Here is a 288,358-nt window from a genome sequence, read left to right on the forward strand (position 1 = left end):
ACCGGGTGACCCCCGGGTGGCAGAGGTCATAGTGGAGAGCCCGGAGTCGGTCCACCGTGCACTGGCACATGTACCTCGGGATAGGGCGTCAGGGGGCTCGTTGAGCTTCCCCGGGCGATACAATACCTCGTAATTATAGGTGGAGAGCTCAATCCTCCACCTCAAGATCTTGTCATTTTTGATCTTGCTCCTCTGTGTGTTATTGAACATGAAGGCAACCGACCATTGGTCAGTGAGGAGAGTGAATCTCCTGCCGGCCAGGTAATGCCTCCAATGTCGCACAGCTTCCACAATGGCTTGGGCCTCCTTTTCAACAGAGGAGTGCCGAATTTCAGAGGCATGGAGGGTACGGGAAAAGAAGGCCACAGGCCTGCCACCCTGGTTGAGGGTGGCGGCCAGAGCTACGTCCGATGCACCGCTCTCGACCTGAAAGTGGAGGGACTCGTTGACCGCGTGCATCGTGGCCTTGGCGATGTCTGCCTTGATGCAGTTGAAGGCCTGGCAGGCCACAGCCATCAGGGGAAAAACTGTGGACTGAATGAGTGGGCGGGCCTTGTCCGCATAATTAAGGACCCACTGGGCATAGTAGGAGAAAAACCCCAGGCATCGTTTCAGGGCCTTGGGGCAGTGGGGGAGGGGCAGTTCCATGAGGGGGCGTATGCGGTCGGGGTCGGGCCCTAGAACTCCATTTTCCACGACATAGCCAAGGATGGCTAAGCAGTTGGTGCGGAACACACATTTCTCCTTATTGTACGTGAGGTTAAGGAGTTTGGCGGTCTGGAGGAATTTTTGGAGGTTAGCGTCGTGGTCCTGCTAATCGCGGCCGCAGATGGTGACGTTATCTAGGTACGGGAAGGTGGCCCGCAGTCCATACCGGTCAACCATTCGGTTCATCTCATGTTGGAAGACCGAGACCCCATTAGTGACGCCGAAGGGAACCCTAAGGAAGTGATAGAGGCGGCCATCTGCTTCGAACGCAGTGTATTGGCGGTCCTCCGGGTGGATGGGGAGCTGGTGGTAGGCGGATTTCAGGTCCACTGTGGAAAAGACCCGATACTGCGCAATATGATTGACCATGTCAGATATGCGTGGGAGGGAGTACGCGTCGAGTTGCATGTACCGATTGATGGTCTGACTGTAGTCAATGACCATCCTGTGCTTCTCCCACTCTCTTTACTACTTCCACTTGAGCTCTCCAGGGGCTGTTGCTGGCCTCAATGACCCCTTCCCGCAGAAGCCGTTGGACCTCCGACCTGGTGAAGGTCCTGTCCTGGGCACTGTACCGTCTGCTCCTGGTGGCGACGGGTTTGCAATCCGGGGTGAGGTTCGTAAACAAGGAAGGTGGATCGACCTTAAGGGTCGTGAGGTCACATACAGTGAGGGGGGGGGGGGGGTAGGGATCCGTCGAATTTTAAGGTTAAGCTTTGGAGGTGGCACTGGAAGTCCAGGCTGAGTAACAGGGCAGCGCAGAGGTGGGGGAGGACGTAGAGCAGGAAGTTGCTGAACTCTACGCCTTGGACGGTGAGGGTTGTGATGCAGTACCCCCGGATTTCCACGGAATGGAATCCGGAGGCCAGCGAGATCTTCTGGGTAACGGGGTGTACCGCAAGGGAGCAATGCCTTACCGTCATGGGGTGGATGAAGCTCTCTGTGCTCCTGGAGTCAAAAAGGCAGGTTGTCTCGTGCCCATCGATTTTCACCGTCTTTGTTGCGGTCGCAAGGTTCCGGGGCCGGGATTGATCCAAGGTGATCGAGGCGAGCTGCGGCAGATGCTGGGAGGTTCCAGGCTGGTCAGCGGTGGTGGAGGTAGCGGCAAGCGATGAACGGCCAGACGAACAGGGGTCCTGAGGCGCCGTCCAAAATGGCGCCGAAGATGGCGGCACCCACGTGCTGCACATGGCCTGCGGAGAAGAAGATGGCAGTGCCCACAGGCCGCACGTGGCTTGCGAGGAGGAAAATGGCGGAGCCCCTGGGTCGCACGTGGGGGATGCAGGAACGCCGGGCCTGGAAACAGCGGCGACCGACCGGGCCTGGCAAACAGGAACAAACTGTCCCTTCTTTCCACATCCGTTGCAGGTCGCGCTCCGTGCCAGGCAGCGATGCCGGGGGTGTTTGTTCTGCCCGCAAAAATGGCACTTGGCACCCCAGGGTTGGCTGGCAGCCGTACGGCGCAGGCTTGCGGTGAGCTGGAGTCGGCAGCTGGTGGGGCCCATGATGCCCATGAGGGTGCCGCGCGGTTGGGGGCGTACGACTGGATGTTATGGGAGGCCACTTCTAACGAGTTCGCGAGCTGCCTAGTTCCCGCAAGATCAAGCATACCCCCTTCCACTAGGCACTGGCGGACGTACACAGACCTCATGCCCGTAACAAAGGCGTCTCAGATTAAAAGTTCTGTGTGCTGGACTGCCGAAACTGCCTGGCAGTCACAGTTTACCCCAGTATGTGCAGGGCACGCCAGAAATCATCCAGAGACTCACCGGGGGAGTTGCTGTCTCGTGGACAGGAGGTGCCTGGCGTACAGTTGGTTGAGTGGCCAAACGTAATGTCCCTTCAGGAGCTCCATCGCTTCGAAGTAAGTGGGCACATCCCGGATGAGAGGAAAAATATCAGGGCTCACCCGTGAATAAAGGACTTGGACCTTCTGCGCGTCCGAGGGTTCCTCTGCGGATGTTCAGAGGTAGCTTTCGAAGCAGGCTAGCCAATGGTCAAAAGCAGATGTAGCATTGGCTGCTTGAGAGCTCAGCTGCAGGCGATCAGGCTTGATGTGAAGATCCATCATTTAAAAAATCTTTGCTCAATAAATTGATGCACTATCAATTACCACAAAGACGAGAGTAGTGGAATAATCGAGGCTTTATTGAGCAAAGACGTTGTGCCTCCTGTAGCTGGAACCAGAATGGCTGCAGCACCGGTGAGCACACACATTTATACTCCGCCTACTGGGCGGAACCAGCAGGCAGGGATTTACCCATGTACCTCTATTATATGTGTCTTACCGTAATACATATAATACAGCTAGTGGTGAGTACCACACCGGGTATGCTGCTTTTGGGGGGCGGAGAATCTCTGAACCGGCGCAGGTCCAATTTCATGCGTGGAACTGCATTCTCCGTCTGGCGCCGAACGCGATTTCGGCGTTGGGGTACAGAGAATCCAGCCCGTGGTCTTTCACATAGAAATAAACTTACCGTCACTTCGCTTTCTTGCGCTTCATGTTACATTGCCAACTTTCAACTTGGCTGGTGCGTCTGTCGATCGCCTGCCATCGCTGATTGTACAGTGAGCCCATTCCCTGCCATTATTTGGCTTCCCCTTGAAAACCTAGATAGATTTTTTATAGACAACACTTTGCAGGATTGGGATGAGGAATTGAACTGGGTTCCCAACCCAGATTTGGAAACCCCAGTGTAATATTTCTTTGTTGCCGCAAAGAGAAACGGTATGGACATGCCGACAGTCTGGATTCTTGTTAAAACACGATGAGAGGTTTATTAAGGTTAATGCAATCAAAGACGGCGATCTGCCCAAAACCCGCGCAAAAACTCTGATGACATCACTACACATCATGCGACACAAAACCAGCAAGAATGTATTCCCAGATACGTTACAACCCTCCGCCTTTACTTCATTAATGCAACAACAACAATTAACATTTATACAACAGATCTTCTGATATGTTGGGTGCCTCTGACAGAAACATTTTTAAGGGCGCGAATCTACCCGAACAGAGACAGAGCTTAGCATTGTATTTTCCGGCACCTGGAGTGCTGAGAAACACCCCGCTGTCTATCCGCCATCTGGGTAGATCAGGGGCCTCAGCGGGGCGCTCCCCGAAAAGGCCGATTTTAGCCCTGTAATCTGCACTGAGGAGCTCCGCTCGCCAGAACTCAGTGCAGCGAGAGATCGGGACACCATTTTTAAATGGCGTCTCGATCTTTCAAGCCCCCAATGCGACCCCCAAACCCCCCCACCAGATCCAGCTCACTGTAAGGGGGTACCCAGGGCCCCCTACACACCCCGCCTGATCTCCACCACACAAAGAAATGCCAGCTTGGCACCTTGGTACCAGTGTCACCTGGTCAGTGCCAGGCTGGCACCCAAGTAGCACTGCCAGGGTGCCAGAATGGCAGTGCCCAGGTGCCAGAATGGCAGTGCCAGGGTACCACCTTGTCCATAGGGAATGCACCTGGGCGCCTCCAATCCCCATGGAGACCACCATAAGTGCCATTCCATCTGGTCCCAATTTGCGGAGGCCATTACTGAATGACACTCACCTGTAGTCTCCAAGGCAGAGGAGTTCAATCCCATGCCTTGGTTAGATCTCAGGAACACATATTAGAGTGAGACTAGCTGTCTCACTCTAATATGCAGCTTTGCCAGAAAGTGATCCCGCCCATTGTGGACGGGATTCACATAGAGTCCTAGAATTTACAGTACAAAAGGAGGCCATTCGGTCCATCGATTCTGCACCGGTCCTAGGAAAGAGCCTACTTAAGCCCACACCTCCCCGCTAACCCAGTAACCCCATCTAACCTTTTTTGGACATCGCTATATATCGGGTTAGATTGCGCAAGTTGTGACGAGCCGCGTAGATTCTGGAAATGGGATCTCCCAGCATCTGCCGGTACCGTTGCGCCGCGCAACTTTTTGGGCGCAACGCGACCGGTAGATCCCATGCTAAATTTGTGACGGGTTTTGCTGGGGGTTTCTCTGCGGCTCTGTCGGCGAGTTCTCCACTGCTATAGAACCACACTTAGTCAGTTTCTTGGGCCCTGGGGAATGTATCACAGGGCGAGCCACACTTAGAATTGTTTTTATCACTGAGGAGCTGCACTCATTGGCCAGGCCTGCTCCTCAGAGATCGGCCACCATTTTTAAAGGGTGCCCTGATCTCAAAGTGGGCTTGAGGGTCCACCACATCCCCTACCCACCCATGAGCAAGGTCACTCCCTCCCAACCTTCCAGAGGTCCCTTCATACCAGCCTGCACCCTCACACCCTTCACACCCACCCCCGCCACACTGCTTTCATGGGCATGACCCCATTCAGGCCCTGAGCCTTGGCCATGTAACCCTGGCACCCGGACACACTGACCCTGTCATACTGGCACCTTGACAGTGCTCCTGCCAGCTTTGCACTGCCATCATAACACTGGTGGCAGTGCCAAGGTGCCCATGTTCAAGGGGGGAGGCCAGAAGGCCACCCTGCACCATCCCTGACTGCCTAAAGGTCTCCGATGGCCCGGGAAATCCCCCGGGTGTCATTCTGCCTGGACAACATTGGTATGCACCAGAACTTCCTGAGGAGGGTGGTAGGTGCCGGGAGCCTGATAGGTCCCCGGTGAGCATGCCTACACAGGTTTTAAACCGACTTAGGCGTTCAAGGTTTGGCCCCGCTCATTGTGGCGGCATCCTGATCGCGACGCTGGTTGTCAGGACGTCTGCAGAAGACCTCTACCGGCATCTACCGGCCATGTTACTCTCCCACTCAATCACAATGCGGCTGGTAGATCATGTCCTTTATTTCTGTACATCTATACAATTCAATAAAACAGTCTCTGTGGAATTCTATGGTTCCATGATTGTATGATCAAACTCTTTCATTGTCCGTCTGTATGCTGTACGGTATTGGACCTGCCTTGCTAGGATCATAGATGGCACCCATATGGTACCCATTTCTCATTGGTGGTGTAATTCCTAGCTAGCACTCTCTCTCCCTGGTTGAATACTCGCGTTTTAGGGGTGTGCTCCCTCCTAGCAATTTATGCTTGTTGCCATTTGACATATCTGAAATATCAGGTGGCGTTCGTAGTTTCGTCTCGAACAACAGCATTCCCAGTGAACTTTGAATGGCAGCATGTACAGTGTTGCGATAAGATATTAGAAATTTGTTTACTCTTCTTGCAAATGCCCTCTGGTCCTTCAATGCTTTGATAGAATGCTTTAATGATTGCACAAAACGTTTAGTCAATCCCTTCATTGCTGGGTAACAGGAACCTAACTTGATATGAGATAGGCCGTTCCCTTTCAAGTAGTCCTCAAATTCCTTCAAAGTAAACTGTATAATTTTCCCTTTTTCTAAATTTAGAGTACCCAATTATTTTTTTTTCCAATTAAGGGGCAATTTGGCGTGGCCAATTCACCTACCCTGTACATCTTTGGGTTTTGGGGGTGAGACCCAAGCAGACACGGGGAGAATGTGCAAACTCCACACAGTGACCCGGGGCTGGGATCAAACCCGGATCCTCGGCGCCGTGAGGCAGCAGTGCTAACAACTGCACCGCAGTGCTGCCCCAACTGTGTACAATTTTTACTGACCATCTGCTCCGCTGTTCCAAATATTGTCAATATTTTGTCTAGTTTTTCAATAGCTGTTGTTGACTTCATTATCACAACTTCTGGCCCTTTCGAGTGCACGTCAACAATCACTAAGATTATGCGTCCCTCTAGTGGACCAGCATAATCAAAACGTACTCTCTGTCATGGCTGAGTAGGCCAGTCCCACGGATGTAATGGTTGTAATGGTGGTGTGTTCCTTAGTTTTGCACAAAATTGGCATTGCCCAACTTTCTCTTCAATTTGAGTGTCTAATCCTGGCCACCAAGAATAGCTGCATGCTAATTCCTTCATCCTCGCCACACCAAGATATCCCTCATGCAGTTGGTCAAAGACTCTACTACGCAAGCGCGGAGAAATAACAAAATAACCACATGGATTCCCCATAATTGAACTCCATTCTGTACTATCAACTCAAGTCTTTGAGTGATGTAGGGCATCACGCCTGGATTTTTCTTTTGAAAGTCTGACAGCGTTCTTTTTTGGACCAAGTCCATCACTTTCCCCATCACTGGATCAGTTCTTGTCTCTCTTTGAACTTGAGATGAAGTCACAGGTACACTATCCACGAGCGAGAAATACAAAATGTTGACGGAATTTTCTTCTGAGTCATGTTCAACTTGGAAAGGCAATTGTGATAAAGCATCCGCATTTGCATGCTGCTCGGACTTGCAATACTGGATATTGTAAGTGTGTGTCGACAATATCAATGACCATCTTTGCAATCTGCTAGCTGCCAAAGAAGATATACCTTTATACAGCCCAAAGGTTGTAGTTGTGGGTCGTCAAAAGGGGAAAATTACACCCATAAATGTAATGGTGGAACATTCTTACACTGAAAATTATGCTCAAAGCTTCTTTTTCCAGCTGAGCATAATTAATTTCTGTGCCAGCAACAGTATGTGAAGTTGTTCCTCTCCTGAGGCATAATGTGCGAGACGACTGCACCAACCCCAGAGAGTGAGAGATCGCAAGCTAATTGCAACTTCATCTTGGGATTATAATGAACCAACATCTTTGACTTCAGTAAATCTTCTTTCACTTCATTGTATGCATTTTCACATTCTTCTGATCAGTGTCGTGCCTATTTGAAACATAGCAAAGTGTGTAAAGGCTTCGATCTTGTTGCTACATTCAGCATTTACCATGATCATTGATCAATCCTAAAAACAATTTTAATTGTGTCACATTATGAGGACATGGTCCTTCTAAGATTGTTGATATTGTCTCTGGTTTTTTGTGTAAACCAACTTTGTCAATTATATGACCTAGGCAACCTCTGGATGACTTGAACAAGTCACAAATTTCCTTCTTAACAGGTTGTGGCTCTGTAACCGTGTAGTTTCGAAATTCACCAAGTGTCCCTCTTCACTTGAGTATTGTTATGGTACCGGACCAGACCCCAATTTATGAGAAACCCCAACCATTTTTCAATTGTTAGGGAAAGGATACTTTTTCAATTGTTAGGGAAAGGATACGTGGCACCAGGGATGATTCCACTGACAAATTGGGGTCTTTTATATTAAAACAAACTTTTTTCTTAACACAGGATTAAAGATTAACATGGGGCACATTGGTTAGCGCTGTTGCTTCACAGTGCCAGGGTCCCAGGTTCGAATCCCGACTTGGGTCACTGTCTGTGCGGAGTCTGCACGTTCTCCCCGTGTCTGCATGGGTTTCCTCCGGGTGCTCCAGTTTCCTCCCACAAGTCCCGTAAGCTTGTTGGGTGAATTGGACATCCTGAATTCTCCAAATAGGTGCCGGAGTGTAGCGACTAGGGGATTTTCACAGTAACTTCATTGCAGTGTTCATGTAGGCTTCTTGTAACACTAATAAACATTATTATCACAAAAAATAGCTTTATAATTAACAGTTAAAACAATTCTTATGATAAAAGGAAAAAATCTTAACTACTGACTTATACCTTCTCTATCTCCAATTAAGCAAAGCCCTTTAAAGGTCAAACATCACTGGTAAATTTGGTTAGCAAACACAGGTTTAAAAATTTTTTTTTAGTGTACCCAATTAATTTTTTCCAATTAAGGGGCAATTTAGCGTGGCCAATCCACCTAGCCTGCACATATTTTGGGTTGTGAGGGTGAAACCCACGCAAACCCGGGGAGAATGTGCAAACTCCACACGGACAGTGACCCAGAGCCGGGATCGAACCTGGGACCTCGGCTCCGTAAGGCTGCAGGGCTAAACCACTGCGCCATCGTGATGCCCTAAACACAGGGTTATTTGCTGCAATCTTTTGTAGTAATTTTCTGGAAAGGCTACTTGGAGAGGGAGAGAGAGAGAGGTGCTTGCAGGAACAGCCTGCAAATCCTTCCATCTCTGTCAGACTCCTGCTCAACCTGGCAGCATTTGGCAAAACTGCTGTTCAACATAAAATCTCCTCGCAGATTGCCAAACCTATAATCAAACTGCAAAACTACAGACAGACCTGGCTCCTCCCATTAATTACATAATCTTTATCTCACTCAAATCCCATGACCTGCTTACCTATGTCTAAATGCAATGGCTCAAATTATCTTTTTCCAGGGAATTTCCAGAAATCCTAACAAAGTTCCATTGGGCATCTCTTAGTAAACAAGTACATGATTGGGATGAATTATTATCTCACTTTTACAACATCATAGTTGTATCTTTTGCAGACGCACTGCTTGCCTGTATGTTAAACCAGGATTTGAAAGAATATTACTGTAACAGGTACATATATATTAACCAAGGTTTGTAATAACATTACTGCAACTCATACAATATAATACAATCTATATGAAAATGTCTTACATCCAGCTCAGTCTGTCATCTAAATAACATTGCACTCCATTCAACCCACTTAGAATTTGACCCATGGATCTTTGAAAAAGAGCAGGCACAGGTGTCATCTCAAAGGAAGTCAAAGGAAGACCTTTGTGCGTCACAATGGTAAATAGTGGTTCTGATTCAGCAGCCACATTCATCTGTAGATATGCTTGTGAGAACATCAATTTTACTGAATTTGTCCTCCAGAAAGTCCAGCAAACAAGCCTTCAACCAACGGCAGTGAGTAATGATCTACACACAAAACTGGGTTGATAGTAGTTTTAAAATCTTCACAAATTCTCACTGAGCTATCCCATTTTAATACAGGAACAATTGGTGTCACCCAGTCACCTGTAATAACAGGTTCAATGACTCCTGTCCTTACTAATCTTTCTAGTTCTTCAACTTTAGATTTTATGACTTACGGTATGGTTGTACCTTTGAAACATTTGGGTTTGCTGTCTGGCTTGATTTTAGGTGTCGCACAACTAGTCATAGAGCCTAGCAAATCTTTGAACACTTTCTCATACTTCTTCAGAGGTTGTTGCAAGTTGCTCTTTGGTACACTGATTGATTAACTGTTTCCCAGTTAAGCCTAATCCTAGCCAACTATGCTCTGCCAAATAGAAGACAAAACTTTTCATGGATAACATTAAGAAGCAGCTTCGCCATCTGCCCATTTGCTTCTACTTCCACTATTATGCATCCTTTCAATGATACAACATCTTCAGTGTGTGTCCTTAGGATCACATTTGATAGTTTTAAAGGCAGATGCTTCATTTTTTGATGATAAGTTGTTTCCAATAACAGTGATATCGCTGTGCCCATATCCACTTCCATTCTAATTTCATGACTTTCAAGTTTTTGATATACGCAAAAACATTGTTGATCACCTGCATTGACAATACACCTAGCATTAACTCTTCCATTAATTTGGTTGCATTGTCCTTTGAGTGATCTTGAGCTTCACCCACTATTTGGTAGACACAACTAAATTGTTTAAATGCATTTTTTCTTCTTTTTGGTGTCGGAGTTTCTGAGCCCAACACACCTTGGCAATGTGGCCCTTCTTGTCACAGTTCTTGGATGTCTTTGATTTACTCCAGCATTCCCCCACTGACTTCCAACCTGTGTACAATGGTGGAATGGTTGCACCTTTGCAGCCTTGTTCCTTGAGGTATCTATTTTGTGGACTGTCACTCCAGCCTGTGTCTGGGAAGCTTCTTTCGTTGCAAGCTCCATAGATGTGGCAACTTCAACAGCAGTTTTTAGAGTTAAATCACTTACAGTAAGAATCTTCCTCTAATTGTTTTACTGCGTAACCCACAAGTTAACCTGTCCCGAAGAGTATCATCAAGTGTTGTACCAAATTCACAATATTTAGCTAACCTTCTCAAAGATTCTGCAAACCATAAAATGATTTCACCTTCTTCGTGACTAAAGGAGTGGAATCCGAACGTTTCTGCAATCAATGATGGTTTAGGAGAGAAATGTTCCTCTAAGATTTTCATTAATTCACTGAAGGACTGGCCTCCTGGTTTTTCTGGGTGAACAAGATTCTGTAGCAGCATAAATGTTTTGCGGCCAACCTGGCTAAGACGTGTTGTGACCTTTGGTTCCTTTCTGATTTGCTATTAAAATTAATTGCAATCTTTCCTCATATGAATTCCATGTTTCATAATCCTCATCCATAGTGCCCGTTCTCCCGCAATGTTTTTGGTTCCCGGCTGCTAGGATTTACACTTCCTCCCTTCTGACTGTATTGGAAAGTATGGCACTAACAATCCCTTGAACAAGCAATTCGGAAATCTGTCCCTTGTTGCCTGAGTAAATGTCAACTTTTCCCCAAAGTAATGGAATTTCGGCACAATTCGAAATTCCCATGTAACTTTGCCACATGCACGGTCTCTGTAGCGTGGACCTCACTCACTTCAACAGAAGCATGTTCCCCCCGACTGTCAGTCTTTGTACTCACAGTTACTGTTGAAAACCTTTGTTAAACATTCGTATCGGCAGCAGTGCTTTGTCTGATGTCTGTGCATGCATGTATCTGTTCCTGAGAATCTACCATTGCTCTCTCTGCCATCCCACAATTCATCAATGAAAATCTTCTTTACAGCGATTTTTCTGCCTCAACTCTCATTACGGAAGTTTTCTCTCCTGTTAGATTTGTTTGTTGCCGCAAAGAGAAAAATATGGAGGTGCCAACACTCTGGGTTCTTGTGAAACACGACGAGAGCTGCATTAAGGGTGTTGCTCATACAAGCAAGGTGGTGATCAGCCCAGAGCCCACACACTCTGCTAACATCACCACACATGTGGCAGCACGGTGGTGCAGTAGGTTAGCACTGCGGCCTCACGGCGCTGAGGTCCCAGGTTCAATCCCGGCTCTGGGTCGTTGTCCGTATGGAGTTAGCACACTCTCCCCGTGTTCACATGGGTTTCACCCCCACAACCCAAACGATGTGCAAACTAGGTGGATTGGCCACACTAAATTACCCCTTAATTGGAAAAAAAATGAATTGGGTACTCTAAATTTATTAAAAAAACATCACCACACATCACAGAACACAGAGCCAGCAAGAATGCATTCCCAGATACATAACACCCAGCCACTCACTCAAAGGCAAGAGAGCTCCCACCGAGTCAAGCTAAAGTTTGATAGGATATTTCCATTAGCTAAAAGCAATTATCAGAAAGGTAATACATTCACTGCTCTGGATGCGCTGTACAAATGGACCGAATCTTCTGAAGGGTAGCCATCACTGTTGGTCTGCCGCTCCACTCCTTTTTTTACACTAATGACGCAGCTCCACTTTTCAAACCTGGACATCTGAACCCAGCCTCTTCAGAAATGCAGAAAATACCTGTTCTCTGGTACCTTCCTTGTACTGAAAGATCGTAGGGGGAAGCAAGCCAATCCCGATTTATGGCATCAGTTGCCATATTTTGCAACTGTTTCATTCAGTTACACACTGAAAAATTTGGGGACATTTAAATAGAGGCAGGGTAGTGGGTGGCACAGTGAGCAGGGTGGTAGGGGGTAGGATAATAGATGGCTGGGTGACAGGTGGTAGAGGTAAAGTTGTTGGTGAGCAGGTGGTAAGTGGCAATGTGAGCAGGGTGCTAAGTGGCAATGTGAGCAGGGTGGTAGGTGGCAGTGTGAGCAGGGTGGTAGGTGGTGGTGTGAGCAGGGTGGTAAGTGGGAGGGTGGCAGGGGTAGAGTGGTAGGTGGCAGTGTGAGCAGGGTGGTAAGTGGCAGTATGAGCAGTGTGGTAGGTGGTGGTGTGAGCAAGGTTGTAGCTGGGAGGGTGGCAGGGGTAGAGTGGTAGGTGGCAGTGTGAGCAGGATTGTAAGGGTAGGGTGGTAGGTAGTAATGGATAGGGTGGTAGGTGGCACAGTGAGCATGTGGTAGGTGGTAGGGTGGTGGGTGGCAGGGTGAGCAGGATGTTAGGTGGTAGGGGCATGGTGGTACATGGCACAGTGGAAAGGGTGGTCAGTGGTAGTGTGGTAGGGGTAGGGTGTTAGGTGGCAGGGTGGTAGGTGGCACAGTCATCAAGGTGGTCGGTGGTAGGGGGTAGGAAGGTAGGTGGCACGATGATCAGGGTGGTAGAGGTAGGGTGGTAGGTGGCAGGGTAAGCAGGGTGGTAGGTGACAGGGTAAGCAGGGTGGTCGATGGTGGGGGGAGGGTGGTAGTGGTAGGATGGTAGGTGGCAGGGTAAGCAGGGTGGTGGGGCAGGCTGGTAAGTGGCACAGTTATCAGCATGGTACGTAGTAGGGGTAGGGTGGTAGGTAGTAGAATGATAAGGGTGATGGGGTAAGGTGATATTTGGCAGGATAAGCAGGGTGGTAGGTGGCAGGGTGGTAGTGGTAGGGTAGTTGGAGGCAAGGTGAGCAAGATGGTAGGTGGTAGGGTGGAAGGGTGATAGGTGACAGGGTGGCAGGATGGTGGGTGGATAGGTAGCAGGCTAACAGGTGGTAGGTGAGTCATGTGGGTAGTGTGGCAGGGTGGGTAGTGTGGAAGTATGATAACAAGCAGGGTTGGTAGGGTGGTAGGGAGCAGTGTGGGTAGGGTGGTAGGTAACAAAGTGGTGTTGGCAGGTGGGTCGGGGTGATAGGTGATAGGGTGGGTAGGGTGGTAGGGTGAATAGGATGGCAATGTGGTAGGGTGGGTTGGGTAAAAAGGTGATAGGTGACAGTGCGGGGAGGGTGGTCGGGGAAGGGTGAGTAGGATGGCAAGGTGGTAGGGTGGCAGGTTTGGTGGGATGGTGAAGTCAGGTCAAGTTGGGGGGAGTTGGAGGATGGGGGAGTTTGAGGTTCAGGAGGAGGCAAAACATTGGCGTGGAGTCAGCAGGTGGGGAGAAGTTGGATGGCTGAGGGAGTCAGAAGGCCGGGAGAAAATTGGGGGCTATGTGAGTCAGAGTGTCTTGGGGTAGTTGGAGGATGGGGGCAAGTTGGAGAATTGAGAGGGAGTCAGGGTGTTTGGGTGTTTTCGAGTAACATCAGCAGGGATTCAGGGCCGGGGCAAGGGGGGACGGTGGGGGGAGGGAGTCAGTTGTATTGTATACTCACAAAGGAGTTAGATCTGCTTTTTCTCTGTCTAATATTTCCTGGATAACTATCCAGCTAAATGAGTCGGAGTCCTCTGATGTCTCCGAGCAATTCCTGCAGCGTCCTTACATTGGGACTTCCAAGGGATCCGGTAGCACACCTTCCAAGTTATGTCTGGTCTCTGACCATCCCGTGACCAGACGATCTTGGTTAATGTTACCTAAATAAGAAGGCTAGCGAAAACCTTCTCTAAAGGTGTAAAGAACTAGATCATTGACCTGGAACTTTAACTTAGGCCTGAATTTTCTGGTCTTGCCTCCAATGGACACATTGTAGGTGAGATGAGAAAATTTGGAGAGCTGTTGACTTTTAACAGCTCTCCAAATTTTCCTGTCCCAACCATGGCAACGTCGATTGGTGTCAGGGTCGGAAAATCCCTCCTTTTGTTTCTCTCTCCTCAGTTGATGCCTGAATTGCTGAGTACTTCCAACACTTTCTGTACTTATTTCAGATTTTTGATGTTTGTTTTTTTTAATCAGTACTTGGACTTCATCTATAAGGTTAATCTAATAAAGTAAGATCTAAGGTGCGTTTTAACCCACCCAGAACCTATTCATGTTCACAGAGTTAAAGTCAGGACCCTTTAGTAAGAAAGGCAGATTCAAAAGTGCAACACCCACCTCTTATGATCAGACAACAATCGTTAGCGGTCCCATTACTCCCTATCCTTGTAAATGGCTCCCTTTCCTCCAGTACTATTTCTCTGCTTTCCAAAATGTCACCGTCATCTCCTTCTTGAAAAGACTGTTCGCTTGGCAACCCAGCTCCAAAAATATCTCTCCGACTAATTCCTGTTCAAACCCTAACACTTTGCTTTCTGACTCTTCCACCAAGTCTTCAGTCATGAGCTCCTGACTTTTCTCCAAATCCTGTTTATTGGCTTTTTTATCCTCTTTGAGTAACTTGAGATGTTTAAATCAAGGGAATAAATAAATAAGACTATCTGCTGTTTGGTGCAGTATTGCCTTCTGACTGAATTGAATTTCTGTTGATTCCTTCCGCTGAGTACAGTCAAATGAAAGTCAGGAAAAAACCCAAAATGTTTACACCAAACCTGCGTTCAGGATATAAGGCAGATTTTAAAAGGCATATTGCTGTTCAAAAATGTACCAGGCCAAGCAAAAGCCAAGGACTTTAATTCATTCAGATGCACCTCCAGCTTTCTACATATACAAACATCCGATTCCAAGAGAAAGTAAAAAAAAGCCTGCATTCCTTTGGTGCCACAGCACATTACAACCAGAGGAGTACTTTGGGAGTGTCATTGTTGTCATGAAGGAAGCAGCACCCAATGTACACATTTCAGTCTCCCACAGAGACCAACTGAATGCACAATCGGATTATCTGTTTTCAGTGTTGCCCTTTAAATCGTGTCGTGGGTTCTTTTATGTCCACTTGAGAGGGAAGGCTGACCTTTTCGAGGAAAACTGTTATTCGTCAGTTACAAATGCATAATGGTTTCTGAATGCAACTCTGTTGCCATTTCACTTCAGCCTGTGTATCAAGTAAACCAATTTCTCTAATGCCTGATCCATGAAAACAAATCTTTCTATTTTCAATTGGTATAGCATTTGGAGCCCACCTAATAGACAGGTACGGACTGCATTGCCAAATTCCACATACTCCATACTAGTGGCTGTCAATATGCAGAATACTTCTCCCACTTGCAGCTTTCATGTGCAGTGACATTTATAAAACCTACTGGGCTTGTTGTTCTGTACCATCAATAACAACATAAACTTGGAAGGACACAGGACCAACAAAACTGCACCTGGATATAGTGGTATGGAAGCAGCGATTAGCAAGTTAAATGTAAGGTTCCAGGCGAGCGACCACAGAAGCAATGACTGTTCGAAAACTCCAATATTTATTTAACCCGCTGGATACAACTCCTACTCCCTAAAGGGAGGGCTGGGATAATTATGTCCCATGGAACCCTTGTTTAAGGGTGTAGCTCCGCCCCCTCATCTGGAGACATCATATTCAGGTGTGGCCTCCAGTCGGTTATAACAGTAATGTGAAGACAATTGAGAGTTAAGGTTTAGCCAGCGAAAAACAATGTGGGCACAAATAGAGGCAGTTATTTATTTACCTCGATCTGATGCATCAAGCCTCCTTGTGAATTAAATGATGTCCAAAACAGGTATCAGGTACACTCAGATCAATGTACACTTTTGCCAGTTCTCCCTGGCAGTAAACAGGAGCAGCATACCTTTGTGCTCCATCTGTCCAGGGCAATGAGTACCAGATTCTCTGTTCCTGGCTATTAACATGACAAGTCCAGTACATCCAATAGAGTCTCTTGGTGGCAGTTTCAATGAGAATACTTCTCATTCCTATAAATTCTAGGGAAGATCAACCTTGCCTTTTCAATCTCTCCTCGTTGAACAATCCCTTCTTCCCAGGAACAAATCTAGAGAATCTTTATTGCACTCCCTCGAAGACTAGTATGCACAACTGTACACAGTACTCCAGATGTTTCTCATCAGGGCTCTGTTCAATTGCAGTCAGACTCCTTCACCCTTATACTCCAATCCATTTGTAAAAAAGGCTAACATGCAATTTGCATTCCTACCTATTAACTTTTGTGCACCAGGCCACACAGTTTCCTCTGAAGACTAATATTTTGCAGTCTCTCACCACTTAAAAATATTGAGCTTCTCTATTTTCCACCCTAAGTGGATAAATTTACACTTTGCAAAAATTATATTCCATCTGCCTTGCTCTTGCCGACTCAGTTAACATGTCTGGTAAATCTCCTCATCTTCTCTTTAATGCCTTGACATCCTTCCTAAAGCATGGTGCCCAGAAATATAAACACTAGGCCAGCTGAGACCTTAACAGAGATTTGAAAAGGTTTATCGTGACCTTCTTGATTTTGTATTCAGTGCCCCTATTTACAAAGCCAAGTCTTCCATATGTTTTCTGAACCAACTTAGCAACTTGCTGGACCACCTTCAAAGATTTGTGTATGTGCATCTCAAGGTCCTCTACTTGTGCACCAATCTTAAATTAATATCATATGGGCAGCACGGTGGCACAGTGGCTAGCATTGCTGCCTCAGGGCGCCGAGGTCCCAAGTTCGATCCCGGCTCTGGGTCACTGTCCGTGTGGAGTTTGCACATTCTCCCTGTGTTAGCGAGGGTTTCGCCCCCACAACCCAAAGATGTGCAGGATAGGTGGATTGGAAACGCAGAATTGTCCCTTAATTGGAAAAAATGAATTGGGTACTCTAAATTTTTTTTTAAATGAATACCATATAAAATATACTACCTCACCATATTGAATCTCCCAAAGTGCACTACTTCACAATAGATTGCAAAGTATGCATCTTATGTCATGTCCTCTGCCTCCACAAGACAGTTTTTACTTTTTGCACTTAATTGGCCACACATTCATTTAAGTTTCAAGCTTTTTTATATCTGATTGCAGAAGATTTTGGATTCCTTTTAATGTTACCAGCTAATCTTTGCTAATACTTTGCTGTTGCCCTATTACCATGATAGTTAAGGAGCTGTGCTTATAGCAAGTGCTATTCCAGCTGTGTCTGCCTGGAGAAGCCCTAGAAATCTGGGAATAATATGAAGGTGTGAGAAAGCTGACAAAACTAGTTTCCATTTCCTTTTCTTGACCTTTTCACTGATACAATGGGTGTTCCCTTGGATACAAAGTCAGAAGCATTGGCCTTGATTTGCTTATTTCATAAACAAGATAGGAAAGCTTGAAAATTATAGTCGATTCACAGCTTCTGAGCCAAGATTTGATATAAAGGGCTACCATTAAGATATTAGCAAGAAAGTACTTTTATTTATGTAGCACCTTTTAAATCTGCAACATGTCCGAAACTGGGTTACAGTCGATGAATTCATTTTGAATCAAAGTCAGCCAAACTGCAGCGAAAAATCTTACACACTGCGAATAAACTGAATGGTCACGTAATCTGTTTTCTTGCTGCCGTGAATTAATGTCCATATGCTGCTTCAACCATTGCTTGGGGATATTTAGATCTAGTTTATTAGGTAGAAAAATGTTTCAGTTTGATGTATCATTCTAAAGACAGTACCTACAGTGTGCAGCGCTACTTAGTATTACCCTGAAACAGTGCTTGAACCGATAACTTTCTAACCCACAAGTGAAAGTACGAATAAGTGAAGCAAACTTAAACCAGCAATAACTTTTTCAAAAATGTTTGAGCAATAACATTTTCAAATTAAATCCTTTTTTAAACAATGTCACTCTTTGGCAGTTAAGATTTTGGGCAGAATATTGTGCATTCCCCAGCAAAAGAAAAGAGAGAGATGAGAAAGAAAGTGAGTATTGTATTCTGATAAAATGTATCCCAAGACTCAAGTTAGTACAAAAAGTACTGCACAAAATGACACAATCGTTGATGTGATAACAGTAGCTTATTGCTGTAACTCAGATTCTGCTTGTTACCATCATGAGCTGGCCCTCAGCAACAACTTAACACTTTTAGTACCTTTAACAACACAAAACATCCCAAGGTGTTTCACAGGGGCTGGTTTAGCACAGGGCTAAATCGCTGGCTTTGAAAGCAGACCAAGGCAGACCAGCAGCATGGTTCAATTCCTGTACCAGCCTCCCCGAACAGGCACCGGAATGTGGCGACTAGGGACTTTTCACAGTAATTTGAAGCCTACTTGTGACAATAAGCGATTTTCATTTCATTTCATTCATAGAGAATGGATACCGTGCAGTAGACAGGACTTTGGAGTGATAAATAGTGGCACAGCCAAAAAGAAAGCTTTCTCGTGTTTTTTTTAAAAGCAGGGAGAGGAGTAACAGGGTTAAAAGGTTTAGGGGCAGAGTTCCAAAAGTAAGGCTGAGGTGGCTGAAGGCTTGGCTGCTGACGACGGAGGTGGGGTGCATAGAAAGCCACTGTCTTTGGGCCAAAGGAAATAGACTGGGATGTAGCACTGAAGAAAATTGCAGAGGTAGGATGGACCAAGGCCATTAGCGGGTTCGGTAAAGAAGACAAGTATTTTAAATTTAGTGCACTGGAGAACAGAGAGTTAGAGGTGGTTCATGAGGGCAGGGACGGTGGGTCTGTGGGACTTGGTGAAGGATTGAGTAAGGCTGTGGAATGTTGGATTTATAAATGGTGGAAATTGGGAAACCAGCAAAAAAGACTGGAGAAATCAAGGAGGTGAAATTGGATAGCACCTGAACATAGACACAGTGATTATAATGTTGGATTAGGTACGGTGCTGAGTAGCTACATGTCTGGGAAGTGGGTGCAAAGTATTGATTGGATGGCACAAGTTCAAGATAGTGTGCACTATTTAAAGGCGAGGTGGAGTTTGGCTTGAGCAGATGCTGGATATCGTCTAGAAATTAGTTTGACTTGGGAAAGAAACTAGAGAAGACATAAAAATCATCCAAGAATAATAGAAAATCAAGGGGCAAAAGAGAGGGAAGAACTTAAACAATCACAACCACCAGAAAAACTAACAGGACTAAGGACTGACATGTCTTCTGGGTCTCGATGATTACCTGCATCACAGGGTCTTTACAGCTGCAGAGATAGTAGATGCATTGTAATCTCCAAAATTTCCGAGATTCTGGAAAGGTGTAGAATGGAAAACCAAAAAAGCAAGTCCACGATTCATAAGACCATAAGGATTTTTTTTTCTTCATTTGTTCATGGGATGTGGGAGTCACTGGCTGGGCCAGCATTTGTTGCCCATCCCTGAGGGCATTTAAGAGTCAACCACATTGCTGTGGGTCTGGAGTCACATGTAGGCCAGACCAGGTAAGGATGGCAGATTTCCTTCCCTACAGGACATTACTGTACCAGATGGGTTCGTAAGACAGTCGACAATGTTTTCATGGACATCAATAGACTATTAATTCCAGATTTTGTAATTGAATTCAAATCCCACCAACTGCTCTGGTGGGATTCAAACCCAGGTCCCCAGAGCATTACCCTGGCTTTCTGGATTGCTAGTCCAGTGACAATACCACTATGCCACTGCCATTCAGCCTCTTAAGCCTGCTCTGTCATTCAATAGGATCATGGCTGATCTGACATTCCTCATATCCACTTTCCTGCCCTTTCCCCGTAACCCTTGATTTCCTAACTGATCAAGAACCGAACTATCTCAGCCTTAAATATACATAAGGATTCTGCCCCCACAGCTCTCTGTGGCAAGGAGTGCCAAAGACAATCCTCTGAGAGAAGCAATTCCTCCTTATCTCAGTCTTAAATTGCCCCCCCCCCCCCCCCACTCTGTGAGACTATCCCCTCTGGTCCAAGATTCTCACATGAAGGGAAACATCCTCTCAGCATTCAGGATAGAAAAAAGGCAGAAAGTAGGAATTGTAGGCAAGTTAACCTAACATCTGTCATTGGGAAAAGGCATGAATCTTATTAAGGACATTTAGAAATTCATAATACAATCAAGGGATGTCTTGAGGGTAGCATAAGCCAGAAGGACTGGCTGCAAGTCCCATTGCAGGACTGGCTGGCCAAGGAAGGTGCATTCATAATGCAGTCAAATAGTTTTTAAATGAATTTATTCAGAATTATTTGACAATGTAACAAGCAGGGATAAGGGAAACTCTCGAGGTAGTGTAGAATTCATAGAATTCCTACAATGCAGAAGGAGGCCATTCAGCCCCATTGAGTCTGCACTGACTCTCTGAAAGAGCACCCTACCAGGCCCATGGTCCATCCATATCCCCCATATCCCACCTAACCATTTGGATACTAAGGTTAATTTAGCTTGGCCAATCCACCTAACCTGTGCATCTTTAGACTGTGGGAGAAAACCGGAGCGCCCAGAGGAAACCCATGCAGACAGTTATCCAAGATCGGAATCGGTCCCTGCTGCTGTGAGGCACCATGCCATCCTATTTGGATTTCCAAAAGGCATTATAAGGTGTCACATAAAAAAGTTTCTACAAAAGATAAGACCTCATGGTTTTGGTGGGAATATATTAACATGGATTGGCTAACAGCAGGAAACAGAAAGTTGGGACAAATGGGCCATTTTCAAGTTGCCAAATTGTAGCAAGTGGAATGCCGCAGGGGTCAGTGTTGGACTCTCAACTACGTATAATCTATATTAAAGATTTGGATGAATGAACCAAGTTTATTGTAACCAAGTTTGCTAACAATACTAAGATAGGTAGGAAATCAAGTTGTGAGGAGTACACATGGTGCCAGATTATGGGGTCCCATTTCGTGACCACATGGCGTCAGGAATTTGAAAAACATGGTTGCTGAGTGGAAATGGAGTAAGGCCCGTCTCCCATTCATCTGCCACTGTTTTCAATGGTGCAGGAAAGGGGGTGAGTTGGGAACCCCACATGTTGCTATTTGGAAGTTGCTGGCACCATTCTAAAAGGGGGACAACTTCTGTAATTTTCAACGAGGCTGCCATGCTTTAAAAGCCTGGCTAAATCAAAAATAGGGTCCCACCACTCCACCCCCTTCACAGTTCATTAGGAAATGCTGTAACCTGAATTGTATCTAAGTTTCATGAAGTGAATGATGACAGTGTTGTAATTAGAAAAGTAATGTGACCATTAAATAATGTGGCTGTGAGGCTGTAACCTCTGACAAGTGACAGAATAGCATTACAAAAGCTTTCAGATACATTAGAATTTTTGATTTGATTTATTATTGTCACATGTATTAGTATACAGTGAAAAGTATTGTTTCTTGCATGCTGTACAAACAATGCATACCGTACATATGAAATGAAAATCGCTTATTGTCACAAGTAGGCTTCAAATTAAGTTACTGTGAAAAGCCCCTAGTCGCCACATTCCGGCGCATGTTCGGGGAGGCTGTTACGGGAAGGAGAGACTGCAGAATATAATGTTACAGTTATAGCATATATCAGTTATATAACAGTTATAGCATATGTTACAGAATATATCATCCACTGGATAAAGTTTCATTCTCATTGTACAATATTGAAAGATTAACCCAAATATGAGATCCAGAGCTAATAGTTAAATTCCACTTCTTTTATTCATTCTTTGCAGAAGAGCTCAGCCATCTGTATGGCTGTTTGAATGTTTTGACAGATGTCTGAGCTTGTGGCTGCCATCAAAGGTAATGATCAATTCTGTACTGAAGTGTTTGTTTTAACAGCTGTCCTGGGGAATGAGAGTCTATTTATTCTGAGAGATTTACGAGCTTCTGAAGAAGATAATAGTTTTCAAATGTCTACTCAAGTGACGCCTGGTTATTTTGACATATTCCAAAAATTACCATTGAGCTTGTAAATTATGTTTAGAAAGTGGATGCTGCAAAAGTGGGTTGGGGTTGAAGGGTGTGAAGAGGGTAGGGGATTATGAGACTGGGAGTGAGGGGGTTCTACATCAATCTGTAGAACTGTACTAATATCTCTGGAAATGCAGGCGGGACTACTAACCTCAGAATCGACCCACTTCTGTCTCCAGGTCATCCCTCCCTCCTGGAGCTGAATATCCTGCCTGCTGGCATTGCTGGGTCAGATGCAGAGAAAAATGTTGTTTACATCCTCCATCCCCAAATCCATGATAAAAAATAGCCAAAGACTTTGCAAAAGGATATAGATAGGTTAAATGAGTGGGCAAAAAATTGGCAGATGAAGTATAATGTGGGAAAAAGTGAGTTGTCCATTTTGGTGGAAAGAATAGAAAGGCTAAATATTATTAAAATAGAAGGAGACTGCACAATGTTGCTGTACAGAAGGGTCTGGATGTCCTCATACATAAATCATAAAAGGTTAGCATGCAGGTACAGCACGTAATTAGGAAGACAAATGGAATGTTGGCATTTATTACCAGGGGGATGGACTATGGGAAGTCTTGTTACAACAGTACAGGGCATTGATGATATCACACCCGGAATATTGGGGGCGATTCTCTGAGCCCCGCACCGGGCCAGAGAATCGCTGCAACCGCGCCACGACACACCGACGCCGGTGCACGATTCTCCGAGGTGCGGAGAATCGGTGGCATTTGCGCCGGTGCGTTTGACGCAGCGCTGGCCACGGGCCGCTGGAATTGGTGGGGCCGCCGATTCTCCGGCCCGCATGGGCTGAGCGGCCGCGCGGATATGACAGAGTCCCACCGGCGCCGTTCACCCCTGGTCGCTGTCGGCGGGAACCCTGCATGCAGGGTCAAGGGGGCGGCCTGTGGGGCGGGGAAAAGTGATCCTTCACCGGGGGGGAGCCTCCGATGGGGTCTGGCCCGTGATCGGGGCCCACCGATCGGCGGGCCGGCCTCTCCCCCCCGGGCCTACTTTGTTGCGCGGCCGGCCCCTGAACACCGATGCCATGTTGAGTCAGGGTTGGTGCGCTGAAGAAGACCCCCACGCATGCGTGAACCACTCCAGCGCCGTGCTGGCCCCCTGAGGGGACAGAATCGGTCTTACCCAGGCCCGTTTCGCGCCATCGTGAAACGCAACGGCGTTCACAATGGAGCGAACACTTGATATAGATATAGAACATTACAGCGCAGTACAGGCCCTTCGGCCCTCGATGTTGCGCCGACCTGTGAAACCACTCTAAAGCCCATTTACACTATTCCCTTATCGTCCATATGTCTATCCAATGACCATTTGAATATTCTTAGTGTTGGCGAGTCCACTACTGTTGCAGGGAGGGCATTCCACACCCTTACTACTCTCTGAGTAAAGAACCTACCTCTGACGTCTGTCTTATATCTATCTCCCCTCAATTTAAAGCTATGTCCCCTCGTGCTAGACATCACCACCCGGGGAAAAACCTGGGGCGAAATTCTCCCCCAACGGCGCGATGTCCGCCGACTGGCGCCAAACACGGCGCCAATCAGACGGGCATCGCGCCGGCCCAAAGGTGCGGAATGGTCCGCATCTTTGGCGGCCTAGCCCCAACATTGAGGGGCTAGGCCGACGCCGGAGGAATTTCCGCCCCGCCAGCTGGCGGAAATGGCGTTTGTTGCCCCGCCAACTGGCGCAGAAATGCGGCGCATGCGCGGGAGCGTCAGCGGCCGCTGACAGTTTCCCGGCGCATGCGCGGGAGCGTCAGCGGCCGCTGTCAGTTTCCGGCGCATGCGCAGTGGGGAAAGTCTCTTCCGCCTCCGCCATGGTGGAGGCCGTAGCGGAGGCGGAAGGGAAAGAGTGCCCCCACGGCACAGGCCCGCCCGCGGATCGGTGGGCCCCGATCGCGGGCCAGGCCACCGTGGGGGCACCCCCCGGGGTCAGATCACCCCGCGCCCCCAGGACCCCGGAGCCCGCCCACCCCGCCTGGTCCCGCCGGTAAATACCAGGTTTGATTTACGCCGGCGGGACAGGCAATTTCTGGGCGGGACTTCGGCCCATCCGGGCCGGAGAATCCAGCGGGGGGTCCCGCCAACCGGTGCGGCCTGATTCCCGCCCCTCCCCAATCTCCGGTACCGGAGACTTCGGCGGGGGCGGGATTCACGGCGGCCTACGGCCATTCTCCGACCCGGCGGGGGGTCAGAGAATGACGCCCCTGGTCTCCATTTTGGAGAATCGCCCCCATTATGTACAGTTTTGGTCTCCTCACTTAAAGAGGGATTTACTTGCGTTGGAAATAGTTTAGAGAAGGCTCACTTGACTGGTTCCTGCGATGAAGGGGTTGTCTCATGAGGAAAGGTTGAGCAAATTGACCTATATTCATTGGAATTTAAAAGAATAAGAGCTGATCTTATTGAAAAATAAAAGATTCTGATGGGACGTGACAGGGCATATGCTGAGAGGCACAGTTTCAAAATATGTGGCCTCGCATTTAAGATAAAGATGAGCAGGAATTTATTCACTGAGGTACAGTAATCTTTGGAATTCACTGCCCGAAACAGCAGTAGAGTCTGGGTCAGTGTCTATACTTAGAGAGATTTTTGATCTATAAGGGAGTCAAAGGTTGTGGGCGGGGTAGGTGCGCGGTTGTGGAGGGGATCTCGATCCCAGGACATTATTTCTCGGAAAAGCGGGAGAGTTCTTCCCGGCCAATGCTTGTCCTTCAATCAATACCGAAAAACAAGTGACTCAGTCATTATTGCATTGTGGCTTGGGGTATCTTGCTGTGCACAAGTTAGCTTCAGTGTTTTTTGCTTTCCAACATCGCGAAAGTACATCATTTTCTGTAAAGCACTTCGGGATGTCCTGAAATCATGGGAGACATAAAACAAAAACGCAAGTCTTTTCTTGGTTGATCCTGGGATAAGTCTTGGCATTTCTTGCTGCCGCACATGCACTTGACCAGAAAAAAATATTCAGCGTGGCATTACGTATTGCAACAATAACAGTGCCATTTTCTTTAATTTTATATAATCCCACTCCATTCAATCTGAACCGAATGGCATAAGAATAATAATATAGAGACAAGAAGGCCGTATGGGTACTTCAGCCTGCTCTGCCACTGAATCTGTCACTGATCCTCGATCTCATCTCTACTTTCCTGTCTGATCCCCAAATCCCTTGAAGTCAAATAATGAAAAAAATAACAATTTTTCGACCCCAGTCGGTCTTGAAAGTATTGACGCCTGAGCCTCCACGGAGCCCTCAGGAGGGGTACTGGGCTCCCAAAATTTGCTTCGAGGGAAGCAAACGATTGAAAAGTTTGTCAATATTCTTTGTACTTTTTTTTCGACTCCCCTCCACCCCCCCCCCCCTCCATTGATTACAAAAGGAAAGTAATTTAGAAAAGGGTGAAAGAAAAGGGTGAAGAAATCCGACTGAAGGAGGGTGTGGACCAGGGATTTGTCTTGGTAAAACGTCACTTGGTAAGGGCGGGCGGTAGGACCGCGCGGAGGCCGGACCGGCTCCAGCTCGGGGCTGGTGTGTGAACTGGGGAAAGAGGAGGAAGCGAATGTTGAGCGGGCGAGCGCGCGATGCCTAATCTGCCCATCAATCAGTGCAGAGCGGCAGCAGGCAGGAGGAGGAGGAGGCAGGGCAACTTCCTCACAACCAGCAGTTGTTAGAAACAGTATTGTGGGGGGGTGGGGGGGGAAAACAACAACAATTTAAAAAAAAAAAGCTGGGAGCATGTCAGTGCTGGCGCTGCAGGAGTATGAATTCGAGAGACAGTTCAACGAGAGAGAAGCCATTCAATGGATGCAGGAAAACTGGTGAGTGATGCTTGCTGTGGATGAAGACTTGCTGCCGGGGGAGGGGAGACAGGGATGTGTTTGCATTTGATCCTTCCCGCCCCATTGTGCTACTCCCAGATAACGCCAAATCATTTGCTTTGTTTGATGTATCTTTATGCTTGAAGGGGGAAACAGTCTGGGGGCTGCTGATTTAATCCTGCCTCCCCGCCCGCCCCTTGTATCGCAAGGAGCCTGTCTACCTGCTGCTGGGGGCTCGCGAAGCACTTGTGTTGGCCACTTTAACCGGCTGCCTTTCAAGCAATTAATTTCCGGCTTTCTGGATCTCTTCCCATCCTTTCACACACACACACTGTCAAGACGTTGTATCTGGTTCACCACCGACATATCGGCGACCTTGTGTTGGATAATAAAGATGTTTTTGGGGGGCGGGTAAGTCTTCTGAAAAGCAGCCGTCTTCTCTTTTTTTTAGTCCAAATCTGAGGGATCTTTCCTATTTCACTACAAATTTTCAGAAAATCCTTGAGCAGACATTGAAACACGTGCAAGGCAGCCCGGCGTGAACCGCCCCCTACCTGCTGAAGCAGGCATTCACGTCAGGTCCATTTTATGCCAGAACGGTCCCAAAATAAATCAAAGGCACGAATTTACACTAAACAGATGCAATTAAGCCATCGACGCTTAACCATTTGCCATGGGGAGCGATCTTACTGGAAACATTGACTTTCCATGCCCTGCTAAGATAGATGTCAGTCCAAGATTTGTATCCAAAGTGTGTGTGTGTAGGAATGCATTTGGAATACAAAACTCACTGATAATTGTGGGCTAGTGTCGAAGTTCTTCACTTCAGTCATGAATACGAACAATCTGCTATATCTTTGTCGCTCGTACCCATTTCATGATTGATCCGGTTTAAATGAACCACATTCGCAGTCCCGTGGAAAGAGTTGCACTAGCTGAGGCAGCAGAAATTGTGTAATAAAGCAAGTCTGTTTGATGAGTTGTCAAACTGTTCGAAGAGTTGTCGATAGCCTTTATCTGTAAACGTTATATTTGCAAAATGTGTAGCTGCACTGTAGTCTGTTTCCACTAAAGCTGGTATTAAGCAATATTCTAGACTCCTGGATTATACCTAGGTACCAGTCTGACCTTGGTCGCAAAATCTACTTAAAGCAAAGTTGTTTCCAGGCCCTTATGACATTACTGTCTGTTTGCTGGAACTTAGAATATATATTATAGTAAATCCTCGTGCATGCACAAGAGGGAAGCTAATACAAGCAAAATGCTGGAACTGCTCAGCAGGTCAGGCAGCATCTGGTGAGGGAAATGGAGTTAATGTTTGGAGGAAATTGAAACTATTGGCTTAAAAAATAGAACCCTCTCCTCCACACTTCCTTTTAATTGTGCATCTGTGGCCTTTCCCACATAGTTGTACAAATGGGTACTGACCTCCCTGGGGGGTGGGGAGGAGGTTGAACATTTGGGAAAGTACTTTGATTTATAAATTAAACATACACACAGGTATGTATTGATACATCAAAGTGTGATGTGATTAGATATGTAAAATGACTCGCTTCCTCTCCATAAAATTGGTTGCTTATCACAGAATGTTTTGAAATATTAAGAGTTTCCGTATCTGGCCATTCATTAATCTGGGCATATTTATGTTTCAAATTGCCAGTGTCATCATTTCACAAACGTATATTCAGAGTTTAGAACAAGAAGTAAACTTTGATTTGCAAGCAGAGTAAAATCATATTTTTGTACCAACCTCCAACCAATATGTATCACCTTGGTTTTTGGTAAATCAGGTGATCCTACAATATGTAAAACATATTGGTAACAATTTAGAGGAGGATTGCAATGATTTTAGTTTGAGGTATAGGGTAGAACTTAACATGTAGTGGGGACATTTGGAAGATTCTGCCATCTGCCATGACAAGGATCGACTGTTTTTCCCATTTACAATGGTTAATATACTTTTTAATAAACTTAAGAGTACCCAATTATTTTTTCCAATTAAGGGGCAATTTAGCATGGCCAATCCACCCAACCTGCGCATCTTTGGGTTGTGGAGGTGAAACCCATGCAGCCACTGGGAGAATGTGCAAACTCCACACAGACAATTTTCCAGGGCCGGGATCGAACCTGGTCCTCAGCGCTGTAAGCAGCAGTGCTGACCACTGCGCCACCGTGCCACCCTACAGCGGTTGGCGTTATCTCTGTTCGCATACAAGTATTGAGGGAGTACTTTTTAAAAAGTGTTCAAAGCAAACAGGTGAAGTAAATGTAAATGTCACTCAAAGGTTTTTCAGTCTAATGATTAGGATCCAGACTTTGATAACATCTCCTTTCAATGTTTGCTTTGCAGCCTGGTGCTAACCAAAAATAAGTCAGTTTCTGCAATGATTGAAATTTGCTGTTATTCTTCTGTCTGAAACACAATTGCAGCAAATGCTTGTAATGATAAAGAGGGATAATATCCCCATGTTTTGTTTTAGCTCATTTGAGCAAAATGATTGCTGTTTAACTCCAGCATTGCCCTCCCTTGCACTTCAATCTTTCCTTGCGCTTTTCACACTCACTGAATACAAACCTGTTGGTCCTGTGCTGTACCTGAAACTGTAGCTGCTGTGGATTCCAGGAGATCTTTTGATCATGCCAAACACCTTAGTTTCTCACTTAAAGTGGAAGTGTGTTTTAGCATTTTGAGTCTTTCATCCTTTGTGAAAGACATTATCAAGGCTCCCTTTGTGAGAATTGACTTTCTGTTTTGCAGCAGAAATAAAACCCTGCAGCCTAAAGTTTATTAAAAAAAATATTGTAGTTGAGCATATCCTTGTGCGATTAGCAATTGGAATTGACTGTTGGGTACTCTGGTCACTGATCTATGTTAGCTCTTGGTCCACCAACTCTTCAAATTTAAAATTGTTATTCTTGTGTTCAAATATTTCCAAGGCCTTGATCCTTCCCTATCTCTAACTTCCTTAAGCCTTCCAACCTTTCAAGAATTCATGTGTTCCTTTTGTACCTCCCTCACTTCTTTCGCCCCGTCATTGGCAGATGTGTCCCTTAGCTATCCTAAGCACTAGCAATCCCGCCCTAAATCTTTGCCCTCTTTTGACACTCTAAGAGCGACCCCTTTGAGTAAACATTTAGTAACTTGCCCTTTGGCTTGGTCTCAGATTCTGCCTGGTCATGCTCTTGCTAAGCACATTGGGACTGTGTCAAAGACACTCTATAAATGTAAGTTGTTATAATTGAAATGGGCTTTATTGTTAGTGTAGTTTTCTACTTAGTGTACACAAGAAGTACCTGATTGTGACAGGTACCTTCCAGTGAATTATGCTTCATTTTTGCCTTGCCTGTTTAGAATATATGTGGACATACACAAGTTTCCTGCTGTGAAATTAATGAATGAAAAATATGTCATCTAAAACTAGCAGTTGGTGATATAACTGTCAAAAGACCAACATTATTTATATTAAGTAATATTTTAATGGAAGCATTCATATGTGCATTTTTAGCAAAACCCTTTCACGGTGAAGTATGACTTAATACATAAACTGAAACAAAAATAAGTTTAGCCACTTATTGCATGAGAGAAATTCTACATGAAGGCAAAGTTCTAGGTTATTTTGTTTTTTTGCAATGCTTTCATTTTCTGACTGTCTCAGCCATGTGCTATAAGCACTTAATGTTGCCCTGTTTAACTGTGATCGGCTGACCAATACTGATCATCATCTGATGTCTTCTGACAGAAAAGTGGCCAATCAAAGAGCAGGAGCCCTGTTCTGACTGCTCCAAGCTCATCTGCATGAGGTTACATCACAGGAGGCTCGTCTGATTCCGGCAGTTAAATGTCAGGCAGTCATGTTCCTAAAAGTTTCTACACATTGTCTCTGCATGGTTTAACTTGTCTCCAGGTTAACTGTTTCAGTACTGAACGGACTGAGAAGCGTCTATTTAAACTAATTTCTGACGGGCGAGCCTTATACAAACGGCTGTGTACAAATGTAACGAAAGTAAAACTGCAATCTGATCCCGAAAATTCTAATTATAGTTTTGGTATTTTTCCCTATGGTAGAAAAGTAGGGCTAAAAGGAATATCTTTTACAAGTGCTTCCAGAGCAGCATGTCTGCTGGCAATTGAACACAAAATGTATCCTAAACAGGACACTTTGTTACATATGTAAATCTTAAATTTTGAGTGCTGCTGAAGGGCAACCTGAAACTGATGGCTACATTCCACTCTGCAAAGTTCATGGCCCAAGTAGCAGTTAAACTCTTGAATAGGTTATTTTTAACAATTCAGACTGGCCCTGCATATACACTGGCAGTTATCCCATGGCATAGTCTGCTGGGAGGGTGGGTACTGCCACCCTGTCTAAAAACTGGTGAGACAGCCATTTGAAATTTGTGAGGGGAACCTCATGTGCCTGGTTTGTGCCACTGCCAAACTGATGCAATTTTCAGACAGGCAGTGTGCCAGTATTGAGCAGCTGGATTAAATAAAATCCTGCCGATGCTGGAAACCTGAAATAAAAACAGAAAATACTGGATAAACTCAGCAGGTTTGGCAGCATCTGTGGAAAGAGAAACAGAGTTAATGGGCGTGTTTCTCTGTCCAGATTCTCCCGTTTTGCCAGCTGGTCAATGGGGTTTCCCATTGTGGGGCAGCCTCACGCCGCTGGGAAACCCTCGGGATGCCGGCAAAATGGAGAATCTCGACGGCGCAGAATTCAGCCCAATGTTTTGAGTCTGTATGACTGGTTTTAATTCTCAAGTACCAACGGACAGAGCATGTGCCATGCACAACCTGCCCAGTTACACTGGTTCTTGAATAACCTAATCAGTGATCCTTAAAGTGACCGGTGGAGGTTCCTCAATAAAATGGCCCAGGAAGCTTTTATTGTCGGCCCTCTGAGGGGCGCTCCAAGAACTTGCTCCCCCACTGGGTCTGTCGGCTGGCTCAGTAGGGGAGCTGGCCACGTTCCCACCCTACTATGCCAGGTGAGGTGCAGCAAGGTGACCATAGTTCATTTGTTAATGAGGAAGTTTGGGTCTTGCTGCCATTACTGGGTGGGCAGTGTGGCTGCTGCACTGACTTTGTGCTCATTGTGGGTGCTGATTGAAAATAATCTGCCTGCTTGCTTGTCATCAATAAAGTTATGGTAAATGTTGCATGCAGGAAATAAGAGCAAAGATTCCAGGAAGTGCACTACATCCAAGATTTTTAATCTATTGGGTATTTTGCTTTACGTTCTAGTTATGTGTCCGATACACACTGGGTGTTAATGCTTTGAAAACAAAAACCATATAGCGGCCTGGATTCTCTGCTTTGTGACCCTGGAAATGTGAATCATGATCGGGCGGAGAATTGAGGGTAATCCAAATATTGAGGTTTGCACCCTGTGCCGATTCTGACATCATGCTCCAGTCCCTCGCTGGTGGCAATATTGATGATTGCACCCCATGCCAGTGGGTCCATACAAAACTGCTATTTGCATGACTTTAAATAGCATTAGCGGCTTGGACTCTTCATGCTCCACTCTTCCATAATGCTCTGCCCCTCTTAGGCGGAACTGGCTCAGTCTGCTATTGCTGAAGTCTGTCTTTTAAACGGACCTCTCTGGTATTACTTACAGGCTCCTGGCTGCTGACATTGCTGAGTGCTGTCTGTGCCTTTAAATGCTCAGAAGCCCTCTGGCCATCTGGGAGCTCACCAAGGCCGCCCCACTGGACACCCTCACACCCCAGCTGTATCATCAAGTGCATGGACGTGGTCAAGCTTAATCAGGGGCCCACCAGGTGTTGGCAGTCCTCAGAAACACTGCAGCGGAAGCAAGGGATCAGCAGATCTTAGCCCAACCAGAGGATACTGTGGCCTGTTGGAACCCTCCCTGATGCTCTGCCCCTCTCAGGGAAGAGGCCTCACCAGAGACCCTTAACCCTCTGAATCACCTGCTCTCTCCTCATGGTGAGGCTGGCAGCGCTGACTGTCTCTGCCACCACCTCCTAGGTGGTGTTCAGGAAGTTTAGCTTGAGTCTGTGGTCTACCCTGGGGAAGAGTGTGTTCCTCTGCTCTCACTGGCATGGAGCTATGGGTCCACCTTGGACTCACAATCTTGGGGAGCAGGTTTTTTGTGAACCATCTTTGTGGCTGCAGTGAGTGTGGTAAATGGAAAGTTTAAAAACAGCTCCAGCTGCCAGGCTCTTTAGCGCTAACTCCGACCCCAACGGTTACAACGCCTACTAGGCTGGGATTTGCTCTGAATTTGTACCTGCAGTGCTGGTCCATTTGTGTGTCCTGACTCGCTTACCGAATAGCGGCCCCAACGGGAACGCGAATAACACGCTACTCAGTCCCGGCGGCAACACGCAGTCTCCCAAACAGAGAATTTTGGCCAGTGACTGGTGTTCAGACTTGACAGCACTTATAATTGCCCTCTGATAATTAAGAACAGTGTTCTTAAAGGGGACAGCTAAATATCACAACCATTCTCAGGACCTACATTATGTGCAAGCAGAATCACAGGAAATCCGAGATTGGTAAATCTTCCCGAGGTCATGAAAGTTGGTATAAATAGCGGCTGGTGCAAAGTGCCAGCTGTGATTCTGGAGGTGGCAGGCAGCATGTCATAGGACTCTGCTATCTACTGACACTGATCATGATCTAGTCTATTAAACCTCTTGGTGTTGTAGAGATACATTTTGTAAACTTCACTCAAATTTACGTCTAACACAAACTACAGTATCATATTTTTATTTGTTCCATCGCTATTGATTGTTACAGTGCTGCTTGTGATTTTAATTTTTTAACCATTACAGCATAGCTGTGTTTTCTGCTTTTAACATAACTATTAAATGTTACATTACTCTGTATATTTACTACAGTACTCTGAATGGGGGCACGGGAAGTGTTATGCCGAAGATGTTCCATCTTATTGGAAACTGTCTCAGGCTGAACCAGATTGTTTACACCTTCTGTGTTATATTTGACCCTGAGATGAGCTTCGTACCACATATGCGTGCCATCCGTGAGACCGACTGTTTCCACCTCGGTAACATAATCTCTAACGTGACCTGATTCTGCGCCGATCTCAACTCATCTGTTGCTAAAATCCTCATCAGTGTTCTTGTTACCATACCGTTACACTTGCCTGTTTTAGTGCAGTCCTGACTGGTCTCCCATGCTCTACCCTCCGTAATCTGAGGTCATTCAAACCTCTGCTGCCCGTATCCTGATTTGCACCAAGTCCCTTTCACGCATCAACTTTGTGCTTGCTGACTTACAGTGGTGTGTTGATGCAATACCTCACATTTAAGATTCTCATCTTTGTTTCAGATTCCCCCATGGCCCTCGCCCCTGAGCAATTTCTTCCAGCCCCACACTCTGACATATCTGCACTCCAATTCTGGCCCCTGGAGCATCCCCATCTTCAATCACTCCATTGTTGGTCACTGTGCCATCAGCAGACATTGCCTTAAGGTCTGGAATTTTCTCCTTAAATCTCTGTACATTGCTCCCTCTCTTTACTGCTTTAAAATGCTCTTTAAAACCTATCTCTTTAACCAAGCTTTTAGTAATTTGCCCTAATATATCCTTAGGTGGCGCAGTGTCAAGCTTTGCTTGGTAATGCTCCTGTGAGGCACCTTGGAGCATTTGACTATGTTAAAGGCTTTATGTGTCAACACACATTGGCCAGAATCTTAAGTTGCTTGGGCGGTTGCATGCCTGACTCGGAAGCATGTGAAATCGTGTGAGAAGGCTTCAGGCGCGCAACCTGACGTCATTGTGCACTTGTGTAATATTTTGGTTGGCGGGGGTGCGCGAGAGTCAGAATGAAATGAAAATCGCTTATTGTCACAAATAGGCTTCAAATGAAGTTACTGTGAAAAGCCCCTAGTCGCCACATTCCGGCGCCTGTTCGGGGAGGCTGGTACGGGATGCACCTGCCGACAATCAAGCAGGCACTTTAGTCCATTAAGGGGCCAATTGAACGCAATTTTATGTGGCCTGTCTGCTTTTAAAGCTGGAGGACAGCCTTTATGTTTTAGCTGCACGCTGGGTCCAGGGCAAGATGAACCGTCAGGGCTGAAATAAAATTAATAAGTATGTTCTGGGACTGAGATCTGTGTATAATTTTGCTGCCTTGACACTCATGGCATAGTTTTAACATCAATATTTATATTTCAAGGGTTGCAGCTTCTTGAGACTGCCGGTCTCCTGAGGGAGCACAGTAGAAATGGCAGCCCGCAATTTCCTTGTTCTTGGTGCCCACCCTCTTCCCGCCAGTGTTTAGGTTTCAACAGAGCGTGTTTCATGCTGTATGGCCGTCAATTGACCAATCAGTGTGAAATTGCACTCTATGGCCAACTGCGGCCGGGAACACGTTTTGCGTCTGCTTCCGGGTTTGCCGAGTGTGCATGCTTGACAGATGAAAATTCAGGCCATTGTCAAATGCATTGACTGGGTTAGTTTTAATCAGCACACAAAGCAGCAATTTCAAGAGTTTCCAAGGCCAAGGGTGACTGAATGTGGTTGTACTAAGAGAGACAATCAGCTGCTTGACCGACCCAAAATAATTATTGCACTGAATGCAGTTTCAGTGGTACCTTTGTAATTGGCATGAACAGTGATGGTGGATGGTTATTACCATTTTCCTGATGTACACATTTGTCTAGGATAAGCTAGGTTAGTGTAAGTGGAACCGGTTCGAGGGACTAACTAGCTTAATCCTGTTCCTATGTGGTAGGATCTGTATATAAATTCAAGTCATTTTATTCAATGGCCACTATTGGTAGAATGTGCTAGCATTTCTCTGGAAGGAACTATTTTAAAAATAAAATGATTGAATACAAACCTAACCCAACTAATGCTGCCTATCTCCCTCCAGGCCTGCTGAAATGATAAAATATGCTAGAATGGGCAGGATTCTCTGACCGCGCTTTCCCAACGACTAGAAATTCCCGCTCAAGGACAATGGACCTTTACATGGTTTATGTTCTGCCCGTGGCGATCGTGCGGCAGGCGCGGCGGAAAAGTCCAGCCCATTGGGTGTGATTGAATGGAAAAAAAGAGTCCCATTTTGGGCGTGTTTAGCGGGACGACCACACTGTTAAATGGGACTCTGCTTCTTTTTCAGGTCTCGGCAAGGAACGCCCCGCCGAGGCCACATCCCGATCTCTTGATCCCCCACTGTGGCCTCCGGACCCTTCCAACACCCCAACTTACCAATTAAGGGGTCTTTGAGCTCCCCCACACCTCACCTCATAAGGGCAGGACATCCCCGGACCCGATCCCTGGCATGGGTAACCTGGCACATGGACAACTTGCATTGACAGCCTGGCACTGGCAGGGTACCACAACCAGAGTGCCAGGCTGGCAGTGCCAAGGTGCCCACGAGGCATCAGGAGTGTCAGGGTGCCACCCTGCCCAGAGCCCACCTGGGGGCCTCCGTTCGCCTGGGACCCCTCTCAGTGCTATTCCACCTGTCCCACGTTTGTGGAAACCAATGTTAAACGGCGCCAGAGCAGGGTCTCTGAGGTGAGGCCATTCTTCGATCCCGTGACTTGGGTACCTCCGGCGTAGACATATTCAAGTGAGACTAACCACTCACTTCAATATGCAAATTTGGATCACACCCATTGAGGGCGAGATCCAGGTCACGACACCCTGTTGATCTAGCGAGGCGTAACGAGCATCATAAATCTCACGAGAGGCCTCTCGTGAGGTTTAATGGTCTTGTTGCATCCCGAGTCGGGCGTGATGAGGCCAGTAGATCATGCCCATTGTTTTAGCAGCTCTTAAGCGTTGCGTGGAAGTGGTTTTAAATTGACAGCGGCCAGAATTGCGCACTCCTGCAGACTGTTTGGTTTTCCCCAGCTTCAATATACTGACCTTGGTAAAGTACCAGAAGAGTTACATAATTCAGAATCTTTGATTATATTGGCTCTGAGCTTACATAATGGAATACCAGTTTATAAACACCTACAGCATCCATATGAATTTCCTCTTTGTTGTTTAACCAGTGTTATTTTAAAAACAGGGGGCTGGATTCCCCGAGCCTCCACGCCAAAATTGCGATCGCCGTGGGGGTGGAGAAGGGGCGCCAACGACGAATTCCTGTCCAACGCCATTCCCGCGATTCTCCAGGGATCGTGGACGCGCAGTCTATGCGTCGCGGGTAGGGAGCCATTGACAGGCCCCAGTGGCGATTCTCCCAGGAAAACTGCCCGCGTTCCCGAAGGCGTGGTTCTAACCACGTTTTGTCTGTCCGGACTCAGTCCGCGGCCACCCTGGTTGGGGGCGGGAGGGGGGATCCTTCACCGGGGATGGCCTCACCGACGGCCAGGCAAGTGACTTTCTTAAGGAAAATCCAGAGTCAAACGCCTGTGTTTTGACGCTGGCATGGGGGCATAGCCCCATTATTGGAGACTCCCGCCCAAGTTTGGGCCTCTCCTGAGTAACAGAAGAGAGGCATTTCAGATGAATGCATTGAATATTCATGTCACAGTCTGGTTTCAGGATCTTTTTTAAATGAGCGGCGGAATTTATTTTCTCAGACGGGCGTTAGCATTCGGAATTCTCTTCCACTGAAGTGGAGACTGGGTCATTGAATAAATGACGTGCTGAGTTAGACTGATTCTCAATCAACATGGGAGTCAAGTTATGTGGGGGTGGGGGTTTATTGTCACGAAAATGTAGAAGAGGCCACAACCATCAGCCATTATCTTTTTGAATTGTGAAGCAGGGTTGATGGGCTGAATGGCCTTCTCTTGCTTTTATTTTTTATTGTATGCCCATATGGATAGTTTTTCATTGTGTACTGACTTGGCTACTGATGATAATGCAATAAACTGCAGTGATCACTGTCTTTAATGCTTCAGTGTGGCTATCATTGCACCTCAATTAAAAACAGTATCGTGGCAGTTCATGTCTATCATACTGGTTACCAGTTGTAAATGAACCTGAAGCTGCCACCTCAAACCCCAGTAACCGGTATTTGCTTGCTGCTCGATACAAGTTTCCAAAAATTCTCTCAAGGGCCCCTGCATATCTTCCCAAGTGGCCTTCATGTGTGATCCTGTATGTGAAGCTGTTCTGTTGTTTCAGTCAATCTGTTGTCACCTGTGCGCTTTCAAAAAAGGCTGCTAGATTGCACTGAGCAAAAGCCCTGATGGAGAAAGAGGTGTGAGAAGACAAACAGCAGGGAAACACGAGAATAGGCCAATGGAGCTACTGGGTGAGAGGGTGGAACCAATGGAGCAGTAAAGAAAGGCAAAGGAGCAGGTAAAGCTCAGGAGTGGTAGATAGTCTGAGACACAGGATGGTGGTGATCACAAGACAGATTTTAACAAGTCTCCCTGAACCCTCAGATCTTAACTGTCTCGTAACAAAAAACACCCTTACCTCAGCCTCAAGTCTAATATCATGTCCAAGTGGAGGAGATGGAAATATACCATTAAAAGGAGACAATTGCAAGATTTGATGAAAAGCAAAGTATTAATATCTGCTCAGTATAGGTAACATACAGAATGCGTATATACCGGAGTATATGGGCAGTTTGATAAGTAGTTTGCTCGAAATGTTTTAATAGTTTTTCAAATTCCGATAACATTAATGCATTAAATTGTAGTTAAAGAAGGCAGCAAAGCTGCACATCATATATTATAATTATCACTGCATTTATGCACAGAGTTTGATATGAAATTGTGGTCTTTTCAGTGGTACAAATCCAAGGATACATAGAGAAATTGTGTCCAACTTCTAGTGTGTTTTTAGCTATTGAAACGTTTGGTGCAGTGAACGCTCCATAATCATTGTTTTCTTTAGACTGATGGTTCGTCGAAATTCATCGCAAAACAATGAAAAGCGATTGCAAAGCTCTTCTATGTTCTGCTTCACTGTGTGCGACAAACTTTGCATCGTAGGTGAAAAGTTGATTGTCAGATATTTAACAATGCATAACCAAAAGCAAAAAGTAAATTTTCCACCTCGTCTTGTCTGAAGGAATACAGTTCAGCATTAGATGAGGAAGCATGATCAGGCAATGAGAAGGTATTATGCCAAAGAGTGTTGGTACCAGAATGCATCCCTCTTTGACACCACAACAAACTTCAAAATTGTCAGTTTGATTACCACCATACTAGATTGTAGGCTTCTCATCATTGTTGAAGGATCAAATCAGAATAAGGCGAACGTCACAGCAATCAATTCTCTCTAGCCATTCGATATGTTCCTTTCTGCTGATCAAGTCAGAAACTTTTGTGGAGCTATAAAGGCCTTGTAAAAAAAAGGGATTTTGATTATATAAGTATAAAAATATTGGTCCAATATAAAATATCTGGTCGGTTAAACTAGTGTTCTGAAGATTGCGATCCGATAGAGGGCTGTCATTACTATTTCTAAACAGGGGTAAGACCACTTGGTGTACATCAAGTAGTGTTTGTTAAACATGATTGGGGTTGGTGGATTCAGGGGTGTGATGAGTCCAGTGCTGTCGTGACAACGTGGAAGAGGTAAATAGCAGAGAATAGTTTCAATCCATCGACCTCTGGGTTACAGGCCCAGCATGCTTCCACTGCGCCACTCTGCTACCTTGCTGTCGGGACAACACAATGCAAGAACTGAAACGTGCTTAGTCAGTCATCAAATACAGAAAATTTCAGTTGATGTCGATCCTGTGGAAACCGCTTGGAGACCTGAAAGTGTCCTACAAACATACAAATTAGCAGCAGCAGTAGGCCTCTGGCTGTACCTTCACCGCGCCAACAGAAGCAGTTTAAGAAGATAGCATGCCATCATCTTCTCAAGGCATTCTAAGGCTGGGCAATAAATACCCACTTTGTGAATAACAGCCTTAGACCAAGAACGATTTTTTAAAGTGTGGTTCACTTTGACTCAAGTAGTTGAAGAGAGGAAGCTATATAGAACTAATTAAATGCAACAATTTTGATATGATTAAATAGGAAGGCAAAACTAGCCACTGGCAGGAGGGTAGATCATCAGAGGGCACAGATCTAAAGCAATTGGCAGATGAACTAGAGGGAGATGAAGAGAATTTGTTTTTTATGCAGTGAGTTTTAATTGAAACCACTGTCCTTAAATGTGGTGAAAGAAAACTGAATAGTAACTTTCAAAAGATAATTGGATATAAACTTGAAAAGAAAACTTACGGGGAGAAGGGCTAATTGGACAACTTGCAAAAACACGATGGGCTCAATGGTCTCCTGTGTCAATATTTGATCGCAAACTGGAGAAGAATAGCTGGTCAGAGTAATTCTAACATGTTCTCTAAAGCACCGCTGACATATGTGGGAGTTGCTTTTAAAACTTGAACTAAAAATTGAATAAGGCATTCTTGACTCTACACCAAAGAAAGTGTTATGGTAGATGCTGTTAACTTTCATTGTCTTGCACCTGCTCTCTGGTAATGTGTTTCAGAGATTAATAATTGCATTGAAGGGTTTGAGAAGTACAGTTATTTTGAATTTCTCTCTTCACTTGCCGTCCCTGCAGGAATCTAATGTATGGATGTAACTGCAGTGGGTAGCAGTTGAGTTCACGTTTTCAGTAAAACCTCGACAGGCTAAAGATCTTTGGTGTACTCATTGCAGGTTAACCTTCATGATAGTTTAGTGAGTTTGCTGTTTCAACAACTGGTAGGAGTGATGTAGACTTGTCTCTGTAATGCACAATTAAAAATAAACTGGCAGCTACTTGCAGCTTCCTCTCCATCCCTTTACTGTTCTTTAGTGGAAGCAGAATTTATGCACAAGTACAGCCACACAGACTCCTAAAGAACATAGGAAATAGAAAACGGAGATGTAGGCTGTTCGGTCCCTTGAGCCTTCTGCACCATCCAGTACAATTGTGACTAATCTACCTGGATTCCCCTTTCCTGCACTATCCCCAAAATGATGTTGATCTCTCATGAATATACTTAATGACTGAGTCCAGTAGTCTGCGGTAAAGAGGCTAAAGATTCACAACCTTTTGAATGAAGAAATTTCTCATCTCAGTAGTAAATGAATGACCCCTAGCCCTGTCACTGTGCACCCTGTGATTTCCCACTCCGGGGAAAAGTCCTTCCAGCATCTACCCTGTCAAGCCCTTTAAGATTTTTATATGTTACATTGTGATCGCCATTCATTCTTCTAAACGCTATAGGCCTTGTCTACACACTCTCTCTTGCGCGTCATAGAACAATCTCCCTCCAAATTAGGTATCAGGTAATATTCAGGTATCATCTTCAGGTATCATCAAGTAACTTCCTCTAAGGCAGGTAAATCCATCCTTGGGTCCTTAGTACTCGAGGTGTGGTCTCATCAATACCCTGTACAATTGCATAAATCTTCTTTACTTTTTTCTTTACTTCTTTACTTTAATCCATAGCTTTTGCTTTCCTCATTGCTTTCTGTACCTGCATTTTAATTTTCTGTGATTTATATATAAGGACACTCAAGTCCCTCTGACTACCGACAATTTTTCAAGTTTCTCAGTTTAAATATATACAATCTTTCTCTATTTTCCTTTCCATAGTGCATAATATTAGACTTTTCCATATGATGCCACATTCTTGCCCACTCAGTCAACTTGGAGATATTCCTTTGTAACTTCTTTGTATCCTCCAAGTGAGTTACTTTCTTTCCTAAATTGTGTGATATTTTATTGAAATGTTTTTTTATTAATCCAAGTACGCATCATCCACTGGTGTATCCTTATCTCCTTTGCTAGTTACACCACCTGTTACGAACGCTGGACTTTACAAAGGGCTGGATTCTTCTGGCCCACCTGCCGCAAGATTGCCGCGGGCGGGACATGGACCATGTAAAGGGCCATTGACTTTGGGTGGGAATTTCTGGTCAACGGGTGGGAGCAGCTGGAGAATCTTGCCCTATGTTTCAAAATGTCTCCTTTGAATCACAGAATTGTTACTGCACAGAAGGAGGCCATTTGGCCCATCGTCTCTGCACCAATCTCTCCAAATGAGCATCATGACTGAGAGCCATTCCCCTGCCTTTTCCCCGTAACCTTGCACATTTTGTCTATTCAAATAATCATCTAATGCCCCCTTGAATCTCTCGATTGAACCTGCCTCTGCTGCACTTCCAGGTAGAACTGGCAACTGAAACGGGAAGCAGAATTTTCTGGAAGGACCCCGTCATCTGGTTGCTATGGGGGGGAAGAAACTTGAACAGAAACCGATTGAAACATCAAGTTACAGTCTGTACACCTGGGATATCTGATTTTTGAGGTCGGAAGAAAGAGGGAGAGACTAAGGAAAGCAACTACTGCTGGTGGGAATCAACCATGCAGGAGCTTGTGATATTTGGTTTTCAATTTGAAAGGAAGAGGACAGAACTGATGGGTCCTTTGGAGATTTAAGCAATAAGGAGTCACCCAGTTAGATGTTGCTAGTAGAAGGCAGGTATGAAAGATTCAGTAACGATTTTTGAAAGGCACTGGAAATTGCAACAGGGAGTAGTGAACCTGCTGGAGAGTCAAGCGTAAATTTGGACTAGTTCTCATTATGCTACACGTCTACCAGAAGTGCAGCACACAGTGAAAGGGGTTGTAAGACATATCACGATTATATTCGTTGATGCAAATGGACCTTTACTTTAGTTTACCATATTAGTTGCCAGTTAATTAATGTTTGAACTATATTGATTTTAATTGCTTTGTTACAGTAAAATCTTAATGTGAAATCTTGTCCTTCAATTTACCCCAGTTAGTCACTGGGAAATTGCTCACTTTTCTACAGTTTGTGGTCTCTAAGGGCTCATAACGTAGCACGATAAACCATAACAGATTTGACAAACATAGTTTTCCCTTTCATGGATCTGTGGCTCTGCCCACCCAGATTGTGATTTACCAAGTACCTTGGGCGGGATTCGCTGATCCTGAGGCTAAGTGTTGACGCCGTAACATTTCCCGACCGCGTCAACATGGCCTCAGGATCAACAATTCTGGCCCCTACAGGGGGCCAGCATGGCACTGCAGCGACCCACGCCACTCCAGCTGCTGATCCCGGCGTCAACTGGGCGCCGCGGGGTCCACGCATGCGACCGGCGCCAACGCGTGCATGCGCAGTGGCTCCCTTCTCTGTGCCGGCCCCGACGCAACATGGCATAGGGCTACAGGGGCCGGCGCGGAAGAAAGGAAGCCCGCATCCCGAGAGGCCGGCCTGCCGATTAGTAGGCCCCGATCACAGGCCAGGCGGAGGCCCCCCTCCTCCCGGGGGTCGGACACCCCCTCCCCTCCCACAGGCCGCCCCCGGACTGTTCCATGCCGAGGTCCCGCCGGCTAAGAGCAGGTTAGAACAGCGGCGGCGGCGGGACTCGGGTTTTTCGGTACGGCCGCTCAGCCCCTCCCGGGCGGAGAATCACCAGGAGGAGCGTGGCGCAATTCGCGCCGGTTGCAGTGATTCTCCGGCCTGAGAGAATCCTGCCCCTTGTTACCACACTCCAGGGGCGTCCGTTGGCCGTTGGCCGCCGTGAATCCCGCCCCCGCCGGTTGCCGAAGTCTCTGAAGGGAGAAAAGTCGGCGGGGCGTTAATGGCGTCGCTGCCGTCGGAGAATGGCACGGGTCTGCGCAAGGCAGCCGATTTTCGGCCTGCCGATATTCTCCTTTCCGGATGGGCCGAAGTCCCGTCGACGTGATGACCGTTCACGTCAAAGTAAATCAAACCACCTTTACATCGGCGTGACCCTGTGCTCCAGGGTCACGCCGACCAGCGTGGAGGTGAGTGACGGCCTGGGGGGTTGGCTCTGGGCAGGCGATGGCGTGGCCGCAGTCTGAATGTGTGGGGAGAGGTGTGTCTCGGGATGTGTGTGTGTGTGTGTGCGGCGGGGGGGGTGGTTAGAGTGGGCTGGGCTCCGGGGGAGTGCCGGGAGGGGGGTCCGTGCCGGGGAGGGGGATGGGGGAGGGGTCCGTGCCGGGGAGGAGGATGGGGGGGTGGTCCGTGCCGGGGAGGAGGTTGGGGGGGTCCGTGCTGGGGAGGGGGATGGGGGGGTCTGTGCCGGGGAGGGGATTGGGGGGGTCCGTGCCGGGGAGGGGGATGGGGGGGTCCGTGCCGGGGAGGAGGATGGGGGGTCCGTGCCGGGGAGGAGGTTGGGGGGGTCCGTGCCGGGGAGGGGGATGGGGGGTCCGTGCCGGGGAGGAGGATGGGGGGTGCGTGCCGGGGAGGGGGATGGGGGGTCCGTGCCGGGGAGGAGGATGGGGGGTCCGTGCCGGGGAGGGTGAAGGGGGGTCCGTGCTGGGGAGGAGGTCGGTGGTCCATGCCGGGGAGGAGGTTCGGGGGGTCCGTGCCGGGGAGGGGGATGGGGGTTCGTGCCGGGGAGGAGGTTCGGGGGGTTCAGTGCCGGGGACGAGGTTGGGGGGGTCCGTGCCGGGGAGGGGGATGGGGGTCCGTGCCGGGGAGGGGGATGGGGGGTCCGTGCCGGGGAGGAGGATGGGAGGTCCGTGCCGTGGAGGAGGTTGAGGGGGTCCGTGCCGGGGAGGGGGATGGGGGGGTCCGTGCCGGGGAGGAGGTTGGGGTCCGTGCCGGGGAGGAGGTTGGGGCGGTCCGTGCTGGGGAGGGGGATGGGGGGTCCGTGCCGGGGAGGAGGTTGGGGTCCGTGCCGGGGCGGAGGATGGGGGGTCCGTGCCGGGGAGGGGGATGGGGGGGTCCGTGCCAGGGAGGGGGATGGGGTCCGTGCCGAGGAGGAGGTTGGGGTCCGTGCCGGGGCGGAGGATGGGGGGTCCGTGCCGGGGAGGGGGATGGGGGGTCCGTGCCGGGGAGGAGGATGGGGGGTCCGTGCCGGGGAGGAGGTTGGGGGGGTCCGTGCCGGGGAGGAGGTTGGGGTCCGTGCCGGGGAGGGGGATGCGAGGGCAAGTGAGTTGGTCCACCTGGCCAGGTGCCAGCCTCCAAAAGTTGGACCCATGCGGTCCATGCCACCTGGCTGGGGGGAGGAGGGGATATGGGCAATGATGACATGTCGTCGTTCCCCTCCCCCCCCACCAGGCCGTCATGTTTTCCGATCATCCAGCGATGTTGGCCGCCGTGGCGGCAGCCGCTAATGTCTATGTTGCCCTGGATGAGGAGGAGGAGCGTGCCAGAGAGGCGGCGCAGGCTACCGCAGAGGGACAGGCGGCAGCCGCCCAGGCTGGAGGGACACCTGACCGACAGGACGAGGAGGGGGAGGAGGACGTCGCGGCCCCACGGCAACGGAGGCACCCGAGGGCACCCCGTGTGTACCGGCCCCGGCAGTCATACCAGGACCTCACGGACCGGGAATGCAGGAGGAGACTCCGGATGAGGCGGGAAACCATGGCACACATCTGCCACCTGCTGGCACACCTGTCACCGCGTGGCACTGGCGGGGAAACCCTTTCCCCGTGTCCGTCAAGGTTACGGTGGCCCTTAACCTTTATGCAACGGGGTCATTCCAGGCACCGAGTGGGGACCTGTCCGGCATATCGCAGACATCGGTGCATCCGGGCAGTGACGGATGCCCTATATGCCATGGCGCACCGCTACATCCGCTTCCCTGTGGACCGGGCCAGCCAAGATGCCCGGGCCGTGGGCTTCTCTGCCGTGGCCGGGTTCCCCATGGTCCAGGGCGCGATTGATGGGATGCACGTCGCCGTGCGGCCACCTGCAGATAACAGGGCCGTGTTCACCAATAGGAAGAGGACCTATTCGATGAACATACAGGTGGTCTGCGACCACCGCATGATGATCCTGCTCGTCTGCGCCTGTTACCCAGGCAGTGTACATGACTCATACGTGTTGTCGCAGTCATCCATCCCCGGCATGTACGAGGGACGCCATCCCCGGCTGAGGGGCTGGTTGCTGGGCGACAGGGGCTACCCATTGCGATCGTGGCTGATGACGCCTGTATGGAGGCCACGCAATGAGGCGGAGAACCGCTACAATGATGCCCATGTAGCGACAAGGGGAGTGATAGAGAGGTGCTTTGGCGTGCTGAAGATGCGTTTCAGGTGCCTGGACCTCTCTGGGGCGCCCTCCAGTATCAGTCAGATAGGGTCGGCCGCATCATTGTGGTGTGCTGCGTCCTGCACAACATAGCCCAGCAGAGGGGCGATGTGCCGCAGGCAGAGGAGGGCGGAGTGCAGGAGCAGCAGGAAGAGGCGCAGTCCTCCCCAGATGAGGGGGATGGGGGTAATGGTCAGGGCAGACGGGGTAGACACAGGCGGGTGGCTGTCCACCGTTACCGGCTGGCCCAGCGGGCACAGGACAGACTGATAGCCGCCCGCTTCACTGACTAGATGGGTGTGGGAATCGGGTAGTATGGCCACAGACCGCACACCATGGCAACAGCCGACCACCCACACCCCCCACCCATCCACCCACCCAGCACCCTCACCCCCCTCCCCAACCCCACCCGCATGCACACCACCCCCCCCCATTGCCGATCCACCTGCGGCACAACGGGCCGGGCTCACACAGTTGCGGGTGGACGCGTGTCTATTGCAGGCCATGGAGGATGATGACAACCCGCCCTGCGGTGAGCTCCTGGCTCCACATCGTTGCACTATGTCTGACACATGGCCACAGTACCACCATCCACCCGGACCATCCCTGCATGTGGCTGTGACACTGCAGCGCACGGTCCCGTCCTCTGCCCGGGGGGATGTTGATGGCGGCCCAGGGGGAACGGGGCAGACTCACCTGGGGCTGAGGTAAGACCACCCCTCACACACACACTTGCGCTCAACGTACATGATACCCCCACACGCTTTGGACAGAGCACAAAGGCAGCTTCTGTAGGTGTAACATTGACATTAATAACCAAAGGAGTTCATGCACGTGCCCTAGCCCCTAAAACTCATCTGTGCCCTGCACCCGTGCCAACTTACTCAGTGTCTAATTGTTTGGCCTTACGGGCCCTTTGACTACGTCTACGTGGTTCCCCAGACGGTACAGCAGAACTGGAGGTGGACTCCTGTGATTCCTGCCCTCTGACACTGGATCCCTTTGGCGGCCGTTTCCTGGGGCGTCCTGGCCTAGATGGGCCAGGCTGCGGCCCGGGCGACTGGGATGGCGAGCTGCCAGCCTGTCCTGCCCGTTGCCCACCCGATGCACCTGGGACGGAAGGGGGGGGAGTCCGAGGTGTCACGGTGTTACGGGACCTCCCCTACAGGGGGTCCCGGGACGGACCACACCACCTCCTCCTCCCTCGGGGTGCCCGATGGCCCCCAGACCTCTACATGGGTGGGGGATGCGAACGGACTGGCCATCCGACGCACCCCCGGCATCTGGCGCTGCCAGTCCTGGAGGCCCGTGCTGGTATCGACAGGGGTCTGCAGGTTTGCAGCCATGGAGCCCAGGGGGTTGGCAAACCCTGTCTGTGACAGTGCGACGCCGGCTCGCACATGGCCACTGGTGCCGATGCCCTCAGCGATGGCCTGCAGAGACTGGGCCATGGCCTGCAGAGACTGGGCCATGGCCTGCTGAGACTGGGCTATGGCCTGCTGAGACTGGGCTATGGTGTTGAGCGCCTCTGCCATCTGGCGCTGGCACTGGCTCATGGCCTCCTGTGAGAGGGCAGCCATGCCCTGGGCCACAGACGCCGCCTGCACGGAAAGCCCCAGGCCTCGCAAACCGTTCCCCATGTCTGACACCGTCGCACCCATTGCCTCCACCGCGGACGCCACCCGTGCGGTGTCGGCCTGGGTGGCACGTATGACCGGCACCACTTCCAGCTCTTGGACGCGGGTGGACTCCTCCACCTGCGACTGCAGCCGCCGCAAGCCGGCCGTCACCCTCTTCGCTCGTCTCCGGGTCGGTGGTTGCATCGGATCTATGTGTGGGTGTGGTAACTCCAGGAACCCGGGATCCATCTGGGCAGCAGATGTTCGCTTGGGCTGGGCTGCCCTCCGACCGCCCGGCCCCTCTGCTGCTCCTACCTCCACCTGCTGTACCAGGACGGCTGTGTTGTGCGCACCAGTGAGTGTACCAGACGCCTCATCACTAAAGTGCCCAACCGAGGTGAGTGTTTCTGCGATGGTGGAGGGTGTTGGTGACAGCAGTGGCGTTGTGTCGTGCTCTTCGTCCCACTCTGAGTCCATGGCACTTTGGGGTGGGGGTTCGTCTCCACCCATCCACTCTGAGTCACTGTCCGGTATTTCGTCTTCCTGGGTAGTGCTGTCCCGGGTAGGGGTGTCCTGGGCAGTGCTGTCCCGGGTAGTGGTGTCCTGGGTAGTGGTGTCCTGGGTAGTGGTGTCCTGGGTAGTGGTGTCCTGGCTCGGATGTGACGGGGGCCTGTGGCTGCCCCCCTCGTCGCTGGGTGGTTGCTCCCGCACGTGACGGGGGTGTCGTCTCCCTGTTGCTCCAGGTCTCTCCGTCTCCCGTGGTGTGCGAGGGGCATCCTGCGGGCGTCGCATGCTGGAGGGTCCGGGTCTCTCTGTCTCCCGTGGCCTCCGAGGAGCATCCTGCGGGCGTTGCATGCTGGAGGGTCCGGGTCTCTCTGTCTCCCGTGGCCTCCGAGGGGCATCCTGCGGGCGTCGCATGCTGGAGGGTCCGGGTCTCTCTGTCTCCCGTGGCCTCCGAGTGGCATCCTGCGGGCGTCGCATGCTGGAGCGTCCGGGTCTCTCTGTCTCCCGTGGCCTCCGAGGGGCATCCTGCGGGCGTCGCATGCTGGAGGGTCCGGGTCTCTCCGTCTCCCGTGGCCTCCGAGGGGCATCCTGCGGGCGGTCTGCATCTGCGGGGATGGGTGCCTGGACGTTTGGTCCTGCGATACACAATGAAGCATGCATGGTTAGACACGCAGGCAGTGATCAGGTGATATGGGGAGGGGGATATAGGGGAGGGGGGATATGGGGACGGGCTGTCGGTGACTCACTTGCTAGTACGCCCCCGACCAACTGCATCAGCAACCCCCCGGTCCTCAGGTCCGCCAGCCAGTTCCAGGGCCCTTTCCTCGTGTTCGGTCAGTGGCCTCTCATCAGCGGGGCCTCCTCCAGTCCTCACATGCTCCCTATTGTTATGTGCGCGCTTCTCCTGTGGGGGGGTGGGGGGTGGGTGGGGTGGTGGCAGGGGTAAAAGGCAACACTGTTAGGCAGGTATTTGAATGCACGCCATCGGTTGCGCGTGCATTGCAGAGGTTAAGGTTAGGCCTGGATTCACTTGGGGATATGGGGGAGGGGGGATATGGGGGAGGGGGGATATGGGGGAGGGATGATATGGGGAGGGGGGATATGGGGAGGGGGGGATATGGGGGAGGGGGGATATGGGGGAGGGGGGATCTGGGGGAGGGAGGGATATGGGGGAGGGGGGATATGGGGAGGGGGGGCATATGGGGGATGTGGGGGAGGGAGGATATGGGGAGGGGGGATCTGGGGGAGGGAGGGATATGGGGGAGGGGGGATATGGGGAGGGGGGGCATATGGGGGATGTGGGGGAGGGAGGATATGGGGGAGGGGGAATATGGGGAGGGGGGATATGGGGAGGGGGGGATATGGAGGAGGGGGGATATGGGGGAGGGGGGATATGGGGAGGCTCACCCTGCCTGCTCTGACGAGGTCGTTCACCTTGTGGCACTGGGTGCCTGTCTGTGGTGTCAGGGCCGCAGCGGTGACGGCCTCTGCCACTTCCCTCCACAGACGCCGGCTGTGGCGTGGGGCAACTCTGCGGCCGTGCCCGGGATACAGGGCGTCCCTCCTCTGGTCCACTGCGTCCAGGAGCGCCTCCACATCCCGTGACTCGAACCTCGGGGCTGAGCGGCGGCCAGCCATCCAGTCGGGTGTTCCGGTCGGGTGTTCCGGTCGGGTGGGGTGGAGCAGCGCGGCCTTATGAGCCGTCACGCCGTGCAGCGCGTATGACGCTGCACGGCGTGAACCACGTGCGCAAGCGCGGATCCCGTTACGTCGCTGCTCGCCCATTTCGGGCCGGAGGCTTTCGACCCATTTTTCCGACGTGAGGCAAGTCGGATTTGCGCCGTTTTTTGCCACCGATCGGCGGACTTCGTGCCGATAACGGAGAATTTCGCCCCTAATCACTGCGAGTAGTACTTTCCTCACTACTGATTTTAGGCTGGCCTGTAGTTTCCTCTTTTTTCTTCCTCCTTTCTTGAGTGGGGCTACGTTTGCGACCTTCAAATTTCAAAACTGTTCTTCACCCCATTTTTAAATTTGCTTCATCTTGCCCATAGATTTTGATTGCTAGTTGGAACCAGTTGTGGCTCCTATGCCTTACGTTTACATTTCTCCCATTCATTGTGTTAAGTTAGGAAGGATGTTGTCAATGCCATGGAAAAGGTGTAAGGCAGAATTTTCTAATTTTATGACTATGTGGCAACTCGGGTGGGAAAAGCCAGGTATAGCTCACTGTTCCACTGCCGCCATGTTTCCGCTGTAAATCCTGGAGGCGGTTCCCCATTGATTCTCCGAGCCCACTGACTTTGCTGGAAATTAACGATTTTACTGAATTACATAGGGACAAAAAGAGCTCTGCTGAATAAGCTAGTGAATGGTATGAATTTAAGATTGTCATCGAAAGAGTAACAATGGAAGTCAGAATTTTATTTGCACAGGGTTGTTGGATCTTAATGTCGTAACTGAAAAATGTGGTGGGAGCAAAACCCATAATGCCGATTGAAGAGGAAATGGATACTAAGGGGCAATTTATCATGGCTAATCCACCTAACTTGCACACCTTTGGACTGCGGGAGGAAATCGGTACACCCGGAGGGAACCCACGTGGACACGGGGAGAAAGTGCAAACTCTGCACAATCACCCAAGACCAAACGATGTGGGAGCAATATTAGGCCACTCGACTCATTGAGTACTCTCCACCATTCAATCATGGCTGATATTTTTCTCATCCCCATTCTCCTGCCTTTTCTACATAACCCCTGATCCCCTTATTAATCAAGAATCTATCTATCTCTCCGTCTCAAAGACACGCAGTGATTTGGCCTCCACAGCTTTCTGCGGCAGTGGGTTCCACACATTCACCACCAATTTTAAAAGATCGCCCCTTCAATCTGACCTGTGCCCTCAGGTTCCCGTTTCTCCTATTAGTGGAAATATCCCCTCCACGTCCACTCTAGGCCTCTCAGTGTTCTGAAAGTTTCAATAAGATCCCCCCTCATCTTTCTAAACTCCATCGAGTAGAGACCCAAAGTCCTCAACCGTTCCTCATATGACAAGTACTCCATTCTGGGGATCATGTGAACCTCCTCTGCGCCCTCTCCAAGGCCAGCACATCTTTCCTTAGATACAGGGCCCCAAACTGCCCACAATATTCCAAATTGGATCTGACCTGAGCCTTAAACAGCCGCAGTAGTACACCCCTGCTCTTGTACTCTAGCCCTCCCGAAATGAATACTAACATTGCATTTGTCTTCCTAACTGCCGAATGAACATGCATGTTAACCTTTTTTTTAATAAATGTTTTTTATTGGATTTTTGAACAGAGTATATTTTGCCGTTATGTACACAGTATATGATATGTAAGTAGGCATCCGTTTGTGACAGAGACAATTCCGGAGGGTAATCCTCGAGTGGGTCTGGTGCCGGTGTTGCCCCTCGCTTCTCCCGGTTAGATTTTGCCGTCGTTGTCTTCTCGTGCACACTACTGCTTCAGCCGGCCCTCCCGTCCTCCGCCTGTATTCTCCTTTTTCTCTGTTCCTGTCTCTTCCCACCTTCCCCCACTCCCCCCTCCCTACCCCCTGCGGTTCACCTTTCCTTTCCTCCCCCTCCGCCTCCCCCTCCCGTGTTCGCCTTTCCTTCCTCTTAGACTGAGTTGTTGTTCCCCCCCCCCCCACTCCCGGTCTATCTCCCCCTCTCATGCTTTGGCTGCTTTCCCTTGGTTCCTGGCTACCTGGCTATTCTTCTGCTTGTCTGTTGGCCACAAGCAAGTCCCGGAACAATCGGGTGAATGGCTCCCACGTTCTGTGGAAGCCGTCGTCTGACCCTCGGATGGCGAATTTTATTTTCTCCATTTAGAGGGATTCGGAGAGGTCGGACAGCCATTCTGCAGCTTTGGGTGGTGCTGCTGACCGCCAGCCGAACAGGATTCTAAGTCGGGTGATCAGGGAGGCAAAGGCAAGGGCGTCTGCTCTCCTCCCCAGAAATAGATCTGGCTGGTCTGAAACCCCGAAGACCGCCACTTTCGGGCATGGCTCCATCCTCACCCCCACCGCTTTGGACATTGCCTCGAAGAAGGCAGTCCAGTACTCCACAAGTCTGGGGCAAGACCAGAACATGTGGGCGTGGTTGGCCGGGCCTCCTTGGCACCATTCACATCTATCCTCCACCTCCGGGAAGAACCTACTCATACGGGTTATGCATGTTAACCTTAAGAGAATTCTGAACTAGGACTCCAAAGTCCCTTTGTGCTTCTGAATTCTGTAGCCTTTTCCCATTCATAAAATAGACTATACCTCTATTCTTCCGGCCAAAGTGCACAACCTCACACCATTCCACATTGTATCCCATCTGCCACTTCTTTGCCTACTCTCCTAGCCCATCACAAGTCATTCTGCAGCCCCCCTGCTTCCTCAATGCTACCTTTCTCTCTAAATGTCTTTGTATCATGTGCAAACTTAGTAACAGTGCCCTCAGTTCCTTCTTCTAGGTCATTAATGTATATCGTGAATAGTTGTGGTCACAGTGGAACCATCGGCTGCCATCCTGAAAAAGACCCCTTTATCCCAATTCTCTGCCTTCTGGCAGTCAGCCAATCCTCCAACATGCCAGTACCTTGCCCCCAACACCATGGGCTCTTATTTAAGCAATCTCCTGTATGGCACCTTGTCAAAGGCCTTCTGGAAATCCAAATAGATTACATCCACTGTTTCTCCTTTGTCTAACTTCCTCATTACCTCCTTAAAGAATTTTAACAGATTTGTCAGGCATGACCCCCCCTTGACAAAGCCGTGCTGACACAGTCCTATTTTACCATGAACTTCCAAGTACTCCGCAATCTCATCCTTCATAGTAGATTTTAAAAATTTACCAACAACCAAAGTCAGGCTAACCGGCATATGGGGCGAAATTCTCCGGAAACGGCGCGATGTCCGTCGACTGGCACCCAAAACGGCGCAAATGAGTCGGGCATCGCGCCGCCCCTTCCGCATCTTTGGGGCTGAGCCCCAACCTTAATGGGCTAGGCCTGCACCGGACGAATTTCCGCCCCGCCAGCTGGTGGAAAAGGCCTTTGGTGCCCCGCCAGCTGGCGCGCAAATGACATCTCCGGGCGGTGCATGCGCGGGATCGTCAGTGGCTGCTGACGGCATTCCCGCGCATGCGCAGTGGAGGGAGTCTCTTCCGCCTCCGCCATGGTGGAGACCGTGGCGAAGGCGTAAGGGAAAGAGTGCCCCCATGGCACAGGCCCGCCCGCTGATTGGTGGGCCTCGATCGTGGGCCAGGCCACTGTGGGGGCACCCCCCAGGACCAGATCGCCCCGCGCCCCCCCCCCCCAGGACCCCAGAGCCCGCCCGCGCCGCCTTGTCCCACCGGTAAGGTTGGTGGTTTAATCTACGCCGGCGGGACAGGCATTTTAGCGGCGGGACTTCGGCCCATTCGGGCCGGAGAATCGCGGGGGGGGGGGGGGGGGGGGGGGGGGCGCCAACCGGCGCGGCGCGATTCCCGCCCCCGACGAATATCCAGTGGTGGAGAATTCGCCAACCAGCGGGGGCGGGATTCACGCCAACCCCCGGCGATTCTCCGACCCGGCGGGGGGTCGAAGAATCTCGCCCATGATTTCCCATCTTCTTAAACAGGGGTGTTTTCCAGTCCTGTGGGTGATTCCTTAAAGATCACCACCAATGCCTCCTTCAGCTATCTCCTTCAGAACCCTGGGGTGTAGTCGATCCGGTCCGGGTGATTTATCTTCAGATCTTCAGTTTCCCAAGCACCCTCTCCTTAGTGATGGCAACTACACTCATCTCCCCCTGACTCTCTTGAAGGTTTGGTATGCCACTGGTGTCTTCCACTGTGAAGACTGTTGCAAAGTACCGATTCAGTTTCTCTGCCATTTCTTTGTTCGTTATTGCTACTTCTCCAGCCTCATTTTCCAGTGGTCCAATATCCATTCTTGCTTCTCTTTTACCTTTTAAATATTGGGAAAAAACTCTTGTAATCTGCTTGTATATTACTAGCTAGCTTACATTTCTGTTTCATCTTCACCTACCTTATTGCTTTTTAAATTTTCCTCTGCTTGTTTTAAAGGCTTCCCAATCCTCTGGCTTCGCACTAATCCTTGCCACATATTAAGGGAGTCTTAACAATGCTCTTAGAAAAGCATAGTGCAATCAGAACAAGTCAACATGGTTTTACGAAAAAAACTCTTGCAATCTTCTTGTATATTACTAGCTAGCTTACCCTCATATTTCATATTCTCTCCTCTTATTGCTTTATTAGTTGTCCGCTGCTTGCTATTAAAGGCTTCCAGGCCTCTGGCTCCCTCTCTTCATCGTCACCTCTATGCTTTTTCTTTTTCTTTTATGATATCCTTAACCTACCTTGTCAGTCATGGATGCCGTGTCCTCCCCTTAGCATGTTTCCTGCTCCTTGGGATGAATTTTTGTTGTGCCTCCCGAATAACCCCCCAAGCCCCTGCCATTCCTTTTCCACTGTCTTCCCTGCTAGGCTCCCCTTCCAATTAACTCTGGCCAGCTCCTCCCTCGTGTCTTTGTTGTTACCTTTACTCAATTGTAAAATCTGATTCCAGATTCTCCCCCTCAAACTGCAGGGTAAATTATATCACATTGTGGTCACTGCCCCCAAAGGGTTTCTTCGCCTTAAGTTTCTTAATCAGGTCTACCTCATTACACATCACCAAATCCAGAATTGCCTGTTCCCTTGTGGGCTCTACCACAAGTTGGTCAAAAAAAAACCATCTCATAGACATTCCAGCGATTCCTTTTCTTGGGATCCACTACCAACTTGATTTTCCCAGTCCACCTGCATATTGAAGTCCCCCATGATTATTGTAATATTGCCTCTCTTATATGCCTTTTCTATCTCCTGATTTATTTTCTACCCCACATCCTGACTACTGTTAGGGGGCCTGTACATTACTCCCATAAGTGTGTTTTTTCCTTCGTGGTTTCTCAACTCTACCCACACAGATTCTATGCCTTCTGATTCTATATTGCTTCTTGCTATCGATTTAATTTCATTCCTTACTCCCAATACAACCCCGCCTCCTTCTGCCCATCTGCCTGTCTTTTCGATAGAACACATATCCTTGGATATTTAGATCCCAGCCCTGATCCCCTTTGCAAAGTGCACAAAAAGCTCATTTACCTGGTTTTGTGTACAGCGTGCATTGAGGGACAACATTCATGGTCCTCAGTTGATTGCCCCCCCCTCCCCTTTTCATATTTGTCTCCTTTTTTGCTGTGCCTGAAGTTAGATGCCTGCCGCTTTCTATACTCTATTCTATTACCTGTCCTGGAAACTTTACTAACCTTGCCTGAGCCCTTGGTCCCTTTAACTAGTTTAAAGTCCTCATCATTAATCTGCACTCCCATCTTCTCCTTTAACTTTGATTTTCTAATTTTTCATACACCGAACCCTCCTCCCCACTATTTAGCTTAAAGGCCCAAAGCCGAAATTGAACCCGGCCCCTGGCGCTGTGAGGCAGCAGTGCCACCGCAGAATAAGTAGGTATGATTCAAAAGTTGGTTCCAGTCGGATAAGAGAATCTCAATTCAAGGCAACTCTCAAAAAGGTTTTGGAGTGATTTTCAAAAAATATGTAATTTAAGGAGCACCAGTCTCTACAATGGAGGACAAGTAGCTGCTCTGAGAGTAAGTTATTTTTTTGATCAACCGAAAATAAAAATTTGGAGCAGAAGTAGGCCACTCAGCCCCTTGATCCTGCTCCACCATTCAATAAGATCAAGATTGATCTGATTGTAACCTCAACCCCACATTCCCAGTTATCCCTATAACCTTTCACCACCTTGCTTTTTAAAAAGTATATACTATTATAAAATGTAAAAAATTTTTTTACAAATAACACAACAAAAATATTTTCAGTGTCAAACGGTACAGAACCAAAATTATTGAAAATATTAGAACAAACAAGGCTTTATGAACTAGTGCCTCCAGTTTTAGTACCGGATCAATCAAAAATATCAATTTGGGAGAGAAAGAGGATAAGAGCATATAAATAGGATAACATCTCAGCCCACACACCTATGTGTATTGCGAGATCAAGACTTGCAATATGGTTCAAGGGAAACCTAACAGGAGGAGGTTAGGCAAGGCGGAGCCTATAAATTTGAGTTAGGGGTCCCACACTTTACGGAGTACATCAGACTTAGAACAGATGCCAGGAATTCCATCGGAATACTCTCCGTTTTTAAAAAAAAATATTTAAAAAAAATAAATTTGGAGTACCCAAGTATGTTTTTTCTAATTAAGGGGCAATTTGGCGTGGCCAATCCACCTAACCTGCACATCTTTGGGTTGTGGGGGTGAAACCTACGCAGACACGGGGAGTATGTGCAAACCCCACACAGCCAGTGACCCAGGGCCGGGATCGAACCCAGGTCCTCAGCGCCGTAGGCAGCAGAGCTAACCACTGGGTCACTGTGCCGCCCCGGAATACACTGCATAACTAATTTGTGCCAGTTTTGAATTGAGGCATACTTGTTGCTGATCTAGGAGCAGAGGATATTTTTACAAGCTGCAAAAGGAGACTATTGCACAGCCTTTTTTCATTAACACCAGTAATTCTCCCATCTGGAAGACCCAAAATTAGGAACAAAGAATTAGCTCTAAGGCTCTGTCAAATATCCTCTCACGCTCCTTAACTACACCAGACCAATAGGATTGAATCTTCACACTGGTCCGTGGACAGCATGGTGGCACAGTAGTTAGCATTGCTGCCTCATGGCACCAAGATCCCAGGTTCGATCCTGGCTCTGGGTCATTGTCCATGTGGAGTTTGCACATTTTCCCCGTGTTTGCGTGGGTTTCATCCCCACACCCCAAAGATGTGCAGGATAGGTGAATTTGCCATGCTAAATTGACCCTTAATTGGAAAAAATGAATTGGGTACACTAAATTTAAAAAACAAACACTGGTCTGTACACAGTGCATATAATCACCTTTGACTGCCAGGCGGAAATCAGTTTAGATCTCCCTTCTAGCTGGTGGACCATTCTCCATGCTCTGAAGGTAATAATGAACGTAGGCTTTTTGCATCCAGCAGAACTTGTCCTAATGTTGCCATAAAATAACAAGACTTAAGAGGGTAAACCAATTGGTCTGCTTCAATATCAAGTCAAATGGAGGCTTGGTCCTTCCTAACCCAATCCCTTAAAAACCTCAGGTGAGAGGCGAGTAGATATAGTCTAATATTCGGACACCCACACCCCTCTGGGAACACAGGAGCTGCAACTTGGCAAACTTTAGACAAGACTTTTTAATCCAAATAAACTAACTGATCGTACCATTAATCTCCTTGAAGACTCTAGTTGACAACAAGATTGGCAACATCTGCAAGGGGTATAGATATCTGGGCAACACATTCATTTTAATCAAGTCAATCCTGCCCAGCAAGATACAGTCAGGGAATCCAAAGAGTCGAATCCCACCTAATGGAAGCAATCGATTGGGGAGGTTAGCCCCATATAACTGCCTAACAGAAGGAGCAATTGCAACACCCAGGTACTTGAACACCAACGTAAAAGGTAAATTGGCAATGGGGTGGGTGGGCGCAATCTACCCCTCAACTCTCCCCGGTGCCAGCATAGCTTCCAAATTTGTAAAATGAATCTTGGAACCGGAGAAGGCACTAAATGTATCCACCACATCAATAAAAGCGGGAACCGAGACATCCAGCTTCAACACAAACAACAGCACATCGCCCACATAAAGTGTGATCTTATGCTGCTTCTCTCCACAACACAACCCGATATTAAGAGATTGGTTCAGCTTAATGACCTCCGCTAGTGACTCTATGGCCAACGCAAACAGCAAGGGGGATAGAGGGCAACCCTCCCTGTAGACCTAAGTTCCAGACCTAGGAACACTGGTGAGTACTGCTGGCAAGGGTTTATGGTAAAGAACCTGAACCCACTTAATATATTCCTCACCCAGTCCAAATCTCCCTAGCATGTACACCAGATAATTCCACTCCACCTGAATAGAGGCTTTCTGCGCATCAAAGGTAATCACCAGTCCATTCAGCGCCCACTTTTGGAAAGCTTGGATCACATTCAATAACCTTCTAACATTATTGCTGCCCTTAATGAACCCAGTCTGATCCTCCCGAACAATCATTGTAAGGATTCTTTCGAACTTGTTCGCCAATACTTCAGGCGACAATTTCAAATCAACATTCAGAAGCAAAACTGGCCAAAGGAAGCCCGAATGTAGGGCCCTTGCCTGTTTTCAAAGTCAGGGAGATATTTGCTTCCTGGAGCGTCTGTGGCAGCAGACATGGAGTGACGGTACATACCAACCGATGGCTCTAATAACAAGCGATTAATTTCTTTGTAAAACACGCACCCAAACCATCTGGCCCCGCAGCCGTACCCGGCTGAAGTTCCTTAATGACCACAGCCACTTCATTCTTGGAGATAGGAGCCAAATGCTGATCCTCCGAAACAACAAGGAGCTCAAGGGAAGAGAAGTGCTCCATGCCATGCCATTACATTACCAGATTGACACGATTTATTTCATACAGCATAAAAATCCCTATATGCCCCATTGATATCTTCAGCTTACATTAATCTCCTATCCCCTGAATTCCGCACAGTGGGGATAGCCCAAGAGTCCACCCTCTTCTTAGTCAAAAAGGCCAAGCACTTTCTCAGCTTATTCCCAAACTCCTATAGTTTTTACTTTGCGAATATTAGACTTCTCTCGGCCTGCTGTGTCAATAAAGAATCAAGAGCCACTCGAGCTATTGCTAACCGCCTTCAACAACTATTTGCGAGGGGCCCTCCTGTAATTCTCCTCTGCATCAGCCAGACAAACATCCAACCAATTCTGGTTTTGCAACATTCTCTGCCTTTTGTTAACCAACTCCCCCTAGCAAAGGCCTTGCAGGTCTCCCACAGAATGGAAGGCATGACATCAGAAAGGGAATTGACCGAGTAAAAAACCTCAAACTCCTTAAAATATGAAACAAAGGATTTATCCCTAAGCAGGAAGACAACAAACCACTGTGACCCAGACTTTGGGGGGGGGGGCATGCCAGAGATTACACTGCTACCCAAAGAGCAAGAGGACACTAACGTAGGAAAGTCACAAGTGCAGAAAACTCAAAAAAATTTCTGTGACACCGATGAGGGGTTGAGGAAAAAGTAAAATCCCTGGGATGCAAAGCCCTTCACAAGTCCAGATCCCAATTCCTCACACGGCAAGGCTAAAGCTCCAGCCCATACTACGGATGGATTTCTAGTAACCTGAAACTTGTCCTTCAGGGGGTTCAGATGACGTTAAAGTCTCCAGCCACAAAAGAATTAGCCAAAGCTACCTCAGCAAAGTCCAAAAAAGCCTTAGTGATAAACTCGGGAGTAGTTTGCTGGGCCATAAACATTCACTACTGAGACAGTTTCTTTGTGCTATAACCCCTTAACAATCACATACCTGCCTCACTTATCCTGAACACAATTCTCCACTTTGAAGGGAATATTCTCATCGACCAAAACTGTCAGATCCTGCTGCTCATCGAGAAAGAAGCAAAAGAGCAGCACGGTGGCGCAGTGGTTAGCATTGCAGCCTCACGGCGCCGAGGTCCCAGGTTTGATCCCGGCTCTGGGTCACTGTCCGTGTGGAGTTTGCACATTCTCCCCTTGTTTGCGTGGGTTTCGCCCCCCACAACCCAAAGATGTGCAGGGTAGGTGGATTGGCCACGCTAAAATTTCCCCTTAATTGGAAAATAATGAATTGGGCACTCGAAATTTATTTTTTAAAAAGGCCTGCCCCACACATTCCCTCTTTAACTTTAACATTCTCCTTGTCACCCAGGTGAGTCTTCTGTAACAGAAGTCATCCACTTTCTCTTTCTTAAGAAAATATATTTTTCCTTTTGATAGGATGATGACTTCCCTGTATATTCCAAGAATAAAGTTATAAAATAGTTACGACCATTGCATGGACCACCAGAAAAGAGGATAGGATTTTCGTGCCAAATTCGGGCGTGCGCCATAACACCCTTCCCCAGTCTCAAGTAACACCAGAGGCACCAGAATATCCCTAACATGTTCTTCTCTCAGATAAAAGACCTGTCTGTACCTATGCAGGATGTAGTGAACAATATAGAAACCACAACATTACCAAAGTACAAACCAAGTGTGACCACAATAGTTCTAAGGGGACATTTCCCATCAAGAGTGAGGACCCGCAGGGCTAACCCTATAGCCATACTGTCATCACCATCACCATGAGAGAAAGCTCACAGTGGAAGCAGTAAGATCCAATACTTTCACTAAAGGAACACGACTGGCAAGTAAATTGAAACTGTTCATATTGTACTTGATGCAATGGGAGGGGTCGACTTGATGAGTCAAGCAGCCCTTTATAATTCCAAAGTCCTTGTTTGTACAAGTCCATTGGGCCTGAGAACCTTGAAGTAACTCCTTGGTATCAGTTGGTGTATTTATTTTATATGGTATTTTACAATTCCGTACTTGTGCCAGCAGTGTTAGTCATGTCGTATGACCTTGACTTGGTATGACTAGTGATTGAACCTTGATTATTTCAGACGTATGGCATTATGGCTATGTGCTACACTTCCATTTATACAAGGGAGTAGACAATTTACTTCTATGACTTTCTGCTTAAGATTTTTTCTTAAGAAGCTCCAGAATGAGGAAGAGCCATTCAGTCCATCAAACTGTTTTCTTGCACAAACATTGAAACTTAATTTCATATTGTGAATTCTACCCAACATGTTTAATCTTCTGACCACTTTTTGCCATCAGTACTGATCAAGGAGATTAAAGCGGCAGAGTGATTTGATATTATCTTTTTGACAGAATTGCTCTGTTGAGGATTCGGTCTACAATTTTAAAAATAGCAACAAGAAAATATGGTTCTTTGTGGATCTCTACCAAGCTTGGCATCTCTACCTCTCGCACTGTTTCATGTACACACGCACGCACATACACATGCATGCACACGTGCACACACCCATGCACATACACACGCAGACACTTAAAGAACAGCTAGTTAAGGAAATGAGAGGAATGAAGAGAAGTTTCCAAGGAGTCTGAAGTTAAGGAGCAGAGGAAACAGGTACAAGAACAGGATACTGTTCAGTAAAGCACAGAGAACTGAAAAGAAGATGGCTCTTGAGAGGCATGGAAAATACCTAAAGTAATTCTAAGATTTACGATAACTAACTCCAGTTTGTGAGACGTTATTTGAAATAATTGTGGAAATCGATGGCTGGATCTCAAGAGGTTTTCTGACAGCTTTCAAGACGAAGGAAACCTGACGGGAGGGGTTGGAAAACCTGGTGCTGGATTCTTTATTAAAACAGTGGCGTGGAGGCTTTGTTTGAAAGCATAGTTGGAAAACCTGGAACTGGATTATTAATGGAAACAGATGATGGAAAGCATTGCTTGAAAGAAGATGTTAAAATGTGTCTTTTTGGGAGTGAAGCTTGAAACCACTTGTGACAATCATCTGGGGGGATTTTGAGAAGATTTTTGCAGTAGATCGGTTGTGTGGTATTGACCATTTGGTTTCAGAGTGGGGTGCTTTCTTTGAAAACTGTATGCATTTGTGAAGCTGAGGGGAGTAGAGGAGTATTGCATTATAATCAAACTTTCCATGTTTAATGTGTTTTTTTTCTTCTTGTTAAAAAATAATTAGTAGTTCTGTGACTGTTCCTCCACGTTTTCTAAGTAAAAGTTACAATCTTTTGAGCCAGAGTTCCATTCTGGAATCTTCCTGTCCAGTAGTAACTTTGGCTGGGATTGTAATAACAGTTTCTACATGTCCAAATGCATTTCAATGATACAGGTCCATATTTAGTTGCCATACTCCAGCGGCACAGAAGAAATTCTTGTGTGGTGTTATTCCAAGGTAATATCCAGCTTGCTGCTGGGTTGGTAGATTTCAGTTAATTTCGATGCTCCGTGCAAGGGAGACCTGTGCAAGGGCGATATTTGTACCCCTGCTGGTAAATGTAAAATGTAAAAATACAAACATGAGTTGGCTGAGGAATCTCTGTATAGCCTCCTGTTACCATCTAGACTCTTATATGGAGAATACCCAAGGAGGTGACATACTGAAGATCGCCAGATGTTCAAAGGGTGGTACATCAGCACAAGTCAGGTGATGAAAGAAGACTTGGAAAGGATAATTAATAGCCACTGTCTGACTATCTCTTAACAACTGTTGATGTATTTGATGGTTCTGTTCACTTTTTTTACAAAGGGATCAAGGGGATATTCAATTGGCAATTTGAAATTAATCCCCTTGATGTACATGTTTTTAAATGTATCATTTATAATTTGATGTTTGTGACCTATGTTATTGCAAATAGGCAGTTGCTGATGAGTATGCTGTATTTATAGGTCACTTGTTCATTGATTTTACCTCATAACATGAATAAGACCAGCAAACCCCTCGAACTTTAAAAAGCAAATGACAAGGTTTTCATCATGCCATGTCACGAACCTTATTATTAAATAACTGAGACATGCATTTCATAAAACCATTGAACCATCGAACCATTGAGCATTGTGTCTGTGCCGGCTAAAAAAAGAGAATAAAATAAACCAGCTGCTTATTTTAATCCCACTTTTCAGTACCTGGGGCGGGATTCTCCCCTACCTGGCGGGGCGGTGAGTCCTGGCGGGGTGGAGTGGCGTGAACCACTCCGGCGTCGGGCCGCCCCAAAGGTGCGGATCTCCGCACCTTTAGGGGCCAAGCTCTCACCTTGAGGGGCTAGGCCTGCGCCGGAGTGGTTGGCGCGCTGCCGACTGGCAGGAAAGGCCTTTGGTGCCACGCTGGCCAGGGCTGAAAGGACTTTGCCGGGCGGCGGAAGTCCGCGCATGCGCGGGAGCGTCAGCGGCTGCTGACGTCATCCCCGCGCATGCGCAGGGGGGTGTCTCTTACGCGTCGGCCATGGTGAAGACTGTGGCCGAGGCGGAGGGAAAAGAGTGCCCCTACGGCACAGGCCCGCCCGCGGATCGGTGGGCCCTGAACGCGGGCCAGGCCACCGTGGGGGCACCCCCCGGGGCCAGATCGCCCCGTGCCCCCCCCCCCCCCCCCCAGGACCCCAGAGCCCGCCCGCGCCGCCTAGTCCCGCCGGGAAGAGAGGTGGTTTGATTCTTGCCGGCGGGACAGGCATTCCAGCAGCGGGACTTTGGCCCATCGCAGGCTGGAGAATCGCCGGGAGGGGGGGGGGGGGGGGTGCCGACCAGCGGGATTCCCGCCCCCGCCGAATATCTGGTGCCGGAGAGTTCGGCAACTGGCGGGGGCGGGATTCACGCCAGCCCCCGGCGATTCTCCGACCTGGCAGGGGGTTGGAGAATCCCGCCCCTGATCTGTAGCTTGTGGGTCACAGTACTTCAGATGCAGTCCTAGGTATCTTTTCAAATGAATTGAGTGTTTCAGCCTCAATCGCCGATTCAAGAAGCGAATCCGAGATAGCCACAACCCTCCAGGTGAAAAAAACTTGCTTCATGTCCCCTCGAATCCTTATGCCACAGAATCATAGAATCCTTACAGTGCACAAGGAGGCCACTTGGCCCATCGAGTCTGCACCGACCCTTCGAAAGACTAACCGACCTAGGCCCAATTCCCCCTCTCTTCCTGCAACCCACCTCGAGGGGAAATTTAGCATGACCAATCCACCTAACCTGCACATCTGCACCTAACCCGGGTCCCTGGAGCTGTGAGACAGCAATGCTAACCAGTGTGCCACCGTGCCACCCTAACTGGTGTGGGTATCTAACTGGCCTGCTCTCAATGGCAGGCCAGATAGATCCCACTCAGAGATTGGGGCATCCTTTCAAAATGGTGGCCCGATCTTTGAGGAGCCAGCCAGGCCAGTGAGTTCAGCTCCCCAGTGATGAAACTACGGGGGCAATCTAACCAAATTATGACAGAGTCCCGTGACGAGTGTGTAGCCGGGCGTTTCCTAGCACTCGTAGCACCGAAAAACACCACGATCTATGGGGATTTTGTTACAATTTGGGGCTTCAGTGCAGAACACCCCATCGAGGCCACACTTAGCCCTGTTTCCTGCACTGAGGAGCTCCGCTTGCCGGAACCCCTCAGTGCAGGAAGAGATAGGGACACCATTTAAAAATGAAGTCCCAATCCCTCGGCACCTCTCCCCTCCTCCCGCCAAATCCTCCCAAAGCACCATCTCATCCATAAGGGGCTCCTCCGCCCCCACCCCCCTTGCCCCCGCACCCCACCTCACATGGACAGGGAACCCCCTGGCCCAATCCCCTCTGCGGGAATAATGCCAGCCTTGCACTCTTGCGTCATCTGGCAGTGCCACCTGGGCAATACCAGGATGGCACCCAAGTGGCACTGCCAGGGTGGCATTGCCAAGGTTTTGAGGTGGCACCAGTAGTGTCAGAGTGCCACCCTGCCCAGAGGGCAACCACCTGGATGTCGCCAATCCCTTGGGAGAATCCCCACACACCCCCAACCACATGCCGTTCCGTCTGTTCCCCGTTTGTGGGGACCAGTACTGAATGGCGCTCGTCCGAGGTCTCTGAGGGAGAGGGGTTCGATCCCGGGGCCTCCGTACATCGTGTGAGTGCATATTAAGAGTGAGATTAGCTGCCTCAGTCTAAAATGCAGATTTCCAGATGCTGATCCTGCCCACAATGAAGTCCAGTGATGATCTGAAGTTTCAGTTGGCTATTGTACTAGCAGCAGCCACCAGCTCCATGAGAGAGCTGCTGGCGTCTGATTAGCTAGCAACTATATATAGGTGGCCGCGTAATCTGCCCCTGGGGTTCTTGATCCTGGGAGAAGATCTCCTGTTGGCCTGTCAAGTGTCTTAGTGGACAATATGAGGTGAGCATTCCTGGAAAGAGGAGATGTGGGGGTCTTTCCAGCTCTCTGGTCAGTAATCCAAACCCCGTCTCCCCCTCAAGGTTTTGCCCAGTGGCTGGTAAATCGGGCGCGATTTAATGAAAAATAGTCCCGTTGTGGGCGCAAAAAGCGGGGTGTTCCTCGGAGCCTGCAGCGCCGAGAATGACCCCGCTATCAAATGTGACTTGTTTTTTTTGGGTTGGCCGTGGCGAGGAATGCCCAACTTACCTCACTTCCAGGGTGGCAGTGCAAAGGTACTAGGCTGGCAGTATCAAGGTGCCTGGGTGGCAACAGAGGTGCCAGGGTACCACCCTGCCGAGAGCCTGACCACCCCGACCACACATTTGTGTGGACCAATGCTAAATTAGCGAGGTTTCCAAGGCACAGGCGTTTGATCCCGGGCATTGGGATACTCCTACGCAGACATATTTAAGTGACGCTAATTGCTCACTTAAATATGCAAATTATTGGATCTCGTGAGGAGTCCCGAGCATTATAAATCTCGCCTTCATCATGTCACCGAGTCGGGCTCGACATTTCAGTATCTACGTGTTTTAAAAATGTTACCTGTGTATCGAGTGGTTTTAATTGTGTAAGTCTTAGCCTGTGGCACTGGGACGCATTGTGAGGAGTCAGCCATACTGTTCTTGGTTCCGTATTCCTCATTAAATGAATTTTATTTCCAGGTTATCTGAAAACTATTTGCACCTATGTTTTGTTCAAGAAGTCCAAAGATATAAAACATAAATTTGTAGAAAAGAAAGGACAAGCTATTGTAAATATTCTCTATAACGTGTAGCGCAAATATTTGGAAAATTAGTTCTATGCCCTGGAAGTAGGTTTGAATTATAAAACACTGTTCAAAAATTTGGAAAAGATATTCTCCAACATCTCTATCTCCTCGTTCTTACAAACGTGCTTCATTAATTCTGAGTTGTTCAGTGGTGTGCCCTCTCATAGCTGATGTGGCAGAGGAACCTCTTGTAAAATATTAAACAAAATCATGAACTGTATGTTTGTGTGTCCTTAGAGTGGGAGTAAATGTAAGAATTTGTTCAATGAAACCCCAAGAGTACATCCCTTGTTTTCCTTCCATGCCAACTGCATTTATGATGAGTTAGCCCCTGTGCTTTGGTATATTGTACTTTTAAGAGACGCCACTTAATTGGGGCTTTTGTGAGGTGGAGGTTTTCTTTTCATTTAGTGCAATTGCAAATTAATGAATTCAACAAGTATTGCTATTGCAGAAAATGCTGAGGATGCCAGATGGCCTTTAAACACATTGGGCACTGCTCTCCCGAAAGATTTCTAAGTGTGGCCTCCGGTGGGAAATGCGATGCAATGCCTGCCGGTTGGTTAGCACGATCCAGATTGCAATCCACCCACACCTCAAAATTTATTTGGAGCCAGGGATGATTTACATCGAAAAGGTGATGTGTGGGACCTGAAGATACCAGCTGGACTGAATCCCTAGCGCCTCGACCTCATAATAACACTACAGCACCCCCTGTTGCTGGCAAAGATGCCCCCCCCTTCACCATCCCCAATCGGCTTCATCAAACCCCTCTACCAACTGAGTGATGCCCCGGCTATGGGTCAGCCAAGGCCCCTCCAGGCCCCATCTGCCCGGAGAATTCAAGAGTGGCTGCAAGAAGGCCCACATTGAGGAACCCTTGCACTTCAATGTCTGAATGGTGACAGCTTCCAGTGCAGGCAGGCTGTTCAGGTATCAAAGGTTGAAAAAGATCCAGTCTTAAAAAAATTGCTCTCAGACAGCACACCTGTTCTTTCAGTGAAGCAATTCAGAGTAGAACAAAATCCACAAAATAAAAAATGGTGGACTGTGAAGTGCTATGAAAACAAAGCCAAAGACTTCTTTTGAGATAGCCTTCAGCTGCCAATCGAGAGGCACTAAAATTCAATGTGTAAAATTCAATGTAAACAACAAAGTACAAAGAGATAAAAGCAGACATACCGCAACATTGAAACCACCGATCCTGTTGAAACTTCAAGGGGAGGCACTGCTTCTCCAAGAAACAAGCTGGAGAATGACTGTCCTGTGAGAGGAGTTCAGGACAGACAGGCTGCAGCTGTGCTTTGCCCTCTTATGGGGTGTTAGATATGAAAGAAAGTAGGCTTCAAGGCTTCACGGACCCAAAGCAACCCCAACCAGGGCCCCTCCAGTCCAGCCTGAGCCCCCCAAACCCCGAGCTCCCTTAAAGGACTCTCCCATGGCATCTGGCCATCAGCTGCTGTGCCCTTGTGCTCCCTAGAGATAAGTGGAGAGGGGTACCCACCTCTTTGCTGCCCCCTCGTAGTCCATGGTGCCTGGTTCCCGCTTTTAAGGACCAATAGCGATTCACGCCCAGGTGACCTCCCGCTTGGGGTTGGGAGGGAGGGGAGTGGGGAATTCTGGGAGGCCACTGCAGGTTATCACGAATGAGATTAAAATCAATGCAAATGAGCTGTGACCAGTTACTCGCCCTTTCTGAGCGAGATCCTGATCATGCCAGCTGGAGCGGGCCGGGAACATCAGAAACTGTTTTGCACCCAGCACAAATCGCGTTTTGGACCTCCCGACATAGTAGGATTTGTGCCGGGTTCAATGCAGCTGGAGAATCGCCCCTACTGTTCAAGCACAAGTTAATGCTATGTTTTTCACCTGTAGATTACTCTGTGGCTTCTACTCAATTCCTAATGCACAAGGTATGCTTTAATGTATGCTGCTGGCCTATGCGCCGAACATGTGCTTGGCTGATTATGGGCAAAGATTTGATGTAAATTAGCCGATTGACCCAAGATGTGTTTGGCACACCTGTTTGATGTGGGCACTGCGTGAGAAACCCCTTTTTAGATCTCGAGACTTTTAATTGTGAGTGATTTGTGACCAATGGCTGCTGCATTTGTATCTATTTCTATAGTGCTTTGATAATTTCCTGCTGATGTTATGATCTATCCAACAGCCTTACAACAAATTAATTTGGTACCCCCCTTTGTCATATACCTTCTTTGTAATCCTTCTGGAATTTTGAACCATTCCTCCAATAAGCACCTTTGGAACTAGACTCTCTGTCATCGTGTTCCTTGCACATTCCCTATGCAACTTCAGTGTGTGTTAGGAGCATCTTGTTTTGGGGCCCCAAGGTCAGGCACTGCATGTGTTGGCATTGAACTGACTGGAAAAACTGTGATTCTGTCTCCACTCTACTGAGAAGATATTATTGGCCTGGAGGGAGCATGGCGATAGTTAATATGGAATCAGCAATTCATTTTAATTGACTTTCTCCATTTGAGCAATAAATGAACCTCTTCCAGCACACAGGCTATTCCTTTATTTGTTTAAAGTCATTTTGTCAAAGTTCATTTCTGCAAGTATGATTGTCACCAGAGAAATCACCAGATTGTTCGTCCATTCAGTTTTCAGTTAACTACAGTTCATTTTCTATTGACATAGGGGACTCACTGTATCAACTTCTCAATTATTTTGTAACACTGCGTTGATGATTTGTCTATAGAGGGGAGGCACCCATATCACGTGCTTAATAGCACTGCTCACATTCCAGTCCCCACCTAGACAGATCTGTCTGTTCCAGGAATGAGAATCAATTGTTGCAACACAATTATATATTAAAAGAATGCTGGGCTGAAAATAGTCTCCACCTTTAATCGTAAATCAGGCTGGGTGCTTCTCGAGCAATGAGACTGAGAGTCTGTTATATGTCATCTGAATCAAGTCTATCCAGGGTACTAAAATGGAGGGTGCACATCACCCATTGACTGGCTATGTTGTTTGTTCAATGTGGAATGTGTGAGATCTTCTTGTGGGAAAATGATTGGGTGTGGTGTTTATCGAACTGCTTCCTTTTTGTGCCAGGGCCGCAAAGAGCGATGCATTCAAACAACTAATGGAGCTTAAGAGTGTATCGGTCCAGCGTAATAAAAGGAGGATGGACCATTATTGTTTCTTGAGATGATGCTGGCCACAATGAAACCATGAAGGTAGATTTCGCAGGAACGGCCCTACTGGGTTGGAATAGTGGTTTGAAGGCTTACAAACTGCACAAACATTCTCGGCAATTTTTGATTGCTGTACATGAGCTCGGGCCCACAGTCGATTAAGACAAAGGGCTGGATTCTCCGATTTTGAGACTTAAGTGCTGACACCGGCGTGAGAACAGTGGCGTTTTACGACCGTATAAACAGCGCAAAGCGGCCACCGATCCTCCATGGTGGGGGCTAGCAGGCACGCAACGTAGAGACCCCGGCTCTAACTGTGGATACGGCCGGAGAATGGCTGGGTATGTGGCGCGCATGCGCATGACGGCGGCCTGCAGTGGCCATGTGTGGCCCCGGCCTGCCAAATAGTGACCCCCTTTGACCAGGCTCGCCACCCCTGGACCACCCCCCACCAGTGCCCCCAGCCCCCGCCAAAACCCTCCCGCCCGCGGATCGGCCCCCGCATTCCACCCCCCCCCCCCCGACTGTGGTGGCGCTAGACTTAGTCCGCAGCCGCCACGCCGAGTTCCCGAGAAACAAATAGCACATGCGACTGACGCCATCGGGGACACGGGCCATTGGGCGCGGAGCATCGGGGGGGGTGGGGGGGGTGGGGTGGGGGAGGGGGCGGGCCTCAGTTAACGTCCTGAGGCTGTCCCGGTGGCGTGCGGCGTACTCCTAGAGTACGCCGTTGTGGAGGGGCGGTGCATCGCAAAAGTGGCACCACCCCCGATTTTGGCACCAATGTGGATTCTCTGGCCATTCTCCGAACGTGATTTTGGCGTTGGAGACCAGAGAATCCCGCCCAAAGTGTGCATAATGGAAGATGCAATTCTTTGTTGGGAACATAGGAACAGGAGTAGGCCATTCAGCCCGTTAAGCCTGCTTCGCCATTTAATACGTTCGTGGCTGATCGGACACTTCAATGCCTTTTACACAAACTGGGCGGGATTCTCTCAGCCCGGGGCCGGGCCGGAGAATCCCCGCGACCGGCGCAAATCGCGCCACGCCGCCCCGATGCCAGCACGCGTGTCTCCAGAGCATAGAATTGGCGCCAGCGTGGTTGGCGCGGCGCCAGTCGCAGGCCACTCTACGCGGCCGGCCCGCCGATTCTCGGGCCGAGCGGCCGTCGTGGAAACGCCGAGCCCCGCCGGCGCCATCCACACCTGCTCTCAGCCGGTGGGAACTCAGCGTTGAAGGGTCGGGTGGCGGCCTGAGGGGGTGGAGGGGGATTCGACCCCGGGGGGGCCTGCGATGTGGACTGGCCCGTGATCGGGGCCCACCGATTGGCTGGCCGGGCTCTGTATCCCGGCCTCCTTTCTTCCGTGTCGGCCCCTGTACTCCTGCGCCATGTTCCGTCGGGGCCAGCGCGGACAAGGGAGACACCGCGCATGCGCGGAAATCGCGCCGGTGGGACTGCGCAGTCGCGGGTTCGCGTCAGACCCACTGCATGCGCGCATCTCCCAGCACCCATTCCACGGCCGGATCAGCAGCGGGAGCGGCATGAACTGCTCCATCGCCGTGAATTGCTGATCCTGGGGCCGTGTTGACGCCGTCGAGAAACACGATGACGTTTCCACAGATGGTGATTCCGAGAATCCCGCCCACTACCCCCATAACCCTTTATGTTATTGTTAGTCATAGATCTATCAATTTCTGCTTTAAGCATATTCCATGAAAGAGTTCCGACAGCCCTCTGGGGTAGAGAATTCTAAAGATTCACAACCAACAAGTAATATCTCCTCATCTTGGTCCTAAGTGGCATCCCCCTTATTTTGAAATTACGTTCCTGGTTCTAGACTCCCCAACCAGGGGAACCATCCTACCCTATTCCTTGTTCTCTTGTTCTTTAAAACTCTAGAGAATACAGGTCCAGTTTGCCCATTCTCTCTGCATAAGACAATCCAACATTTCCACAACCAGTCTGCGGGAAAGGCCAAAATTGAGATTTGTGCCGGGCGCTAATCAGTTTGCTATCTAAATGGCCTGCTCCCTATGGCGAGCTGCGGATCACTCCCAAATGTGGCGAGCATATCATCAACCCACATTTGCGTTACTTTCCATCTCATTAGAGAGACTGAAGTTGAATGCAACGACCACCCAGGAATTAACCGGCTCTCCAGCGAGAAATCACGCGGGCATCGTTCAGTATTCCTTTTTAAAAACATGAAACTGCTGCAATGGCTACTGAGGGGAACTGAGGAGGTGAGTAGCCATTTCCATTTTCTGGCATGCAGCTCAAGGGCACTGGAGCTCCACAGCCGAAGGTTATTGCTAATGAGGAATTGGCCTTTTTAGTTGTGAGAGCAATTCACAGCTCTTTTGATTTGTCCCTTAATTTGCCAGATGGCACTCTGAGAGAAGGCGGGGCACCCAAGGGTGGGGAGGCTTGGGGCTTTGAGGGTTCGGGGTGGAAGCCCTAACTGATTGTTAGTCTCTCTCCTCCAATTCCTTACAGATATACAAAATATGGATGGTTATGTTGGCCCCACAGAGGGAGCCCTCGCGGTGCTGATGGCAGTCCAGGAGGCTAGATGCCAGAGAAGGCGGCAGCAGTGTTGACGCAAGCTGGAGGCGGCACCCCTCGTGCAGGGAGCCGCCGCACACCCTGAAAATCCGGCTGCCCTTCAAGCCGAGGAAGAACTAAGAGGGGATGCCAGCGATGGCCTAAAGTGTACAGGCGCCATTGGTCTTTAGAGGAGATGACAGACAGCATGTGCCACAGGAGATTGCATCTCAACAGAGTTGGCACCCCGTGGAGGAGGAGGACATTTGCTCATGGTGACCGTGAAGGTCACTGCAGACCTGAACTTCTATTCAACCGGTTCGTCCAGCGCTCGAGCGGGGACAAGTGCGGCATTTCCCAAACTACAGCCCACAAGTGCATCCGTGAGGTAATGGATGCTCTGCATGCATGGACATCAGACCATATCAATTTTGAGCTGGACCAGTCCCACCAAAATGCACAGGTTGCAGGATTCTTGGCCATCGCCGGAATGGCCCAGGAGCAGGTGCAGGGGACAATAGATGGCATGCATGTCATCCTATGTGCACTGGGTCAACAGGGAGCACCTTTCATGAACATCAAGGGGTTCCACTTTCTGAATGTTCAACTCATGTGCGACCACCGCCTCTGGAACATGCACATGTGTGCCTGCTACCCACGGAGCATGCACAACAGCTACATCTTGGGACACTGTGAGATGTCTTCGAGGACCACCCCAGAATGACATGTTAGCTTTTGGGCGATAAGGGATACCTGCAGATTCCTGGTTGGTGACTCCGCTGCAGAGACTGGAGACCGAGGCAGAGACTCAATATAACGAGGCGCATGTTGCTACCCGTGCTGCCATTGAGCAGTGTATCGGACTGCTCAAAATATGGTTCTGATGCCTGGACCCATCTGATGGTGGACTGCATTACACCCTTCAGAGGCTCTCCTGCTTTGTGGTGGTCTACTGTGCCCTCCATAACCTGGCACATGGTGCAGGAGGAGGAGGATCATGCGGCCTCATCTGAAGAGGAGGGGAGGAACTGGACCAGCAGGAGCTGAATGACGAGCCTGGGGAGGACCCGTAGGAGGAGCCGGAGAATGGAGGACAGGCAGCAGCAAGGTCCTTGCATGCCCAGAGGACCAGGGAAGCCCTCACCCTCACCTGATTCTCATAAGATGAGACATTGTCCATCAGCGCAACTCTCCACCGCCAATACCTCCTTCCCCCCAATCCTTCCTTTTTCCCCCACACAATGCCCCCAGTCTTTCCAATCCCCTCCTTTCTCCCATTCCCCCTATCCCATTCCCTTCCTTCCCTTCCATTTTCCTCCTTCACCGCTGTGCACCCCCCCCCCCCCCCCCCCCCCCCCCCCCCAACCACGACTCCCTGTTCCAGCCTCCAACAGTGTGCGTAGCATCACCCTAGGGTGAGTCAGCACTCCTAGCGGGCTATTATACAAGGCAGGAGAGTGATGGTAACTTGTTGTGAAGTAAGCTGTGGTGCTCCTCAGTTTATACCAAAGTCTGACTCCTGTTTTTCTGCTGACGGCACGTTCACACCCATCCTCTGATGGGGTCTGCATCGCGGGCATCTGATCTTGTACTGGGTGGGGACGCGGGGGCAGGCAGGCACGCTGTGAAGGTTAATGTGGCAGAGGCTTCACATGTATCAGGTGTAACATGTTTTAATTGTGAACATTTGAAATTTCCATTCCCCCTAGCTACAGATATTGCCCCTGCCACTCCCACACCCTCCCAGTGCCCACTCAGTGATCCTCTCTCTCTTCTTGATCTTTCGTGGTCTAGTGCTACGTCCAGGTGTGTCCCCAGGATGCACATCAGAGGTGGAGGCAGCCTGCTTCTTTCTGTGACCTGTGGACTTTGATACGCTTAGCGGACATTCGAGAGAGAGAGAGCCTGGAGCAGGATGACCCCAGCCGACTGACTGGTGTCTTTGGTGTCACGGTGCCACCCTGTTGTGTCCTTGAGATGCACCGGTGTCAGGAGGGAGGGCGTCAGAAGAACTGGAGACCACCGTTGACTCCTTGGTGGCAGGCCACGGGTTGGCCTCCAGCGCTTCCTCCTCCCTGATAGTGCCTGTAGTACCCTGTGAGTCTCCATGGGATGGACGGTATTGCCTTTTTCGTGGCTCTGCTGTAACTATGGCAATCAGTGAGGTTGCCCTCCTTTCTTTTGATATCTATATTCTAATGCTCAGAGTCGCCAGGTATCGAATGATACCACCACAAGGTTCAACCGGCTATTGATCAAAGAGCCAAACACCAGTTAGTTAGTTCAAGGTCAAGGGTACTTTATTTACACACACAATTAGTCATGCAACATACACTACTAGTTAACTACACCTATCGACTAAGACAACCTGTACTTAACTAAAGGCACCAGGCTTATGTCAGAGGAACAGTGGCCGTTGTTCGATTCTGGATCTATCGGGTCTGTAGGAGTAACTGCTGCTCAGCTAGGCTCATCCGTCTGGTAGCGGGCGTTGAACTTGGACTTGCTTCTGGTGGTGCTACGATTAGAGATGGTCGGTGCCGGGGCGCCAAAAGAGGACGAATGCATGGTGGACTTTCTTCTTATGCTTGGGAGTTTTCACGCTCTTTTGGGCAGTCCTTCAGTTTGGACTCAACTAATTGGGTGTTCCCTGATCACTATGTTCGATTTTGAACCAATAAATGGTCGGGTGGATGGCTGGGCGTGTCCCAAGTGGTCACTGACCCTGTTGTTTATGCTGCCCTAGCACAGGGAGTGCCGCCGAAATGTCTGGGGCTGCACCGGTCGCTCAAGTACCAGTCCTTTGGCGGAGATGGGCCATCAAATGCTAATCGGTCCATCAAATGCTAATTGGGCGGGGTTTCGATACCGTCTGGATTCCTCACTCGCAAATATACATTTCAGGTTCTGAGCCTGCTTGAATCTTGCTTTGTCCATTTTATCCGCCATGCTTTGCGAGCTTCTCTGTTCCTGGTTGTAAGTGGTCATCCCAGATGGCTACAAGGGGCAGCTCGAATGAGCTGGAGAGACCTCTGCATCACCTGGCTCTGCCAGTCCTGGCAGCTCCCATTGTCTGCACCATGGTGTCGATGCCCTCAGTGAGGTTCCCCAATGATTGGGCCATGCTCTGGAATGCCTCATCAATGTCCACCTGCATCCCTCATCGACTGGGACAGATGTCAAGGCCCTCAGCCATGTCTTGGACACCACCACTCAAGACACTGATGTAGTGCTCTTGGCTTTCCAATGCAGTCGCCTCCCTAGCGGTGTTGGCCTCGGTGCCACACATTGTGGGCATTATTTGCTATGCATGTAGCCTTTGGCACTCCTTCAATCGGCTATGCACTCGCTGAAATGTCACAGACATCCCCTCCTGAATCTCACTGCTGTGTCCTGTCATCTACATCAATTCTGGGATAACCTTTTGCAGACGCTTGGCATGTGACTGGGACGCAGCTGAGGCCTGGGATCCAGCAGACCTCCCTCCGCCTGCTGACTTCTTGAATGTTCCTGCCTCCGCCTGACGTGCACCATTACCTGTGTGCTACTAGATTGTGCCCAAAAGCCTGTCCACTAATGTCGCTCACTGAGGTGTGTGTCTCTGTGCTGGTGGAAGGTGGGGTGACAGCTGTGATGTCTCGATGCTGGGCTCCTCTGAACGCTCCTCCGAAGTACTCTTTTGGGTGGCGGGAGGCGGGGTACGAATCCGGATGGCCCGGCCCCATCAGATGGAGATCCTGTAGGACAATGGACATGTGGTCAGTGAGAGGGAAGGATCATTTTGTCTGGCAAGAATAACTCACTTGAGACAGGTCATCTGGTTGGAGGGACCATGGATCGTCACCTCTTTGGCGCAGGCCAACCTCGCTGTCCGTGACTGCTCTCTCCTCGGACAACCCCGCAATCCCATGGGCCCGTTTCTCATAGGGGGTGAGGACTTGAATCTCTGGTACTCCACTCCTGTCTTGTCCCTTTCCCACTTATTATGTGCTATCTTCTCCTGCGGGACAAAGAGAGGGTATTGTGAGCTGCATTCTTGATGGATCGATGGGGGGCCGGTTTAGCAGGTGGCATGTGTGGATACCCCGCCTGGACATAAGGGTTGTGCTGGTGGGTGCTAGTAGGTTCTGTGAAGCAAGCATGAAGATCGGATGTGGGGAGGGTGAAAGGTGTCACTGGTGAGCAGAACTGATGCCAGGAGAGAGGTGGTATCTTACTCTTGCAGCTCGGTGGAAGTCGTTGGTCTTCCTACATTGGACCCATTTTTTGCAGCAGTCACTAAAATTGAGATTTCCAAAGGACAACAAAAAAAACACTCGGACATAAAACTGATTACCTGGCCAAGTGGTGGAGTAGTGCACCAGACAAAAATTTCACTTCACAAATGCAGCACTGGCAATGCTTCTGTAGGAAGTGCGTTAAATGTTTTTTTTCAGATCAGTACATAATGCCAGTGGAGAATATACCTTCCCAAAAAGAAGTTCCAGTAACACTGGCATCAGTAGGTCCAGTTCTGAACTGGTAACTGAAGACCAGAGCTACCAGCATGAAGCACCATCAAAAACTGGTGTTGCACCATTACTGACAGTACACACTGGTCACCAGTAATTCTGGTAATAATATAGCTAGTACTATTTGTGTCTGAACTGGTCATTTTCACACTGTATTCGGTGGTACTTATTGCTGGTGCATTTGAATGTTGCAAGCTCATATGAGGATTAACTGATACCAATAATCAACTGAAAATGCACAGTTCCTTCCTGATACGTGCATGTGTGCATGCACATGTGTGTGAAGATTCTCTGGTTTAATAAGTCAGCAGATTTTGAGGTTGCCGGTGGGATCTAATGGCCTCGTTGTGCCCGATTCGGTGACCCGGCGAGGTGGTTAAATCTTGCGATAGGCCTCTCACGAGATGTGCAACGATCGGAATGCCATTAGGCTCATTTAAATATGTCCGTGCCCGATTCTTCCGAGGCCTGCGAACTAATGTCCCTGCCTGGGATGCCTTGCCAAGGCGCCGTTTAGCACGGGTCCACACAAATGTGGACCAGGTGTAGCGGCACCTGAGGGGGTTGGGGTGTTGTGTCCCAGGCCATCGGAGGCCAGCGGGTGGTTGGGCTCTGGGCAGGGTAGTATCCTGGAACTGCTACTGACACCTGGGCACCTTTGCACTGCCAGCCTGTCACCTTGGCACTGCTTCCTGGGCACCCTGGCCATGCCACCCAGACATGGCCAAGGTGTCTGGGTGGCACTGCCAGGCTGGCAGGGGCACTGTCAGGTTGCCAGACTTGCAGTCTTAAGGTTCCAGGTTGCCTGTGCCAGGGATTAGGCCCGGGGGTGCCCTCCCCTTAAAAGGTGAGGTGAGGGATCTCGAGGACCCCCTAAGAGGTACGTTGGGGTAGTGGGCAGTGGCAACCCTGCAGTGGGGTGTCCAAGGGGGTGGGTCAAGAGATCGGGGCGGTATTTAAAAATGATGCCCCGACCTCTTCCTGCGCTTATGCTTTCAGCTTGTCGGTGCAGGAATTGAGGTAAGTGTGGCCTTGGCGGGGTGTTCCTCGCCAAGGCCAAAAAAAAGTCTCGTTTGATAGCGGGGTCATTAGTGCTGGAAAAACACCCGCCAAAAATGTGAGTCTGTGGGCAGTAAATCACACTCGATCTCTACATGTCCAGTCAAAATGTTTCAGTAGAAGATAAGCAAATTGTATTGTGGGGGAAGAAAAAGTCAAACACACAATTGAAATCCACTGTTTGTATTTGGCGTCAGACAGAACACTCGGATTAAAGGAGCTGGATTCTCTGGTCGCCAAGCCACCATGTTTCTCAATTGCGCACCATTCGCTGGCGGAGGGATTCTCTACTTCCACTGCAGTCAATGGGATTTCCCTTTGAAGATGTATGGCCAATGTTTGAACAAAAGCCGACCAAATTTTATCGTGACAATCAATACATTGCAGGGGCTGCATTGTGAGTGTGACTGGGTGGCGTCGTCGCACCAAGAGGTGTAGTCCTGGGCTGTCACATTGACAGGTTGGTGCGGTCCTCTTGTTGCAACTGGGAGCAAATATATCAGAGGTTTGAGCGGAACATTTGCACAACCCCAATTAATCTGCCACCCTTTTCTGATCATTAGTCAGCACTGAAAGATGTGGGGTGTAACTTTTAATTGCAATCATATAAACACGTATCTACCCTGCCTGAAGGCTGAAAAATATTCTTCTTGGAAGCAGCCAAAGTCTGGAAGTGCGTGCTGAGCCTACCAGTTAGACTGGTGCTGCTGCTTCTGGTTTCTTACGGTCACCTCGCTGCCTCCGCTGCTGCTGCCTCCTCCACTGCCACTATCTCCATCACCTCGGCCTCCACTGCCATCCCGATGACACCTCCAGTGCCGCTGTTGTTGCCGCCTCCATGTTCTCCGCCTTGAGCGTCGCCGTTGTCGTCGTCACCGCATCCCCCGAAGGGGCCCCCACGATGTTTCTGTCACGGTTGCCACCTCCGCTGCTGTTTCCACTGCCTCCACCAGGGTCCACCACTTGCTGTGGGGACAAGTTATTGGATCCTTTGCCGGAGAAGTGGGCAGTGGGGGATGTTTGTGAGACTGATGGTACGGTCTCGGATTTACCCCCTTCACCTTCCCTTGTCTGGAGTTCGGGAGTCAGGACCTCTTAACCGTCACGCTGGCTCATATCCATCCTCATCACCTTCAGGCCTGCCGGAAAAATATCTGCATGGCTGAGTGCCTAACCTGACTCCCCTGGAACCAACATGCTCCACTCTGACCTGTCCTGCAACCATAAAATGCTGGGTTGACTAATAAGGGCCCATCCGTCCCTCTGTTTCTTCCAGCCTCTACCACTCTGTCTGATTGTGGTAAAATATAACAAGTAGAGCTTCATGTTTTAAAGAAAAGTTCCCTAAGAGGCTCAGTAATAACTGGCCTTTAATGTACATTGCAAATGGCTGAACTAAATGTAGTCTGCACACTCCATCAATAAGAGAATTTCACATGCAGCTTAATTATGCAACTATTTACATAAACCAAAACATTTAAAAGATCTCTCACACATTTTGGTGTGAGTTTTCAAACTTGAGATTTCCCAGTCATTTCCTGCCAGCAGAATACACCCTGTGCAATGACAAATAGGCTGCGATGAGTATTTAACACACCAAAATAAATTATTCTCTCCTTGCCACACCTGTGGCGTCTGAGGCCATTTTTAGTTGGCCAGTTTATGCCTCTTGTCCATTGGTAGTGTTGCTGCCAGGGACAATTTATTTTGCATTAGACACTAACTAGAGCTGTTCGAACATGCTGAACAGACAAATGCTGCTATTCAAACCACAGTATGCAGCGCAATGTGTGAAAGTAATTGCAGAAAGTCAGTGAAGATGTTCCAATCAGTGGATAGTTCATTTTTATGATTTAAGAATTGGCCACTTGTCTTGTAGGTAAACGTTGGAGGTAAATGTTGTTGAAAATGTCATCTGATGTAATATTCTCTGACATCAGCCGCCAGCAAAGGCAAGACATGCGGACAGCAGACTAAAATAGCAGCAAAGTCAGAAGGTAGCTGATTGGAAACCAAGGTAGGGGAAAAAAGGAAGGAAAATGAATAATAAGACAAAGCTGGAGAATTTTAAAAATCTGAAAGGTAGAAAAACAGACTTTGAGGTAAAGAGGATGAAATCCACAACAATGCATATATTTTCACTCCTGACCTTTTGGCTTTGTCAGTTTGGTGCGAAGGATTATAATATAACTAATGCTTTAGTTTGTTCTACTGTGGTTGGGGGTTGCCAATTGATGATCTTATGGACTATCCAAGGCAGAAAGGTAGTGCTGCAAGGTAAGGTGTAACGTAATTGCTTTCAGTTCAACCCAAGTAGTATGTTAGTGTGTATGAGCTGATAAAGGAGACTTTCAAACTCTTTCCAAATATCAAATGGAAAGAAAGGGGGCGGGATTCTCTGATCCTGAGGCTAAGTGTTTTCGCCGTCAAAAATGCCGTCGCGTTTCTCAACGGCGTAAACATGGCCTCAGGATCAGCAATTCTGGCCCCTACAGGCACTGGAGTGACCATCGCCACTCCTGCTGCTGATCCCGGCATCAACTGGGTGCCGTGGGGTCCGTGCATGCGCAATGACACCGGTGCCAACGCGCCCATGGGCAGTGGCGCCCTTCTCCGCGCCGGCCCTGACGCATCACGGCGTCGGGCTAAAGGGGCCGGCGCGGAAGAAAGGAGGCCCCCAGCCCGAGAGGCCGGCCCGCCGATCGATGGGCTCCGTTCGCGGGCCAGGCCACAGTGGAGGCCCTCCCTGGGGTCGGACCCCCACTCCCCCTCCCCACAGACCGCCCCCGGACCCTTCCACGCCGAGGTCCCGCCTGGTAAGACCACATGTGGACGGCGCCGGCGGGACTCGGGTGTTTTGTTCCAGCCGCTCGACCCATCCCGGGCTGAGAATTGGCGGGTGGGCCGCATAGAGTGGCCCCCGACCGGCGGCGTGCCGGCGCCAATGGTGAGCGTAGAATCGCGTCCCGGCGGCGGGGCGCGATTCGCGCCGGTCGCGGCGATTCTCCAGCCCGGCCCCAGGCTGAGAGAATCCCGCCCAGGATTCCTCTAGCATTAATAAAACACCATTCACGATCCTGTGACATCCTAAAGCGTTTGACAAGTAAGTAAATGCTTTGGAAACGCAGTCACTGTCATAATCTAAGAAATATGGTCGGAATTTGCACGCAGCAAGGCCTCACAAGCAGCACTGTGATAATGAGCAGGTAAACTGTTTTTATTGATGTTGCCTGAAGGATAAATATTGGCCAAGATACAGGAAAATCTGCCCTGCTTTTCTTCAAATAGTGCCATGGGATCTTTTATGCCTGTGTGAGAGAGAAGACAGCACTTTGATTTAATGATCCAGCTGAAGGTTGACTCCTCCATTCGTGAAGCACTCCCTCAGAATTGCACTGTAGCCTCGATCAGGGGTTGACACCCTTTATTTTACCTGAAAAACAATTGGCTGAAATAAAAGCTATTGGGAGCCACAAGACGATTCAGCATTTCTAAACTAATTGCAGGGCAAATTGCCAAGTGTCTCTGGTGGAATGCATAATCATATAATACATAAATTCAATACATGTATTTTATTTATCAATAGAAATCAAAATTAAAATAGACCTAACTTTGAATTATTGCATTTTTGATGTTTATTTATTAAAATGTTGTCAGTAAAGTAATCTTTAAAACAAACTTTAAATTGATGTGTAGAATTAAGGCAATTATTTTTGGCTATTGATTCTTGTGGTTCTAAAAAGCTTCTAATAGCACGTCTCCACTTTATGGTTGCAATCATAAAACCAGTTCCTGGTCCCGGGCCGCTGTCTGTGCGGAGTTTGCACATTCTCCCTGTGTCTGCGTGGGTCTCACCCCCATAACCCAAAGATGTGCAGGTTAGGTGGATTTGCTACGCTAAATTGCCGCTTAATTAGAAACAAATAATTGGGTACTCTAAAATCATTAAAAAAATAATAATTTGAAACTGTAAAGTGCAGCATAATAATTAGCTTTTCGTCGCCACAGTAAAAATGTGGCTGTTCCCCAATTTAATTTCTGTCGGCTTTATTTCATTAAAAAAAAATCTTTTAATTTGCATTTCCCATATTTATAAACAGTTGTAAATGCACACATCACATTTTTATCGCCCGCGCTAATTTCCTTTATTATACAGAGAGGTTTAGTTTGTCCTTCGTTTAACTGACCCTACGTGCATTTTGTTGCCCTCTGGATCGGTCTATAGTTCCTTCCCCTTCCAGGTTGTCCCCCCTTCCCCTCGGCTTTGGCTGTGCTTTTCTTTCTTTTATTTGCTGGACAGAATGGAAGTTAAAAAGGGGGGTAGCCCCCCCCTCCCTAAACTCTCGTGGTTTCCCCACCTTCCTTCCGCCTCCCCTGCCCCCCCGGGTTGCGCAGTCTTTTGGTACCTCATCTACCTTGGTGTTTTAAAAAAATTCTTATTAGGTTACTCCTTGTTGCTGGCCTCGAACAGGTTTTGGAACAGACCGACAAACTGCCCCCAAGTATCCAGGTAGCCTTCCTCTGACCCTCGGGTGGCGTACTTAATCTTGTCCCGGTGGAGACATTCCGAAAGGTCAGCGAGCCAGTCTGCAGCTGGAGGTGGTGCTGCCGATCGCCAGCCGAGCAGGATTCTCTGGCGTGCAATTAGGGAAGTGAAAGCGAGGGCGTTGGCCCCCTTCCCCATGTGTAACTCTGGCTGCTCCGATACCCCGAAGATTTCCACTGTTGGGCATGGCTTCACCCTCACCCCCACAACCTTGGACATTGCCTCGGAGAAGGCTGTCCAGAACCCAGCAAGCTTGGGGCAAGCCCAAAACATGTGGGTGTGGTTGGCCGGGCCCCTCTGGCACCGCTCACATTTGTCCTCCACCTCCGGGAAGAACCTGCTTATTCGGGTTCTGGTCAGGTGTGCTCAGTGCACCACTTTGAGCTGCATTAGGCTTAGCCTTGCACAGGAGGAGGTGGAGTTCACCCTGCTCAGTGCTTCGCTCCAGAGTCCCTACCCTACCTCTCTCCCCACTTCGTCCTCCCATTTTTGTCTGGTCTCGTCCAGTGGAGTCCGGGCTCTGTCCAGTAGCTGTCCGTATATTTTCCCACATAGCACCCCCCTTCTCGTTGCTTGTGCCTATCAGGTCCTCTAGTATTGTGGTTTCTGGGGCCCCGGGGTACCCTACTGTCCCTTTGTGGAGGAAGTGTTTTATTTGGAGGTGTCTCATTTCCTGTCCTTTTGCTAGCCTCCACTTCCTCGCCAGTTCGTCTAGTGTCGCCAGTCTGTGCCCTACGTAGAAGTCCCCGACTGTCAATGTGCCCCGGTTCCGCCTCCATCTTTTGAGGTGGTATCCAGGATGGCTGGGGGGAATCTGTGATTGCCGCATATGGGAGCCATGGGGGATATTTTGGCTATCCCGAAGTGTTGTCTCAGCTGGGTCACGTTCTCAGCGTGGCCGCTACCACTGGGCTCGTTGTGTATCTTGTTGAGGAGGATGGGAGTGCTGCCGTAGCCAGGGCCCGGAGGGTCGTTCCTTTTTCAGGATGCCTCCTCCATTTGTACCCAATCTTTGTTGGGTTCTTGTACCCATCCCCTCACTCTTTCTGCCGTTGCTGCCCAGTGGTAGTATTGTAGGTTTGGTCAGGCCAAGCCCCCTCTGATTTTCCTTCTTTGCAGTGTCTGTTTGGGAATTCTCGGTTCTTACTCCCCCCACACAAACGCCATGATTAGACGGTCTACGTTTTGGAAAAAGGCCTTGGGGATGAAGATCGGAATGGACCTAAACAGGAAGAGGAGCCGTGGCAGTATGTTCATCTTCGGCTTTATTTCATGTTAACTTTAAAAGGTTGGCTGCAAATGAGATGTAAAAGCGCTGTGTGTGGCTCCGGAGTCTCAGGTTGGAGGCCACTGGCCGAGATTATGTGCTCAATGGTCTGGAGTCAAATTTGAACACATAACTTTCTGACATGTGAGGCAAGTGGTCTACCACTGAGCCATTGGATGAGGGGAGGAATCTCTCTCTGTTTTCCCCCTCACGTCCCCCACCAACCCTGTGATATATCTTTAATTCAAGTACCTAAGGTCTGGAAACAAACTGTATTATAGCCAAATTTGCTGACAGTATAAAAATAGGCAGAAATGCAAGTTGTGAGGAAGACACAGAGTTTGCAAAGAGATATCGATAGGTTAATTGTGGGCAAAGACTTGGCAGCTGGAGTATAATTTTGGAAAATGTGAGGTTGTCCACTTTTGTGGGAAGAATAGCAAATCAGAATCTTATTTAAAAGGAGAGAGACTGCAGAGTGCTGCAGTACAGAGTAGATCTGGGCGTTCCTGTGCATGCATTACAAAAAGTCAGCATGTGAGTGCAATTTGACAGCTTGAAAGGCAAATGGCATGTTATCCTTCAATGCAAAGGGATTGAGTAAAAGCCAGGAAGTCTTGCAATGGCTGTACGGAAAATTGGTGAGACCACACCTGGAGTACTGTGTACAGTTTTGGCCTCCTTACTTAAGGTAGGGCATAATTGCAATGGAAGTTGGGAGAAGGTACACTAGGTTGCTTTCCTGGGATGAAGAGTTGTCTTATGAGAAAGTTTGAGCATGTTAGGTCTGTACCCATTGGAGTTTAGAGAATGAAAGGTGCCCTTTTTGAAAATGTAAGATTTTGAAGAACCTTGATTGGGTAGATGCTGAGAGGATTTTTCTCATCCTGCGGGGATCTAGAAAAAGGGGACAAAGTTTCAAAATAAGGGGTCCACTTTTTAAGACTGAGATGAGGAATTTCTAATCTTAGGATTGTTGAACCTTTGGAATTCTCTACCCAAGTGAGCACTGGAGACTGGGCCATTGAATATATTCAAGGTTGAGTTATACTGATTTTTGATACAGATTTTTGGAGCTGAGGGTTAAGGAGGACAGACAAACTGAGGGAATAAATGGCTCACTCCTCCTTATTCTTATGGTCCTATTTCACAAATCACAGAAATGCAAGTGCAAGTTGGACTATGACTATGGGAAGCACGGTAGCATAGTGGTTAGCACAATTGCTTCACAGCTCCAGGGCCCCAGGTTCGATTCCCAGCTTGGGTCACTGTCTGTGCGGCGTCTGCACGTTCTCCCCATGTGTGCGTGGGTTTCCTCCGGGTGCTCCGGTTTCCTCCCACGTCCAAAGATGTGCAGGTTAGGTGGATTGGCCATGCTAAATTGCCCTTAGTATCCAAAATTGCCCTTAGTGTTGGGTGGGGTTACTGGGTTATGGGGATAGGGTGGGAGTGTGGACTTGGGTAGGGTGCTCTTTCCAAGAGCCGGTGCAGACTCGATGGGGCGAATGGCCTCATTCTGCACTGTAAATTCTATGATCTATGATTTATGAGTGAATATTTTCTTCAAATACTTTCCTGTGGAAGAATAAAAGCAAACTTTTGTGCTTTTTTAAAATGTTGATATAATAAACAAGCTTTTTCACCAAATCTCATCTCTAATTTTACAATTTGCCTCATTATAATGTTGCAATATTGAATGCAAAATGTATTTGGTGAGTTATATTATGATAGAAATGGTTTAACACACTGCTTGCCATGTGCCAAATAGAACTGATTGTCTAATACAATTTGTACTTATATGAACACATTTGAGCTCTAAGGCATCTAGCTGTGTGAAATTGGCTGCTGTATTTCACACATTACAGAAATCACTGCACTTCAAAAGCACTTCATTGTTAAGTACTTTGGGAAATTTTACCCTCATAAAAGGTGCTACATAAAAGCACGTTGCTTTTTTGATGTATAGTTTATGGAATATGTGGAAGCTCAAGGCCAAGTAGACGGTAATAATGAAGAACGTTTATTGACAACTCACAAGGCTTGATGGGCCGAATGGTCTACACCTGCGCCTATTTTCTATGTTTTCTGTGAAACTTAAGCACAGGCCCAGAGTCTCTAATATAGGTGTTAATACTCTGGCTCCTGGGTTCACTCTGGTTAGGTCCCCATTCTCCGTGCCTTTTCCTCATTGGTTGGGGTTCGCTCGCTCCCGCATGATAGGCCCTGAGCCAGTCACATCAGCTGCGAGGGCATGCCCCTTAAAGGAGCCATGCTACCACAGACAATATCTTGTGTATATATAAGAAGGCCTGTAGGTCGCGTCTTTTCCATCTTTCTGTGAAATGGAAGATTTCAAGGAAAGGTGTTTAACACTGCCTGTCCCACAAGTCGCGAAAGACGTGCTTGTTTGGTGAATTGGACACTCTGAATTCTCCTTCAGTGTACCCGAACTGGCATTGTAGTGTGGCGACTAGGGGATTTTCACAGTGACTGCATTGTAGTGTTGATGTAAGCCTACTTGTGACACTAATAAAGACTATTATTATTCTGGTCAGGGGATTCTTAAGGTCACTTGGTAATGTATACTCCAGACATACGTTGAGAGCGATTCTCTGGCTTTGTTGCGCTCTCGCTCAGGTGTAACAAGGCCGGTGAATAGCGGGAGAGGCCAAAAAACAATCTGCGCCGGGTGCCAACCAGTTTGCCATGCAACTGGCCCGTTCCCATAGACAAAATTGGGATCTTGCCACAGCGTAGCGAGAAATTAATTATCACCACTGAAGCCCCATTTCCATACAATCAACGAGGGCGACCCAATATACAATGACCTCCCGTCATTCAGCAGTCTCCCCAGCAAGTGCTGAAGCTGGCGCCGATTAGTACTCCTTTTTAAAAGCATGAACCTGGCGGAAGAGCTTCTGGGGGCGGGGGGGGGGGGGGGGGGGGCGGGGGGGGGGGGGGGGGGGGTGGCGGGGGGCAGTGGAAGGGAAGCTCTGGGGGGAGGGGGAAACCCCTCGCAATGCCAACCCCTGGATCATGTGTAACCATTCCAGGGGGGCCTTTGTCCCTGCTCGTATACCCCACCAATCACTCATACCCCCACCGACTGCAGTGGCTTCTGGCTGCGCGCCTGAAGGCTATTGCTGCTAGACAATTGGCAATCGTGGCGAAATGAGCACTTCACACATGCCTGGAGAGATGGGCAAAAGGTCCGGAGGCCAGCCCGCAATCCCCCAGTCCTCGTGGTGCCCTCAGTGATCCTCAACATGTCTGGCCCTCCTAGCTCTAACACTATGTCTAGTTGTTTCCCCAGGATGCACATCTGAGGTGGAGGCTTCCAGCTGCCTACCTCGCCCCGTGGCCTTCGATGCTCCTGGTGGGCGTCCTCTGGGGGGGTCTGGGGCCGGAGGGCCACAACTCACTTGTCGGCGGCACATGCAGAGCTGTGCCTCCCTGTCCCGTGTGCCGACCTCGAGACACAGGCTCATCAGAGAGGTGGAACTCGGGGGAGTTGGTGCCCACAGTCACCACCCCATGGAACGGGTCCGGGTTGGTACTCAGCGTCCCCACCTCCCGATCGGTGCCCTTAGGACCTGGGGTCCACCTTGGGATGAGGGGCAGCTGATTTGAGCCCCGGTTGCGCCTGCATCATCTGGCTTTGCCAGCCCTGGCTACTCCCCGATACCTGCATCATAGTGTCTACACCCTCGCCGATGCTCCTCAGTGACTGGATGCTCTGAAATGCCTCGGCAATGCCCACCTGCGACTGGGACAAGCTCTGCAGTACCTCGGCCATTTCCATCTGAGAGCGGGACATGTCCCTCAGAACCTCATCAAGGTCGGCCTGGTACTGGGTGGCATTCCCCCAGCGAGGCTGTCATTCTGCCGAGGCCATCACGACCCACACCGAGCAGCATGACCCACACCGACTGCGCGGCGCCTTGGACATCTTCACTCACAAAGCCAATGTTGTGCACCAGGCTCTCCACTGCGGTCTCCACCCTAGCAGTGTTGGCCTCAGTGCCACTCATTCTCCTGCGTCCATAGCTTCTGTGACTCCTCCAAGCGGCTATGGGTCTGCTGGATAGACACTGACATCTCCCTCTGAATGTCCCGACCAATCTCTATCGTCTCCATGAGCTCCGGGTGACCCACATCCTCAGGCTCAGCATCAGACTGGGACCCAGCTTGGTCCTGCGATCGAGCAGTCCTCTGACTGCTGTCTCGCCTGGGGGTTCCTGCTTCCTTCTGATGTACAACAGCAGTGTGGCGCTCACCAGATTGTGCCCACCGAGGTGTGTGTATCTGCACTGGTGGGGGTGGGGGTGGAGATAACAGCTGTGTCGTGACTACGGTGGCTTCCTGGGAGCTCTCCTCCGAAGTGTTCTCCTCGGAGTCAGGAGAGGAGGCTACACGCAGGATGGTCCGGCTCGGTTGACTGGAGGACCTGTAGGAGAATGGACATGTGGTCAGTGGGAGGGATGGGTCAGTCAGTCAGTAAGGCAATCAGTATTCACGTCTGACAGGTCCTCTGGGTGGAGCCTGGTGATTCCTCATCTCTGCGGCGTCCGCCAGTCTGCGTGGGTGAGCGATCTATCCTCGGCCGCCCCGGTCACCTCCAGGATCCGCCCCTCGAAGGAGGTGAGGATTCTTTTGTCCAACACCCCACAACTAGTCTGGGACCTCTCCTTGGGATTATGGAAGAGCCTTTCTGAAGAGACACAGAGAGGGCATCGCTCGACACACATGAGGTGCACAATCGTGGGAGAGGAGTTGTGAAGGCAGGATTTGGGGCATCGTTGTGGGGGGAGGGATGGAGGGCTGGGGCCACATGGGGAGTTGGCTGGATCTCCCTTTCGAGAGGGGGTGGGTGGCGTTGGTGTCTATTCACACGTGCTGCTCGGTGTGGGTCGTTGACAGTCCTCTTGGGCATACTACCCGAGCTTACGGCCCCTGCCACCTCATGCCAGTCAGCATTGGCTGCTTTGTGGCTCACCCTCCGGGACTCTTGGTGGAACAGTGGGTTGCACGGTAGCACAGTGGTTAGCACAATTGCTTCACAGCTCCAGGGACCTGGGTTCAATTCCCGGCTTGAGTCACTGTCTGTGCGGAGTCTGCACGTTCTCCCTGTGTCTGCGTGGGTTTCCTCCGGGTGCTCCGGTTTCCTCGCACAGTCCAAAGATGTGCAGGTTAGGTGGATTGGCCATGATAAATTGCCCATAGTGTTCAAAAAGGTTACATGGGGTTATTGGGTTGTGGGGATAGGGTGGAGGTGTGGGCTTAGGTGGGTTGGTCTTTCTGGTGCAGACTCGATGGGCCAAATGGCCTCCTTCTGCACTGTAAATACTATGAACAGGACATCCCTCCTGGCCTCCACCGCGTCCACCTCCCCAGGTCAGCATCTCCGAACCTTGGGGCGGTTTCCTGGGCCATAGTCCCACCATAGTCACCTCGAGGGCAACGTGCGGTGCACTCTGAGGTGCTTCAATACAGTCAAAGAAACATTACAGACGTTTCAAAATGGTCGTTGTTAGTTGTCTACGTAGATCAAGTTGCACCCTAAGGTGCTTCAGTACAATTGTGATGCATGTAATATTCATTGTGTACATTTCAATATAAATCACACAGCCCAAAGAGTTCTACACAATTCCCAGCCCCTCAGTTCACTATGGCTCAAAGATCTTAGTCAGCGATCTTCCCCCATTGTGCCTCTGCAAGCTTCAGTGTATCCCTCCAACGTAGTCCTGGGCTTTGGAATGTGCCATCTGCATACTTTGCTGAGGACAATTCTTTGCACTGGAAGTGCAACAAGTTTCAGACAGACGAAAGAGTGCCTTTCACTCAGTTGATCCCCCAGCAGCAGTTGATGTTTCTCTCGGTGTGCATCCTTGCAATCAGCTCATAGGGCAGAGTCCTGTATCACAGAGCTGCTCAGGATGAACCTCAACAAAAAACCTGTTCCAGGCCAGCAACGAGGAGTAAGCTAGGAAAAAAAAGATAGATGAGGAACCAAAGGACTGTGCAACCCGGGGGCGGGGGGGGGGGGGGGGGGGGGGGGCGGGGGGGGGGGGGGGGGGGAATCATAGATCGATCCAGAGGGCAACAAAATGTACATAGAGTTAGTTAAATGAAGGACAAAATAAACCTCTGTAAAATAAAGTAAATTAGCGCGGGCGAGAAAACTATTTATAAATATGAGAAAAACCAATAAAAAGATTTTTAAAACCCCACCTCATCTCTCACCAGACCTTCTTTGCAAAGGCTCATTCCACAAGGAGATGGACAATGGTCTCTTCCCCACTGCAGTCACCTCGAGGACAACATGCGGATGGGGTGAGACTCCGGGCGAAGCTTCAGAGTGTGGAATACAACCCACGCTGTTGTTAAAGCTACGGTCAGCAGTGCTCTTTGAAGCCGCACTGGCGCTGTTGCGATTTGCTCGCTACACGTGTTGGACAGTTTAAGGGTTACTGCTATTACTGTTAAACAAAATTTAGAAAATCACTTGAAGCTGTAATTCACTGAAAGGGGATCAAATGACATGGCAATTGGACTTCAACTAGGTGCGAAAGCTGAATAATCATTTGTGTCTGACCAAAATTTAAAATGCTGCAAGTGGAAGGTTTACAATGATTATATAATGGAATGGGAAACTAATTGGCGTTTTTGCTCCATTAAGATGTGTTGATCAAAGTGGCGCAAACTCATTTAATCTCTGTAATTCTCACATCCTGACACTGAATTGTTTAGGTTTGTCCGAATTGTCAGCAGTTATTATCTTACTCCAAAATCGTACACAATATAATGAGCTGTGCAAAAAGCTATGGATAACTAGCAAATGCTGACAATAGACATTTTAGATGAAAGTATATTCATCTTACTGGGACACACAAACCCCTGCATCTCTGAATTCCTGAACTAAGATCCCTCGCTGGGGAGGAATCAAGCAAAAGCAGGTTCCTCCACACAAAGGGATAATGAGACACAGCCTCCTTTGCGGCATATTTTCTGTAAACTTACTCGCAGCGGCTTCAGGTGACAGTAGATTATTCTGAGATAATACATGAAATTGAGTGATACGTTGGAAGGAAAACTGCTGTTGTTGAGGAGGGATCAAAGCATTTCACTGCAAAACACCTCTTGTAGCTGAGTTCATCTGTAGATTGCGTCCCGTGATATCAGCTTCCAGTTAGAATCAACAAAATTGGAATTCAAAACTGATTTTAGAATGAGGACCTTCAGAATAGTCTTTTTTTCATTGCCCGTAAAGCAATGAAGAAATCATTTTTATCTATTGTAAATTTTAAGAACAGTGCCTTTAGTTTCCAGCTCAATTTGTGGTTTTGCAAATTCTCTCCCACTCTCTCCCCTTCATGCACTCTCTCCCTCCCATCACACTCTCTCTCCCCCCTTGCATTCTCTCTACCACCTCTCATACTCTCTCCCCCTCATGCTCTGTCCCGCCTCATGCTCTCTTCCCCCTCTTTCCCCCCCCCCATGTTCTCTGTTCACCCCTGTGCTCTCTCTTTCCCCCTCATGCTCTCTCCCTCCTCGCGCTCTCTCTCCTGCCTCACACTCTCTCTCCCCCTAACGGCTTCTCTCTCCCCTCACGATCTCTTCCGCTCATACGTTCTATTTACCCCTCTCACGCTCTGTCCTCTGGCATGCACTTTGTCCCCCCTCATGCTCTCTCCTCCCTTATGCTCTCACTCCCACTCATGCTCTCTCCCGTCATGCTTGTTTTCCCATCATGCTCTTTTTCCACCTCCAGCTGTACCGGCCCCTCATGTTCTCCCTCCCCCTCACACTCTCTCTCCCCCATTATGCTCTCTCTCACCCACCATGCTTTCTCTCTCTCTCCCCACCACCCTCACTCTCAGCCTCTCCCGACTGCACTCTCTCCCTCTCCCCATCATGCTCTCACTCTCCATCAAGGTCTCTCTTCACTCCCAAACTCTCTCTTTCCCCCCCTCACCCTCTTTCTCCCCCCTCATGCTCTCTCTTCCCCATCATGCTCTCTCTCCCCCACTCTGGCTCTCTCTTCCCCTCTTCACGTTATCTCTTTCCCCCTTCACACTCTCTCTTTCCCCCTTCACGCTCTCTCTCTTCCCCTTCACACTCTCTCTCTTCCCCTTCACGCTCTCCCTTTCCCCTTCACGCTCTCTCTTTCCCTCTTCAGGCTCTCTGTTTCCCCCTTCACATTCTCTCTTTCCCCCTTCACGTTCTCTCTCTCCCCCTTCACGTTATCTCTCTCTCCCCCTTCACGTTCTCTCTCCCCCTTGTTTTTCCCCTTAAGCTCTCTTTCCCCCTTCCTGCTCTCCCCCCTGCTTCACACTATCTCTTTCCTCCTCATGCTCTTTGCTCATCAGGCAAAGAGTCCGGGGGCACTGGGCTTCCAGCCCCACTGCTCAGCGGGGGACACTCAGCTGGGGGATATGGGGCAACCCTGCTCAGCACCACCATGCCTATCCCTGGATTGTGTGCACCCGTTCCGGGAGAAACACTAGCCCTTGCCCATCTGCCCCACCGACCACTCATAACCCCCACCGACTGCCGAGGCCTCTGGCCATGCGGTTGAAAGCTATTGCTAATAGGGAATTAGCAGTCATGGTTAAGTGAGCACTTCACACTTACGTGGATTCCCATGGGTGGGGGAGCCATGTAGCATGTGGGACTCATTGCCTAGCATCCCAATAAGACCTTGATGCAAAGACGCTGTGCCTGAACACTGCGGGAGGCAACACCACACGGGCAGCAGCCAATATCCGAACACCCAGGGGATGGGAGACAGCTCCGAGGACATGTCCAGGGCCGGAGGGTGGGTCAGTGCAACGGGGAGGGGGAGATGCCTGGTAAGATGGGATAAGGGTTCGGCTGTCGGCCGTATTGCAGAAGAAAGTGACAGAGGCGTCTTACTGCTTGTGGTCAAGGTTTTTTAATGTGTCACGCTCTCCCGATGGTGTTGCTCCATTACCCTAGTCCTCTTCCCCCCCCCCCCAGTGTTCCTCAATGTGCTTAACCTTCCTTGCCCCACCACTATGTCTAGGTGTGTCCTCAGGATGCACCTCTGAGGTGGAGGCAGTCAGCTACTTACCACATCTCATGGCCTTCGATGCCCCCGGCGGGCGTCCTCTGGGGGCACTGGGGCCGGCAGTCCCCGGCACACTTGTCGACGGCACATGCACAGCCGTACAGCCATGCCCCTTTTTGCTGACTTCGAGACGCAGCCTCATTAGATGGGTGGAACTCTTGGGAGCTGCTGGCCACCATCCCCACTCCATGGGATGGGTCTGAGTTGACAGAGGAATGTGAATTTCAGTCTGGGACAATGCACTGTGGTTTGACTGGGGACAGTGGCTGGGGAATTTATGCGCTTTCAGTCCCTGGAAAGTTTAAAAAAATTTTTAGAGTACCCAATTCATTTTTTCCAATTAAGGGGCAATTTAGCGTGTTCAATTCACCTACCTTGCACATCTTTGGGTTGTGGGGGCGAAACCCAAGCAAACACGGGGAGAATGTGAAAACTCCACACGGACAGTGACCCAGAGCCGGGATCGAACCTGGGACCTCGGCGTCGTGAGACTACAGTGCTACCACTGTGCCACCGTGCTGCCCCCTGGAAGGTTAATGGACGGGTTACTCCCTTTCCCGACATGATTTCGTAATCGCCGATTGTGTGGAGAATCCATTTTTACGACCAGTTCGGGGGTGGCACTTGTTTTACGCAAGTTGCACATGCTCCGCCCTCTCCAAAACGGCATCATCGCGGCATGTGCCGTATGCCGTTGGGATGGCATCAGGACGTCACTTGAAGGCCCTCCGCTGATGCTCCACCCCCGATGGGCCGAGTTCCCGACCACACGGTTGACGTGTGGCCTCAGGGGTCGGGAACCCGGCGCGGCGCCTGCGGATTGTGTCCAGCGCCACCACAGTCAGGCGGGAGCTGTGCTGCTGGCTGGGGGGGGCTTCAGCGAGGGCTGGGTGGACTGGTAGGGGGTGGCCAGGTGGTGGCAAGAGGATATCCAAGGGGGAACTATCTGGCAGGTCGGGTCTGCACAAGGCCGGCGCCATGTTGTACGCCACGGCCGCTGCAGGTCGTCGCCATGCACATGCGTGGCCACGGACACGGCAATTCTCCGGCCGTTTATTCCGTGGAGGCCGGGCGTTTTACGTGGCGCGGCTGCTAGCCCCTCACTGATCGGAGGATCGGTGCTGGGGCGGCACCAATTGCTCTCATGTAAAATGCCACGGATCCTTCGGAAATAGCCTCAAAATCGGAGAACCCAGCCCAATATGTTTTCCAGCTTGGGGCGATTATGTCATTGCTGGGTGAAGCTAAGAGATTCAGGGAGAGTTTTGAGAAAACTTTTGAAGAGGTCCGATCTGGCTACCACAGAGTCCACAAGTAAAGGCAGTTTTCTACCCCAGAAGGATAGTTCTAAAAAGAGTAATAATATTTAAAAGCAGAGCAGTTTTGCCTGAAGACAAGGAAGAGGCTGAAACAAGCCAGTTGAAGCAGCTATTTGAAGATATTCAGCCAGAGTCTGAAGGAGTTATAACCGGGTGCCAAATCTGTTCTGCAAAGCAAGTCTTATTCTATGCCTTGCTGATTTTAAGCTGGACTGATCGCAGTATGTTTATGTTCTTGTTGTTAAATGGGGAATTGAGTAGGATTCTTAAGTAAGCTGTTCTTTACGGGTGTGAAGTTGAAGAGTTTAATATTGTGTTCATAATAAAATTTTGTTTTAAAATACCAAACCCCTGTTTTTTATGCAATCACTCCTGGAGTGAATCGTCCATTCCGCACAGCCTTACAAAATAAACTAAAATATTGGGGTTTTGGTCCAGTATCCTAGCCGCTGTCAGGGTCTGGTCTGGGATCGTAATACTTGGGAAACCAAAAGGAATGTTGCCGAGCGTTGCTCCTTGGGAGAGCTTATAAGAACAGGGGCTGGATTCTCCGCTCCCCGACGCCGGAATCGAGTTTGACGAAGGGGCAGGGAATCCGTTTTGGCGGCGAAATCGGGAGCGCGCCGGTTTTTCAATTCTCCGCCCCCTGAAAATCGAGTATGCCGCGCCGAGTATCCACCGCCTCAGGCCATTGCCTGAGGCTCGCCCGCGATGCTCCGTTGCCGACCGGCCGAATGCCCGACGGCGTGGTTTACGCGTGCTCACACCGTCTGGGATCCTCGTGTGGCGCTGCGGACTCAGTCCGGGGCCGCCACAGTCGGGGGAGGGACGATCGGTGGGCAGGGGTGGCTTCATTCGGGGCTGGGGCAATGTGAGCGGGCAGTCTGGGGTGCGTGAGAGGTCGATGCGGGGCACTACTTTGGTGGTCCAGGTCCGCGGGCTGTGTCTGCCGTAGAGCACGGAGCGGCCGCTGCAGGCTGCCACTGTGCACATAGGCGGCCTCTGACCTGGAAGTGCTGGTGGTCGTATCGGTTGCTAGAGCTGCGACCTCTACGCTGGCTCCCTGCTAGCCCCCATAAAAATGGGGAATTAGTGGCCTTTTAAGGTCAGTTTTCCTGGTGTAAAAGACCCCAGTTTTCATGCCGGCTTGGGGACTTAGTCTCCAAAACAGAGAATCCAGCGCAGTTCTGTTATTTTCTGGCAATCTAAAATTATTACTTCCGTTTTGAGAATCATACCAGATATAAGTAGCGGGATCTGCTCCAAATCATATGATTTAAAGTGATATAACACCATATGATGTGAACTCCGCTAGTATTGAGTTGTGTTTAGTTCCACAGGAATAACCTGCACATATTTATTTTTAAGAGTGGCAATTATTTGATCCATGGCAATCTGCTGTTCCAAAGCTACCAATCTGTTTCCCATCCATTGTGCCCCCAAGTCTATTCAGTGTATTTGGTTTATGGGATAAGAAATATTTTGTAATGGATTAATTTTATATTGGCTTTGGTAATCCTTATTCTCTTTCTCCCCATCAGCCCCTTGTCTAAAGGTTAGTCTCCTGAAAACGACTTGTTAAAGTGTTTACTCCTTTTATCTTTTCTTTTATTTCCCTCCCCTCAATGTCACCTCGTGCCACAATACCACTTGCCCAATCAAGATGATAGACCTGGTCTCATTTTACGTCAATGCCATTTGATGACTGGTTAATAACAGCTGCAGAAGAACAACCAAAGGTTACTGAGCCTCAATTTTATTTTCTTCAATATATTGCTCAAAATAATTCATTTCATAATTTTAAAAAAACTCTGTGTATGCATTTCTGGCATTTAGCCACTAGAGTCCAGTAGTGCAGTGATACATGGTAAATGAATCTCTTCCTCCATCAATGGACGTGTTATTTATTTATTCTGCAATCTTTTGATTTTCTTCCATTTGTTCCTCTTCATTGTGCAGTATGGCATTGAGGAGACCAGTGTTGTAGGGTGGCATAGTGTGTGATTTATTGGCAAGAAGACTACGGTATCAATTTCATTAAGTCTACTTCGATAGACTTTCAGTTGGGTGTTGTGATTGTTGACAAATGGAGCACAAAGCTTGAAATGTAAACTGCTCCTGTGACAACAGCAACAGCTGCTTGTGCACAGTGCTGGATTAATTAAAATGCCAAGGGGATAAATACTGTGCTGCTGTTGTATATCTGTACCTATATAAAGCCAAAGCTTTCGTATTTGAGGCTGGGTGTGTGCTTTTGGATGAGGAAAGGTTAAGAGGTATTTTGAGAGGAAGACAAATCTGCCATTCTTGAATTTCCAAGAAGCCAATTTTGATTTTACTTTTTTAAAAGAGTGTAACCATTGCAATATTGATGTCTGTGATTTAATAAAAAACTAAAACCTGCTGACAGGATTAAGAATATATTGAATAATAATGGGTATCAGATAAATATACATATTTTCCTACAGCATAAATACTATAACTATATACTGTTGGACTATCTTGCCAGATTTATTCTATTCAGTTTTGCAACTTCCCATAATGGGGTTTGAACATACAAACCCTAAGTTACTAGTCCAGAATTACAACTACTAGCTTACGACACCCATGTGTCACTATCCTGCCCAAAAAGCTCCAGTAACCTTTTAGAGTGATTTATACTTTTTGAAGACGGCAGTGCATGTGTGCACAGGCGCATTTACTTGCGATTTAAAAAAAAAAACATCTTTGGTGAAGTTGTATTTGACCTTGTCTATTGCTTGTTAGTTTGGCGTAGATACAGAACAGGGAAGCAGCACGAGAGTTTTTTAACAAATAGAAATGGATTGTAATATCTATAACCACAAATGTTAGCCCCAACCAATTATAACACAATATGGAATTGCACTTATTTATAGAAAAAAATCTGCTTTTCATTTTGATTAATTGCAAAATCTGCAATTTATATACCACTTTAAGGAGATTTGTGTATAAATCAGGGTACAGATTATAAAATGAAATGGAGAAGAAACGGGATGACATTGTAGGATGTACCACTTAAATAGCACGCAATTGTAGTTAGTGGTAGACTATCTCCCTGTTTATTGGTTACACGCCAATCCAGTGTGAATATCTGTAATTTAAAAAATTCATTCATGGCATATTGGGGGTCGCTGGCTGGGCTGGCATTTGTTGCCCATCCCCGAGGGCATTTAAGAGTTAACCACATTGCTGTGGATCTGGAGTCATATGTAGGACAGACCAGGTAAGGATAACAGATTTCCTTCCCTATAAGACATTAGTGAATTGATGGGTTTTTATGACAATCGACAATTGTTTCATGGTCATAGAATAGAATCCCTACAGTGCAGAAGGAGGCCATTCGATCCATCGAGTCTACACTGACACCCTCGAAGAACACCCTTCCTAAGCCCATCCCTGCAATCCCATAACCCCACCTAACCGTTGGACACTAAGGGACAATTTAACATGGCCAATTCACCAACCCGCACATCTTTGGATTGTGGGAGGAAACCGGAGCACCCGGAGGAAACCCACGCAGACACGGGGAGAAAGTGCAAACTCCACACAATCACCCGAGGCTGGAAGTGAACACGGGTCCCTGGCGCTGTGAGACAGCAATGCTACCAACTGTGCCACCGTGCCGCTGTCACCATTAGACTTTTACTTCCAGATTTTCATGGAATTCAAATTTCACCATCTGCCGTGGTGCGATTCGAATCCAGGTCCCCAGAATATTACCCTGGTCTCTAGATTGAGCTACCGTGCCGCCCATAATAAATACCGAAGTCTGTGAAAGTGCATCAATACATTTGGCGACGAGGATAAAATTATGATGACACTGCCTCTGGCCTGACACCTGTGAGTGTCCTGTTTTAATCGAAGTCTGAAGACAAAAATTCTCACCCGAATGCTCCGGTTTGGGCGAACAAACCCATTTGTGATGTTGGGATATTGCCAGACACAGAGGGGTGGACTCAGACCGAGCATGGATTGACCAGGATAGTCAGAAGTTCAGAAATATATTTAAAGAAAGAGATAATAATCTTCAGAAGTAAGAGCTATGACTTTGAGATTGAAAAAAAAATGGAACTTAAGTTGAGAGTAAACAAAGAGCTGCTGCAGCATTTTTAAAAAGGGGAGAGAGCACAGATAGCAGTGTTTTAAGAAATGCTCCAGGGGGCAGCAGCGAAATGCTGAGATTGCCGGATTCCTAATCGGAGCAGATCCTGTTGGGAGGTCCGTGGCAGTGGCCCCGCCCTGAGGGATTGCAAGCAGCAAAGTTCTGAGGTTTGGGGGAGAAGAGAAACCCTCAATCTGTTTAAAAAAAGTTTTTAAAATGTCCCCTGGGGCGTCATTCTCCGACCCCCTGCCGGGTCGGAGAATGGCCGTCGGCCGCCGTGAATCCTGCCCCCGCCGAAGTCTCCGGTACCGGAAATTAGGCGGGGGCGGGAATCGGGCCGCGCCGGTTGGCGGGACCCCCCGCTCAATTCTCCGGCCCGGATGGGCCGAAGTCCCGCCCAGAAATTGCCTGTCCCACCGGCGTAAATCAAAGCTGGTATTTACCGGCGGGACCAGGCGGCGTGGGCGGGGTCCGGGGGGGGGGGGGGCGCGGGGCGATCTGACCCCGGGGGGTGCCCCCACGGTGGCCTGGCCCGCGATCGGGGCCCACCGATCCGCGGGCGGGCCTGTGCCATGGGGGCACTCTTTCCCTTCCGCCTCCGCCACGGCCTCCACCATGGCGGAGGCGGAAGAGACTCTCCCCATTGCGCATGCGCGGGAAACTGTCGGCGTCCGCTGACCCTCCTGCGCATGCGCCGCATTTCCGCGCCAGCTGGCGGGGCACCAAACGCCATTTCCGCCAGCTGGCGGGGCGGAAATCCCACCGGCGCCGGCCTAGCCCCTCAATGTTGGGGCTCGGCCCCCAAAGATGCGGAGCCCGTCTGATTGGCGCTGTTTTTGGCGCCAGTCGGCGGACATTGCGCCGTTGGGGGAGAATTTCACCCCTTGGGTCTCGAGAATGCTAGATCTTCCTGTGAAATCAACTAAAGAAAGGGACACATCAAAAGCACAGGGAAAAGAGGCTTTCCAGGTGGCCAGGAGAAAAAAGAAACTGCAGAGATCGCTTGGAGAGCATTCTTGTAGCAAAAAGGAGAAGTTCTGGAGGCTTAGAAGAGGAGACCAGTCAGGTTCGCGCCAGAACTTCAAAAGTGCAAAAAAACAGAAAACCACTGGCAGCAGTAAAAAAAAAGTCTTAAAGCAGTAATGTATTTGGGCAGCATGATGGCACAGAGGTTAGCACAGTGGTCCCAGCTCTTGGTCACTGTCTGTGTGGAGTTTGTACATTCTCCCCGTGTTTGCGTGGATTTCACCCCCACAACCCAAAGACGTGCAGGCTAGGTGGATTGGTCATGCTAAATTGCCCCTTAATTGGAAAAAATGAATTGAGTACTCCCAAAAAATGTTTAAAGCACTAATGCATTTAAAGAGATAATGGGCGCGATGCTGCACTGGAAAATCAGCTCACCACGGCGCAGCGTGACCATTGAAAGCCGGGAGACCCGGCTCCCAGGATCAACCGGCTCGCAATCTCGCGAGACATTGTAATGTGAGTCCCGCCCAGTTTTTAGCAAATCTGTATAATAGAGTGAGGCAGTAAACCTCACTCTAATGTGTAGATTCCTGAGGTATCTGAGGCTTTGGGATTGAGCACCCTGGAAGTGCCAATGGGGTGCCACCCTGGCACTGTTGTATCTACATCTCGGGGACTGCAGCAGTTCAAGAAGGCAACTCATCACCATCTTCTGAAGAGCAACTTGGGATGGGCAATAAATGCTGGTCTAGCCAGTGATGCCCATGTCCCCTAAATGAATTTTAGAAACATGGGGCGGGATTCACCGCCGGCGCGATCCTCCGCTTTGCCGGCAGCGCACTCATGCCCGCGGATTTCCCAACGACGTGGTGGTGGCAACAGTGGGAAATCTCATTGGCCGGCTGCCGGGACGGAGGATCCTGCTGCTGGCGGGGGCGCACCGTGCCAGGAAACGGGTCTGGCGGGACCGAGAATTCCGCCCATGGTGTCATAATGTGAAACTTGGGTAGTGGATCCAGTTAGATCCCTGTCGCATACAATAAACACGGGATAGTCGGATCGTTCATAAACATGTGGATCACTTGAGAGACGCTCCAGCAGTCAGTGTTGCCATCAAGAAATGTTTTCGAACCTGTAAGCACCTGATCGACCTATTATATAAACAATGAGTCCATGGAAGCAAGTAGTAATGAACTGCATGTGCCAGAAGAGGTACCCATTATTTGCAGTTCCTGTTAAAGCCAATCCTGTGGAAGCATCTCCAACTGCAGAATTACACTGCTCTACTAGAAACAGAAAAAACCCTCAAATTTTATCTTTGTCCAACACATGTGTATAATGTTTAGTTTGAATTTAGGACTGAGTAACTTAGTTATTGAAGGTTGTATAAAGGAATTAGAGGAGAAGGGATGTGGTGATTTGTGGTGACTGTCCCTTTAGGGGCAACACAGCAGAAGAGGGTCATCTGTTTGGGGGACAATTGGGACTGAGTGTGGGTAACCATCCCAAGGGGCGGAGTCCCCTCTTGGGCAGAAGACATCTAGAAGCCATGTAGGGAACTGGAGCAGCCGGTAGGTTGCTCGAGGGCAGCCATGAGGCTGCTGGCCTCTGTATAGTTTCTTTTTGTGCTCCTAATGAAGTTTGTGAACATCATTATAGCACTGTAACTCCTGCACCCTATCCTGAGTAACTCCCAAAAAGTAGTGTCCCCCTGCCGGCCTTCCTGGGCCCCGCCTGCCTCCCTTCAGGTTGCGAGTTGTGAATTTGTGAATCGGCTTCATTTGAGGTAGACCTAAAATATTAATAAAAGATATATACTGGTCCATTAACTTGCTGGGCTGAAGTACCAGATTTGCATTCCCTAATGCCATTCTTAGCAAGATGCTTTGAGTAGAATTGTGGCCTCTCTGCCTCTAGTATGCTTTGATGTGGCCTACTTTCCCTCCACTGAACATGTTGTCGGGGGGTGGGGGTGGGGGGGGGGGGTGGGTGGGGGGGCTGACGGTGGGGCATGTAAAATTGGTTGGGTGGCTAGCCCACCAGCATCTCGCTCTTCCCCATCACATGGTAGGGGGCAAGATGCTGAAATGAACAGCTTTCCCACCACATGGATGTAAATAATTAAGGGTCATTTAATTAACTGCATGAGCAGTTGGCCAGAAGTGGGCAGACTGCTTTTAGAGCCCGACGTGAGAAATGCTGGTAAGAAAATTGAGTCCCAATATTTGGGAGGTCCTTTGGCGCATCGGACACACTGCCCCCACCTTCCCCACCTTCATTCCGTGTCACCTGCGCGACAGAACACAGACCCCACCCACCCCCACTTTTCCCCTTTCCCGGGGTTCTGGTATCCCTCTCTGCCCTAAAACCCAGTGGTTTATCTTCTTGGGGCAGCCATGATCTTCCTTGGGACTTCTTCCTGCAGTCCTGACAGTGCCCACTACACTGCTCTGGCGCTGCCGATACTGGCAGAGCAACCGGCCAATCAGACTGGAAGTCTGACTTGCTGTCTCGCTGTCAATTTAACTGCCCACAGAATGTTATAACTGCTGGGTGGGTTGGTACATAGCGAGCCAGCTTCTGGCCAACCTCAGTGCCCCGCCCCTCCTGCCATAAAACTCAGCTCAGTACATCCTGCAAATCTTACCTAAACTCATTGGGCAAAATTCTCCATTTGGCGAATGCTTTCCCACCGGAGCTGAATTGCACCTGATTTGTGCCCCCCAAATGAGGAAGCGATTCCCATTCCTTAGCCAAGCAAATTTATGCTAGGGAATCCCACTATCAGGCTGCCAGTTTGAGCGGGCGGCCTGGTAGCGAGGCCCTGTGGCTGACCCCCCCCCCACCACCACCATGGCATATGTGATGACAGTAGAGGGTGGAGGGGTCAGTCACCAGAGAGCATAGGTTTTAAGGACCATGGGGCAAAGTTTAGAGGAGATGTGCCTGGAACGCGTTGCCAGTGGGGTTTGGAGAAGCAGATACAATAACGGTGTACAAAAGGCATCTTGACAAATACATGGATGGGATGAGTATAGAGGGATATGGCACAAGGAAGTGCTGAGGATTTTGACGAAGGTTGGTATCATGGCTGGGACAGGCTTGGAGGGCCGAAGGGCCTATTCCTGTGCTGTACTGTTCTTTGTTCACCCGCTGTGCAATTCAGCCCCCCACCCCCATATTTTCTGCTCCTTCCCCAACTACACAGGGGTGACCCAATCCAAACCACCCACACCTCCACAGAAACCTCCTAAATAAAGGGACCCCCCCCACCCCAGAGACCTACTAAATGGGAAGACCCTCAGGGACCCCCTAATATAGAGACCCTCTAAATATAGGGACTGCCCAGAGACCCCCTAAATAAAAGGAGCGCCCCAGGGGCTCTCTCGAGGGTCCCTTTATTTAGGGGGTTACTGGGGGAGTCCCCATATTTAAGGGGTCCCAGGACGGGGGATGGTAGGCGGGGTCGGGTGGGGTGAGCAGGTCTTACATTGTGAGGTGGGGGGGGTGGCTCTCGCATAGACCTTGGGGGCAACTCGGTAAAGAGTTAGCCCCTTGGCCCACCACATCAGGGCTATGCTTGTCAATAGCAGTGGTAATTTTCGCCCAGAGGACTGGAGAATCACGCGTGCCCAGAGGATAGGTCCGCTAAGTGGATGGAAATAATTCTTAATGACCCATTTGCATCCTCCCACAGGGGCGGAGTGCGAATCCCGATCCCGACGTCAGGGGGAGGGGCGGAGCATCAGGTGCTGATCCATTTTTGTCACTACTGCTGGATTCTCCACCTCACAGGCAACTGCACTACCGGCGGCGCGAGGCAGAGAATTTGAAATGAAATGGAAATCGCTTATTGTCACAAGTAGGCTTCAAATGAAGTTACTGTGAAAAGCCCCTAGTCGCCACATTCCGGCACCTGTTCGGGGAGGCTGGTACGGGAATTTTGCTCATTAATTATATTATCTTTCCTCCAAATTTCTGAATAAGCTATTTTCAGTCTTGTTGGATTTCTTTTACAGCTCACTGTTTAAACTACTATGATATTTGACTTTTTGTAGAATTCTTGGGCGAAATTCTCCGGACGCGGTGCGATGTCCGCCGACTGGCGCCCAAAACGGCGCAAATCAGTCGGGCATCGCGCCGCCCCCAAAGGTGCGGAATGCTCCGCATCTTTGGGGGCCGAGCCCTAACCTTAAGGGGCTACGCCCGCGCCGGATGAATTTCCGCCCTGCCAGCTGGCGGAAAAGGCCTTTGGTGCCCCGCCAGCTGGCACGGAAATGACATCTCCGGGCGGCGCATGCGCGGGAGCGTCAGCGGCGGCTGACGGCATTCCTGCGCATGCGCAGTGGAGGGAGTGAGGGAGTCTCTTCCGCCTCCGCCATGGTGGAGACCGTGGACAAGGCGGAAGGGAAAGAGTGCCCCCACGGCACAGGCCCGCCCGCAGATCGGTGGGCCCCGATCGCGGGCCAGGCCACCGTGGGGGCATCCCCTGGGGCCAGATCGCCCCCCGCCCCCCCCCCCAGGACCCCGGAGCCCGCCCCCGCCGCCTTGTCCCGCCGGTAAGGTAGGTGGTTTAATCTACGCCGGCGGGACAGGCATTTTAGCGGCGGGACTTCGGCCCATCCGGGTCGGAGAATCGCGGGGAGGGGGCCCGCCAACCTGGCGCAGCGTGATTCCCGCCCCCGCTGAATCTCTGGTGGTGGAGAATTCGGCAACCGGCGGGGGCGGGAGTCACGCCAGCCCCCGGCGATTCTCCGACCCGGTGGGGGATCGGAGAATCTCGCCCCTTTTTCTTGAATCCACCTTTTCTATTTTGCTTCCCCAACTGAGGCCAATGTGACGGGGGGAAAAAAGAACCGTCCCCCAAGTGCTTTGCAACCAATTAATTCCTTTATGAATTCTAGTCACTGTTGGAACATACAGCAGCCAGCTTGCACTCAATAAGTTCCAGCAAACTCCGAATGAATGAATGACTGGACCATCTGTCTGTCTGTTTGAGAGAGTTGGCCAGGGTACTGGGACAGCTTCCTGCCTTTGAACACTGCCATGTGGTCTTTCAAATTGACATGAGCAGGCAGGTTGGGGGGGGTGTTGGTTCTTAATGTTAATAGTTTTTATAAAAGACGGAGAGGCAGAAGACTTCCAGCAGTGCACTGAAGTGTCAGCCAAGATTATGTACTCAAGTCTGACTGGAACTTTAATCCATTACAGCCTGATTCCAAGGTGAGAATGCCAGCAATAAAGCTAAGCTGACAGTGTAGTGAGGCATGTATACTTTAAGAAAAAATATAGCCTTGTATTTCAGTGGTGATGCAAAATGTAATAACCTGTACTCTGGTCAAAAGAACTCGATTTATTTAGGGCATGATGTACGGTCGAATTCACAAGCATTCATTAAAAGTACAGCAGTCTTTTGTGTCAGAGCACTGGGGAGATGGTTGGTTCACAAATTAAAGGACAGTTAGAGGAGCCCATTTCTCCTTGGGCAAGAAGCAGAGATTGCAATTAGTCAATAGAAAACTTATTTTGAAATAAATATAAGACTCGGTGCAAGATTTCTTTTAAATTAAAGAAAAAAAGCTTTTTTTCACAAAATTACTGGGGCGGGATTACCTGTCGGCGGGATCTTCCGCTTCGCCGGCAACGCACTCACGCCCGTGGATTTCCTGACGGGGTCGGGGTGGCCACAATGGGAAACCCCAGTGACCGGCTGCTGGGACGGAGGATCCCGCTGACAGAAAACGGGACGGAGAATCCTGCCCCTGATCTACCTTATATCATTTTTCAGATTTGGTAATGTTGTTGCTCTTCTCTGACCATTCACAAAGATTTAAAATTAAACCAAAAACCACAGAAGGTACAGGCCGAGTGGCGTCTGACTTAGGAGCTCAAGTCTGACTTTTCTCGTTTACTAAATTGATTACATATTGGAGCAATCTAACGTGGAAACAACCTTCTGTCTTTATGAGCTTTCAGAAATTTTTCTAGTTGGAGCGATTTTGCGGCTACTCCTTTACTGCATGATTCAGTTAGTTGAGAATGTAGGCACATGAGCCAATGATTCAGTTCTGCAGCCAAACAATTATCCTTGAAGTAAACACATGGAGTTGAGACTCCCTCTCGTAATCCCAGGCTTTAAAACTTTAAGGCAAACAGTGGGTAGCTTCACAGCTGAGCCTGATCTGTCTTCACCTGGCATTCTCAAATGTCATCCTTGTCCAAATCACCGGATAGAGACATGTGGAACGGCTAATTTATCTTCCCTAACTCGAAGAAGACTGAAGCCAGCTACAGCAAGTCTGCCACCACTCTGGCTCAGATCTGCTGGCTTGGCTCTATCCAGAGGTTGAATGTGGGTCATATTGCTCTATTCATCATCTTAGCTGAGCAATCAATAGAGTCTTTCAAACATATTTTGAGGAAGGCAATATTGGAAGATACTGAAAATTACATTGCTCATAAAGAAAACAAAACAACTCCCCTTTCTATTTAGGTAAATGTAGGGATGTGAACCTCAGCTTTAATTTTGCAAAATCTTCAAATGTTTACATAACTAAGTTCATCTGTAGTGTGATGTGACCATGTACATGTCTGAAGTTAAAAATAGCATTCTCAAAACAGGCTTTGACTTTGTTACTGAGTGGGCTACCAATTCAATTACCAACAAATGGCTCTATGAAGAATCTTTAGTCAGATTTGCAGTGCAAGTAACTTCTTCACTAGTTTGATTTTGGCTCCCATCCTTGTACTGTGATACTATTTGAGGAAGGTTGGTTAGAACATTGTACAAGAATGTTTTGACAACTCGAGCTGGTGACTCGTGTCAGAAGAGAGATAGCACATTAGAGTTGAGTGTTATGCATCTGGAAACTATTATAAGATATCTGGATGTATTGGAATCATAGAATGCTACACACAGGGACAGCACATTAGGCTCATTGAGTCGATGCCAGTATCGTCTGTTCATTCTTCACGTTGCCTAGTTTCACTCTCCTTGCTCCCTGACACCTTCAATTTCCCTGTTTTTCAAAGTAATTGATTCATCTTTATAACATAGTAAATAGACTCTGCATTTTTGTTTGTGGTAATTAATCTTTCAATCGAATCAACATCTCTAAGAATGTTTTATTCCTACCCGTCCTTGAATTATTTTGGGTTATTACTCTCTTATTGCCATCTAGCCAGGAAATGGAGATGATTATCACTATTTAAATCATCAGATTACTGGACTGACAGCACTTTGTTCCATCACAGTAGGTCAATGGCATTCAAAATAGGCTTTAAGATGTTGTTTTCAGTAAGGTGAAGACTTGCATTGACCAGAAACTCAACTGGACTAGCCATATAAATGCTGTGGCTACAATAGCAGGTTAAAGACTGGAAATCCTGCATGGAGTAATTCTCCTCCTGACTTTCCAAAGCCTGTCCGCCATCTATAAAGCACAAGTTCAGGAGTGTGATGGAATATTCTCCACCTGCATCGATGAGTTCCACTCCAACAACACTCAAGAAGCTTGACAAAGCAGCTCCCTTGATTGACACCCCATCATTCAATCCTTGCACCACCAACACACAGTATCTACAATATGCACTGCAGTAACTCGCCAAGGCTACTTCGACATGGGTTTCCAAACCCATGACCGCTATCATCTAGAGGGACACAGGCAGCAGACACATGGGAGCACCACCACCTGGAGGTTCTCCTCCAAATCATTCACTATCCTTAGTTGGAAATAAATTGCCGTTCTTTCATTGTCGCTGGGTCAAAATATGGAACTCCTTTTATAACCAACAGTGGATTTACCTACACCAGATGGACTGTAGTAGTTAAAGAAGGCAGCTCACCGCCACCTTCTCGAGGACAGTTAGAGTTGGGCAATAACTGCTGAGCTAGCCAGCGATGTCCACATCAAAAGGGAAATGTAACACTCAAAACCAATAATGAAGTGATTTGAATTATGGATAATGCATGTTTCCAGCAATCACGTGATTTGGAAAAGGCTTTGAATTTAAATATTATCCAAGTGAAAATCGTGCAAGAATGTATAGAGGAGCTGAACTTCATAGGAATCTAAGTTTTTATGTTGGGTTGTAAGAATTACAAATCTCAAAAACGGGACTGCATAGGACATGCTAGGTCAGGTCACAGCAAACATGGTTACCAAACTTCTTGAATCACCTAGACCTGGAATAGTTTGTATACTGTCACATAAATTTGAGAAGGAATCATGGGCGGAATTCTCCGACCCCCCGCCGGCACCGCGCGAATCGCCCCATGACGCCGGGACGCAATTCTCCGCAGAGCGGAGATTCGGCGCCTTTGGCACCGGCGCGGCGCCGGTCGGGGTTATGCGCTGACTCTCTGGCCCTGGGCTGGCGTGTCGATTCTCCGGCCCGGATGGGCCGAGCGGCTGTCATCAAAAAGCTGAGTTCCGCCGACAACGTTCTAACATCCTCTGAGCCGGTGGGACCTCGGCCTTGTAGAGTCCGGGGGCGGCCTGTGGGGGGGTAGGGGGGTCCGACCCCGGGGAGGGGGCATCCATAGTGGCCTGGCCAGCGATCGGGACCCACCGATCATCGGGCCGGCCTCTATGCCCCCCCGGCCTCCTTTCCTCCGCGCAGGCTCCTGTAGCCCTGTGCCATTTGGCGGCGGGGCCGCCGTGGTGAAGAAGGCCACTGCACATGCGTTAGTTGCCGCCGTCTCAACTGCGCATGTGCGGACCCCACGGCGCCGAGTTCAGGCCGGGATCGGCAGCTGGGGCGGCGGAGGCCGCTCCAGCACCGCCCTAGCCCCCTGTGTCCGCAGAATTGGGTCCCGGAATGGGCGCCGACGCCAGAGTAAAACACTCCCGTTTTTACTCGGGCGTCGGCACTTAGCCGCCCATTGGGAGAATCCCGCCCATTTATGCTTGGCTTTGAAAACATAGACGCAGATGCACAAATAAAACATTTAAAGTAGTCTTTATCCATGTAATTAATTTAGTGTTGAATCATTTTGTATACTTAGCATACACAACAATCCTAACGCATGTGCAGTGGCCTTCTTCACCACGGCGGCCCCGACGCCAAATGGCACAGGGCTACAGGAGCCTGCGCGGAGGAAAGGAGGCCGGGGGGCACAGAGGCCGGCCCGCTGATCGGTGGGTCCCGATCGCTGGCCAGGCCACTATGGATGCCCCCCCCCCCATTTGCTCTTATCTGTCTTGCCATTTGAAGTCATGGAATAGAAATGTTACAAGCAAATTTGGATTCTTGTGACTGTTTGCCAATTTCAGTCGCTACAGTCAATTGACATTGATTAAAGTCTATTCAACTGTTTTTCAAAACTGTTCACTAGCATAGGATTATCTTGGAGTGCAAAGAGGTCCTCCACTATTGACCATCACTTAAACCAATTTCCCCTACTCCCTCCATCCACAGCACCAACACGTGCGAGAAGCTTATCAACCTCTTTGACACATAAGATTAAGGCCACTTATTCAGCTGCCTCTTCGCCATCCTTCCTTTCTCCTTGCGTATCACACCAAGGATCATCTTCACCCACCAACCTAACCTAAACCTGCAACTCTCTAGATTCCCTCCTGTCTGTTCTCATGTCTTCTCTGAGCTCACCTTTCTACGAGACTCACCCTCTGCTCCCTTGACCCTTTTCCCGTCAAACAGCTGACAATGCAATGTCATCTTCCTGACTTCCGCTTTGGCTGATATTGTAAGTTTTCCTCTCAGATACGGTTCCTCTCCCTTTCAGACCTGTTTCATCACCCATGGGGCAACCGTAAACCAAAATGATCAAGTTTACTGAATGACTCCCAAATGAAGTAATTACCAACAAGATTCCACTTTTTGTAGCTACTTTAATGTGAATCAGAACCAACACAAAGTAAACATGAATTAACAGGCAAATGATACTTTAGATGTCGCAGATTCCCCAGAGACCCCTTTATCTGCTCCCTTCAATAAACCCGGTTAAACGGTCAGATTTGCTCTGGCAAAACTGAAAATTGTTCAATTTACAATCCCTGCTCGAACCCTGTTTTCAGCTTTCTGTCCTGTTTAACTGTACTACACACATAGCTCCTTGTAAATGTGCCTTCTCTGTTCTCACCTCTGCTGCAGCTCTCCTTTGTTTGGCTACACACTTTCTGTCTGTTAACCTCCTTCCTTTCTGTTGATACTGCACCTCAGGCGACATGGACCAGTATTTCTCATTATCCAAAGAAAATACAACTAATCCCTTTGCAAGCGATACAAACTCAAAGTCCTTTTCAAACAATCTTAAGAAACTGTAGATTTCACACATTTTAAAGAAATTATACATTTTTCATACTGTACTGCTTCTGGGTTAACTGATGATACACATTGGGCGGAATTCTCAGGCCCCTGCCGGGTCAGAGAATCGGCGATGGGCCGCGCGAATTGCGCCACGCCGCCCCGATGCCGGGACGCAATTCTCCGCAGAGAATTGGGGCCGGCGTGGTCGGCGCAGCGCCGGTCGGGGTATGCAATGACTCTCCGCCACGGGCCGGCACGCCGATTCTCCGGCCCGGATGGGCCGAGCGGCCGTCATCAAAAAGCAGAGTCCCGCTGGCGCCGTTCTAACATCCTCTGAGCCAGCGGGACCTCGGCATTGAAGGGGCCGGGGGCGGCCTGTTTGGGGGGGGGGGGGTTTGACCCCAGGGGGGAGGCCTCCAAAGTGGCCTGGCCCACGATCGGGGCCCAACGATCGGCGGGCTGGCCTCTCTGCCCCCCGGCCTCCTTTCCTCCGCGCCAGCTCCTGTAGCCCTGCGCCATTTGGCGTCGGGGCCGGCGCAGGGAAGAAGGCCACTGCACATGCGCGAGTTGGTGCCGGCCCAACTGCGCATGCGCGGACTCCGTGGGCCAGGTTCAGGCCGGGATCGGCAGCTGGAGTGGTGTGGGCCGCTCCAGCGCCGTGCTACCCCACTGTGGCCGCAGAATGGGGTCCCGGAACGGGCACCAACTCCGGAGTAAAACATTCCTGTTTTTACGGCGGCGGCGGCACTTAGCCGCCCGATGGGAGAATCCTGCCCATTATGCTCAAAAACCCTGCCTTTAACCCTATCTGTCCTTGTAAGCTGCCTTCTCATCTTCAACCTCACTTTTCTGTTGAAAGCCCTTAAATGTGCTCCTACCTACCAAATTCATCTTGAAACTTTCTAATTAGCTTCCCACAATTCACCCCTGCTACACTGCTGAAATAGTTCCAGTCAAAGTCACGAATACCATACTTCCGTGACTTGACCATGGTAAGCTATCTTCATTCTTCCCGACCTAATGGAAGCTTTTGGCACAGTTGACTGCACCGTTCTCCCTCATTGCCTAATTGAGTTAGGACTACCTTCACCTGGTTCTATTCTTCCATATTCGGTGGTTGCCAGAGAATTCCCTGCAGTGGTTTCTCTTACTGTCCCCAGGAGTCACCTACCGATCTGTCCTTCAACCTATACTATTTCCCGTCTACATTCTGCCTGTCAATGACATCATCTGAAAGCACAATCTTACGATTGACATGTAGACTGACAATTCAGAGCTTTATTTATCCACCAATTCTCTTGACCTTCCACTGCCTTGGTGTTGCCGAGACTGCTTCTCTGGCATCCAGTGCTGGGTAAGGTGACATTTTCTCCAATTAAGCTTTCGGGTAGCTGAAGGCATCCTCTCCTGTCTTTACCACAGACACCATTCCCTTGCCATTGATTCCATCTTACTACCAGGCCAGTGACAGACTGAACCAGGCTGTTTACACCTTATTGTTCTATTTGATCCTGAACTGAGCTTCTGAACCCATATCCACTCCATCACAAATACTACTCTCCTGCCTGGCCCCCATCCAATCCTTCACTCTCTCTTAAGCTCATTCAAAATTATACTTTCTGCATCTTAGGTTTTTCAATACCCATTCACCACTGTGCTTGCCGATGTATTTTGATTAAGACCGGCAAATTCAATTTTAAAATTCCCGTGCTCTTGTTCAGCGCCCTTCATGACATTGCTCTGCAACCTCCTCTACCCTTAAAACCCTGTGACGACCTTGTACTCCAGTAACTCTGACCTTTTGTGCATACTCCACTAGAGTGGCCAGGCCTTACCATCTAAGTCCCAAACCTCTCCTCCACTCAACGTCTTTTGCTTCCTTAAAGACACAGTTGTGCGTGTACTAATTGAGAGCTTTGTCGCGGTTTGAAATCCTTTCAAGGGTGCTCTGAATTCTTCCTCATTTGCAGGGTTTGTGAATGCTTAAGTCTCAACTTCAGTCTTATCCTTTCCCTTATTTCAGTGTCAGGGGAGGGCGGTATGTGGCGCAGTGGTTACTATCCGTGTGGAGTTTGCACATTCTCCCCATGTCTGTGTGGATTTCACCCCCGCAACCCACAACCCAAAGATGTGCAGGTTAGGTGAATTGGCCACTTAATTGGAAAAAAGAATAATTGGGTACTCTAAATTTTTTTTAAAATTCTGTGTCAGGGATACTAAGGGGACGAAGGGACAGAATCAAATCTGAGCGACAAAATGCCAAATATGCCATTGCATATTCCAATTATTTTGTGACATGGTAATACAGATCTCCAGTCCAGATACAAGCAAGGTTTTATGATTGTTTTTGTTGATCATGTTCAATATCCTGTATGGCTGTGATTTTATTTCTTCTCACTAATGCTTTTCTTTTCCATTCTTGCAAACGTTTCCTTCCAGCTTTTCTTAACCTTATAGTCGTGTGGGGGCTGAGCATTAGCGGGTTAACTACTTTAGTACTGGGCAAGAGACTCACACCTGCCTCAGAGATTTAACTGAAAGAGGTGGCCTAAATGTATACAAACCCTTTGGATTAGGAGGGCTGTCTTATGTGCCACTTAAAATGTACTGAATTTGAATTCAATTAGTAGGTATCACTGATTATCCACTGAAGTAAGGAAAGTAGCTGTTCAAGTAGTAAGCAGTATGGTAAAGCAAGTATTTTGTTATTGTGTTAACATCCTGAGAAACTGTTGTTATGATGGAATAACCAACCCAACAAGAAATCCAAAGATGATAGACTATTGCTGTAATATTGTCCGTGTTGATTATTTAATGTCTTCTATTCACAAACAAAGATCACTTTAGTACATTGTTTACCTGGAACAGTATGAAAGATGTTAGTGAATATGCGTGTGTGTGATATATATGTGAGTCTTTGCTATAGCATTTACTTTCCTGTAAACACTTATTTGCTGTAGAATTTTCTTGTCATATCTTTTCAATCATGCTATCACTGTCCTGTCTCTCTGGTAAACACACTTAATGCACTTGTCTCTGTGTTCTTGCAGCTTCAATTTGCATTATCTAAGCTGGGCGCTGCTTTTCCATGGCACCACCCATCTAATGCTTCTGAAAAGAAGGACTCTCACCTGATGCTCCCTCCTGCTGCCGCTCTTCATTCTCCACTTGTCTCTTCACTGTCTTCTGCCCCTTCTCTCCACTCTGTGAGCTCTGGTCCTATTTTTCCTATTCCTGCTCCCTGCTCCCTCTTGCCGCTTATAAACGTTCCATTGCTGCATTCAAAGCTGTGACCCAGGTTGTGAAGCTGTAGCCAGCAACTTGAAACTGGTATTGGAGTCATGACCAGGAACATAGGAACTGGAGTGTGTGCCTGCCAATTAATTATCCTAGTACTAAGCTAGGAGTAATTAAAATCAACAAATGCAGATTATGGATTTTACAAAATTACATTCCTGGTGAGATGCCTGACACATGGTAGGTGATTTGAAAATGCAGTCATGCCACCACACCACTTTCCATTCTGTAAACTTAAACGACCAAGGTGGCTGAAAGCCTACTTAGAAAAGTTTCAGGAAGGAATTGATTAAAAGTTACATCCTTTGTTTTCCTGCATCCTCAATTCTTCAAGGTCATTTGTCCATCCCATGCTTCCACTCCTCACAATTCCACCTGTCGTGTGTCAAGATCCTGGGACACTTGCTCTTCCCTCCCCCCTGCCCCTTCTCCCAGAGACTCAAACCACAGTTCCTCCTTGTGGTAAACACCACTAGTAACATTGCATGTATTGCGGTACTGCCCCTGTGTTGCAGGTACAACAGTAAATCTCCACCTGCTGGCTGCTCCCAGCAGGCGGCGTATAAAAGTGTCTGCTCTCCTGCGCTGTTTCCATTCTGGTTCCAGCTGCAGGAGCCACAACATCTTGTGCAATAAAGCCTCGATCGTTTCACCATTCTCGTCTCGTGGTAATTGACGGTACATCAATTTATTGCACAAGATTTTAAAAGATGAACATCTTAATCAAGCCTGATCAACTGGAGCTGAGCCCTCACACAGCCAACGCCACGTCCACCTTCGACCACTGGCTAGCCTGCTTCGAAGGCTACCTCAGAGCAGCCACTGAAGAACTCTCGGACCCACAGAAGCTCCAAGTCCTCTACTCACGGGTGAGCCCTGAAATATATCCCCTCATCCGGGATGCGCCCACGTACACAGAAGAGATGACGCTACTAAAGGGACATTACGTTAAGCCGGTGAATCAAGTGTACGCCAGGCACCTCCTGGCCACGAGACGGCAACACCCGGGAGGGACTCTGGACGACTTTTTGTGGGCCCTACAGATTCTCGGTAGGAGCTGTGACTGCCAGGCAGTTTCGGCAGTCCAACACGCCCAACTATTAATCAGAGACGCTTATGTCATGGGCATGAAGTCTACGTATGTTCGTCAGCGACTATTGGAAGGGGTACGCTCGATCTTGCAGAGACTAGACAGCTCACTAACTCACTAGAAGTGGCCTCCCGTAATCTGGAGGTCCACACCCCTGACCGCGCGGCACCCTCATGGGCATCGTGGGCCCCACAAGCTGCCGACTCGAGCTCACCGCAAGCCTACGCCGCGCGGCAGCCAGTCAACTCCGGGGGGCCCAAGTGCTATTTCTGTGGCCAGAGCAAACATCCCAGGAGCGCGACCTGCAACGGGTGTGGGAAGAAGGGCCACTTTGTTTCCATTTGCCAGGCCCGGTCGGTCGCCGCCGTTTCCAGGCCCGGAATTACTACACCCCCCACGTGTGATCCAGGGGCGTCGCCACCTTCTCCACCACAAGCCACCTGCGGCCCATGGGTGCCGCCATCTTTTATGATGCCCGCCATGTGCGCCTCGTGGGCGCCGACATCTTCAGCGCCATTTTGGATCGCACCTCAGATCCCCTGCTCGTCTGGCTGTTCGCCGCCTGCTGATACCTCCGCCACTGCTGATCAGCCCGGGACCTCCCAACATCTACCGCAGCTCGCCTCCATCACCCTGGATCAGTCTCGGACCCGCAACCTCGCGACCGCTACGACGACGGTGAAGATCAACGGGCACAAGGCGACCTGCCTCTTTGACTCCAGGAGCACCGAGAGTTTCATCCACCCTGCTACGGTAAGGCGCTGCTCCCCCCCAGTACTCCCCGTCACCCAGAAAATCTCCCTGGCCTCCGGATCCCATTCCGTTGAAATCCGGGAGTACTGTGTCGCGGCCCACACCGTTCAGGGTGTAGAGTTCAGCAACTTCAGGCTCTACGTCCTCCCCCACCTCTGCGCTGCCCTGTTGCTCAGCCTGAATTTTCAATGCCACCTCCAAAGCCTTATTTTTAAATTTGGCGCACCACTGCCCCCCCTCACCGTCTGCGGCCTCACGACCCTTAAGGTCGAGCCACCTTCCCTGTTTGCGAACGTCACCCCCGGACTGCAAGCCTGTCGCCACTAGGAGCAGATGGTACACTGCCCAGGACAGGACCTTCATCAGGTCGGAGGTCCAACGGCTTCTGCGGGAGGGGATCTATGAGGCCCCTGGAGAGCTCAAGTGGTGGTAGTGAAGACTGGGGAGAAGCACAGGATGGTCATTGACGACAGCCAGACCATCAACCGGTACACGCAGCTCGACGCGTACCCCCTCCCACGCATACCTGACATGGTCAGTCAGATTGCGCAGTATCGAGTCTTCTCCACAGTTGACTTGAAGTTCGCCTACCACCAGCTCCCCATCCGCCCGGAGGACCGCCAATACACTGCGTTCGAAGCAGATGGCCACCTCTATCACTTCCTTAGGGTTCCTTATGGTGTCACCAATGGGGTCTCTGTCTTCCAGCGAGAGATGAACCGAATGGTTGACCAGTACGGGCTGCGGGCCACCTTCCCGTACCTAGATAACTTCACCATCTGCGGCCACGATCAGCAGGACCACGACGCAAACATCAAAATTCCTCCATACCGCCAAACTCCTTAACCTCACCTACAATAAGGAGAAATGCGTGTTCCGCACCAACCGCTTAGCCACCCTTGGCTACGTAGTGGAAAATGGAGTCCTGGGGCCCGACCCCTACCGCATGCGCCCCCTCCTGGAACCCCCTCTCCCCCACAGCCCCAAGGCCCTGAAACGATGCCTGGGGTTTTTCTCGTATTACGCCCAGTGGGTCCCGAATTATGCGGACAAGGCCCGCCCACTCATCAAGTTCACAGTTTTCCCCCTGACGGCTGAGGCCCGCCAGGCCTTCAACCACATCAAGGCGGACATCGCCAAGGCCACGATGCATGTGGTCGACGAGACCCTCCCCTTTCAGGTGGAGAGCGATGCATCAGACGTAGCTCTGGCCGCCACCCTCAACCAGGCGGGCAGACCCGTGGCTTTCTTTTCCCGCACCCTCCATGTATCCGAAATTCGGCACTCCTCTGTCGAAAAGGAAGCCCAAGCCATTGTGGAAGCCGTGCGACATTGGAGGCATTACCTGGCCGGCAGGAGATTCACTCTCCTCACTGACCAATGATCAGTGGCCTTCATGTTTAACAATATGCAGCGGGGCAAGATCAAAAATGACAAGCTCTTGAGGTGGAGGATCGGGCTCTCCACCTATAACTATGAAATCTTGTCTCGCCCGGGGAAGCTCAATGAGGCCCCTGATGCCCTATCCCGCGGTACATGTGCCAGCGCACAAGTGGACCGACTCCGGGCTCTCCGCTATGACCCCTGCCACCTGTGGGTCACCCGGTTCTTCCATTTTTTCAAGACCCGCAACCTGCCCTACTCCATTGAGGAGGTCAGGCCCGTAACCAGGGACTGCCAAGTCTGCGCAGAGTGCAAGCCGCACTTCTACCGGCCAGATAGAGCGCACCTGGTGAAGGCGTCGCGCCCATTTGAGCGCCTCAGCATGCACTTCAACGGGGCCCTCCCCTCCACCGACCGCAACGTGTACTTCCTCAATGTAATTGATGAGTACTCCTGGTTCCCTTTCGCCATCCCATGCCCTGACATGACTTCTGCCACAGTCATCAAAGCCCTGTACAGCATCTTCACCCTGTTCGGTTTCCCCACCTGCATCCACAGCGATCGGGGATCCTCCTTCATGAGTGATGAGCTGCGTCAGTTCCTGCTCAGCAAAGGCATCGCCTCGAGCAGGACGACTAGCTACAACCCCCGGGGAAACGGGCAGGTGGAGAGGGAGAATGGGACGGTCTGGAAGGCCTTCCTGCTGGCCCTTTGGTGTAGAAATCTCCTGGGGCGAATTTCTCCGGAAACGGCGCGATGTCCGCCGACTGGCGCCCAAAACGGCGCAAATCAGACGGGCATCGCGCCGCCCCAAAGGTGCGGAATCCTCCGCATTTTTGGGGGCCGAGCCCCAACCTTAAGGGGCTAGGTCGGCGCCGGACGAATTTCCGCCCCGCCAGCTGGCGGAAAAGGCATTTGGTGCCCCGCCAGCTGGCGCGGAAATGACATCTCCAGGCAACGCATGCGCGGGAGCGTCAGCGGCCGCTGACGGCATTCCCGCGCATGCGCATTGGAGGGAGTCTCTTCTGCTTCCGCCATGGTGGAGATCGTGGCGGAGGCGGAAGGGAAAGAGTGCCCCCACGGCATAGGCCCGCCCGCGGATCGGTGGGCCCCGATCGTGGGCCAGGCCACCGTGGGGGCACCCCCCGGGGCCAGATCGCCCCGCGCCCCCCCAAGGACCCCGGAGCCCGTCCGCGCCGCCTTGTCCCGCCGGTAAGGTAGGTGGTTTAATTTACGCCGGCGGGACAGGCATTTTAGCAGTGGGACTTCGGCCCATCCGGGCCGGAGAATCGAGCGGGGGGGCCCGCCAACCGGCGCGCCGTGATTCCCGCCCCCGCCGAATATCCGATGCCGGAGACTTCGGCAACCGGCGGGGGCGGCATTCACGCCAGCCCCCGGCGATTCTCCGACCCGGCGGGGGGTCAGAGAATCTCGCCCCCGGTCTACCGCTGGCAGGAAGTCCTCCCCGACGCGCTCCACTCCATCCGGTCACTCCTGTGCACCGCCACTAATGAGACCCCTCACGAACGCATGTTTGCCTTCCCCAGGAAGTCCACCTCCGAGGTCTCGCTCCCAACATGGATGACAGTTCCTGGGCCCGTCCTCCTCCGGAAGCATGTGCGGAGCCATAAATGGTTGAGAAAGTTCAACTCCATGCAAACCCGCAGTACGCCTACGTGGCACACCCCGACGGGTGACAGGACATAGTCTCCCTCCGGGACCTGGCACCCGCTGGTCCCCACCCACAACCCCCGACCTGATACCGCTCCTTCCCCCACCGGTTGCCTCATTCACCCCTGCGCCACCCACCCTCCCACCAGCGAAACTCACCGCAGCCCCCACCCCAGCAGGATCTGTCCCCTTACTGGAACCACTAAGGGGTTACGAAGCAGAGGACAACACGCTCCTGGAGGCGCAGGTGACCACTTCGGCGCCCACATCATGACCAGGACTGAGGCGATCGCAGCGGAGGGTCAGAGCCCCCGACAGGCTCAATCTGTAATGTTTTTCTTCACCCCCGCCGGACTCTTTTTTAAACAGTGGGTGAATGTGATAAACACCACTCGTAACATTGCATGTATTACGGTACTGCCCCTTTGTGCCGGCGTGGTTGGCACGGCACTGGTCGGGGGCCGCTCTACGCGCCCCGCCCCGCCGATTCTTGGCCCGGGATGGGCGTCGTAAAAAAAGCCGAGTGCTGCTGACGACGTCCACACCTGCTCTCAGCCGGCGGGAACTTGGTGTGGAAGGGTCAGGGAGCGGCCTGTGGGGAGGGAGGTGGGGGGGGGGGCCTCCGATGTGACCTGGCCTGCGATCGAGGCCCACCAATCGGCGGGCAGGCCTCTCTGGCTGGAGGCCTCCTTTCTTCCGTGCCGGCCCCTGTAGTCCGGCGCCATGTTGCGTCAGGGCCGGCGCGTTGAAGGAAGCCACTGCGCATGCGCGCGTTGGCGGTGGTGCCACTGCGCATGCGCGGATCCCGCGGCACCCAGTTGACGCCGGGATCTGCAGCTGGAGCAGCGTGAACCGCTCCAGTGCAGTGCTGGCCCTCTGTTGGTGCCAGAATTGCTGATCTTCAGGCTGTGTTGACGCCGTCTAGAAACGCGACGCCATTTCCGACGGCGTCAACACTTAGTCTCTGGATCACAGAATCCCGTCCCCCCATCTTGACCATCTTGGAGAGTCTAATAATAATAATCTTTATTATTGTCACAAGTAGGCTTACATTACTGCAATGAAGTTACTGTGAAAATCCCCTTGCACTAAAGAGGCCATCAAGAACCATCCCTTTTCTGTCAGAGGGGAAATCTAAAGCATTCTCTTCTTTATTCTTCTCCATGGTTACTGAAAACAGTTGAAGGAAAAGTGAGCTAAAAAGATGACCCTCCTTATTTTAGGTACCCTACTTGATGCATTGTTTACATAAGATGGAGCTAATCTTTGCTAAATTCAGTTGTACCAAGTTGTTGGTTGTGGGTAAAACAACAGTTAAATTTGTGTAAATTTGTAGAAAGAGATGATATACTTGTTTTGAAATTTTAGTTTCACATCAGTGGGCAAAATAAATGGGAAGTACTGTCAACTGGTGAATTTATGTGGATGAGGCTATCTGAGAGTACTTTACTCAGTAGTGCATTTAGAATCTGAATTTTCCTTTTTCAAACAGATGAAAGTTAGTTTAGTGTTGATGTGATATTAGAATACATTGGATTTGAGGTAAAACATGAGAACTCAACTTGTAATCTGGCAGTTTAAAAAAAGTATTAGGCCAAATCAAGCTGCCAAAATCATTCATTTAATAATTTTTTAGAGTGCAGGACCTTGGACAGGGGAAGTCTTGGGGTGCAATGGGCAGTGTCCCTGCCTGTGAGTGAGAAGTTCCGGGTTCAAGTCCCACCCCAGGACTTGATGGCCATGGAAGCTGAGCTCGTAATGCAGCCATCAAGTTGAATAACAACCTAGAAAATCTTTCCAACACGGCAATCACAAGAGGTAAGAGTGGGAGAGATTCCTGGTCAACCACGCTTGATGTGACGTGTTTCAGGGAAACCCTCACTATGGGGTGGATGAAAGTCTGCTGTGTGCGCCACTAGGTGCAGTAAGAGAAACAATGGCAACCTTGACTGTATTTTGCCCATTAAAGAAAGGTTCGCCATTGTTTTGAGTGCCATGCTTTAATAAGCTCTCCCCTTTAGTGTAACTTTACAACAAAAATGTATTGTGGTATTTCTAGCCTATTTCTACCTCTTTTATGTTTAATTTAATAGTGATTTGTTAGATTTTTTTTTAATACAAAACTATGAATTGAATTTGCAATGGAGAACTTTTTTATTCATTCATGGGATGTGAGTATCACTGGCAAGGCCAGCATTTATTGCCCATCCTTAATTGCCCTTTGTGATGGTTGGGTGCGTTGGCATCTTGAACTGCTGCAGCCTGTGTAACTGGTACACCCACAGTGCAGTTAGGGAGGGAGTTCCAGGATTTTAACCCTGCTGCAGTGAAGGAATGACAATACAGTATCAAGTTAAGATGGTATCTCACCTGTCTTGTCTGCTGCCCCTGTTCCTCCAGGTGATGGAGGTCACAGTTTTGGAAGGTGCTGTTGAAGGAAGCTGACCGAGTTGCTGCAGTGATCTTGTAGATCTTACACATTGCTGCCACTGTGTGCCAGTGGTGAGTGACTGAATGTTTAAGGTGGTTGACAGAGTGCCGATCAAGCGGGATGCTTTATCCTGGTTGGTATCCAGCTTCTTTAGTGTTGTTGGAGTGGCACTCATCTCAATCCTGACTTGTGCCTTGTAAATAGAGGATTGGCTTGCAGGAGTCAGGAGGGGTGTTACTTGCTGCAGAATCCCTAGCTGCGACCTGCTCTTGTAGCCACAGTATTTATATGGCTCGTTCAGTTAAGCCATAAAGGCAATTTAACATAAAGGGTATAATTCTGAAGTGGGTGAACAGGGTTTCAATGTGCACAAATTGTTGAAAGTGGCAGGGCAAGTTGCAAAAATGGTTACAAAGAGGTATGGGACCTTGGGCTTTATAAATCGAGGCTAGAGTACAATAGCAAGGATGTTATGATGAACGTGTAGAAAACAGTGATTTGGTTTCAGCTGACGTTTTGTGTCCAGTTCTCAGCACTACAGGTTCAGGAGGATGTGAAGACACCGAAGGGTGTGCAGAAAAGATTTGCAAGGATGCTTCCAGGGAGTTCAGTTAAGTGGATAGAATGGGAAAGATGGGGTTGTTCTCCTTAGAGAAGAGAAGGCTGAAGTGGTGATTTAATAGAGGAGTTCAAGATCATGAGGGGCCTAGACAGGGCAGCTGGAAATAAACTATTCACTTTGGTGGCGAGGTTAAGAACCATATAACACAAATATAAGTTGATGGAGCAAAAGAACTAAAGGCAGCCAGTGATTGGGTTCTGGAATGTACTTCCAGAGAGATAGTCAAGGCAAATTCAGTTCTGCCTTTCAAAGTGGATCAGGATAAGCAAATGTAGGGAACGCGTTTGCAAGGTTACTGGGAAGGATGGGACAGTGGTAATAGCTGACTCACTCTTGCAGAGAACTAGCACAGACTGGATCAGTCTGTGGTCCAGTCATTGGTCTCCAAGTATGCTTATGACCATTCTGTGATTTTCTGTTTGGGTTAGGTTGCAGGATTAGACTGTGGAGCCTGGGTTTTAATTCTTGACATTGTCAGATGACCATGGAACAAAGTAAGTTGTACTTTAGATAGTGATTTTGCTTCTGTAAGATTTTGGAATAATAAACAAATCTGTTGTAGCTTGGAATGATTGTTTTTCATTTCTAGTACCAGATGCTTCAGGCAGCAGAGTATTCAAAGCTGAATATAGTTTATACCCAATTCAAAGCGTAAATGAATCTTGCATTCTATAGTTATTTAGTGAATATAAATTTTCATATTGAAAAAGTGCATTATCACCAAAGTGAAGTTTATCTTTTATATTAAATGTGTTAAGTGTGGAGAAAAAGTTAATGAGAAAGCTGCAAATACTTTGTGTTCTATCCAAGATCGTAAACTTCCCAAAGCCCTCATTCTTGAACTCATGCCTGTTGCCTAATGTTCACCAAGTTCTGCTCTTCCATGCTCACTCAGCTAGATTGGTTCCCAGTTCAGCAACACATCAAAATCTGCCTCTTCGACCAAGCGTTTGGTCATCTGCCCGAGTATCTCCTTCCATGGATGATTTGCCTTTTACTTACTTCATTTTAAATTCCTAGTTTCCATTTTAAAAGGTTTCCATTTATACTGACCTTACTGCAAGTAGTTCCTATTACAAAGCTTGGATTGGTTTTGTAAATTTAGGAAGAATTTTGGATAAAATAATTTTTAGCCGATATGTGAGTGGACCTGGGGGATGAATGGGCTGGGAGATTACTGGATTTCTAATTTCACTGGCTGGGTTTAACCATGTGCCATCTGATCGTTACCCTGAGTACACTGTGGGCGGGATTCTCTGTCCCGCCGCACCAGGAAAATTCCCGGGCGTGGGTGCGCTGTCGGCGTAACGGAGAATCCCGACAGCGGAGAACCCAGCCCTGCATATTTATACCTGCATGTCTCTGTTTTTGTTGAATTATCAATGTTATTTTTGTTGTTTGCTGATGGAAAGTATTTTTGGCCTTGGCAACAGGTTTTACTTTGGTAGCTAAGGCTGCAACCTACTCTTGATAAAAAGTGCTGAATTCAAAATGATGGCATAATTCACTTTTTTTTGCACTAAACTGAGTAACAAGGCATATCTAGTTTCTTTTAAAGGATAAGTCAGGGATCCGCAAGAATATATTGGTATTTGCAGGCAAAAGGAAGTTGCTGTTTAAGCCTGTTTCTCAAAACTGCACTAATAGAGCCATTTCTTGTGCTATTTTTAGGAAGAACTCTTTCTTGTATTCAGCTCTATATGCTGCATTTATATTTGGTGGCCGGCACTTGATGAAACAACGAGCAAAGTTTGAGCTGAGAAAACCCCTGGTACTGTGGTCACTGAGCCTTGCACTCTTCAGGTAAGTGTCACTTCCTTTCTTCCTGCTTACTGACATTCCATGGCTTTCCTGTCGATACTGCACATGATTGCAAATTAAAATTACCTCTAAATTAATTAACCCAGTGGTCACAAAGCAATTACAATGACAGCCTTTTTACAAAATTATACACAGCAATGTATTGGTGATTTGTTATCTGAAATTATTTTCTTTTTATGTTTGTTTTTGGTATTGATTGCTGTCAACAGTTGCAGTTGAAAATACTTTTTGGGTTTTACAATAATGTTTGATGCAGTCAAATGTTAAGTTTTATAATGCTCTGTCAAAGTTAAACCTGTTACTCTGCTGAAGAGTCTCGGGGAGAATTACCTGGTGATCATAAAATCGGATTTGGGCGATTATCCATTTTAAGTGACATGGCTTAATCCATATAAAAATGAAGTGGAACGGTGGCGCAGTGGTTAGCTGCCTCACAGCGCCAGGGACCCGGGTTCCATTCCAGCCTTGGGTGACTGTCTGTGGAGTTTGCACGTTCTCCCCGTGTCTGCATGGGTTTCCTCCGGGTGCTGCGGAGTTTCCTCCCACAGTCCGAAGATGTGCAGGTTAGGTGGATTGGCCATGTTAAATTGCCTCTTAGTGTCCAAAGGTTAGGTTGGGTTACAGAGACAGGGTGGGGGCATGTGTCTAGGTAGGGAGCTCTTTCGGAGGGTCGGTGCAGACTTGATGGGCAAATGGCCTCCTTCTGTCCTGTAGGGATTCTGCGATTTAGATAGCTAAATGTAGCCAGACAATTTTTCCCAGAAATTTCAATGCATTTTATTAGTGGTTCTGCTCTCTGTTATGAATTGTCTTATTCAGGCCATCTGCTTTGCAAACGTATTTGATAGTCTTCTGTAATAAACCCCTCTCCTTTCTGAAATAAGCATTAGAATTTAAGCATTTGAAATGAACTTTGTCCAAAATTTTAAGGTCCATGGACAGGGCATTAATTGAGTACTTTTCAGTACATTTATTCTTCGAACTGCTGGAAAATATTGCTTCCCTATTGCAGCTTTGAGCTTTATTTAAGGAAGGTCAACTTATAAAAGATGAGGGACAAAAGTAGAGTCTTACAACTGTTTCAAAATATCACCACTTTCTTTTAAAGATTCTTAAGCTCTTTTTGTTTCAGACTGAGAATTATTTTTGTTAAAGAACATCTTTTACTTTTTTCTTTCCACATCTCATTCTGAGGGGAGACTGTGGAGTAGTGGTAATGTCACTGTACATGTAGTCCAAGGGCCGGGGCTAACGGATTCAAATCCCACCATGGATTTAGATTTCATTAGTAAAATCTGAATCAAATGAAACTATCATCTGTCTTTGGGCGGCACGGTAGCACAGTGGTTAGCACTATTGCTTCACAGCTCCAGGGTCCCAGGTTCGATTCCCGGCTTGGGTCACTGTCTGTGCGGAATCTGCATGCCCTCCCCGTATCTGCATGGGTTTCCTCCGGGTGCTCCGGTTTCCTCCCACAGTCCAAAGATGTGTGGGTTAGGTGGATTGGCCATGCTAAATTGCCCTTAGTTTCCAAAAATAAAAGGTTAGGTGGGTTGCTGGGTTACGGGGATAGGGTAGAGGTGTGGGCTTGAGTAGGGTGTTGTTTACAAGGACCAGTGCAGACTCGATAAGCCGAATGGCCTTCTGCATTGTAAATTCTATAATTCTACGATCATCGATTATCATAAAAACACATCTGATTGACAAGAAAATCTGCCATCCTTACCTGGTCTGGCTTACATGTGACCCCAGACCCCAGCCATGTGGTTGACTCTTAACTGCTCTCTGAAATAGCTCAGAAAGACAAGTTCAAGGGCAATTGAGGACGGGCAACAAATGCCAGTGATGGCCACATCCCATGAACGAATAAAAACAAATTATGCCATTGAGTGAAGTCATTCAGATTGCCATTCCTGACCATCCAAAGTGATTTGCTCAGTTTGCAGCAGTTTCCAAACACTGTTTTGAAAAAGATACAGAGCCACAGCATAATAATATCTCCATTTGATGTTATTACATTGAACTGGTAACACAATAATTAATTATTACTTATGCTTATGCTATAATCACTATTACCCAGTATGGGTAACTATCTGCTGTTGTACCTGGCACAAAGCATCACTTAGTGGATTTTCTGATGCAGAGGATAGCGCAACTGTTATCCAGTTTTTGACCATTGACCATGGGTGAAAGATTGGGCAGGCTGTGCAATCCCCCACTTCTGATCTGCATTCATGTTGTGTAATTCCTCTGTGCTTGGAGTGCAAAGACAGACGCGTTGACTGCAGAAAGTCTCTGTGCCCACTAGACTGAGCTTGAGCCATTTGTTCTTGAAAGCATTGTGTAACAAAATATTTAGATGGGGATATCAATTTATTTTAAGTTTTCTTTCTCATGGTCGCTGACTGTGAAAGAAAGTCCGCTCGTGTGTAATCAACTGCCACTTAATGCTAACAAAAAGCAAGCTGAACAGTTGACGTTCAAGTTAAAGCAAAGGGTAAAATAGCTCAAAAGCTCTGTTGTAATGCTTTATATCCTACGATTAGCCTGCACATCTATGGTTCATGGAAGCTGCTGCACAGATAAAAATTGCCTTCAAACTGAGGCAACTTTCCTTAGTGGGAAGTGTAAAACAAAACTTGCGGGGTTTAGACATTTGAGCAATAGATTTAAAGTTGTTAGGTAGGGTATCCTTTTGGATAAGTAGGGACCTTTTGCATAGGTCCAGGAGCCTCTTTGGGAGAGGTAAGTTGCTCTTTCTTATTGTTGAAAGTGGACGTGAATGTGCAGAAAAAGTGGATAAACTTGTTGGAACTGTCAAGCTGTCAGGGTATTTAAATCTCCAAGGGCACGATTGAGCAGCCATGTCCCACCCAACCGGGAGCGTGACGTGGCCACAAGATGCCGGGAGAAGCTTCCATCAGGCTTCCCGACAGTCACAACGCCTTGCGGGATCTACCCAAATCCCACAAGGCGACGTGACCAGAATCCCACACCCAGTGAGGGTGGTGGGGAGATAATGCCCATGTGTATTGCGGCCCGATTCCTCAGGAGCTGGTTTGGACAGTGAGTTCAGCTCCCCAGTGATGATAATAATTCAAGTGTGGGCTAAACTGGTGAGAAACTCCCAGGACCAAAATAAATGACTAAGGGCTGGATTCTCCGTCCTGGGAGGCCCTGGATGCTTTCCCCGATGGGACGGCACTGACCCAAACGCCTTGCTCCAAACCCCCGCAGGCGGCATGAACAAGTTCCATGCTGCACGCCAGCAGGAGCATGGAAATAAACGCAAATGGGTTGCAATGACCCATTAGCCCTGGAGCCCAACGTTCCGCACTCTCGTGATTCTCGGGTCCTCGTGGCCAGGAATTAGGTGGGCGAGGTTCACTTGTGGTCTCTACAATCGTGGGTCTGATGTGAACCTCGCAGTGGGCCAAGAGGGCAACCGTCTCACCCCGAGATCCACTATGCCAGGGCCACGATGGTAGAAGCCACCTGAGCCCCAACGCACACCCTCCCACCCGCATAGCACAGCAGCCCCCAATCCTGGATTGCAAGGGTGCCCCCCCACCCCCAAGTACAGGGGTGTAGGACACCCGACCCACGGCCCCCCTCCCCTCGGAGCTCTGTAATAGAGAGACAGCCCCCCATAGGAACACCTGTGGGAGGGAGACTCGCCCCACAGGGGCCCTGTAATATGAGTCTCCCCCCCCCACTGGGACTAATGTAATAGGGGACCCCCTGCCTAAAGGAACCCCGTCCACAGGGACCCCCCCCCCCCATCCACATACAGACCCTGCGCCCCCATCCACACACACAGACCCCCACCAAGAAAAGAGATCCCTGTCTGTTAGCTAGGGAACAGTCCAGACAGGTGCAGTGGGAAGTTGGGAAGCATTATAGCTGTAATACTGACTTTGCAGCTCTGCATGTACATTCCTCGAAGGAGAGCAGCTATTCCTGTGTCTGGTTTCCACAGATCCACTATCTGCAAACCATTCAGAGCTTTTGAGTAGTGGTCTGTTATTGACAGCTCGAAAAAAACAGCTGCAGCTTTGATCCATTCATATCTTTTCATGCTTCAGTGGCCTAAGGGGTGAAACCTCAATGTGAGAGGTAAGTGCAGTGAAATCACACGCTTGAGTGATTGGAATGCACTTAGTGCAACTTGCATCTTTTATAATTTAGAAGTTATTTCTTATCAGCATGGCCCCTTAGGTGTGCCTGGGGTGGTTATGGATGAGCTGACCTGGAGGGTGTAAGGGCAAAGGGTGGTGGTGCCATGAGTTAGCAGACGTTTGGGCTTTGCTTGGCATAGGGGCAGTAAATGTCCATGGGGGTAGATAAAGGGGCATAGGTTGGCATGCAGGCTATGAGGTGCCATGGGAGTGGATGGTAGGGATGGGGGCAAGAGTTGGCATGCACCATTCCCCCACAACACAAATCTGACTTTTGGGTATGTGGAGTTGGAAATTTTCATGACTCTGTGAGATGGAAAATTCAGCCTCCAGTGTCTTGTGTAGCTGTTATTTTGCTCATGACCCTCCCTGTGATGTTGCTTTTCTTTTCAAAATATTGTTGGGTACAAATTTTATTGATAAAGCATGAGTCGTAGTTAACAACCAATAGTGGTGGTTCATTGAATCATAGAATTGCTACAGTGCAGAAGGAGGCCATTCAGCCCATTGCATCTGCACCAACACTTCAAATGAGCACTCTACCCAGTTCCCCCCATTCCTGTAACCCCATAACCTAAGCTGCACATCCATGAACACTAAGGGACAATTTAGCATGGCCAATACACCTAACCTGCACATCTTTGGACTGTAGGAGGAAACCGGAACACCCAGAGGAAACCCACACTATAACTGAAGCATTTATGTTATTGTATGCATTCTATCAAATCACACACAGATTATTGTTCTGTTGTGCTTTTGATCAAATCTTTTTTACTCCATACAAATAACATTTAGTTTTCGAACAATCGGCCGATTCTCTGTTCCTCGGACTATGTGTTACCGCCGGGGCAGGATTGGGGGAATTCTACGACAGCAAAATTGGCGCTGCATCTGGACCATTTCACTGTCCGCTGAGGGTCTAGCACTGGCGATACATGGAACACAATCAATTCCAATGGAAAATGGTGTCAGATTCTTTTTTTAAATACATTTAGAGTACCCTATTATTTATTCCTTTTCCAATTAAGGGGCAATTTAAGTGGCCAATCCACCTAACCTGCACATCTTTGGGTTGTAGGGGTGAAACCCATGCAGACATGGGGAGAATGTGCAAACTCCACACGGATGGTGACCCAGAGCCTGGATTCGAACCCAGGTCCTCAGCGCCGCAGTCCCAGTGCTAACCACTGCTCCACATGCCGCCCCAATGGTGTCAGATTCGCCAGGGTCATAAATGGCTCTCAAGAGGCTGACAAGCTGCAACCCCATATTAGCACTCCACTCCCCACACACACTCATCCCAGCCAACAAGATGGTGCTGGAGCGCATCCATCCCATTAATGGGTTAGCTGGGGCCAGAGGGTACTTAGGGGGCTAGCCAGGGGGGACCCCATATCACCCATGGCACTAAGTTCACAGTGGGCAGTCAACGGTGGGCGCAGCCTGGTGTGTCCCCCCCCCACCCCACAGCCCAACTCCTGGCTACCCCCCACCACTCCCCCCCCCCTACCTTGCCATGGCAGAAGCTCCCCGGCCACGGCACAACTGTCAGCACACTATGACAATGTTGGACACTTTCCATACCACCTCTCTCTCCCTCATTAGCCATGGTTGGGGGGGGGGGGAATTTTTGAAAGCACAGGTGAACCTCGCCGCCTGGATTTCCCCCCGGTGGAGGCAGTGGATTGCGGAGGCCCTGGAGAATACCGAGTCAGGCCCGCTAATGGTATGCCAACGGCGTTTATTGTATGTGTAGAGTGGAACGCATTGACGCCGCTGTTGTGGCACCGGAGAATTGCGATTTGGCATGAAGCCGGCGCCTGCCACGATTTTGGTGTCAAAACCGAATCTCCGCCTAATTGCATTTCGCGATTCCGGCATCGGCCGAGGGAGAATCCAGCCCCATAACTTTATGCCTTCTGTAAACCTACAGCATTACATTAATAAAACCGTTTCATACTACTTCATGCACCAAACTACTTGATTTACCTTCTTGTTGATAAACTCTGGAAATATAAATCCAAATATATGCCTTGAAATGTCACTGTGGTTTGTGGATAGTGTCACCATGGTCTTCCATACTCCTATATTGTATAAATCCCCAGGTCCTATGCTGTTGCATCAGTTAAAGTTTCTAGAGCTACATTTTTTAAAACCCAAACTTGAGCAAAATGTTAAGTTTCCTAATTAGATTAATCAAAGTATCAAAAATTTGGTTAATTCATTTTGCGTGTTCAGGGACGTCATTCTCCGACCCCCCGCCGGGTAGGAGAATGGCCGTAGGCTGCCGTGAATCCCGCCCCCGCCGAAGTCTCCGGTACCGGAGATTGGGCAGGGGCGGGAATCGGGCTGCGCCGGTTGGCGGGACCCCCTGCTGGATTCTCCGGCCCGAATGGGCCGAAGTCCCGCCCAGAAATTGCCTGTCCCGCCGGCGTAAATCAAACCTGGTATTTACCGGCGGGACCAGGCGGCGTGGGCGGGCTCCGGGGTCCCGGGGGGGGGGGGCGCGGGGCGATCTGACCCCGGGGGGTGCCCCCACGGTGGCCTGGCCCGCGATCGGGGCCCACCGATCCGCGGGCGGGCCTGTGCCGTGGGGGCACTCTTTCCCTTCCGCCTCCGCTACGGCCTCCACCATGGCGGAGGCGGAAGAGACTCTCCCCACTGCGCATGCGCTGGGAAACTGTCAGCGGCCGCTGACGCTCCCGCGCATGCGCCGCATTTCCGCGCCAGCTGGCGGGGCACCAAACGCCATTTCCGCCAGCTGGCGGGGCGGAAATCCCTCCGGCGTCGGCCTAGCCCCTCAATGTTGGGGCTAGGCCGCCAAAGGTGCGGAGCATTCCGCACCTTTGGGCCGGCGCGATGCCCGTCTGATTGGCGCCGGCTTTGGCGCCAGTCGGCGGACATCGCGCCGTTGGGGGAGAATTTCGCCCCAGGTTTTCATGATTCCCTTTACAAGTATGTCCAAATATTGAGATAGAATTTGTTGGCAAATGACAGTGAGTTAAAGGTGCACTGACCCTTAATAGAATACTTAAATTAAACAGACGTTGGAGGGAGGAAGAGATACAGCAGGATTTGCAGATCAGCACAAATTATCACCCAATTTTTATATTATCAACTCTGCAAAAGCAGAAACCTGTCACCAATCTCTCAGTGAATTTCAAGATGAACACAAATTAAACTTGCTGCTCACAAGTTAGGGCAGTATTTAACTTGCTCCAGTATCATTCAACCTTTCCAGCCCGGAAAGCGAACATTGAAACTGCAGTCTCACTCTTGTAGGTAGTAAATTTGTTCCTAGAGGTTTCTAAAACTAAAATTTTCTTTTTTTCTTTTACTCTCTTTTTTCTCTGTTCCAGACAGGAAGGGGATTAATTTAAACAGCAACAATTTATCCTGGCACCACACGCCTGTCCAGAAAGGTGTTTTGATTTGCTTCACCTTTTATAAGCGGTGGGGTATTTTCCCAACTCCCTGGAGTTTTGCATTTTTTTTTATTTGTTTGCAGGATGTGGGTGCCGCTGGTTAGGCCAGCATTTATTGCCCATCCCTAGTTGCCCTTCAGAAGGTGGTGGTGAGTTGCCTTCTTGAACCGCTGTAGTCCTTGATCCAATTTCTATTGATAACCCCACATCAACTTCAAGATAGGATTATCTCAAATGGTTAGTTTATTTTCACACACTCAAAATGTGGAAGAAGGGACACAACGTTGCCTCCTTTGCCTTCATACAGTAAAATCCGGCTAGGGAAAGGAAAGATTTACAGGGCAGAGACCACAGAGAAAAGCAATATTGTTTCAAGTGCTCAGAATCAATGTAGATTGAGGTATTCCACCATGGAGGTGGGTGAGCTGAAAACGATGTTTGATAATTCACCTTTCTAGTGATGTTGCCTTCACATAATGCAATAGGAATGCAGAGATGATTCAGTCTTGTAGGCCATGGTGCAGACTTTGGAATAGAAGCTGTGTAGATTGGACCAATCTGGGCTCGAGCTCCTTGTTTGTGATGCTGTGGGTGAGATGGTAAAAATGCAGAATGAGACTTTGCAGTACACCAAGGCAATATTACTGGTCCCACCAGTTAGAAGTCCATGACTCCCATCACTTCACTCTCTCTTTGACAAAGGCTGTGTATCCCTCATTCGACTCCCTGAGATTGCTCAATGTCTTAACCATTAAGAATTGAACAGAAGGTTGCAAGGTCCTTTTCCTTAGCAGATGAGCAGACTCCTGTTGCCAAGCCTTGGTTATGAAATGTGGATGGCCTTTGCATAGTTTCCTATGAATTTGGTTTGTGCAGCTCACAGGGCAGGGTCATTATTTGCTCTTCAGAGATAGGTGTATGTGAGTTTCCCTGACACTGCCAGATAGCTTCCTTTCTTTCAGGGTCACAGACACACATAGGGCAAAACTTTCCCGAAAATTGGCAAAGGGCAATGGCAGGTGGGAAAAATGGTGCTGTGCCCAGCAAAGGCAAGGCAACATATCCCACCATATAGTGTGACACTTAGTGACAAAACCTTTCAACCATGGGTTCCACGTCGTATTGCTGGTGGGTCACCTCAGTGCTGCAATCTTCAGGGCGCCACATTTAAAGGCCACCCTAATACACACCAGCCACACTTTGTAGGTCACAGGGTAGTGATGGCTGCCAGGAAATCTGCCCTTAAGATTTTGGATGCCTCCCTTGAGAGGCTCTTGGATGCAGTAGAGGCCCAACATGATGTACTCTACCCACGCACTGGAAGAAAACCAGGCAGCAAAGTCACAAACGCAGCATGGAAGATAGTGGCAGTGGTGGTCAGCTCTAACACGCTGCAGAGGAGGACAGTCATTCAGTGCAGTAAAAGGATGAATGATCATCTCCATTCTGCTAGGGTAAGTCACTCTTCTCATCACTCTGAACTCATACACCCATCACACATCCACAGGGACCTCACTCACTGCCAGCTCAAGGGACACCACCACTCATTCTCCCACACACAGCTTCTTCTCCCCTGTGGGTCATGTCCTCATCAGCTCGTTGGTACCATTCACTATCCACACACGCCAGGCGTCCTTATCATCTACCCTGGCACATGTCCTGCCTACACTCTCTCCATCTGTTTTAATGTGGGAAAAGTTGGCTCACAACAAGGAAGGAGAGATCGCAAAATGGGTGGAGGGGTGCTAGATCTCAAGGTCCTCATGGACTTCGAGAACAGGGACATCAAACTGGCCAGGGAGAAAGTTGACTGCTCCTGTGCTGATGGTGAGGGCAGCGGTAATAACCCAAGTGATTACCCTGGACTGCAGCATCCATCAGATGACAATGCTGTGAGTCATGTTTCCTGTTTCTGAAGGTTCCTGCCATGCACTAATGACCTCTCCCTTCAGTTGCAGGCACATCTGTGAAGCAGCCCAGGGAGTCCACCAGCCAGATCCTCTACTCCAGCCCCGAAAGCAGTGCAAATTTACAGACCCCTGACATTGAAAACCCATCACAGCACTCACTCACGCCCTCCTCCAGTGCAGAGACATACACCTCGATGGGATCCAGTTTTTGAGAGGCCTGGGGGTCACAATCTGGTGAGCCCTTCACTCTCTCTGATCCACAGCAGCAGACGCAGGGACTGTGGAGGATTGCTGGAGGCCAGGAATCTGCTGAGTGCCAGTCAGATAATGTGTCTCTGGACTTGGTCATGGCTCAGTTGCTGGAGCTCCAAAGGCAAAATTAGGTAGAGATGTTGGGTACACTCCTCAAATTGAAAGGCTGCATGGAGGATTCCTTCCACTTTATATCTAAGGTATTTGTGGCAACACTTGAATGCAACGAGGAAAACAGTTAGGGTGGTGGCTGCCGTGGGAACCTTTAGTACAAGGTTGTCGTCCTGTACTGCAGCAGGATATGAACTCCATGGATTCAGGGATCCATGAATGTCAATGCCAGAGGATGGCTCACTCCAGTTGTCCCTCTAGCCCAAGAAGAAGGTCAGGGGCCCTTGGACACATATAGGAGGAGGATCAGCTGGCGCACACCCTGAGGCCATCCATCCAGTTGGCTCAGGGAGTGTCCCATCCATCAGTGGATGTTGGGGATGCACCAAGACATAATGGCAGGCCTAGAGAGGTTAATAAGCTCTAGTTACACAGCATGGGCACAGTTGTTAAGCTCGTGCACTTAACGATCACCTCTGTAAAAAAACTTTCACTAGTTGCACCCTTTCTATGGCTCATTGTTCTGATGAGTTGTGTTCCTGTAGTCTTGACCTGAAAACTGCATTTCTTCACAAGACAAGGGCAGGGTACTCAGTCCAGGACTTCCTCCATATGCTTTTCCAGCACATTGGTAGCGCCTTTCACAGTGACTGAACACATCAGCCGTGTCTGTTTCTCATAGGAAATGAGGATGTCTCCCATAATGTACAGAGCCAGTGTTACTCATTCCATTAATTATCAATGTGTGCTCTCTGCACCTTTGAGCTCAGGATGGTCCCCCATCCCATATGCCTCAATCACGGGTAGCACTGAACCTCAAGGGTGCAGCTTGCAAAGAATGATGTAAGATCAGGAGAAATTAAATTTTCCCCACTGCGTCGCCATGATATGACCCAAATCATTGATGGCAAGTGAGCTGCCATCAGCCGGACCAGAGTTAGACGTTCACAGAAGCTGAGTAAAGATCTATGCACTGTCCCCGTTGCAAATTCCTGAAATGTAGTGACAACGTCTGCATCCCAGCTGCAGTGGGATAATGATCAATGACATGGATTTCCATTAGCCCTGCCCTTCTCAACATGCCACCTCCAGAGGGCCCCTTCACCCCACCCATCTCCCCCAAGTCTTCTCTCCATGCCCGGTCTTGCCGGAATCGTCTCCCTGGTACCCCTCAGTCAAAGGCTGGACACCCCTGTGTCAGCACTGTTACTACGTTGAGCTGCTCCACGGGTGCTGCACTCACCTCCAAGCTGCTCGCCATGTGCACAGCTTTTGACGGCAGTCGTGACCTGCGCTGTTCTGACATTACGCCGCTGTGGATGAATTTTTTTGATGGGGGACGTATGATTCCGGCGTCTGGCCCTAGTTGCAGATATATTCAAATGAGCTTACTGACAATGAACAGTGGAAACGTGGGGAGCGGACGATCATGACACGTTTTCATGCCAGTGTAAAATGCGACTTTGGCCGTCTCACGATATTCCTCACTCCCGCTCGACATTAACAGGTGCGGAAAATCCTGTCCAACCTAAAGAATTTAAAACTGACAATGAGAGTATCTCTGTATAGTGTAGAAGAAAAATATGTTGAGCAAGGTCTTAGTCCCTCACATCTTACTACAATCTTACTTTCCCCCTTTATCTCTCATTCACCCTATTTTCTTCTCTGTTGTTCACTGTTTCTCTCTCTTTCCTTGAATTTTATTTGTTAAAAGAGATGGATTATTTGTTCTGTTGTTCACCATGGTTCCAGATGCTACGTTAACGTCATTGTGCCATTAGTAATTCTCACTTCAAGGAATTTGCTGTACAAATATTCTTTGAGCTGAAGTGAAGGGGAAAATGTCCAACTCTCAGAGCACTCTGTGAGATGCTGTCTGCTGCAACCTCTGGCACAGCATTGGCTCAGAGGATTGACCATAAGCTGTGCTTGTCAGGAAAACTTCACAACAGAATGACAAACTCTGCTTCAACATTCCTGTGGTAGCATGCAACCAATTCGATGTTTCCTACACAGCCAAGGAAAGAGCAAAAAGAAGGAAGGCCCTTAATATGCAAGGGGCTATGGTACAAATTGGAATTTCACATTCAGAACTTTAGGGCTTTAATTATATGTTCCCGCATTCAACCCTGATTGCCACAATACAGCGACTGCATTGAAACTATCTAAAGCACCTCCATATTTTGATCAGAACATGTGTGCTGACACTTACTCAAAGCTATAAATATTGTGCAAAATTAAAATTTATTCACAATCACTGACTACATAACATGCTCATCACCTAAATAATTTCCCCAGGTGCACAGAACATACCGTTAATTTAGGGAATGGGAACGTGATGTTTCCTGTACTATTCAGTTCAAAATGAAACAGTAGGACAAGTGTAAGAAATCCAAACAAGGTCATTCAGCATCATTCATTGATGAACAAGAAGGATCATTCTATACTCCTCAATGGGAGAGTTCAACGGAGCTTGTTACAATCCCAGTTGATGTTACTATTGGGCGGGAAGACCCCAGAATGGAACCCTAGCTCAAAAGATCGTAACTTTTTTTTTGTGAAAATGTGGATGAAGAGAGTCACAGCACTGCCAATTTGCTTTTAACAACAGAACGGCAGTAAATAAACATGAAAAGTTTGACTATAATACAATGCTCCTTCACTCCCACTTACCATCACAAATGTGCATGGATTTTAAGGATAACACAGGTTGCAAAGTATACCTGATGCTATAATGTTCTCAGTAAACACACAATCCCTGTACCCCAACAAACAACATCCCACTCTAAAACCAAGAACCAAGCAGTGGATGTTTCCCAGTCGAGCTTTTGTAGATTTCTCCTCAAATTCCCCCTAGATGATTGTCACATCCTCCAAACTCCACTCTCAAAAGACACGCGTTAGAAACAAACATTGCTTTCCCTCAGCTATTTTCAGCAAGGATCCACCTTCAGGATTTCCTACTCTCCTTTCAGTACTTCTTTGTCTTGAATAGTCACTTGCTTTCAAACTTTCTTTTGTTTTTAAATTTAGAATACCCCACTATTTTGTTTTCAATTTTAGCATGGCTAATCCACCTACCCTGCACATCTTTTTGGGTTGTGGGGGTGAGACCCATGCAGACATGGGGAGAATGCGCAAACTCCACACGGACAGTGACCCGGGGCCGGAATCGATCCCGGGTCCGCAGCACTGTGAGGTGACAGTGCTAACCACTGCGCCACCGTGCTGCCTTTGTTTTCAAACTTTTGCACAATCTCTCAGGTACGCAGTCCCCAAAAGAATACTATTGCGTCAAAGACTGGAATAAGTACATCAACCTTACGATTGCTTTACATATCTGGCTTTTCTACAGCCAATCTCATCAGTTCTGCACTTCCCAGTTCTGTGTTAAACGTCAGTGAACAGTACCCTGCTCAGTCTCCAGTTCCTGTTATCCTTTTGATTTCAAGCTTCATGGAAACCTCTCTTTCCATGATCTAATTCCTAGAATTAGTTGTGCTTTAGTTTCTAACACTTGCTTTCTTGCTCATTACTCCAGTTTATGGCCTTTCTGCTTCTAGCATAGCTGTAAGAGTTGTTCCCTCTCTCACTGCTACACTCCTTCAGTTTAAAACTGAACTCAAAAATTCTTCCTAACCCGTGGCCCCTGGTTGCTAAGCAGTAGCTTAATCGTTCTCCACGTCGCTGTTTACTTTTCATGCCATAAACTCTCTAAGCATAATATAGACAGAGGGCACGATTTACTGGCCTCGCGCGTCCCGAGAGGCCTCTGGCGAAATTTAACTTCCTTGTTACGCCTTGCAAGATCTCAGGCCTTGAATCTGTAAACAGTAGGCGGCAGGTTTCTTGGTGGCCGGAGTTGGCCCACTGTTGGATAGAAGCAGGATCTTCTGGTCCCCCCCCTTTCAATGGGATTTCCCATTGAATCCACCGCGGGTGTGCACCATCAGCATGATGAACAGATCCCCCGAGCGAGAACAACTGGAGGATCTCGTCCAGTGAGAGAAAGATTACTTCAGGTGACCTAACAAAGGCCTGAATTGATTATGTAGATCTGTTTAATGTACGAATCTAGTATGTTACTGAGAAACATATCAGCCTGTTGGAAATGCAGCCAGATGGTATGTTATACTGCTGGGAGGCAAGCCGACTGACTACACTGTACCCTCAGTCATATAACAAGTCTAATTCTTTGTTTTGAATTAAGATCATTTAACCCAAAGAAGGAAAAACTCTGTTTGGTTGACACTTTGGATAACAGGGATGCTCGATCTAATTTTGCACACCTTTTACAGAAGGGCTCTGAAGCAAGTGCATGATGCTCCTTTGCACATTCAAACTGATTCTGACCCTCGCCAGGGATGCTCAAAAGCAGTCAAGACCAAAATGTTGGCAGCCATGCCATCACAGGTTAGGTGCAAGACTTGGTGCCAAGAAATTGACATACATTGCACCTGATTTATTGCTCAATAAAACATTACCCTGTGTGTTCAAATGACATTTGCTGAATGTGGCCTGTGCCAAGTACTCGGGCGTCTGATCAGGCTCATCATGCAAATTGCGTTTAACATCCCTGTTCTAGGCTGACCCGAGCCACTTTGTAATTTTTCTGAATGCAACTATCAGGTATCACTCAATAAATACAACACATTGTGATTTGGTTTCAGTCCAGAGTGTATTCATGAGATGCTGCTAACGAGAAGAATTAGCACCATGTACATTAACTTGAAAGTGTACATTGCGGAAGTAGTGGATTCCCAGGGGTGAGTTCAAGTTACTCTTCCAGCAAAGTTGAGTTTTACACTTCGGATTCACGATCTTCCTTCAATGAAATCGCGATAATGCAACTGCACCAAGGTTCTAGTTGTGTGGATGTAGCTAAATGTGAAGCGACTGCTTTCTCTTGATGTAATCTGCATGCCATATCTACTTCAATGATTTATTTAGATTGTAGATCATAGGAGGAAGTCTCATGAAAGCACTGTAACTGTTCCATTCTATTTTAGCATACGATTATTTTATTTTTCTTTGAAAACCTAACATAGTAAGATGATGCACTTACATTATGCTTTCTGGGAATTACTGGGTGGCACAGTGGTTAACAGTGCTGCCTCACAGCACCAGAGATCCGGGTTCAATTCTGGCCTTGGGTGACTGTGCGGAATCTGTACGTTCTCCGTGTGTCTGTGTGGGTTTCCTCCGGGTGCTGCAGTTTCCTCCCACAGTCCAAAGATGTGCAGGTTAGATGGAATGGCCATGCCATGTTGCCCCTTGGCATCCAAAAGGTTAGGTGGGGTGACTGGGTTACAGGGATAGGGTGGGGCCTGACCCCAGATAGGATGCTCTTCCAGAGGGTTGGTGCAGATTTGATGGGCCAAGTGGCCTCCTTCTGCATTGCAGGGATTCTATGATTCTACTGACACAGCATCCTGTGCTTTCTTCGTCATGTAGCCTGACAGAAGAAACATCGGGGCGTCATTCTCCGACCCCTCACCAGGTCGGAGAATCGCCGGGGCCTGGCGTGAATCCCGCCCCCGCCGGTTGCCGAAGTCTCCGGCACCGGAGATTCGGCGGGGGCGGGAATCGCGCCGCGCCGCTTGGCGGGGCCCCCCGCTCGATTCTCCGGCACTCCCGCCAATAAATTGCCTGTCCCGCCGGCGTGGATTAAACCACCTTTTGAACGGCGGGACAAGGCGGCGTGGGTGGGCTCTGGGGTCCTGGGGGGTGCCCCCCGGGGGGGTGCCCCCACGGTGGCCTGGCCCGCGATCGGGGCCCACCGATCCGCGGGCGGGCCTGTGCCGTGGGGGCACTCTTTCCCTTCCGCCTCCGCCACGGTCTCCACCATGGCGGAGGCGGAAGAGACTCCCTCCACTGCGCATGTGTGGGAAACTGTCAGCGGCCGCTGACGCTCCCACGCATGCGCCGCCCGGGGATGTCATTTCCGCGCCAGCTGGCGGGGCAACAAAGGCCTTTTCTGCCAGCTGGCGGGGCGGAAATTCCTCCGGCGCCGGCCTAGTCCCTCAATGTTGGGGCTCGGCCCCCAAAGATGCGGAGCATTCCGCACCTTTGGGGTGGCGCAATGCCTGTCTGATTGGCGCTGTTTTGGGCGCCAGTCGGCGGACATCGCGCCGTTTCAGGAGAATTTCGCCCCAGGTCACCTGGAAGCAAATTCTTTGTGAAGCATTTGGCACAAAACCAATGCTAATAGAACGACTCTCTTCAATACTAAGTACATTCCTCCATTGGTCCATTTATTTCAATGTCTTCTGTACATATTAATGGGTATGTGAGCTCATTTTAGGAATTGAGTCACTCAAACGCAGCAGCAGCTGTTTTGCCTCTGGTCATGCAGGCTCTGCATGTTAGAAAAGTACAGTGGTACCAAGAGCTATGGAGAAAAGACTGGTCAGTGGCATTGGAGTTAGAACAGCCATCAACTAATTGAATGGCGGAATAAGCTCCAGTAGCTGAACATATCTCTAAATATTGCTTTATCTCTGTTTTGTTCATGATGCACGCTTTCTGTTCACCAGACCTTCAATACATGATTTTCCAGCGGTGCTTTTATGTCAAATTTTATGATGTGAACTATCTGTAAAGATATATAATAAATATACGTCCAAACAAATTTCATGGTGCATTGCATGTTTTCCACTACTAGAGGCATTGTGCCATGCATGACTCATCCAACCCTACCTTACCTTTCATTTCCAACTCCCACCTTTATTTTGTGCAGAAACTCCTTATAATTTACTTTCCTGTCCATTATTTTGCATAGATCATCCTTTTTATAAATTTGTTGCCAGCTCCCATTTTAAAACCAAAATTTTACTTTGGTATGCTTCATTCTTAGTTTTCTGTGAGCAGTTGCTGCACTTTACGTCAGACAGTTTAATAGAATTTGCATTGCAGAAGGAGACCACTCGGCCCATCGAGTCCGCACTTGCCCTTGAAAAAGGCACCCTACTTAAACCCACACCTCCATATGAGTACCTGTGACTGAATATGCTTCACCTCTTGGACCCCTGCAAGAACTTATCTTCGTTATTTGTAACTTCAGCAGCCTACTTTTGCATGACAGATATCCTATATAGCTTCTTGTGGCCACTTCAGGCTCAGTTAATCTTCTGCTTTATGGATTCATGGCCTCTTCTGGACCAGAGCCTTGCTCTCCTGTGCCACTTTACCTCTTATCTGTTTCGCTAGTGTAGATAATTATTTTGCATTTCGGACCTCTACTGCAAAAGTATAAACAGGTTGTTTTTTATTTCAATAGAGCCACTATTGTCGTGCCTCTCTCCTTCCACAAATCATTATAGTATAATTTGTCTAGTCAGCTAAATTGACTGATATTATTTAGTTGCACAATTCAGTGATATTTGCTGCAGTCCAATAAGCATTTGCAATCATTTAGAAACATCTCCTTTACACTTTGCCCCATCAAAAACATAGGGCAGAATTTTCCGCCCCCTCCCTCCAGCAGGATCTTCTGGTCACACCAAAGTCAAAAGAACATTTGAATGGCTTGTTTCATCCGCCACACGAGAACCCGTTGCTGCAGGTCCAGAACACCCCGACCATACTCCTAGCAATTATATTTCTTTCTTATTCTGTAGTTTCTTGAGCATCAACACACAAACACAGGACGCATTTCTCACAGAGTAGCTGCAGGAATGATTCAACAAGCAAACGTTACTATTGAATTAATAAATTAAAAGATTTCTGTGTATTCAACACTTTTCCTGTCTCACTTTTGTGACTGAATGTGCTTGTGCAATTTCAAAAGTGACCATTTGACCGCCGAAGAAATATCCCAACTACTGCTCCAACCAGTTAAAGATGAAATAGGTAAATGGGAGTGAATTGCAAGAGGGTAAAGTTCCGACTCTCAATACAGTCAGTCCCTGGACTCGATCAGCACACCAACATTTCCCCTCCACTCCCCCATCCCTCTCCAGCCCCATCTGCCAAATTCTTTTTCCGACTGCAAAAGCTTCACTTCAATCAGGATATTCTGTAAGCTTAAGAATTCGAAGGAGGAGTAGGCCATTCAGCCCCTCGAGTCTTCAATAAGGTCATGGCTGATCTGATTGTGACCTCAACTCCACATTTCCCCTATACCCGATAACCATTGACTCACTTGTTAGTCAAAACACTTATCTATCCTGTGCCTTAAATATATTCAATGACCAGTCTCCACCACTCTCCAGGGAAGAGAGTTCCAAAGATTCAGAACCCTCTGCGACAAAAAATCCTTCTCATTTCCATCTTAAATGCGAGACCCCTTATTTTTAAACTGTATCCCCTTGTTTTAGTCTCTCCCACAGAGGGAACCATTCTTTCAGCATCCACTCTGTCAAGTTCCCTCAGGATCTTGGATCTTTCAATAAGACCATCTTTCATTCTTCTAAACGCTAGTGGATACAGGACCAGCTTTTCCTGAAAAGATAACAATCCCCACCACCCACCCCACCACCCCCACCACCACTGTCCCAGGTATTCGTTGAGTGAACCTTCTCTGAGCTGCTTTTAACACATTTGTATATTTCTTAGATAAGGAGACCAATCTGATGAAAATGAAATCCATCAGGACCTGGGGACTTGTCAGCTTTTCATTCTATTAATTGTTTTAGCACCCTTAATCCTGGTGTCTTGATTGTTTTAAGTTCCACCCTCACTTTCGCCTCCAGATCTACAGTTATTTCTGGGATGTTATTTCTAGCCTTTACACTGAAGACAGATGCAAAATATTTGTTCAGTTCATTCAGAATTTCCTTATTTTCCATTAATTCCACAGACAATCTCTCCACTGGACCAACACTCACTTTACTCTTTATTCATTTTTAAATACCCCTAGAAGCCTTTACTATCTGGTTCTATATTTCTAGCTAGCTTTCTCTCATACTCTAATTTCGCCATCCGTATTAATTTTCTAGTCCTTCTTTGCTGTTTTTTAAATTAAAAGCTGCCACTCACATTTGCTAATTTATACACTTTTCCTTTCAATTTGATATTATCTTTAACTTCCTTAGTTAGCCACAGATGGTACGATGGTGCATCCTTCCCTTACTGCAGTGCTTCACGGATTCTTAAAAAAACATTTTCAGTGATATTTTGGAGCTGGAATCAGACCTCCAGCATTTAGGGCATGTCCACCATTTTTTAAAAAGAGTGGATTTGAAGGATCCTTGCAGTTTTTAACACAGCAACCACTGTGACCGTCAGTTTGGGAAGCCCCACTGCCTTACATTCTTTGTGGTAAAATGACTCTATCTTTTAGCCATTTAGTAATACAGCACTTGAGTATTACTGCAAAAAGAAACATGCTCTGAAAGCTTTTCGTCTTGTACTCATCAGGATAGCTTGCGAGAATTTTCCAACTATAACCGGGGAACAACAATGTATATACTGAATGAGAAGGGAGTGCTGATTTGTCAGCAAATGGAATGTGATTGGTGGAGGTGTTGCCATGGAGAATGCAGTGTGGAACAGTCAACTGCCCAGCTTTGTTCAAATTCAAACCAGGCAGGTCGACTCTGGTCAAGGCATTGCCCTGGGGGGTGAACCAGGGAATGACTGTTCCCTGAGCATCTTTTTAGACGAAAAAGACACAAGTTATCCAATTTATACATGTAGCGTCATTTCTCCATGTCCGCAGTGTGTATGCGTCAGCTGTTGTTACCTCATCTTACCCCCCTTCTCCCATGACTAGAATTTGACTGTGCTCTGCTCCTCTTCTTTATGTTCCCCTCTTTTTGGTTCATCATATCAACAGTTACCATAATTCAATTTTACCATATAACACTCCAACCAGCTCACTACTCCTTCACTGACCTTTTTTATTCCTGCTGACTGAGAATTAAAGCAATGTTTCTATAGGTTCCTCTGCTCCATCCAGTTCATAATCTGTCAAAACTACTGCAGTTCTTTTTTCAAGGTGTCCCAAATCAGCAAACCATGCCCTTAACTTAATGGAAATACCCATTTCTATGAGTTGACATCTGTATCTCCATCTCTGTACTGACCCCAACTCACATCCAATCAACCTAATCAGCTAGTTGGGGCTGTCAGTACCCTCCACACACACACATTCTGGATGAGCCAGACCATATCATAGGCTTTGCAGGTACTGGGCTTGCAAACATTGACTCCCTCCCCTGCATGGAGAGACTTTCCATTGTGACAGTAATTTAGCTGGCTTTGCCAGGTTCCCATTCTGTTTCCTTGCTTCTCTGATGCCATATTTTCTTTGAGTACCCAGCAGCCCGCTCACACATCTTTAAAGTTTTTATTCTTTATCACCTTCCCAGGATCTCCAAATAAAATCTCCTCTCTGCTTACTCTCATTGTAGAGTGACTTCTCTCTTTCCTTCAATTTCCTCACCTTGGTGACCATGAGTGTGCCCATCCAAAATTTCATTCAGGATTCCCGCTCATTTTGTGTGGCAGTGGCACCTCTCGATTTTTATCATTCCCTAATCCCTCTCAACAGCTGCATTTCCCTGTTTATCATCAACTAATAAAGGTCACCTTATTCCCCTAAAAAAACACAACTCCCAATTGTAACATCATCTCAAACATGCAACTTTGTTTCTCTTCCCATCACCCCCAAGCCCTTCCTCATCAACTGAGGTACAACATCCACTCTTGACTTGCAGAGTACATCTTTTGCCTCTGCTTTTTATGCCCTCATTCTCTCTATCGTGATCTCCCCACCTGCACTGTTCCTCCAAATACACTTGCTGCTTTTGTGAGGAATCACAGACCCTTGTTCCATGAGCGCCTTTGTTATTCATAGCCAGATCTGGCTAGATCACTTTCAGAAAGGCGTACTTCCTTTTCCATAGACAAGTTCTCCTTCTCCTCCACTGGAGTTAGGCTGGAGTGAAAGGACAAACCTAGATTCCTATTCTCAGCAACAAACCAGCCATCTAACCACGACGCGCACCCCCCCCCCCCCCTGCACCACCACCCCAATACACACAAAGACGCAATTCTTTTGTTCCCATTTCCTCTCCACCAACATTGTGTGAGGTGCTTTTGAAATTCTTCATCTTGAAGAGTAAGGGCGAGATTCTCTGACCTCCCTGTGACGTGTTTCTCAGCAGGACTGAGGATCTTCTGATTCCACCGCTGTCAATGGGATTTCGCGTTGCAGCCACCAACGTCACCGGGAAAACCGTAACGGGGGTGAGCCATCGATGGGACCAGAAGGCTTAAAAATGGCTGAAATTGAGCGAGTATTGAATAGGGTGGTTTGACAAAGTGGTTGGAAATGGGTAGAGATGTCGCACAGGACTCTCTCCTGGGACAACTTGTGATTATAGTGTAAATGAATTATTTGGATTTTTGACTTGAGGAAGTCAAATTTTTAAAGATAATGGCCGGGATTCTCTGAAAACGTGGCTAAGTGTTGACACCGGCGTAAACACCGGAGTGTTTCACTCCGGCGTCAACGTACCTTTTAGCCCAGAGATGCTGTTGCCCACAGTGGACCAGCACAGCGCTGGAGTGCTCTGCCTCGTACTGGAGTACGCGGCCCTGCACTGTTCGCCTCGAGTCCGCGCATGCGCGCAGCGGCTGGCCGCAGATCATCGCAAACGCGCGGCGGCCGCTTGTGCGGTGGTGCCCGCAACATGGCGGAGCCACATAGCGGGCTGGCGTGGAAGAAGGTAGGCCCCCCCCCCCCCCCGAACACGGGCCTGGCCGTCGTGGAGGCCCGCCCCCCCACCAGGACGCCCACCGCAGCTGCGGGTCCGAGCTCCCGTCGGGTGGAACCATGTTAGAACCACGGCGGCGGGAACTCGGCCGGTCGATCGCGGAGAATCGCCACGGAGGCCTCTTTCATCGGCCCCGACTGGTGCCGCGTCGACCGCGTGTGCGCGGCTGGCGGCGATTCTCCGGTTGCCGGAGAATCGTGTCCCGACGTATGACCAGCGTCACGGGCCCTCTCGCCATCATCTCCGATTATCCGAGCTAGCGCGGGCTCGGAGAATCCCGGCCTATACTTCTACTTTTATTTTTACAGATAAATCAGGAGTCAAAAGAAAATATTTTGAGGCCCAGAAAAGTTACAGTAGGATATTGATAACATGGTAGACTGCATAAAATGGCAGGCATTAAACCTGATAAATGGGAGGTGGTACATTTTGGTTTCAAAACCCTTTGAATGGAGGAAGGGTGGGTGATATGGAAAAGTAGAGGGATTTAGGAGTTCGGGTCTACAAGACATTAAAAGAGAGGGCTAACAAAATAACTACTGGAACATTGGGTTTTAATGCAAAAGGGATAGAATTGAAAGTTGGGATATAAAGGTGAATTTATGTATTACCTTATTAAGACCACAGCCTGCAATATGGAAAGAATCTTTTTTTTTCAATTTTAGTGTACCCAATTCATTTTTTCCAATTAAGGGGCAATTTAGCGTGGCCAATCCACCCACCATGCACATCTTTGGGTTGTGTGGGCGAAACCCACGCAAACACGGGGAGAATGTACAAACTCCACATGGACAATGACCCGGAGCCAGGATTGAACCTGGGATCTCGGCACAGTGAGGCAGCAATGCTAACCACTGTGCCACCGTGATGCCCTAATATGGAAAGAATCTTGATGCAGTCGAGAGAGTACTGCACAAAATTATAGGATGCTGCCTGGTATGAGGTAATATCAAGGAAGGCTTAAAAGAAATGGTGACTGCTTTTATGAGAATAAAGAAGTTTGCAGGGTGTTTCAAATTATGAAGAGATGTTTCCAATCACAACAGAAACCAAGATGTGGAGATGTCGGCGTTGGACTGGGGTGGGCATAGTAAGAAGTCTTATAACACCAGGTTAAAATCCAACAAGTTTGTTTCGAATCATTAGTTTTTGGAGCTCAGCTCCTTCATCAAGTGAGTCTCCGAAAGCTAGTGATTCGAAACAAATCTGTTGTACTTTAACTTGGAATAGAAACCAATACTTTCCAATGATTGAGGTCTAGAATTTGGGGATGTAGATAGAAGAAAGAAAAGGACTTGCATTTGCATAGTGCTTTTTACAACCATGGAGACATCCCAAAGCACTTCTGACTTCCCACCCAAGAGAAATCCTACTCGCATTGATCGTAAACATCTTAAGAATTTTACATATTTCAATTGGATCACTGATAATACTTCTAAATTCTTAAGGAATATCGGCTTAGTATACTTAATATCTCCTCATAGGAAAATCCTTTCCTCCCAGTCTATCGAACTTCAGTTGCCCTAGAAGGAGTGCAACAATGTCATTTCTTAGATGTAAAGACCAAAGCTGTACATATAACCTAGGTATGATGTTACCAAGACCCTTTATATAAATGTAACAAGCCTGTTTTATTCTTGTACTCCAATCCTGTTGTAATAAAGGTTAACATATGCTTTCCTAATTGCTTGCTGTATCAATACTTTAACTTTCCATAACTATAAAAGGACACCAAATCCCTCTAAATTCCAACATTTTCTAATATCTCAGCATTTCTACTTTCCTATTTGTCTGAAAAAAGAGCCATGCTGTCAAAGCTTTTAATCGAACACTCATCAGGATTGAATCACAAGAATGTCAAATCTCAAGGGAAATGCAGGTTGTACTGCATGAGAGGAGGTTGCTGATTGGTTGGCTAGTGGAGCCTAGGTTAGGCGTTGCCATGGAGAATGTACAACTGAACAGTTATTTGCCAGACTTTTGTTTAAATTTTGTCTGTTGCTTAAACCCATGAATAGGCCTAAGGTTTTGATCCTGAAAAATGCCCAGTCTGCCTCACATTATCCTGGAAGGTGCGGGTGTCACTAAACTTTGAGCAACAGGTGAAGCTAGCCATTGCACGCTGTTACTATGCAGTAGCAACACAGGAGATATTTTTCACGAACAGGATACTACCGGCAAGTCAAGAAGAGGTTCTGCTTACTACACAAATCAATAATGTGGTAAATTAATTTCAGTGCTGGTGTGCTCTTGCACTATAAATTGTATTCCCTTTGAGATTTAGTATTCTTGCAATTCTATCCTGATGAGTGCATAATGAAAAACTTCGACAGCATGTCTTTCTTTTTCAACAATATTCAAGTTCTGTACTATCAAGCAACAATTTCTATTTTTCCTTCCAAAGTGGTTAGCATCACACTTTCCCACATTACATTTCAACTGCCATGTTTTTCATCAGTCACTTAACCTATCTACATTCCTTTGAAACCTTTTTGGCATCCTCCTTGTAGCTCAATTTCTGGCCTAACCTTTCACCATTAACAACCTATGCCCGCCTGAGATATCAGTCAGGGCCTTGGTTTAACACTGTCAAAATGACTGCAGCTCTGACAATAATAATAATAATCTTTAATGTCACAAGTAGGCTTACATTAACACTGCAATGAAATTTCTGTGGAAAGCCCCTAGTCGCCACATTCCGGCACCTGTTTGGATACACATAGGGAGAATTCAGAATGTCCAATTCACCTAACAGCACGTCTTTCAGAACTTGTGAGAGGAAACCGGAGCAGCCGGAGGAAACCCACACAGACATGGGGAGAACATGCAGACTCTGCACAGACAATGACCCAAGCCTGGAATCGAACCTGGGACCACTGTGCTACCATGCCACCCACAATAGAATGCTGCTTCAGTACTGTATTGGAGTGTGAACTTGGGATTTTGTGCTCAAGTCTTTGAAGTGGAGATGAACTTTCTAACTCAGGCGAGACTGCCAGTCCCTTGATGCAGGCTTAACTGCAAGCAATTTAGGCAGAGAGAAAGAGGTATAAGTTACATTGGGCATTGTGATTCTGTGGAATCCACTACCATAGTGATCGAAACAGAAACCATGTCAACATGGTTTAGATAGCTGATTAAATAAAAGGGAACAAAGCAAGCATATGCTATTTAGAACGATTTATCCTGTGAAGGATAAACACCAACATAAACTGGGGTGAATGGCCTGATTTGCTTGTGTTATTTCAATGTAACTTAATGTATTTTGTTTAATGTCACACTGTGAATTGAAAACAAAACTGATCTAACCTCTGGCAAACTGATATGTCCCTGCTCCTGCTAACAGTCTAAAAGCTATTGCTTGACATGACTTCCTTTCTCTTACCTACAGTCTTGTAAACTAAGAACTAATACGTAACCCATAATTGCCTCTAATGTGTCATTGAAAATATTGTTTTTAAATGGTATGCCTGAATGGTCAAGTACCAACAGTTGCTGCTACTGAAATCTCAAAAATTATGTACTTTTATAATTAGGTCTTTTTATCATCTGTAAAGATTGAGCCCCTTATCGTTGGGCTGGAGGTTTGATCGTTAGCCAGTCTTTTTTGCAAAATGATTTGTTGACCTGTGTGAAAGCAAATTATTTTTTAAAAACCCTACACCATAATCACCATATTTGACATTCCACTGAAGGGCAAATATTTTTTGTGTATAGAAGCATTCCAATCATCTTGGAACTTGTGAGGCTTGGGTTTAGAGTATTTTCTTTTTGTAAACAACTCACTTCCTTGTGAGAGGTGCCAATTACCTGTATTTCTGTTCCTGGTCTTTTGATTTTCCATATTCATTTGCATTCGACCAATTTTAACTGTTAAAACAAAAAGTTCACCATTAATCTTTTAGTACAACAAATTTATTTATTAGCTTGATTATTTCAAGATTGTTTTGCAAACATCACAAACATGAACTAATCATCTGCACTGGCATGTGTGCACTGTATAATAGGTGGGATTCTCCGTTTCTGAGACTAAGGGCGGGATTCTCTGTTGCCCGACGGCGAAATCGGGAACGGCGATCAGGCGGAGAACAGCTCCCGATGTTAAAATCATGGCAGATGTCGGTTTGACGCCAGATCGCACTTCCCGATTACGGCGTCGGCTAACAGAGAATCCCGCCCACAATGTCTTTTGCAACATGTGTTCCTAGCCCATAGGGCATGTAGATACATAACTTTGTCGTCATAGCAGCAAAGTCTGATCTGTAATAGAGCAAATCGGCGTCTAATTTAGAATTTAGACTAGGAGCCTATGAAGATTGAACATTATTTCTATTACTCAGTGTGTGGTTTGTAGTTCTTTGGATTCCGTTTTTTGAGGCTCAGTAAATCTGATGCAGAAGGGAGCGCAACTATTACCTCTGCTAGCATTATACCGCACAGGAGAAGTTGTGTGAATGCAACCAGACTAGATTTACAACGTTAGTGAAAGTGCCTGCACATGCCAATTCTGTAGCCTTTATCACACCTTTATCTACTAGTTGCTTCTGAGAACCTTAGGAATTCGGATTACATTCTGTGGTTGTTGGGCTGCATGGTTGTAGTATGAATTTATAGGGCAATGGTCAGTAGATTTCACTTCGGTGCACTGTATTATCAATAGACAATGATTAAATGTAGCTTTAATGCATGTGGAAAGAAAGTTTGCGTAATATATGCTGTAAGTGTATTGAAAATAATACATTTATGCAGGTACTCAATTGAAAATTTATGAGCTGTACTAATCCATGGTATTTATAAACTAAGAATGGCGTACAATTAGTTTCAACATACAGGCAAGTGAAGGAATATGTGTTCACCTCTGCTGTCAACCAGCATTTGCATGATGATTTATTTATCAAAGCTGTTTTCCCCATGTCTAGCTGTGCTTGAGTTTTTTGCCTGAAAGTTAAAAAAAATTCCTTTGTACGCTGTATCAGGGTTCGAATTTATAATTCAAAAAAATATACCCATTGAGCTCTCGGGAAAACGATGTTGCAGACTAAACATGCACTGACACAAGTTGATTGAAATTTTCCAAACATAAAAATCAGCAAGTATACATATTTCTGCTGCAAAGTAATAAATTTGTCAATAGTTTGGCCATCAATACCAAATTGATATAATGGGAAATGCCATTGTAATAAACTCCACTCGTATGAATATAATAGAATATTTGTAGTGCCACTGATTTATTGTTATAAATTAGTTACATTGCAAGGATACCACTGTACAGTAATATGCTGTGCCTTACTTCTAGAGTCCCAGCTGATGTGTCTCACAAAAAAGACTGCTGGGGTAAGCAGTTAATTTTGCTTTTATAAATACTTTAGCTGGAATCTATAGTTACAACTCAATGCATAGTTCAGGCTTATTTGTGTGCCATTGTTTCTCTTAAACCACCTCTTTCTCTCATAACCCATCATCTGAAAATAAAGTATGACTTGCCATCCCTACACTAATTTAAGACAGCTTTATAATAATAATCTTTGTTGTCACAAGTAGGCTTACATTAACACTGCAATGAAGTTATTGTGAAAAGTCCCTAGTCACCATATTCCGGCTCCTGTTCAGGTACACGGATGGAGAATTCAGAACGTTCAATTCACCTAACAGCATGTCTTTCGCGACTTGTGGGAGGAAGCCGGAGCACCCAGAGGAAACCCACGTAGACACAGGGAGAACGTGCAGACTCTGCACAGACAGTGACCCAAGCCAGGAATCGAACCTAGTTCCCTGGCACTGCGAAGCAACAGTGCTAATCACTGTGCTACCACGCCACCCTTTATTGACTCAACCTCCATTTAAAATAGAATTTTGTCCATTGCACACTGCAATTCCAACATCTCTTTAGTAGAAAGCCAATACGCAGGTATGTAAGAGTCCTTCCTGTTTATTTTCTTTGTCCCCATTTATTTTATTTTATCATTTTTGATCCCTGTACCCATAATCAGAATCTGCCTTTAAGCAGAAGAATACTTGCCAGGACAGTGTGTTCCTAGATTTTGTATTTTCCAGAGGAGAAACAGACTGGTTGGTGCTGAGTGAATGTTAGGAACCAGTTTTAGAGGAATTCAAGTCAATTGGCTAATTGGCAACCGGTGGGTTGGCCAGGGACAGTATTCTGCCTGACAACAGTCAGCAATTGGCTCCTGGCAGGTTGTTTTTTCGGAGAGAACTGGGCAGAAGCCTCTCAGCCATCAAAGAAAGAGGAACCGTGTAACTCTCTCTCTGCTGCCGGTTGCATGCTATCCTTGTGACAATCATTACACTGAAGAAAAGAAAAATGCTCAACTGAAGGTCTCACCTTGAGAAAGAAACTAATAAAAAACATCCACCTGAATCAAAGATCCTTTATCCATTTATTTTATTATTTCTCTTCCCTTTCCAGCAACCTTTCCCTTCTGTGATGTTTGTCTGTATGTGTGTAGAGGGTGGGGTGAGTTAGAAAGGGAGGGGTTGGGAATCAGGGGCGTCATTCTCCGACCCCCCGCCGGGTCGGAGAATGGCCGTTGGCCGCCGTGAATCCCGCCCCCGCCGAAGTCTCCGAAGGGAGAAAAGTCGGCGGGGCGTTAATGGCGCCGCTGCCGCGGAGAATGTCACGGGTCTGCGCAAGGCAGCCGATTTTCGGCCTGCCGATATTCTCCCTTCCGGATGGGCCGAAGTCCCGTCGACGTGATGACCGTTCACGTCGACGTCAATCAAACCTCCTTTTCATCGGCGTGACCCGGTGCTCCAGGCTCACGCCGACCAGCGAGGAGGTGAGTGACGGCCTGGGGGGTTGGCTCTGGGCAGGAAATGGCGTGGCCGCAGACTGATTGCCTGAGGAGAGGTGTGTCTCGGCTTGTGTGTGTGTGCGGCGGGGGGGGGGGGGGTGGTTAGAGTAGGCTGGGCTCCGGGGGAGTGCCGGGAGGGGGTCCGTGCCGGGGTGGAGGTTGGGGGTTGTGGAGGGGGTCCGTGCTGGGGTGGAGGTTGGGGAGGGGGTCCGTGCCGGGGTGGAGGTTGGGGGGGGTCCGTGCCGGGGTGGAGGTTGGGGGGGGTCCGTGCTGGGGTGGAGGTTGGGTGTTGGAGAGGGGGTCCGTGCCGGGGTGGAGGTTGGGGAGGGGGTCCGTGCCGGGGTGGAGGTTGGGGAGGGGGTCCGTGCCGGGGTGGAGGTTGGGGGTTGTGGAGGGGGTCCGTGCCGGGGTGGAGGTTGGGGGGGGGGGGCCGTGCCGGGGTGGAGGTTGGGGGTTGGGGAGGGGTTCCGTGCCGGGGTGGAGGTTGGGGGGGGTCCGTGCCGGGGTGGAGGTTGGGGGGGGGTCCGTGCTGGGGTGGAGGTTGGGGGTTGTGGAGGGGGTCCGTGCCGGGGTGGAGGTTGGGGGTTGGGGAGGGGGTCCGTGCCGGGGTGGAGGTTGGGGGTTGTGGAGGGGTTCCGTGCCGGGGTGGAGGTTGGGGGGGGGTCCGTGCTGGGGTGGAGGTTGGGGGGGTCCGTGCTGGGGTGGAGGTTGGGGGTTGTGGAGGGGGTCCGTGCCGGGGTGGAGGTTGGGGGTTGGGGAGGGGGTCCGTGCCGGGGTGGGTGATGGGAGGGCAAATGAGTTGGTCCACCTGGCCAGGTGCCAGCCTCCAACAGTTGGACCCATGCGGTCCATGCCACCTGGCTGGGGGGAGGAGGGGATATGGGCAATGATGACATGTCGTCGTTCCCCTCACCCCCACCAGGTCGTCATGTTTTCAGATCATCCAGCGATGTTGGCCGCCGTGGTGGCAGCCGCTCATGTCTATGTTGCCCTGGATGAGGAGGAGGAGGAGGAGGAGCGTGCCAGAGAGGCGGCGCAGGCTGCCGCAGAGGGGCAGGCGGCAGCCGCCCAGGCTGGAGGGACACCTGACCGACAGGACGAGGAGGGGGAGGAGGACGTCGCGGCCCCACGGCAACGGAGGCACCCGAGGGCGCCCCGTGTGTACCGGCCCCGGCAGTCATACCAGGACCTCACGGACCGGGAATGCAGGAGGAGACTCCGGATGAGCCGGGAAACCGTGGCACACATCTGCCACCTGCTGGCACACCTGTCACCGCGTGGCACTGGCGGGGGACACCCTCTCCCCGTGTCCGTCAAGGTTACGGTGGCCCTGAACTTTTATGCAACGGGGTCATTCCAGGCACCGAGTGGGGACCTGTCCGGCATATCGCAGACATCGGTGCATCGGTGCATCCGGGCAGTGACAGATGCCCTTTATGCCATGGCGCACCGCTACATCCGCTTCCCCGTGGACCGGGCCAGCCAAGATGCCCGGGCCGTGGGCTTCTCTGCCATTGCCGGGTTCCCCATGGTCCAGGGCGCGATCGATGGGATGCACGTCGCCGTGCGGCCACCTGCAGATAACAGGGCCGTGTTCACTAATAGGAAGGGGACCTATTCGATGAACGTACAGGTGGTCTGCGACCACCGCATGATGATCCTGCACGTCTGCGCCCGTTACCCAGGCAGTGTACACGACTCATTCGTGTTGTCGCGGTCATCCATCCCCGGCATGTACGAGGGACGCCATCCCCGGCTGAGGGGCTGGTTGCTGGGCGACAGGGGCTACCCATTGCGATCGTGGCTGATGACGCCTATACGGAGGCCACGCAATGAGGCGGAGAACCGCTACAATGATGCCCATGTAGCGACAAGGGGAGTGATCGAGAGGTGCTTTGGCGTGCTGAAGATGCGTTTCAGGTGCCTGGACCTCTCTGGGGGCGCCCTCCAGTATCGGTCAGATAGGGTCGGCCGCATCATTGTGGTGTGCTGCGTCCTGCACAACATAGCCCAGCAGAGGGGCGATGTGCCGCAAGCAGAGGAGGGCGGAGTGGAGGAGCAGCAGGAAGAGGCCCAGTCCTCCCCAGATGAGGGGGATGGGGGCAATGGTCAGGGCAGACGGGGTAGACACAGACGGGTGGCTGTCCACCGTTACTGGCTGGCCCAGCGGGCACGGGACAGACTGATAGACGCCCGCTTCACTGACTAGATGGGCGTGGGAATCGGGTAGTATGGCCACAGACCGCACACCATGACAACAGCCGACGACCCACACCCCCCACCCATCCATCCACCCAGCACCATCACCCCCCTCCCCAACCCCACACACCCCACCCGCATGCACACCACCCCCCCACTCCCAATTGCCGATCCACCGGCGGCACAACGGGCCGGGCTCACCCAGTTGCGGGTGGACGCGTGTCTATCGCAGGCCATGGAGAATGATGACAACCCGCCTCCGATGAGCTCCTGGCTCTACATCGTTGGACTATGTCTGACCCATGGCCACAGTACCACCATCCACCCGGACCATCCCTGCATGCGGCTGTGACACTGCAGCGCACGGTCCCGTCCTCTGCCCGGGGGATGTTGATGGCGGCCCAGGGGGAAGGGGGCAGACTCACCTGGGGCTGAGGTAAGACCACCCCTCACACACACACTTGCGCTCAACGTACATGACACCCCCGCACACTTTGGACAGAGCACAAAGGCAGCTTCGGTAGGTGTAACATTGACTTTAATAACCAAAGGAGTTCATGCACGTGCCCTAGCGCCTAAAACTCATCTGTGCCCTGCACCCGTGCCAACTTACTCAGTGTCTAATTGTTTGGCCTTACGGGCCCTTTGACTACGTCTACGTGGTTCCCCAGACGGTACAGCAGAACTGGAGGTGGACTCCTGTGATTCCTGCCCTCTGACACTGGATCCCTTTGGCGGCCGTTTCCTGGGGCGTCCTGGCCTAGATGGGCCAGGCTGCGGCCCGGGCGACTGGGATGGCGAGCTGCCAGCCTGTCCTGCCCGTTGCCCACCCGATGCACCTGGGACGGAAGGGGGGGAGTCCGAGGTGTCGCGGTGTACCGGGACCTCCCCTACGGAGGGAGCCGGGACGGACCACACCACCTCCTCCTCCCTCGGGGTGCCCGATGGCCCCCAGGCCTCTACATGGGTGGGGGATGCGAACGGACTGGCCATCCGACGCGCCCCCGACATCTGGCGCTGCCAGTCCTGGAGGCCCGTGCTGGTATCGACAGGGGTCTGCAGGTTTGCAGCCATGGAGCCCAGGGGGTTGTCGAACCCTGTCTGCGACAGTGCGACGCCAGCTCGCACATGGCCACTGGCGCCGATGCCCTCAGCGATGGCCTGCTGAGACTGGGCCATGGCCTGCAGAGACTGGGCCATGGCCTGCAGAGACTGGGCTATGGCCTGCTGAGACTGGGCCATGGCCTGCTGAGACTGGGCTATGGCGTTGAGCGCCTCTGCCATCTGGCGCTGGCACTGGCTCATGGCCTCCTGTGAGAGGGCAGCCATTTCCTGGGCCACAGACGCCGCCTGCACGGAAGGCCCCAGGCCTCGCAAACCGTTCCCCATGTCTGACACCGTCGCACCCATTGCCTCCACCGCGGACGCCACCCGTGCGGTGTCAGCCTGGGTGGCACGCATGACCGGGACCACTCCCAGCTCCTGGACGCGGGTGGACTCCTCCACCTGCGACCACAGCCGCCGCAAGCCACCCGTCACCCTATTCGCTCGTCTCCGTGTCGGTGGTTGCATCGGATCTATGTGTGGGTGTGGTAACTGCAGGAACCCGGGATCCATCTGGGCGGCAGATGTTCGCTTGGCCTGGGCTGCCCTCCGACCGCCCGGTCCCTCTGCTGCTCCTACCTCCACCTGCTGTACCGGGACGGCTGTGTTGTGCGCACCAGTGAGTGTACCAGACGCCTCATCACTAAAGTGCCCAACCGTGGTGAGTGTTTCTGCGATGGTGGAGGGTGTTGGTGACAGCAGTGGCGTTGTGTCGTGCTCTTCGTCCCACTCTGAGTCCATGGCACTTTGGGGTGGGGGTTCGTCTCCACCCATCCACTCTGAGTCACTGTCCGGTCTTTCGTCTTCCCGGGTAGGGGTGTCCTGGGTAGTGCTGTCCCGGGTAGTGCTGTCCCGGGTAGTGCTGTCCCGGGTAGGGGTGTCCTGGGTAGTGGTGTCCCGGGTAGGGGTGTCCTGGATAGTGGTGTCCTGGGTAGTGGTGTCCTGGCTCGGATGTGACGGGGGCCTGTGGCTGCCCCCCTCATCGCTGGGTGGTCGCTCCCGCATGTGACGGGGGTGTCGTCTCCCTGTTGCTCCAGGTCTCTCCGTCTCCCGTGGTCTCCGAGGGGCATCCTGCGGGCGTCGCATGCTGGAGGGTTCGGGTCTCTCCGTCTCCCGTGGTCTCCGAGGGGCATCCTGCGGGCGTCGCATGCTGGAGGGTGCGGGTCTCTCCGTCTCCTGTGGTCTCCGAGGGGCATCCTGCGGGCGTCGCATGCTGGAGGGTCCGGGTCTCTCCGTCTCCTGTGGTCTCCGAGGGGCATCCTGCGGGCGTCGCATGCTGGAGGGTCCGGGTCTCTCCGTCTCCCGTGGTCTCGGAGGGGCATCCTGCGGGCGTCGCATGCTGGAGGGTGCGGGTCTCTCCGTCTCCCGTGGTCTCCGAGGGGCATCCTGCGGGCGTCGCATGCTGGAGGGTGCGGGTCTCTCCGTCTCCCGTGGTCTCCGAGGGGCATCCTGCGGGTGGTCTGCATCTGCGGGGATGGGTGCCTGGACGTTTGGTCCTGCGATACACAATGAAGCATGCATGGTTAGACATCAGGCAGTGATCAGGTGATACGGGAGAGGGGGATATAGGGGAGGGGTGATATGGGGACGGGCTGTTGGTGGCTCACTTGCTCGTGGGGCCCCGACCTCTGCATCAGCAACCTCCCGGTCCTCAGGTCCGCCAGCCAGTTCCAGGGCCCTTTCCTCGTGTACGGTCAGTGGCCTCTCATCAGCGGGCCCTCCTCCAGTCCTCACATGCTCCCTATTGTTGTGTGCGCGCTTCTCCTGGGGGGGGGGGGTGGTGGCAGGGGTAAAAGGCAACAGTGTTAGGCAGGTATATGAATGCACGCCATCGGTTGCGCGTGCATTGCAGAGGTTAAGGTTAGGGCTGGATTCACTTGGGGATATGGGGGATATGGGGAGGGGGGAATATGGGGGATATGGTGGAGGGGGGATATGGGGGAGGGGGGATATGGGGAATATGGGGGAGGGGGGATATGGGGGAGGGGGGATATGGGGGATATGGGGGAGGGGGGATATGGGGGAGGGGGGATATGGGGGAGGGGGGATATGGGGGAGGGGGGGATATGGGGGAGGAGGGGATATGGGGGATATGGGGGAGGGGGGGATATGGGGGAGGGGGGAATATGGGGGAGGGGGGGATATGGGGGAGGGGGGATATGGGGGATATGGGGGAGGGGGATATGGGGGAGGGGGGATATGGGTGATATGGGGGAGGGGGGATATGGGGGAGGGGGGATATGGGGGATATGGGGGAGGGGGGATATGGGGGAGGGGGGATATGGGGGATATGGGGGAGGGGGGAATATGGGGGAGGGGGGATATGGGGGAGGGGGGAATATGGGGATATGGGGGAGGGGGGATATGGGGGATATGGGGGAGGGGGGATATGGGGGAGGGGGGGATATGGGGGATATGGGGGAGGGGGGGATATGGGGGAGGGGGGATATGGGGAGGGGGGATATGGGGGACGCTCACCCTGCCTGCTCTGACGAGGTCGTTCACCTTCTTGTGGCACTGGGTGCCTGTCCGTGGTGTTAGGGCCACAGCGGTGACGGCCTCTGCCACCTCCCTCCACAGACGCCGGCTGTGGCGTGGGGCAACTCTGCGGCCGTGCCCGGGATACAGGGCGTCCCTCCTCTGCTCCACCGCATCCAGGAGCGCCTCCACATCGCGTGACTCGAACCTCGGGGCTGAGCGACGGCCAGCCATCAAGTCGGGTGTTGCGGTCGGCTGTTCCGGTCGGGTGGGGGGGAGCTGCGCGGCCTTATGAGCCGTCACGCCGTGCAGCGCGTATGACGCTGCACGGCGTGAACCACTGCGCAAGCGCGGATCCCGTTACGTCGCTGCTAGCCCATTTCGGGCCGCAGACTATCGGCCCATTTTTATGACGTGACGCAAGTGGGATTTGCGCCGTTTTTTGCGCCGATCGGCGGAGTTTCCGCCGATAACGGAGAATTTCGCCCCAGATAGTAGATAACCAGTTGTATTTTTTGCCTATTTGCCTAAATAATTATAATTATTACTGCCCAGTAGAGTAGGCAGAAGAGAATTCAGGGAGAAGTCAACTCAGTCACCTCAACTGTACTGTGGGTAATCGAAAGTTTTAGCTATGCGGAGAGGCTGAATAGACTTAGACTGTTTTCATTAGAAAGACTGAGGTTGAGGGGTGACCTGATAGAGGTCTACTAGATTATGAGGGGCATGGTTGAGTGAATGCGCAGGCACTCTTTCCCAGTATGGAGGGGTCAGTCACCAGGGGACATAGGTTTAAGGTCCATGGGGCAAAGTTTAGAGGAGATGTGCGAGGCAGGTTTATTACGCAGAGGGTGGTGAGTGCTTGGAATGCATTGCCAGGGGAGGTTGTGGAAGAAGATACATTAACGACGTTCAAATGCATCTTGGCAAATACATGGATAGGATGGGTATGGAGGGATACGGCACAAGGAAGTGCTGAGGGTTTTGGCCAAGGTTGGTCTCATGACCGGTACAGGCTTGGAGGGCCGAAAGGCCTGTTCCTATGCTGTACTGTTCTTTGTTCTATTATGAAAGGTTACTTGTGTTTAAATTTACAAACCTGGGCCGTCGGGGCGGGGGGTTCCGGCGGGATGGAGTGGCGGGAACCACTCCGGCGTCGGGCAGCCCCGAATTCTCCGCACCTTTAGGGGCCAAGCCCTCACCTTGAGGGGCTAGGCCCGCGCCGGAGTAGTTGGCGCACCGCTGGCCGTCAGGAAAGGCCTTTGGCGCCACGCCAGCCGGGGCTGAAAGGACTTCACCGGCCAGCGGAAGTCTGCGCATGCGTGGGAGCGTCGGCGGCTGCTGACGTCAACCCCGCACATGCGCGGTGGGGGGTGACACTTCCGCGTCGGCCATGGTGAAGGCTTTGGCCGAGGCGGAGGGAAAAGAGTGCCCCCCAGGGCACAGGCCCAGCCGCGGATCGGTGAGCCCCGATCACGGGCCAGGCCACCGAGGGGCACCCCCAGGTGCCTGCCCGCGCCGCCTGGTCCCGCCGGTAAGAGGTGGTTTGATTCTCGCCGGCAGTACTGGCATTCCAGCAATGGGACTTCGGCCCATCGCGGGCCGGTGAATCACCGGGGGGGGGGGGCTCGCCGACCGGTGCAGCATGATTCCCTCCCCCGCCAAATATCCGGTGCCAGAGAATTCGGCAACCGGCGGGGGCAGGATTCACGCCAGCCCCCGGCGATTCTCTGACCCAGCGGGGCGTCGGAGAATCCCGCCCCAGGCAATTGTTGTCAATTTAACTCAACCAAAGCCACAGGTATTAATATAAAATCTAATTTCACCTGTGTTACGACTCCAGGTCAAGTGGGGTTGGAATTGGCTGCGCACTAGTCCAGGGGGTTGTGACAGGTAGAAGTTCCTGCAGTTCTTGGTGATACTGTGCATTATAAGGGTACAGGTTATTCAATGGAAATGTCTGTCATACATATTCTGGATTTCCCAAGCTTTTGATTTAAAAAAAACTGACTTACCATACAATATGCTGTAATATAAATGTTAGACATCCAAGCCTGTCTCATCCCTGTCTACCTGCATCATCAATCCATCTCAACGTAAAAATCCTTAATTCCCAAAGCTTGCTGTATTAACTAAGAGGCTTTAAACTTGATATCAATTGTGTGGGCATCCTCCAAACATTTTCTAGAAGTGCAAAAGCCCCCGCCAACTGTGTAATGTATTCTAGAGGCAGCTGGCCTGAAGCCTTCTTGAAAGAAAAGGATCATGCTTCCAGTTATTTTCCACTGAATTGTGTCTTGCCTGTACATCCTAAACCATATTCATTTTTGCAAAAACCTCCTGCCACTGGTCATGGACTTAACTGACGGTAAATATTCTGCCAGCTATTGCGATACGTTTGATCTTGTGTAAATAAAAAAAGCACAATGCTTTCATAGGGAGGGTGGCAAAGCAAATGAAAGGAAACAAGCTGCACTGAGCCAGCCTGTGGCTCTCCTTTATCGGGAGGAGGGTGGGATGAAGTGCTGCGAGCTAGGTGACCCAGTGTCATGGGACTCAGGGGGTCCACAAATTAATTTGAGCGGTCGTCAGAAACAGGGGCGACATTCTCCGACCCCCGCCTGGTCGGAGAATCGCCGGGGCCTGGCGTGAATCCCGCCCCTGCCGGTTGCCGAAGTCTCCGGCACCGGATATTCGGCGGGGGCGGGAATCGCGCCACGCCGGTTGGCGGGCCCCCCCGCTCGATTCTCCGGCCCGGGTGGCCGAAGTCCCGCCAATAAATTGCCTGTCCCGCCGGCGTAAATTAAATCACCTACCTTACCGGCGGGACAAGGCGGCGCAGGCGGGCTCCCGGGTCCTGGGGGAGGGCGCGGGGCAATCTGGCCCCAGGTGGTGCCCCCACGGTGGCCTGGCCCGCGATCGGGGCCCACCGATCCGCGGGCGGGCCTGTGCCGTGGGGGCACTCTTTCCCTTCCGCCACCGCCACGGTCTCCACCATGGCGGAGGCGGAAGAGACTCCCTCCACTGCGCATGCGCGGGAAACTGTCAGCGGCCGCTGACGCTCCCGCGCATGCGCCGCCCAGAGATGTCGTTTCCGCGCCAGCTGGCGGGGCATCAAAGGCCTTTTCCGCCAGCTGGCCACGCCAAGGTACCACCGGGTAAAACCAGGTTAGAACAGCGCCGGCGGGACTCGGGATTTTTGGAACGGCCGCTCGGTCCATCCCGGGCGGAGAATCGCCAGCTGGGGGGGCCCCGTCGAACTCAGATTCTGCGGAGAATCGCGTCCCGGCGGTGGGGCACGATTCGCACCGGTCGCGGCGTTTCTCCGGGCCGGCCCCGGGGTGAGAGAATCCCGCCCCCCGTACCTTAAGAATGTCCAACAACAGGGCACGTTAGGCAGTATAGGAATTCTGTATCGGACAATTTTCAGAACACGTTGGGTAAGATCCACCCCCCCATGTGTTTTGTAGAGATGGCCTGCCATTGCCCTGTGACAGGGACGGGATTCTCCGATCCCTCAGCGGGTCGGAGAATCGTTGGGGTGGCGCGAGTATCCCGCTCTGACTCCGGGCGACCGGAGAATCGGCATCAATCGCACCCGCGGGGTCGCCGCCGCACCGGTCGGGGGCCGTGTGCCCGCCGAGTCCCGTCCACGTGGATTACATATGGTCCTACCCAGCGGGACCTCTGAGATCTGGCTGCATGGGCCATCGTGGTGGGGGGCGGGGGTGGGGGGTCCGACTCCTGGTGGGGGCCTCCACGGTGGCCAGGCCCGCAATTAGGGCCTACCGATCGGCGGGCTGGCTAATTCCTGGGGGGGGGCCTATGTTCCTCCACGCCGGGCCCCTGTAGGGCTTCGCTATATTGCCCGGGGGCCGCGCTGAGATGGCAACCCACGCGCATGCGCGGACCTGCGCCGGCCATGGCACGCATGCGCGGACCTGCGCTGGTTTTCGAGTGCCGGAGCAGCGGACACCAGTCCGGTGCCGTATTAGCCCCCTAGGAAGGGGTGAATGCCTGGGCCTGGAGGCCCATTGATGCCAGAGTCGCTCGTGCCGGTTTTGACGCCGGCGTCAACACTTGGCCAGGATATTCCAGTCTCTGTTGAGCTGTTGGGCCAGGTGCACCAAATACCAAAATACTTTTTCCTTCTCTCATAAAATGTGGTGTTCAAATATCAGTGCTGGACTTGCCAATGACCTGTTTTATTGGAAGGCGTTCATAGTGAAATGGGTGAACTTTAAATATTTCAGAAATGTAATGCAGAAAATGCCACAGTTAACAACAGACTCACTCGTGGGTTAGAATTGCACGAAGCCAAGGTTTGGCATGTTTTTAATTAGTGTAAAGTCAAGAGACTGCAAGTCTTGACATTGCTTTTATTCTGGGACTAAAGATGCTTTCAGATGTCTAGCATAACATGCTGTAAAGGTTTTCAGTCAGTGCCTATAAGAATAGAGATGTCAGATTGATGAATTGACTTGTGAGTAATCCAAACAGGTCTTGATTCGATAGCCTTAAAACAATTTGGATAGTCAGGTTCTAGAGCCTCTTCGTGCAGGGCAGCTAACTGATGGGCATTCGTTATGGAAATTATTTTGCAGGAGTCTACCAAAGTAAAAGAAAAACTGCTTGTATTATACGAAGCAATGTAAAATATAAATTATTTAAGATTTTTTTCTGCTGCAGTTTTTATGTTTGTTAGAGTTTATTTGTATATTTTGGTAAGAAATATATTTTGCATATTTTGGTCATTCTCCGGTCGATGCGATTCACTTTTCCCGTTGGGCAGCGCAGTCTCGCCAGCGGGTTGCCCGGTGGCTTGGGGTGGTTTCTATGAGAAATCCCGTTGACAATTGGCGGGAGGGTAGAATCCCATTGCCAACGAGCAGCGCGTGGCCGAGAAACGTGCGGCTGGCGGACTGGAGAACCCCACCCATAGTTGATATAGTTAAATACCTTCATCATTATAGCATTAGAAATAATATTGTTGTCCTTTCTTTCCTCAAAGTATTATTGGTGCTGTCCGCACCGGAGCATACATGGTATACATCCTGACAACCAGTGGCTTGAAGCAATCAGTATGTGACCAAGGCTTCTATAATGGACCGATCAGCAAATTCTGGGCATATGCATTTGTGTTGAGCAAGGCACCTGAGCTAGGTGAGTATGAAAAATGGTTCATATTTTTTCTGCATGTTCTCGACAAATTGTGTTGTGAAATTCGTATCTTATGGAAATAGTCATTTCTGGGGAGAATTCCACACACTAAGTTTCATCTCGGGTGGGAAAACAGGTGCGAATCGCGCCGGATGTTCTGGCGCGATTCCCATCACAATTCTCCCACCGTTTCTTTGGAGCCAGGGGTGAAACCTATTGAGAAAGTGAAGTGTATGACCTGAAGACATCGGCACGCCCGGCCTCAGAGATCGGGGAGCCATTTTTATGGGATCTCAAAGTGAGAGTGCAAACCCTGCCCCATGATCACTGGCATAGGGGCCCTCCCAAAGAGTCACCCAACAGGCACCACCCACTTCTAGCCAGGATCAGACCCCCCCCCCTCAATCATCGGCACCAGTGGCACCCCACTATGGGGCTGCCAATTGCCTCCCCTTATGCCCACTTTCATGCCCCCCTTCGTTTCCCCCACTTCATTCCCCCCTCTCAGGCCCCACCCTTTGCCACCCTGGCAGCACCAGCCTAACACCTAGCAGTTCTAGGGCACTGCTCTGCCATGTCCCCGACCATCTGGGGGACCCAATGTCCTCTGAGACCCCCGACATGGTCATCACGCCTGTTTTCCGTTGATGGAGGCCAGTGGTGATTCCCGCCGGCCTCACACTGTGCCAGCGGGTGTGGGGGTGAATCCCAGGAGACTCTGGCTTGGAATTGCCTGAACATATTTAAATGCTCATTTAAATATGCTCGTCTGGTTCACACCCAGCAAGGTCGTGAACCAGACTGCGTCAGGTGCCACGGGCCGGGAGCATTACCCTCCATTCACCACCCAGCGTGAACCCCACAACGCAGGAAGAGAATCGCCCCCAGTGTCACTGCAACTATGCCACTGAACCAAATAAAAATTATTCAAGTGCTTTTCATTCTCTCTCGTCATAGAAGGGAAAGACTTGTGGACCAGGCAAAATTGGTACAACAGCTTTATTCCCATACATATGACCTGATTGCAACACCATCATGCAGTTAGCAATCTCTCTCAAAACTTTAAAATGTCCAACTGCCTTGCCCTACTTTAATCTCCAGCCTGTTACTTAAACATTTTGCTGTAACAAATTAAAGCTGCTTGAAAAATGTTGGCACTTTGTCTTCTGAAAAACAAATTCTGCTTTAATATCCTTGATACACCGTCTAAGGATATAGGGAATGGAAATGTATCAGGAAGCCAGCTCTTGCTCACCGACTTCCATTTTTTACACAAGTGGGACTGTGGGAGGCAGTCAATCCCCCAGGAATTAATGAATTACTCTCAAATTATTAAGGGAAATGGATAGTGCAGATTGGGAGAAACTATTTCTGCTGCTTAGGAAGTTCAGCAGTAGGAGACATTGTCAAAAAATTAGAGCGAGATCTTTCATACTTCCTCACTCAAAGCGTGGTCGAAATTTGGAACTCTCTTCCTCAAATAGCAATTAATGAGAGATCATTTGTTAATTTTAAAACTGAGATGATCAGATACTTTTGTTAACCAAATAACCAAAGATGTCGAAGGATATGCGGCAAAGGCCCATGAAGTTAGGTCGGAGATCAGCCAAGATCTAATTTAACAGCAGAACAGGCTCAAGGAGCTGAATGGTTTCAAGTCACAATGGTGTTTGGCTTGGAAAGAAACTTGCAGGTGGTAATGTTTCCATGATGTCCCTTTCCTTGTTGGTAGAGCTTGTGGGTTTGGAAGGTGCTGTTGAATGAGGCTTGCTGCAGTGCATCTTGTAGATGATACACACAAGAAAATATTCCAAGAATTAATGTACATAATTCAGGACAATGAAATAGTAATATTGATAAAGCATTAAGGATATAATAATCCAATAATACTTTTAAATACCATTACAAAGAACAATTTACAACTGCAATGTGCGTCAGGGATGGAGGGAGTGAATGTTGAAGGTGGTGGATGGGATGCCAATCAAGCGGGCTGCATTGACCTGGATGGTGTCAAGTTTCTTGAGTGTTGTTGGAGCTGCACTCGTCCAGGCAAGTGGAGAGTATTCCATTGCACTCCTGACTTGTGCCTTTAGGATGTTGTACAAGCTTTGGAGAGTCTGGAAGTAAGTTACTTGTGGCAGAATTCCCAGTCTCTGACCTGCTTTTAGAACCACAGTATTTACATGGCTAGCCCAGTTCAGCTTCTGGTACTGCCCAGCATATTGGTAGCGGGGGATTCAGAGATGGTAATGCCATTGAAATCATGAAGAGATGGTTGGATTTTTTCTTGTTGGAGATGGTCATTGCCTGGCACTTGTGTGGCACGAATGTAACTTGTCAGCCCCAGTCTGAATGTTGCATATGGACACAGATTTCTTAAGTATCTGAGGAGTCATGAGTGGTATTGAACATTGTGTAATCATTCCAAATATGCCCTTATAATGGAAGGAAGGTTATTGATGAATCAGCTGAAGATGGTTGGGACTTGGACACTGCTCCGAGAAACTCCAGCAGTGATGTCCTGGGACTGAGATGATTGACCTCCAACCACCACCCTTTGTGTTAGGTATAATTCTAACCAGTGGAGAGTTTTCCCTGATTGACTCTGGTTTTGCTAGGGCTCCTTGGATTGGATTTAATTTGTTTATTGTCATGTGTACTGAGGTACAGTGAAAAGTATTTTTCTGCGTACAGTTCAGACAGATCATTCCGTACATGAAAAGAAAATACATAGGGCAAACATAAAATACACAATGTAAATACATAGACACCCACATCAGGTGAAGCATACAGGAGTGTAGTACTACTCAATAGAGGAGATGTGCAAAGAGATCAATTCAGCCCAATATGATTTGAGTTAATTCAGGTAAATTATTGGCACTGTTTTTTGGTGCACCCAAGGAGGAAATAAGAGTTCTTTGTGTAGATAATGTTGATAAATAGAACCTGTGGTCCACAATAGGGTAGAAAATGGCCATTAAGTCGTTGGAACTAGGTAGACATTTTTTGCCTAAATTTGCTAATTGTCAAAACAGATATTAAGAGCACTAAATATATTCAAGGGGATATTTTCTATCGTGACCTGTTCCATTGTCCCAGTAACTCCTCACCCTCAGTAACGTTTCTTGTTACCCATTAAGCCCTCTCCTCCATCTTCTGTCTTTCGAGTTGCTACACTTCACTCTCCAGTCACTTGTAATGTTCAGGACTCTGGAGCTTTACAAAAATCTGTTCTAATTGGTAGACTTAGAATTTTATCCATCAAAAGCAGGACAGCCCTCTCTTAAATTTCCCAGCTGGCAAACAGTTATATTGGGCAATCCGTTAAATAGATGTAGCCAACCATTCATAAGAGGAAAGCAAGTTAGAAGTGCCACAAAAAGAAACATCCTGTCGGGGAATTATTGTTCAAGTGTGCAGAAGAGGCACATCAGTCCATTAGTCTTCTGCCAGCTGTGCATTAATCACATGAATAGAAGAATACTGCATTTACCCACATATAAATGTTTTTTCTACATCTGAGAGGAAAATCTCAGTGTAAAAAGAAAAATGAATTTTCTCACCAACACCTTTCCCTTCTGCTCCAATTCTGTTTCCCTTTTTTGGGATGTTTTGACTGGTAATATTCACACAGCCCATTTGTCAAAATAATTGTCAATAGCATTTAACAAACACCCATTAGAGAAATGCATAGTTTTGCTTCTGTTTCCGCAGCGGTTGAATGTTCAACCAACCCCGCATCAGCTATAATAGCTTTGCATTCGGGGCCCAAAGGTGGCCTGACCACTGTTGTAAATTTTCATGATGTGGAGATGCCGGCATTGGACTGGGGTGAGCACAGTACGAAGTCTTACAACACCAGGTTAAAGTCCAAAAGGTTTGTTTTGATGTCACTAGCTTTCAGAGCGCTGCTCCTTCCTCAGGTGAATGAAGAGGTATACCTCTTCATTCACCTGAGGAAGGAGCAGCGCTCCGAAAGCTAGTGACATCGAAACAAACCTGTTGGACTTTAACCTGGTGTTGTAAATTTTCATGGTAATGAAGATTGGAGTGCTGTGAGTATGTGCAGGACTCTTCTCCCATCTTATTGTTTCATTCAAATTGCCATGGAAAAGCACAATGTAATAGCTATAAACAAATGCGTTGACCATTATCACACTTCTCTGGAGAAGGGGTTCAAAATAATGAAGACGAGGCTTCCAGAAATATGTTGTGACGTTAAGCAGCTGGATTCTCCGTTCCTGAGACTGAGTGTTGACCGCAGGGCAGGATTCGTGGACTTCCACAACAGCAAAACTGGCACCGCACCTGAACCGATTCAGCAACTTTTAAGGGGCTAGCACCGGCGCGATGTGGAACACAATCAATTCCAATGAGAAACGGTGGGGGATTTGTGATTGACATAGGAGGCTGACAAGCTGCAGCCACATATACACACTTTACTCCCCACACACACCATCCCAACCAACAAGATGGCAGCAAGATGCGAGGCACCAAGGTTCGCACACATTCAAGATCCTCCTGGATACGGTGGAGGAGAGGCAGGCCACCCTGTACCCAGGCAGGGAAGGCGGCTGCCAGCCGCCGTCGTCCGCCGTGCCTGGGCACAGGTGGCAGAGGCAGCCAACGTCATCAGCGAAACCGTCCGGACCGGCCTGGAGTTCAGTGAAAAATTGCTAACGGTGGCCAGGGTGAGTAGGCAACACTGTGCCCCTGACACCAACCCCGTCCCACACACTCGTGACACCCTCCACCCCGCTAGGAAAGTGGCCGAACCCAGCACCACATCCCGCACCCAGACCAGCTGCCATGGCCAGGTGCCCTAGCTACTGAGGCCACCAGTTCCCAACCCCATGGGCTGCATGCGTCCGATGTGCGTTTTCTGTTTCCCACCCAGGAGAATGCCGCCCATAACCGCCAAGAGCAAGAGAAAACTGGCGGATGACCGCCGGACCTGTGGTCCCTCACCGTGGCTGAGCAGCGGGCCCTGGACATGGTCAGCAGGCCAGAAGAACGGGAAATCGCCAGGGTGGAGGTCGGCCATGGGGAGGAAGTGGCACGTGTGTCAACCCCCAACACCTACCCCACCCCACCATGACCCCCACACCACCCGCAACCTCACCACCCTCACGCCGCACCCATCCCCACGATCCAAACACGCTTCTTGTCTTGTGTCTTGCAGAACCTGCTGGTGATGTGCTGGGTCCACCTGGTGTCCCCCACCCCAACCAGTGCCACAACTTGAACCCCCCTCCCCACCCACCCAGTGAGCCGAACAGCGACGGAACCAACACGGACGGGAGCCATCGACCCGAAACCCAAGACAGCCCGGAGCTCGAGTCCAGGGGTGACACTGATTTACTGTCACAGCTGCCTCCAACATCCTCCGCCATTCCAGAGACACGTAGCTCGGTTGGGCACTTTAGTGAAGAGGCTCAAGGACACCCTCTGGTGTGCACCGCACAGCTGCACCAGTACAGCAGGTGGAGGTAGGAACACCCTGTAGCCACCTGAGTTGGCCACTTCCCGACTTAAAATGGAGAACCGCAAAGGCTGAAGGGAAATTCAGCCAACACAGGCAAAGACTAGCAAATACAGAAATCATGTGTATTAAAACCTGTAAGGAACCAGACAGCACTGAAACCAGCAGCCATCTGCATAGTAATGCAGCAGCCATCTGCATAGTAATGAGCGATTCCAAGGCACAAATGGCAACAGTTAAGGTGAATAAAGCCAAGCCAGAGTCCTCGGCGCCAGCAGGAGCCAAGACAAAGGGCAGCCAACGGACATTTAGGGATCGCCCAGTGATCAGGGAACCGCTCCAGCATTGGAGAAATCGATCTAAGTGATCGGAAAGTAGTCCAATCACTTGGAACCAGGTACGGGGTCCGCCCCAAAGGGTGGGAAGCCCCTGGGGACTATAAAATAAAGCCCCCAAGTTCAAATCTTCCTTCTTTGGCAAGGTCACTCAGCAACTTCCTGCCTCGCTGCCTCCAACCAAGTAAGTCTCAAGTCAACGCTCGCTACGAGATAGGCGCTCCTAGCTACCAGTCCATGCCAGCTTTTGAATCCTGCAGACTCAGGACCTGAACGAAAGGCCATTTGTTCCCCTGACCTGGTGGGCCAGTCCAAAGCTAAGTATAGGCCTTTTAGTGGTAGGAATAGCCTAGAAAGTAGAGTTTATGCATGAATAGTGATTTACTGTGTATAATAAATATGCTTTGATTTGCATCTTACTAATTGGTGTGTTGAGTTATTGATCATTACTTGAACTTGAACCTCGTGGCGGTATCATAAAGATACCTGGTGACTCTAGAGCAAACGTTAAACAAACAGAGCAAATTACGATTTAAGAGCCAACCAAAAGTTAGCAACATATTACTGGCGACACCCTGACGGGACCCGACTTAGAAGTGGCTTAACCACTCCGGGAGAACACAAAAATTTGAATTAGAAATCCAATTGGGAACAGAAAAAACCACAAGTGTTCAAGCAGTTCTGATCAATCCTCATAATTCGGAAATGTGTTAATGCATGCGTACCTAACAGGGCTATAAGGTAAACTGATAGATTTTTGTTGCGACAAAACTGTCGGGAGTTTGTATTCCAGAAAATAGCGAAAGCCGTACCCGTAATTACAGCAACGCCTTAATACCCCTCGTTCCAAATTTTAAGAGAAGTATTCAGAGAGGAAAGATGGCAATGCAGGCAATGCAACACCAGAATTCGTGGTCGCAGCGACCAGCAGTAGAGTAGGACAGTGTCCCATTTGGGAAGAGGAAATCAGAAAGTACCTCAAAGGGAAAGGAGCGAATTCTGTGAAAATGAGGAAACAGGTCCCGGGAGTCTCGGACATACTTGGTGGGAGCACCTGAGTGAAATCCATAAGAAAAGCTTGGGAAAAGCGCGCAAGCCGATGGCAATCGTGTCCTGTTTGGCACAATTACGAGGCACAGAGGAGGTCGTTCGGACGCTCCGTAAAGAGATAGAGGAGACACATCGAATGAGTAAGGTCGATGTGAGCGAGATAGAGAAAGAGAACCTAGAATTAAGAAGGAAGTTGGCAGCAAAGGACGGAGAGGTGGATGATGCCAAGAGGGCACACCAATCTTGTCTGGTGCACCTAAGCAGCTTCCAGACACAGTACGAAAAGGCCTATCAGGACACGCAACGTGCAGTCCTGGTAAGAGAGGAAACAGAGAAACAGGTAGAGGCATTGCAAAGGCAGTGTGGCGACCTGAACGCAGCATTACAAGCACTCCATACTACCACCACGGAGCACAGACAAAGCTCACGAGATCACGCAAAGTGCCAGAACCAGATTGCAGAACTGCAGTCTTTGTTTTCCATTCAGAATGGATTCCAGAGCTCCTTTGGATCCCAATTAGATGCAGAAGACGGCCCGGATTGGGAAGAATTAAATGAGACCGCGCATAGATATGTTCAGGGAACATGTGCACAAAGAAAGCCCCAGAAGAGAAAAATGCCCCAAACCCCTCAGAGCAGATAGTTCAGGCACCAATGAATCCAGTAACCACCCACCGCACAGTCACATCGGAAGGAGACACGGAATTCCTGTACACGACCCCCTTAACCATGACCCAATTACGGGACGCGTGCGAGAAAATCACACCGTTCCTCCCCACCTCAGACCCCCACCACTTCTTTGCTAGAGTAAAGCAGCAGGCGACCATGTACGGCCTGGACGAGCGTGAGCACGTGAAGCTCACAGTTTTGAGTTTAGACCCTTCGGTCGTAGCAGCCCTTCCCGACCCACAGAATGTAGGAGGAGGCACCCTTGCAGAAATGCACGCAGCGATCCTAGACACGATCGGCTACAACAGAGGTGACCCCGTAGAAGGCCTGAATAAGTGCAGGCAGAAAAAGACGGAACACCCCACAGCGTTTGCTGGACGCCTGTGGATTCATTTCACAGCAGTTTTTGGAAATTTATAACGCGCCCATTTGTCCCAAGACGGTATGGCCAAATGGACCCGCACCCTTATCTCCCACGCCACAGAGGCAGGACAAAAAGCCTGTACGAATTATGACCCCTCAGAGGAAGCCCACAATGAGAAATGGGTTGTAAAAAGATTGTCCCGTGCCTGGGAGCAGTCTGTACAAAACAAACCCGCAGGTAGGAAACCCGAGGAACAGCAGGCAGAAGCAGACATCCACACAATGAAAACGCACCAGAACCCCGCATGGGTGAACGAAGGCAGGAACAGCCCCCCACAAATGCCACAGGAGTGTTACAACTGTGGACAGTTAGGGCACTTTGCACGAGAATGCAATGTCCCACGAAAGCCACAGAGAGCCCAGCAGGCAGGCACTCTGAATAAGAATAGGACAGAGCCCATACATAGTGTGAGCACCCGTTCAGACCATACGGACCTGAACGGAACGGACTGACGGTGTTCTGGCTCCCCCAGTTGGGTCTGCGACACCCTTTGGGATCGGTCCGGCCGACCAGTAGTTGCAGCAAAGATACGGGGGCAGCCCATCGAATTTCTCTGGGACACAGGAAGGTCCCGCACCACAATTAATTCCTCCACCATATTCCAGAAAGACACGTGGCCCACTCCAGCCACCATCACCCTCAGCGGCTTTACAGGCCACTCACAGCAGGGACACATCACAGCCCCTGTACCCATTCAAATTGGCAACGTCACCACCAAGCAACCCATAGTTTTAGTCGACCTGCCCCACACAGCAGAACACATTTTGGGCATAGATTTTATGAATTCCCACATGTCCTTTGATCCAGTCAACCAATGTGTTTGGAAAATGGCAAAATCCGCAAGAGCCCCCGCAACACTTACAATAGGCGAATATGCAAACAAGATTAGCGCAGTCGGCGAATTCTGGTTTGACCCGACCACGATTAGCACAGACAAGCAGGTTAGGGCAGTTCTGCAGAAGCACAGGACAGCATTCGCGACCGACAAACACGACTGGCCGGATGACTGGTTCCGTTCAAATCACAGGACCTGATCCTAGACCCCAAAAGCAATACGGATTTCCCCAAGAGGCAGAGGGAGAAATCGCAAAAGTTATCGACAGCTTATTAGAGCAGGGCGTACTCAGATCAGTAGCCTCCACTAATAATGCCCCAATTTGGCCAGTGAGAAAGCCCGATGGATCATGGCGACAGACCATCGATTACCGGGAACTCAACAAAGTCACCCCCGCAGCAGCCCCCACGGTAGCCACAAGTCCCGAGACCATGCTCAAACAGGGACTCAACTCACAATACTTTACGGTTTTGGACGTCAGTAATGGATTCTGGTCCATTCCATTGGCAAAAGCGTGCCAATACAAACCTGCCTTCACTTTTAAAAATCAGCAGTACACGTGCCTTCCACAAGGATTCCACAACTCCCCCTCCATTTTCCACCGACAGCTGGCAAATGGTTTGTCAAAATTTTCTCACCCCGAATGTCTGGTCCAGTATGTGGACGACCTATTACTGTAGACAGACACCAAGGCAGAGCACATCAAGTTTCTGGCCGAACTCCTGGAACTCCTAAAATAAACCCCAAAAAGGCCCAGATTTTGGAAAACAATGTGATATATTTGGGTACAATTATCTCGCACGGTAAACGCGAGATCGAGCACAAAAGAATTGACTCGATTGCCAAATTGCCCCTTCCCCAGAATGTTTCAGCCCTCCGGTCGTTTTTAGGACTGATTGGCTACTGCCGAAACCACATTGACGGTTTTGCCAGCAAGGCAGCACCCTTCTCGGAACTCCTAAAGAAAGGAGCCCCTTGGGAATGGCTTCCGCAGCATACGGATACTGTGGATGCTTTGAAAAGAGCCCTCATTGCAGCCCCCACACTACAGGTTCCAGACCCGCTTTCCCCCTACGCTATAGATATAGCTAGCACAGACCGCACCCTTTCGGCCGTGCTCCTCCAGGAACTATTAAGACCCGTGGTTTACGCCTCTAGACTTTTGGATCCTGTGGAGCAGGGATTTTCGGCCTGTGAAAGGCACCTCCTCGCAGTTTTCTGGGCAGTTCAGTGTTTTTCTTACATAACCGGACTAAACCCCATCACAATCCTCACAGAACACACCCCCACCCAACTTTTACTTGACGGACGACTCAAGGACGGTTAGTCAGATTAGAGCAGCTAGATGGACCCTTCTTTTGCAGGGATGGGACATCACCATTAAAAGGACCAAGACCCACACTTTCTTAGCCGATAACCTTCAGTACCCAGGCACCCCCCATGAATGTGAAATCATCTCACCGCACCACAACACAGGCCCCTTTATTGTGAAAATACCCCCCAGAAAGATAGGTAGTTCACCCCAGAGCCCCCAGCACACAGACACATGCGAACCTTTAAGAATATATGTGGATGGTTCTTCCACAGTATTAGAAGGGAAGCGCAAAACAGGATGCGGCATTTATGTCGAGGACGCGCAGGGACGTACCCTACAAGAGATCTCCTTAACCTACCAGGCCACTTTGGCGCGCAGGCGGCGGAACTAGCAGCCGTGGCGTACATTGTGGATCACCCAGATTCCTTCCCCAGCCCAGCAGACGTATACTCGGACAGCCTCTATGTCTGCAACAGCCTTACAGAATTCCTACCCCTGTGGAAAGCAAGAGAATTTGTTTCCGCAGACGGAAAACCCCTCCCTTCAGCCCCATTGCTCCGCCACATTTTAGAAAAAGCACAGAACAGGACATTCGGAATTGTTAAAGTTCGAAGTCACCACCGTTCCTCCCCCCCCCTGGAAATGTAAAAGCCGACACACTGGCTAAAGCAGGTTCCAGGCACGGATATTTTTGGACACCCCCCGAAAGCGCACCAGTGAATGCAGTTCAGGTCTCGCAGACTAATATCGAGGATTTAGGGCAGGCCCAGAAGCAAGATAGCAATCTCAGGGAGATTTGGAAGGAAAAATTTACGGCACTGTACGATAGATTTAAACATGCACTGACCACACATGACGTGGGGTGTTAAAAGACACCCTTTATGTGGTTCCTGAACAGGACAGGAATCAGCTCATTTGTTTATTCCATGACAGTCATGGACATCAGGGAATTGATCCCACTACAGCCCACCTCAGGCAGCTCTGTTGGTGGCCAAGTTTAAAAGAAGACGTGACGCACTACGTTGAGAATTGCCTTATCTGTGCCCAGAACAATCCGGACAGATACTCAAAGAAGGCTCAGCTTAGTCACACCCACCCCGTTAATGGCCCATGGACTAACCTCCAGATCGATTTTATAGGACCATTGACCCCTTGCAGGAATGGTTACAAATACATATCAGTTGTCATAGACACTTTTACGAAATGGGTAGAGGCATTCCCATCCAGAACGAACACGGCAAAGACCACAGCCAAGATCTTAACCCACCACATCTTTACGAGATGGGGACTCCCCCGCAGCATTGAATCTGACCAAGGTTCCCATTTTACGGGACGTGTCATGAAGAACGTCCTCACGATATTTGGCATTACCCAAAAATTCCACATCGCATACCACCCCCAGTCACGTGGTATCGTGGAGCGCATGAATTGGAACCTAAAATCAACCCTCAGAAAAATGGTCCACAAAACACCACTTGGGATTCAGTCCTCCCTTTTGCGCTGATGTTTTTGAGAAATACTGTCTCAACATCCACAGGTTACACCCCACACACTCTCATGACCGGACGCCCCATGAAAGGCACAGAATTTTTATTAGGATTGGACTTCACCAGCCCCGAAGTGACGGCCCTCACACACGAGAACGCAGTAAAACAATTAGTGGAAAATGGAAGAACGGCTCAGCTAGCAGCCGCAGTAAGATTAGGCACACGAAAGAACCAGAGTAAGGCCTGTTTCGACAAGACAGTGCATGCAACTGAGTTTGATGTAGGACAGCAGGTCATGCTCTCAATTTACAACTCCAGCACATTCCTGTCACCTAAGTATTCGGGTCCGTACTCCATTGCGGACAAAGTGAGCCCCTCCATGTATAAAATTAAGTACCCCAACGGAAAGACTGCGTGGTTCCATATCAACCAGCTTAAGGCATATGGCCCACAGTCCAACCACGCACACCACGTCATGCTCGACGCAGCAGACCACACCCCACCCACAGCCAACGTATCGCTACCCTCCCCCAACATGCCCACCACATCCACGGACTCGCCCTCGACTCCACTCCCGACCTCTAGACTCCGCCCCGGAACGCCCACAGACAGCAGCGACAGCGACTCAGACAATAGCCACAGCACGCCTCCCTACTATCCCCATGCAACAGGACCCACACCCAGCGAATCTGACCACGATTCGAGTGATCTCATCCTCATCACTTTCCTCAACAAACCCCACCAAAGACCACCCCTACGATGACGATTCCGTCCCCACAGAACTAGACACCATCTTTTGGCACCGCGATAATTCATTCAGGCTCGTCCGGAACGATGAGATGGACCCCAAATCGCATCATGCAGCCCTATCAGCCCTTATACATTCCAGAGTTTGGCATCCGAGAGAAGATGACGACTTTGAGTCTGACTCCCAAAGCGAGAATCCCTTTGCGACCCTGTTCGCAACTGATAACTGAGGTGTCCAGATTATGTTTTATAAAGGAACCGCTTGAGATAAAACGGTGTCCTTTCTATGGAACCTGCAGCATGTTCTTTAATGTTGTTTGTTACTGTTAGTGTTAAATGTTGTACGTAAGATCGGAAATTTTTTCCACGGCCCCACGCCTTATTTGTCTGCAGAAACCTATGAGAACTTGCCAGCACGCTCATCGGCTGAAACCGCTGAGAGCTTGCCAGACCCCAGTTCATAACTGACCTTCTGGTTCGAAGGTAGAACCAATACGGCAACCCAGCACGATGACTACATTTTCTGCCCGTTCTTGTCGGTTGCTCAGGCAGTGGAGAAACGGCATTGGTCTCTGCCCTGCCTGAGAACCCCCCCTCTGGTCAGCTACGCTCGGGTAGAGCACACAAGGCATTGGTCGCCATCCTACCCGGGGATTCCATCCAATTCTTACCCGTCGCAGCCCATACGCACCTCATTTCGGCACTTTTGGTTCAAAAAGTTTTGTTTTGTTTTCAGGCGACCCTTAGGTTGCCATCCCTGTGCTATTTACATCCTCAAACATTTGGATGGTAAATCGCACAGCCTGCGAGACGGCTCGCACTGTTTCAGTATTTTTATGTGTGTCTTGTCCGGAATATTCGGTTTAAAAAAAAAAATGGGTGAGTCACACATGGTGACAAATTGTAAAGGGAGAATTGGCACGAAAGGACAGACATACCAACAGATGAGATATTAACCAAGATAGTAACAGAAACTATGCTTGATCCCACAGAACCCCAGAAGCTCCAGGAAAAGAGACGGAACGGAAAGGAAGAGACAAAAAGGAACGAAGACAACAATGAAGACGGCATACGTGTTTTTCGTCATAATGCGTACCCGGTTGCGCGCGAACATGAACCCCCTGACCCCCAACCCCCCCAGCCGTTCAGGCAACTCCACACTATCACGGTGTGATAAGCTCATAACGTGATACTCCCTTTCCTACGTAGTCGAATCCCTATTAGTGTTGGCGATACTCTGCAGCATCGTGCTGACTATCCGCATGAGGAAATGGAAAAGGAGAGCCTTCCGCGCTCGCACTGGTATACAGAATAAGATCCCCTATGTTCAGTTATCCCCAGGACCCCGAACCCCTCGATCTATAATAAAGGACATTCATTTGCATTCTTCTGTAAATAAAGAAATGGAAAGATTATACAACCCTGTGTTTGACTGCCAAGCCAGGAAAAATGTAAATGCTGCTATTATTTTGTATTGTTTAGGAAGTTAGTATGATTGAATGTTTGAGTGAGTGTAGTTTATTGAGGACAGTTAGAGGTACAGTTTTTTTATTTTGTAATGCATGTCCCTGTTTTGACATAGCGCCACTTAGAAATTGTTAGTTAAAATTTTTCTTGCATAGTTATGGTCAGTGTAGAGGCCATAGAAGAGTGCTCGCCGGGTCAGGGAATGAAGACAATGCAGTTAGGATCGCAAGGAGGGAGTGTCGCCACCTGAGTTGGCCACTTCCCGACTTAAAATGGAGAACCGCAAAGGCTGAAGGGAAACTCAGCCAACACAGGCAAAGACTAGCAAATACATAAAGCATGTGTATTGAAACCTGTAAGGAACCAGACAGCACTGAAACCAGCAGCCATCTGCATAGTAATGCAGCAGCCATCTGCATAGTAATGAGCGATTCCAAGGCACAATTGCAACAGTTAAGGTGAATAAAGCCAAGCCAGACTCCTTGGCGCCAGCAGGAGCCAAGACAAAGGGCGGCCAACGGACATTTAGGGACCGCCCAGTGATCAGGGAACCGCTCCAGCATTGGAGAAATCGATCCAAGTGATCGGAAAGTAGTCCAATCACTTGGAACCAGGTACGGGGTCCGCCCCAAAGGGTGGGAAGCCCCTGGGGACTATAAAGTAAAGACCCCAAGTTCAAATCTTCCTTCTTTGGCAAGGTCACTCAGCAACTTCCTGCCTCGCTGCCTCCAACCAAGTAAGTCTCAAGTCAACGCTCGCTACGAGATAGGCGCTCCTAGCTACCAGTCCATACCAGCTTTTGAATCCTGCAGACTCAGGACCTGAACGAAAGGCCATTTGTTCCCCTGACCTGGTGGGCCAGTCCGAAGCTAAGTGTAGGCCTTTTAGTGGTAGGAATAGCCTAGAAAGTAGAGTTTATGCATGAGTAGTGATTTACTGTGTATAATAAATATGCTTTGATTTGAATCTTACTAATTGATGTGTTGAGTTATTGATCATTACTTGAACTTGAATCTCGTGGCGGTATCATAAAGATACCCGGCGACTCTAGAGCAAACGTGAAACAAACAGAGCAAATTACGATTTAAGAGCCAACCAAAAGTTAGCAACAACCCTAGGGGGCGGACTGTCGGATAGTGGGCCCACCTCGGGGACTAGCTGCTGTTCAGACAGGTTTGGGGCTTCTAGAACGGATGGTCCCATCGATTGTGGAGATGCAGGGCGTGATTCTCCCCTATCCGGCGGGGCGTGGGTTCCCGGTGCCGAGGAGTGGCGTGAACCACTCCGGCGTCGGGCCGCCCCAAAGGCCGCGACAGCTGGCGGGGAAGGGGCTTGGCGCCGTGCCAACCGGCGCCGAATGGCCTCCGCCATCCAGCGCGATATGGTACATGCGCGGGAGCGCCAGCGTATGCTGGCGTCATCCCAGCGCATGTGCAGGGGGAGTTCATCTCCACGTCGGCCATCGCGGAGGACCACAGCCGCCGACGTGGAAGAATAGAGTGACCCACGGCTCAGGCTGGCCTGCGGATCGGTGGGCCCCGATCACGGGCCAGGCCACCGTGGGGGAACCTCCCGGTGCCAGATCCCCAGGAGCCACCGGTATGGACCTACTCTAATTTACGCCGGCGGGACTGGCAACAAACAGGCGGCCATTCGGCCCATCGCGGCCGCCACGCCGTGATTCCCTCCCCCGCCAAATCCCTGGTGCCGGAGAATTTGGCAGTCGGCGGGGGCGGGATTCACGCCGCCCCCACAGCGATTCTCCGACCCGGCGGGGGGTCGGAGAATCCCGCCCGCAGTCACAGAGCCAGGGGCTACATGAGGGGTTGTCGGCGAGAATCCAGCACCTGCAGATGCAGTTAGAAGAATCCAACTGCGTGTAAGATGTGGTGCCGACCATGCGTGCCACCCAGACCAACATCGCATGGGTGACGTCCGCGGTGGAGAATTGGGGGCGAAGGTTTCAGCCATGGGTCAGCATGTCCAAGGCCTGGGGCACTCTTTGCAGGCGCTGGCGAAGGCCCAGGACAGGGCTGCCATCTCACATGCATCCACGTGCCAGAGTCACTTAGACATTGCAGCGGCGCTTCTGAACGTGGCCACATCACAGCTGGCCATGGCTGAGAATGTTATTGGCATTTCCCAGGTGCTGGCCGACGTAGCGCTGATACTGAGGGAAGTGGCCCAGTTGCAGCGTGATGTGGCGCAGTCCCAGACAGAGATGGTCCACTTCCTGTGCTCCATGGCCACGAGCATGTAGCCCCTAGCCGTGATGAGAGAGGGCCTCCAGGACTGGTAGCGCCAGGTGGCGTGGTTGCCTCAGGGGATGGCTCCGCTCGCACCCTTGTCCTATGGAGTATCCCGGGGGCCATCGGGCACCCCGAGGGAGGAGAAGGTGATGGGGCCAGTGCCGGTGACTTCTCTCCCTCACTCCCCAACATCTCTCCATTGCTCCCCACTCTCTCTCCCTTACTCCCCGCCTTCTCTTCCTTGCTCCCCGCCTTCTCTTCCTCTATCCCCCCATCTCTCCCTTGCTCCCCGTCTTCTCTCCCTCACTCCCCGCCTTCTTTCCATTGCTCCCCACTCTCCCTTACTCCCCGCCTTCTCTCCCTTACTCCCCGCTTTATCTCCCTCACTCCCCGCCATCTCTCCATTGCTCCCCACTCTCTCCCTTATTCAATGCCTTCTCTCCCTTGCTCCGTGCCTTCCCTCCCTTGCTCCCCACTCTCTCTCCCTCGCACCCTGCCTTCTCTCCCTCATTTAATCTCGCTCCCCTCCCCCTCGCTAAATCTCGCTCCTGCCCCGCGCTCAATCTCGCTCCCCGCCCTCTCTCATCCTTTCACCCCGCAATCTCACATTCGCGTTCCCTGCCCCTCACAACACTGTTCCCCGTCTCTCATCCACGCTCCCTACCCTCTCTCACCCTCACTCCCCACCTCCTCACATTTTCACTCCCCACCCCCTCACTCAAGCTTGCTCCCCGCCCCCTTGCTCAATCTCACACCCAGCCCACTCGCTGAATCCCACTCCACACCCTCTCGCTCAATCTCACGCCCTGCCCCCTCACTGAATCCTGCTGCCCACCCTCTCGCTCATTCTCACACCCCTCCCACTCGCTGAATCCCACTCCCCACCCTCTCGCTCAATCTCACACCCCGCCCACTCGATGAATCCCACTCCCCGCCCCCTTGCTCAATCGCACACCCCGCCCACTCGCTGAATCCCACTCCACACCCTCTCGCTCAATCTCACGCCCCGCCCCCTCACTGAATCCTGCTGCCCACCCTCTCGCTCAATCTCACACCCCGCCCACTCGCTGAATCCCACTCCCTACCCCCTCACTCAATCTTGCTCCCCGCCCCCTTGCTCAATCTCACACCCCTCCCACTCGCTGAATCCCACTCCCCACCCTCTCGCTCAAACTCACGCCCCGCCCACTCGCTGAATCCCACTCCCCGACCCCTTGCTCAATCTCACGCCCCGCCCACTCGCTGAATCCCACTCCCCGCCCCCTTGCTCAATCTCACACCCCGCCCACTCGCTGAATCCCACTCCCCACCCTCTCGCTCAATCTCACGCCCCGCCCACTCGCTGAATCCCACTCCCCGCCCCCTTGCTCAATCGCACACCCCGCCCACTCGCTGAATCCCACTCCACATCCTCTCGCTCAATCTCACGCCCCGCCCCTCACTGAATCCTGCTGCCCACCCTCTCGCTCAATCTCACACCCCGCCCACTCGCTGAATCCCACTCCCCACCCCCTCACTCAATCTTGCTCCCCGCCCCCTTGCTCATTCTCACACCCCTCCCACTCGCTGAATCCCACTCCCCACCCTCTCGCTCAATCTCACACCCCGCCCACTCGCTGAATCCCACTCCCCGCCCCCTTGCTCAATCTCACACCCCGCCCACTCGCTGAATCCCACTCCCCACCCTCTCGCTCAATCTCACGCCCCGCCCCCTCACTGAATCCTGCTGCCCACCCTCTCGCTCAATCTCACACCCCGCCCACTCGCTGAATCCCACTCCCCACCCCCTCACTCAATCTTGCTCCCCGCCCCCTTGCTCAAGCTCACACCCCGCCCACTCGCTGAATCCCACTCCCCACCCTCTCGCTCAATCTCACGCCCCGCCCTCTCGCTGAATCCCACTCCCCACCCTCTCGCTGAATCTCACGCCCTGCGCACTCACTCAATCTCACATCCAGGCCCCTCGCTGAATCCCGCTCCCCACCCCCTCGCTCGATCTCACTCCCCGCCCCCGCGCTCAATCTCACATCCAGCCACCTCGCTGAATCCCGCTCCCCACCCCCTCGCTCGATCTCACTCCCCGCCCCCGTGCTCAATCTCACATCCAGCCCCCTCGCTGAATCCCGCTCCCCACCCCCTCGCTCGATCCCACTCCCCACCCCCACGCTCAAATCTCCCTCTTCAACCCTGCACTCCTGCTCGCTCCCTGGTTCCTCGCTCCCCGCTCCTCCTCGTTCCTTGGTCTCTTGCTCCTCCTTTCATCCCGCCCCCTTGCTCCCTTTCACTCCGTGCTCGCTCTCCACCCGCTCGTTCGCTTCCCACCCCCTCACTCCCTGCCCCCTGGCTTCCCACCTACTTGCCCCCCCCCCCCCCCCCCCGGTCCCCTTTGCTCCTCCACCACAGCCGCCCTCTCCTCACATTCTACCGATAACCTCTGTTCAACTACTCTTTAAAGTCATCCTTGAACCCTTTGTCCTTGTAAACTATCATGTTTCCTTTCTTATCTTCTGTTTTGAATGTGCTGCTGCGTCCCAAATCAACCCCAGTTTTTGCCAAGTTGTATTCACACCAATCAGCTTTCTCTTCCAACAATGAAATGGCAGCAATCAAAGTCACAATTGGGATCCTCTATGACTATAACCATGAGGTGTTATCCCTCTCTTTTGACCTCTGCAGCCTTTGGCATTGTCGACTACAATGTCCTGCTCTAATGCCTCATCTGCATTATCCAGCTCAGTGGGACTCTCCTTGTTTGTTTTCACTCTTTATATGATTGTAACCACAGTATCTCAAACAATAGTGTCTCTTCTTACCTTCGAACAGCCCCCTCTTTTTATCTATCGCTGTCTCCTGCTGACAGCATCCACAGTCTAGGACCACTTTCCACATGTGTCCTCTCTACATCCATCTGTTTGAAATTCACAACACCCTCCCCCCTACCCCAGAAGATTGTGGGTACCCCATCGTTGAGTACATTCAAGGATAAGATAAGACAGGTTTCTAGTCACTCGGGAAACCAAGGTGTATGGGGGGCAGACAGGAAAGAGGAAAGTGCAGTTGAAGCAGTAGATTAGTCAGGATTGTACTGAATTGTGGAACAGACTCGAGGAAGCGCTCCTATTTCTTATATTTTAGGACGACACGGTGGCACAGGGGTTAGCACTGCTGCCTCACAGCGCCAGGAACTCGGGTTCGCTCCCAACCTCGGGTGACTGTCTATGTGGAGTTTACACATTCTTCCCGTATCTGCATGGGTTTTGTGCGGGTGCTCCGATTTCCTCCCGTAGTCCAAAGATGTGCAGGTTCGGTGGGTTGGCCTTTCTAAATTGCCCCTTAGTGTCTAATGGTTAGGTGGGGTTACAGATGTGGGTGGGTATTGGGCTGGGGTAGAATGCTCTTTCAAAGGGTCGGTGCAGACTCGATGGCTGAATGTCCTCCTTCTGCATTGTGGGAATGTTTGATTCTATGATCTTCTTATACTCACTACCTCCCATCTCCTCCACTGCCTCTGTGTTATACAACTTGTCCAACATCAACCTTGGATAGCTCCAGCTAAACATCAAAACCAAAACCATCGTCTTTGACTGCCACCACAAATTCCACTGATTCCGTCACCCACTTCAGCCACATCACCAGTCTGAACCGGAGTGCTGCTAAGTGCCACAACTGCCTCTGGAATCCTCCAAAGAAGTCTCCAATTCTGAAATGAAAAGCCCAGTTGTCCATTTGTTTTCACATCCAAGTGCCATCAGGGGATTCTTGAAATCACCTTGTAGCTTACAGTGAGCCAATAAAAGTTGATTTATAGTTGCTACAGATGGGCCACTTTAGCTCAGTTGGTTGGACAGCTGGTTTGTGACGCAGAGCGAGACAAACAGTGTGGGCTCAATTCCCTTACCCACTGAGGTTAATCATGAAGGCCCTGCCTGCTCAACCATGTCCCTCCCCTGAGGTGTGGTGATCCTAAGGTTAAATCACCACAAGTCAGCTCCGCCTCAAAGAGGCAGCCTATGGTCATCTGAGACTATGGCGACTTTATAGTTGCTCGAGTGTTAGCAGCATTCACGCCTCCTCAGGTACCGAAGCAGCCAGTATCCCAACACGGCAAGACCAGGTACAGGCTGATATATGGCAAGTAACATACGCCCCAAACACGTGACAGACAAAAACTATCTTTCTTTCACATTCAGTGGCATTGCCATTGCTGAATCTCCCAATATCAACATCCAAGGGATTATCATTAACAATAAACTTAATTAGACCAGCCATGTAAATGCTGTGGCCGCAACAGCAGATCCGAGGATGGGAATTCTGAGGTGAGTAACTCACTGCCTGACTCCCCAAAGTCTGCCCCCAATTTACAAGTCAGGAGTGTGATGAAATACTCTTCACTTGCCTAGAAGAGTGCAGCTCCAACAACACTCAAAAATCTCAACAGGATAAAGCAATGTGCTTGTTCGACACCATATCCAACACATTTAACATTCATTCCCTGTGAGTGGCATGGTGGCCCAGTGGTTAGCACTGTTACCTCACGGCGCCGAGGACCCGGGTTCGATCCCAGCCCTGGGTGACTGTCCTTGTGGAGTTTGCACATTCTCCCCGTGTCTGCCTGGCTCTCACCCCCACAACCCAACGATGTGCAGGGTAGGTGGACTGGCCATGCTAAATTGGCCCTTTATTGGAAAAAAAGAATTGGGCACTCTGAATTCATAAATAAAACATTCACTCCCTCCAACCATCTTCAAGGGTTGCTTCATCAATGACCTTCCTTCCATCATAAAGTCAAAAGTGGGGATGTTTGCTGATGACTGCACAATGTTCAGCACCATTCACAACTCCTCAGACAATGTGTCCAGCTGTAGAAAGACCTGGACAACATCCAGGCTTGGACTGACAAGTGGCAAGCAACATTTTTGCCACACAACTGCCAGGCAATGACCATCATCAACAAGAGTGGATCTGACTATCATCCATTTACATTCAATGGCATTACCATCACAGAATCCCGCACAATCAATATCCCGGGGTTACCATTGACCAGAAACTGAACTGGACTAGCAATATAAATACTGTGGCTACAAGAGCAGGTCAGAGGCTGGGAATCCCGTGGCAAGTAACTCACCTCCTGACTCACCAAAGCCTGTCCACCATCTACAGGACACAAGTCAGGAGTCTAATGTTGGCGATGTTCCCCAATATTAAAAGGAAACTGATAAGGGAGGTGCCCATCCCCTTCCCATCCAGGGCCTAAGCAAAGTAGCGTTCCAGGCTTCCCTGCCATTGAACTCCTCCCGCTTAGCCTGAAAATTGAGGCTGAGTGAGAAACAACCCTTAATGGGCCACTTGGGGGGCCTCAACTGGGGCAAGGGCAGGTGGACCAGCCTGGGCCTTGTTTGTCCCACCATTAAATTGCAGAGAATATGGAATAGGCAGGCCCAGTGGTATCTGAAGATTTTTTTACAACCCCACCACCCCTGCCTATAAAGCCCCTGGCAGGGGAACGTAAAATTCTGCCCAGAATGAGCAAAGGACATGTTCAAATGTGTTCAATCGACGATTTGTATGAAACCTTCCCTTCAAAACCTCCACTTTTAAATTCCTATCTTGAAAACAAAAATCCCAACGCAATTAAAAAGCGAATGAGACATTTAAGTCATGCAACATTGCTTGATAAATATTTGTGGAAACTATTGTACCATTTTTTAAAAAGATATATATTTTAATTTATTTTATGGTGCTTAGGAATTGATAGTTTATCTTTGAACTGGTCTTATAAAAAGGGAGCAATATCATAATTAAGCAATTGTGTTCCACATGCACTTTTTTACAAACCCCTCTTAAAAGCCAGTGTAATGCCTATCTAACATAACAGAAAGCAGCTAATTTTTAAATTATAGTTAACCTATTCACCAGTGATATTTTTTGACTCCCTCTCTGTCACCCTCTGAAAATTGAAGGCTATTTTGTGACGGTAATGCTTTTGCTTATCTGTTTAAATTCCTTTATTTAATAAATTATATTTATTTGAAAACAGGCGGTAGTCAATTGTAAAGTTTGAAAAGTGCTATGTTAATACATTTGACTAAAATAATACCTGAAATGATCGCACTCTGTAGAAACAGGCTGCGGGATTCTCTGTCGGCGGGATCCTCCACTTCGCCAGGTTTCCCAACAGTGTGGGATGGCCACAATGGGAAATCCCATTGGCCGGCTGCTGGCACGGAGGATCCCGCTGCTGGTCGGGTGCGCCGTGCTGGAAAACAGGTCTGGTAGACGGAGAAACTCGTCCAGGATCTTTGAAAGGATTATAAGTGTGCGCTCAACAAACATCTCATAGTCAGTTTGTGATCCTGCTCAAAACTCAAAACCTTGATGGTTGATAATGGATTATAGCCTATTTTAAATTATTTTAAAGGTATGTAAACATTTTTCTGGAATGAGGTTTTGTAATGTCTTTGAACAACTGCAGCAGTCAACGTTCATACAAATAGAAACAAAACTTATCCAACAACATTTCTTTTTTTACAAACGTGTCTCTGTTTGTCTTTTCAGGAGACACATTCTTCATTATACTGCGGAAGCAGAAGCTCATTTTCCTACACTGGTACCATCATATCACAGTACTGCTTTACTCCTGGTACTCCTACAAAGACATGATCGCTGGAGGAGGGTGGTTTATGACAATGAACTATGGTGTGCACGCTGTCATGTACTCCTATTACGCTTTACGGGCAGCTGGATTCAGAGTTTCACGCAAGTTTGCCATGTTCATCACCATGACACAGATCACCCAGATGATATTGGGCTGTATTGTTAACTACTTGGTGTATGAGTGGATGCAGCAGGGTCAGTGCCCATCACACATGCACAACATTGTCTGGTCCTCCCTCATGTACCTCAGCTACTTTGTGCTCTTCTGCCAGTTTTTCTATGAGGCCTATTTGAGCAGCAGGCTGAGGAAAGCACTGAAGGCCGACTAGAACTGGATGGTTGAAGGTCACAGCTCAGGGGCATCAGTCACATGGCACGAGTATCGAGTGCTTCAAAATGGCAGCCTGTATTCATTAGCTTGGTTTAATCCATTTGAGCTCATGACACCTCAGTGAGATCACCCTTAGAGGTTTCAAAATAGTACGGTTGGCATTCCTTTAGATGGGCATATATGTGATGCAATGCATATTTGGGCTGTAACAGGTGAAGTTAAGTGTCAATATGGGTGCTTTGTGATCTGAATTTGAAGTAAAAAAAGAGCTAAAAGGTTTAAGCCAATTAGTGTTGAATCTGAAGGTCTTCTGAAGGGCAGCTAGAGGAACCAAAAGCTTCAAGAAAAGATTAATGATTTAAAAAAAAACATTTTTTTACATTAATCAAAAATAAATGGTTCTGCACTGATAAGATTACTGGCAACTTTCTGACCCATAGTGTCCCTGTCCAGAAAAAAAAACAATATTCTGCCTTTAGAAATACCCACATTTTTTAAACATGCAATGTTGAAGAACATTTGCATTTGTACTTTACGGCCTTTTTAGAAGTACCATTTGAACTATAAAGTTACTCTACCTAATAGAAATAGGAGATTTAACTGAAGACAAAAATGTTGTCACATTTTAGAGGTATCAAAGTACATCTGCAGGAGAAAAAAAGTTTTGTTAGTTCCAATTTAATTTTTCACGTATTTCGTTCCTGTAGGTTGAACTGAGGCTGTTTGATATTAGTAACCTCATTGGTGTGTTCATATGAAATAACTTGAGGCTATTCTTTTAGCAGGGTGTGAACGTTTTTTTTCAAAGTTTAAAAGAAACGCAATGGGCTAAAATGGGGGGCAAAGGAGTTTCGTGCAAACACGTAAATGAGTGTACTATAACCGTGTAGTGCGGTTTCGGTGCACGCTTGTTGATTGGGTAGGGTAAATTCATAAATCTGCAGCATTCACCTGTCAGTCATGACTAAGCCTATATAGTGAGACTGATGGCATCTTTTCTCGATTTTCAGCTTCTCTGTCTATTATCCATTCTGAATCGCATAAAACTGTTTGAGTACATTGATTCCTTCCGAAACCACACCTGGATCTTCCCGGAGACTGTATTCAACTCTCTCTAATTCTATTGCTTACTTGGTTGTATGGATATCTTTGCAACTATTTCTGAAATCCTGTAGCTTCAACAAGTGAGATGTTTATGCTATTTCACCTGTTCTTCATTCTTGTCAGTATATAAACACTTAAGAGCTATGGGTATTTGCTATAGTACTACAACAATCTAAAACGGTTTGAATGGGTTGAATGGTTGATTAAGATACTTCAGAATAATCAAGAAAACCTGATGGGACCACATATGTACACAGAAAAGAATTTGGGTTCTACAAAAATCTTTATATAAACAAGCTGTGGGATACTTTTACAGATATTTTTACTTGTATTTTTTGATACTGTGGTCTTATTGATAAATGATTTAATGTAAATAAATTCTGGGGCACAGGAGCTTTGAGAGAGATTATTTAACCTTTAATCTGCTAACTATAAGACATGATGATTTTCATGATTTTGAAATAAAACTCTACATGTAACAGCATTTATCAGGTTAGGATACTTGTTCGTAAACACACAAGCTTTACCCACTTCATGCTGTGGTGGTTTTTGGAGGAAACAATTGAACCAGAGCCAAAGTAATGTAACCTGCTTTGAATTCTCAACTGCTGATGCTGTAACACCTAACAATAAATATTTCTAAAATTGATTTCTGGTAGCATTACTTCTTTTAATTCAAGATTAATTGCCTATTCCTTCAAGAATATTTTTTAAAAATATTTTTTATTTTATTTTTTCAATTAAGGGGCAATTTAGCATGGCCAATCCACCTACCCTACACATCTTTGGGTTGTGGGGGTGAGACACAGATATGGGGAGAATGTGCAAACTCCACACGGACAGTGACCCGGGGCTGGGATCAAACCCGGATCCTCAGCGCGTGATGCAGCAGTGCTAACCGTGCCGCCCCTCTTAAAGATTCTTAGAAGTAGTTAGCTCTCTAATTGCTCCATTAAAGCTTCATGATATTAAAATAGTACCCCTGTGAAATAAATTTATTAGCAATATTTAACCTTAGAAATTTTTTTGCAATCACTCATTATTAGCTTGGAACATCTCTATGCTTGCGCGTTTAACTAAGAGGAATAAAAAAATGGAATTCTTAAGTTGGCTAGGTCAAATTATATACAATGCATAATTGAGCCATGCAGTTGAGAATGATCCTAGGTTGAAACTATGGGGCTGTGTTGAATTAGTTGATCTCAGTTTGGACAGTGCAACCATATCATCTATGGCTTAGTGAATGGAACGTCAGCTGGGGTTTCTCTCCTCGATAGTGATATGGTAGCATTCCCTGGATGTGCGCAAGAGGGCTTTGAATTTCCTGTGTATTTTCACTTGGAGATGCACCTGGATGCAAACTAAATAGTCACTAAACAAGAGAAAAAATTTGGGTATGTGTTGTATGTTGGAGTCCCTTCTCTTTCACGGCAGGACAGTGATCATTTTGGCCAAAATGCGCTTCTAATCCTTAAAACTTGCCCCTTTCCCCCAAATTACAGAGTTTCAGATGTGTTTCTAATAATTTCCTGAAAACCTTTCAAATTACGACCAGATTTTCAGGCACAGTAGGAAACAATCATTATTCTGGTGTTCTGTTGCAATTTCTGGGACTTTTTAAAACACTATCTTCACTGAGAACCTCTCTGTATTTTTGGTTTATTTTAATGCATGTTGATGGCAGAAGTATAAGTCACATTAAAAATAACACTAGTTATAGGTTCTTAAGTACTGACTGAGCTGAAACTAAATTAATCTGATGTGCGTATGACTCTCATTCGACCATAATTATTTACACTGACTCAGACTCAAGTTTGGGTGCATTTCAGTGCGATTGGCAGGAAATGTTATTTCTTTTGTTTATTTCATTTATTCATTCACAGGATGTGGGCAACGCAGGCAAGACGAGCGTTTATTGTTTGTCCCTAATTACCTTTGAAAAGGCGGTAAGCTGCTACCATGAACCTTTGCAGTGTAAATGGGAAAGATGCTTCCACAATGCTGTTAGGGAGCGAGTTTAGAATGTTCCAGGATTTTAATTCCATGATGAAGGAATGCCAGTATATTTTCAAATCAGGATAGTGGGTGGAGATCTCCCCCAAAATGACTAAGCGTCATTTTGGGTGAGAAAATCGGTGTGAATTGTGGCAACTGTTCTGGCAAGATTTTCATCGCCATCTTCCTGTACTGAGTCATTTCTTTGGCGGGGGCAGAGCCTAATTTTACCGGCAAGACCGGATTTACAGAGATCAGGGCTCCCGTTGATCTCAAACTGACAGTTCAGACCTTCCCTGCCCAACCACCACAATCCTCAACCCCCTTTCCCCAACCCCTCACCCCACAGATTGGGTCCGAATGGATCTTCCTTCAGAACCCCTCTCTCCCCGTTTCTCACCAGCATCAGGCCACCCTCCCAATTGCTAGTACTAGCACCACCGCCCACTTGATGAGCAACACCCCACAAAAGAGCAGGGGTTGTCCCCACAGCTGCTGTACCTACGAAGCACTTGAGAACGAAGAGGCAACCTTGTTTTAAAAAACTGTGGTTATAGATACAGCTGCTCCCGTGAGTTAATGGATCACTGCAGAGTTATTAAAATAAATAATTGTAACTTCCCCTTTACACTGCCTCAACCTGTCAATCAAAGTCTTTTAGCAGGCAATGGTGTGTGAAATTGAAGATAAACAATGCAGTTCAAAGCTTTTAGCCTATACAGAGGCTTCTATACTTTAACGGGCAATGACATTGACTGTGATGACACCACTTCAAAAGTTTCTACCACCGTCATCTCATAGACCTTTGAACTTGGCATACTGACAAACTTTTTAAAGGGTTTAGGGCGACAGGTGGGATCACTTTCACTTTATTATTTTTATTTTTTTAAATTTAGAGTACCCAAATAATTTTTTTCCAATTTAAGGGGCAATATTAGCGTGGCCAATCTATCCTGCATATCTTTGGGTTGCCTGGGAAATCCACGCAAACACAGGGAGAATGGGCAAATGCCACACGGACAGTGACCCAGAGCCGGGATCGAACCTGGGACTTTGGTGCCGTGAGGCAGCAATGCTAACCACTGCGCCACTACTTTCACTTTATTATGAGAAAACTTTTAGATACTGACTGACTGTTTAGCGGTTTTATGGGCTCCAGATGGGAAGAACAACCAAACGAGTTCCAACTCAGGAAGGACCCCCTGACCTGAGCCCCTCCAGCTCAGCACAAGCCACTCTGACCTCCACCTCCCATGAAGGACCCCCTCAACACCCTAGACGCAATTATTGGGAGGGGACATACCCCCTTGCCACCCCTCAGACTGCAAGTAACCAGGTCCACATTCCTCAGGGCTTGTACCAATTCACGGCAGCGGGACTCTTAGCTGGGGGGAGCTGGGATATCAGGGCAGGTAAGTGAATCGGGCATCCTGCCTGTCAATTAGATGCTAAACAGCTCTAATGAGCTATTTGCATCTGCCCGCTGGGGCGGCTAGCTAGTCAGGACTTTGGGAAACCCGTTATGGCTGGCGGAGAGAGCTGGGAGACCCATAACCAGTTTGGCACCGGCGCAAATCCCAATTTTGTCCGACACAGGCCATTGTGAATCCCTTAGCAAGCAAGCGACCCCCGGACAATCCCGGCCAGCATGTTTAAATGCTGATTTAAATATGCGGAACGTGAACAATATTGCCTCTGCTGCAGGGGTCCAGGAGTGTTGTGTGTGCACTGCTCGGCGCAAGCCCTGTCTAATGGCTCTCCCAACATAGCAGGATGTGCACTGGGTGCAACGAGGCCAGAGAATCACCCCCAGTGTTTCATTTGGACAGGAACTTTGGTGGAGGGAATGCCAATCAAGAGGGTTGCTTTGTCCTGTAGCTTCTTGAGTGTTTCTGGAGCTGCACTCATCCAGGCAAGGGGACAGTATTCATTCTCCTGGTAGATGGCGGACATACTTTGGAGAGTCAGGAAGTGAGATCCGTGCCGCAGACCTGTCTGTATAGGTAAACAGAATAAGTTAGTCTGGTGAATAGTGACTTCTCATATGTTATGGTGGGGAATTCAATGATAGTAATGTAATTGAATGTCAAGAGAAAGTATTTAGATTTGACATCGGCAGAATTTGCATACGTTTGGGTCTATCTCCCAGATAGTATCCAGACAGGAAATGAAGGTGAAGGCATGATCAGGTTTGAATGATACGCCCCTGCTTGTCATCAACTTTTTTTAAGTTGTAAATTTAAAGTACCCAATTATTATTTTTTTCAATGAAGGGGAAATTTAGCATGGCCAATCCACCTAACCTGCACATCTTTGGGTTGTGGAGGTGAGACCCATGCAGGCATGGGGACAATGTGCAAACTCCACACAGATAGTAACCCAGGGCCGGGATTTGAACCCAGGTCGTCAGCGCCGCAGTCCCAGTGCTAACCACTGCGCTACAGACCACCCCTCTTGTCATCAATTTAACCTCAATACATTCAGTCTAAGATCATCGTCTGAACATTAGAAAGTGGCCATAGACCTGTATCCATCTAGAAATCAAAGCCATCCGGGGGGAATTGCTGAGGTAGAAAAAAGGCAGTTTGGGTGAAAAATGAATCAGTCAAAGCAATAAGAATTCAAAGAAAATGGATAATGAGAAATTCAAAGTAGGTTGCGGTCATTGTGCTTCTGTGTTTAGTTCCAGTTTATAATATTTCTCGAATTACTAATTTAAAATAAATCAAAATTTCGAGTAATTTGAAAACTTAGCGTGAAGATGTCTTTAGATATTAAATACATCCCCGCTACACATGTGAAACGTAACCTCAGCACAATACTTATGTCACAACTGCATTAAAAGGGGGATTTAAAATATTAAGTATAGTCTCTGTCACCAATGTATCTCTCTGGATCAAGAAGTATCTGCACCTTTAGTTTACAGCAAACATCCATCAGTTTTACATCTATCAGTTGCACTGAGATGATGCACTAAGGGTACGGTAACAGATGAGTGCCACTTTACCGAGTGCATACACTATAATGGCCATTGGGGTAGCACAGTGGTTAGCACAGTTGCTTCACAGCTCCAGGGTCCCAGGTTCGATTCCCGGCTTGGGTCACTGTCTGTGTAGTGTCTGCACGTTCTCCCCGTGCCTGCGTGGGTTTCCTCCGGGGGCTCCGGTTTCCTCCCACAGTCCAAAGATGTGCATTGGATTGGCCATGCTAAATTGCCCTTAGGTTAGGTGGGGTTACTGGTTTACAGGGATAGGATGGAGGTGTGGGCTTAAATGGGGTATTCTTTCCAGGAGTTGGTGCAGACTCGATGGGCCAAATGGCCTCCTTCTGCACTGTAAATTCTATGAGTATATCTCAATGGTCGCTAATTTTCCATTTTTAAGGTGAGCACTAAAGTGGGTATATATAAAGCCATGTATGAATAGCACAAATTATCTGCTAATCTCAGCTTTTTATCCTAAGTATGAGACTGTTGAAATTGTAGTTAAAATCAACTGCATCCATTGCTTCTCTAGCCATCTCCACATTTCCCCTCACCTAAGTTTTATTTTTGTTTGAAAAGAAAAGCTGGAGACACTTCTGAATTTTGATTCTGAGAGAATTTTATGATACATTTAAAAGCTTCTCAGAACAAATGCTTATCCACCAGTACAAATTCGTGGAACTGTTTGTCCAAAGATAAAATACATAGCTTTAGCATGCCAAACACTTTAAAGCAGAGAAATACCGAAAGGATCTTGTAAAAGCCAGCTAGATCTGCAAGGGGAAAAGACAGATAACTTCCTACAAGTGACACACACTTGTTTTAGAAATGTCATGTTTCGACAACATTAACACATTGAGAGGCTTCACCAAAAATAACTGAAGAGCCAAAGCTAAGGATATTGTTTAACGAAACAATAAAGGGGAAACACATCCCTGTTTTATCCTTTACTGAAATACTCAATGTGATATCATGCGCAAATTGTACAATATTTATTCCAACTAGATGTAGTAGAATCTTGTACTGGAGCTTAACTAATGGGACGCCATTTGCATTTCTTAGTAAACGTTAGCGATTTCAAAAGTTTGCCAATATTATTAATTTAAATAATACAAGCAGAAACCTGTTGAGCTCATGTTCTCTATTGTCGATTGATTGTTTGATACAGACTTTTTGTTGACACATTTGTAGTTTTGTTAATGAAAAGAAAATCACTAGGCAGAAGCATGTACTACTTCAAGGCCAATTCAGCACTGTTTACATTTTTATGTCTGTGCCATGTTTTTCTTTGGCAGAAATCTCTGCTACACCATGATCTGCCCAGCTAACTCATCTCTCAATTGGGAGCTCATTTTTTAATTTAAATAAATGATCAGGTTAAACCATTACTCCGAGTTGGCCAATGAGTTTCACCATCACCTCTTATTTTTGTTCACTCACTTTCTAAACGTGGTGGAAGGTTAAACTGTAGCCACCAAAATTCTCTGACCATGAATATGACTACAATAAGTGTCGAACATCTGAAAAATCTAGTGGTATGAATATCTGACACTAATAGAGAAAATGATGCACCTGAGCTTATTATTGTGCATTATGCTTGCACTGTATAACTCGGTTATGATTTATTTTGCACATGTGAATAATTCACAGAGAATGCAGAGGTTTGTGTTGAACTTTGCTATATTTAACACTCGTTCTGTTTCTGAATGTAGAGTTATGTTTCCCATAGCCAATTCAGTGCATAGTACAGGTCCATGTACTAACCAACTCTGACAATAGCACTTTTTTCACATGTCATGTAATTGTAGAGTTAACATTAAATAAGGTTACTGTTGACATTTCAGCTGCTGTGCTTTCAACCTTTATACTGTGGTTTAGTGTATATACTGGTTGCTTAGAGCAATAGAAATCTCTGGTTATGTGTTGGCTGAATCTATTGAACCTGCTTAATAGCTACAAATGCACACTTATCAATTAAAAATAGCAATGAAATAAACATTTGAGGTTCAACAAGTTCAGACTGCACCAATGAACAGATGGTAGAAAGGATATCGTAGACACAAATTAGGTTTAAAAAGTAAATCATGTGTAAATATGGTTGTCAGTAACCTGCGATTTTGTAGTAGGCCCCAGCAGTGTCTAGCTTTACAGATGCAGCTGACAATTATTTTTGAATGAATTAGCTCCCTTCGGATCTTATTGACATATCATTCATCTATAATTTAGCTTAACATATCAGTGGCAAAGAGTCAAATATAAATGATCTGGTAAAAGCAGCCTAATGATGGAAGAGGATAGCATTGTTTATTTGATAAGTCAATAAAAACATGTAATTTGGTGATGAAAATGTGCTGTATTTTAATTCATATACATTCAGACATTTTGATTTAATGTTCAGGTTGTAGGAAGCCCGTTTATTGTGAAATTGTTTATTCCGGCGATATTTTGGGAGGTGCTAATAAAGATTTCACAATAATGGGCTGGATTCTCCGCTTCCCGATGCCGAAATCGGGTTCGGCGATGGGGCAGAGAATCCGTTTTGCCACCGAAATCGGGAGTGGCGCTGGTTTTTCAATTCTCCGCCCCCAGAAAATCGGGGTACTCCCGCCGAGTATCCACTGCATTAGGCCATTGCCTGACACCCGCCCCACGATGCTCCGTTGCCGACCGGCTGAATTCCCAACGGTGTGGCTTACGTGTGCTCACACCATCCGGGATCCTCGCGTGGCGGCTGGAGACTCAGTCCGAGGCTGCCACAGTCGGGGGAGGGCCAATCAGCGGACAGGGGTGGCTTCATTCGGGGCTGGGGGCAATATCGTCCGGGGCGCGCGAGCGGCCGATGCGGTGCACTACTTTGGACGTCCATGGCCGCTTCAGGTTGCCTGCTAGCCCCCTGCAAAACGGGGATTCTATGGGGCAGGGTTTTCCGACCCCCCGCCAGGCTGGAGAATCGCCGGATGGTGGCGTGAAATCCACCCCGATCCGGCGCCGGCTTTTTGGCAGGGGCAGCAATCGCATTGCGCCGGTCGGGGGCCGTTGGCAGCGGTCCCCCCCAGCGATTCTCCGCTCTGCGATGGGCCGAGTGGCCGCCCCTTTTCGGCCCGTCCTGCTGGCGTCAATCAAACAAGGACCTTACCGGCGGGACCTGGCTCTGCGGGCGGCCTGCGGAGTCCTCGGGAGGGCGCGGGGGATCTGGCCCCGGAGGGGGGGGGCTACGGTGGCCTGACCCACGATCGGGGCCCACCGATCTGCAGGCGGGCCTGTGCCATGGGGGCACTCTTTTCCTCCGCGCCGGCCGCTGTACTGGTCCGCCATGGCCGGCGCGGAGAAGAAACCCCTGCGCATATGCCTGGATCACGCCAGAACACGCTGTGGCTCCTGTGCATGCGCCAACTCGCGCTGGCCAGTGAAGGCCCTACGGCGCCGATTGGCGCAGCGCCAACCCTGCCGCCGCCGGCCTAGCCCCTGAAGGTGCGGAGGATTCCGGGCGGCCAGATGTCGGAGTAGTTCACGCCACCCCTCGGCGCCGGTACGGCCTGCCCCGCCGGATAGCGGAGAATCCCAGCCATGGCCTTTTGACGGCAGTTTCCTGGTGTAAAAACCACAGTTTTCACGACGGCGTGGGAACATGGGGCGAAATTCTCCGGAAACGACGCGATGTCCGCCGACTGGCGCCCAAATCGGCGCCAATCAGACGGGCATCGCGCCGCCCCAAAGGTGCGGAATGCTCCGCATCTTTGGGGGCCGAGCCCCAACATTGAGGGGCTAGGCCGACGCCGGAGGAATTTCCGCCCCGCCAGCTGGTGGAAACGGCCTTTGTTGCCCCGCCAGCTGGCGCGGAAATTACATCTCCGGGCGGCACATGCGCGGGAGCGTCAGCGGCCGCTGACAGTTTCCCACGCATGCGCAGTGGAGGGAGTCTCTTCCACCTCCGCCATGGTGGAGACCGTGGCGGAGGCGGAAGGGAAAGAGTGCCCCCACGGCACAGGCCCACCCGCGGATCGGTGGGCACCGATCGCGGGCCAGGCCACCGTGGGGGCACCCCACGGATCTGATCGCCCCGCGCCCCCCCCCCCAGGACCCCAGAGCCCGCCCACGCCGCCTTGTCCCGTCGGTAAGGTAGGTGATTTAATTTACGCCGGCGGGACAGGCAATTTATCGGCGGGACTTCGGCCCATCCGGGCTGGAGAATCGAGCGGGGGGGCCCGCCAACCGGCGCGCCGCGATTCCCGCCCCCGCCGAATATCCGGTGCCGGAGACTTCGGCAACCGGTGGGGGCGGGATTCACGCCAGCCCCCGGCGATTCTCCGACCCGGCGGGGGGGTCAGAGAATGTCGCCCATGGTCTCCAAAACGGAGAATCCAGCCCAATGTCTCCAGTAAACTCCTCCCAATTTCCTCACCTAGCAAAATATTTTAAAATGTTTTGTGCTGAGATGTTTCATTTTTTATGCATATCCTCCCAAATAAATCATAACACATAAAAATGAAACTGTAGGGAGAGTCTGCAGTAAGTGGTTAAGAGTGATTCGATACATTTGGCCAAGAAATATTACAAAACTATTTTTTTTTTAAATGGGGAAAGCTTTCAAAAAGGAGAATTGTATCAAGCTGCATTGGGGAACTTGTATTCAATGTTGAGAATATTATTCTCCAGTTTCTATTAAATGTAATAATAAGTACAAATGCACTTTTATTACAGTGTGTTTTAATTTAATTAGGGTGCATATTTTTTGTTAAAAGTCAAGTGCAAGTGAAAGTAAGAACAACAACTTCTATTTATTATTACTTGATTATCGTCAAATGTTACACGAAGCTTAATAAAGGTGCAATCAAAACACAAAATGGATGCTAAACAAAGGAGAAGATTGGTGACTTTTAGGCCTGCTCTACTAAATTTAAATGAAAACGACCATTAGCCTATTGATTTCACACACTTATGTGCATTCCACTTCGTCATTTGTTTAACCTCATGAAAGTTCCACATAAGTATTCCCTGATATCCAGCACTAATCAAGGAGACTACCAATCCATCTTTAGTCAATGCTCAGCGCACTGAAATTCTGGACTTCGGTTTCTATTTTGTATGACCAAAGGTTTCTTTCAAAGAATAGGAAAAGTGCTTTTTGTAGTTGCCTATAAATTCGTCTCATCAAACTTTCATGCCTTTCTTGTAAAATTAGCACATGCCATATCTGTTGGCCCTTCCATCATTATTAAGAAAAGGCATAGTTCCTTTTTATTTCCCAATGTTCAAAAAATAATATGATCAGTGACATGGATTACATTTTGAAGATAGCAATGGTCTAATCCTGAATCTGTTATATTGCAATGAAAAATACATTTGGAGCAATATTGAATTACTAATGAGTGCTGATGCTGCTGTGGAATCCCAACTTTCCTGTGCCACGGTCCCTGAGTGAATACTTGGGAACAGCTGGGGCGAAATTCTCCCCCAACGGCGGGATGCCCGCCGACTGGCGCCAAAGCCGGCGCCAATCAGACGGGCATCGCGCCGGCCCAAAGGTGCGGAAGGCTCCGCATCTTTGGCGGCCGAGCCCCAACATTGAGGGGCTAGGCCGACACCGGAGGGATTTCCGCCCCGCCAGCTGGCGGAAATGGCGTTTGTTGCCCCGCCAGCTGGCGCGGAAATGCGGCGCATGCGCGGGAGCATCAGCGGCCGCTGTCAGTTTCCCAGCGCATGCGCGGGAGCGTCAGCGGCCCTGTCAGTTTCCCGCGCATGCGCAGTGGGGAGAGTCTCTTCCACCTCCGCCATGGTGGAGGCCGTAGCGGAGGCAGAAGGGAAAGAGTGCCTCCACGGCACAGGCCCGCCCGCGGATCGGTGGGCCCCGACCGCAGGCCAGGCCACCGTGGGGGCACTCCCCGGGGTCAGATCGCCCCGCGCCCCCCCCCAGGACCCCGGAGCCCGCCCACGCCGCCTGGTCCCGCCGGTAAATACCAGGTTTGATTTACGCCGGCGGGACAGGCAATTCCTGGGCGGGACTTCGGCCCATCCGGGCCGGAGAATCCAGCGGGGGGTCCCGCCAACCGGCGCGGCCGGATTCCCACCCCCGCCCAATCTCCGGGAGCGGAGACTGAGGCGGAGGCGGGGGCGGGATTCACGGCGGCCAACGGCCATTCTCCGACCCGGCGGGGGGTCGGAGAATGACGCCCCTGATTTTTCACAGGCCGCATCACCACGCATTTTTTGCTATTGATTTTATTTGTAAATCTAAAGAGATTGTGTATATGAACTTTCATTGTAATGTTTGTTTGTCTCATTCTGCGATTGAATTTCTATAAATTAATTCCCCAAGGATTGAAGCTGTTGGGTGATCCCATCCAATATTTTTACATTTTGTAAATCTTAGATTTTTGACTATTAAATATTAAGACAATTGAACACCAGCAACAAAACTGAATTGTGTCTATCCCATGAAGGATGGTTAGTGCATGTGAGAAATCGCTGTGTACATCTTTCTGAAAAGGAAAGCGATTGGGTTGGACGTGTACACGGTGTGATGAGAGCGCTTGAAAACAGATGCCGCTGTTATGAATTTATAATTACCGCTGGATGTTTTGCTCGATGAATCGCACTTAAGTTATGGGGAAAGGGCTGCCCTCTTGTATACCTGCAAACCAGAAGAAAATCCATCAGCTGTTGAAGAAACACACACTGACTGTAAATAATCGTGTCACCTCCTGTGCTCCTTTATCCACCTTTAAGCCAATCTATGATGTAAAATTAGCATTAGCCAAAATTATAAGCAATTGGCATCCACATTTTCCTATATGAAATCTAAAGGTTTGTGTGTCAATAAATAAATATATTCTCATTTGTTTTATAGATATTGTGTTATCCTTTTACGGCACTTCTGGTCTAAAGGCCACCACACCACTTAGAGGTGTTTCTTCCTAATGCCATGATTCTTTGTTCAGACAGGAAATGAGCAATATGGATGCCCAGTTGGGGAAATATTCCAAAACATTAGGACTTCCCACGGGAATTTGTAGCTCTGCTTTGGTCAGGTGTAAGTTCAGTTTTTAACATTTACAATAATTTAGGTGCAGCTCATTTATTATTTGTTTCGTGAACGCCAAGTCCTTGGTGTTAATTATGTTTTCACAGTTTCCCTTTGTTTCTGTTTGAGTTGTGGCTTGGAACAATTTTGAGAAAAGTAAGAAAAGAACAAATGCTTGAAATATTAGGGACTTGAGTTCTCATGTGATAACTGTCCTGTAGGTTTTTTCTCCAACCATTGGATTTGTTTAGTGTCACGTGTACCGAGGACAGTGAAAAGTACTTTTCTGCGAGCAGCTCCAACGGATCACTTAGTACATGAAAAAAAAAGAAAATCAAAAGAAAATACATAATAGGGCAACACAAGGTCCACAATGTAAGTACATAAACACCGGCATCGGGTGAAGCTTACAGGAGTGTAATATTAATCAGGTCAGTCTATAAGAGGGTCGTTTAGGAGTCTGGTAACAGTGGGGTAGAAGCTGTTTTGAGTCTGTGCATGTTCTCAGACTTTTGTATCTCCTGCCCGATGGAAGAGGTTGGAAGAGTGAGTAAGCCGGGTGGGAGGTTCTTTGATTGTGCTGCCCGCTTTCCCAAGGCAACGGGAGGTGTAGGTAGAGTGTTATGGGAGAGGGGTGTTCAGAACCCCAAAATGTATCATGGAGTTCAACCAACCTCCCCCTTTAATGTAGTTGTTACTTTTCCGAGCACACGGCTTGTTCTCCAGGTGTGATATTACAATTATGGACACGTGGGTTTTTAAACACAAAACATGACACCTCCCCCCAAGAAAAAAAATAAACCATCAACTTCAAGATGGTTTCAGTTTTCATTTTTGCACCATCCAATAAATGTACACAGTAAATATACCTTTTTGTTTTAAAAAAACCAACACATGCAAACAGGTATAATAATATAGTCCATTTTTCTTTGTTCTTCTTCCTCCAACCAAAATCCTTCTCGATTGACAGTCTCTTTGAACAAAGTCTCTGCACGATCCATCCATTCCTCTACTCCTCGGCATTTCGCTTTAAAGTCAGATACTTTAGTTCAATCTGACCACAGAGTCCCTTGCAATTCTCCAATACAGGAACATTGGTGATCACAGTTTTCAGGCAGTCAAACGCCTGTCGAAAGTCTGCTGTCCATTGAATTTTTTTACGTTTCTTCAGCAATTCCATCAGTGGAGTAATCACGCCACAAAACTTTTGCACAACTGTTCGATCAAATCCACTCATGCTAAGAAATCGCATTATTTCAATTCGTCCCGAGGATATCGGAAACTCCGCAAGGAAAGTGATTTGGGCTTCTCCAAATTCACTTTCGGCTAGGTTCATCACCAAACCAGCCTCCTGAAGTCGTTCGAAGAACTCCATACGATGTTTTAAATGTTCTTTCCATGCCTGGAAGTTGTAATAAAAGCAGGTTGTCCCTATTGCTCAATGCAATCCTTCAAACGCGGGATAGGATAAGAGTCCGTTCTAGTAACTGCATTCAACTTTCGATAGTCCACACACAACCGTTGGGTACAGTCTGGTTTAGGTACCATCACTATGGGTGAGCTCCATTGGCTGCAACCCACTTCAATTATGCCATTTTAAAGCATACTCTCAACCTCTTTGTTAACCTGTGCCAATTTTAAAGGGTTAAGTCTATATTGATGTTGTTTGATAGGAACAGCATTTCCCACATCTACATCAGATATAGCCATTTTAGTACGTCCCGATTTATCTTTACAAACTTGCCCATGTGATATCAATAACTCTTTCAGGTCAGTTCGTTTTTCCTCTGGACAGTAACAACAATTCGTCCCAATTTTTAAGAACATCCTCATTTTCCAATTTAATTTGAGGGATGTCAAATTCACAGTCATCTGGATTTGGTTTGTCACTTTGAGTTAGAATCATTAAAACCTCCTTTTTCTCTCCTTCACTTTCAAAGTACCTTTTAAGCATATTCACAATACACACTCGGCGAGTCTTCCTTCTATCTGGTGTTTTTAACCACATAATTTACATCATTTAATTTCCTTTCAATCTGATACAGTCCACAAAACCTAGCTTTTAAAGGCTCCCCTACCACTGGTAACAACACTAAAACTTTATCCCCACTGGCAAAACTACGAACTTTGGATTTCTTGTCCGCTACCTGTTTCATCACATTTTGTGCAAATTTCAAATGCTGTCCAGCCAATTCACCTGCTCTATTTAATCGTTCCCTAAAATTTGACACGTAATCCAATAGTGTAATTTCCGATTTATCACCCACCCATTTTTCCTTAATCAATTTAAGTGGTCCTCTTACCTCATGACCAAAAATTAGTTCCAGAGGACTAAATTTGGTAGACTCATTAGGTGCATCCCTAATTGCAAACAATACGAATGGGATTCCTTTATCCCAATCCTCTGGATAATCTTGACAATACGCCCTCAACATTGTCTTTAATGTCTGATGCCACCTTTCTAACACTCCCTGCGATTCTGGATGGTACGCAGTTGATTTAAATTGTTGTATTCCTAAGCTTTCCATAACTTCTTTGAATAACTTTGAAGTAAATTTCGATCCTTGATCCGATTGAATTTCTGTGGGTAGTCCATATCTAGTAAAGAATTTAAGTAACTCCTCCACAATCCTTTTAGCTGTAATATTACGTACTGGAATGGCCTCTGGAAACCTAGTAGACACATCCATTATAGTCAAAAGATATTGATTACCACTTTTTTTTTAGGAGCAGTCCTACACAATTGATTAGGACCCTTGTAAAGGGTTCCTCAAATGCTGGAATGGGTATCAAGGGCGCTGGTTTCATCTCTGCTTGAGGTTTCCCTATCACTTGACATGTGTGACATGATTGACAAAATGTAACTACATCTTTATGTAGTCCAGGCCAATAAAAATGTTTCTGGGTTTTAGCTTGAGTTTTCCTTCTTCCCAAATGACCTCCCACTGGTACCTCATGTGCAACTCGCAACACCTCCTTTCTATACCCTACCGGCAATACTGCTTGATAAACTTCTGCCCACTTTTCATCCGCCTGCATGTGTACAGGTCTCCATTCATCAAGACATCACTTTTACGGTATTAACACTCTGGTACACTCTCAGATTCCTCTTCAGTATATGCTTTCTGATATATCCGTTTTATTTCTACATCTTTCTGTTGTAACTTCGCCAATTTTCCTGAACTAAAAATATCCGCCTCATCCTCCACCTGTTCTTGTTCTTCAACCATCTGATCAAAAATCGTTTCTGATAATTGCACTTCAGCTTCATCTTCACTCTTTGATTTCTCCTCTTGTCTTAACCTGTGACTTTGCGACCTTGTTACTACACAATCCGGAAAAATCCCAGGATATTCGTCCTTCAACACTTCAGTTCATTGATTCTCCAATGGCTTATCAACCACAGTAGGCATCACTCCCACCTGCGATCCAGCTACATCATTACCCAAGATAAACTATATTCCTGGACAAGATAGTTTCTCTATTACTCCTACTATCACTTCACCACTCTTCACTGGACTTTCCAACCTTACCTTATATAATAGAACGCTACTCCTCTCACCCTGAATTCCACATATCACCATCTTTTCTGGCACCATTCTTCCCAAACTACATAATTCCTCATCTCTTACCATTAAAGATTGACTAGCCCCTGTATCCCTTAAAATTGTGACTTCTTTACCTGCTCCCCCTGATACACATGAGTAAACTTTACCCACACAAGTAAATTCTTTAAAGACATCTGGCACCTTCTTAACAATTACTTCTTGAACAGGCTGTACAATCATTTGCACCTCCTTCGCTTCCCTTGGGCTTTTCTTTCCCACTCTAACAAATCCCACTATCTTATCCTGTTTTACCACATCAGCCTTCCCAGTGCTTTTCTTCAACCACCAACACTGTGACTTTACATGGCCTACTTTTTTACAGTGAAAGCATTTGAAACTTTTCATCTCTTTTCCACCCTCCTGGATTTCTTTTTTAATCTGAGGTACACTCTATTGTCTCCCATCACATCACCTTTACCTTTACCACTTGAGTATTTCTCATGTCCCCAATTTCTATCCCTCACTGGCTGAAACTGATGTTGGAAACCAATTCTTGATTTATGAACTAATTCATAATCATCTGTAATTTCTGCTGCTAATCTCGCAGTTTTAAACCTCTGTTCTTCCACATGAGTTCTCACTACATTAGGAATTGAATTTTTAAACTCCTCCAAAAGTATAATTTCTCTGAGAGCTTCATACGTTTGGTCTATTTTCAAAGCCCTTATCCACCTATCAAAATTACTCTGTTTGAGCCTTTCAAACTCCATGTATGTTTGACCAAATTCTTTCCTTAAATTTCTAAACCTTTGTCTGTAAGCTTCAGGCACTCGCTCATATGCACTTAAGATGAATTTCTTCACCTCGTCATACATTCCAGATACCTCCTCCGGTAGTGATGCAAACACTTCACTCGCTCTACCTACCAGCTTTGTTTGAATCAGTAACACCCACATGTCCTGTGGCCATTTCATTTCTTTAGCTACCTTCTCAAATGAAATGAAAAAGGCTTCCACTTCCTTCTCGTCAAACCTTGGCAATGCTTGGACATATTTAAATAGATTCCCACCAAGCCTTCGACTATGACGCTCTTTCTCACTATTCTCCAACTGTACGTTTCCCTTTACGTCTGCCAATTTTAGCTGACTTTCATGCTTCATGGCCATTTTCTGACGTTCAAACTCCCTCTCTTTATCTTTTTCCCTGATCTGTATCCCCCTTTCTTTTTCTTTTTGTTCTGCTAGGGCTATTCTTTCTTTTCTCTTTTCTTCTCTCTCCTTTTCTTTTTCCTCTCTCTTTCTCTTTCTTTTTCCTCTCTCTCACTCTTGTATTCAAGCCGCTTTAATTCTTTCTCATGTTCCATTTGTTTAATTTGCAACTGAATATTTGCCATTTCCAATGAGTCAAACTCTATCTCAGGCAACTTTAAATGCTTAACCACCGTCATAATTACCTCAACTTTTCGCATTTTGTCAGACCCAACAGCCTGCGTTTCGTCACTGTCCGTAAGATATCACATGTCACTGCGTCCAACCCCAAAAACGTCTGAGCCTCCGAAAGAGCCATTGTTCACACCACTCTCCCCACTTAAACTGAAATACCACACCGGAAAAGCAACAATCCTTCACTGTCTGTAAGTTCGCAAAAGCCAATCCACTAAATAGACTTTTATCCCTCTCGAGCCCCCAATTGTTATGGGCAAGGCGTTTTCAGAACCCCAAAATGTATCATGGAGTTCAACCAACCTCCCCCTTTAATGTATTTGTTACTTTTCCGAGCACACGGCTTGTTCTCCAGGTGTGATATTACAATTATGGACAAGTGGGTTTTTAAACACAAAACAATGTTTATTCCATGAACTCAACTTAACCTCTTAAATAAACATTGGATCTCTTCACACCCCTTACTTCAAAGCTAACTCCAAAAATATTACAACACTAAATAATCCTTCAGTTATTCCTTTCAACATCCCAGAGACTCAACACCTTTAAACAGAAACACATCATATTAAAGGCTTTACTTTTATGAGTTTAAATCACCCAAATGATCCAGAGATAGTCTATCATGGCAGAGATCACAGCAGATCCAGCTCACTGCAAACACAGACACACACCAAGCTCTTTTCAAACTGAAAATTAATCTTCAAAATGGCTGAACTAAGCTCAGCTCCACACACTCTCTGACATCACTGTTTTCTTAAAGGTACATTGCTTAAGCATCCATTTCTTAAAGGTACTCTCACATGACAAGAGTCAATGGATGCGAGGCAGGTTCGTGTGAGGTACTGCCACCAATGGCTTCCCCAGTGAGACTGTTCCAACTCAGAATTTTGACAAAAGGCACTGAAGGCACAGTGGAGGGATGTCTGGCAACATTAGAAATACCCTACACCATTCCTTGCCCCAACCTCCACATTAACTTCTGCAGAAGGGTGGCCAACCTCGCTTTGACCGACAATGACTGAAGAGGCTCCAATTCCTCAGGAGGCTGTGACATTTGCCAATTGCAGCATTTCAGGTGACTACATGAAGCCGACTCATCGCAATGAACATGCACTGTTCAATTATTTGGCATTTATATGCTTGCATGTTTGGTTTCCACTGTACTTTGGGCGTGATTCAGTGATCGCTTTGCGCCCGGCGCGGATCAGGGTGCATCAGGTGAATAGCGGGAAAGGCCAAAATCGAGCCAGATACAAACCAGTTTGCAATTCACCTGGCTCCACTCCTGATGGTGAGTTCCGGATCATGCCCAAAAATGACGAGAATATCATTGACCCTCATTTGCATTCACTTCAATCTCATTGACGAGATTGGAGTCAAATACAGCGTCCCCCCTGGAATTTCCCGACTATCCAGCAAGAGATCACGTGGGCATTGATTAGTACTCCTTTTTAAAAAATGGGAACCTGGCACAATGGCTACTGAGGGGACGTGAGGAGTTGAGTGGCCATCTCTCTTTTCCAGCATGCAGCTCCAGTGTTTGGGGGCTGCATCAGGGGGGTTGACTTTGGCCAGGGGACTTGGGCTTGGTCAGGGGGCTGAAGTGTCCCAGGTCTGGGGTTGCCCCTGGGTGGGAGGCTGAGGCGATGAGGGGTTTTCTTGTCTCTGAGGCCCTTAATCCATCTTTAAATATTGTGGAGGTCCATGACAGGGGCAATCACAGCTGCAGGCTGTCTGTCCAACGGACACTTCCAGGACAGAGCTCTCCTGCAGCTTTTGTCCTGAGATTCAATTTCACTGCCTTTGACTGTGAGAAGCCTCTAGCTTTACAGCTGAAGGCTATATCAAATGAGGAATTAGCCTTGTTAGTTGTGAGAGCACTTCATGCTCCTCAACTCTCAAGTGCCTCCTCAAGGGCACACGTGCCATGCCTCAGAGGATGATTAGTGCATAGCATGTCCAAGAAACTTTGAAGCCTGAATCGTGTGCATTGTGACAAAATAAACAGCAGCCTGAATTTTGGGCCCAAGATAAAATTGGACATTTAAAATTAAACCACAGTCAGCTCCAAGCAAACTTGATAGGAATTCGAACAGTCAAGTTTGAATCCACTGATCAAGACATACAGTCTGGACAAGTCTGGGTCTTCCCTGCCAACAAGATATCAGGAGATAATCAGTCCCATTGAAATGGATCAATTGTTGTGGATTGTCCCGATAAAGCTAGACTATCTGGCACCCAGTTTATCATATATGGAGTGAGATTACATGAGAACAATACACCTAGAGATGAACCACTGAGGGTGGGTTACTGGTGTCCTGCAGAGTTGCAATTGGCAACTCCATTGGGTGTTGGGAACAGCCAGCGAACTTTCTGGAAAGGCACAAAGAGGGGTATAAAGATTCACAGCCCAGGATCCTCCCTAGCGAAGACTGGACGCCGAGGTAGAGAAGATTCAAGGACAGAACAGAGGAGGGAAGGAAGCAGCTTGTGAGACCCACCTTCGTGGACAAAGGCGCTGAGACAACCGAGAATTGGATCCGCTGCTCGACTGGGTTAATTGGCATGTGTAGTATTATGAATCTTTGTATTATTATTAATTGGGATCATTTATGGGGGATAAACGTCTCACTGTGTTTAATAATAAATTTGGTTGAATCATAAACTTGTATTTGTCTCTTGGTCATTATGCAAGTAAGGGCAACTGGGTAAAATGTTTGAGTAATAAAGTGGTTGAAGTGTCTGAGAACTTTACAGACAAGATTGGCGCTCTCTCGGTGGGCTTCGATAAGAAGTGACCTAGTTGCTCTGAATTCAAACTCACCGGGCGGAATTCTCCTCCCCCCCCCCCCCCCCCCCCACGGCGGGTGGGAGAATCACCTGGGGGGCCGCGTGAGTCCCGCCACACCGCCCCGGCACCCGCACACGATTCCCACCCCCCCCCCAAAACCGGCACGGCGAGAATCATGGCTGGTTGCTGGGAGACTCGCCGCTCGCTGTTTGTAACGGGCGAGCGGCGATTCTCCGGCCCGGATGGGCCGAGCAGCCTGCCCAACCCGACAGGTTCCCGCTGGCGTTGACCACACCTGGTCGCTGCCGGCAGGAACAGCGCGGGAACGCTGGGGGAGCAGCCTGTGGGAGGGGGGTCAAAAGGGGTCTGGCCCGCGATCGATGCCCACCGATCGGTGTGGCGCCAAAGACATTTTCCCGCCGGCTGGTGGCGCGCCAACCACTCCGGTGCGGGGCTAGCCCCTCAAGGTGAGGGCTTGGCCCCTAAAGGTGCCACTCCATCCCGCCGGAACCCCCCGCCCCGCCGGGTAGGGGAGAATCCCACCCTTTGTATCCTTCAACACTCAGCCTGAGCCTCAATTAAGATGGCAGTTGGCCCCAGGCGGTGCCCAGAATTCAAGTGAGTGGTCGAAAGTACAGGTATCATAAACCAGAGGTGTCTGTAACACAAGGTGAACAAACTGCGCAGTTAGAAATAGGATAGTCAAGGGAATTGGATTAACTCTGTGGGAGGTTATACAGTGCATAACGGACCTCTGCCCCAGTCGATTCTCACACGTCCTATAGTGAGTGAGAAAGTTAGTCATGGCCAGCCTCACCAAATGGGAGGCAACCCTTGGAGGTTATTTAAATAAGGAATAGCCCAAATGGGTGGAGGGGGGTAACACTCCGATATCGGATCTGAGATCCGAATGCAAGGTTTGTTGAGACCACGGCCATAGAGCGGTGAACAGACGGGCTTCCAAGGTAAGGAAGGCGATTGCGATCGCTAATTGTTTGCAACAGCTCCGCGGGAGGGAGGCGGAAATTTTAAAAGTTAAACAAGAGTTAGACAGAATAGAGAAACTGGAAATTGAGGTAGGACTGAGAGAGGAGAGGACCAAGCCAGCCTTCTGCATATCAGGCTCAGTGCAAGAAGTCTAACCACAAAGAACACGGCGGGATCCGGGATCGGGATGCGGCGCTCGGCACCAGGCATGGGAAGAGAATACAGTCCCCGGAACCACCCATTCAAAGTGGCTGCGCGAGATTTAAAATTGAAAAAGCAACTGACCACAAAGAGGGGATAATGTGCGCATTTACAGCAGAATCCAGGGATAGTGACACAGGAGCAGAGTGGGAGGAGGAAGCCTGCCAGAATGCTGACCCTGATAATGGGTGGGGACCCTCACCCCCATTCTGCCTGTAGGCAGAAGAAAGGGGAAGGCCCTCAATGTTGTGCCGAGCCTTGACCGAAACCAAGATCAAGCTATCCCACTCCCTGTCATTCTGGTGTACTCCATGTGCCTATCCAATAACCGCTTGAAAGTTCCTAAAGTGTCCGACTCCGCTATCACAGCAGGCAGTCCATTCCACACCCTAACCACTCTCTGAGTAAAGAACCTACCTCGGACATCGCTCCTATATCTCCCACCCTGAACCTTATAGTTATGCCCCCCCAATAGAATACACCAGTCACCTATGGGCACAGTTCATAGCTGTTTTTGAGTGGTTAAACTGAGCTCAGTTAGACAAGCACCATCGATCCACATGGATCTGGACACTCGTCTCCCATGCCACCAAAGAGAGTCGGAAGGCATTCGAGAATTTTGACCCAGCCAACAACCCACACACTGAGGCATGGGCAATCGGGAGAATAACCTGGGAGAGGGAGGTACACGAGACAGACAATCCCAAACCCACGAATGCGGGGGAAATGAACCCGTCCGCACAACCTCAAATCCCAGGCCCGTGGAATGCGGGGGAGACAGGAATAGGGGACTTAATCACAGAAGATACCCTCCCCCCACTACTCCAACCCCAGAAGCAGAAACCAGCCCAGAGTGGATCCCAGGTATTCACCTCCCGTGGGGCAGTGCTGCAATTGCGGTCAGAGAGGCCACTTTGTTAGAGAGTATAGGGCACCTCCCCAGCAGCCACAAATACATGCACAATTCCCAGACGTAAGCCCCAACCCATACCACTGGAGGTACCCACCCGACAGGCCGTAGAGGAACCCGAGAACCCATACAGCCTCTATCTCCAACTGGATACAGAACCGAGTGAGTGACGGTGCCAGGGCTCGCTGACTTACGTGTGTAACTGCAAGTGGGATAGTTTAGGAAGACCCCTGGTACAAGGCGAGGTAAGAGCCACTCTGTCGAGTTCCTGTGGGACACAGGAGGATCCTGTACTACCCTCAATACCTCCCACAACCTGGGTGACACGGCGCACTCGAAAAAATATAATATTTAGTGGCTTCACAGGCCACTTGCAGGCAGGGTCCGAGACAGACCATTGGAATTCAGGATAGGGGATGTGGTGTGCTATCACCTAGCCATCTTCGTCCACCTCCACCGGAAGCCGAACACATCGTAGGTTTGTATCTTACGCGAAAATGCAATCTCTCTTTTGATCTGGCAAATTGCTGCTTATGGTTAATAGCCCAGACAAATAAACCACCAACAGATGTAGCCACAGGGAACTACATAGAGAGGGTTTCCACCATTGTGGAGTTGTGGATTAAACCCATCGACATGACAGACGACCGGGGGCACAGGGGATACTAGCGAAGCACACACAGGCGTTCACAAACCACAATCACGACTGTGGCCGGATGATAGGGGAAGTCATTATAGAAGGCCCGATCCCAAACCCCAAAGACAGCACAGCGTCCCTCAGCCGGGGTGGGGGTGGGGGGGGGGGGAGGTGGCCAAAGTAATTAGCCATTTACTGCAACAAGGAATCCTATGCCCTGTTGCCTCCACCAATAATTCCCCGATTCGGCTGGTAAGAAAACTGGATGGGTCATGGAGGCTGATGATCGATTACTGGGAACTGAACCGAACCACCCCGATCACAGCACCCATGGTCGCTACTAGCCCTGAAGCCATAATGTGCAGAAGCCCCTGACCCCTTGTTTCCAATCGCACCCACCCGAACCCCAGATGCAAGGCCCTGCCTGATGTCACAGAGGAACAGAAAATAAGTCAGGATTAAACCGCATACACATGAAGGCACCTGGCACTGGGACCTCTGCAATCGCCTGGTCTGACGTTCAGACCAGGAACCAGTGGAAGAGCAGATTCCAGGTAACCAGAGTCCACCCACTTAAATTACCGCCTCAAAGGGGACACAGGGACTCTGCATCCCCAATTGTAAATAAATGTATCGTTATCACTTAGAATGTATAAAAGTTTAGGCCCTGCGACTGACCCCTTGCCTCCTTACGCTCCATCACATTTCCCCCTTTCTTTGGTTTCACGGGATACAGCCTCCACAGTGCTCAACACATACTGTGTTCGAGAGATCCAATGTCCAAATTCCAGAAAGTCAGTTGACGCCAAGTGCCAGCAGCCCATATCCCCTACATGACTGATGGCTATCATCGTCATACCCACCTCGACGTTCTCCCGAGGTTGGCGGGCCTTCACTTTGACATCCCTTCCCATCCAAATCATCCCTTCCTATCCAAATCATCTCTTCATTCACACGACTTCTGACTGTGACTCTGCACTTACTCATCCGTCAGCTGGAGCTAAGTGCCAGCATACCATGCTCCTCCAGTGCAACATGATTGATAGTCACCTTCGCAAATCAATTTTGATCATACAAAACCACCGTCTCCAGGATTCGGCGAACCTCGCTTCGATATATCTTCTCATCTTTTTCACCACATCGTCTTCTTCATCACATGTCTTCATCTATCTTCCGTTTTTGCAACTCTGCATGATGGCAAAAGCCGCGACTCATTGATTCAGGAAAGCAATCCCTTTATACATGAATATATAGAAGACCCTGCCTTGTGGTATTAGCCACAAAACTCATAGACCCCAGGAGGTGCAAAATTAAACTCGGGCAGCTGGGCATCTGAGATTCTAGGATGCTATTCTAAAAGGGGGTCAGTAAGAGCATGAGCCAGCATCTGGTAGGAGGAAAAAGGGAAGAAAGGATCAGATATTGAGAAATAATAACAAGTGCTACCCTGATCTCGTTGCAGAATGTACTACACACTCGCCATGTGGTACATGGGATTCCTCACGCTGGAATGACCGCGAGGGCCTAGATTTACGGAAAGTCTCTCAACCAGCGACCAAATGATTGGACTAATATACCCTGGATCTATGTTGTTTAAAGAAACTGATGGGGCGCCTGGATGCAGAAACTGCGATCTGGCACTGCCATCTGAAAATGTTCTTTTTGTTGTTTGGTGTATTTCTTACTTTTGTATTTATTTGGTATTTTCGACTTGGTAGGTTGTTGCAAAAGGTTAAATCTCACGGACTCCAGGGCGAGGTAGCCAATTGGATACAAAATTGGCTTGGCGACAGAAGCCAAAGGGTGGTTGTGGAGGGTTGTTTTTCAAACTGGAGGCCTGTGACCAGCGGTGTGCCTCAGGGATTGGTGCTGGGTCCACTGTTATTTGTTTTATATGTATAAATGATTTGGATGAGAATGCAGGAGGTGTGGTTAGTAAGTTTGCAGATGACACCAAAATTGGTGGCATATTACATAATGAAGAAGGTTCTATAAGATTGCAACAGCATCTTGACCAATTGGGTCAGTGGGCCGATGAGTGGCAGATGGAGTTTAATTTGGATAAATTTGAGGTGATGCATTTTGGTAGATCAAATCAGGGCAGGACCTACTCAGTTAATGGTAGGGAGTTGGGGAGAGTTACAGAGCAAAGAGATCTAGGAGTACAGGCTCATAGCTCCTTGAAGGTGGAGTCGCAGGTGGGCAGGGTGGTGAAGAAGGCATTCAGCATGCTAGGTTTTAATGGTCAGAATATTGAATACAGGAGTTGGGATGTCTTGTTGAAGTTGTACAAGACACTGGTAAGACCACACATGGAATACTGGTCACCCTATTATAGGAAGGATATTGTTAAACTAGAAAGAGTGCAGAAGAGATTTACGAGGATGCTACCAGGGCTGATGGTCTGAGTTATAAGGAGAGGCTGAATAGACTGGGACTCTTTTCCCCTGGAGCGTAGGAGGCTTATAGAGGTCTATAAAATAATGAGCATAGATAAGGTAGATAGTCACCATCTTTTCCCAAAGGTAGAGGAGTCCAGAACAAGAGGGCACAGGTTTAAGGTGAGAAGGGAGAGATGCAAAAGATACCAGAGGGGACATTTTTTCGCACAGAGGGTGGTGAGTATCTGGAATGGACTGACAGAGGCAGTGGGGTAGAGGCGGGTGCGATTTATTTCCTTTAAAAATCAGTGAGACAGTTACATGGGCAGGGTTGGTATGGAGGGATATGGGCCAAATGCGGGCAAGTGGGACTAGCTTAGTGATGGAAAGTAGGCGGCATGGACAAGCTGGGCCGAAGGGCCAGTTTCCATTCTGTAAACATCTATGACTCTGACTTATATTTTGTACATGAGCAGTTTAATTTTGTACTTTATTTATATGTATGTTGGGTTAGAGAGCAGGATTGTTGGCCCAAGGTTCTGACACTTGTCCACCGGTAGCTTGGTTAGAGTTGTGTGATCCAGTCTGCTGACTCTCACTGGATCAAGAGGAGGGACTGTGGGAAATGGACAGCAGCCTGAATTTTAGGCCCAATATAAAATTGGACACTTGAAATTAAGAATTGGACATTTTAAATTAAACCCCAGTCAGCTCCAGGCAGGCTTGATAGGAATTCCAACAGTCAAGTTCGAATCTACTGAACAGAAACACACAGTTGGGGCAAGTCTGAGTCTGCCCTGTCAGTAAGACATCAGGAGATAATCAGTCCCATTGTAATGGACCAATTGTTGTTGATTGCCCTGATGAAGCATGACTTTCTGGCACCCAGTTTACCATATTATGGAGTAAGATTACGTGCGAACAATATACCTAGAGATGGACCACTGAGGGTGGGTTCCTGGTGTCCTACAGAGTTGCAACCGGCAACTCCATTGGGTGTTGCAACCCTCGCCCCGAGACCTCATTGACTGACAGCCAGTGAACTTTCTGCATAGACACAACTAGAGCTATAAAGATCAACTACCCAGGTCACTCCCTAGCGAAGACTACGTTGAGGTAGCAGAGAAGATTCAAGGACAGACCAGAGGATGGAAGGAAGCAGTGTGTGAGGCCCACCTTCGCAGACAAAGGCCCTGAGACACCCAAAACTCTGAGATTTGGACCCATAGCTAGACTGAGTTCATCAGCATGAGTAGTGTTAAGAAAATTGGGATTATTATTCGTTGGGTCAATTTAAGGGGGATAACTGTTTTAATGTGTTTAATAATACATTTGGTTGAATCATAAACTTGTATTTGTCCTTTGTTCATCTTGCAAATAAGGCACCTTGGTAAAATGTTTGAGTAATAAACTGGTGGAAGTGTCTGAGAATTTTACAGACAACAGCCTGAACTCGAGGAGAACCATCGAGCAGCTGCCAACAATCAAACACGACAGAGCAAGGCTTCAGCACTGTGGATCTTCTCACCATCAAAAGGTCAATTTGAGCAGATGGCAGCTGAACACGGTCTCCTAATGTTCCCGTTAGAGGTCTGGGGTTAGGGGCTCCTGATGTGGCAGGCGGTGAGTGTGCAGAGAAAGGTTTACCAGCACAAGAGACTCGCTGGATGGCACGCTGAGAGAAGGCGGGACATGTAAGAGTGGCTTGGGGATTTGAGGGCCCTGGGGTGGAAGCCCTAACTGATTGTCAGCCTATCTCCTTCTCCAATTCCTGACAGATATAACAATGTCTGCGTGTAGATCCTGCGGAGGCTGTCCTCCCATTGCAGATGCCAGAGACGGCAAGGTCAACACAGACTGGAGATGGCACCCCATGTGCAGGGAGCTGCATATCCTGAAGACCCGGCTCCCAACAGGCTGAGGGGGGACCCAGAGGGGGAGGCCAGAGATGGCCCAATGTGTACAGGCGTTGTTGCTAACATTTGGTTGGTTCAATTCGCTCTGTTTTATAACCTTTGCTCTCGAGTCGCCAGGTATTTTTATGATACCGCCACGAGGTTCAAGTTCAAGTAATGATCAATAACTCAACACACCAATTAGTAAAATTCAAATCAAAGCACCTTCATTATACACAGTAATCGCTACTCATGCACAAATTCTACGTCTAAGCTACTTCTACAACTAACAGGCCTATACTTAACTTCGGACTGCCCCAGCAGGTCAGGGGAACAATTGGCCTTTCGTTCGGAATCTGCAACTGTGGCATTCAAAGCCGGTATGGACTGGTAGCTAGGAGCGCCTATCTCGTAGCGAGCGTTGACTTGAGACTTACTTCAGGGATGCGGCAGCTTGGACTGTTCACTCTCAGGGTTTGCTTCGCGTTGCTGAGTGACCCGGTCAAGGAGCACGATTTGAACTTGGGGCTTAACTTTTATAGTCCCCAGGGGCTTCCCGCCTTTCGGGGCGGACCCTGTACCTGGTTCTAGGTGATTGGACTTTGTTCCAATCGCTTGGTTCGATTTCTCCAATACTGGAGCGATTCCCTGATCGATGGGCGGTCTTGAGGTGTCCGTTAACCTCTTTTGTGTTGGCTCCTGCTGGCGCCGGGGAGTCTGGCTTAGCTTTATTTGTCCTACATGTTGTGATTGTTCCCGGGGATTGCTCATTAGTATGTAGATGGCTGCTACATTATTATGCTGATGGTTGCTGGTATCGATGCTATCTGGGCTTTTGCAGAGTTAAATACACAGTAAACTGCACCTGCTGGTTTCTGCCTGTGTTGGCTGAATCTCCCTTCAGCCTTTGCTGTTCTCCATTTTAAATCGGGAGTTGGCCAACTTAGGTGGCTACACTCCCTCCTTGTGATCCTAACGCGAAGCGTAAAGGATCACATAACTGCGTTGTCTTCATTCCCTGACCCGGCGAGCACTCTTTTATGGCCTCTACACTGACCATAACTATGCAAAAATTTTTTAACTGACAATTCTAAGGGACGTTATGTCAAACAGGGACATGCATTACAAAACAAGAAAATCGGAACCTCTAACTATCCTTAATAAGCTACACTCACTTAAACATTTCATCACTCTAACTTCCTCAACCATACAAACAAAATTATAGAAGTTTTATACACATTTTCCTGGCTTGGCAGTCAAGCTCAGGATTGTACAATTGCTCATGAACATTTCTTTATTTACAACAAAAAACGCAAACAACTGTTCTTTATTATAGATCGCGGGGGTCGGGGGTCTGGTCATATCAAAAATAAGGGATCTGATCCTATATACCGGGGTGCGAGCACGGTAGGCTCTCCTTCTCCATTTTCTCAGACGACTAGTCTGCACAATGCAGCAGAGTATCGCCAATACCAATAGGGATTCTATCAAGTAGGACAGGGAGTACCAGGTTATAAACCTGTCACACCAAGATGGTGAGGTGTCGCTTGTGACTGGGCTCTGGGTACTGTGGGGAAGTGATTCATTAACGGCTGGGGGTGGGGGGTTGGGGTCAGGGGGTTCGCGTTCACGCGCAACCAAATGTTCATTGTAACGATGAGCAACGCGGAGGATGGCCTCATGGTTCTTCTTCTTTCACTTCTCTTCTCTGCTCTTCTCTGGTCCTGGAGCTTCTGGAGTTCTGTGTGATCAAGCATAGTGTCTGTTACTATCTTGGTTTAATATCTCGTACGATAGCCTGTCTGTTCTTTAGTGCCAATTACTCCCTTTATAATTGGTCACTATGTGTGACTCCCTCATTTTTTTTTTTCAAAAACCGAATTTCAGGACAAGACACGCTTACAAATACTGAACCAGTGCGAGCCGTCTCGCAGACTGTGCGATTTACCATCCAAATGTTTGAGGATGTAAATAGCATAAGGTTGGCAACCTAAGGGTTACCTGAAACAAAACAAAACGTTTTGAACCAAACTTTCCGAAATGAGGTGCGTATGGGCCGCGACGGGTAAGAGTTCGATGGAGTCCCCGGGTAGGACGGCGACCAATGCCGTGTGTGTCCTACCCGAGCGTAGCTGACCAGAGGGGGGGTTCCCAGGCAGGGCGGGTCCCAAGGCTGTTTCTCCACTGCCTGAACAACCGACAAGAATGGGCAAGAAATGTAGTCATCGTGGGGGGTTGCCGTATTGGCTCTACCTTCGAACCAGAAGGGCAGTTACGGACGGGCGTCTGTATCTGTTGATAGACGAGTTCCTATGAACTGGTGTCTGGGACATTTCCAAGTCTCTGCGGACAAGTTCTCAGAGGTTTCGGCCGAAAGGGTGTGGGGCTGTGGAAAAAAAAAAATTCCGGTCTGACATACAACATTTAACAGTACAAGTACAAACAACATCAAACATGCTGCAGGTTCCATCAGAAAGGACACCGTTTTCTCCCAAGCGGTTCCTTTTAAACATCATCTGGACACCTCAGTTATCGGTTGCGAACAGGGTCGCAAAGGGGTTCTCGTTTTGGGAGTCAGACTCAAGGTCGTCATCTTCTCCCGGGTGCCAAACTCTCGAATGTATCAGGGCTGATAGGGCTGCATGGTGTGATTTTGGATCGCTCTCGTCACTCCGGACGAGTCTGTACGAATTATCTCTGTGCCAATAGGTGGTGTCTAGTTCTGTGGGGACGGAATCGGGGTCGTCATTGTAGGTCGGTGGTCGGTGGTGGGGTTTGTTTAGGAAAGTGATCACGAAGGGATCACTCGAATCGTGGTCAGATTCGCTGGGTGTGGGTCCTGTTGTGTGGGGATAGTAGGGAGGCGTGCTGTGGCTATAGTCCGAGTCACAGTTGCTGTCGCTGCTGCTGCAGTCTGTGGGCGTTCTGGGGCGGAGTCTATAGTTCGGGGGTGGAGTCGAGGTTGAGTCCGTGGCTGGGCTGGACGTGCTGGGGGAGGGGAGGGTTACGTTGGCTGTGGGCGGGGCGTGGTCTGCTGCGTCGAGCATGACGTGGTGTGCGTGGTTAGACTGTGTTCCATATGCCTTCAGCTGGTTGATATGGAACCACGCAGTCTTTCCATTGGGGTACTTTATCTTGTAGACGGAAGGGCTTACTTTGTCCGCAATGCAGTACACACCCGAGTACTTTGGTGACAGGAATGTGCTGGGGTTGTATACGGAGAGCATGACTTGCTGTCCTACACTGAACTCAGTCGCACGCACTGTCTTGTCGAAACAAGCCTTGCTCTGTTTCTTTCGTGTGCCCAATTTCACTGCGGCTGCTAGCTGAGCTGTTTTAACATTCTCTACTAATTATTTGACTGCGTTCTCGTGTGTGAAGGCCGTCACTTCTGGGCTGGTCAAGCCTAAACCTAATAAAAATTCTGTGCCTTTCATGGGGCGTCCGGTCATGAGGGTGTGTGGGGTGTAACCTGTGGAAGTTGAAACTGTATTTCGCAAAAACATCAGCGCAAAAGGGAGGACTGAGTCCCAAGTGGTGTTGTTTTGCTGGTCCATTTTTCTGAGGGTGGATTTTAGGGTCCGATTCATGCGCTCCACGATACCACTCGACTGTGGGTGGTATGCTATGTGGAATTTTTGAGTGATGCCAAATATCGTGAGGACGTTCTTCATGACACGTCCCGTAAAATGGGAACCTTGGTCTGATTCAATGCTGCGGGGGAGTCCCCATCTTGTAAAGATGTGGTGGGTTAAAATCTTGGCTGTGGTCTTTGCCGTGTTAGTTCTGGATGGGAATGTTTCCACCCATTTTGTAAATGTGTCTATCACCACGAGTACATATTTATAACCATTCCTGCAAGGGGGCAATGGTCCGATATAATCAATCTGGAGTTTAGTCCATGGGCCATTAACGGGTCTGGTGTGACTGAGCTGAGCCTTTTTGGCATATCTGTCCGGATTATTCTGGGCACAGAGAAGACAATTCTCAACATAGTGAGTAACATCTTCTTTTAAACTCGGCCACCAGCAGAGCTGCCTGAGCTGGGCTGTAGTGGGATCGATTCCCTGATGTCCATGACCATCATGGAATAAACAAATCAGTTGATCCCTGTCCTGTTCAGGAACCACATAAAGGATGTTTTTCAACACCACACCGTCATGTGTGGTCAGAGCATTTTTAAACCTCTCGTAGGGTGCTGGATAGTTTCCTTTTAAAATCTTCCTGAGATTGCTGTCCTGCTTCTGGGCCTGCACTAAATCCTCGATCTTAGTCTGCGAGACCTGAACTGCACTCACTGGTGCGCTCTCGGGGGGTGTCCAAAAATATCCGTGTCTGGAACCTGCTTTTGCCAGTGCGTCGGCTTTTACATTTCCAGGGGGGGAGGAACGATGGTGACTCTGAACTTTGACTGTTCCAAAAGTCCTGTTCTGTGCTTTCTCTAAAATGTGACGGAGTAATAGGGCTGAGGGGAGGGGTTTTCCATCTGCGGAAACAAATCCTCTTGCTTTCCACAGGGGTAGGAATTCTGTGAGGCTATTGCAGACATATAGGCTGTCCGAGTATATGTCTGCTGGGCTGGGGAAGGAATCTGGGTGTTCCACTATGTATGCGATGGCCGCAGGTTCTGCTGCCTGCGCGCCTAAGTGTCCTGGAAGCTTTATTGCGATTTCTTCTAGGGTGCGTCCCTGCGCGTCCTCGACATAAATACTGCATCCTGTTATGCGCTTCCCTTCTAATATTGTGGAAGATCCATCCACATATATCCTTATGGGTTCGCACGTGTCTGTGCTTGGGGCGCTGGGTTGAACTACCTATCTTTTTTGGGGGTATTTTAGCAATAAAGGGGCCTGGGTTGTGGTGTGGAGAGATAATTTCACATTCATGGGGGGTTCCACGGTACTGTAGGTTGTCGGCTAAAAAGGTGTGGGTCTTTGTCCTTTTAACAGTGATGTCCCGTCCCTGCAAAAGAAGGGTCCATCTAGTTGCTCTAATCTGGCTAACTGTACCGTCCTTAAATCGTCCGTCCAGTAAAAGTTGGGTGGGGGTGTGTTCCATGAGGATTGTGATGGGGTTCAGTACGGTAATGTACGAAAAATACTGTACTGCCCAGAATACTGCGGGCAGGTGCCTCTCACAAGCTGAAAATCCCTGCTCCACAGCATCTAAAACTCGGGAGGCATAAGCCACGGGCCTTAACTGTTCGTGCCGTTCCTGAAGGAGCACAGCCCAAAGGGTGCGGTCTGTGCTTGCTACCTCTATCGCATGGGGGGAAAGCGGGTCTGGAACTTGTAGTGCGGGGGCTGCTATGAGTGCTTGTTTCAACGAGTCCACTGCATCCGTATGCTGTGGAAGCCATTCCCAGGGGGCTCCTTTCTTTAGGAGGCCTGAGAGGGGTGCTGCCTTGCTGGCGAAACCGTTGATGTGGTTTCGGCAGTAGCCAACCAGTCCTAAAAATGACCGGAGGGCTGAAACGTTCTGGGGAAGGGGCAATTTAGCAATCGAGTCAATCCTTTTATGCTCGATCTCGCGTTTACCGTGCGTGATAATTGTACCCAAATATATCACCTTATCTTCCAAAATCTGGGCCTTTTTGGGGTTAACTTTACAACCAATTGAATGTAAGAGTTCCAGGAGTTCGGACAGAAGCTCGATGTGCTCTTCCTTGGTGTCTGTCTGCAGTAGTAGGTCGTCTACGTACTGGACCAGACATTCGGGGCGAGAAAATTTGGCTGAACCATTTGCCAGCTGTCGGTGGAAAATGGAGGGGAGTTGTGGAATCCTTGTGGGAGGCATGTCCACGTGTACTGTTGGTTTTTAAAGGTGAAGGCAAATTTGTACTGGCACGCCTTTGCCAATGGAATGGACCAGAATCCATTACTGATGTCCAAAACCGTAAAGAATCGGGAATTGAGTCCCTGCTTGAGCATGGTCTCGGGACTTGTTGCTACTGTGGGGGCTGCTGCGGGGGTGATTTTGTTGAGTTCCCGGTAATCGATGGTCAGTCGCCATGATCCATCTGGCTTTCTCACTGGCCAAATCGGGGCACTATTAGTGGAGGCTACTGATCTAAGTACGCCCTGCTCTAATAAGCTGTTGATTACCTTGGAGATTTCTCCCTCTGCCTCTTGGGGAAATCCATACTGTTTTTGGGGTCAAAGTTCAGGTCCTGTGATTTGTACGGAACCAGTCATCCGTCCACAGTCGTGTTTGTGGGTCGCGAATGCTGTCCTATTCTTTTGTAAAACTGCCGTAACCTGCTTGTCCGTGCTAAGCGTGGTCGGGTTCAAACAAAATTCGCCTACTGCGCTAATTTTGTTTGCGTACTCTCCTATGTTGAGCGTTGCGGGGGCTCTTGCAGATTTTGCCATTTTCCAGACACATTGGTTGACTGGATCAAATGATAGGTTGTGGGAATTCATATAATCGATTCCCAGAATGTGTTCTGCTGTGTGGGGTAGATCGACTAAATCTACGGGGTGCTTGGTGGTGATGTTGCCGATTTGAATGGGTACAGGGGCTGTGATGTGTCCCTGCTGTGAGTGGCCTGTAAAGCTGCTGAGGGTGATAGTGGCTGTAGTGGGCCACGTGTCCTTTTGAAACATGGTGGAGGAATTTATTGTGGTGCGGGACCCTCCTGTGTCCCATAGAAATTTGATGGGCTGTCCCTGAATTCTTGCTGCAACTACCGGTCGTCCAGACCTATCCCAAAGGGTGTCGCAGACCCAACTGGGGGAGCCCGGACACCGTCAGTCCGTTCCGTTCAGGTCCTTCTGATCTGAACAGGTGCTAACGCTATGTATTGGCTGTCCTGTTCTTATTTAGAGTGCCCGTCTGCTGGGCTCTCTGTTGCTTTTGTGGGGCATTGCACTCTCTTGCAAAGGGTCCTAAATGGCCACAGTTGTAACACTCCTGTGGTTTCTGTGGGGGCTGTTCTTGCCTTCATTTATCCATGCGGGGTTCTGGTGTGTTGTAACTGCTGTATATCTGCTTCTGCCTGCTTTTCTTCGGGATTTTTAACTGCGGGTTTGTTCTGTACAGATTGCTCCCAGGCGCGGCACAAGCTTTTTACGACCCATTTCTCGTTATGAGCCTCCTCTGAGGGATCATAATTCGCGCAAGTTTTTTGTCCTGTTTCTGTGGCATGGGAGATAAGGGTGCGGGTCCATTTGGCCATGTTGTCTGGGGACAAATGGGCGCGGTCTAAGTCTCCGAAAACTGCTGCAAAGTGGATCCACATGGGTCCAGCAAACGCTGTGGGGTGCTCGGTTTTCTTTTGCCTGCATTTGTTGAGGCCACCTACGGGGTCACCCCGGTTATACCCGATCACGTCTAGGACCGCGGTATGCATTTCTGCAATGGTGCCTCCTCCTACATTCTGTGGGTCGGGAAGGGCTGCTACGACCGAAGGGTCTAAACTTAAAACTGTGAGCTTTACATGCTCACTAATCCAGGCCGTACATGGTCGCCTGTTGCTTTACTCTGGCAAAGAAGTGGTGGGGGTCTGAGGTGGGGAGGAATGGTGTGATTTTCTCGCACGCGTCCCGTAATTGGGTCACTGTTAAGGGGGTGGTGTACAGAAATTCCGTGTCGTCTGATGTGGCTGTGCGGTGTGTGGTGACTGGGTTCATTGGAGCCTGAACTTTCTGCTCTGTGGGGGGTTGGGGCGCTTTCCTCTTCTGTGGCTTTCCCTGCGCACATGTTCCCTGAACATATCTCTGCGCTGTCTCATTTAACTCTTCCCAATCAGGGCCGTCTTCCTCATCTAATTTTGCTCCGAAGGTTTCCTGGAATCCTTTTTGGACTGAAAGCAGAGATTGCAGCTCTGCAATCTGCTTCCGGCACTTTGCGTGGTCTAGTGAGCTTTGTCTTTGCTCCATGGTGGCAGCATGGAGTGCTCTTCCCGCTGACTTCAGGTCACCACACTGCCTCTGCAATGCTTCTACCTGCTTCTCGGTTTCTTCACGTACCAGGACTGCACGTTGCGTGTCCTGATAGGCCTTTTCATACTGGGACTGGAAGCTGCTTAAGTGCGCCAGACAAGACTGGTGTGCCCACTTGGCATCATCCACCTCTCCGTCTTTTGCTGCCAACTTCCTCCTCAACTCTACGTTCTCTCTTTCTACCTCACTAACATCGACCTTACTCATTCGATGTGTGCCTTCTACCTCTTTCCGGACCATCCTAACGACCTCCTCTGTGCCTCGCAACTGTGCCAAGCAGGACACGATTGCCATCGGCTTGCGAGCTTTCCCTAAGCTCTTCTTGTGAATCTCGCTCAGTATCTCCCCACTAAGTCTGTCCTATACTCCCGGGACCTGTTTCTTCATTGCTACAGAATTTGCTCCAAAGGGGCCATCCTTTCCCTTTGAGGTACTTCCTAATTTCTTCCTCCCATATGGGACACTGTCCTACTCTACTGCTGCTGGTCGCTGCGACCGCAAATTCTTCTGGGTTCACGAGGCACTGCATTGCCATCTTTCTTATCTGGATGCTTCTTTTAAATTTGGAACAGGGGGACTAAGGCGGTGCTGTAAATACGGGTACGGCTTTCGCTAATTTCCAAAGTACAAACTCCCGACAGTTTTGTCGCAACAGAAATCTATCAGTTTTACCTTATCGCCCTGTTAGTTACGCATGCATACACACACTTCCGAATTATGAGGATTGATCAGAACTGCTTGAACACTTGTGGTTTTCTGTTCCCAATTGGATCTCTAATTCAAATTTTTGGGTTCTCCCGGAGTGGTTAAGCAACTTGTAGATCGGGTCCCGTCAGGATGTCGCCAGTAATATGTTGCTAACTTTTGGTTGGTTCAATTGGCTCTATTTTATAACCTCCGCTCTCGAGTCGCCAGGTATCTTTATGATACCGCCACAAGGTTCAAGTTCAAGTAATGATCAATAACTCAACACACCAATTAGTAAGATTCAAATCAAAGCACATTTATTATACACAGTAATCGCTACTCATGCACAAATTCTACTTCTAAGCTACTTCTACAACTAACAGGCCTATACTTAACTTCGGACTGGCCCACCAGGTCAGGGGAACAAATGGCCTTTCGTTCAGAATCTGCAACAGCGGGATTCAAAGCTGGTATGGACTGGTAGCTAGGAGCGCCTATCTCGTAGCGAGCATTCACTTGAGACTTCCTTCAGGGATGCGGCAGCTTGGACCGTTCACTCTCAGGGGTTGCTTCGCGTTGCTGAGTGACCCGGTCAAGGAGCACGATTTGAACTTGGGGCTTAACTTGATAGTCCCCAGGGGCTTCCCGCCTTTCGGGGCGGACCCTGTACCTGGTTCCAGGTGATTGGACTTTGTTCCAATCGCTTGGTTCGATTTCTCCAATACTGGAGCGGTTCCCTGATCGATGGGCGGTCTTGAGGTGTCCGTTACCCTTTTTTGTGTTGGCTCCTGCTGGCGCCGGTTGTCAGGCTTAGCTTTGTTTGTCCTAAATGTTGTGATTGTTCCTGGGTCATTAGTATGTAAATGGTTGCTACATTATTATGCTGATGGTCGCTGGTATCAATGCTGTCAGGGATTTGGCAGAGTTAAATACACAGTAAACTGCACCTGCTGGTTTCTGCCTGTGTTGGCTGAATTTCCCTTCAGCCTTTGCTGTTCTCCATTTTAAATCGGGAGTTGGCCAACTTAGGTGGCTACAGCGTTGTTGGTCATTCAGTGAGCTGATGAACACCATGTGCCGCAGAACACTGTGTCTCAGCAGAGAGACAGTGCAGCACCTGTGCCATGCCCCAGCGACTTGGCACCCCATGGTGGAGGTGGACACCCACCCCCAATGGCCGTGAAGGTCACTGCAGCCCTGAACGTTAATGCCACCGGGTCATTCCAGGGCTCGAGCGGGGACCTGTATGGCATTTCACAATCTACAGCCCACAGGTGGATCCGGGAGGTTACGAATGCTCTGTATGCCCGGGCATTCAACCATATCAACTTCCAGCTGGACCAGGCCCACCAAGATACCTAGGCTGCAGGATTTGCTGTCATTGCCGTGATACCCCAGGTCCAGGAGGCCATTGATAGCACGCATGTCACCATGCGAGCACCAGGGCATCAGAGAGATCCCTATATTAACAGGAAGGAGCCGCACTCCATGAATGTTCAAATCGTGCGTACCTGCCACCTCTGAATCATGCACGTGTGTGCCCACTACCCAGAGAGCATGCATGGCATCTACATCCTGGGGCACTCGGAGATCAATGGTGTCTTTGACGATCACACCAGGATGACGGGCTGGTTCATGGGGGACAAGGGATACCCGTTGAGGTCATGGCTGATGACGGTGGTGCACAGACCTGAGAACAAGGTGGAGGCCCATACAATGAGGCCCATGCTGCCACCCATGCTGTCATTGAGCGATACATTGGGCTGCTGAAAATGTGGTTTCAATGCCTGGAACGCTCTTGTAGTGCCCTGCAGTACAACCCCCCAGAGGGTCTCCCACTTTGTGGTGGTTTGCTGTGCCCTCCAAAGTCTGGCACAACACTGGTGCGGCATGCTGGAGGAGGAGGAGGAGGGACTGGAGCACAAGCCCGGGGAGAAGCCGGAGGATGGAGGACAGGCAGCGGTGACGGTCTGATATGCGACGATGGAGGCCCTCATTATCCCCAGATTCTCCAAGGCCCCATCTGACTTACTGGTGTCACTGGCGCCGCCAAGCCACCCTGTTCTGCCTGCTGCCCTTGAGATGCGTTGGTGCCAAGAGGAGGGGATTCAGAGTAACAAGGTCTCCTTGGTGGCAGACCCAGGGGTGGCCTCAAGCACTTCCTCCTCCCTGGGGACTCCATGAGATGGAGCGGCAGCTGGAGTGAACTTCAGATGCTTCTGATACATCTGGTTCTGCACCATGGTGTCTATGCCTCAGCGATGCTCCTCAGTGGCTGGGCTATGCTCTGCAGTGCCTCGGCAGCATGGGGGGGGGGGAGGGGGGTACGACTCAAGATGGCCCGGCCTCTTAGTTGGAGATCCTGTTGGACAATTGACATGTGGTCAGTGAGAGGGAAGGTTCATTTTGCCTCAACATGAACTATTCACTTGAGACAGGTCATCTCTTCTCTCCTCAGACAACCCCGCGATTTCCAGGGCCCATTCCTCATAGGGATTGAGGACTCGCAGCTCTGGTGCTCAATGCCCCGTCTTGGCCCTTTCTCACTTACTATATGCCCTGCCTGCAACAGTAGTGGACTCGCCAACACTAAGGGCATTCAAATGGTCATTGGATAGACATATGGACGATAAGGGAATAGTGTAGATGGGCTTTAGAGTGGTTTCACAGGTCGGCGCAACATCGAGGGCTGAAGGGCCTGTACTGCGCTGTAATGTTCTATGTTCTATGTTCTATGTTCTTCTCTGGGGACAAAGAGACAGCTTTGCGAGTCGTGTGTGTGATGGATCAGGGGCTCTATGGCAGGTGGCATGTGTGCACTCTGCACCTGGACGTGAAGGGGTTTTGCTGGTGGATGCTGAGGAACAAGCACGAAGCACAGATGTGGGGAGGGTGTAAGGAATCAGCCAGTGATATGTGGTGGGTAGGGGGTTGGGAATTTGAGGGGTGGCAGGCAGAACAGATGCCAGGAGAGAGGTGGTATCTTACTCTTGCTGCTCAGTGGAGGTCGTTGGTCTTCTTCTGACATTGGACACTGGCCCCCTGGTCATGCTGCCTGCACTGACAGCCACTGCCACTGCCTCCCAGGTGGTATTGGTGGCCATGTTGCTGGCACTCCAACCCCCTTGGGGGATCAGGGTGCCCTGCCTCTCATTCACACTGTCGAGAAGCCTGGCCAGGTCAGCATCCCCAAAGCAAGGGGCAAGTCTGCGTGCTGCCATGTTTATGTATTGTCTGGGAGTGAGTGGGAAAAGCAGCTCCCCCTTATTAGCAACGAGATGCTGGTGCACAAGGCTGGCAAAACAGATGGCGAGACAACCAGTAATGACGAAAGCTCGTGCGGGCTCATTTTTGGCACTAAGTGCTGTTAAATACAGGCTATGATCTCACCAACGCGGCTGTCGAGACACACCTTGCCAATTATGTCTTAAATGACACTTAGAGATTTTCCCGTTAAATCGCACCCAAGGGACCTCTGGTGGCAACATGGAGTAGAGCAGTTGCACATTAGGTAGCTCCCACCGGAGAACTTTTATTCAAGCCCTTTTCACCTGATTTTTGGAGAAGGTTTGCGCTGGAGTTTGGTTAGATCAATGGGTAAGATTCCCACGATGAAAGGATGCCGACTAAATACAAGACTAGGCAGCAGAAAAATAAGGAAACGCTGTCGAACTTGGAAGCCTCAAGAGCTCTGACTGTGAAGAAAATGGCAGAGTCTCCAGGAGCATTGGTGGCATCTCCAATGCTCACCAGAATCCCAGCAGGGCAACTTCAGAAACTACGGCAGGAGATATATTAGGACCATGAATTGCGGCCTTAGCAAAAGTGGATGAAGTGGTAAAGTCGCAAGGTGCTGAGCTAAAAGAGATGGAGGTGGCTCCTTCAAGACAAAATGACCAGATTACCTCTCTGAAAGTGGAGATGGTGACAACAAGTCATTGAGAGTCAAGATGGACAATTTGGAAAAATGCTCAAAGAGGCAGAACTTGAGGGTAGTTTGGTTGCTGAAGGGCTTGGAGGTTCCGAGTCTGACAAAGTTTATGTCGCAGTTCTTTAGGAAGATGATGGGGGAGGGTGAAATTACATCCACTGCTGCGTTGGACCGGGCCCACAGGTCGTTGAGGCAGAAATTCCATGCTGATGAGCCACCGCGTGCCATCACCGGACATTTTCACAAGAGTTCTGCAGTGGGCAAAAGATCATCGGGAATCCAGATGGGAAGGCCATGTTGTGAGGATCAATCATGATGTTGGAGCAGAGCTGGCCAAGAGGCGTGCAGTATTTAACAGGGTCAAGGCTGCATTGTATCAGAGCAATGTTCAATTTGGCGCGGTTTACCCTGCACACCTCCGAGTGCCTTATCAATCGAAAGATCACTACTTAGAATCTCTGGAGCAGGCTGAAGCGTTTGTTTTTTGAAAATTAATTTACGGGATGTGGACTTCACTGGTTAGGCCAGCATTTATTGCCCATCCCTAGTTGCCCTTCAGAAGGTGGTGGTGAGTTGCCTTCTTGAACTGCTACAATCATTGAGGTGTAGGTACACCCACTATGCTGTTAGGGAGCGAGTTCCAGGATTTTGCCCTAGCGACAGTGAAGGAGCGGCGATGTATTTACAAGTCAGGGTGGTGAGTGACACGGAGGGGGACCTTCAGGTGGTGGGGTTACCAGGTATCTGCTGCTCTTGTCCTAGATGGTAGTTTTCATGGGTTTGAAAGGTGCTGTTGAAGGATCCTTGGTGAGTTAATGCAGTGCATCTTGTAGATGTACACATGACTGCCACTGTTCATCGGTGGGAAGGGTTTGAATGTTTGTGGAAGTGGGGGCAATCGAGCGGGCTGCTTTGTCCTGGATCGGGTTGAGTTTCTTGAGTGTTCTTGGAGCTGCACTCATCCAGGCAAGTGGGGAGTATTCCATTACACTCCTGATTTGTGCCTTGTAGATGTGGACAGGCTTTGGGGGGTCAGGAGGTGAGTTACTCGCCGTAGGATTCCTGCGGCGGGATCCTCTGTCCCGCCGCACCAGATTACTGGCGCGGTGCACCCCTGGGATTCTCCTTCTCGTCAGCCGACCAATGGGGTTTCCCATTGTGGGCAACCCCACGCCATCGCCAAATCCCCTGGCTGCCCGCTCAACGGAGAATCCTGACAGCGGGGAATCCAGCCCCTAGTCTTTGACCTGCCCTGGTAGCCACAGTATTAATGTGGCTAGTCCAGTTCGGTTTCTGATCAGTGGTAACCCCCAAGATGTTTATTGTGGGGTATTCAGCGATGGTAATGCCATTGGTCAGGAACATGGACTGGGATTGTGATAATTGTGAATTATATTGTTTTGGAGATGTATGTCTGGGGGTGAGAGTATGAATTTGGGGGTTTTGGTGGGGTGTTTTGGGGGCATTTTGGAGCTCTGTACTTGGATTTTTACTGTGAGGTTTGTAGAATGGGTATTGTTATTCACGTACCTTTGCTTTTTGGCCTGGAACGATTAAAGTTGGATTTTTGGTGGGGGGGCTGTTTGGCGTTGTGGCTTTTTCACCGCGTAGGGGCCATCGTGCTAGCTAAATAGTTAGTTAACGGAAGCAGAGTAATGGGGGTTTTGCAGCTCATACTGTGGTTTTTTAATACCATGAGCTTAGGTATTTTGTTGGCAGGAGGTGCCCTGCGTGGGTGTTGGGGGGGGGTTGCCAGGGACTCCCCCATAGTACGTTCAGGCTGGTGGTCACTTTGGGGGTCTCAGAGATTGGGATGCCATTTAAAAATGGTGTCTCTATCACTCACTACACGGGAGTTCCGGCGAGCAGAGCTCCCCACTGTACAAAGCGGGGCTATGTGCAGCCTCGGCCACGCGTTCCCCGTTCAGGCCCCTTATACAATGCGAGTCGCGTTGAATAGCCATGTATTTCTCGGCACTGCGAGCGCCGGGGATCACACGGCTAAACGTGCTCGCTATGGGACATTGATCCCTTTTGGGAGAATCGTGCCGACAGAGTCAACTCCACCTCCTCATGCACTAGGCTGAACTTCATTCAGTTCAAGGTGGTGCATAGGGCACATCTGGCCAGGGCACAGATGAGTCTTTTGTTTCTGGAGGTAGAGGATAGGTACGAGTGTCGTTCACGGGTCTGACGAATCACACGCATATGTTCTGGTCTTGCCCTAAACTGGTGAACTTTTGGGTCTCCTTCTTCAGCACCATGTCAGGAATTCTTGGCAGTGAGGTGGAGTCTTGCCCTTTGCTCACTATCTTTAGGGTCTTGGACTCGCCGGAGCTGCAGACGGGGGTGAGGGTGGATGTTCTGGCCTTCACCTCGCTGATAGTCCGAAGGGGAGCTCTGCTTGGGTGGAGGACTCCGGCTCCGCCCAGTGCTTCATCGTGGTTAAGTGATCTTATGGAGGTCTTGGACTTAGAAAAGGTCAAGTATACCATGAGGGGCTCGGCAGAAGGGTTCCATTCGAGGTGGCCACCTTCCATTTCCTATTTCAGGGAGCTGGTCACCATCACATGTTAGGGGAGGGGAGGGTTCAGGATTTGCTTTGGATTTTGTCTTGCTTGTTTTTCTTTGTGGGTGTGTGGGGGGTGGGGGTAGATTGTATTAGTTGTGTAATACAGTTTTTATGGTGCTATATTGAAAAGATTTTCTTAATAAAAATATATTTTTAAATCGTTCCCCAGGGGTTACTAATATTTCAGTAGGAAAACTAGGAGAAATTTCTTCACTCAAAGGATGGTCAGCATATAGAGCTCACTGCCTGCTGAAGTGGCTAAGGCAAATGCATTCAAAAGGAAACCAGATAAGTGAATCTAAGTAAAGGGAATTTAAAGACGCACTTGAAAGGCTGAGATGAGGTAAGTGGAATCAAAGGAGATTCATGTGGAACATAAACAACAACACAGACTTGTCAGAATGAATGACGTGTCTTTGTGCTGTGTATTCTGTGTATCCAATAATTGTACATACATTGTAGAAACTGTTCCTATAGCCCGTGACTCCCACTGGAAAATTTTAAATCTTAAAATAGATGAAGTCCCCAGGAACGTTCCTGATTCATGTGTTCTAAATATTATGAAGTTAGCCTTGCGGCTATCAACAGACTTGCCAGTCTCTGAGAGACAGGTTTGATGGTCGGACCAGCAGGATGGGAGGGCATCAGGTAACAGGACAAGGGGCTATGGCTTCTGGCTGATATTCCCAGAGGCGGTGTGTGAGCGACAAGGTCACTTGCTATTTGCCAAGTGGTCTGACAACGGTGGACACCCAATTTGTCAATTTATGGTCGAAATGTTTTCTCCCAGGCCGGGAGCACAGAGTGAAAACAATACCTGGCTCCATGAATCGGAACTGAGAAAAAGAGACCGAAATTTTGATATGCAGTCAGGGTGCATGTCAGGTGAAAATTGGAGTCATGTTAGGCGACCCCGGAAAGAGTTTACAGAAGGAATGCCTTGGTGCTCGGGCACTTTGTAAAACATACAAATCAGGAGCAACAATAGGCCATTCAACCCCTCAAGCCAGTTTTGCCATTCAATTAGACACTGGCTAATCTGATTGTGGCCTCAAGTCTGCATTCCGGCCTACTCCTGGTAACCTGGTAATGCAAGTATTATCTCTCTGCCTTAAAAATATTTAATGACCTGGCCTCCTCCACCCACTGGGAGAGAGGGTTCCAAAGACATTTTCCCACATTGTACTCCATCTGCTAAATTGTTGCCCAAACACATAACCTACCTGTGTCCCATTGCAGACACCTTGGCACGAATTTCTGGTTTTGAAACTAACCGCTCCCGCCAGCAGAACATCAGGAGTGGTTCCCACTGGTGCTAGGATCGCTGGAGAGGTGAGATTCACAGCATATAAACTGGCCATCACTCTGCCCATGTGAACCTCAGCCGATTCCCCAGGTGTGAGATTTGCTGGGGTTGGGAATCATCTTGTCATCCTGCCAAGCTGGAGCAGCTTTTAAGCACTCCACTCACCACGGACTGTCATTCCAGCCAAGGGGTCCCAGTGGGGGGTCTCTTTGGTCAGGGGCCCCTGTGGGGAATTCTCCTTTTACACTGGTCCCTGTGAGCGGTCTTCCTATTGAAGGGGTCCCTGTGGGGGATTTTACCTATTATAGGGGTCGCTGTGGGGAATCCTCCTTTTATAGGGGTCCCTGTGAGGGGTCTCCCTATTAAAGGGGCCCTTATGGTTTTTTTTCCCTATTACAGGGGTCCCTCTGAGGGCCTTTATATTACAGGGGTTCCTGGGGGGGCAGTTCAAATAACCCCCATACTTGGGGTTGGGAGTGTACCCTGACAATCTGGGGGTGTAGTGGTGGGGGGGGCTCTGTGTGGTGCCGGGAGGGGCGGGCTTGGGGCCGATTTGTGGTGCGGGGAGAATAACTAGCTGGCTGCGGAACCCCGCTATCAGGCCATCCACTCAAATAGGCGGCCCGACAGTGGTTTTCCTGTGAATCTCTCCCGTTTTCCACACATGCATATATTTGCATGGCAAGGAATTCGAAATTGCATCCTACTTTACACCCTCACGGAGATTGTAAAACTGGTGTAATTCAGCTCCAGCACGAGAACATAGGGCTGGATTCTCCATATCTGAGGCTAAGTGTTGATGCCAGCGGAGCATGTATGAAGTTTTACGCCAGAAGAATCGGCACCACACCGATTCCGCTACTCTTAATGGGCTAGCACCAGCGCCACGTCGAATACAATCAATTCTAATTGGAAACGGTGTGGGATTCGTCAGGTCCGTCATTGATACTCAGGAGGCTGGCAAGCTGCAGCCACACATAAACAATTCTCCCCCCCACACACACCCCCTCCCAGCCAACAGGATGGCTGGAAGGAGAGCAACGCCACGGTTCACGGACGTGGAGCTGGTGACCCTCCTGGGCCTCACGGAGAAGTGGCGGGTGGCCCTGTACCCCCGCCTGGGAAGGAGGCTGCCAGGTGCTGCCGTCCGTCATGTCTGGCTGCAGTTGGCAGATGCTGTGAGCAACGTGGGCAACATCGCCCGTACTGGCATGCAGTGCCAAAAAAAACACAACCTCCTCAGGGCAGCCAGGGTGAGTGGGCAATACTGTGCCCCTGGCACTAACCACGCCCCCCCCAAACACCAGCAACCCGCCCCCCCCTCCCCCCGGGGGATGGTCGAATCCCGACCCTGCCCCCCATGCCAGCATCCATACCAGCTGCCCTGGCCACTGAGGCCACCCCCGGGCTGCATGCGTTGGACTGTACCATTGTCGTTGTATGCACCCCCCCTCCCCAACCCCGGGGAGAAGACCGCGAACAACCGCCGGGAGCGGGAAAAGACCAGAGGGGGACCACCAGTCCTGCGGCCCCTCACCATGATGAACAGAGGGCCCTGGATGTGGCCAGGGGCCCAGGGGAACAGGAGGTTGCCGAGCTGGAGTGCAGCCACGAGCGAGGTATTGAGACCCCGCTGAGTTGCGATTCTCCGTGACACATGTGTCGATACCCTACCCTCACCCCACACCACCCTCACCTCACACCACATTCACCCCCACACCACCCTCACCCCAACACCATCGCACCCCACACCACCCTCACCCCATGCCACCCTCACCCCACCTTCACCCCACACCACCCTCACCCCATACCACCCTCACCCCACACCACCCTCACCCCAACACTATTGCACCCCACCCCACCCTCACCCCACACCTCTCTCACCCCACACCACCTTCACCCCCACACCACCCTCATCCCACACCACCCTCATCCCATACCACCATCACCCCATACCACTCTCACCACGCCCCCCATCGCGTCCACCCCCACTTGCCCCCTGCCCGCAGTATAATCATGCATGTTGTCTTGTGTCTTGCAGGACCTGCTGCTGCACTCTTAGGTTTCTACAATTTGTCCTTTCCTACCATGCTCTGACCATCAGTCCCCATTATTGCTATCTTGTTCTGTTGCCATGTCTTCCCTATTTAATTTATCACATCTTTCCCAACTTGACCCTTCACTCTCCTAAAAAAAACCTCCAGCCCTCAGCCACTACACACTCCCATCCGTGACACCTTATAGGCCCTCTTGGCCCCTCATACCCTTCATGCTAACCAGTCTCTACACATACATCCCCTGGCTCTTTAGAGAACCTATACCATAGAATCATAGAATTTACAGTGCAGAAGAAGGCCATTCGGCCCATCGAGTCTGCACAAGCCCTTGGAAAGAGCACCTTACTTAAACCCACACCTCCACTCTATTCCTGTAACCCAGTACCGGACCTAACCTTTTGGACACTAACGGGCCATTTGAAATGGCCAATCCACCTAGCCTGCACATCTTTGGACTGTGGGAGGAAACTGGAGCACCCGGAGGAAACTCACGCAGACACAGGGAGAAAGTGCAAACTCCACACAGACAGTAACCCAAGTCCGGAATTGAACCTGGGAACCTGGAGCTGTGAGACAGCAGTGCTAACCACTGTGCAACCATGCCAATTTAGTGCCAGCTCATGCCAACCCATTCCCCAGTCACCACCCTTTCCCCTTACATGTACCATGCCAACTCACTAAGTATCCACCACGGGCAGTCCTCAGGACCCATGTTGAGATTAAATAAAGTTCTGAAGTGTCTACTGATGAATTTTAAAACAGAATTTTATTGATTAAAAGGCCATTCATTACATTTAACTTCCTTTGATCCCTTTCGAAAACAGAATTTGTATCAATAGTCCCACTTCAAGGAGTTTTTAACCACTTGGAGCTGTCAATAAAACTGTGAACTGACAGGTTATAAACTCAATGACGTACCACTAATCCTGTAATGATAATCCTCAGCCTTATTATAAAAGGCAGGGTGAAAAAGCAAGCACTGTTTTTTTTCTAAACATGGCAGAGTTTTTTCTAATATTTAAAAGGTAGGAAATGTAAATGTCTTGATAGGTCTTTTGATTGTTCTCCTGACAGTTCCAATGAGCTTGAATGTGAGCTTAATTTGTGCATTCTTTACACACGTTCATATCTACATTTAACAATCTCAATGAACGCCAGACCTCTCCCAAAGCTTCACTTGGATTATATCCAGAAGGTTGCCCTCTCTCTCCAAAAGGGAGTCCTATCTCTCCAATGAACGCTAGCAGTTTTAAAACTTTTCCTACCAAGCTTAAAATGCACAGGTGGTGTTTTTGACATCCCACCAGCCAAAATCAGATCTGACTGACACAAGTGCACTTCACCATACGCAGTTGCCTATGCGGGCCATGAGATGTGCACTTCAGAAGCTGCTCTCATTCCCTCCACCCCTGTGAAAATGGTTGAGGTCTGATACTAAACCGGGCCTCTGCTGGTATTTTAATTAAGATGGAGTGCCTCTCTGTCTGCAAAAGTTCTGGCCTACTTGTCTTCTTTTGGATAGTATGGAGATGCTACTGTGATCCAGGAGATTCTCCCATAGAGCCACAGCCATGGCCGCACGCCATCTTATAGAGGGAGTCTCTATCCACAATGGCACCTAGCAGCTGTGGTCACGTGTTTAAACTCGCCGAAGGTGAGTTCACCTTCGGAGAGTTTCTCTATCTTGTGATGTCCTCATGCATTCCGGCCACCAGGGTAGCACCCACCGTCTTCGTGGAGCTGCCAGGGGACATTGTTGTGGGTCCTCCTGTGGGCCTGTTTAGGTGCCTGTCCCATTCCCCATCCTTCATTGGAGGGCGCCGCTTCCAGTAAGATCACACAGTTAGGCAACCAGACAGCACCAGTGAGTTTGGGACACGTCTTTGGTCTGGATGTCAGAATCATAGAATCCATAGAATCCTCCAGTGCAGGGTGAGGTCATTCGGCCCATCGAGTCTGCACTGACTTAGAAAGAGCACCCCATCAAGGCCCACTCTCCGCCCTATCCTCATAACCCCGCCTAACCTGACACTAAGGGACAATTTTAGCATGGCCAATCCACCTAACCTGCATATCTTTGGACTGTGGGCGGAAACAGGAGCACCCGGAGGAAACCCCGCGCAAACACGGAGCGAATGTGTAAACTCGACACAGCCAGTCATCCGAGGTCTGAATCAAACCCAGGTCCCTGGCGATGTGAGACAACAGTGCTAACCACTGTGCCAATCTTCAACGTTGGTAAGATTTCACCGTGCACTTTTACTAATCACTGGTAATTCGCCATGGGGTAGGAGGAAAATCAGTCTTTTATGGCAGTTTAATCGATATTTGAGTGCCCTTATTTTGTCAACAGCCCTTTTTATCATTCCAGCAACTATAAAAATGTCACGATCTGTATGTCCTTCACACAGTTTAGTGCAAATGTTGGGGAGTGATGTTTTCCCGTGTGCTCAATGTTACAAGGTCACAGCAATCTTGTCATTCTTGCTTGTTTACCATTCAGTTGCATTGCAGCACCAATATATCCTCTCCATCACTTCTCTGGAAGGTAAGGAGGCTTTCCTCTGTTACGTGCAATGAAAGAGTAAACCTATTCAGAAACAATTGAGAAAAAATTTCCGTTTGGGAGACTGGGATGACACCAGGACTGACTTGCATGCGGTTTGCGTTCCCGTTGGGAGAGATATTTGGGAGCAATTGAGGACATGCGAATTCCGAGCAATTCCCGGCCCAGCGGGCTTTCTAGCCACGGGGGCCGGAGTTAACAATAAAGTCTCTGGCAGCTGAAGCTGTTTTTTGTTTTTGTGGTGAATGTATTCACCATAATGCATGCATGATACCATAACCTGTGACCTATGACCTGGAAGTGGTGATATGAGCTGCTTCCAGGTACTGTACTATAACCCCGGTATGGCTCCACCTCTGGCTCCGTCCACACCGGGGCATATATAGGCTGGCCTCTTGTGGGCGGCATTCATCTGTACTACAGAATCTGGCTAGGCAAGTTCATGACTAATAAAGCCTTACGTTCACTCGCTCTCGCTGCCTCTCTGTGGATTGAAGGTACATCAATTTATTAGTCACGAACTTGCCGAGCCAGTGTCAGTAGTACAGATGAATGCCACCCACAAGAGGCCGGTGTGGGCGGCGCCAGAGGCGGAGCCATACCCCGCGGGGTTACAGTACAGTACCTGGAAGCAGTTTATATCACCACTTCAAGGTCATAGGTCACAGGTTATGGTATCATGCATGCATTATGGTGAATACGTTCACCACATTCACCCCCTGTTAAAAAAATCAAGTCCAGCGGGGGCGACGTAGGGTCATTACATATTCAGTCTATCTGGAGGCCGGATCACTCTCTAGGACCCTTCACGCTTCCGAAAATCGATACCCCTCGGTTGAGAAGGAAGCACAAGCCATAGTGGAAGCCATGCGGCACTGGAGGCACTGCCTAGCCGGTAGGAGGTTCAACCTTGTCACCGACCAATGATCGGTAGCCTTCATGTTTGACAACGCACAACGGGGCAAAATTAATAATGATAAAATCTTGAGGTGGAGGATCGAACTCTCCACCTACAACTACGATATCAAGTATCGTCCTGGGAAGCTCAACGCCAGCGCGCAAGATGACCGACTTCGGGCTATCCACAATGACCTCTGCCACCTGGGGGTCACCCAGCTTACCCACTTCATTAAGGCCTGCAATCTCCCCTTCTCGGAGGAGGTCAAGGCCATGATCAGGGACTGCCAAGTCTGCGCGGAGTGTAAACCGCACTTCTATCAACCAGACAAGGCCGACCTGGTAAAGGCCTCCCGACCCTTTGAGCGCCTAAGCATCGGCTTCAAAGGGCCCCTCCCCTCCACCAACCGGAATATATACTTTCTCACCATCATCGATGAGTACTCACGCTTTCCCTTCGCTGTCCCCTGCCCCGACATGACCTCAGCCACTGTAATAAAGGCACTGCACAGCAATTTCACGTTGTTCGGTTTCCCTACCAACGTCCACAGTGACCAGGGCACATCATTCATGAGCGATGAGCTGCGTCAGTACCTGCTCAGCAAAGGCATCGCCTCGAGCAGGAATACGAGCTATAACCTGCAGGGAAATGGCAGGTGGAGAGGGAGAACACGACGGTATGGAAGGCCCTTCTTCTGGCCCTTAGGTCTAGATGTCTCCCGATCCCCCGCTGGCAGGACGTCCTCCCCGACGCCCACCACTCCATCAGATCACTCCTCTGCACGGCCACGAACAAGACCCCTCACGATCGTTTGTTTACCTTCCCCAGGAAGTCCATCTCCAGGGTCTCGCTTCCATCTTGGCTGAAAACTCCAGGACCAGTCCTTCTCGGGAGGCACATGAGGAGCCATAAGACCGACCCCCTAGTCGAGAGGGTCCAGCTGCTCCACGCTAACCCCCGGTATGCTTACATTGTGCATCAGGACGGACAGCAAGATACGGTCTCCCTACTTTACCTGGAGCCAGCTGGTTTGCCGCCAACGCGCCGCCCCCCCGCCTACATCCCCCTTCCCCGCTGCCTGCCACCACTCACAGTGCCCCATACGCCCCCCTGTGTCTCCTGTATTGTCCCGCGCCGCCACTGCCACTACCCATCACCCCTCACCCTACCCCCGCACCCCAACCGTCTCCGACACCCTGGACTGAGGCTCAAGCTCCAGACACAACGCCCCTGGAGTCACCACCTGCGGCAGCCGTGCCTGCCGCACCGCCAGAGCTGAGGAGGTCTAAGAGAACAATCCGGCCTCCAGATAGACTGAATATGTAATGACCCATCGTCACCCCAACGGGACTTGATTTTTTAACAGGGGGTGAATGTGGTGAATGTTCTCACCATAATGCATGCATGATACCATAACCTGTGACCTATGACCTGGAAGTGGTGATATGAACTGCTTCCAGGTACTGTACTGTAACTCCGGTATGGCTGCGCCCACACCGGGGCATATATAGGCTGGCCTCTTGTGGGCGGCATTCATCTGTACTACTGACTCTGGCTAGGCAAGTTCATGACTAATAAAGCCTGATGTTCACTCGCTCTCGCTGCCTCTCTGTGGATTGAAGGTACATCAGTTTTTTTAAAAATGTTAAGTGCCCAATTGATTTTTTCCAATTAAGGGCCAATTTAGCATTGCCAATCCACCTACCCTGCACATCTTTGGGTTGTGGGGTGAAACCCACACAAACACAGGGAGAATGTTCAAACTCCACACGGACAGTGACCCGGAGCCGGGATCGATCCTGGGACCTCGGCGCAGTGCTAACCATCGCGCCACCGTGCCGCCCAGATGGAGCTGTTTTTAAGCAATCCACCCACTACAGACACAATGCAGCCACCAAGATGGCTCAGAGTAGACCTGCCACCGAGGTCGGGATTCCAAGGTGGACCTACAGCTCCATGCCAGCGAGGAGCGGAGGGACACCCTCTTCCCCAGCGTGGTCCACAGACTCAAGTCTCCCCCCCTGATCATTGCCTGGGAGATGGTGGCAGAGGCAGTCAGCGCTGCCAGTCTGGCCAGGAGGAGAGAGAGCAGGTGGTCTGGAGGGGTGGGCGTCACTAGTGAGCCCTCTGCCCTGAGAGGGACTGAGAAGCAGGGAGGGCTCCAAAGGCTGTTGTGCAGGTGTCCTCTGCTGATTCCCTGCTTCCTCTGCAATGGGGCAGTGCTTCTGAGGTGTGCCAACACCTGGTGGGCTTCTGATTGAGATTGGCCCTTGATGATACAGCTGGGGTAAGAGGGTGTCCAGAGGGGTGGCCTGCGTGGGCTCCAGATGACCAGAAGCCTTCTGAGCATCTAAAGGACACAGGCAGCACTCAGCACTGTGAGCAGCCAGGAGTCTGTAAGTCGCGCAAAGGGGTTTATTTAAAAGACAGACTGCAGCAATGATGGTCTGAGCCAGGCTACCCCAATCCCGAGGGCGACACCCTAAGTCCACGGACTTGGCACCAAATCACAACCCACTAGGGCCCCTTGCCTGGCAGTCATCCCCCAGCAAGCTGGGCAGTTCTCAATAATTTTTCCGTGTTTTTTTTAGCATTCTGCTCCCCCTCCTCAGCAGTGGTGCCCAGTCCATGTTTGTAAATACTCGTAGTAATTCGGACCTGTGCGACCTCCACCTGAGTGGAGGGGAGCATCGTGGAAGGATGGAGCAATCTAGAGCAGCACGGTAGCACCCTGGTTAGCATTGCTGCCTACGGCGCTGAGGATCCGGGTTCGAATCTTGGCCCTGGGTCACTGTCCTTGTGGAGTTTGCACATTCTCCCTGTGTCTGCGTGGGTTTCACCCCCACATCCCAAAGATGTGCAGGGTAGGTGGATTGGCCACGCTAAATTGCCCCTTAATTGGAAAAAAATAATTGGGTACTCTAAATTTTTAAAAAAAGGATGGAGCAAACTGTGGCCAACCCACTAATCACATTTAAATGCATTCAAATTACTGTTTTGCATGCCGTCGTCGGCGCGGCATGCAGTTCTCACCACCAGCGAGGGACTGCAGAACATGGCGCCCACATCGGCGCTGGGCGTAAACCTCAATTTTGGACTGTCATGTGAGAGTACCTTTAAGAAATGGGTGTTTATAAATGGGTGTGTATATAAATATTTGTAGTGAGAGTACCTTTAAGAAATGGGTGTTTATTACTGCAGTGATGTCAGAGAGTGGGTGGAGCTGGGCTGTCTGTCAGCTTTTTACTTTCGTTTTAGGCTGTTTGCTGCAGGGTGTGTTTTAGTTTTGTTTTCAGTGTTGGAGCTGAAGCCGGACAGAGCAGGTGTACTGTTGATCTCTCTGCCTGAAAAGACTATCTCTTGATCATTTGGTGAATTCAGAATTATAAATGTTTTCAGCAGTGACTTTACCCTGAGGTGCTTCTGTTAAAGGTTTTGTTTTTAAGTCATATGGATGCTGAAAGGAAAGCTTAAAGGATTACTTAGTGTTGTAGTCTTTGGGAATTGTATTTAAATTGATGGTTGCTAAGATGTCCACTGTCTGTTTTAAAAAGGTTAACTTGAATTCATAGAATAAACATTGTTTTGCTTTAAAAAATACTTTTCCATTTCTGCTGTACTGTGTGTTCCCCATACCACAATCTATTAACAGTTGTGGGTCAGGTGAACTCCATGATACACTTTGGGGTTCTCTAAACCCTGGCCCATAACAGGACGGACACCCGATTCTCCGCCCGATCGCGGTTCGCGTTGGTGACGTCGCCAGGTGGAGAATTTCACCCATTGTGTTACAAAAGCACACACAGGAAATCACTCGGATGTTGGTGCTAAATATGTGAAAAACATGCAGCTAATGCCTTCTTTAACGGTCAGAGCCCAGAGCCCAATTGCAGGCTGTCATTTTGTGTCCCATCTGCAGTGAAAGAATGCCCAGAGCTCAGTTCACTGACTTCTGAATGCAAGAAATTTCCATAATTAGACAGAGCTGGAGGGATATGTCAGCTCTGAATTAAGATGCACAACAACTAAGGTTGCAGCTAATGCAGTGTGAGCAGTATAGGATCATCTCTTCAATTGTTCTAACTATTTGCACCTATTCCACTGCCTGTAGGTTGTAGTCAGAAGCCAAAAGGGGCCCCACTTCCACCATGGCGGCAGTATAACTGAAGTATTGAAGAATTTAGCTACAATTCTCATCAGTGAGGTTTTTTAGGTACCCTACCCTTTTGACCATAGCTTTAACACCACCATTAAATCTACTACTGCAGAACCTTTCTACTGTCTGAATCACCATGTTGAGGCTTTATTATATTAAAGGCACAACATCCTTTCCTTGGTTTGCCTCCTTGCTGTGGTGGAGAGACTTGAACGTTCCGTTGATCCCGAGAGCAATGCTGTCAGGAGGCTGAAGCTCCTGGTAGGGTCACCCATGACGGTAAGGTCAGAGGAGAGGAACCAGACAAAGGGCAATCCAAAACAAGTCCACAAAGGCGGGTTAGGCGGAAGATACCCGTATAGTATCACCAGCCGCGATGGCAGATGAAGGCTGCAGCAGTACGGAGATCCCCGGTCGTCGAGGTTACCTTGTCACTGGAACTGGACCGATCCTCTGTCAAGGACGGTATGTCTGCTGATGAGAAACGGCCTACCTACGTTAAAAGATGTCCCACACCAGGGTCCACCTAGGGAAAACCATTGCTGCAAGCTGTTACTTTGTCATTGAACACAAGTGGTCCCCTGATGAGGATAATATAGTAATTCAGTGACTCTGATGCTGAACTAATAATCCAGATGGTATGTGTTTAAATCACTGAATTATGAAATTGAATCCAACAATTTGTGGGATGGCACGAGTAAATTGACCGTGCCTCAAGGGGATTTTGGAAGATTTCAACCAATGCCTCCATGACCTTCGCAGCCACTTCCTTTAAGCCCCTTTAAGTCAGGAAGGTTCATTTCTGTTTGGTGCAATGCATTAATATACATTTCGGGATGGTGTTTGGTTACAGAACATGTCTGTTAAAGTAGTCCTTGTGGTCTTCTGTATGTTAACAGCGAGTCCTTATTCACCATTTGTAACTGTATATGCCTATTCAGTAAAGGAGATATCTCCATCCGAGGTCAGAATCTCTGACCAATACCACACTGACCCGAGGTCTACGTCATGTGCCTTCTTACATCACTGTGTGGGTGGTACTGTACTCAGACCCACAATAAACCTGTATGTACTGGATCTTTCATGTGGCAATGACCTTATATGGAGGGGAATAACCTTCTCTGATTACATGACTTAGCTTTCTGGCAGCTGGCTTTCTCAGCTTGAAAAATTGGATGAAAATGCTTGATTCTCCAAAAGTACCTCAAGTCCACCCAGAGTATGTTTCTGTCCAACATCACAAAATGATTATTTTCCTCTCCAGATCGTTATGGCTGTGAAGAAATATGTTAATTTTACACCACCTCAGAAAATTCAATTTAAATTTGCAGATCTCAATTCTTGCAGGCAGGTGGCATGAGATGTAATTACGTGTAATATGAGTCGTAAGATATTTCATCTGACGTGTCTTTTGATATCCTTAGTTGGAGCAGTTAAAAGCAAAAATACTGGGATCTTTTTAATTGGAAATTATTATAACTGTTTTTGAATATTCAAATGCAAAAAGCAAAGGGGTTATAACTTTATCGTGTGCAAATGAAACCAGTGCTTCACTGGGGATGAAATGTGAATATCATCAGCTATAGGCGCAATTCAGTGTCCTCATTCGCTTGAGCGAGAGTGCGACAAGGCCGGTGAATAGCCGGAGAGGTCAAAAAGGAGAACTGCGCCGGGCGCCAAATTATTTACGAGGCAACCGCCCTGCCCCTGAAGGTGAAATCAGGATCCCGCCGTAGCGAGAAACCAATAATCACCACCTAAGCACTATTTCCATGAAATTAACAGGATCCACCCCATATCCAACAGCCTCCCGTGATCCAGCTGCTTCCCCAGCAAGTGGGGATGGGGCATGGGATTGGTGGCCGGCCTGCATCGTGGAACAAAGAGCCAGAGGCGTCATACTGGTTGTGGTGAGGGTTTTTAATTTGTCTCAGACAAATGTATACCACTGCCCCACTCTCCCGATGGTGCCGCCCCACCCTCCCCACCTTCCTCCCTCCCCCCAATGCCCCAACCCCTCTCCCCCACACCCTCCCCCCAACGCACACTCCCCTCCTTATCCCCTACCCACCCAGTACCCTCCTGGTGCCCTCTCAGTGATACTCGGTGAGCTTAGCTTTCTTTTCTCTGTCGCTGCATCTACGTTTATCCTCAGGATGCATATTAGAGGTGGAGGCAGCCAGCTGCTTATCACATCCTGTTGCCTTTGATGCCATTGGTGGGAGCCCTTTGGGGACTCTGGGGCCAGAGGGCCCCAGTGCACTTGCCAGCGGTTCATGCAGAGACATGCCACCCTGTTCCAGGTGCTTACTGCGAGGCGCATCGTCGTCTGAGGGGTGGAACTCGGGGGAGCTATGGCTATTGTTATGGGCGAGGCATTTTCAGAACCCTAAAATGTATCATGGAGTTCAACCAACCTCCCCCTTTAATGTATTTGTTGCTTTTCCTAGCACACGGCTTGTTCCCTAGGTGTGGTATTACAATTATGGACACGTGGGTTTTTAAACACAAAACATTGTTTATTCCATGAACTCAAATTAACATCGTAAATAAACATTGGATCTCTTAACACCCCTTACTTCAAAGATAACTCAGAAAATATTGCAACAGTAAATAATTCCTTAAAATGTTCCTTCAAACTTCCAAGAGACTTAACACCTTTAAACAAAATCACTTCAGATTAAAGGCTTTAAAATTATGAGTTTAAAATCACCCAAATGATCCAAAGATAGTCTTTTATGGCAGAGATCCAGCTCACTGCAAAACACAGACACACACCCAGCTCTTTTCCTCCAAACTGCAAAACTAAACTGCAAAATGGCTGACCTGACCTCAGCTCCACCCACTCTCTGACATCACTGTTTTCTTAAAGGTACATTGCTTAAACATCCATGACTTAAAGGTACTCTCACATGACAACTCCCCCCAAGAAAAAAAAATAAACCATCAACTTCAAGATGGTTTCATTGTTCACTTTTGCACCATCCACTAAGAAATGTACACAGTAAATATCCCTTATTGTTTTTTTTAATTAAAAAAACACACGCAAACAGGTATAATAATATAGTCCATTTTTCTTTGTTCTTCTTCCTCCAATCGAAATCCTTCTCGATTGACAGTCTCTTTGAACAAAGTCTCTGCACGATCCATCCATTCCTCTACTCCGCGGCATTTCCCTTTAGAATCAGATACTTTAGTTCAATCTGACCACAGAGTCCCTTGCAATTCGCCAATACAGGTGCATTGGTGATCACAGCTTTCAGGCAGTCAAATGCCTGTTGGTAGTCCACTGTCCATTGAATTTTTTTAGGTTTCTTTAGCAAGACCATCAGTGGAGTAATCACGCCACAAAACCTTTTCAGAAAGGTTCGATCAAATTCATTCATGTTAAGAAATCGTATTATTTCCCTTCGTCTTGAGGGTATCGGAAACACCGCAAGGAAAGTGATTCGGGCTTCTCCAAATTCACTTTCGGCTAGGTTCATCACCAAACCCGCCTCCTGAAGTCGATCGAAGAACTCCATACGATGTTTTAAATGCTCTTTCCATGTCTGCAAGTTGGAAATAAAAGCAGATTGTCCCAATTTCTCAATGCAATCCCTCAATGGTGGGACAGGATAAGAGTCCGTTCTTGTAACTGCATTCACACACAACCATTGGGTACCGTCTGGTTTAGGTACCATCACTATGGGTGAGCTCCATCGGCTGCAACCCACTTCAATTATGCCATTTTTAAGCATACTCTCAATCTCTCTGTTAACCTGTGCCAATTTTAAAGGATTAAGTTTATATGGATGTTGTTTGATAGGAACAGCATTTCCCACATCTACATCATGTATAGCCATTTAGTACCTCCCAATTTATCTCTACAAACTTGCCCATGTGATATCAATAACTCTTTCAGGTCAGTTCTTTTTTCCTCTGGAAGGTAACTTAACAATTCATCCCAATTTTTAAGAACATCCTCATTTTCCAATTTAATTTGAGGTATGTCAAATTCACAGTCATCTGGATTTGGTTCGTCACTTTGAGTTAGAATCATTAAAACCTGCTTTTTCTCTCCTTCCCTTTCAAAGTACCTTTTAAGCATATTCACATGACACACTCGATGAGTCTCCCTTCTATCTGATGATTTTACCACATAATTCACCTCACTTAATTTCCTTTCAATCTGATACGGTCCACTAAACCTAGCTTTTAAAGGCTCCCCTACCACTGGTAACAACACTGAAACTTTATCTCCACTGGCAAAACTATGAACTTTGGATTTCTTGTCCGCTACCCGTTTCATCACATTTTGTGCACCTTTTAAATGTTGTCTAGCCAATTCACCTGCTCTATTTAATCGTTCCCTAAAATTTGACACGTAATCCAATTGTGTAATTTCCGATTTCTCACCCACCAATTTTTCCTTAATCAATTTAAGTGGTCCTCTTACCTCATGACCAAAAATTAGTTCAAAAGGATTAAATTTGGTAGACTCATTAGGTGCATCCCTAATTGCAAACAATACGAATGGGATTCCTCTATCCCAATCCTCTGGATAATCTTGACAATACGCCCTCAACATTGTCTTTAATGTCTGATGCCACCTTTCTAACGCTCCCTGCGATTCTGGATGGTACGCAGTTGATTTAAAGTGTTTTATTCCTAAGCTATCCATAACTTCTTTGAATAACTTTGAAGTAAAATTCGTTCCTTCATGCGATTGAATTTCTGTGGGTAGTCCATATCGAGTAAAGAATTTAAGTAACCCCTCCACAATCCTTTTAGCTGTAATATTACATACTGGAATGGCCTCTGGAAACCTAGTAGACACATCCATTACAGTCAAAAGATATTGATTCCCACTTTTTGTTTTAGGAAGCGGTCCTACACAATCGATTAGGACCCTTGTAAAAGGCTCCTCAAATGCTGGAATGGGTATTAAGGCATTGGGTTTATCACTGCTTGAGGTTTCCCTATCACTTGACATGTGTGACATGATTGACAAAATGTAACTACATCTTTATGTAGTCCAGGCCAATAAAAATGTTTCTGGATTTTAGCTTGAGTTTTCCTTATTCCCGAATGACCTCCCACCTCATGTGCAACTCGCAACACCTCCTTTCTACACCCTACCGGCAATACTACTTGATGAACTTCTGCCCACTTTTCATCCATCTGCATATGTACAGGTCTCCATTTTCTCATCAAGACATCACTTTTACGGTAATAACACTCTGGTATACTTTCAGATTCCTCTTCCGTATATGCTTTCTGATATATCCGTTTTATTTCTACGTCTTTCTGTTGTAACTCCGCCAATTTTCCTGAACTAAAAATATCCGCCTCATCCTCCATCTGTTCTTGTTCTTTTTCAATCATCTGATCAAAAATCGTTTCTGATAATTGCACTTCAACTTCATCTTCACTCTTTGATTTCTCCTCTTGTCTTAACCTGTGACTTTGCGACCTTGTTACGACACAATCCGGAAAAATCCCAGGATATTCATCCTTCAACACTTCAGTTGACTGATTTTCCAATGGCTTATCAACCACAGTAGCCATCACTCCCACCTGCGATCCAGCTACATCATTACCCAAGATAAACTGTATTTCTGGACAAGATAGTTTATCTATTACTCCTACTACCACTTCACCACTCTTCACTGGACTTTTCAACCCTACCTTATATAATGGACCGCTACTCCTCTCACCCTGAATTCCACATATCACCACCTTTTCTGGCAACATTCTTCCCAAACTACATAATTCCTCATCTCTTACCATTAAAGATTCACTAGCTCCCGTATCTCTTAAAATTGTGACTTCTTTACCTGATCCTCCTGATACACATGAGTAAACTTTACCCACACTAGTAAATTATTTAAAGACATCTGGCACCTTCTTAACAATTACTTCTTGAACAGGCTGTACAATCGTTTGCACCTCCTTCGCTTCCCTTGGGCTTTCCTTTACCAGTTTGACAAACCCCACTGTCCTATCCTGTTTTACCACATCAGCCTTCCCAGTGCTTTTCTTCAACCACCAACACTGTGACTTTACATGGCCTAGTTTATTACAGTGAAAACATCTGAAACTTTTCATTTCTTTTCCACCCTCCTGGATTTCTTTTTTAATCTGAGGTACACTCTCTTTATTGTCTCCCATCAGATCACCTTTACCTTTACCATTTGAGTATTTCTCATGTCCCCAGTTTCTATTCCTCACCGGCTGAAACTGATGTCGGAAACCAATCTTTGATTTATGAACTAATTCATAATCATCTGCCATTTCCGCTGCTAATCTTGCAGTTTTAACCCTCTGTTCTTCCACATGAGTTCTCACTACATCGGGAATTGAATTTTTAAACTCCTCCGAAAGTGTAATTTCTCTGAGAGCTTCATACGTTAGGTCTATTTTCAAAGCCCTTATCCACCTATCAAAATTACTCTGTTTGAGCCTTTCAAACTCCATGTATGTTTGACCAAATTCTTTCCTTAAATTTCTAAACCTTTGTCTGTAAACTTCAGGCACTAGCTCATATGCACTTAAGATGGATTTCTTCACCTCGTCATACATTCCAGATACCTCCTCCGGTTGTGGTGCAAACACGTCACTAGCTCTACCTACCAGCTTTGTTTGAATCAGTAACACCCACATGTCCTGTGGCCATTTCATTTGTTTAGTTAACTCCTCAAATGAAATGAAAAAGGCTTCCACTTCCTTCTCGTCAAACCTTGGCAATGCTTGGGCATATTTAAATAGATTCCCACCAAGCCTTCGACTTTGACGCTCTTTCTCACTATCCTCATCACTATCATCCAACTGTACGTTCCCCATTACGTCTGCCAATTTTAACTGACTGTCATGTTTCATGGCCATTTTCGGAAGTTCAAACTCCCTCGCTTTATCTTTTTCCCTGATCTGTATCTCCCTTTCTTTTTCTTTTTGTTCTGCTCGGGCTATTCTTTCTTTTCGCCTTTCTTCTCTCTCCTTTTCTTTTTCCTCTCTCTCTCTTTCTCTTTCTTTTACCTCTCTCTTTCTTTCACTTTCTTTTTCCTCTCTCTCACTCTCGTATTCAAGCCGCTTTAATTCTTTCTCATGTTCCATTTGTTTAATTTGCAACTGAATTTTTGCCATTTCCAATGAGTCAAACTCTATCTCACGCAACTTTAAATGCTTAACCACCACCATAATGACCTCATCTTTTCGCATTTTGTCAGGTAATGTTAACTGCAATATTCTTGCCAAATCTAACAGTCTGCTTTTCGTTTCTGTCCGTAAGGTACTACGTGTGACATTCCCCATTTCCTTAAATAATTCCTTCAAATGTTCCTTCAAACTTCCAAGAGACTTAACACCTTGAAACAAAATCACATCAGGCTAAAGGCTTTACAATTATGAGTTTACATCACCCAAATGATCCAAAGATAGTCTTTTATGTCAGAGATCCAGCTCACTGCAAAACACAGACACACGCCCAGCCACCCAGCTCTTTTCCTCCAAACTGCAAAACCAAACTGCAAAATGGCTGACCTGACCTCAGCTTCTCCCACTCTCTGACAGCACTGTTTTCTTAAAGGTACATTGCTTAAACATCCATGTCTTAAAAGTACTCTCACATGACACTACCATCTCCAGACCAAACGATGAGCCCAGGTTGTCACCCAGCACCCTCTCCTCTTGATCAATGCACATAGGGCCCTGGGGTTCAACTTGGGATGGAGGTGAAGCTGGATTGAGCCCCTGCGTCATCTGGCCCTGCCAGCCCTGGCGATTCCCCAATGTCTGCACCATGGAGCAGACACTCTCAGCGATGCTCCTCAATGACTGGGGCACATCCCCAGTGACTGGGTCACACTCTGCAGTGCCTCGGAAATGTCCACCTACGATTGAAACAAATTCTGCAGCGCAGAACCTCATCAAGGCCACGTCCCCCAACGAGTCGGCCAGTATACCGAGGCCCTCAGCCATGGTCATCACTGACTGAGCCACGCCTTGGACACCTCCACTCATGATGCTGATGTCGTGCACCAGGCTCTCCACTCCGGTCGCCACCCTAGTTGGGCTTGGTGCCACACATTGCTGGTGCTATCTCCTGTGCCCATAGCCTGTGAGACTCTTCCAATTGGCTATGGACCAGCCGGAGTGTCGCTGACATTACCCTCTGAATATCATGGCTGCACCCTAACGTCTGCATCAGCACCGGGTAAACCTGTTCCAGAGGTTCAACATCTGACTGGGACCCAGCGGGGTCCTGGGATCCAGCAGACCTCCCTCTGACTGCTGTCTCGCCTGGGCATTAATTCCTCCATGTAAATGTAATGTCAATGTAAATCGCTTATTGTCACAAGTAGGCTTCAAATGAAGTTACTGTGAAAAGCCCCTAGTCGCCACATTCCAGCACCTGTTCGGGGAGGCTGTTACGGGAATTGAACCGTGCTGCTGGCGTGCCTTGGTCTGCTTTCAAAGCCAGCGATTTAGCCCTGTGCTAAACAGCCCAGCATGTGATGTGTATCTGCAAGTGTGCCGTGCTCACCAGAAGCCTGATCACTAATGTTGCCCACCGAGTTGAGTATTGGTGCGCTAGTGGACGGTGGGGATGACAGCTGTGATGCATCGGTGGTGGCATCCTTGGATCTCTCCTCTGAGGTGGTCTCATGGGCGTCAGGCGGGGAGCTACCTCAGATGGGCCAGCGCCGTCGGCTGGAGCTCCTGTGGGAGATATTGATTATTCAGTATGTCATTAACAACACACGTCTGATAGTCCATCTAGTTGGGGCCCGGTGGTTCCTCATCTCTGCGCCATACGTCAATCTCCACGTTGGTGACCGCTCTGTCCTCCCTCACACTCGCAACCTATTTCTCGAAAGTGGTGAGGATTATGATGTCCAGCATGCAGCCTTCAGTATGGGACCTCTCCCGACGGTTGTGGGACAACCTCTCTGTCGAGGACACGGAGAGGGCATTGTGAGTCGCATGTGTGGTTCACCATGGGAGTGTCGGAGGGGAAGGAAGGGTTGGGGGGAGAGGAAGGATTGGAGGGGTTAATGAAGGGTTTGGGGGACGTAGTTCGGGTGGGGGTGGGAAGGTTTGGGGGGGGGGCACGGTGCCAACTCACACGTGTGGCCCAGTGTAGGTCATTGACCTCGTTGAGGCACTGTTTCCCTGGTCACGCTGCCCGAGCTGACGACCACTGTCACTTCACCCCAGGTGGCACTGACTGCCCCGTGCCCTAACCTCTGAGAACCTCGTGGGAACAGGACATTCCTCCTGGCCTTGATCGCCTCTAAGAGCCTCCCCAGTTCTGCATCTCCAAACCTTAGAGCTCGTCATCTCAGCACCATGGCTGCGAGCTGAGTGGGGTTGGCTGTGTAAGAGCTGTTTAAGTGCTGCTCGACCTTGTTGGCAAGGATCTGGTGAGTGCGGTCCTGGCAATTTGGCTGGCAAGCCTTCATTTGCAGAGTGAAGCCTGTGGGGCCTCCTTAAGTGGACCAATTAATGTGGTATTGCACTTCTGGCTTAGCGGAGCCGAGCGCCAGAAAGCTTGCATAAGTTCCCGCTTGCTACCACACTTAGAAATCTTTCTGGAGAATCGCACCCTATAATTCTGATCTGAAACATGTAAGGAGGAAGATTTTAAACAAATGATTCTTGGAAAGGAGTGCCAGGGGTATTAGAATGATACAACGCCAAAGGAGGCCTTTCAGCCCAGCGTGCCTGTGCTGGGACTTTGAAAGGTAGATCCAATTAGTCCATAGCTCTTTCCCCATAGTACAATTTCTAGTTTCCTTTCACAAGTTATTACTGAATCTGTGTTTTCAGGCAGTGTATTCCTTTGAAGTTCTTTGATTTGATTGGTTGAGGAGAATCTCTAGGCCTTTGGGAGGAACTTTGAAAATAAATCTCAATGCAAAAGCAAGTCAAGCAGATGACAGTGCACATGTAACACATTAACCATGCTTGGTTACATGTTGTGCACAGCTGAATTCCAAATGGAGCTTTTAATTGTCGAGGATAAAGTTAAATTACTGATGTTAGTGTTCCAAATTGACATTGAATGGCAGTGTTTCGGAATATTGGTCATCCAAAGGCTAATTTTGATTCCTTTTACCATTCATGAGGAAACTTCTTTTCTCCCCTAATATCAGAAAAATTGGCTTCGAAATAATGAAATGCAAATCAGAATGGGAAATTCATGTTGTGCTTATTGCACAACTGGACATATGGGACTAAAAGGGAGAATTGCCCGTAAGCCAATATTTTAACTAATGGAGGGGTTTGTTCATTGACATTATACACTAATGTCATTTACACTACATTTATACTAATGTTAATTCTACTTTTTGTACTTTTCACAGCGGATAAAGAAAGCTCACCTGTCAACAGACTATACCAATATAAAATATATGCTTTATTGAATCAGAATGATTTTAATCAGAAACCCTATCTGTATAATGCTCTTAAGGTTTTAAAATATTTTTTAAAAATGTAAATTTAGAGTACCCAATTCTTTTTAAAAACCAATTAAAGGCCAATTTAGCGTGGCTAATCTGCCTACCCTGCACATCTTTTTGGGTTGTGGGGGTGAGACCCACGCAGACATGGGAAGAATGTGCAAACTCCACACGGATCAAACCCGGGTCCTCTGCGCCGTGAGGCAGCAGTGCTAACCACTGCGCCACTGTACTGCCAATAAGGTTTTAATATGTTGTATTTTGCATTTGTATCATAATTGTGTAATATTTATGTAAAATTTTATATGTTAGAAAATGAATGACAATTGATTCCTGTCAGAGAGATAAAACCAACACCAAGCTACATTTGACTGTGGAAGTCACCACTGTTGTATTATATTGTATATACTGCACTGCATACGAGGGTATTACAGGTAAGGCCCCTGTACTACAGGTACGGGGGTAGATTCCTGCCTGCTGGCTCCGTCCAGTAGGCGGAGTATAAATGTGTGTGCTCTCCGAACGGCAGCCATTTAGGCAGCAGCTGTAGGCGGCCACACATCTCTGTGTTATAAAGCCTCGATTACTCTCCACTCTTGTCTCGTCGTAATTGATAGTGCATCAATTTATTACACAGAGATTTTACAAAGATGGATCTCCGCATCAAGCCGGATCACCTGCAGCTGCATCCTCAAGCAGACAACGGCAAAATGGACTTCGCACATTGGCTAGCTCGCTTTGAAGCAGACATCGGATCTGCGACAGACCCAAAATCAGAAGCACAGAAGCTCCAGATTCTGTCCACGTGGCTGAGCTCCGATGTCTTTCCTCTCATCCAGGACACGCCTAACTACGCAGAGGCCATGGCGCTACTGAAGGAGAACTACGCTCAGCAGACCAACAAGATCTACGCCAGGCACCTTCTGTCCACGCGGCAACAACTTCCCGTGAGTCTGTGGAAGATTTCCGGCGTGCCCTGCTCGCCCTGGTGAGAGACTGTGATTGCCAGGCTGTTTTGGCCGCTGAACATTCTAACCTGCTAATGAGAGACTCATTCATTACGGGCATAGGGTCGGTCTACATCCGCCAACGCCTTTTAAAAGGGGCTACGCTTGACCTCGCGGTGACCAAGAAACTAGCGCTCTCGCTCACAGGTGCCTCACGCAATGTACAGGTGTATGCTCCCGACCGCACGGCCCACCCCTCCTGGGCATTGTGGACCCCACCAGCGGCCACCCCATCGTGGACCCCATCAGCGACCGCCCCCAGCCAATCTCACGCCTGTGCCGCGTGGCAGCCAACCAACCCTGGGGGACCCAAGTGCTACTTCTGCGGACAGATAAAATACCCCCGGCAGCGCTGCCCGGCGCGGAGCGCGTTCTGCAAGGCCTGCGGCAAGAAAGGACATTTCGCTGCAGTGTGCCAGGCCCGCTCAATCGCCGCTATTGTCCCTGCATCCCCCGCCTGCGGCCAGTGAGCGCCGCCATCTTCCTCACCTCAGACCACGCGTGGCCCGTGGTCGCCGCCATCTTGCTCCCCTCACAACACATGCAGCCCGTGGGCACCGCCATTTTGCCTGCCTCAGGACACGTGCGGCCTGTGGGTGCCACCATCTTCCCCGCCTCAGGACCCCTGCCTCATCGGGCCACTCATCTCCTGCAACCGCTGACGACCAGCCGCGTCTCGCCTCCGTCACAATCGACCAGTCCCGACCGCACAACCTCGCGACCGCGTCGACAAAGGTGAAGGTCGATGGGCATGAAATAACCTGCCTTCTGGACTCCGAGAGCACTGAGAGCTTCATCCACCCCGATACCGTAAGGCGCTGCTCCCCCGCGGTACACCCCATTAACCAAAGAATCTCCCTGGCCTCCGGATCCCACTCCGTGGCGATCCGGGGGTACTGCATCGCCACCCTTACCATCCAGGGCATAGAGTTCAGCGGCTTACGGCTCTCCGTCTTACCCAACCTCTGCCATGCCTTGGTACTCGGCCTGGACTTCCAGTGCAACCTCCAGAACTTAACCCTGAAATTCGGCGGGCCCCTACCACCCCTTACTGGACGCGGCCTCATGACCCTTAAGATCGACCCGCCTTCTCTGTTTGCAAACCTCACCCCGGATTACAAACCCGTCGCCACCAGGAGCAGACGGTACAGTGCCCAGGACAGGGCCTTCATTAGGTCTGAGGTTCAGCGGCTGCTGCGGGAAGGTATCATCGAGGCCAGCAACAGCCCATGGAGAGCCCAAGTGGTAGTGGTGAAAACGGGGGAGAAAAACAGGATGGTCGTTGACTTCAGTCAGACCATCAATCGGTACACGCAGCTCGATGCGTACCCCCTCCCACGCATATCTGATATGGTCAATCAGATTGCACAGTACTGGGTCTTCTCGACAGTGGACCTGAAATCTGCATACCACCAGCTCCCCATTCGCAAGGCGGACCGCCCGTACACCGCGTTTGAAGCGGACGGCCACCTTTACCATTTCCTTAGGGTTCCCTTCAGCGTCACTAACGGGGTCTCGGTCATCCAACGGCAGATGAACCGAATGGTTGACCGGTACGGACTGCGGGCCACTTTCCCGTGCGGCACTGGAGGCATTACCTGGCCGGCATGAGATTCACTCTCCTCACAGACCAACGGTCGGTTGCCTTCATGTTTAACAACACACAGCGAGGTAAGATCAAAATATGATAAGATCTTGCGGTGGAGGATCGAGCTCTCCACCTTTAATTACGAGATTTTGTATCGCCCCGGTAAGCTCAATGAGCCCCTCGATGCCCTGTCCCGAGGTACATGTGCCAGCGCACAAGTGGACCGACTCCGGACCCTGCACGACGATCTCTGTCACCCAGGGGTCACCCGCTTTTATCACTTCATTAAGGCCCGCAATCTGCCCTACTCCATCGAGGAAGTCAGGACTGTCACCAGAGACTGCCAGGTCTGCGCGGAGTGTAATCCGCACTTCTACCGGCCAGACCGTGCGCGTCTGGTGAAGGCCTCCCGCCCCTTTGAACGCCTCAGTGTGGACTTCAAAGGGCCCCTGCCCTCCACCGACCGCAACACGTATTTTCTCAATGTGGTCGACGAATATTCTAGATTCCCCTTCGCCATCCAATGCCCCGATATGACGTCTGCCACCGTCATCAAAGCCCTCAACACCATCTTCGCTCTGTTCGGTTTCCCCGCCTACATACACAGCGACCGGATATCCTCATTTATGAGCGATGAGCTGCGCCAGTACCTGCTCAACAGGGGCATTGCCTCGAGCAGGATGACCAGCTACAACCCCCGGGGAAACGGGCAGGTGGAGCGGGAGAATGGGACGGTCTGCAAGGGCGTCCAGCTGGTCCTACGGTCCAGAAATCTCCCGGCCTCCCGCTGCCAGGATGTCTTCCCCGACGCACTTCACCCCATTCGGTCGCTCCTGTGCACCGCGACTAACGAAACCCCCCATGAACGTCTCTTTGCCTTCCCCAGGAAGTCCACCTACGGGGTTTCGCTCCCAACGTGGCTGGCAACTCGTGCGGCTCCACAAGGCGGACCCGTTGGTTGAGAGGGTACAGCTACTCCACACAAACCCGCAGTATGCCTACGTAGCATACCCCGATGGCCGCCAAGACACAGTCTCCCTCAGGGACCTGGCACCAGCTGGGTCCCCACACACCCGCTCCTCTGCCCCGGCGCCAACCTCCCTTCCCCCAGTGTACCCCACCACAGCCTCCGCTCCAGGACAATCTGTCCTCCCATTGGTCCCACCCGGGGATGAAGAGGATGTAGATACGCTCCCGGAGTCACTGACAACTGAGCCGAAGCCTGATTCGCCACCAGCACTGCGGCGCTCTCACCGATGGATCAAGGCGCCCGACCGTCTAAATTTGGAACCTTCTCTGAAATTTTAATGACAACCTGTATGTAAATAGTTTTCCACTATCCCCGCTGGACTTATTTTTAACAGGGGGTGAATGTGGTAGTCACCACTGTTGTATTATATTGCATATACTGCACTGCATACAAGGGTATTACGGTAAGGCCCCTGTACTACAGGTACGAGGGTAGATCCCTGCCTGCTGGCTCCACCCAGTAGGCAGAGTAGAAATGTGTAATTGATAGTGCATCATTGACTAATATTTTATTGTTTGCATATCTATGTATTGTACATACATCCATTTGGAACAGGTCCCTGCCCCATTTCCCAGCCATGCATAAGAATCGGCAGAGGAAGGGGGAGGATTAAGACTCTTGCGCCACAATTCTACAATGGGAGAATCCTGTGGCAACATTTTGAAATATCTTTTGAACTGTACTGAAAAGGCCATCAACCTAAAACATGAACACTGTTTCTCTCTTCACAGATACTGCCGGAGCTCCGCTGAGCTTTTCCAGAATTTGTTGTTTCAATTCCAGATTTCCTGCATTTTGCTTCTCTACTGCAGGGGTTCTCAACGTTTTTTCATCTGTGGATCACCTCGGCAATTGATCCCATGGACCAACCTACCAGCCCTACCTCATCAGTTTTTTCTTGCTCCCGCAAAATAAACTCATCAGAATTAATGGGGGAAATAGCTCTTGTGTATAAGCTCTGTAAATCACAAACATTTTGAGTATTGCTGCAAAAGCGACTCAACCAATCAAAGAACACTTGTCAACTAATGAGCACGCTTTTCTCATGTGATGAAAATTGTTGCTCCCTTTATAATTTGGCATTCTTGCGTCTGTCCTGACGAGTGCAAAACACAAAGCTTTGACAGCATGTCTCTTTTTTCAGCTATATAAACATATCACTGCCTTTTCACTACCAAATGTAATAAATTCATGTGAATTAATTTGTTTAATCAAATATTACATAGAACATACAGTGCAGAAGGAGGCCATTCGGCCCATCGAGTCTGCACCGACCCACATTAATCCCTCACTTCCACCTTATCCCCGCAACCCAATAACCCCTCCCAACCCTTATGGACACTACGGGTAATTTAGCATGGCCAATCCACCTAACCTGCACGTCTTTGGACTGTGGGAGGAAACCGGAGCACCCGGAGGAAACCCACGCACACACGGGGAGAACGTGCAAACTCCGCACAGACAGTGACCCAGCGGGGAATCGAACCTGGGGCCCTGGCGCTGTGAAGCCACAGTGCTAATCACTTGTACTACCGTGCTGCCCATATTGTAAATAATTTGCTACTTCATGTCAGAATTGAAAGGGTGAGAATTTTAAACAATACTAAACACACTGATTTGAAACATTCTAACGTGTTATTTTTGAAAAATTCTTTCATGGGACGTTCACTTCACTGGCGAGGCCATTATTTTTATTGCCCGTAGCTATTAACCCTGGACAAGGTGGTGGTGAGCCACCTTCTTGAATCTCTGTAGTTAGTCCATGCGGTGTAGGTGCACCCACAGTGCTGTTAGGAAGGGAACATCATCATAACAATAATCTTCTAAGAAACTAACATTTACCAAACATCTATATTAATCAAACAAAATTAACAGTAACAAAGAACAAAGAACAAAGAAATGTACAGCACAGGAACAGGCCCTTCGGCCCTCCAAGCCCGTGCCGACCATGCTGCCCGACTAAACTACAATCTTCTACACTTCCTGGGTCCGTATCCCTCTATTCCCATCCTGTTCATGTATTTGTCAAGATGCCCCTTAAATGTCACTATCGTCCCTGCTTCCACCACCTCCTCCGATAGCGAGTTCCAGGCACCCACTACCCTCTGCGTAAAAAACTTGCCTCGTACATCTACTCTAAACCTTGCCCCTCTCACCTTAAACCTATGCCCCCTAGTAATTGACCCCTCTACCCTGGGGAAAAGCCTCTGACTATCCACTCTGTCTATGCCCCTCATAATTTTGTAGACCTCTATCAGGTCTCCCCTCAACCTCCTTCGTTCCAGTGAGAACAAACCGAGTTTATTCAACCGCTCCTCATAGCTAATGCCCTCCATACCAGGCAACATTCTGGTAAATCTCTTCTGCACCCTCTCTAAAGCCTCCACATCCTTCTGGTAGTGTGGCGACCAGAATTGAACACTATACTCCAAGTGTGGCCTAACTAAGGTTCTATACAGCTGCAACATGACTTGCCAATTATTATACTCAATGCCCCGGCCAATGAAGGCAAGCATGCCATATGCCTTCTTGACTACCTTCTCCACCTGTGTTGCCCCTTTCAATGACCTGTGGACCTGTACTCCTAGATCTCTTTGACTTTCAATACTCTTGAGGGTTCTACCATTCACTGTATATTCCCTACCTGCATTAGACCTTCCAAAATGCATTACCTCACATTTGTCCGGATTAAACTCCATCTGCCATCTCTCCGCCCAAGTCTCCAAACAATCTAAATCCTGCTGTATCCTCTGACAGTCCTCATGGCGATCCGCAATTCCACCAACCTTTGTGTCGTCTGCAAACTTACTAATCAGACCAGTTACATTTTCCTCCAAATCATTTATATATACTACAAAGAGCAAAGGTCCCAGCACTGATCCCTGTGGAACACCACTGGTCACAGCCCTCCAATTAGAAAAGCATCCTTCCATTGCTACTCTCTGCCTTCTATGACCTAGCCAGTTCTGTATCCACCTTGCCAGCTCACCCCTGATCCCGTGTGACTTCACCTTTTGTACTAGTCTACCATGAGGGACCTTGTCAAAGCCCTTACTGAAGTCCATATAGACAACATCCATTGCCCTACCTGCATCAATCATCTTAGTGACCTCCTCGAAAAACTCTATCAAGTTAGTGAGACACGACCTCCCCTTCACAAAACCATGCTGCCTCTCACTAATACGTCCATTTGCTTCCAAATGGGAGTAGATCCTGTCTCGAAGAATTCTCTCCAGTAATTTCCCTACCACTGAAGTAAGGCTCACCGGCCTGTAGTTCCCAGGATTATCCTTGCTACCCTTCTTAAACAGAGGAACAACATTGGCTATTCTCCAGTCCTCCGGGACATCCCCTGAAGACAGTGAGGATCCAAAGATTTCTGTCAAGGCCTCAGCAATTTCCTCTCCAGCCTCCTTCAGTATTCTAGGGTAGATCCCATCAGGCCCTGGGGACTTATCTACCTTAATATTTTTTAAGACGCCCAACACCTCGTCTTTTTGGATCTCAATGTGACCCAGGCTATCTACACACCCTTCTCCAGACTCAACATCTACCAATTTCTTCACTTTGGTGAATACTGATGCAAAGTATTCATTTAGTACCTCGCCCATTTCCTCTGGCTCCACACATAGATTCCCTTGCCTATCCTTCAGTGGGCCAACCCTTTCCCTGGCTACCCTCTTGCTTTTTATGTACGTGTAAAAAGCCTTGGGATTTTCCTTAACCCTATTTGCCAATGACTTTTCGTGACCCCTTCTAGCCCTCCTGACTCCTTGCTTAAGTTCCTTCCTACTTTCCTTATATTCCACGCAGGCTTCGTCTGTTCCCAGCCTTTTAGCCCTGACAAATGCCTCCTTTTTCTTTTTGATGAGGTCTACAATATCTCTCGTTATCCAAGGTTCCCGAAAATTGCCGTATTTATCCTTCTTCCTCACAGAAACATGCCGGTCCTGAATTCCTTTCAACTGACACTTGAAAGCCTCCCACATGTCAGATGTTGATTTGCCCTCAAACATCCGCCCCCAATCTATGTTCTTCAGTTCCCGCCTAATATTGTTATAATTGGCCTTCCCCCAATTTAGCACATTCATCCGAGGACCACTTTTATCCTTGTCCACCAGTACTTTAAAACTTACTGAATTGTGGTCACTGTTACCGAAATGCTCCCCTACTGAAACATCTACCACCTGGCCGGGCTCATTCCCCAATACCAGGTCCAGTACCGCCCCTTCCCTAGTTGGACTGTCTACATATTGTTTTAAGAAGCCCTCCTGGATGCTCCTTACAAACTCCGCCCCGTCTAAGCCCCTGGCACTAAGTGAGTCCCAGTCAATATTGGGGAAGTTGAAGTCTCCCATCACCACAACCCTGTTGTTTTTAATCTTTTCCAAAATCTGTCTACCTATCTGCTCCTCTATCTCCCGCTGGCTGTTGGGAGGCCTGTAGGGAGCAACGTAACACTTGCTTATAGAACCACACTGTCCTATGCCGAGGATGATTCATGCCATGCACCAGGGGCAAAATTCTCCGTTATCGGCGGAAAGTCCGCCGATCGGCGCAAAAAACGGCGCAAATCCGACTTGCGTCACGACGGAAAAATGGGTCGATAGTCTCCGGCCCGAAATGGGCTAGCAGCGACGTAACGGGATCCGCGCTTGCGCAGTGGTTCACGCCGTGCAGCGTCATATGCGCTGCACGGCGTGACGGCTCATAAGGCCGCACTGCTCCCCCCCACCCGACCGCAACACCCGACCGCAACACCCGACTGGATGGCTGGCCGTCGCTCAGCCCCGAGGTTCGAGTCACGCGATGTGGAGGCGCTCCTGGACGCGGTGGAGCAGAGGAGGGACGCCCTGTATCCCGGGCACGGCCGCAGAGTTGCCCCACGCCACAGCCGGCGTCTGTGGAGGGAAGTGGCAGAGGCCATCACCACTGTGGCCCTGACACCACGGACAGGCACCCAGTGCCACAAGAAGGTGAACGACCTCGTCAGAGCAGGCAGGGTGAGCCTCCCCATATCCCCCTCCCCATATCCCCCCTCCCCCATATCCCCCCTCCCCCATATCCCCCCCTCCCCCAGATCCCCCCTCCCTCATATCCCCCCTCCCCCATATCCCCCCTCCCCCATATCCCCCCTCTCCCATATCCCCCTCCCCATATCCCCCCTCCCCCATATCCCCCCTCCCCCCCATATCCCCCATATCCCCCCTCCCCATATCCCCCCTCCCCCATATCCCCCCTCCCCATATCCCCCCTCCCCCATATCCCCCTCCCCCATATCCCCCATATCCCCAAGTGAATCCAGCCCTAACCTTAACCTCTGCAATGCACGCGCAACCGATGGCGTGCATTCATATACCTGCCTAACACTGTTGCCTTTTACCCCTGCCCCCCCCCCCCTTACAGGAGAAGCGCGCACACAACAATAGGGAGCATGTGAGGACTGGAGGAGGGCCCGCTGATGAGAGGCCACTGACCGTACACGAGGAAAGGGCCCTGGAACTGGCTGGCGGACCTGAGGACCGGGAGGTTGCTGATGCAGAGGTCGGGGGCGTACTAGCGAGTGAGCCACCGACAGCCCGTCCCCATATCCCCCCTCCCCTATATCCCCCTCCCCCATATCACCTGATCACTGCCTGATGTCTAACCATGCATGCTTCATTGTGTATCGCAGGACCAAACGTCCAGGCACCCATCCCCGCAGATGCAGACCGCCCGCAGGATGCCTCTCGGAGACCACAGGAGACGGAGAGACCCGCACCCTCCAGCATGCGACGCCCGCAGGATGCCCCTCGGAGACCACAGGAGACGGAGAGACCCGCACCCTCCAGCATGCGACGCCCGGAGGATGCCCCTCGGAGACCACGGGAGACGGAGAGACCCGCACCCTCCAGCATGCGACGCCCGCAGGATGCCCCTCGGAGACCACGGGAGACGGAGAGACCCGGACCCTCCAGCATGCGACGCCCGCAGGATGCCCCTCGGAGACCACGGGAGACGGAGAGACCCGGACCCTCCAGCATGCGACGCCCGCAGGATGCCCCTCGCACACCACGGGAGACGGAGGGACCTGGAGCAACAGGGAGACGACACCCCCGTCACGTGTGGGAGCGACCACCCAGCGACGAGGGGGGCTGCCACAGGCCCCCGTCGCATCCGAGCCAGGACACCACTACCCAGGACACCACTACCCAGGACACCACTACCCAGGACACCACTACCCAGGACACCCCTACTCGGGACAGCACTACCCAGGACACCCCTACCCGGGACAGCACTACCCAGGAAGACGAAATACCGGACAGTGACTCAGAGTGGATGGGTGGAGACGAACCCCCACCCCAAAGTGCCATGGACTCAGAGTGGGACGAAGAGCACGACACAACGCCACTGCTGTCACCAACACCCTCCACCATCGCAGAAACACTCATCACGGTTGGGCACTTTAGTGATGAGGCGTCTGGTACACTCACTGGTGCGCACAACACAGCCGTTCTGGTACAGCAGGTGGAGGTAGGAGCAGCAGAGGAACCGGGCGGTCGGAGGGCAGCCCAGCCAAGCGAACATCTGCCGCCCAGCTGGATCCCGGGTTCCTGCAGTTACCACACCCACACATAGATCCGATGCAACCACCGACCCGGAGACGAGCGAAGAGGGTGACGGCCGGCTTGCGGCGGCTGCGGTCGCAGGTGGAGGAGTCCACCCGCGTCCAGGAGCTGGGAGTGGTGCCGGTCATGCGTGCCACCCAGGCTGACACCGCACGGGTGGCGTCCGCGGTGGAGGCAATGGGTGCGACGGTGTCAGACATGGGGAACGGTTTGCGAGGCCTGGGGCCTTCCGTGCAGGCGGCGCCTGTGGCCCAGGAAATGGCTGCCCTCTCACAGGAGGCCATGAGCCAGTGCCAGCGCCAGATGGCAGAGGCGCTCAACGCCATAGCCCGGTCTCTGCAGGCCATGGCCCAGTCTCAGCAGGCCATGGCCCAGTCTCTGCAGGCCATCGCTGAGGGCATCGGCGCCAGTGGCCATGTGCGAGCCGGCGTCGCACTGTCACAGACAGGGTTTGCCAACCCCCTGGGCTCCATGGCTGCAAACCTGAAGACCCCTGTCGATACCAGCACGGGCCTCCAGGACTGGCAGCGCCAGATGTCGGGGGGGCGTCGGATGGCCAGTCCGTTCGCATCCCCCACCCATGTAAAGGCCTGGGGGCCATCGGGCACCCCGAGGGAGGAGGAGGTGGTGTGGTCCGTCCCGGCTCCCTCTGTAGGGGAGGTCCCGGTACACCGCGACACCTCGGACTCCCCCCCTTCTGTCCCAGGTGCATCGGGTGGGCAACGGGCAGGACAGGCTGGCAGCTCGCCATCCCAGTCGCCCGGGGCGCAGCCTGGCCCATCTAGGCCAGGACGCCCCAGGAAACGGCCGCCAAAGGGATCCAGTGTCAGAGGGCAGGAATCACAGGAGTCCACCTCCAGTTCTGCTGAACCATCTGGGGAACCACGTAGACGTAGTCAAAGGGCCCGGAAGGCCAAACAATTAGACACTGAGTAAGTTGTCACGGGTGCAGGGCACAGATGAGTTTTAGGGGCTAGGGCACGTGCATGAACTCCTTTGGTTATTAAAGTCAATGTTACACCTACCGAAGCTGCCTTTGTGCTCTGTCCAAAGCGTGCGGGGGTGTCATGTACGTTGAGCGCAAGTGTGTGTGTGAGGGGTGGTCTTACCTCAGCCCCAGGTGAGTCTGCCCCCTTCCCCCTGGGCCGCCATCAACATCCCCCGGGCAGAGGACGGGACCGTGCGCTGCAGTGTCACAGCCGCATGCAGGGATGGTCCGGGTGGATGGTGGTACTGTGGCCATGGGTCAGGCATAGTCCAACCATGTAGAGCCAGGAGCTCATCGCAGGGCGGGTTGTCATCATCCTCCATGGCCTGCGATAGACACGCGTCCACCCGCAACTGTGTGAGCCCGGCCCGTTGTGCCGCAGGTGGATCAGCAATGGGGGGGGATGGTGTGCATGCGGGTGGGGTGGGTGGGGTTGGGAAGGGGGGTGAGGATGCTGGGTGGGTGGATGGGTGGGGGGTGTGGGTGGTCGGCTGTTGCCATGGTGTGCGGTCTGTGGCCATACGACCCGATTCCCACGCCCATCTAGTCAGTGAAGCGGGCGTCTATTAGTCTGTCCTGTGCCCGCTGGGCCAGCCGGAAACGGTGGACAGCCACCCGCCTGTGTCTATCCCGTCTGCCCTGACCATTGCCCCCATCCCCCTCATCTGGGGAGGACTGGGCCTCTTCCTGCTGCTCCTCCACTCCGCCCTCCTCTGCCTGCGGCACATCGCCCCTCTGCTGGGCTATGTTGTGCAGGACGCAGCACACCACAATGATGCGGCCGACCCTATCTGACCGATACTGGAGGGCGCCCCAGAGAGGTCCAGGCACCTGAAACGCATCTTCAGCACGCCAAAGCACCTCTCGATCACTCCCCTTGTCGCTACATGGGCATCATTGTAGCGGTTCTCCGCCTCATTGCGTGGCCTCCGTATAGGCGTCATCAGCCACGATCGCAATGGGTAGCCCCTGTCGCCCAGCAACCAGCCCCTCAGCCGGGGATGGCGTCCCTCGTACATGCCGGGGATGGATGACCGCGACAACACAAATAAGTCATGTACACTGCCTGGGTGACGGGCGCAGACGTGCAGGATCATCATGCGGTGGTCGCAGACCACCTGTACGTTCATCGAATAGGTCCCCTTCCTATTAGTGAACACGGCCCTGTTATCTGCAGGTGGCCGCACGGCGACGTGCATCCCATCGATCGCGCCCTGGACCATGGGGAACCCGGCCACGGCAGAGAAGCCCACGGCCCGGGCACCTTGGCTGGCCCGGTCCACGGGGAAGCGGATGTAGTGGTGCGCCATGGCAAATAGGGCATCTGTCACTGCCCGGATGCACCGGTGCACCGATGTCTGCGATATGCCGGACAGGTCCCCACTCGGTGCCTTGAATGACCCCGTTGCATAAAAGTTCAGGGCCACCGTAACCTTAACGGACGCGGGGCGAGGGTGTCCCCCGCCAGTGCCACGCGGTGACAGGTGTGCCAGCAGGTGGCAGATGTGTGCCACGGTTTCCCGGCTCATCCGGAGTCTCCTCCTGCATTCCCGGTCCGTGAGGTCCTGGTATGACTGCCGGGGCCGGTACACACGGGGCGCCCTCGGGTGCCTCCGTTGCCGTGGGGCCGCGACGTCCTCCTCCCCCTCCTCGTCCTGTCGGTCAGGTGTCCCTCCAGCCTGGGCGGCTGCCGCCTGCCCCTCTGCGGCAGCCTGCGCCGCCTCTCTGGCACGCTCCTCCTCCTCCTCCTCCTCCTCATCCAGGGCAACATAGACATGAGCGGCTGCCACCACGGCGGCCAACATCGCTGGATGATCTGAAAACATGACGGCCTGGTGGGGGGGAGGGGAATGACGACATGTCATCATTGCCCATATCCCCTCCTCCCCCCAGCCAGGTGGCATGGACCGCATGGGTCCAACTGTTGGAGGCTGGCACCTGGCCAGGTGGACCAACTCACTTGCCCTCCCATCCCCCTCCTCGGCACGGACCCCCCCCCAACCTCCACCCCAGCACGGACCCCCCCCCCCAACCTCCACCCCAGCACGGACCCCCCCCCAACCTCCACCCCAGCACGGACACCCCCCCAACCCCCAACCTCCACCCCGGCACGGCACGGACCCCCCCCCAACCTCCACCCCAGCACGGACCCCCCCCAACCCCCAACCTCCACCCCGGCACGACACGGACCCCCCCCCAACCTCCACCCCAGCACGGACCCCCCCCCAACCTCCACTCCAGCACGGACCCCCCCCCAACCCCCAACCTCCATCCCGGCACGGCACGGACCCCCACCCCCCAACCTCCACCCCAGCACGGACCCCCCCCCCCAACCTCCACCCCGGCACGGACCCCCCCCAACCCCCAACCTCCACCCCGGCACGGCACGGACCCCCCCCCCCCAACCTCCACCCCAGCACGGACCCCCTCCCGGCACTCCCCCGGAGCCCAGCCTACTCTAACCCCCCCCACACCCCCACCCCCGCCGCACACACACACACACAACCCGAGACACACCTCTCCTCACGCAATCAGACTGCGGCCACGCCATTGCCTGCCCAGAGCCAACCCCCCAGGCCGTCACTCACCTCCACGCTGGTCGGCGTGAGCCTGGAGCACCGGGTCACGCCGCTGAAAAGGAGATTTGATTCACGTCGACGTGAACGGTCATCACGTCGACGGGAATTCGGCCCATCCGGAAGGGAGAATATCGGCAGGCCGAAAATCGGCTGCCTTGCGCAGACCCGTGACATTCTCCGCGGCAGCGGCACCATTAACGCCCCGCCGACTTTTCTCCCTTCGCAGACTTCGGCAACCGGCGGGGGCGGGATTCACGGCGGCCAACGGCCATTCTCCGACCCTCTGGGGGGTCGGAGAATGACGCCCCTGGTAACTGGTCTAATTGTGATAAGGATGAAGATTCTACTTTGCTATCTTGTATGTCTTTGGCTGTGGCTTTGCCTGTCAGTGACTTGCATTTTGGACCAGCCAATGGACAGTTTTGGAATACCCTCATGGATCAGCAGTAGTCCATGGGCCAAACTTTGAGAATCACTGCTCGTCAATTTTCAGATGAGTGTTCATAAATCTACAATGTCACTTGCTGGTAGAATGTGGAACTACAGAGTCACAGGTTCTTCACATTAATGGGAAAATCCTAGTAAAAAAACACAGCAGGGCAGGCATCACCAGGCATGAACACAATTAAAATGGAAAAACCAATATCCTCTGTTGACATAGCACTTGTGAATGGAAAAACGACAAGTGGTATAGATTTTAATTATACTTCTAATGTTAATATTGAATGGATTTTTACTAGCTTGCATTCAAAAAAAATATTTGACTTGAATTTTTCCATTTGTTATCAACAAAACACACCCTTAAAATTGGCACAGTACAGCACAACCAATTCACCATATATAAAAAAAGGTCAACACAGTTGTTCCATCTAACCCGGCACTTCCACATAAAAGACAAGTAAAGAAAACAAGTGACAAGATGGGGAGCAAAAGCAAAAGTGCTGTGAAGAAATGGAACAGAGGCACACACACCTGCAAATGCTATGTTAGAGACAATGTTGCATAGTCTACGGAAAGCCGTGTAGGAGTAAATCTGACATTGCGGAACCTGTATATTTAAGTTAAGGGTCCCATACTTTTTTGAATGAGTCCGATTTAGATCGAAGTATACAAGATAGAAATTCCATTGCCATATACTCCATGATAATTTTTGTCTCAATTCTATACAGATGCCTGAATATTTTGATAGCACTCTTCAGAATATGTAAAATATGTAAATATTAATGCTAAACCCAACATTTCAGAAACTTTCCTCACAGTTATTTACAAATATATTAAAATAAAAGGTAATTATAATTAATTCTGCGTTATTTAATCTGTGCGATAATCGTCAGGAGTTACAGGACAGGCATTCCACTCGGGCTAATATTTAACTCCCTAGTGAAAATGAGGAAAACCTGTCCCGCGGTTTCCCAAAGTATTATTTTTGTCCTGAAAATAAGTGCAGCCAGCCGCGATGAATGTTAAACTGTAACAGCCGAGCCGTCAACACTCGCTAAACCGAGGTGTGCGATTATCGATTACACGCAATTTTAAGGGCAGAATGGTGCGCCAAGATCCCAGGTTTGATCCCGGCTCTGGGTCACTGTCCGTGTGGAGTTTGCACGTTCTCCCCGTGTTTGCATAGGTTTCGCCCCCACAACCCAAAGATGTGCAGGCTAGGTGGAATGGCCACGCTAAATTGCCCCTTAATTGGAAAAAATGAATTGGGTACTCTAAATTTAAAAAAAAAATATTACACGCAATTTTAAAAAAGATGTCCATTCATGAAAGAACCAGAAACACGGTTAAGGTTGCAAGCTGGATTTGTCACACGGCATGCACGGAACAGCCAAATAGTATTTATAACGCTTTTTATTTAAAAACATTTTCCCTTTCATTTCTTTCTATCCCTCCCCAATGTCCAGCTGACTGTGGAGTTAATTTAATCTGACAATTGATGTGCATGAGAAATCACAGTTCTGAGCCCATTAAAAGCGAGATAAGATAAACCAGACGCAACGGTGATGAATGTAAGAAATTATTATATTGTATTTTGTTGTAGTAGTGTCATTACAAACCCTGGTGTAAAATACATACAGGCATTATGTCAGCTAAAGCTGTGATTAAGGAGTCATAAAGGTGAGGTAACCATTGATTTTAACCATTTACTTGTTTACAGGGAAATGGTTAATGGAATATTGTTTATGTTTTGGGAGATTTCCTGGGGTGTAGTTAATTAATGAGGGATGGTGTTTAGTCCTAGCTCAGCAGGTCATGGGACATTTTTGTGAGGTACAGATGATGTAAGTAATGGGAGGAGCCAGGTCTGTCTGCGATTCTGGCAGTTTTGCCATAGGATTTGAGTCTGACAAGACAGAGGGATTTTCAGGTTTTTCCTGAAGCGGTCTCTCTTCAAAGAACTACACAGAGAGCAGCAAGTAACCCTGATTGTTAACTTTATTTATGAGTAGATATTGAACTGTATTGGGTTGCTTTGTTAGAATATATATAGTGGTGAGTTAATGTTTTTCGTTTTCTTAAGAACAGTTTAACTGTTAATTGTAAAGCTGTTTCTTTTTTGTTAATGTGGTTAATTCTACATTTAAATTAAAGTTTCTACATTTAAATTAAAGTTTATTTGAACATAAATATATCAGGTGCTCTGTGTGTGTGCAGCCCCTGCACCTGTCTTTCTAGGAAACTCTTCAGAATAAAGAGACAGTCTCTTTAAAAAAAACTGTTGTTAGAAAGAACACCTGCTCAAAAGAGGGAGCACTTCATGGATAATGGACCCTGAAGAACTATAAAAACAGACAATACTAATCCATCCTTTGAAATAGCCTGGACCTATCAATCAAGAGCCTTGCAAAAGGTGATGGACTGTGAAATTGAATGTAAACCAAGCAATTCAAAGCTTTTAGGCTTCTCAACATGTCCAGCAACTTGAAAATGTTAAAGGAGAAGGAAATTGACTGTGCAAAAAACACGTCAAGGTTTCCAGCACATCAGCGGGAATACTTTCACCTTCATCTGACAGAATATCGAATTTCATATGCTGGGAGAGATATGAGGGTGGCACGGTAGCACAGTGGTTAGCACTGTTGCTTCTCAGCGCCAGGGTCCCAGGTTCGATTCCCAACTTGGGTCACTGTCTGTGCAGGGTCTGCACGTTCTCCCTGTGTCTGCGTCGGTTTCCTCTGGATGCTCCGGTTTCCTCCCACAAGTCCCGAAAGACATGCTGTTAGGTGAATTGGACATGCCAAATTCTCCCTCTGTGAACCGAACAGGCGCTGGAATGTGGCGATTAGGGGCTTTTCACGGTAACTTCATTGCGGTGTTAATGTAAGCCTATTATGACAATAAAGATTATTATTATTATAAAGTATTCCAACACATCAGTGGGAAGACTTTCACCTTCAGCTAACATCTTCGATATTAACATGCTGGAGAGACATCAAAGGATTTCCCCCACCCCGGGAAAGATCCAAGACCTGAGCCCCTCCAGCCCATTCCAAGCACCACCCTCCGTGACCCCCACTGCCCCTGAATCACCCCCTTGGAATGCTGGAGGTACATGCAGAGAAGGTACTTACCCCTTTGCTCCCTCTTTGGAATTAGGAGCCAGGTTGGCACTGCCAAGGGTGGGGCCTGAATGGAGGCTGAGGATGGGGTTGAAGTGGGGACTGAGGGGGGGCTGATGGGGTGTGCGGCCTGAAAGGGGTGGCTGAAGGGGGGGGAGGGGCCTGATGGGGGACCCTAAAGGGGGGGCATTTGGCGAGCTTATAATGGTGTGCTGCTTAATTGGGGGTGGGCTGCAAAATTATTTTGAGATCGGGCCCTGAACTCTGACTGGCAGAGGGGCGATGAGCTGGAGAAGGGAAATGAACGGCAGTCCTCGTCCGATTAGAAGAATGTGGGGGGGGGGCATGGATGGGCAGGGCATGGGGCCCATGCAGGCATGGGAGGCCACACAATGTGCGCGCCTGGGCTGACATGCACGGCATGCTCTGATCACCTCCAGGTCACCACCTGCGTCAAGTCGGGTCTCCTGCTCAGTGTTGCCATTGTAGTGATCTCTGTAGGTGCATGCACACAAGGGGTTAATGGGTAGATAGCAGCACCACATGATGACCAGCGGGTTGGACCAACAGGGGTATAAAGGGCAGCCACACGGGGTCTCTGTCTCTCTCTCGGGTGTGCTGTGAACAGGGAAACATCAGAATCACATAGATAGTTAGTGGAGTTACATTTATTTACAATTGTTAAATCTTGTTATCCAATTCCTAGTTCCCATGTTAAGGTAAAGAACTCGCGCATTAATAGTTATAGTTACTCAATAAACCTTTATTGTTACTGGACGAGCTCAAGTCTTCTTCAACAAGATTCAGAGGACCTCACCATCAGCCAAGGATTGAGTAACACGTGTTATCGACTACGCAGGTAACACTACAGCCATCTTGTTGGCTTGGATGGTGTGTGTGGGGAGTGGAGTGCTTATATGTGGCTGCAGCTTTCAGCCTCTCAAGTGTCAATCCCGAATCCAGCGAATCAGACACTGTTTTTCATTGGAATCGGTCGTGTTCCATGTGGCACTGGTGCCAGCCCATTGATGGTGGATTGGTATGGAAACAGCGCCAATTTTGCTATCGTAGAACACAACAGATTCAGTCCCGGCGTCAGCACTTAGGGCGGGATTCTCCGATTGCAGACGCCAAAATCGTAAATTGCGATTGGCCGGAGAATTCCTTTTGAACCTGAAATCGGGGGCGGCGTCTGTTTTCGGATGCTCCGACCTACCAAAACCGCATCATCGGTGAGTACGCCGCATACTGTTGGGACGGCCTCAGCACGTCACCTGAAGGCCCTCCACCGATGCTCTGTCCCCGATGGGCTGGCTTCCGACAGCGTGGATCACTTGGGGTCTGAGGTTTCGTCAACCTCGCGTGGCGGCTGCGGACTGTGTCCAGCGCAGCCACAGTTGCGGGGGCTGGGGGGGGGGGGAACCTCTCCGCTGGCCAGGGGGACTTCGGGGTGGCTGGGGGGGACTGGTGGCGGGTGGTCCGGGGGTGGCAAGGATGGTTACAGAGGGACATCATCTGGCAGGCCGTGTCCGCACATGGCTGGCGCCATGTTGTCCAACGAGACCCAGCAATTCTCCGTCCATATCAGCAGGGAAAGCCGGGGTGTTTACGTGGTGCGGCAGCTAGACCCCCACCGGACGGAGCATCGGTGCTGGACAGCGGCGGCTTGTAAAATTAAAAAAAAAATTTAGAGTACCCAATTATTTTTTCCAATTAAGGGGCAATTTAGTGTGGCCAATCCACCTACCCTGCACATCTTTGGGCTGTGGGGGCGGAACCTACACGAACACTGAGAGAATGTGCAAAATCCACACGGGCAGTGACCCAGAGCCGAGATCGAACCTGGGACCTCGGCGCCGTGAGGCAGCAGTGCTAAACCACTGCGCCACCGTGCTGCCCTGTGGCTGATCTAATTTTAACCTCAACCCCACATTCAAGCCAACAGACCTTTGGCTGGTCCGTCAAAATTTCTGTCAACGAGGATTCCCGTCGTGGCCGAGACCGGAAAATCCTGACTATAGGAACTATGGGCTGGATTCTCCACCCTGCCGCACCACATTTCTGCCCTGATCCCGCCGCTGGGATTCTCCGTTACGCTGGTTTCCCATTGTGGGGCAGCCCCATGCCTTTGGGAAACCCCGGGCGCCGGCGAAACGGAGAATCCCGACGACGGAGAATCCCGCCCTATTTCCTCTGATGGGAGAATCCAAAATAAGGTGGCAAATTAGAGCTATTTAGAAGTGAAGTGAAAAGGCATTTCCTCATGCGCAAGGTAGTGGAATTCTGGAACTTCTCCTCTGAAAATGATATTGGGCGGGATTCTCCATCGGCGGGATCCTCCACTTCGCTGGCAGCGCACTCACTCCTGCGGATTTCCCGACAGCGTGGGGGTGTCCACAATGGGATACCACATTGGCCGGCTTGCGGGACAGAGGATCCCGCTGCCGGCGGGGGCGCACCGCGCCAGAAAACTGGAAAATTCTGCCCACTGGTTCAAATGAAACTTTCCAGACTGCAATCAATAGATTTTTGTTAGGCAAGTGTATCAAAGGATACAGAGCAGATATGAATAAATGGTGTTAAAAGTAGACTCAATTAATTGGGAGAACATGGTCGAAAGGCTGAATGGCATACTCCTGCTCTTATTTTTGGAACATTATTTATCATTACTGGAAGAGGATTTGTATTCTCCCGCTTTTTGCTGCAGTTCCTTTTTAATAGCAATCGTCCCTAATTCTCCATTCAACATTGATAATGTGGCAGCAGAACCGTGCACTTTGGGGTAAGTCAGCTTTATTTGATGCAAATAGCACTTGGCCGAGAAAATTGTTTAATTTGCTAAAACTGCACGAACACTTTTTTAAACAAGAGATGCGTTTACTTTTCAGCATCTGTTCAAATTGGTGACATTTTTCCCCCAAAAAATTGTCTTTTAGTTGAATTCTGAGCAATTCATTTTCACATTTCCAAGTGACTGTATATTTTGACTCGATAGTGCTCTGTAGCCCAATCAATTTTTGAACAAACTCAGTCTTGGATTTCATCGTGATCGGAGTGCATTACTACCCTGTGTGTTTTCACCTTATTGACTGAAGTGCCCTTTGCCCTCACAATCTCAAGTGTCTGATTCAGATACCAACCTCGCATAAATTGATTCAATTTTTTGCAAGATTAAAAACCTATCAACTGTGAAATGAAGGTATTCTGCAACAAACTGGACTGCTCTACTTTTAATATAAAATGCAAAATTTCACCTTAGCTCCTCTTCCAACGTATGCGCAGCACTCCCAGTTACGGAAAAAATGGCTGGAATTTTCCAGTCGTTGCGATTCACTTTTCCCGCCGGGGTGGTGTGGTTACAATGGGAAATTCCATTAACAAGCGTCAGGGAGTTGGAAACCCACTGCCAGCGAATGGCATGCCACCGAGAAACATGTGGCTGGGCAATCGAAGAATCCGGCCCATTGGAAGGAGTGTGTACGATCTCTCATATTCATATTTTTGTTGATCAGAAGGTGAAGTCAATCTGTCCCAACCTGTGTCCAGATAGTACTGAGAAATAGATTGGAGAGTGGGGAGATTTTTAAATGTGAGGTAACGTGTAAAGAAAATAAGAGAAAAATGTGTAGAAAGTACTTCTGTAGTATTGCAATTTCATTCTTGAAAGAGATTCCTAATTGGCAAACTTCCGTCAAAATACCAGTGTTCAAGAATTGCACAAGATGCAATGTAACCCTGAACTAAAAAATAGTGGGACGGATTTTCCCCTGAGAGACTGCTAACCCCGGGACTGAATTGCGTGAGTTCTACCCTTGCACAACTGTCAGCACACTAAAGTGATGTTGGACACTATTCGTAACCCCTCTCTCTCCCTCAGCAGCCATGGCGCCTGTTTTCCGATTTTTAATACCACAAGTGAACCTCGCCGTCGGCAATTCCTCCTGATGGAGGCAGAGCATTGCAGAGGGCCCAAAAATTGTCGAGTCTGGCCCGTTAATGATATGCCAACTCTACAATTACTCTACAATTTGTATGCCCTTGTTGGCGTGTATGTCTCACAAATCACCCAATCGTCTAGATAATCTGTTTCTACTAATAGGGGATTCACACCTGATTCTATTTGCTAATCTCTTCACTGGTAAAGACACATCTAATCCTGCCTTTTGTAGGCCGGCTACTGCTGCTAGGCAGATTTCTACCTGTTGCTGGGCATATTGCATCCTATTATGTCTTGTTAAATTTGTGTTATTGCTGTTACTCAGCAGATCCATGACACTCACCAATTAGTTCTCCATGTGTGAGCATATTCCACATAGTCCCAAGTTACCAACTTCATCTCTATCCCTGGCAACAGTCTGAGATTACACCAGAGTATTGGCAACTTTGGTGTCACATTTCATCCTTCCTTAAGCCTCTCTGCCTCTCTATCTGACTTTTCGGGGAGTCTGCAACACAACCTCATCAAGATAAGATAGTTACTAATGAATTTGTTAAGAAGCTCAGAAGAAACTTTATTACCCAAAGAATGCTGTGAGTGTGGAATGTGCTACCACATAGAGTCGTTGAGATAAAGAGTTGAGTTCAAGCTCGAAAAGCACAAGAGGGAGAATGGGATAGAAGAATATGTGAATAGGGTTAAATTAAGAAGGGTAAAAGGAGGCTCGCATGGAACATAAACACCAGCATAAACCAGTTGGACCAAATGGTTTGTTTCTGTATATTTCAATGCGGTTTGGTCCAAGTGAAATTAAAAAGTCAAAAGTGCTATATTGCTATCAATTGAAGGGATTAGATGAAGGCCAACAGGCCATTTGTCAATATAAATAACAGCAATACTAGCTTCGCACTTGATTATGTCCCAAGTACTTCAATTTCAATTACCTCATTGTAAATATCACCATCAAATCAATTTATTTAGTTCTTTTTAAAATAGTAGATATGCCAAAGAATTCCATCGATACTTCCTTCTAGTTTGTTTCCCCAATTACACCACTGTAGGTGTGAAGTATTTCTAGGTGAACTTCATGGCTGTCTGCGTAATGAGATTGAGGAATTGTTCACACAATTGCAGTTATTCAATTAAAAATCAAGAAAGTTAAAAAAATTACATTTGAAAAATATTCCCCGCCGGGTCGGAGATTCGGCGCGGCGCGCGTGAATCACGCCACGTTGCCCCGATGCCGGGATGCAATTCTCGGAGAATCGGCGCCATTGGTGCTGGCGTGGTCGGTGTGGTGCTGGTCGGGGTATGCGCCGATTCACTGGCCCAGGGCCGGCGCGTTGATTCTCCGGCCCGGGTGGGCCGAGCGGCTGTCATCAAAAAGTCGAATCCCGCCGGCACCGTTCGAACATCCTCTGAGCCGACAGGACCTCGGCCTTGAAGAGTCTGGGGCGGCCTGTGGAGTGGGAGGGGTGTCCGACCCGGGGAGGGGCCTCTGTATTGGCCTGGCCCGCGATCGGGGCCCACCAATCGGCGGGCCGGCCTCTGTGCCCCCCGGCTTCCTTTCCTCCGCGCCAGCTCCTGTAGCCCTGCGCCATTTGGCATCGGGGCCGCCACGGGGAAGAAGGCCACTGCACATGCGCTAGTTGGCACCGTCCCAACTGCACATGTACAGACCCCGCGGTGCCAAGTTCAGGCCGGGATCGGCAGCTGGTGCAGCGGAGGCCGCTCCAGCGCTGTCCTAGTCCCCTGTGGGCCGCAGAATGGGGTCCTGGAGAGGGTGCCGATGCCGGAGTAAAACACTCCCGTTTTTATCCAGAGTCGGCACTTAGCCGCCCATTGGGAGAATCACGCCCATTATTCATGCATTTTCACTGCATGTTGTGTGGAATATCATCTATGACAACGGCATGGGTATTAAGCCATGCAATCCAATCCAACACTTCTGCCCACTACTGAGATATTGCTGCTGTGTTAGAGGCACACAAGGGTAATACAAGTGATGTGGTGTGCATGGACTTCTAAAAGATGTTTAATAAAGTGCCACAGAATTGGCTGTTAAGCACCATTGAATGATAAGAGTAATGGCAGAATGCACACAAAGTTGATTGAATAACAGGAAACCGAGAATAGTGGTGAATGGTTGTTTTCCAGAGTGTCGGAGGATTTACTACCGGGTCCCCCAGGGGTCAGTATTTGATTTATATTAACAACCGAGACTTTGGTGCACAAGGCAAAATTTTCAGATAGCATAAACTTGGAAGTATTCTTAACTGTGAGGGGACAGTGGTAGGCTTCAAGAGGGTTGACAGGATGCTGGAGTGGGTGAACACATGGCAGATGAAATTTAATATGGAAATATATGGGGCGAAATTCTCCGTTATCGGCGGAAAGTCCGCCGATCGGCGCAAAAAACGGCGCAAATCCGACTTGCGTCACGTCGGAAAAATGGGTCGATAGTCTCCGGCCCGAAATGGGCTAGCAGCGACGTAACGGGATCCACGCTTGCGCAGTGGTCATACGCGCCGCACGGCGTGACGGCTCATAAAGCCGCGCCCCCACCCGACCGCAACACCCGACCGCAACACCCGACTGGATGGCTGGCCGCCGCTCAGCCCCGAGGTTCGAGTCACGGGATGTGGAGGCGCTCCTGGACGCGATGGAGCAGAGGAGGGACGCCCTGTATCCCGGGCACGGCCGCAGAGTTGCCCCACGCCACAGCCGGCGTCTGTGGAAGGAAGTGGCAGAGGCCGTCACCGCTGCGGCCCTGACACCACGGACAGGCACCCAGTGCCACAAGAAGGTGAACGACCTCGTCAGAGCAGGCAGGGTGAGTCTCCCCATGTCCCCCCTCCCCCAAATCCCCCATATCCCCCTCCCCCATATCCCCCCCATATCCCCCATATCCCCCCTCCCCCATATCCCCCCTCCCCCATATCCCCCCTCCCCCATATCCCCCCTCCCCCATATCCTCCCCTACCCCATATCCCCCATATCCCCCCTACCCCATATCTCCCCTCCTCCATATCCCCCTCCCCCATATCCACCCCCATACCCCCTCCCCCATATCCCCCCTCCCCCATATCCCCCCCATTCCCATATCCCCCTCCCCATATCCCCCCTCCCCCATATCCCCCCATCCCCCATATCCCCCCTCCCCCATATCCCCCCTACCCCATATCCCCCCTCCCCCATATCCCCCCTCCCCATGTCCCCCCTACCCCATATCCCCCCATATCCCCCCATATCCCCCCTCCCCCATATCCCCCCTCCCCATATCCCCCCTCCCCATATTCCCCCTCCCCATATCCCCCCTCCCCATATCCCCCTCCCCCATATCCCCCCTCCCCCATATCCCCCCTCCCCCATATCCCCCATATCCCCCTTCCCCCATATCCCCCCTCCCCCATATCCCCCTCCCCCATATCCCCCCTCCCCCATATCCCCCTCCCCGTATCCCCCCTCCCTCATATCCCCCCTCCCCATATCCCCCTCCCCCATATCCCCCATATCCCCCCCTCCCCCATATCCCCAAGTGAATCCAGCCCTAACCATAACCTCTGCAATGCACGCGCAACCGATGGCGTGCATTCATATACCTGCCGAACAGTGTTGCCTTTCACCCCTGCCACCACCCCCCCCCCCACAGGACAAGCGCGCACACAACAATAGGGAGCATGTGAGGACTGGAGGCGGCCCTGCTGATGAGAGGCCACTGACCGAACACGAGGAAAGGGCCCTGGAACTGGCTGGCGGACCTGAGGACCGGGAGGTTGCTGATGCAGAGGTCGGGGGCGTACTAGCAAGTGAGCCACCGACAGCCCGTCCCCATATCCCCCCTCCCCTATATCCCCCTCCCCCATATCACCTGATCACTGCCTGATGTCGAACCATGCACGCTTCATTGTGTATCGCAGGACCAAACGTCCAGGCACCCATCCCCGCAGATGCAGACCGCCCGCAGGATGCTCCTCGGAGGCCACGGGAGACGGAGAGACCTGGACCCTCCAGCATGCGACACCCGCAGGATGCCCCTCAGAGGCCACGGGAGACGGAGAGACCCGCACCCTCCAGCATGCGACGCCCGCAGGATGCCTCTCGCACACCACGGGAGACGGAGTGACCTGGAGCAACAGGGAGACGACACCCCCGTCACATGCGGGAGCGACCACCCAGCGACGAGGGGGGCAGCCACAGGCCCCCGTCACATCCGAGCCAGGACACCACTACCCAGGACACCATTAACCAGGACACCACTACCCGGGACACCACTACCCGGGACACCACTACCCGGGACACCACTACCCGGGACAGCACTACCCGGGACAGCACTGCCCGGGACAGCACTGCCCAGGACACCCCTACCCAGGAAGATGAAATACCGGACAGTGACTCAGAGTGGATGGGTGGAGACGAACCCCCACCCCAAAGTGCCATGGACTCAGAGTGGGACGAAGAGCACGACACAACGCCACTGCTGTCACCAACACCCTCCACCATCGCAGAAACACTCACCACGGTTGGGCACTTTAGTGATGAGGCGTCTGGTACACTCACTGGTGCGCACAACACAGCCGTCCCGGTACAGCAGGTGGAGGTAGGAGCAGCAGAGGGGCCGGGCGGTCGGAGGGCAGCCCAGCCCAAGCGAACATCTGCCGCCCAGATGGATCCCGGGTTCCTGCAGTTACCACACCCACACATAGATCCGATGCAACCACCGACCCGGAGACGAGCGAAGAGGGTGACGGGCGGCTTGCGGCGGCTGCAGTCGCAGGTGGAGGAGTCCACCTGCGTCCAGGAGCTGGGAGTGGTGCCGGTCATGCGTGCCACCCAGGCCGACACCGCACAGGTGGCGTCCGCGGTGGAGGCAATGGGTGCGACGGTGTCAGACATGGGGAACGGTTTGCGAGGCCTGGGGCTTTCCGTGCAGGCGGCATCTGTGGCCCAGGAAATGGCTGCCCTCTCACAGGAGGCCATGAGCCAGTGCCAGCGCCAGATGGCAGAGGCGCTCAACGCCATAGCCCAGTCTCAGCAGGCCATGGCCCAGTCTCTGCCGGCCATAGCCCAGTCTCAGCAGGCCATGGCCCAGTCTCAGCAGGCCATGGCCCAGTCTCTGCAGGCCGTCGCTGAGGGCATCGGCACCAGTGGCCATGTGTGAGCCGGCGTCGCACTGTCACAGACAGGGTTTGCCAACCCCCTGGGCTCCATGGCTGCAAACCTGCAGACCCCTGTCGATACCAGCACGGGCCTCCAGGACTGGCAGCGCCAGATGTCGGGGGGGCGTCGGATGGCCAGTCCGTTCGCATCCCCCACCCATGTAGAGGCCTGGGGGCCATCGGGCACCCCGAGGGAGGAGGAGGTGGTGTGGTCCGTCCCGGCTCCCCCTGTAGGGGAGGTCCCGGAACACCGCGACACCTCGGACTCCCCCCCTTCCGTCCCAGGTGCATCGGGTGGGCAACGGGCAGGACAGGCTGGCAGCTCGCCATCCCAGTCGCCCGGGCCGCAGCCTGGACCATCTAGGCCAGGACGCCCCAGGAAACGGCCGCCAAAGGGATCCAGTGTCAGAGGGCAGGAATCACAGGAGTCCACCTCCAGTTCTGCTGTACCGTCTGGGGAACCACGTAGACGTAGTCCAAGGGCCCGTAAGGCCAAACAATTAGACACTGAGTAAGTTGGCACGGTTGCAGGGCACAGATGAGTTTTAGGGGCTAGGGCACGTGCATGAACTCCTTTGGTTATTAAAGTCAATGTTACACCTACAGAAGCTGCCTTTGTGCTCTGTCCAAAGTGTGCGGGGGTGTCATGTACGTTGAGCGCAAGTGTGTGTGTGAGGGGTGGTCTTACCTCAGCCCCAGGTGAGTCTGCCCCCTTCCCCCTGGGCCACCATCAACATCCCCCGGGCAGAGGACGGGACCGTGCGCTGCAGTGTCACAGCCGCATGCAGGGATGGTCCGGGTGGATGGTGGTACTGTGGCCATGGGTCAGACATAGTCCAACGATGTAGAGCCAGGAGCTCACCGCAGGGCGGGTTGTCATCATCCTCCATGGCCTGCAGTAGACACGCGTCCACCGGCAACTGTGTGAGCCCGGCCCGTTGTGCCGCAGGTGGATCGGCAATGGGGGGGGTGGTGTGCATGCGGGTGGGGTGGGTGGAGTTGGGGAGGGGGGTGAGGGTGCTGGGCGGGTGGATGGGTGGGGGGTGTGGGTGGTCGGCTGTTGCCATGGTGTGCGGTCTGTGGCCATACGACCCGATTCCCACGCCCATCTAGTCAGTGAAGCGGGCGTCTATCAGTCTGTCCCGTGCCCCCTGGGCCAGCCGGTAACGGTGGACAGCCACCCGCCTGTGTCTACCCCGTCTGCCCTGACCATTACCCCCATCCCCCTCATCTGGGGAGGACTGCGCCTCTTCCTGCTGCTCCTCCACTCCGCCCTCCTCTGCCTGCGGCACATCGCCCCTCTGTTGGGCTATGTTGTGCAGGACGCAGCACACCACAATGATGCGGCCGACCCTATCTGACCGATACTGGAGGGCGCCCCCAGAGAGGTCCAGGCACCTGAAACGCATCTTCAGCACGCCAAAGCACCTCTCTATCACTCCCCTTGTCGCTACATGGGCATCATTGTAGCGGTTCTCCGCCTCATTGCGTGGCCTCCGTATAGGCGTCATCAGCCACGATCGCAATGGGTAGCCCCTGTCGCCCAGCAACCAGCCCCTCAGCCGGCGATGGCGTCCCTCGTACATGCCGGGGATGGATGACCGTGACAACACGTACGAGTCGTGTACACTGCCTGGGTGACGGGCGCAGACGTGCAGGATCATCATGCGGTGGTCGCAGACCTGTACGTTCATCGAATAGGTCCCCTTCCTATTGGTGAACACGGCCCTGTTATCTGCAGGTGGCCGCACGGCGACGTGCATCCCATCGATCGCGCCCTGGACCATGGGGAACCCGACCACGGCAGAGAAGCCCACGGCCCGGGCATCTTGGCTGGCCCGGTCCACGGGGAAGCGGATGTAGCGGTGCGCCATGGCATATAGGGCATCTGTCACTGCCCGGATGCACCGGTGCACCGATGTCTGCGATATGCCGGACAGGTCCCCACTCGGTGCCTGGAATGACCCCGTTGCATAAAAGTTCAGGGCCACCGTAACCTTGACGGACACGGGGAGAGGGTGTCCCCCGCCAGTGCCACGCGGTGACAGGTGTGCCAGCAGGTGGCAGATGTGTGCCACGGTTTCCCGGCTCATCCGGAGTCTCCTCCTGCATTCCCGGTCCGTGAGGTCCTGGTATGACTGCCGGGGCCGGTACACACGGGGCGCCCTCGGGTGCCTCCGTTGCCGTGGGGCCGCGATGTCGTCCTCCCCCTCCTCGTCCTGTCGGTCAGGTGTCCCTCCAGCCTGGGCGGCTGCCGCCTGCCCCTCTGCGGCAGCCTGCGCCGCCTCTCTGGCACGCTCCTCCTCCTCCTCCTCATCCAGAGCAACATAGACATGAGCGGCTGCCGCCACGGCGGCCAACATCGCTGGATGATCTGAAAACATGACGGCCTGGTGGGGGAGGGGAACGACGAAATGTCATCATTGCCCATATCCCCTCCTCCCCCCAGCCAGGTGGCATGGACCGCATGGGTCCAACTGTTGGAGGCTGGCACCTGGCGAGGTGGACCAACTCACTTGCCCTCGCATCCCCCCTCCCCGGCACGGACCCCCCCCCAACCTCCACCCCGGCACGGAACCCCCCCAACCTCCACCCCGGCACGGACCCCCACCCAACCTCCACCCCGGCACGGACCCCCCATCCCCCTCCCCGGCACGGACCCCTCCCCCCAACCTCCACCCCGGCACGGACCCCCTCCCGGCACTCCCCCGGAGCCCAGCCTACTCTAACCCCCCCCCGCCCCCACCACCCCCCCCCCCCCCCCCCCCCGCCGCGCACACACACACACAACCCGAGACACACCTCTCCTCGCGCATTCAGGCTGCGGCCACGCCATCGCCTGCCCAGAGCCAACCCCCCAGGCCGTCACTCACCTCCACGCTGGTCGGCGTGAGCCTGGAGCACAGGGGCACGCCGATGAAAAGGAGGTTTAATTTACGTCGACGTGAACGGTCATCACGTCGACGGGACTTCGGCCCATCCGGAAGGGAGAATATCGGCAGGCCGAAAATCGGCTGCCTTGCGCAGACCCGTGCCATTCTCCGACGGCAGCGGCGACATTAACGCCCCGCCGACTTTTCTCCCTTCGGAGACTTCGGCAACCGGCGGGGGCGGGATTCACGGCGGCCAACGGCCATTCTCCGACCCTCTGGGGGGTCGGAGAATGACGCCCACTCAGTGAATCGCTTTGGTAGGAAAAACGGGGAAAGCAATATAAAATAAAGAGTAATGTTCTAAACAGGTTGCATGAATAGAGAAGGGCAAGGATGAACCTTAAGACTGACCTTAAGATTAAGAGCTAGTGGATTGGTGCAAAATAGAATCAAAAACGTTAATGGCAAAATGGTCTTTATCGCAAGGGATCTGAAATACAAAAAGGAGGAAGTTAGGCTTCAGGTGGACAGAGCTTTCGGTTCAATTACTTTTGGATTTTTTTTCTTTCATGTGAATTGAGTCCGATTTCTGGGCACCTGACATTGGGAAGGATGTGAAGGCTTTAGAAAAGATGCAGAGAAATTTACAAGAATAGTGTCAGAGATGATGGACTTCAGTTATGTGGATAGATTGGAGAAGCTGGGGTCATTTTCTTCAGAGAAGAGGGGCGAAATTCTCCCCCAACGGCGGGATGCCCGCCGACTGGCGCCAAAGCCGGCGCAAATCAGACGGGCATCGCGCCGGCAAAAAGGTGCGGAAGTCTCCGCATCTTTGGCGGCCTAGCCCCAACATTGAGGGGCTAGGCCGACGCCGGAGGGATTTCCGCCCCGCCAGCTGGCGGAAATGGCGTTTGTTGCCCCGCCAGCTGGCGCGGAAATGCGGCGCATGCGCGGGAGCGTCAGCGGCCGCTGTCAGTTTCCCCGCGCATGCGCGGGAGCGTCAGCGGCCGCCGAAAGTTTCCCGCGCATGCGCAGTGGGGAGAGTCTCTTCCGCCTCCGCCATGGTGGAGGCCGTAGCGGAGGCGGAAGGGAAAGAGTGCCCCCACGGCACAGGCCCGCCCGCGGATCGGTGGGCCCCGATCGCGGGCCAGGCCACCGTGGGGGCACCCCCCGGGGTCAGATCGCCCCGCGCCCCCCCCCAGGACCCCGGAGCCCGCCCACGCTGCCTGGTCCCGCCGGTAAATACCAGGTTTGATTTACGTCGGCGGGACAGGCAGTTTCTGGGCGGGACTTCGGCCCATCCGGGCCGGAGAATCCAGCGGGGGGTCCCGCCAACCGGCGCGGCTGGATTCCCGCCCCCGCCCAATCTCCGGGAGCGGAGACTTCGGCGGGGGCGGGGGCGGGATTCACGGCGGCCAACGGCCATTCTCCGACCCGGCGGGGGGTCGGAGAATGACGCCCGAGATGACTGAAAGATCATTTGATAGAGACATACAAAATCATGAGAGCTGTGTATCATTCCCAAGCCTCTATGCCTAAATCATGCCCCACACCTCATAAGAAAGATCATTCAATTTGGCATGAGGGCAGCCTGGCATGAAAACCAACTAGTCTCCCACGGCGTGCACCTGGTGAGCAAATCCCCCCGAGGAGCTCAGGTGAATATATTGCTCGGGGGGAGAGGGTCATGCCGGGCAGGGGGTTCCAGGGGGCAGTGCCTGGGGACAGAGCCAGGGTGCAATGACAGGACAGTGCCAGAGCAATGGCAGAGGGCAGTGTCACAGGGTAGTGCCAGGCGTCAGTGCCTGGTCAATGATTGGGGGTTGAGAAGGGGGTTTGCCTCAGGAGGGCCAGATTTTCACAGCAGGGTTTTACTGGCATCTTCAGCTGCCTGGAATAAGGCCTCCTTCCCATTAAGGTCACCACAACCCTGAATCTTATCGCCTTTGCTCCTTCCTGGTGATACCTCAGGATTCCACTGTCGGCTGCCCACAAGCGCACCTCCCAGGTGACTAATGCTATGCTTGCCAAGGCTGCTACTGGTATCCATTTTGTTAATGTTGAGGACAGTCAGAACCAGAGGACTCTCAGACACACTAAAACAAAATGACTCGAGTCAAGACAAGTCCAGGGAGCCAAAAATTGTACACAAGTGTCCATCACGGCACCTTTGGATCACCCAGGAGTATTTATCTTTGGCGACAAGGGCTACACTTTGAGGACTTTACCTATGACACTTGTGAGGAGCCCCACCACTGATGGAGAAACAAGGTACAATCAAAGCCATGTGAGCACAGTGCTGCATATCAAGTAACCCATCGAGCTGCCTGGACTTCGGTGCCTGGAGAGATGCAGGGACACTTCTCAGTGTGCATGAGCAATAGTGTGAGGAATGGTGGTGGTCATCTGCACCTTACACAACATTGCATTGCAAGCAGCAATGGAGCTTCAGGATGAGGACAACGATGAACACTCTGCATCCTTCAATGAGGAGGAAGAGGAAGGGCGTGATGTGGTCAGGGTGTCTGTAGCTGCTCACCTAACTGCCGGAGCAGCTTGGGACAGACTCATCAAGACACGGTTCAGATATACTGAGTGTTGTGACATATCAATGCTGACTCCACTGCCCCTCATGATTTAAACGCTGTACTCATTTTCCACTCCAGTCATTCCATTATCTTGAGGATTATGTTCTTGTGTTAATGTCCCTGTTGAAGGTGAGAGGCAACACTGGAAATGGCTGGACAATGGAAACTTGAAGGGCTGTGGATGATTCATTTACATTTTCCAAAATGTTAGAACAGTGACGTATTTATATTCACCTTGTGCCTTTTTAGGTTACTTGCTGTCTTTGCAGCAGAGATAGAACCAGGCTGCTTATGCCCCTGCTTTCTCATGGTGCACAACCACCTCTGAGGACTTCTTGCTCCCCTCCTGCTCCAGCTCCTGTTCATGCTTGTAGCATCTGTAGGAGATGGGGAAATGGTGAGAAAGATCAATATTTTGCAGATGTTCACATTTGCGTTAATGGGAATAGCAAATTGAGATTAGTGCCTAATGCAGTGTTAAGTGGCAGCATGATATTTAATTCTATCATCAGATTATGTGGGAGCCCTTATATCTCCATCCCCAATATCCATGAACCCTGTACCCCTGCCGATATCCACAGCCTCCTCATCTACATTGGTCAGGGTGGCAGTGGGTAGAGGGTCATCCCTTGGCGCTTCTCTGTCTTTCACTGGATTTCTGTGCTCTCTCCTGCAAGGAGAGAAAGCGGAGAGTTATGAGTGTGAGGAATGGATGTGCGGAGGAGAAATTATGGCATTTGGGGAAGGTGATTGTGAAGGATGGGTCTGAGGTAGCAAAACGATAAGGTTGAGTTTGAGCATTGGCTGTGCAGATAGGGATGAAGGAGAAGAAGGAGTGGAGGTGATTTTCTGAGGCGCGCTCTGCAGGGAACTGCTGGGAAAGTCAAAGTGTGAAGTTAGTACCTGGAAGTGGGATGCCAGTCACCTTTCCTGCCCTTATGAGGCTATTGAACCTCTTGTGGCACAGAATACATGTTCGAGGGACCACATTGGTGCTGCAGGCTGTTTCTACCACTTTCAGCCATACCTATTTGGGCTGAGAGGCTGGCCTCTTCCTGCTGTTGTTAGAACCAGTGTGAGCTGCCCCTGATTCTTCCAAACCTTCAAAACTGGTCAGGGATGCTAGCGAACTGACGGTAAAGGCAGTGCTAATATAGGACGATGAGTCAGGAATGGTGAGGCTGGAGGAATGCTTTTCAAAAGAACCTGGGCAGGATTCTCCGGTCGGCGACGCCAAAATTACGATTGGCCAGAGAATCCAAACTCCCGACGAAACCGGGGGCGGCGCCACTTTCGTGATGCTCCTCCCCCTCCAAAGCGGCATACTCTCGGAGTACACCGCGCCACATATCGACGGTCTCAAGACATTGGCTGAGGCCTACCCCCGATGCTCCACCATCGACTGGCTGCAGACTCAGTCCAGCGCCACCACAGTCAGGGAAGAGATGATCCACAGGCAGGGGGCACATTATTTGGAGCTGGGGGCACTGTGGGGGAGCCACAAGCCAGCCAAAAGACTATTTCACGGGCCGGGTCCGTGAGCGGCCGCTGCCATGTTGCACATAGCCCCAGAATCGGAGAATCCAGCCCCCTAAGTCTGTGCCAAAGAAAGTACTCCACCATTGAGAAGGAAACGTTTCAAACATTTTTTCCGGGACCCATTTTTACCAGCCGGTCAACCTTCAGGACCCAACCCGACCGGCCTTCACGACCCACGCCGGCCGACCTTTGCGACCCGTGCCGGCTGACCTGCGTGACCCACACCGGCTGACCTTCGCGACCCACGCCGGACGACCTTCGCGACCCACGCCGGACGACCTTCGCGACCCGTGCCGGCTGACCTGCGTGACCCACCATTTTCTCTTACCTTGTTTGTTGCTGACAAAAATGGAGGAAATGGTTTTGGGTCCCTTTGGCCCCAATGGTCCCTTTGGTCCCTTTGCCCCCCCCGAACTTGAAAAATAAAAGGCTGCGACCATATTAAAAAAATGCGGACGCACTGCGCATGCGTGCCCGATCATCACATAGTTTTGCACATGTGCACCGATGATCGGGCATGCATGCGCAGTGCAGCCAAATTTTTTAAATCTGTTCCTGGCCATTTTGAAGGCCGCTTGCAGCTGGCTTTATTAAAAGCTGGCTGCTATGGCTAATGTGTGCAGATTTGCACGATCGGGAGCACCGCGGGTTTGACAATGCCTGCCGTAGGCCATATCAATTTATTTAAGAATATGTCTGGTGTGACAATAAACAAATCATATTCGAAATGGACCATAATCCACACGCGTTTCTAGAAAAATTTAAGACTTGGAATACAGGAGTGTTCTATTGAAGTTTATTGTTGCAACCTTTCGAAGGATGTCACAGTAGCACAGATCATATCATTGTTGCTTCACAGTGGCAGGGCCCCAGGTTTGATTCCCAGCATGGGTCACTGTCTGTGTGGAGTCTGCACGTTCTCCCTGTGTTTGCAGGGGTTTCCTCCAGGTGCTCCGGTTTCCTCCCACAAGTCCCAAAAGATGTGCTATTAGGTGAATTGAACATTCTGAATTCTCCCTCTGTGTACCCGAACAGGCGCCGGAATGTGGCGATGAGGGGATTTTCACAGTAACTTCATTGCAGTGTTAATGTAAGCCTACTTGTGACAATAATAAAGATTACTATTATTATGTTAAAATTGTACATATTCCTGGAAAGGACAATATTATTGTGAATGCATTGTCACAGGCTTAAATGTTGATAAGTGGTACATATACGAGTTTGGGGAACTTTGGTAGTGGGAAAGGAAAGATGAATAGATGTGTGTTACATGCCTTCGTATGAAATGTCCTTGCAATGGTGTTTCATCCCTCTAAGGGGGGAGGTATGTTAGAGTCTTCCTTTTAATTTCCCTTTGTTCCCATTTCTTTTGATTTATTTTATTATTTTTGATCTGTGGACTCATAATCGGAACACCTTTAAGAAGTCAGGACAGTGTGTTCCAGGATTTGCTCTTTGGAGAGGAAAAAGCGGATTCATCAGCACTCAGGGAATCTTAAGACCAGCTTTGGATGAAGTTGGTTCGATTGGCTGGCTGTCAACCTGTGGGTTGGCCAGGGAAAGAGTTGTGGCTGACAACTGCCAGTGATTCATTGCTGTGGGATACTTTTGAGGGAGTTGGTCAGAAGTGATTATATCTTGAACAAATAAGGAACTCTCTCTCTGTTGAAGGAAAGAAAGGACTGCTTTATTGTTCTAAAACCAGTGGGTGTCTGGAACATCTTTACTATATAGTTGAAATTATCTTGAACCTGCAAAGCCTTGCTAGAGAAAATCCTCTCAAGCTTAGAAGGAAGAAACATCAAAGTGGAAGCTTGAACTCCTGAAAGACTTTCACTGAAAACCATCATAGTGCATCGGAGATCTTTTATCCTTTTTACTTAATCATCACTTTTCTTCCCTCTCCACCACCCTTTCCCTCTATGTTGTCTGTGTGTGTTTGTGTGTAGAGTGGGGGCAAGTCAGAAAGTTTAATTATTTTATTGTTAACTGATAAAAGGTTAGTTGTGTTCAATTTACAAACCAAGTGACTGCAGTTTATTGGGCTCAGTGTAGGTCTTCTTGTAGTTTAAAATAACATCTCATTTCACCTATGTTGCAACTTTGGGTCAAGTGGGGCTGGAGTTGCAACACACTAGCCCAGGGAGTTGTGGCAGTCTCCTCAGGAAACAATGCTTCCTTGTGATTACTCATAGCTGCAGTAGGATCTAGAAACATAGAAATACAGAAACTCACATGGCACAGAAGGAGGCAATTCAGCCTATTGTGGCCATGCTACCTGAAGAGGAGCTGAGGCCTAACAGCACTTTTCAGCTCCTAACCTACAGCCTTTTAGGTTATAGCACCTGAAATGATTATCCAAGTGATGTTTTAATGTAGTGAGGGTTTCTGTCTCTACCATGCTTTAAGGGATTGAGTTACAGATCCCAACCAACCTCTGGGTGAAAAAATTATTGTATGTCCTTTGTTTTCATGTATGGAATGATCTGCCTGGACTGTATGCAGAACAATTTTTTTCACTGTACCTTGGTACGTGGCAATAATTCTAAAACTAAAATAATTATCCTCAACTCTGCTCTAATCTTTCTACCAATTACTTTAGTTCCATGCCCAAAGTTATTGACCTTTTTGCTTTAGGTCATTCTTACCCACTCTACTGAGGACCTTTATAATTTTATGTTGTGGTCAGTTGGCAGAGTTGGCTGGAGTGTGGTGCAGAATGATGCCAATGATGTGGGTTTAATCCCTGTAATGGATGTGGTAGTTGAAGGAGGGCCTCCTTACCTTGTCCCATTCTTGATGTTGAGTGGTGTCCCTCTAGCCATCTAACCACTTTTCTCTCGCTCTAAGGCAGAGAGATGTCTATGGGTCCTCGTGGATTATGGCTAATTCATAGTATCCCTACAGTGCAGAAGGAGGCCATTCGGCCCATCAAGTGTGCATCAATCCTCCGAAAGAGCACGCTACCTAGGACCACTCCCCTGCTCTATCACCATAATGCTGTGCATTGATCATGGCCAATCCACCTAACCTGCACATCTTTGGACTGTGGGAGGAAACCCACACAGACACGTAGAGAACGTGCAAATCCCACACAGTCAGTCACCCAAGATCGGAATGGAACCTGGGTCCCTGGTGCTGTGAGGCACCAGTGCTAACCACTGTGCCACCTTACTTAAATTTATACATCTCAATTAAACCTCGCCTTAGCCTCCTCCAATCTAAAGGAAACAAACCCAAGTGCTCCAATCTGAATTGTTAGCACAGATAGTAATAAATATGAAATAAATATGAAATACAACAGGTCTAATATGACACTTGTTCCGAAAAAGAGTCATATTGGACTCAAAACATTAATTCTGTTTCTCTCTTCACAGATGCTGCTTGACCTGCTGAGTCTTTCCAGCATTTCCTGCTTTTATTTCAGATTTAAAGCATCCGCAGTATTTTGCTTTGATTTAATAGAATTAAATAGGAGTGACCTATTAGAGAGACCTTCAGCTGGATTCTCCCTGCCGGGGACTAAGTCCCCACGTCGGCGGGAAAACCGGCGCCAATGACACCGGCGCCGGGCCCCTGGGCAATATGGCGGAGCCCTACAGGGGCCCGGCGCGGAAGAACATAGGCCCTCACGGAACCAGCCCGCCTGCCGATCGGTAGGCCCCGATCGCGGGACAGGCTACCGTGGGGGCACCCCCCCAGGTCGGATCCCCCAGACCCCCCTCAGGACGGCCCCCGCAGACACACCTTCCAGGTCCCGCTATGTAGTACCTGAGTAACCCACGCCGGCGGGACTCGGCCAAACTCGGCGGCCACTCAGCCCGTCGGGGCCCGGAGAACCGCTGGGGAGGGGGGGGGGCGCTTTCAACGCCCCCCGACTGGCACGGCGGAATCCCGCGGGCGCCCAAGAATCGGCGGGGGAGAATCGGGAAGCCGGCGCAGGGCAGCGGGGCGCAATTCTCACGTCCCCCTGGGGATTCTCCGACCAGGTGCAGAGCCGGAGAATCCCGGCCAATAACTCTCAAGTAGAGATTTATTTGAATGAGATAGATGCATTGTACGGGGCTAAATAAGAAAGTTGAGGATAGTACCAAATTGAAAGAAACACGACAAATCTGCAACGATTAGTGGTGAGTTAGAAGATTTGAAAGGTTTTAAGAAGTAGCAGAGTTACTGATCTGACTTGCTCTATTTTTTTTAGTATGAGAGAAAGCTAGTTAGTAATACAAAAACAGATAGTAAGAGTTGCTACACGTACTTAAATAGAAAAAGTGTAACTAAAGCTAATGTTGGTTCTCTAGACAGTGAAAAAAGAAACTTAGAAGCCATGGGTTCCACAACATATCACTGGCCAAATGGACTCTGATCCGTCTGTGCCACCGGTAACTTAGACATGCGATAATCCGCGGTCACCCCAGCGCACAGCAAGCAAACCAATTCACCCAGGTGCACCTCTTGGCACTTCCCCGGCATAAAGCTCGCGCTATCTGGGCACTACCCTGACACTGCACAGGAATTCCAGGTCATTACCCAGACACTACCCTGGCACAACCTGGGCACCACCCACTCCCGCCAGAATGCAGTACTCACCTGAGCCCCCCTGCAAGTTCTGCTCGCCAGCTGCATGCCTTCGGAGACCAGTCGTGCTTGACACCGTTCTGGCAGCATGTTGCCGTGAATGGATTTTCGACGTGGGTGGTTGGTTCTGGTGTATGGGCCTGATAATTATATGATAATTTATTATAATGACTTCCCGACATTGAACCTCGAGAAACATGGCCTGTCACTGATGGGGAAGGGGACTAACCTTGTTTCACGTTGTTGTGAAATGCGACCTTGACCGTCTCACGATATTTTCCACTCCTGTCACTGAACCCGCACAATGCAAATCGGAGCCGAAAATCCTGGCCTTAGAAAACTTCCCAAAGATACTTGAAAATAATGTGCAAATAACGTGCAAATTACCACTGCTCATTAAAAACAGAGACAAAGCGCCAGGGACTACAAGTGGGAGGCAGGAGATTAGTAACACACTCCACTGTGTACAAGGGGAAATCAACTGCTGGACAGTAGCGGAGGGAGGTCATTAAAGGGTGCTGGGGTTTGGGGGGTGTAGGTTTGGGTTGAGGGGGGCAGATTGGGGCTCTCCCCTGGGCTGCGGGTTGGAGATGGTCTGTGTTGGTATTAAACCTGCTGTGTGTCTGTTTAAAAACCCCTTTGCAGCCCTGAGCAATTCTGCAGCCTGTCTGGTTGAAAAGCAGTTCACAGCCCAGAGCAATTCTGCAGCCCATTTGTTTTAAAAGCAATTCACAGCCCAGAGTGAATGAAAAGCTCTTTGTTTACCCAGCTGTCGACTGCCGTCAGAGATTCTAGTGAAAGGCTTTTTTCCCCCCAGCTGCTGACTGCCCTCAGAGATTACAGAGCAACACTTTTTGTCTGAAAACCTTTTTACTGTCATTAAAGAATCTCAGACCAAGGGGCCATCGCTGGGACACATGTAACCCCGAGAGCACTGTGGTATCAGGGAGTGCCCATTGTCAATCGCAAGGGGTTTCACTCCCTGAATGTGAAACTTGTATGTGACCACCACGTCACCATTCTGCAGATTTATGCACATTTCCTTGGAAGCGTGCATGACAGTTTCGCCCTGGGGCACTGACAGATCTCCGGAGTCTTCCAGGACCACCCCAAGTTTCTGGGATGCCTCGTGCCGGGCAAGGACTGCATGATGGCACAGTGGTTAGCACTTCTGCCTCAAAGCGCCAGGGACCTGGGTTCAATTCTGGCCTTGGGTCACTGTCTGCGTGGAGTTAGTACATTCTCATCGTGTCTGTGTGGTTTTACTCCCTGGTGCTCCGGTTCCTTCCCACAGTCCAAAGATGTTCAGGTTAGGTGGATTGGCCAGGCTAAATTGGCCAAAGTTTAGGTGGGATTGCAGGGATAAAGCAGAGAAGTGGATCTATGTGGGGTGTTCTTTTTGAGGGTAGGTGCAAACTCAATGGGCCAAATTGCCTCCTTCTGTACTGTAAGGATTCTATGATTCCATGATTCTAAGGGTGCCCCGCTGAGGTCTTGGCTGATGACGCGAGTGAAGAGACCTAAGACCAATGCAAAGTCCCGGTATAATGAGGCACACACTGCCCCTCGATCAGTGAATTGGGGTCCGAAAGGTGTGTCTCTGCTGCCTCTACCAGTCCGGGGACACACTGCAGTGCAGCCACAGAGGGTCTCCCGCATTGTTGTGGTGCGCTGTGCCCTACACAACATGGCGCAGCAGCAGGAGGATGGGGAGGAGCATACTGCTTCCTCTGATGATGAGGAGAACCAGGGGGAGTGGAGGGAGAGCCTGAGGAGGAGGCCGGACAAAGGAGGACAGGCGGTGGCTAAAATGCGACAGGGCAGGAGGACCAGACATGGCCTCTTCGCTTCCAGGTTCACACATTAGGAGGCTTATGGTATGGCAGCTCCAAAACATCATCCCCTCACCCCAAAGTGTTCATTGACATCTGAGCAGGGTGCTGGGCCTGGGTTGTCCGTGTGACTGAGTCGCTTGTCAAGGCAGGAGGGTGATGATGACTCACGGTGAGGAAAGCTGTCAAGTTTCTCAGGTTCTGTTTATGTCTGACCCCTGTCTGTTTGCTGACTGCGCACTGACTCCTGGCCTCATGGCTGAGTGAGGGTCGGGCGCTCATGCCTTTGTTCCTCAGCTCCAAGGTGGGAAAAGAGGAAAGGTGAAGGGTTCACTGAGTGGTAACATGTCAAAGACAGAGGTGTTAATGCTTTGAAGAACAAGATAGTTTAATTTGGTGAGTAGTGACAGTAACACTTTGATTTCGCCCTAACTGTAGGTGCCTAACTTCACCCATGCCCACTCTATGTGCCTATAGCTCCTTTATCCTACAAGGCCTCCCGCTATGTTTAGGTAGGTCTCCAGTTTGTATATGTGCGAGGTGCGCGGGAAGCCCAGCAAATCATGTCCACATATTTTGGGCAGGCCCGAAGCTTGGAGGGTTTTGGCAGGGCTTTGCCAAGGCAATGTCCACGGTACTAAAAACACGGGTGGTGCCGATCCTGGAGGTAGCAATCTTTGGAGTGTTGGAAGAGCCGGGAGTTCAGGGGGCAAAAGAGACTGACGTCTTGGCCTTTGCCTCCCTGGTAGCCCGGAAACAGATCTTGTTAATATGGAGGGACTCGAAGCCCCTGAGTGTAGAGACCTGGGTTAGTGACATTGCTGGGTTTCTCAGTCTCGAGAAGATAAAGTTCACCTCAAGAGGGTCAATGGTTGGGTTCACCCGGAGGTGGCAGCCGTTTGTCGACTTTCTCGGGGAAAATTAAAATGTCAGCAGATGCAGTATTCCAAGGGGGGGTGGGGAGGAGGGCCGGATTGTTGTTTTATGGTTGGGGTGTGTGAAGATTGGGATGGGGGGTGGAAATGTTTATTATACTATGTTTATGGCACTGTTATTATCATTATAATAAATATTTTCAAATATCTGAATAA

The 288,358-nt window shown here is 49.5% G+C and overlaps 1 protein-coding gene and 1 long non-coding RNA gene across 4 annotated transcripts; one reads left to right on the plus strand and one right to left on the minus strand.

Moving 5' to 3' along the window:
• The first annotated feature begins 25,544 nt into the window (after positions 1 to 25,544).
• On the plus strand, positions 25,545 to 184,698 carry LOC140408536 (very long chain fatty acid elongase 6). Of its 3 annotated transcripts, none has more exons than XM_072495902.1 (5): positions 25,545 to 25,843; positions 120,399 to 120,530; positions 135,095 to 135,190; positions 159,752 to 159,903; positions 173,237 to 174,682. In XM_072495902.1, exons 1-5 carry the CDS (start codon positions 25,761 to 25,763, stop codon positions 173,416 to 173,418), a joined length of 645 nt encoding a protein of 214 aa, XP_072352003.1. In that variant the 5' UTR covers positions 25,545 to 25,760; the 3' UTR covers positions 173,419 to 174,682. The 3 variants fall into 3 exon arrangements, with proteins under 3 accessions (XP_072352003.1, XP_072352001.1, XP_072352002.1); XM_072495900.1 differs by lacking the exon at positions 173,237 to 174,682 and adding an exon at positions 182,516 to 184,698 and having other exon boundaries at positions 25,558 to 25,843; XM_072495901.1 differs by lacking the exons at positions 135,095 to 135,190; positions 173,237 to 174,682 and adding an exon at positions 182,516 to 184,698 and having other exon boundaries at positions 25,567 to 25,843.
• Positions 128,394 to 146,080, minus strand: LOC140408537 (uncharacterized). The gene is made up of 3 exons (XR_011940130.1): positions 145,958 to 146,080; positions 131,817 to 131,952; positions 128,394 to 128,736 (listed from the first exon to the last, which is right to left on the minus strand). It is a non-coding gene; the product is annotated as an uncharacterized lncRNA (long non-coding RNA).
• Positions 184,699 to 288,358: the final 103,660 nt, after the last annotated feature.

This window comes from Scyliorhinus torazame, chromosome 3, assembly GCF_047496885.1.
Source record: "Scyliorhinus torazame isolate Kashiwa2021f chromosome 3, sScyTor2.1, whole genome shotgun sequence".
In the NCBI taxonomy this organism is placed as follows: Eukaryota; Metazoa; Chordata; class Chondrichthyes; order Carcharhiniformes; family Scyliorhinidae; genus Scyliorhinus; species Scyliorhinus torazame.

Bases quoted from the DNA above. Each gene is read 5' to 3' on its own strand.
- LOC140408536 (XM_072495900.1), top strand. From the start codon at position 25,761: ATGTCAGTGCTGGCGCTGCAGGAGTATGAATTCGAGAGACAGTTCAAC. The intron at 135,191-159,751 runs GTGAGTTCAAGT...CTTTCCTCAAAG, and splicing joins GAAGTAGTGGATTCCCAGGG to TATTATTGGTGCTGTCCGCA. The intron at 159,904-182,515 runs GTGAGTATGAAA...TTGTCTTTTCAG, and splicing joins GAGCAAGGCACCTGAGCTAG to GAGACACATTCTTCATTATA.